At 45.4% G+C, this 261,260-nt stretch overlaps 2 protein-coding genes across 5 annotated transcripts; both read right to left on the bottom strand.

The window, feature by feature from the left end:
- Positions 1-65,048: 65,048 nt before the first annotated feature.
- On the bottom strand, positions 65,049-112,105 carry SLC35C2 (solute carrier family 35 member C2). 3 transcript variants are annotated; one of them, XM_040330268.1, is made up of 11 exons: positions 112,005-112,103; positions 111,666-111,736; positions 105,226-105,394; positions 94,499-94,649; positions 91,507-91,570; positions 91,349-91,421; positions 89,978-90,146; positions 81,636-81,719; positions 79,674-79,849; positions 73,455-73,584; positions 65,049-65,748 (listed from the first exon to the last, which is right to left on the bottom strand). In XM_040330268.1, exons 3-11 carry the CDS (start codon positions 105,367-105,369, stop codon positions 65,654-65,656), a joined length of 1,086 nt encoding a protein of 361 aa, XP_040186202.1. In that variant the 5' UTR covers positions 105,370-105,394; positions 111,666-111,736; positions 112,005-112,103; the 3' UTR covers positions 65,049-65,653. The 3 variants fall into 3 exon arrangements, with proteins under 3 accessions (XP_040186202.1, XP_040186203.1, XP_040186205.1); XM_040330269.1 differs by having other exon boundaries at positions 112,041-112,059; XM_040330271.1 differs by lacking the exon at positions 65,049-65,748 and adding an exon at positions 70,287-70,531 and having other exon boundaries at positions 112,005-112,105.
- A 10,933-nt stretch (positions 112,106-123,038) lies between these two features.
- ELMO2 (engulfment and cell motility 2) lies at positions 123,039-250,839 on the bottom strand. 2 transcript variants are annotated; one of them, XM_040330266.1, is made up of 22 exons: positions 250,741-250,839; positions 185,133-185,266; positions 180,838-180,878; positions 177,102-177,174; positions 176,973-177,023; positions 172,963-173,144; positions 170,326-170,425; positions 168,686-168,837; positions 166,565-166,643; positions 166,369-166,404; positions 166,135-166,185; positions 163,339-163,461; positions 159,507-159,641; positions 156,092-156,196; positions 153,052-153,160; positions 151,116-151,252; positions 147,221-147,384; positions 141,092-141,204; positions 140,194-140,301; positions 136,822-136,904; positions 133,377-133,454; positions 123,039-124,000 (listed from the first exon to the last, which is right to left on the bottom strand). In XM_040330266.1, the coding sequence occupies exons 2-22, from the start codon at positions 185,208-185,210 to the stop codon at positions 123,800-123,802; spliced, it is 2,199 nt and encodes a 732-aa protein (XP_040186200.1). In that variant the 5' UTR covers positions 185,211-185,266; positions 250,741-250,839; the 3' UTR covers positions 123,039-123,799. The 2 variants fall into 2 exon arrangements, with proteins under 2 accessions (XP_040186200.1, XP_040186201.1); XM_040330267.1 differs by lacking the exon at positions 166,369-166,404.
- Positions 250,840-261,260: the final 10,421 nt, after the last annotated feature.

Here is a 261,260-nt window from a genome sequence, read left to right as displayed (position 1 = left end):
GAACTCAACCATTAAACAGATGGAGAGAATCTCAAACCCCGCCCCCCCCACTGAAGATTCCACCTATCAAAAATAAATTAAAATAAAAAATATATAAAGAATCTTCAAATTTTGAAAAAGGAACACTGGTGCAACCAAAAAAGGACATAGCACATAAAATAATACCGTATGTAATAAAACTCTCATGTACCAACATATACACAAAGAGGGAAAAGACCAAAGCGCCTATCACCTGTGTATTAATGCTAGTAGATGTTGCTCAAAATATATATATATATATGAAAAATAACCAAAATAGTCGCTGCCATGGCCTAAAACTGAGAAAAAAATAGCTTTTTAAAAAAAAAATTGGGGAGATTTATTATGGCAAAAAGTACAAAATATAGCTTTTTTTTTTTTAACCACTTAAGGACCGGACCAATATGCTGCTAAATGACCCAAGGGGTTTTTACAATTCGGCACTGCGTCGCTTTAACAGACAATTGCGCGGTCGTGCGACAAGGCTCCCAAACAAAATTGGTGTCCTTTTTTCCCCACAAATAGAGCTTTCTTTTGGTGGTATTTTATTTTTATTTTTTATTTTTTTCCTTTTTTTTTTTTTCCTTTTGGTGGTATTTGATCACCTCTGCTGTTTTTATTTTTTGCGCTATAAACAAAAATACAGGGGGGGTCCCGATCGGACCCCAGACCCACGTCTAGGCAGGCACGTACAGGTACGTTGATGTGCCTGTTCGTGCCATTCTGCCGACGTAAATGTACACGCGGCGGTCGGGAAGTGGTTAAATCGCCGCTCTATTTTTTTCTATAGCACAAAAAAATAAATAAAAAATAAATGCAGAGGTGATCAAATATCACCAAAAGAAAGATCTATTTGTGGGGGGAAAAAACAACGTCAATTTTGTTTGGGAGCCACGTCGCATGACCGCGCAATTGTCAGTTAAAGCGACGCAGTGCCGAATCGCAAAAAAGTGGTTAATCATTTTAATATACTGCACTCAGATGAGCGCTGCTGTTCTCCACATTATATAGGCCTGGCATGGTGACTAAGCCAGCCCTTAAATATGGATGAGTCATGCCAGAAGGTGAGTCCGGTGGAAGATGGAGTGCCGAGTAGACTCACGGGGCCCATGATGCAAACCCATGCTGGAGGGGGCTTTGCCTGGGCTTGGCTTGGAAGGATCCTGACAGCATCATAGTTTGAGCCCTGGTTCACACTAATGCTACTTTGAAATCGTGCTACTTTACTTGAAGTAGCGCGATTTCAAAATAGCAAGGTCAGCGCGATTTCAGGTGCTACTTGATAGACATTTGTGTGGCTTCATACACAGATATTTATAGAAATCGCACCTGAAATCGGCAAAAGTAGTGCAGGAACTACTTTTGCAAATCGGTGCGGCGCCGCAAAATTGGTGTCGCACCGATTGGAACAGTGCCATTGCCGCCAATAGGCTGCGACTTGTCATGCGATTTGATCTCTCAAATCGCATGACAAATCGCTCCAATGTGAACCTAGGCTTAAAGGAATCTTACCTAAGAGGTAGTGGGAGCAAGGAGGACAGTGTGAGTGCATTAGCACGGTCAGGGACTTACAAGGGGAAAGACTGCCACATGTACAAGCCTTTCTGGAAGACAGCGCTTTCCTTTACCTCACCCTGGGAGATCTTCAGTAGCAGTCGGGTGGGCTTGTGGAGAAGCAACCAGGTGGGTTGGTAGTTCCTACAATCAGTAGAACTGGGATTAGTGTCTACGATGAAGTTGGAGGTACTCCGGTATGCAACTTTCAACATTTTGTGCTGCTTTCCAAAGGGACTGCAGACCTATACCTATACCAGACCTATAGAGAGCAAATAAGTGTAGTTCATTGTTAGGGTTTACAAATACACTATATTACCAAAAGTATGCCATGAAATTTAATGGCATCCCAGTCTTAGTCCTTAGGGTTCAATAATGAGTTGGCCCACCCTTTGCAGCTATTATAGCTTCAACTCTTTTGGGAAGTCTACATAAAGACATGGATGAGCGAGTTTGGGGTGGAGGAACTTGACTGGCCTCAACCTGATAGAACACCTTTGAGATGAATTAGAGCAGAGACTACGAGCCAGGCCTTCTCGTTCAATATCAGTGCCTGACCTCACAAATGCGCTTCTGGAAGAATGGTCAAACATTCCCATAGACACACTCCTAAAACTTGCGGACAGCCTTCCCAGAAGAGTTGAAGGGTGGGCCAACTTAATATTGAACCCTATGGACTAACACTGGGATGCCATTAAAGTTCATGTGCATGTAACGGCAGGTGTCGCAATACTTTTGGTAATATAGTGTACTTTAACAAATATAGCAAGCAAAGAAATCTGGGATTTTTAGGGTGCAAAAACACAACACAAAAATATGTAAAAAATATCAAAATTGTATTTTAACCACTTAAGCCCCGGACATTTAGGCAGCTAAATGCCCAGGCCAGGTTTTGCGATTCGGCACTGTGTCGCTTTAACAGACAATTGCGCGGTCGTGCGATGTGGCTCCCAAACAAAATTGGCGTCCTTTTTTTCCCCACAAATAGAGCTTTCTTTTGGTGGTATTTGATCACCTCTGCGGTTTTTCTTTTTTGCGCTATAAACAAAAATAGAGCGACAATTTTGAAAAAAAAATGCAATATTTTTTACTTTTTGCTATAATAAATATCCCCCAAAAACATATATATAAAAAAAAAAATTTCCTCAGTTTAGGCCGATACGTATTCTTCTACCTATTTTTGGTAAAAAAAAATCGCAATAAGCGTTTATCGATTGGTTTGCGCAAAATTAATAGCGTTTACAAAATAGGGGATTAGTTTTTTTTTTTTTCTTTTTACTACTATTGGCGGCAAACAGCGATTTTTTTCGTGACTGCGACATTATGGCGGACACTTCGGACAATTTTGACACATTTTTGGGACCATTGTCATTTTCACAGCAAAAAATGCATTTAAATTGCATTGTTTATTGTGAAAATGACAGTTGCAGTTTGGGAGTTAACCACAGGGGGCGCTGTAGGAGTTAGGGTTCACCTAGTGTGTGTTTACAACTGTAGGGGGGTGTGGCTGCAGGTCTGACGTCATCGATCGAGTCTCCCTATAAAAGGGATCACTCGATCGATGCGCCGCCACAGTGAAGCACGGGGAAGCTGTGTTTACATACGGCTCTCCCCGTTCTTCAGCTCCGGGGAGCGATCGCTAGGGGGCGGCTATAAACGAATAGCCGCGCCCTCGTCCCGGATCGCTCCCCGCGGGTTTCCGACCACCGCATGTACCGGGGGGGTCCTGATCGGACCCCCGACCCGCGGAAAGGCAGGGACGTACATGTACGCCCATATGCCTGTATGTGCCATTCTGTGGACGTAAATTTGGGGAAACATTCCAATTCTCTACATGTTTCCCCAAACAATGGCTTCCTCAGGAGACATTTAATCAATGAACTGCATATATGATCACTGAGTATTGATGAATATCTTAAAATCCAATAGAAGTTAGGCTCCAGAATCACAGGGGTAATGATGCCTTCCTCTATAAAGGAAACCATAGAGGAAGGCATTATGACGACCTTAAATGGCCGACCGGTATTGTCGGCAAGTTCCAGTACAATCTTAATTGCTGAAAAACAGGTGCGGGGATCTTCACACTGAACTTTACCAAGACTAAATGAGGGACCCGGATTATATCATTGTCCAAGTAATCCAGCAATGGTCCTATTAGATCAGTGGTTCTCAACTCCAGTCCTCAGGACCCACTAACAGGTCAGGTTTGCAAGATAACTGAAATACATCCCAGGTGATATAATTTGCTGCTCGGTGATTGCAGTATTCTAGTCTGCGTCTCCCCAAGGTAATATTTAAAATCTGACCTGTTAGTGGGTTCTGAGGACAGGAGTTGAGATCCACTGTATTAGATGTATGATAATGTAAATCTCCCTCCCCTTTCTGTGGCTCCATCAGAAAGAAGAGGGATATTTGTGCAGCGCCTATGTACTTTATAGTACTGGTGCTAGATAAATTTAAGGGTAGATCAGAGTGTAGTTAAACTCTGATTGAGATTAAGTGCAAAACAGGGTCTCTGTTTCAGCTTGGCTATGCTGTGGGCTTATTCTGTTGTACTGAGGTGTTCTTCCAGCCCCGGTGCTGCAGGTGGCGGCAGTGGAGTCAAGGTTTGGGTGCTCTTTCCCAGCAACCAATCAGGAGGGTTTGTCCTCGCTGTGCATGCTGGGGAGGGGTATTTATGAGGCAGACACCGTTTGGTCTGGGTCTTCTTCGTCCAGTGTGGCACCCACCTTTAGGGTGGCCACACCACGGCGCCCCGGCGCTATGGCCTACTTGGCCGGGGCATGTGTGCCACGCGGTGTTCCTGGTTCCGGGACCATGCTGGCCCGGAGCATCTGAACAGCGACTGGGACTCAGTGAGTGACTGGGTTCCCACCTTTGAGGATCCCAAGCTGTACTGCTGTTCGGTGGGGAGTCAGTCTGAGGAGCGCCATTGAGAGGCTGGCGGTCCAAAAGGGCCTGGACAAACCACCGGGGATCGAATTAGCCGGACACTGAGGGATTAACCACCTGTCAGTCGGTACCTGGGCGACAAGTTGAAGGCGATTCAGGCGTAACTCATCTAAGGAGGGATATCTCCAAGAATTCAATCCAGAGAGGGCCTGTGGCAGAGGTGTCTTTCTGAGGCTCACTGAGGGGAGTCTGTGGCAGAGGTGTCTTTGTGAGGCTCACCGAGGGGAGTCTGTGGCAGAGGCTCTTTCTCAAGTTCTAGTTCACTAAGGAGGGTCTGTGTCAGAGACTTAATCCTACAACTGTCCAAGTGCTACTCCGGCTGCCGGGTCGGTGAGAGAGGCCTGTCCGGGTACACTAAACCCACTCCGGCGGGAGTGGCGCATAGAAGGGTTACGTTTGGGAGCACGACTGTTTCCTATCATTACGCCTGAATCTGCTATTCTCCATTCCTCTTCAACTTTACTTTCCTCACCATAAATTTACTGTTTTTACCCGGCTGGGTAAATAAGAGCACAGCAAAGAGCACCTGTCGTGGAAATTCCTTTACTTCTACTATATGCAATATGCAACATTCACCCCTAGGAATTTCAGAGGAGCCATGAGGTAATATGCCGCCCAAAAATCCAGCAGCTCCTCCGGGGGTAGTGCTACATTTACATTATCGTACATCTAATAGGACCATTGCTGAATTACTTGGACAATATGTCCTGATATAATCCGGTCCCTTATTTAGTCTGGGTAAAGTTCAGTTTGAGGATCCTCGCACCTGTTTTTCAGCAATTTGGGTTGTACTACAACTTGCCGACAATACTGGTAGGCCATTTAAGGTCGTCATAATGCCTTGCTCTAAGGTTTCACCAATTGTCCTTATCTAATTACCCTTGTGATTCTGGAGCCTAACTTCTATTGGATTTTAAAGTGGTTGTAAACCCTTTACAACCACTTCAACCTACAGGTAAGCCTAGATTAAGGCTTACCTGTAGGTGCTTGAAATATCTCCCATACCTGCACGGTCTATGAGATATTTGAAAATCGCTGTACGGCGATTTGTTCTGCGCATGCGCCAGGTTTATAAAGCGCACGCTGTGCCGTTTCTAACTCGGGTCATGCCGTAAGTGGAGGCTCCCGCGCGCATGTTACATAATGGGCTACTATGCGCTAAATAGTAGCCCATTATGCTTTACCTTTGCAGGGAAACAAAGAGGAAGTAACACTTCATGGTTTACTTTATCTTTAAGATATTCATCAATACTCAGTGATCATATAAGAAGTTCTTGATTAAATGTCTCCTGAGGAAGCCATCGTGTGGTGAAATTACTGCACCTTTTCTATTTGTCGTATGGATATATAGGATATATATTAAGACAATGTGTTGATCTTTTTGAAGTTAAAATACAAAAAAAATCTATTTTTATATATTTTTGTGTTGTGTTTTTGCACCCTAAAAACCCAAGGTTTCTTTGCTTCCTATATTTACGAATTCACGGGATGTGGTGCTGATGATTATCAGACACTCTGTAACCTTTTTGTATAGTGTACTTTAACCTCAGCTGATAATATTCCAAACACCCACTAGATGGTGCTAATAAACCATAGAATGTGAAGGATTATTGGCTGCTGTTACTGACCTCTTTCTTAAAATACCGGCTGCCTGACTCAGTTCCGCATTTTCTGACTCAGAACAGTCACGCACCCAGTAAAGTTTGTTCCAGGCAATGTCCAGAAAGTACTTATCTTTTTACTGTGAGAGTTCTTTTTTTTGCACACATGTTAAAATGCACATTAACTCACAAAACATATAGGGGCAGATCCACAAAGATCTGCCCCGGCGCACCGTATCTGAGATACGCTACGCCGCCGTACCTTACAGCAGTTTGATTTGAATCCTTAAAGATTTTGCGCCGTAAGTTACGGCGGCGTAGTCTATCTCTTGCGGCGCAACGGCGTGTAATTCAAATCGGCGAGTAGGGGGCGTGTTTCATTTAAATGAAGCGCGTCCCCGCGCCGAATGAACTGCGCATGCTCCGTTTAAAAATTTCCCTCCGTGCATTGCGCTAAATGACGTCGCAAGGACGTCATTTTTTGTGACGTGGACGTAAATTACGTCCAGCCCGATTCACGGACGACTTACGCAAACAAATTTTTTTTTTTTTTTAATTATACGCGGGAACGACGGCCATACTTAACATTGAGTACGCCACGAAATAGCAGCTTTAACTATACGCCGAAAAAAGCCGACTAGAGACGACGTAAGAAAATGCGACGGCCGCTCGTACGTTCGTGGATCGTCGGAAATAGCTAATTTGCATACTCGACGCGGAAAACGACATGAACGCCACCCAGCGGACGCCGAAGAATTGCATCTTAGATCCGAAGATGTACGCCTGTCGGATCTAACCCAGATGCCGTTGTATCTTGTTTTGCGGATTCAAAACAACGTTACGACGCGGGAAATTTGAAAATACGCCGGCGTATCAGTAGATACGCCGGCGTACTCTCTCTGTGGATCTGCTCCATATTCTCTGAAAACAGAGACTCCTTTTACTGAAAATAGAGAATAAAATAATGGTAGTTACAATTTTTTTATGTCGAATATTCGTTTTTTATGTCGATATTCATCCCCCACAGCTAACTACCCTTTGTTCCACTTGACCCTCCCTTCTAGATTGTAAGCTCTAACGAGCAGGGCCTTCTGATCCCTCCTGTATTGAATTGTATTGTGATTGTACTGATGTAAAGCGCTGCTCAAACTGTTGACGCTATATAAATCCTGTACAATAATAATAATAATTAGTGCAACAGTTTATCAAACCTATATTTGAAAAAAACAAACAAAAAAAAACCCACTACATTTAATTTTAAAGTTTTACAAAAACAATATATTCCAAAATATTTAATAAACTCTGCACTATTGGTGAAATGCAAATAAATTAGAATAATAAAAATAAGAATTTCTGTGGCTGCCTACACTGTGATTACGTCCCTAAAAGGATATAGTAACCTAAATCAAATATTTAAAGCTGGTGTGACACTCAAAATTCCCAATTAACCATTTAAGACCCAGACCAAAATGCAGCTAAAGGACCTTGCCCCTTTTTGCGATTCGGGACTGCATCGCTTTAACTGACAATTGCACGTACAATTGCGGGTGCGACGTGGCTCCCAAACAAAATTGGCGTCTTTTTTTTCCCACAAATAGAGCTTTCTTTTGGTGGTATTTGATCACCTCTGCGGTTTCTATTTTTTGCGCTATAAACAAAAATAGAGCGACAGTTTTGAAAAAAATTCAATATTTCTTACTTTTTGCTATAATAAATATCCCCCAAAAATATATAAAAACATATTTTTTCCCTCAGTTTAGGCCGATACGTATTCTTCTACATATTTTTGGTAAAAAAAAATCGCAATAAGCGTTTATCAGTTGGTTTGCGCAAAATTTATAGCGTTTACAAAATAGGGGATAGTTTAATTGCATTTTTATTGATTTTTTTTTTTTACTACTAATGGCGGCGATCAGCAATTTTTTTTCGTGACTGCGACATTATGGCGGACACTTCAGACAATTTTGACACATTTTTGGGACCATTGTCATTTTCACAGCAAAAAATGCATTTAAAATGCATTGTTTACTGTGGAAATGACAGTTGCAGTTTGGGAGTTAACCACAGGGGGCGCTAAAGGAGTTATGTTTCACCTAGTGTGTGTTTACAACTGTAGGGGGGTGTGGCTGTAGGAGTGATGTCATCGATTGTGTCCCCCTATAAAAGGGATGACACGATCGATGCAGCCGCCACAGTGAAGCACGGGGAAGCCGTGTTTACACGCTGCTCTCCCCGTTCTTCAGCTCCGGGGAGCGATCGCTGGACCCCAGCAGCGATCTGGTCACGGAGCTTCGGACCGGGTCGCGGGCGCGCGCCCGCGACCCACGGCTGGATACATGTGCAGGACGTACCTGTACGTACATGTGCCCAGCCGTGCCATTCTGCTGACGTATATGTGCAGGAGGCGGTCCTTAAGTGGTTAAGTACAGTCAACAAGAAGGACCATAATATGAATGCCGTTAAAGTGCTACTTAATAAATAAAAAATTGCTCCATGATCAATAATATTCATATACCATATATAAGCAATGTCTGAATTAAACTCCAAAAACAGAGGCGGCCTGTCCATAGAGGGTGCACGGGCGCTGTCCCCCTTATCCATACATATCAGGGTGCCGGACCATGGATTCCAATGGGGGGGGGGAGTGTTTTTTGAAGCACGTGATTAGAGGCATAGAAAAACAGTGGGCTCGGAGGAAAGAGCACTGTGCTCCAAGCCCACCCAGTTGTGTGATGATAGCAAATTAATTTGCGCTATTTTCACACTAAAGTTCCTCCCCATCAATCAGGAGACAGCTTGTGAGACCTGTTTCCCGATTGGCCAAATCGCCAGGCAATCTTATTGGATGGTTGGTGCTTAGGTGGAAGAGAGAGGAGACACATAGCTAAGGAAGCCGCTAGAGGAGCGGACACCGGAGCCACTGGCCGCACCTCGCCACCCGAATGGCGGGCGGACCTGCTGGAGGACACCACAGCCCGCCACCTAGTTCAGATAAGTGCCAAACCACCGACTGCCTGGGGTGGGGGGGGGGGGGTAGTGCCGGCCACCCGGGCGGGGGGGTGGTGCTATGCCACTGGCCACTCGGGTGGGTTGTTTTTCTGCCCCCCAAAGAAAAACCACCAGCTGCCATTGCTTGGCTTGGTCCATGTTGGAACCAATGACAGAATACATGGAAAGTGGAGGCTCCTTAAAAATGTATTTGAAGAACTAGGCTGCAAGTTGGAGGGAAGGACCGCCAATGTGCTATTCTTTGAAATATTGCCTGTGTCATGCACAACACAGCAAACACAAGGGGAGATTAGAGAACTGAATGCGTGGCTAAAGACATGGTGTAAGAGGGAAATATTTGGGTTTCTAGAGCACTGCACTAATTTTTCATTGGGGTGCAAACTATATGCTAAAGATGGTTTGCACCTAAATGGAAGGGAGTCTGCTGAGCTTGGGGAGAGGTTTATGGGAAGGCTGGAGGAGTATTTAAACTAGGATTGAGGGGGAGGGCAAATTACATTATAATGGATCAGACAGGTCAGACATGGGCCATTCCCTAATAATGGGTGGAATGGGGAAAAATGGGGGGAGGACTATGGCAGGTGATAAGAAGGTTCCCATGTTACAGACAATCAATGGAAACTACTTGTTCTACAAAAAATAATGCAAAATACATGTGCAAAATGTGACAATGAATTAAAATGTTTAATTACCAATGCCAGAAATCTGCCAAGCAAACTAGGTGAGTTGGAGGCTTTGGTGCATGAAGAGAAGCATGATTTAATTGGTATTGCTGAATCTAGGCTTCATTCTTTACATGACTGGGCTATGTTCTCTTTCCGAGAAACATAAAGGTGTTGGTGTTTGTCTCTTTGGGAGAAGTGATCTCAAAGAGCGTGAAAGAGGACCTAGTTGATGGGGATGAAGCATTATGGGTGGAACTGCATATGGGTGTGGGTACTACAAAGTTATCATTGGATTTTTTCATAGGCCACCCAGTGTTAATGAGGTGGAGACTCCTTGCACAGATAAAAGGGTCTGCAAAGGCTGGCACAGTGATAATAATGGGGGATTTTATCTAGCCTGAAATTGACTGGAGTAATGGCACCGCTGGAACAGTTAAAGGGCAAAAATGTATAAAACTTTTACAAGACAATTTTATGGTCCAGTTTATTGAGGACCCCGACTAGAAATGATGCTCTGCTGACCTGGTAATCTCTAACCATGCAGAGCTTATTACTAATGTTCAGATAAAGGAACACCTGGGTAGAAGTGATCATAACATGATTTCATTTACGGTAGCCCCTCCCCCAACCAGAACACTCCAATCAGTGCTCACTGCCGTTGGCTGGTGGATCCCGTATTCACCTGTTTACAGCATCATATGTTTTTTTAGCATAGCTTTGAAAGGAACTTGGAAACAGAACTTATCAACTGAGAACTGCTATATGTTTATGTGCACATTTTTTTTTTTACTTTTACTGGTCACATACTTCAATTTGATTTTCTAGCACAGCAGCACCTGTGAAAGGAACCTTCCAACCTTTATTAAAGAGGATCATTGTTGTTTTTTCAACTTTTTTTCAATCTACTTGTAGCCATGCTCCCGTAAAGGTTGCTGAATGTAGTGGTTCACCTGTCACCCTGTCTCAGACACTGAGAGACATAGAATGATCCATGAGCTTTGTTTTTTTATTGAGGGGATTGAACTTGGATGGTAAATTATGGGACGCCCAGGAAAATTCAGTGCAACTTGCTTGGGACTTCTATATACACTCCAGTATATACACTGCAGTCTCCTCCCCAGCACAAACTCTTGCTTAAGACCTCTTATCCCTCACTCCTCCAGCACTTCACTTGCTGCAGACTGTTGCTCCCCCAGACTAGCTAGCACTGCATGGTTAGACCTGATACTAATTTAGCCAGACGTCAAAGAACTGCCTTTTGCGGGCAGGGACCTCGGGCCCCTGTGGTGTAGAAATAGTTCAGGCGGTAACTGCCTCTGCTCAGCTACCAATCCCAGATAGCTCTCTTCAGGCCCTGACAGTCAGCCTGGCTGTAATGACCTCTCTCCACTGCCCTTCCCACAGTCCCCTCTTCTGGTTCTGCACCCATCCCAAACTGCTATCTCCCGGTTCTCTCAGGTGTGCTTCCAGATTCCTCCTGACTGTGCTCATTTACCAGCCCTCCTGGCTGTGACCAGGTGTCCTCCCTGGAGTCTCTTAGCAGTGTTCTCTCCTGCTGTTCTCCCATCTTGCTCTCTCATGTGCCTCTCCTCCAGGATCTCTTCTCTCCTCCTGGATGCACCTGGCCCAATGTCAATGCCCCCCCCCCCAGACTGGGGTGTGCCAGACCCAGACTAGGGTGTGCCCCGTGGGCCCCAACATACTTTCTCACTCCAGCTCTTATTTTTAAAATGAAATCCGGGGACATATTTTTTCTTTACTAGTAATGGCAATCAGCAACTCTCTGCCCGTCGCTGCCCGCCTCACAGCCTATCAAGTCTTACTCTTTGGGCCCCGGCTACTACTGGATGGGGAGCGGAGGAAGATCACTCCGCCAGGGAAGGGAAGGAGATAGGCAGGTGGCTGGCCAGGATTTGAGCAAAGGCAGAAGAACATGCGAGCGAAGCTGAATGGGCATGAGCCCGAAACTGAAGAAATATTCCCTCTGCTCCGACCAGCACATGATCATCAGAAAGGGGCACATATAATGGGAAAAATACAACCCCCCCTATGCTAGTAGGCACGATGGAGCGGGGGTGTGTAATTCAATTTTTTTTATTTTAATTCTCAGTTTTTTTGGGGACTTTGAAAAATTGCCCCTGCCCCCTATTCAATCCAATCTGGGGAGAAAACCAGGGACAGACTTGGTCCGGGGGCAGTGTCCTCAATCAGGGGACTGTCCCCTGAAACTAGGGATGTCTGGTCACCCAATCTAGGCTTACCTGTAGGTCTAACTTACAAAAGTGGGTTTACAACCACTTTAAGTGCACAGTAAGCAAGTGGTTAAGGAAATGGACCTTGTACATCCATGAGTGTAGCTGCAGCAACCTGCATCAATTGCATACAGATCTCAATGAATTACCCTTTAGGAATTTATTAAATGTTGCATACACCTCCTCTTCAGTCACAATATAAAGATTTAGATGTCAAAGCAATAACACGTGTGTTAATGTTTTAATCCACACCCGCATGGAATTAGAAAAACAAGAAAGAGCAGATACATCAAGGAAGGAAAAATACTGAACGGAAACAGTAGTCACATGTTCTTTTAGGCTCCATGCACACTGGAAGCTAAAAAAATGTAGCTTTGCAATAGAGTTTATTAGCGTTTTCAGTGTAGCTTTTTTTTTGTTTAATTGATAAAAAAACGCAAAAAAAACGCTGGCGAGCAGCATTTTTTTGCATTTTTCTGCGTTTTGCATTTTTTTCCGCCGAAAAACATCAATTTGAACGCAAATTTCTGGCGTTCATAAAAAGCCAATAAACTCCACTGCTCATTAACACTAAAAAACGTCCATGTGTGCATGGACACATAGGCTAACAAAGTGCAGTTTATGGGCTTTTGAAATTTAGAGAGTGATCAGAGCATTAGTAAACTCTGACCCAAATTGTTATGTTCAAAACAGGGTCTCTGTCTCAGCTTGGCTGTGCTGTGGGCTCATTCTGTTGTACTGGGGTGTTCTTCCCACCCCAGTGCAGTAGATGGCAGCAGTGGAATCAAGGTTTGGGTGCTTTTCCCCAGCAGCCAATGAGGAGGTTTGAGCCTCGCTGTGCATGCTGGGGGAGGGTATTTATGGGGCAGATGCCATTAGTTCTGGGTCTTTTTCCAGTGTGGCGCCCACCTTTAGGGTGACCACATCACGGCCCCCCGGCATTATGGCCTACCTGGCCGGGGTGTGCGTGCCACGTGGTGTTCCTGGTTCCGGGACCATGTTGGTCCGGAACATTTGAGCAGCGGCGGGGACCCAGTGATCAACTGGGTTCCCATTCTTGAAGATCCCAAGCGGTATAGCTGTTCGGTGGGGAGTCCATCTGCGGAGAGCCAATGAGAGCTTGGCGATCCAAAAGGAGTACGACAAACCACCGGAGATCAAGGTAGCCTGACACTAAAGGATTGATCACCTGTCAGTCGGTACCTGAGCGACTATAAGAAGGAGATCCAGGCGCAATTCTTCAAGGAGGGTCGTCTCCGTAATTGTAATCAGTGAGGGTCTGTGGCAGAGGTTTCTCCCTGAGTCCATTCCAGGAGGGTCTGTGGCAGAGACTTTTCCCAGAAAAAAAGGTTTGAGTGATACTCCGGCTGCCAGGTCAGTGAGAGAGGCCTGTCCGGGTACGCTAAGCCCACTCAGGCAGGAGTGGTGCAGAAAGTGTTACATATGGGAGCAGGACTGTTACCAAATACTACGCCAGAATCTGCTGTTCTCATTCTTCCTTTAACCACTTGCTGACGGCCGTACGACTTTGTACGGCCTCAGCGCGGCTCCCAATCTCTAACAGGCCGTCTTTTTACGGCCGCCCCTTTGCACGTTCCCCGCGCGCGCTCCCGAGCGCGCAGCGGGGAACTGCTGTGCTGGCCGTGTCCCTTGGACACAGCCAGTCACAGATTGCCGTGAACGGTCAATCGGAGCGGCCGTTTCCTAGGCGATCTGTGCGGCCAATGAGAGATGATCTCATATGTTTACATATGAGATAATTTCTCATTCCCGGCTCTCGCAGACAGCGGTGCTGTCAGGGGAGAGAGGAGACGGATCTGTGTCTCTTGTACATAGAGACACAGATCGGTCACCTCCCCCAGTCACCCCCCTTCCCTCACAGTTAGAACACTAATATTAGGGTACACATTTAACCCCTTCCTCACCCCCTAGTGTTAACCCCTTCCCTGCCAGTCACATTTATACAGTAATTAGTGCATATTTATAGCACTGATTGCAGTATAAATGTGAATGGCGCCAAAAATGTGTCAAAAGTGTCCGATGTGTCCGCCATAACGTCGCAGTCCCAATAAAAATCGCAGATCGCCGTCATTTCTAGTAAAAAAAAAATAATAATAATAATTCTGTCCCTTATTTTGTAGGCGCTATAACTTTTGCGCAAACCAGTCGCTTATTGCGATTTTTTTTTTTTTTTTACTAAAAATATGTAGAATACGTATCGGCCTAGACTGAGGATAAAAAAAAAACGTAAAAAAAAATTTAGCTATTTATTATAGCAACAAGTAAAACATTTTTTTTTTTCAAAATTTTCGCTCTATTTTTGTTTATAGCGCAAAAAATAAAAACCGCAGAGGTGATCAAATACCACCAAAAGAAAGCTCTATTTGTGGGGAAAAAAGGACGTTAATTTTGTTTGGGAGCCACGTCGCATGACCGCGCAATTGTCAGTTAAAGCGACGCAGTGCAGAATCGCAAAAAGTCCTCTGGTCAGGAAGGGGTTTAAGTGCCCAGTAAGGAAGTGGTTAACTCTATCCTTTCACCACCAGTTTATTGTTTTTACCCGGCTGGGTAATAAAGAGCACAGCAAAAGACACTTGTTGCGGACATTCCTTTACTACTGCTATATGCACCATTCACCCCTAGGAATTCAGAGAGCCACGGGGTAAATGTGCCACCCAAAACAAACCAGCAGCTCCTCCGGGGGTAGTGCTACATAAAAAAAGCCAAAACGCTAATAAACTATAGTTTATCAGCTTCTGTGTGCATGGAGCCTTATCTTGCATCTCTGAATCCAGCATCTAGGTCAGGCTGTGTTAAAGCGGGTGTTCACCCAAAAAAAAAATTCTAACATTACATTAAGCTCCATTCCGATATTGATTGTACACTGATCTTTTTTGCCGTACATACCGTTATATCTTTATTTCCCCCCCAGCTTCCGGGTATGAATCCCGCAGGAGTGGGCGTTCCTATGCACAGGCTAATTGATTGACGCGTGACTCGTGAAGCGGCCATATGCGCTGGGGGGAAGCTTATGTCATACGTCAATCAATTAGCCTGTGCAATGGAACGCCCACTCCTGCGGGATTCATACTCGGAAGCCGGGGGGGGAAAATAAAGGTATAACGGTATGAAAAAAAAAAAGATCAGCGTACAGTCAATGTCGGAATGGAGCTTAAAGGAACACTAAAGGCAGAATTTTTTTTTTTTTAAATAACAAACATGTTATACTTACCTCCGTTGTGCAGTTCGTTCTGCACGGATTGGCCCCGAATCCTGTCTTCTGGGGTCCCTCGGCGGCTGTCTCGGCTCCTCCTCGCAAAAGCTTTCCACGTTCATGCGAGCTCCCTCGCATGGTGGAAAGCTTTTGCGAGCGCGCTCCCGTGATACATCGGCGAGCATAGCCGCCGACTGTATCACTCGGCCCCGCCCCCCGGCGCGCCGCGTCATCCGCTGTGATTGACAGCAGCGCCAGCCAATGGCTGCGCTGCTATCAATCCATCCAGCCTAGCCAAGTAACGGCCAGGCTGGGAACCGAACAAGATGACAAGAACGCGCCCGGGACTTTCGAACGGTGAGGTAAGTAAAACAGGGGCTCGGGGGGGGCCTCTTTGGCGGTGCTGTCAGATGTTTTTTTACCTTAATGCATAGGATGCATTAAGGTAAAAAAACTTTTACCTTTACAACCCCTTTAATGTAATGTTAGAATTTTTTGGGGGGGGTGAACCCCCGCTTTAACCTTTTTACCCTTAAGGAACCCTTTAAAATATACACTGCTCAAAAAAATTAAAGGAACACTGAATACATCAACGGGCAAAAATCTCATGCTGGATATCTATACTGATATGGACTTAGTAATGTGTTAGGAATGAAAGGATGGCACATCATTTGATGGACATTAAAATTATCCACCTACAGAGGGCTGAATTCAAAGACACCCCGAAAATCAAAGCAAATTTTTTTTGCAGCAAACTATTCCATTTTGCTGAAATTTCATTGCAACAACTCAAAATGGTCCTCAGTAGTTGGTATGGCCTCCCAAGTGCTTGTATTCATGCCTGACAACATCAGGGCATGCTCCTAATGAGACCACGGATGGTGTCCTGGGGTATTTCCTCCCAGATCTGGACCAGAGAATCACTGAGCTCCTGAACAGACTGAGGTGCAAGGATTTCATCCCGATACCTAATGGCAGTCAGGGTGCCATTGTGAAGCCTGTAGAGGTCTGTGCTTCCCTCCATGGATATGCCTCTCCAGACCTCCACTGACCCACCACCAAACCGGTCATGCTGAATGATATTACAGGCAGCATAAAGTTCTCCGCAGCTTCTCCAGACCCTTTGACGTCTGTCACATATGCTCAGGGTGAACCTGTTCTTATCTGTGAAAAGCATGGGGCACCAGTGGCGGACCTGTGAATTCTGGTGTTCAATGGAAAATGCCAATCAAGCTCCACAGTGTCCGGCAGTGAGCACAGAGCACACTAGAGGACGTTGGGCCCTCAGGCCACACCCATGAAGTCTGTTTCTGATTGTTTGGTCAGAGACATTCACACCAGTGGCCTGCTGGAGGTCATTTTGCAGGGCTCTGGCAGTGCTCATCCTGTTCCTCCTTGCACAAAAGAGCAGATACCGGTCCTGCTGATGGGTTAAGGACCTTCTACGGCCCTGTCCAGCTCTCCTAGAGTAACTGCTTGTCTCCTAGAATCTCCTCCATGCTCTTGAGACTCTGCTGGGAGACATGGCAAACCTCCTGGCAGTGACACGTATTGATGTGCCATCAGTGCCGATCCTGACCTCCCTGGGGCCCTAAGCAAAATGACATGTCACATTAAAGTTGAGAAGCGCGGGGCACTGCCAACAGTGACATGTGACATTAAAGATTAAAGTTGAGAAGCGGCGGGAGGGGGTGTTCTGCTGTCGTAAATTACATCTTACGTTCAAGTGAGAAGTGGGGGGTTCTGACTTCTTACCTCTTCTCCCATGCAGCCAGTGAGTTGAGAAGTGGGGTGAGGGGGCGAAAATGACTTCTCACCAGGCGGGGCCTCTAGTAATTTGGGGGGCCCTCCGCAGCTTTTCGGCTTGCATAGTAAGCCTAGGGCGGATCGGCCCTGTGTGCCATCCTGGAGGAGTTGGACTGCCTGTGCTACATTTATAGGGTCCAAGTATCGCCTCGTGCTACCAGTAGTGACACTGACCCTAGCTAAATGCAAAACTAGTGAAAAACAGTCAGAAAAGATGAGTAGGGAAAAATGTCAGACACCTCCACCTGAAAAACCATTCCTGTTTTGGAGGTCGTCTCATTGTTGCCCATCTAGTGCGCCTGTTAATTGAAATTTTGATGGAACGTACTGGTATTGGGGTAGGAAAGACATGGAGCTTGGCAATGGTGTGCTAGATACTGCCATGCAAGAGGTGAAGGGGTGCAGGTCACATACAGTGGGAGGTTGGAGATGAGGTGGTAATGTGTTAGGCAGTTGAAGGCATTAATATACAGGTCGCTACAGATTCATTTAATCATTTTTCATTTTAAACATATTTGGAAGCCACTATGCCTTGTCAAGGCCCCTGTGGGAAGTGTGGCTCCCATCTTGAGACCTATATAACAATGAATACATTAAGGGCAGGTATGTCTAGAGGTATTTTTTAATCTTCCTATATAGCTTATATTGGGTGGGAGCCATGCATTGACGCATATAAATTATCCTGTTACTGGCACAGCTCTTAATCCTGACTCACGCAGCACTTTATCATCCATCGCCCTGTTATGGGTGTGATTTTCAAATTTTGTTTTTCATAATAGGAGACAAACATAATCTCCTGTCATGCTTATATCAGAGGGCATGGTGCCCTTACATTATACAGTAAAACCCTATATTGTGAGCATAATTTGTTCAGAAACATGCTTGTAATCCAAAGCACTCTTATATCAAAGCAAATTTTCCCATAAGAAATAATGGAAATTCAGATGATTCGTTTCACAACCATTTATTCATAAGTCCTTCAGCTTATAGTCCATATAAAAAGATTATAGCAATGTGAAAATGTTCATCCACAAATGGAAGCCTCCACAAGGGGATTAGAAGCAAAATCCAGCAGGAGCTACAGAGTATAAAAGAGAAGAGAGGTTCCTCTAAGTCAGGGGTGGCAAACACAAGGCCCGCGGGCCGAACCCGGCCCGCCAGACATTGCCATGTGGCCCGTGCAACGGGCCGTTCGTTGCCACCTTGTGCGGTTTTGGCGTCGGGAGTGTGTGGCTAGGGGGGCTGGAGCTCCGAATGGGTCCCTGGATGCAGGAAGCCTGCATCCAATTGACAGCGCCGAACGCCGGCAAAGTCCCGCCTTCTGGAGCCTGTAGCTCCTATGATGGACGTCCCACAGATCCAATCCCGGGAACGCGGGACGTGTGACGTCCATCATAGGCGCCGCAGACTCCAGAAGGCGGCAATTACAAGCCTCCTCCACACCATGCACTATGAAGATCCCGGCTCGGGCGGGCGGCTCTCCTCTCCTCTCCTCCTCTCCTTTCTGGCTGGCTGGCTGGCTGACACATGATGGGTGTATGTCAGGTAGGTGAAGTCATTGTGTATGTCAGGTAGGTCCATGTTACATGTATGTCAGGTAGGTGAAGTCATTGTGTATGTCAGGTAGGTCCATGTATGTAAGGTAGGTGAGGTCAGTGTATGTCAGGTAGGTAAAGTCAGTGTATGTTAGGGAGGTCTATGTATGTCAGGTAGGTCCATGTATGTCAGGTAGGTCTATGTATGTCAGGTAGCCCATCCCATCCTATCCCACCCCACCATACCCCATCCCATCTCATCTCATCCCATCCTACCCCACCCCCACCCCCATCCCACCCTACCCTACCCCATCCCATCTCATCCCATCATATCCCACCACATCCACCCCATCCCTACCCCATCCCACCCCATCCACCTCCATACCATCCCCATCCCATCCTACCTCATCCCATCCTACCCCATCCCATCCTTCCCCACTCCATGCCATCCCACCCCACCTCATCCCATCCTACCCCACCTCATCCTACCCCACCACATCCCATCCACCCCACTCTATCTCACCCCACCCCATCTCATCCCATCCTACCCCACCCCATCCTATACCACCCCATCCTGTCCCCATCCCATCCTACGGCCAGCTGAGGGGTAGAGAAATAGATTTGGGTGTCGTCAGCATAGAGGTGGCATTGGAGGGGGGGTCAACTGTATCAAAGGCAGCAGGGCTAATAGTGCATCGTCATGTTGTATGACGGTATATAGGGATCATACATCAGATGTCACTAAAAAAATCTCTCTATGTTCAGCTAATTTCACCTCCTGGAGTAGTTGCAAAAGATTTTTTGTATCCCTAATATAGGCTTTCGTTCTTATCTAAATGTGAAAAACGTAATAGATTCTCTCATCTGTAATGGATTTGCTGCTATTCTTAAAGACTTAAGGTATTTTAAAACTTTTTTAAAACTTTTCTAATTTCATCTTTTAATATATATAGGCCCAGATTCTCGTAGAATGGCGTATCTTTGTGGCGGCGTAATGTATCCGATTTACGTTACGCCTCCGCAACTTAGACGGGCAAGTGCTGTATTCTCAAAGCACTTGCTCCGTAAGTTGCGGCGGCGTAGCGTAAATCGGCCGGCGTAAGCCCGCCTAATTCAAATGTTGAACAGGGGGGCGTGTTTTATGTTAATGTGCTGTGACCCGACGTGATTGACGTTTTGCACTTATGGCGCATGCCGTCCGTGGAATAACCCAGTGTGCTTTGCGGCAAAGTATGCCGCAAGGACGTATTGGTTTCGACGTGTACGTAAATGACGTCCAGCCCCATTCACGGACAACTTACGCAAACAACGTAGCTTTTTTAAATTTTGACGAGGGAACGACGGCCATACTTAACATTGGTACGCCACACTTATGCCTCATATAGCAGGGGCAACTATACGCCGGGAAAAGCCTAACGTAAACGTTGTAACTTTACTGCGTCGGCCGGGCGTACATTCGTGAATTCGCGTATCTAGCTGATTTACATATTTCGACGCGTAAATCAGCGTACACGCCCCTAGCGGCCAGCGGAAAAATGCAGTTACGATCCGACGGCGTAAGAGACTTACGCCTGTCGGATCTAATGGATATCTATGCGTAACTGATTCTAAGAATCAGGCGCATAGATACGACGGCTCGGATTAGGACTTACGACGGCGTACAAGGCGCTGCGCCGTCCTAAGTCCTTTCAGAATCTGGGCCTGAGTGTCCTCTGACAATGGGTAGTCAACTATGATTATATAAATATAATTATCTATATTTAAATAAATGTTACTGGTATCATCAATTAGTGAATATTTATCCTCATGGAAATAAAAATTATGTATGCAACATTTATATAATTGGGTATCCTTATTTCAAAGGGATTATTTTTATAGAAATGCTGCTACATAACTATGCGTATAATGAATTATGTAAATTAATTGTTTTCATTTTATTATAGTGTGGTTTTAAATTTTAGTGTTATAATTAGAATTACTTATTTTATAAAGTTGCACTAGATATTTATTTGTATATACGCATGAAAAATGTGATACGTTGCAAATATACCTAATGGAGTAAAGCACTAGCCTTATGTAGTCAACATATGAGGAGGTAAGAATGTTTACGGTCCTATATGTGGGACGTTGCCCTCCTGGCGATGGAAAAAAATGAAAGAAGAGAGAAAACCTACCAGGTATTTCAGCAAGTCCTGACAGTCTTGGTCACATCCCAAAATATATAGAAGTTTGAAAGGAATGCCCCTGGGATAATGCGGGCAGAGACAGAGGGTAAGTCAGGGTATACCAGAAAATACGTATTAAAAAAAGTTTGAATAATTTTATTAAGTAGAAAATGTAATGAACAACAATTACATACAAAAAAATCATAAAAACATAAATTAGAGATGTGTGCTAACAATTATACAGCTGCTGATATTATTGGGACAAACCCAAATTCCAGACATTAATAGGTAGATTCAGAGAGAATGGTGCAAAGTTGCGGCGGCGTAGCTTAGCGTGTTTAGGCTACGCCGCCGTAAGTTAGCTAGGCAAGTACTTGATTCTCAAAGTACTTGCCGGCTAAGTTACGGCGGCGTAGCCTAAAGTGGGCGGGCGTAAGAGCGCCTAATTCAAAATTTTAATTTGTGTTTAATGGTAATGAGGCTTGACCCGACGTGATTGACGTTTTACTTAAACCGCGCATGCGCCGGGCGCCTACATTTCCCAGTGTGCATTGCGGCTAAGTACGCCGCACGGGCCTATTGATTTCGACGTGGACGTAAACTACGTAAATCCCTATTCACGGACGACTTACGCAAACAACGTAAACATTTTGAATTTCGACGCGGGAACGGCGGCCATACTTAACATTGGCTACGCCACCTAGGGCCTAGCTTTAACTTTAGGCGGCCTATCTCGTATGTAAACGACGTAAATGTACTGCGGCGGCCGGGCGTACGTTCGTGAATCGACGTATCTAGTGATTTGCATATTCTACGCAGACCGCAATGGAAGCGCCACCTAGCGGCCAGCAGAAATATCGCAACCTAAGATAGTACGTCGCAAGCCGTCGTATCTTAGATAAGTTTAAGCGTATCTCTGATTGAGAATACACTTAAACATAGGTCGGCGCAGATTCAGAGTTAGGTCGGCGTATCTACTGATACGCCGGCCTAACTCGCTCTGAATCTACCTAAAAGTCTAATCAATGGGAGCTGCCGTTTGGGTGGTTTCCGGTGCGAGAGAGGAGCTTTGAACCTGTGGGGTTAATGTACCATTAATGATGGCTAGTATATATATCATGATGCCATGCCGTGAGGTCACGCCCTCAGAGGAAGTCGTGATGACGAAATGGCATCAGGGAGTGATGAATATTGCGTTCCACGATCAGGAAGTGTTATCTGGAAGTGGTGGTGGACACCGACTGTTCGGACATGAGATTTTCTCTCTCCTGTAAAGTGGATAGAGCTTTTTATTATATGGAAAACAAGATGGTCGTGTCTTTTATGGAGAGTGTTTGAAAAATGGAAGAAAATCGGAATTACACTATTGTGAGTCTCCCTTTCTTTCCGTGTGCTTGTGGGATACCAAGTGCAATAGTGACACTCTCCTGGACGTGGATGTTGAGTGGATGATTAACATATCAATTCAACTGTCTGGTGGATGAGAACCCAGAAGGGGCGTGTGATGCACGGTGTTTGGCGTGAGACGTATACCTTCACCAAAGTACTAGAATCACAGGGCCGGATTCAGATAGAATGGTCTTTCTGTCCACCCGGCGTAACGTATCTAAGATACGTTACGCCGCTGTAACTTTGGGCGCAAGTTCTGTATTCAGAAAGAACTTGCGCCCTGAGTTACGGCGGCGTAACATATGTGTGGCGGCATAAGCCCGCCTAATTCAAATGGGGATGTTGGGGGCGTGTTTTATTTAAATTTGAGTTGACCCCGTGTATTTTATGTTTTTTTTTAACGGCGCATGCACCGTTTGTGAAAAAATCCCAGTGCGCATGCTCGAAAATCCGCCGCAAAACGTCATTGCTTTCGACGTGAACGTAAATTACGTCCAGCCCTATTCACGAACGACTTACGCAAACGACGTAAAATTTTCAAAACTCGACGCGGGAACAACGGCCATACTTAACATTAGCTACGCCTCATATAGCAGGGGTAACTATACGCCGAAAAAAGCCTAACGTAAACGACGTAAAAAAAATGCGCCGGCCGGACGTACGTTTCTGAATCGGCGTAACTACCTAATTTGCATATTCCTTGCGCAACTATACGGAAGCGCCACCTAGCGGCCAGCGTGATACGACGGTGTAAGACACTTACACCAGTCGGATCTTAGGGATATCTATGCGTAACTGATTCTCTGAATCAGGCGCATAGATACGACGGCCGGACTCAGAGATACGACGGCGTATCAGGAGATACGCCGTCGTATCCCCTATCTGAATCCGGGCCACCATCTTCACTCAGTTTGGACTTTTGGGCTCACCGTCTGTCATCTTCTTCTTTTTCTCTTATGTGTGATTTATCAAAAGAAAGTCCATCACTATATATGGTGACGATAGCGCTGCTGTAAATTTTAGTACTTAGTATAAGTACTTGTGGACTTTTACTGTTTTTAAATAAATTATATTGAATAAAATAATGTGCAAATATTCATTTCATGGTAGGAATATCATTTAAAATATAAATAACAAGATGCCAGGTTCACAAGGATACGTAGATGACACAGGTTGATGTCACCAACATTAATGCAAGAGAAAGGGATGTTTTAGAATCGGATTACTTTGCATTGATGTATTTAAAAGATAAAACTGATCGTCACACCATAGAGACAAGACCACATGATAATCCTTTAATTAAAATGAAATAGCTGAATATTTATGAAGATTTCAAGTAAAGCTGTTTGTTCACATAAGTGCAAGATGTTAGGTAACGTAGCCTACGTAAGAACATTACATACGTTTTAAAAATAAATAAAAAAACTTTGGGGCAGATTCAGAAAGACTTACGACGGGCGTATCAGTAGATACGCCGTCGTAAGTCCGAATCCGCGCCGTCGCAACTTTAAGCGTATGCTCAAACTGAGATACGCTTAAATGTTGCTAAGATACGGCCGGCGTAAGTCTCCTACGCCGTCGTATCTTAACTGCCTATCTACGCTTGCCGCTAGGGGCGTGTACGCCGATTTACGCCTAGAATATGTAAATCAGCAAGATACGCCTATTCAAGAACATACGATTGCCCGTTGCAGTAAAGATACACCGCTTACGTAAGGCGTTTTCAGGCGTAAAGATAAACCACCAAAAACATGGCGCAGCCAATGTTAAGTATGGACACCGGAAACCTCGTCAAATTGTTCAAGTTTTACGTCGTTTGCGTAAGTCGTCCGTGAATGGGGCTGGGCGTAGGTTACGTTCACGTCGAAAGCATTGACTATTTGCGACGTGATTTGGAGCATGCGCACTGGGATACGTTCACGGACGGTGCATTCGCCGTTTGTTAGAAACGTAATTTCCGTGGGGTCATACTTAATTTACATAAAACTAGTGCTGTCAGTTAAACGCGTTATTAACGGCGTTAACACAAACCCATTTTAACGCCGTCAATTTTTTTATCGCGCGATTAACGAGGTTCACCCTTTAAAACATTTTTTTTTTGTCAGCACGTACCTCTTAACCCTTTCACGCCGACGGGACGCATATATGCGTCCTCGGCGTTCGGGGGTTATACCGGGATGATGCCTGCAGCCGCAGGCATCATCCCGGTACCGTTGTTTAGAGCGGGCGATCGGCTATCCAAACATAACAACCGATGTGGCTAAAAGCCGCTCGGTTGTTATGCCGGAGGGGCGGGGGGGGACATCCCCCCCTCCCGCCGCCTTTCGCCGCTCTGACCGGGCCGGCCTCCCGTCCCACCGGGAGACCCGATCCTCCATCCGCCGCGTTCTGTGTCCAGGCGGAGACTGACACTAAGCCGTAAGCGGCTTTGATTCAGTCTCCGCATTGAAACCACGGAAGCGGCGTCATGACGTCACTTCCGGGTTTCTCGGCTGCCAATGGCGCCGGATTTAAAAAAGTACACAGTATTCAGAATCGCCGTTTTCGGCGATCTGAATACTTTGAAGTGCAAAGGAGGGCTCGGAGGTCTTTTAGACCCCCGATCCCTCCATAAAGAGTACCTGTCAAAACCTATTGCTGTCACAAGGGATGTTTACATTCCTTGTGACAGCAATAAAAGTGATCAAAATGTAAAAAAAATAAAAAACCACAATTTAATATTATAAAAGATAAAAAAATAAATAAGAAAACAAAAAAAAAATGTTTTAAAGGGTGAACCTCCTTAATCGCGCGATTAATCGTGAGTTAACTATGACATTAATGCGATTAATCGCGATTAGAAATTTTAATCGCTTTACAGCACTACATAAAACACACCCACAGCTTCAACATTTGAATTAGGCGGGCTTACGCCGGCCCTAATACGCTACGCCGCCGTAACTTCGGCCGCAAAATCTTTGTGAATACCATACTCGCCTCTCAAAGTTACGGCGGCGTAGCGTATAGGAGTAAAACAACCAGTTCACTATAAGGATTTATCGAAATCCCTAAAAAAAATTAAATTTGCTGCATACCAGACATTAGATGTAATTATTTTTCCTTTGTTATTTTTCCTTTATTTTCACCTGGCAATTTTGCAAATAACACACTTACCGTCGCTTCGTACCTACACTCCTTTCTCCATTGTACTATGGGGGCAGGCACGGTTGTCACCAAGCCCAGGGAAGGACAGGCCATCGAGACTACCAGGAGTTTCCCGGCGGGCCGATGGCTCAGTGGGCCGGCTTCTGTGACAGCGGACCGCCGCCCCCCTCTGCTCCTGTCCTGCCGCCATGGGAGAGACCTGTCAAAGTGGGCCAGTCTAGATGATGTCCAGGGCCAAATTTTTGTCCCAGTCCAGCCCTGACTAAGCCCAATCATATCTGCCTATGTTCATCTTAATTACATGGTGGAGTGATGGAACTAGTAGTTTACAAAAGAGAGATAATATTGTTTATGCTGTGTTTTCAGGTAACAAGAAGTAACCAGGACAATTGACTTTTGGAATGATGAGCAGGTATTATCTGTACTTGCTGAAAATGTTCTTAGCCTGGCAAAAGGAAACAAATGCAAACACTGGCCCGGATTCAGAAAGCAGTTACGACGGCGTATCTCCAGATACGCCGTCGTAACTCTGAGTGCGGGCCGTCGCAACTCGGCGCCCGATTCATAGAATCAGATACGCCTCACAGTTGCCTACATACGAGCGGCGTAAGTCTCCTACTCCGTCGTATCTTAGGCTACATATTTAAGCTGGCCGCTAGGTGGCACTACCGTAGATTTCCGCGTTGAATATGCAAATTAGGTAGATACGCCGATTCAGAAACGTACGTCCGCCCGGCGCATTTTTTTACGTCGTTAGCGCAAGGCTTTTTCCGGCGTATAGTTACCCCTGCTCTATGAAGCGTATTTTGGAGCATGCGTACTGGGATACTTTCACGGACGGCGCATGCACCATTCGTTAAAAGCGTCAAAAACGTGGGGTCACGATTATTTTACATACTACACGCCCCCTACCAGCCTATTTTGATTTAAGCGCGCTTACGCCGGCCCGTATACGCTACGCCGCCGTAACTTCGGGTGCAAGTTCTTTGTGAATACGGGACTTGCCTCTCAAAGTTACGGCGGCGTAGCGTATATGAGATACGCTATGCCTGCCTAAAGATAGGCATTTGTCTCTATATCCGGGCCTCTGTGTCAAAAAGACCGGTAAGCTGCAACATGTTACATTTTTGTTTTTGGGTTTAGATACACTTTAAATAGATTTTTTAAGTAATACCTAACTGGTTGAAATGGTGATCATTTATATCTTTAGTTCAGCTTTAATACTCAACAAAATGCTTCACTGCGTTACATTGGCACAGATACCTGGTTTAGGAGATATCCAGGGTAGCTACAGGTAAGCCCTTATTATACAGTAGGCTTACCTGTAGCAAAAAGTGGTTTGTAAGGGTTAAAAGATACTCAAGTATGTATGTTGTATTTTGTCGTTTAACCACTCGCGAGCCCAGCCGTGGGGTCGCGAGCGTGCCACCGGCGGGGCGCTCGTGACCCGGTCCGAAGCTCCGTGACCGCGGGACACGCGTACCCGATCGCCACCGGTGTCCCATGATCGGTCACAGGAGCTGAAGAACGGGGAGAAAGACGATCACGGACGTCACAGTCCAGCCCCGCCCCCTACAGTTAGAAACACATATGAGGTCACACTTAACCTCTTCAGCGCCCCCTAGTGGTTAACTCCTAAACTGCAATTGTCAATTTCACAGTAATCAGTGCATTTTTATAGCACTTTTCGCTGTGAAAATGACAATGGTTCCAAAAATGTGTCAAAATTGTCCGATGTGTCCGCCATAATGTTGCAGTCACGAAAAAAAATTCTGAATGCTGCCATTAGTAGTAAAAAAAAAAAATATTAATAAAAATGCCATAAAACTATCCCCTATTTTGTAAACTCTATAAATTTTTGCGCAAACCAATCGATAAACGCTTATTACGTTTTTTTTTTTACCAAAAATGGGTAGAAGAATACGCATCGGCCTAAACTGAGGAAAAAAAAAAATATATCTTTTTTGGGGATATTTATTATAGCAAAAAGTAAAAAATATTGCATTTTTTTCAAAATTGTCGCTATATTTTTGTTTATAGCGCAAAAAATTAAAACCGGAGAGGTGATCAAATACCACCAAAAGAAAGCTCAATTTGTGGGAAAAAAAGGACGCCAATTTTGTTTGGAAGCCACGTCGCAAGACCGCGCAATTGTCAGTTAAAGCGACGCAGTGCCGAATCGCAAAAAGGGGTCAGGTCCTTTACCTGCATAATGGTCCGGGTCTTAAGCGGTTAAACATACTCAAGTATGTATGTTGTATTTTGTCGTTCAAAGGCGCCTCTTTTAACCACTTGCCGACCTCCTCATGTACATATACGTCAGCAGAATGGCACGGACAGGCACATGTACGTACCTGTACGTGTTCTGCTTGACGTGGGTCGGGGGTCCGATCGGGACCCCCCCCCCCCCGGTACATGCGGCGGTCGGTAAGCCTCGGGGAGCGATCCGGGACGACGGCGCGGCTATTCGTTTATATCCGCCCCGTCGCGATCGCTCCCCGGAGCTGAAGAACGGGGAGAGTCATATGTAAACACGGCTTCCCCGTGCTTCACTATGGCGGCGCATCGATCGAGTGATCCCTTTTATTAGGGAGACTCGATCGATGATGTCAGTCCTACAGCCACACCCCCCTACAGTTGTAAACACACACACAGTGAACCCTAAATGTTACAGCGCCCCCTGTGTTTAACTCCCAAACTGCAACTGTCATTTTCACAATAAACAATGCAATTTAAATGCATTTTTTGCTGTGAAAATGACAATGGTCCCAAAAATGTGTCAAAATTGTCCGAAGTGTCCGCCAAAATGTCGCAGTCACGAAAAAAATCGCTGATCGCCGCCATTAGTAGTAAAAAAAAAAAAAAATGCAATAAAACCATCCCCTATTTTGTAAACGCTATAAATTTTGCGCAAACCAACCGATAAACGATTATTGCGATTTTTTTACCAAAAATAGGTAGAAGAATACGTATCGGCCTAAACTGAGGAAAAAATTATTATATATGTTTTTGGGGGATATTTATTATAGCAAAAAGTAAAAAATATTGCATTTTTTTCAAAATTGTCGCTCTATTTTTGTTTATAGCGCAAAAACTAAAAACCGCAGATGTGATCAAATACCACCAAAAGAAAGCTCTATTTGTGGGGAAAAAGGGACGCCAATTTTGTTTGGGAGCCACGTCGCACGACCGCGCAATTGTCAGTTAAAGCGACGCAGTGCCGAATCGCAAAAAGGGGTCAGGTCCTTTACCTGCATAATGGTCCGGGTCTTAAGCGGTTAAACATACTCAAGTATGTATGTTGTATTTTGTCGTTTAAAGGCGCCTCTTTTAAAAAGCATATCAGGTTAATTTGACTGTAATGGTTCTTTGAGAGCATTTGAAAACTCCTGATGATGAATAAATCACATTTATGCAATAGAATCCCAACCCTGCTTACTACATACTGTATTCTTAATTGTTCTAGTAATGTGGCAGGCTTGTCATGCAGGTTCCAGGTCTCCCACACATTCCTGTATGATGAAAACAGAGGTGGCTGAGGACAGGTGGGAGGGGGTGATGGTATTACTCTATTGGCCTCACCTGGGATAAATCTCATCCTAGAGGAGGATAGAGCTCCAAACTGCAAGATGACTTCAGCAAAGCATGCAGCACTCCTCCTGCTCTTCTCCATGTACCTACAGTGGAGGACAGTCTGCGTAACAGGTGAGTAACTGGCAAAGCTGCATGTTATATAGTATTATAAAGTATATTTAACCACTTCCTTACTGGGCACTTAAACCCCCTTCCTGCCCAGAGGACTTTTTGCGATTCGGCACTGCGTTGCTTTAACTGACAATTGCGCGGTCGTGCGACGTGGCTCCCAAACAAAATTGACGTCCTTTTTTTCCCACAAATTGAGCTTTCTTTTGGTGGTATTTGATCACCTCTGCGGTTTTTATTTTTTGCGCTATAAACAAAAATAGAGCGACAATTTTGAAAAAAACAAATATTTTTTACTTGTTGCTATAATAAATAGCTCAATTTTTTTTTAAATTTTTTTTTTTATCCTCAGTCTAGGCCGATACGTATTCTACATATTTTTAGTAAAATCGCAATAAGCGACTGGTTTGCGCAAAAGTTATAGCGCCTACAAAATAAGGGACAGAATTATTATTATTTTTTTACTAGTAATGGCGACGATCTGCGATTTTTATTGAGACTGCAACATTATGGCAAACACATCGGACACTTTTGACACATTTTTGGCACCATTCACATTTATACTGCGATCAGTGCTATAAATATGCACTAATTACTGTATAAATGTGACTGTCAGGGAAGGGGTTAACACTAGGGGGTGAGGAAGGGGTTAAATGTATTCCCTATATAGTGTTCTAACTGTGTGGGAAGGGGGGTGACTGGGGGGGGGGGTGACCGATCTGTGTCCCTATGTACAAGAGACACAGATCGGTCTCCTCTCTCCCTGACAGCACCGCTGTCTGTGAGAGCCGGTGACTTGTCCTCAATGTTCCCCTATGGGGGAAGTTCCTTCACTGACTGCGCAGGCGCAAACTTCCCGACGGAAATCTCCGAAGCTCGCCCGGCATCCAGGCTCATTCTTTAACATCCCCGTGGATTGGAGGATGTTAAAGAAAGAGCCAGGAGGCCGAGCGAGCGAAGCGAGCCGTCCGAGCGCAGCGAGGACGTGAGGCCGACTGGCCACTTTCCTCTAAATCCACGTCGCCCTGGATGCCGGCCGCCGTTCGGGGATTTCCGTTAGCAAGTTTGCACCTGCGCAGTGCTTGAAGGAACTTTCCCGATAGCTGGAACCATCTCAGCGCATCAGTTCGCGCATGCGCTGGAACTTCCATGATACATGGAACCAGCACGGCAGATCACCGGCAATGAGAAATGATCTCATATGTAAACATATGAGATCATCTCTCATTGGCCGCACAGATCGCCTAGCAAACGGCCACTCCGATTGGCCCTTCACGGTGATCTGTGATTGGCCAAGGGACACGGCAAGCACAGAAGTTCCCCGCTGCGCGCTCGGGAGCGCGGAAAGGGGCGGACGTGAAAACACGGCGCCCCAGAGAAGTAGAACCACCCTGCGGCCGTATATAGTCGTACGGCCGTCGGGAAGTGGTTAAACACTGCAATAAATTATAGTACTTGAATGAATATAGTAAATGACTATATGTTTATGACAGTACTACTAATCTTCTATTTCTGCAATATCTACAAATTTAAATTAAAGCGGAGGTTCACCCTAATAACATGTATATCTGACCAACTCCCTTATATTCGTAACAAGTACTGTCCACAATTCGTTTTATTTTTTATGCTGTACGTACCTTGTAATCCATTTTTCAATCTACTTCTCCCCGCGGGAGTAGGCGTTTCTATGCCATGGGGGATTGTCATCTGGGAGGTCGCCCAGATGATTGACGTCTGTTCGCCCCGGCAGATAAGGCCCCGACCCTGTATTGCGTAGGCGCACACGAGTTACGGGGTGTCCGAAAAAAGCTGAACATGCAGAGATGTGAGTCGGCTCTATACGGCGCCTGCGCTCTGCATATTCGACTTCTTTCGGAAACCCCGTAACCATGCGCGCCTACGCATACGGGGTGCGGGGCCTTATCCGCCGGGGGGAACAGACGTCAATCATCTGGGCAACCTCCCAGATGACAATCCCCCTGGCATAGAAACGCCTACTCCCGCGGGGAGAAGTAGATTGAAAAAATGCATTACAAGGTACGTACAGCATAAAAAATAAAACGAATTGCGGACAGTACTTGTTACGAATAGAAGGGAGTTGGTCAGATATACATGCTATTAGGATGAACCTCCGCTTCAATATCTATCAGGGGTGGGCAGTCATTTTCTGAAGGGGTTACATAAGAAACTGGGACTGTAGTAGAAGGCTGAACCAAAGCTTATTGTAAAAATAAAGAATATTGTTAATTAAATCATCAGCCTTATGCCCTGTACACACAGATGGTTTTTCCGACGGAATTCCGCTCAAGCTTGGCTTGTATACACACGGTCACACAAAAGTTCTCTGAACTTTCGTCCGTCAAGAACGCGGTGACGTACAACACTACAACGAGCCGCGAAAATGAAGTTCAATGCTTCCGAGCATGTGTCGGAATTTTGCGCATCGGAATTGCTACAGACGACTGGATTTTCCGATAGGATTTTTTTCCGTCTGTAAATTTGAGAACCAGCTGGAATGTCGGCTTCAAAGTCCAGCGGAAGTTGCGGCAATGTTCACCTAATGCCCCGTACACACGATCGGAAATTCCGACAGCAAAAGTCCGATGTGAGCTTTTGAACGGAAATTCCGACCGTGTGTATGCTCCATCGGACTTTTGCTGTCGGAATTTCCGCCAACAAAAGATTAAGGCCGGATTCACACTAGTGCGGTGCGAATTTCAGCTCTCTTATCTCTGCAGAGAGATAAGAGAACTGTTCAGCAGATCCACTGCGTTTTAGCTGCGAATTTGGAGACCTGGGAGAGGGGAGGGGGAGGGGGGAAGTGTATTGAGCTGAATGAGACAAATCCTGAAGAGAAATGAACACATCTGCGAATCAGCTGCGTACCCATAGAAGATAATGGGCCTGAATTCGCACCTGAGCCGCACCGCAATGCCTAAAATACGCACACGTTTTTTCGGGAATGCGCAGTGCGAATGCATCGCACATATGTGAACCAGCCTCATTGAAAACAATGTATTTAGAAATGTTCTGCGTATTGGATGCGGTTGAAGCCGCACTCAATTCGCATAGGTGTGAACCCAGCCTTAAGTATCACATATGGCCAACTATCTTCAGATCCATTGGGCTGAACAGTTTTCCCTAGAAAACAGAATTAGCGTAAAAGTTTCCTGGCTCTGTGCTCCACCCCTAAAAGGAAAAGTTTTGTAATGTGAATACCCAAAACAATACTATTTTTATTTTTCACCTGGCACATCCACTTATAGTAACATAGTAGGTGAGGTTGAAAAAATACACAAGTCCGTCAAGTCCAACCTATGTGTGTATGACACTGGAGGTAACCCCCACGGGAGAGAGCTTGCCAGAGGGGGTTATCTATTGTGGGGAGCCGCCGTGGGACCCCAGAACAGGAGAATGGGGGCCACTCTGTGCAAAACGAACTGCACAGTGGAGGCAAGTATGACATGTTTGTTTTTTTAAACGTGAACCCATAGTATCACTTTAACTCCAGAGATAAAACAATAATTCTCACGTTGTACAAGACTCTGGTCCGACCACACCTAGTGTATGCTGTCCAGTTCTGGGCACCAGTCCTCAGGAATGATGTACTGGAAATGGACAAGTACAAAGAAGGGCAACAAAGCTAATAAAGGGTCTGAAGGTTGCGAGCACTGAACTTCAGCCCATGAAAGCTATGCACTGGTGTCATGAACATGACATGAGCATTGCCCATGATCAACATGTTAGGGGACACCACCTTTTTTGGCATCATTATACACATGCCCATTTGCCCTGGAAAGGAAGTCTGGGTATTGGATCTCACTAATGGCAGTGGCTTCTTGAGCAATTCAGAGGTGGGCGAAACAACTAGGAGCCAGTCCCTAGTAGTAAGATAGCTTTCATCGCCCAGCTCCTCTGCTGTTTTGTGGATGGCGTGACCAACCCACCTCTTTAATTACTGTGGCAGATCTGCCATCAACAGCTCTTTTTGGAGCCACTTCTTTTCAAGGTGGGCCAGTTTATGGATCTGGACATGGGGTAACTTTTCCAGGTGGTAGGCGCAGGCACAGAACTACAGTGTCCATAATCCCGTAGTCACACCTAACTGCCGAAAGATCTCTGCCTTCAGGCTTTCATAATCTGCAGACATCCCTGGGACCACGTCGAAGTATGCTTACTAAGCATCTCCAGATAAAAAAGGTGCCAGGATACCCGTCCACTGCTCTTTGGGCCACTGTTTCCCTCCAGAAACATACCTATGGGGCAGTTATCTTCCTCTCTATCTTTCTGTTGAGTCTCCAGCTGGGCCACTTCATGTTAGTTGCACCCTGGTGGCCTCTTGCTGTGCAGTCATAATCTGGATAATGGTCTTCACGTCATCCTCCATTTTAGAAACAGCAGAAGCAGTTTCCATCAAAACAGGTGCATGTCCCTTTAAATTAAATTGTATCTCTCTAGGGACTCACTGCATCCAAGCACCATATACGAGAGGGGACATGCTCAGATAGCAGATCTATCGCAGATTAAGGAACCTTAATCTTAAATGGATTATTGCTCCCACATATATTTTCATTACCAAAGTAACAGAAAAATATGCTTCACTTCAGCAATAAAACAAATCCTGCATACTTCATGAAATATATCAGAGCTCATACAAGGGGCTTTTTTCTCTACCTAAACAAGCATATAAATTGCAAAAAGGGGTTAATAATTATACCACGCTAGAGATCAAAATCTAAAATACAGCTGCAACAAAAACCATCAACTCAATCTCTATGGTGAATCAAAATAGTAAAAAACATAAGTTGCACTTGTAATACAAATACTCAAAGAATTGACATCTAAAAAAGTGATGAAGAGAATAGATCGGTGAAAAAGCAAAAATACATTGAGTCCATACACAAATAAAAGAAAAAAGCACTGGGGTAGATTCAGGTACATTTGTGCTTTTATTACGGAGGCGCAGGGCAACGTTTTTGCCCTGCGCCCCCGCAAATTTACTGCGCTGCCCTTGATTCACGGAGCAGTAGCTCCGTAAATTGCGTGGGCGCTCCGGCAAAATGCCCGGCGTAAGCGCGCGCAATTTAAATGATCCCATAGGGGGCGGGAATCATTTAAATTAGGCACGTTCCCACGCCGAGTTCCGCATGCTCCGTCGGGAAACTTTCCCGACGTGCATTGCGGCAAATGACGTCGCAAGGACGTCATTTGCTTCAAAGTGAATGGCGTCCAGCGCCATTCATGAATCACTTACGCAAACTACGTAAATTTCAAATTTTGCAACGCGGGAACGACGGGTATACGCAACATTGGCTGCCCCTGCTAATAGCAGGGGCAGCCTTACGCGAAAACCGCTGTACGGAAACGACGTAAACTGCGTACGCAGGGCTCGCGTAACATTGTGAATCGGCGTTAGTATGCAATTTGCATACTATACGCTGAGCACAACGGGAACGCCACCTAGCGGCCATCGCAAGAATGCAGCCCAAGATATGCGGGCATAAGAGCCTTATGCCACGCATATCTTAGGCTGCAGTCGGCGTAACAAGGTTTCTGAATACAGAACACTCGTTACGCCGGGGCAAGTAAGCAATTGCGCTGCGTAACTATGGTTACGCAGGCGCAATTGCTCTTTGAATCCGGGCCACTGATGGGAGGAAGCATGTCCAATGAGAAGACAAGATCCGGGGGTCGTCCACCTTCACCAAAGGGGTAAAGAGGAGATGTGAGGGACCAAAATAAGGGACAAATGAGGAGAAAAGAGGGTCAGAGGGACTTTGTTCCAAATCAGGGACAGTCCCTTGAAATCAGGGACAGTTGATTTACCCGACCTGTTGACAGGTCTACCCGACCTGTTGACTGGAAAGGCCAGGCCAACTTATTCCACAGCCTGAAATCCATGCCTGACAAAGAATTATTCCTATCAGCATTTTTTTTTTTATAACTATTTTTTATTATTTTCAAAAAGAAGAGCAGTACAAATCATATACAGTACATAAAAAAAAATGTATATTAAAATACATATAAATATATTATTAGTTAAGAACGTGTAAAAAACAAATGTACAAGAGTTTTTAAGGATATATAACAAACGTAGAAGGGTTTTATCAAAATTTTGTGGTAAGATGTAATCCATGGGGACCATGTTTTCTCAAATTTGTCTATATTATCACAAACAATAGCAGAAAGTTTTTCATTGGACATAAACCAATTCATTTTGTTCCTGACCGAAGTGGAATTTGGAATAGAAGACCACCATGCTTTTGCCAATGTTTGTTCAGCAGCAGTGAATAAAAATGTCAAAAGACAGAATTGGGTATTGGTAAAGTTTTTTTGGTTTGAGATTTAATAAGGCTACTAGAGGGTTTTTGGAAGGTTTTTTTTTCAATTAAGGTAAAAGATAGCACTTTGAAAACATATCAGATTTCAACAGGCAAAAATCTCATGCTGGATATCTATACTGCTATGGACTGGGTAATGTGTTAGGAATGAAAGGATAGCACATCGTTTGATGGAAATTAAAATTATCCACCTACAGAGGGCTGAATTCAAAGACACCCCGAAAATCAAAGTGAAAAAATTATGCAGCAAGCTAGTCCATTTTGCTGAAATGTATTTGCAACAACTCAAAATGGTCCTCAGTAGTTTGTTTGGACCCCAAAGGCTTGTATGCATGCCTGACAACATCAGGGCATGCTCCTAATGAGACGACCGATGGTGTCCTGGGGTATTTCCTCTCAGATCTGTACCAGAGCATCACTGAGCTCCTGAACAGACTGAGGTGCAATCTGGCGGCACCAGATGGACCGAAACATAATGTCCCAGAGGTGTTCCTTTGGATTTAGGTCAGGTGAACGTGGGGCCCATTCAATGGTATCAATTACTTCATCCTCCAGGAACTGCCTGCATGCTCTCGCCACATGAGGCCAGGCATTGTCGAGCACCAGGAGGAACTCAGGACCCACTGCACCAGCATAGAGTCTGACAATTTCATCCCGATACCTAATGGCAGTCAGGGTGCCATTGTGTAGCCTGTAGAAGTCTGTGCGTCCCTCCATGGATATGCCTCCCCAGGCCATCACTGACCCACCACCAAACCGGTCATGCCAATTCTGGTGTTCAATGGGAAATGCCAATCGAGCCCCACAGTGTCCGGCAGTGAGCACAGAGTACACTAGAGGACGTTGAGCCCTCAGGCCACCCCCATGAAGTCTGTTTCTGATTGTTTGGTCAGAGACATTCACACCAGTGGCCTGCTGGAGGTAATTTTGTAGGGCTCTGGCAGTGCTCATCCTGTTCCTCCTTGCACAAATGAGCAGATACCGGGCCTACTGATGGGTTAAGGACCTTCTATGGCTCTGTCCAGCTCTCCCAGTAACTGCCTGTCTCCTGGAATCTCCTCCATGCTCTTTAGACTGTGCTGGGAGACACAGCAAACCTTCAGGCAATGACACATATTCATGTGCCATCATGGAGGAGTTGGACTGCCTGTGCAACCCTTATAGAGTCCTTATAAAGTATCGCCTTGTGCTACCAGTAGTGACACTGAGCCTAGCTAAGTGCAAAACTAGTGAAAAACAGTCAGAAAAGATGAGTAGGGAAAAACAATGTCAGACACCTCCACCTGAAAAAACATTCCTGTTTTGGAGGTCGTCTCATTGTTGCCCATCTAGTGTGCCTGTTGTTAATTTCAATTAACAGCAAAGCAGCTGAAACTGATTAACAACCCCCTCTATATACACCCCTCCCCCTATGCTACTTAACTGACCAGATCAATATCCCAGGAGTTCTGATTCAAAAGTGTTCCTTTAATTTTTTTGAGCATTGTATATATGTCAGACCGAAATTGTTTTCATTTAGGGCATTCCCACCATATATGTAAAAAGTTTCCAATATTCAAACAACCTCTAAAGCACTTATTTGAGATACTTGGTTTAAACTTGGCTAAACGTTTGGGAACCAAATACCATCTCATGAGCAATTTGGAATTGGAATCTATTGCGGCAGTATTAACCCTCCTGGCGGTGTTCCCGAGTCTGACTCAGGATTAGATTTCTGTGCTGCGATCGGTAACCCGAGTCAGACTCGGGCTTGCCTCGCAGCATCCACAGACAGTGTTTACTTACCTTGTCCCTGGATCCAGTGATGCTCCCTTTATATCAAAAATGGTTTTAGAGCAGCTAGAAAACAGCGATAATAAATTATAATCACTTGCAGAATTGTGCGATAGCGATTTGTGGGGAAATCCGTCATAAAAAAATAAAAGTAATGACAGCGACAATTCTGCAACTGAGCAACTTTCAGTGATTTTGAGTTGATTACATTATTGAATAATTTTTATTTTAATTATATTATTATTTGTTATAATTATTTATTATATTATAATTTCGGGATGCCTACAAGACTCTTGTTTGGTCAGATTTAAGTGAGTTATTCCTAAAAATTACAGACCTACAGTATAAAACGCCAAATTTCCTTGCAAATAATGGTACCGCTTTCAGCACCTTTTTTCTGAAAGAATCATACCGCCAGGGAGGTTAATAGAACAGTGGGAAGTAGTATACCAGATTTGTTTCCATTCATCTTCTGTTATAGTTGTTTCAAGATAATTTTCCCCCATTTTGTTTTATATGAGTGAGGTTTTGTTTTATTCAAGTATAGATAAATAAATCATTGATAAGACCTTTAGCAGTAGGATCATGTTTACAAAGATGTTCTGGATCAAAAATGAAAGGGTACAAATAAAAGACATAATGGAAAAAGGAAAAATATGCACTTTTCAGAAATGAAAACATAAAACAGATTTGATGGCGATTAATGAATGGCGGTACCTCCAATTGAAACACTTTGTCATCACATTGCCACAACCATTAAGATCAGCAGATGATCCAAGTCCGCTAGAGAGGTTAAGTGAGGCAACAAACACAAACAACGGGGTATTACTGATTTATAAAATTCTGATGGAGATGGATGGACAGGAGGTTCATAAAACAATGGGAAAAAGAATTGGGAGCACTAGGGAATAATCAAAAATTAAGAAAAATAATGAGATTGGTACATAGCTCTAGATATTAATACAGCCGAGATGAATTATAAATGCCTTACAAGATGGTATAGAACCCCAGACATAACTAGCAAATATCAAACAGGGAAATCACCACATTGCTGTAGGGCAGTGGTCTCCAAACTGTGGCCCGGGGGTCAGATGCGGCCCTTTGCTTGCTTTTATCCGGCCCTTGGGGCCATAATTGCTCCCCACTGACACCAATGAAGGGACACAATTCCTCCCACTAATACCAATGCTGGGGCACAATTTTTTTCCAATGGCCCCAACTTTGGGGCCCAATGACACCCAATGATGGGGCACTATTCCTCTCAATGGGAGCAACAATGAGGCAACAATTTCTCCAAATGACACCAACAATAGGGGTCCACTGACACCAATGAAGGGGTGCAATTCCTCCCATTAATGCCAATGCTGGGACACGATTTTTCCCAATAACACCAACAATGGGGCCCTGTTTCTCTCAATGGCACCAACAATGGGGCCCAATGACATCAACAATGGGGAAAGACAGTAAGCTGGCCCTTTGTTTAGAAAGTTTGGAGACCCCTGCTGTAGGGGATGTAAAAAAGTGGGAACAATGGCTCACATTTGGTGGGATTGTCCAAAAATTAAAAGCTATTGGATATTTTACAGTTAATAAAATAATTAACAAACAGAGAGATATTAGAAAACCCATGTATGTGTTTTTTCCATGGGACAGAAAGTTCTATAAAACAATATAAAGAGTCAGTGATCTCTCATATGATTAATGCTGCTAAGAGTCAGATCCCACAACAATGGCAAGAAAGAGAAAGCCCTAATATAAAGGATTGGCTAGTAAAAGTAGAAGAGACATACAATATGGAATATCTGAAATTTTGTGGATAGGAAGGAATGGAAGGAATGTTAAATAGATGGAAAGAATGGAAGGCGTTTAAGAAAACACTTATGCCGCGTACACACGATCGGAAATTCCGACCAAGAAAAGTCAGATATGAGCTATTGGCCGGAAATTCTGACCGTGTGTATGCTCCATCGGACTTTTGCTGTCGGAATTTCCCCCCAACAAAATCTGAAAATCCGCTCGTCTGTATGCAATTGTGAGCCAAACTGCCTATTGAACTTCATTGATCTTGGCTCGTCGTACGTCTTGTACATCACCGCATTCTTGACGGTCGGAATTTCCGACAAGATTTTTGTGACCGTGTGTATGCAACACAAGTTTAAGCCAACATTCTGTCAGAAAAAATCCACGGTTTTCTTGTCGGAATTTCTGATTGTGTGTACGCAGCATATGATATGCAGAAGTAGTGGGAAGACAAGACTAGGAGAAACAGAGGAATGGAGAAAGAGGGGACCGGGAGGGGAGGGGTAGGAGGGGATTGTGGGTAGGGTTGTAAAATATGCACATTAAATAGAAGTATGTTTATATATTAAAAAATTTCAAATGAAAATGTTTACAAAGATGTTCAAAGAGAGCGAGGGTTTTTAGATTGTGCGAAGATCTTATAGTTTGATACATAAATAGTTTTATTAGAAAGTATCTGGAAATTTCTTGATGAGGTCATTTGTGAAGACTTAATACCCCAGAGGGATCCTAGCTTTTTAAGTGGAAACTGAGCTTGCTTAAAGCGGAGTTCCTCCAATTTTTTTTATTATTTTTTTTATTAAAAGTCAGCTGCTACAAATACTGCAGCTGTGTTTTTTAATATTAGGACACTTACCTGTCCAGGGTGCCCACGATGTCCTTACCCGAAGCCAAGCTTTCCCTTGGCTCCCGGGTGCAGGCGCTGGCATCTTCAGGAAGTGAAGCCTTGTGGCTTCACAGCCCGATTCCCTACTGCGCATGCGCAAGTCACGCTGCGCATACTCACTGGTCCCTGCTGTCTTCTGGGTCCTGTGTGTCTCCCAGAAGACAGCGGGGGGGCAGAGGAGGGGCTGGAGTCGTCGAAACTGCGGCAATCTATCCCTGGAAGTGGGAGAAAATACCTATATTAGTCAGGTATCTGCTTCCCCCTCCCCCTGAAAGTTGGCAAATGTGACACCATGGGGGGGGACCGGACAAGCGGAAGTTACCTTATTGGGTGGAACTCCGCTTTAAGGAACAGGTAAATGTCTGCTACGAACAATATGTACTGGTGTTTTTTTCTCACTGGAAGAACTACTAGGGCACATAGAAAACAATTGCTTATCCCTCATTATCTGATTACCTCAGTAACGGAGACAACTATTGGGAATATAACATGGTCAGACCATGCGCCGATTAGCTTAGGCCTCTCCCTCTCCGCCGATGTATTTGCCCAAGATAGAACCTGGCTATTAAACGAGAGTTTGTTGCAAAATTCTGAAGTAAGAGACGATGTCGCTAGGAAGATTGTGGCATACTTTCAGGTCAATGATACGCCAGGGAGTAACCCTAGTATGGTGTGGGAAGCCCATAAAACAGTAATCAGGGGAATTCTGATAAAACACGGATCGTACGAGAAAAACAGATTAGGGAGATATTAGAGGAAATTCAGGAATTAGAACTCCAACACAAAAAAAAACAATCACCCGAGGTGGGGAGAGAGCTAGGACAACTAAGGAGGCAGATCTCAGAGATCATGCGGTTTAAAGCCAAAGCGATCATACAGAGAGGAAAGAAGGTTAACTACGAGTTGGGTGATAAATGCAGTAAACTATTGGCAGGGAAACTCAAGGAAAAGAGCAGGTCGATATATGTTCCGCAGATTAAAGGGAAAGAGGGACAGCTTATAAAAAAAACCTAGAGAGATAGCCCAAACATTTGGGGAATATTACTCGGTGTTATATAATTTACCATCAGAAGTAGATACAAAGTTGGAGACGGAGGAGTATCTATCCGCGGCAGGATTATCTAGAGTGCCATCACCTGTTCGGAAGAAATTAGAGAGTCCTATAACTATTGAAGAGGTAGGGGAAACCCTAAAGAAAGTGAAGTTAGGGAAATCTCCAGGTCCTGATGGATTTTCGGTAAGTTACTATAGGGAATTCTCCAGAATATTAAATGAGCAGATGACAAAAATTTTGAATGCAGTGGGGGGTACGGCGGTTTTTCCCCCAGAGGCACTATTGGCCCATATTACTGTGATCCCTAAAGAGGGGAAGGATCCGGCGGAGTGTGGTAGTTATAGGCCTATATCACTGTTAAACGCAGATCTTAAATTTTTCTCCAAAATAATAGCGTCTAGACTGCAACCATTTATAGCACAGCTAGTGGATATGGACCAGGTGGGATTTGTGCCAGGGAGGGAAGCAAAAGACAATACGATTAAAATCCTTAACCTGGTGCATTATGTCGAAAAGAAAAAAATTCCCTGTGTATTTTTGAACACTGACGCAGAAAAAGCGTTTGACAGGGTGAGTTGGCGTTATTTGGAGCAAGTGCTGAGACAAGTGGGCCTGGGTGAACGGATGGTCAGATGGATCATGAGTATGTACACAAACCCACGTGCCTCAGTAAGGGTTAATGGAGTAATATCACCCCCTTTTGGAATTACGAATGGAACAAGACAGGGATGCCCCCTAGCGCCCCTGTTGTTTGCTCTTACATTAGAGCCCCTGTTAAATAGAATTCGACAAAATGCGGATATCCAGGGAATTCAGATGGGAGATCAGGTACATAAAGTAGCTGCATATGCAGACGACCTGCTCTTTTCAGTGACCAACCCTCATGTATCACTCCCCAACCTGGTAAGAGAAATAGAGAAATATGGGAGAATATCGAACCTGAAAATAAATAATACAAAATCTGAGGCAATGAAGGTGGCGATCCCAGAACCTATGGGCGACATAATAAAACAGAATTTTAAGTTTAAATGGGGGAAGGTATTAAAATATTTAGGCACATATATATCATCAGAGATCAAAAATATATATGCATTGAATTTTCCCCCACTGTACAATGCAATACGAATTTTGTTAGATAAATGGAGAAACGGAATGCACTCTTGGTTTGGGAGAGGAAGTATAGTTAAAATGTGCATTTTGCCAAAGGTTCTGTATTTATTTCAGGCACTGCCAATCTCTATACCAATAACCTTTCTTCGACAGGTGAATACCTTGTTTATGAAATTTATTTGGGCAGGGAAAAAAGCCAGAATTAAAAGAGATCTGTTGAGAATGCCTAAAAGTGCAGGAGGGATGGCAGTCCCAAATATAATAAAATACTATAGAGCAACACACTTGACCAGGTTGGTAGATTGGTGCAGACATGGGGAGTTTAAACGTTGGGTAAATATAGAGCAGTACATAAGTCAGATACCTTTAGGTAGAGCACCGTGGTGCTATGCGGCTCTCCCTAGACAACTTAAGAGACACCCTATAATAGGCCCCACACTGTTAATCTCAGCAAAAGTATGTGGCGATAAGAAATATACACCAAGTAAATCACCACTGTTACCCATAATTGGTAATCCTAATTTTATCCCAGGGATGGAGAAGGACATAGTTGAAAAGTTTAAAGGAAAGAACCTCCGATAGGTCTCGGATTTTTTAAAGCCAAATGCTTGGCCATCAATCGGAGACCTGACGGAGGCAGGAAGTTTATTTGAACTCTCAATGTGGCAGGCGCTTCAGGTAAGCCATTTTTTAAGATCTCTGGGCTCGGTAACAGAATTTCAAAGGCAGCTGACAACAATGGAGAAATGTTGTAATGGGGTGGAACCAGTATCAAGAGTATTATCTAAAATGTATGGGTTTTTGAACATGCCAGCGGAAGAATTTGTGATGCCGGGTATGCAGAAATGGGAGAAGGACTTGAGGAGAACTTTCACCCCAAGTCAGCATAAACAAATAATATACCTGGCATTCAACTCTTCGGTATGTTCAAAGATACAAGAAGCTAATTACAAACTCCTTATACAATGGTATTACACCCCAGAAAGATTACATCAATTTGATAAAGAAGCAGATGAAAGGTGCTGGAGGTGTGGCAGAGAGCAAGGAACTTTGATCCATATCTTTTGGTCCTGCCAAAAAATTAGACATTATTGGGAGGAGGTGAGAAGAATTTCACAAAAATTTGAGGAAGAGTTGATCCCCGATGATCCTGCCTTTTTTCTGTTACATAGCTCACAGATACCGGTGCAGAAGTACAGGAGGTCGGTAGTGCCTCATATGGTTAATGCAGCAAGGGCAGGAATAACATTGAGGTGGAGGGACTTGTGCCCCCCCTCTATTGCAGGTTGGCTTAAAAGGATTCAAGAGGTAGGTGCAATGGAAGATTTGGTGCATTCAGCGCAGAACAGGAGGACACAGTATGAAGAAACATGGTGAGGATGGAATGTATTTATTAGATCGGAGGAAGGGAAGAAGTTATTAGAGTAAAGGCAGAGGTGAAGAGAAGGAATTTAAAAGTACTAGTCCTACGTCTCGAGAGAGGAGAGAGGGGGGAAGGGGGGGTTTCTATATGAATTTTTTTTTTTTTTTGGGGGGGGGGGGTTTTATTGGGGAGGAGGTCGGTTGTTTGGGGATATTAAATTAATGTGGTAATAAGAATGATGCCAGTTAAGGGAAAAAGTACTGATGGAGAATGTATTGAACTTGTATTTACATCTTGTCAGTTGTAGTATTTTTGGTTATTTGTTGGAAAAAACATAAATAAAAGATAAGTAAAAAAAACAAAAAAAAACAATTGCTTTTTGCGTGCCCGTTCTCACGACAATGCAACTTACTGGTGCGCTCCAGTGAGGTACGATAAAATGCAGACATGCTGCATTTTATTGCACCGCACTGGATCGCATCGCTTGACTTTGTACACTTTAAAGTTCCCCCCCCAAAAAAGGGAGCTGTGTGATGCTGTATATAGTGCATTATACCACCCCCTACCACACCTCACTGCAACCCAGAACACAGCGGTTTGTGTGAATAGGCCCTAAATGTATATTCTAGTCTATTTACAAAGGTTCACAGTTGATTTTTGACTAGTTGCAAATAATATCACTTTACATGATATGAGGAAACTTCTTTGTGTGTTATTTTTTTTAGTCTTTACTCATGCTGCTTTTTATGAATTGTTAGGTGAAGAGTACTCTCCCTTCTGCCCTCCCTTAAAGGATGGAGTTTTGGGACTTTGTACTGAAGACTGTGAGGAAGATTCAGATTGCACAAATGGCACACTGTGCTGTCCAAACAATTGTGGCACCCAGACCTGCACTGAAATAGGTAATACAAATGTTTGCTTTAGCTTGATGTTAGGAGGATTGCTATGTTTGCTCCTAAGAACAATGTAGTATAAGGGATTACCTAAGTTTTCACTCATGCCTCGTACACACAACCAGTTTTCCCATCGGGAAAACTGCCATGACAGCTTTTGGCCGGGAAAACTGGCCGTGTGTATGCTCCATGATAGTTTTCCCAACAGGAAAACCGCCGGGAATCCTGGCGGGAAAAATGAGAACATGTCACGATTTTCCAGCGGTCTTTTTCCTTGCAGTTTTTCTTTGGGAAACACTGCGGTGGAAGCATGCACATGGCCAGGTTTCCCGGCCAAAGCTCTCATGGCAGTTTTTCTGCCAGGAAAACTAGCCGTGTGTGGTGGGAAAAAGCTGCTATTTTATTAAAACCTTCATACTGCACTTAGATTGGTGCATCCTTGTTTTTCTTGTTTACGACTAATAGATGTCCTGTGGAAAGATTCTCCCACTTGAGCTGTAAATCTCTGCAGCTCCTCCAGATTTACCACGGGCCTCTTGGCTGCTTCTCTGATTGATGCTCTCCTTGCCTGGCTTGTCTGTTTAGGTGGACGGCCGTGTCTTGGTAGGTTTGCAGTTGTGCCATACTCTTTGCCCGTTTTTGCATTGGGGTTTGTATGGAGTCAACATTGGTGCGTTTATATTTTTATTTGATTATTTCTATTTATTTTATTACACATTTTTAAATCATTTTTTTCTTCATTTAATTTTATTGCCATCACAGGGGGACAGGTCCTCTTGATGGAGACTCTAATCTAATAGGCCCCCAATGTTTCCCCTGCCACAGCCGCCATGAGCTGGGTTAACTTCTTGAATTCCAGAATGTTTGGTTAACAGGAGTTTAGGATGTATTTATTTATACAGAGCGGCATTTATTTGTGTATTTTTTTTTTCTGCCTGAAGTTCAGCTCTAAGATGGTTTTGATGGGTGCAATCAACTTTAAATGGCTCTCGAGGATCAGTAAAACTCCTTTCAACTATTGTAATTGTAGTCAGGTACTTCATTGGAGACAGACAGCAATTTAGGACAGTTAACAATACCTCACCTCAACCCACAAGGGGCAGCTGACAAGCAGAAGCTGCTCAAGAGACTTGATGATTGGCAACCCTGAATTATATGAGATAAAGTTTGAGAAATAAACTTTACTCTGGCAGTAAATGGACAATTGGGCTACAATTCACAATGCAAGCTGGGTATAAGGAGAGAGCAAGCTGTATTTTCACAAGCTGAATACTAAGCGATTTCCCTTTTGCTGCAAGGAGACTGAGGAGTGCACATAGCTGCTCCTGTGTGCACATCAACCTGCAAATGTACGCTTAAGACTGAAGTCACTCCAGGCAGGTCCAAAAAACAGGAGCTTAACACCAAATCCCATTGAAGTCTATGTGGAGCAACTCTTGATACAAAATTATGCCCATTTTCAAACCTAATAGCTAACGTATTGGCATGGGGAGATTGGAACTGCCGTGAGGGATTTTTACTAAAGATTTAATAAACTAAAAAAAAAGAAAATGTTTTAAAAATACTGGAAAGCTGGGAGAAGGCTCTTTTAGTACGAGTTTGACAGCGACATGAAAATAAAACAGCAGTCCTTTTAATTATGTATTATTCTTTTATTCACAAATTGTTTACAGAGGCTGAACAATATATTAGCAGATCAGTTAAAGTGTTTGTAAAGGTTCACATTTTTTTTTTTTTTAAATATCAAACATTGTATACTTTCCTCCACTGTGCAGCTGGTTTTGCACAGAGTGGCCCCCGAGCCTTGTTTTTTGGGGTCCCACGACAGCTGTCTCATCTCCTCTCCGCTTCCAATAACCCCCTCTGGGAAGCGCTCTCCCAAGGTAGTCACCTTGCGGGCGCGCTCCCGAGACCTATATCAGGCGTCCATAGCCGCCGACTACAGGACTCACCTGTCCCACCCCCACGGCACCCTGCATCATTGGATTTGATTGACAGCAAAGCAAGCCAATGGCTGCCCCACTATCAATCTATCCAATAAAGAGCCGAGAAGACCGGGCAGAGGAAGAGCGCAACGCGGGACTTCCAGGGCTCAGGTAAGTAAAATGGGGGGGTTGGGGGGGTACAATTTGACAGATGTTTTTTCACCTTAATGCATCCTATGTACTTAGGCCTCATGTACACTGCTGCTGGTAAACAGATGTTTAGGAGCAGTTGGGTGTTTTTTTCAGCTGCCCCCGATCTCTACTCTGTGATCTTATCAGTACATGTACACAGGGTCGTTTATAGTAGTTTCTAGGCCAGGGGTGTCAAACTGGCGGCCCTCCAGCTGTTGCAAAACTACAAGTCCCATGAGGCATTGCAAGGCTAACAGTTACAAGCATGACTCTCACAGGCAGAGGCATGATGGGACTTGTAGTTTCAGAACAGCTGGAGGGCCGCCAGTTTGACACCCCTGTTCTAGGCAGTTGAGTTTAGAAGCTTATTTTGGAAAGCAAAAAATGCGTTCAGGACAGATGTTTAGAGGCAATTGAAACGCCAAATGCCTGTACACACAACCGGTTTTCCCATCGGGAAAACTGCCATGAGAGCTTTTGGCTGGGAAAACTGGCCGTGTGTATGCTCCATCTCAGTTTTCACGACAGGTAAACTGCCAGAAAAAAAAAAAAAAAAAGAAGAGAACCAGCTCTCTTTTTTCCCGCCGGGATTCCCGGCATTTTTTAACCCAGCAGTTTTCCTATGGGAAACACTGCAAGGGAGCATACACAGGGCCAGGATTCCCAACCAAAGCTCTCATGGCAGTTTTTCTGTCGGGAAACCCAGACGTGTGCAGGGGGAAAAAAGTTACCAAGCAGGTTCTCGGTTTTCCCCTCTGGATTTCCGGTGGACTTTTTACCGTTTTTTGCACATTAAATACAAACTTTTGAATAATGCACCGGTAAATTGTGGAGTTTACCGTCTCCAAGTCTTTGCACAAAGCACTGAACACTTTATTTTTAGGCAAAACACTGGAGCACTTGTACATGAGTGATATGTTTTTATGCGATAGGTTTATATATGTGGTTCTGTTTTGCATTTTTGCTTTATTTTTTGGGGTGAAAGAAAATGATATATACTGTGATAGAAGTAAGGAGTAGATCATACACATAAGAATAGTGCTGCATATTCTAAAAATACTTAGTATAAGGCAAAATTGTTGTCTGGCTGCAGCAGTTGGTTTAAACAACAGGGTGCAGGTGCAATACTCATCCCTTTAAGTTAGTGCTGTTGTCGCATGCAACCTTGCCTGGCTGAAGATGGTGTGAGGTCAGCCACCTCTTGGTCTGATCCTGGAGAGCTTCCAGAAGCTCTGGCTGAGTGTGTGTCACGATCAGGCGTCGGGCTTGAAGACCAGTAGCTATAGCAGTTGCAGGACAGGTATACAGGCAGTCACTTCTGGCAGATGACACAGGCTTACCTGAGGTGCGGAGTCCAAATACTAGCTGGTGTTCACCAGAGCTCCTGATGGCGGAGATGGATTTAGCTGCGAGCTAGTACCAGGTTGCGGTCCTCAGGTTTGCCCCACCAGAGTGTGAGCAAGCCGGGGTCCAGTAGCGAATGAGTAAATAAGGGTTAAACAGCAGCGTGGTCAGTAAGCAAGCCAAAAGGTCGGTAACGAGTAGTTGCAGGTTGGGATCAGGCAGTAGAGTAGTCAGGGAACAAGCCAAGGGTCAATCACGAGTGGTAGCAAATACAGATGGCAGCAGGGAAGACAAATAGCAAGGCACTGGCTGAGAAAGTACAATAACCTGGCAAAGAGGAAGTGCTGAGACAAAGCGTTTACCATTATCATTGAAAGTAAAAGATACAATTCCAAAATGTGGGTTGTCCCCAGAAAAGTAATAGAGGGGAAATCTTCAAATGGGGACACTAGTTATGGGGACCTGGGGTCCCCCAAGGAATTCCCTTAATTTGCAGGTATTTCCTCTCACTTCCTGTTTGGCTACAACAGGAAGTGAATGGAAAACTCCAAAATGGGACCAAGATTGCAAAAAAAAAATCTGACAGGGGTTATAACCCTCCCCTGCTCTATCAAAAGGGGAAAAAGGTTTTGCCTATTGTTCTATTTTAAGTTACTATTTACAGTAAGCGGGGGATCTAGTTAAAAAAAAAAAAACGCACCACATGAATGCCATGTTCATGTCAAAAACTATTTTTGATGGAGTCAATTGTGTATGTGTTAACGGATTAGTTATAATTATTTGTTTGCTTTTTATTTTTTATAGCTATACCTGTAATGACACAGACAACGGAGTCCCTTGAAGCTACAACCAATGAGACAACAGCCCAGCCCGATTCCTCTACAAACCAGACAACGGACTTCCCTATAGACACAACCAATAAGACAGCAATCCAACCTATTTCCTCTACAAACCAGACAACGGACTTCCCTATAGACACAACCAATAAGACAGCAATCCAACCTATTTCCTCTACACACCAAGATCTTGGCAATTAACATTTTACATCATTATATATTACACTACTGTTTATTGTTGGTTCTATTAAAATTGCTGTATTTAAAGAGAAAATATGTTGGTTCTGGCTTAATGCTGTTATTTTACATTTTGTGTTAATGTTTTTATTTTTACTATGCATATAAGATCCTTATTTTGCAAACATTTAATAAAGGGTGCATCCAAGGACACATTATGGTTAATGTTAAGCAGGGGTGCCCAACCTTTTGAAAGGCGAGGGCCACTTAAGCAACTTGGTAACTGGTCGCAGGCCACAATGAGCCAAACGGGCAGGTGGCAGGTCCGTGACGGCTCTGCAGACACAGCCGGATCGGATTGGAAGTAGGACACAAGTCGGTTTACATCTGCCACTCCTTGGAGGTGAATGTAGGGTCCAATTGGGTTGGACTGAGCATGTTAAAAGGGGCCCATGGCTGCTTTCACATTGATGCGCTGCGGTTTACTCGCACCACGGGTGCAACGCAGTGTACTTTTGGCTTTTCTGCACTTTGCAATAGACTTCTATTATATTCTGCAGGTTTGGTGCACTTTCAGAAAACTTGCAGGTAATAACAGAAGTCTATGGCTCTGTGCAGACAACCCACACCAGCACTGCTCTGCATTTGCAGGTTCGTTTGAAAGCAGCCCAGTAACCACTACAGAAAAGATATGCCCATATATACCGTGTGATTTTAGTAATAAACTGACCTTTAATAACAGTATTTTATCCCAGAGCAGGAGGTTGCGGGCCACATCAGAGGGCTCCGTGGGCCACATCAGAGGGCTCCGCGGGAAACATGTGGCCCCCGGGCCACTGGTTGGCACCCCTGATGTAAAGAGAGGGCATCAGAAGACTCTGTGTAGCCCCCATATGAACAAAGCAGGCAGGGAGGGGGAAGAAGGAGCATGTGCCATTGCTCACAGCCATTGAGTTGAGCTTGAACAACTGAACTCTGTAAATGGTCTTTGGATAAAGATGGCCCAAAAATAACAGAAAAGATGCATAAAACTCTATGCGACGACTGTAAACAAAACTACAAAATATTTTTTTTCCCCTTTTTTATCAAGGAATTATTTATAAAACATTTAAATATGAAGCCTAAGTGTATATAAAAAACACACACACACACACACACACGGGATATGACTTCTAATGTGCTGCATAAAAAATAATCTAACCGGATTTCCTTTGCCAGGAAATAAACGTTTTTCAAACTTTCCCATAGATTCTCCTTGTAACCAACTTGCGGCTGTCCAGGAAAGTATGAATAACTTTCTCTGAACACCCCCTCAACTGTAAGATGCGCTGCTCAACCTCCAGGCCGTCAAATGGAAGGTCTGAGGGCTTAGATGCGACACTGGTCCCCGATAGAGTAGATCCTTCCGATCTGGTAGGGGCCAGGGAAGATCCACAGAGAGGGGCTTCAGAGAGGAAAACCAACTCCTCCTGGGCCACCAGGGGGCAATCAGAACCACTTCTGCCCGATCCTGAATAATTTCCCAGACTACCAGAGGTAAGAGGGAAAAAGGAGGGAAGGCATAGGCCAGAGCGAAATCCCACGGGAAGGAGAGAGCATCCGTCCCCAAGGACCCCGACTCTCTCCAGTGAGAAAAAATCCGGCAGCTTTCTGTTGAGACTGGAGGCAAAAAAGATCCACTGCAGGAAGACCCCATCTTAGCACAATCTCCCGGAACATGCCTTGATTTAGCTCCCAACAGTCGGAACCGACACTCACTTGAGGATGAAGGCACTTGAGCTCTGGGACCAGATGAAGAAGGCCCTAGACCTGCTGCCCTGTCATTAAAAGACCAGAAGGAGGCTACAACCTCCTTCATAAAAGACATTAACTCTTTCAAAGAAGTAGTCGCTGAACTAGCCCTAGATGGAATACAATCCTCACAAACAAGTTTTTTTATATCTGTCAAACAGCTTGGCTCTACAGTTTCTACATTTCTTAGAGAAAAAAACAGAAACAAGAACCATAAGAAAAGAAGGCCTATACAAAAAAGGTCCCCTGCTGTATAATCACAGACAAAGGCTTACCTTGGGGGCAGTATGGGAACCGGAGGCTGGCGCTGGTTCAATCCAAGCGAGTGTTCCATCCTCAGGCCTGTCCTCAAGCTCCATGTGGTGAGTGGAGATCAGCCGGAGAAAAAGCCTGCTGTCCCAGGCAGCATGTCCTCAGTGTACTACGCTGTGTTCCTTATCAACACGGCGCCGGAAACCACAGTTACCAGACCTAGGAAAAAAACAAAAACGTGTCGGTGCTCCTGGAGGGTCTGGAAACACAAGACAACTGAGAGTCAGAGGAAAGGGAGGGATCTTTTAAATGGTATCTGATTTGTGTTTCCTGTAGAGGGCGGAGCCAATAATCTCTCAAGTAGCTGTCCTGGAAGGTGAGGGGGAAAGAAAATATAAAATAATGAAGGGGCAAATACTTTTTCACAGCACTGTCCATGTGCTCAGTCCAGCCTGTGTTGCTTAACCACTTCCCGCCCGGTCCATAGGGGATTTATGTCCGGGAAGTGGTTCTAAAATCCTGACTGGACGTCCATGGACGTCCTGCAAGATTTCATGCCGGGCGCGCGGCGATCGGTGATGCGGGGTGTCAGTCTGACACCCTGCATCTCTGATCTCGGTAAAGAGCCTTCGGCGGAGGCTCTTTACCACGTGATCAGCCGTGTCCAATCACGGCTGATCACGATGTAAACAGGAAGAGCCGTTGACAGGTCTTCCTCACTCGCGTCTGACAGACGCGAGTAGAGGAGAGCCGATCGGCGGCTCCCCTGACAAGGGGGGTTCGCGCTGATTGTTTATCAGCGCAGCCCCCCCTCGGATCGCCACACTGGACCACCAGGGAAGCCCACCCTGGACCACCAGGGAAGGGCAAAAAAAATAAAAAAGGGGGCAAAAAAAAATAAAATAAAAGTCAGTGGGAAAAAAAAGAGCATTAAAAAATAAAAAAGATGCCAATCAGTGCCCACAAATGGGCACTGACTGGCAACATGGATAAATCAGTGCCACCCCACAGTGTCCATCAGTGCCACCCCACAGTGCCCATCCATGCCCAGTGCCCACCTATCAGTACCCATCTGTGCCACCCATAAGTATCCATCAGTGCCACCCATAAGTGTCACCCATGAGTGCCCATCTGTGCCGCCTATGAGTGCCCAGTGCCGCCCATGAGTGCTCATCAGTGCCGCCTATGTGTGCCCATCAGTGCCGCCTATGTGTGCCCATCAGTGCCGCCTATGAGTGCCCATCAGTGGCGCATACCAGCGCCGCCAATCAGTGCCACCTCATCTGTGCCCATCAGTACTACCTCATCGATGTCCATCGGTGCCCATCAGTGCCGCCATATGAGTGCCCGTAATTGAAAGAGAAAACGTACTTGTTTACAAAAAATTAACAGAAAAAAATAAAAACGTATTTTTTTTCCAAAATTTTCAGTCTTTTTTTAGTTGTTGCGCAAAAAAAAAAATCGCAGAGGTGATCAAATACCACCAAAATAAAGCTCTATTTGTGGGGATAAAAGGACGTCAACTTTGTTTGGGAGCCACGTCGCACGACCGCACAAATGTCAGTTAAAGCGACGCAGTGCCGGAAGCGGAAATTTCGCCTGGGCACGAAGGGGGTTTATGTGCCCAGTAAGCAAGTGGTTAAAGGGGTTGCAAAGGTTCGTTTTTTATTTTCTAAATAGGTTCCTTTAAGCTAGTGCACTGAATTTCTCACTTCCTGTTTCTCCTCAGTAAACTTTCCCCCATCATCCATGGGGGTTAGTCAGCCAGAACAGCTTACTGAGGAGGAACAGGAAGTGAGAAATTCAGACAAAGAAAAAAAACATTTAGAAGGGAAATCAAAGAAAAAGGTAAGTGAACCAACAATGCACTAGCTTAAAGTGGATGTAAACCCAATTCATGAAATTAGAGCTGGGCACATATATCTGCAGAAATGTTGTTATCTCTTTTCAATGAGCCAAGTCTCAGGCCCCTTTCACATGGGGCAGTGGAGGTGCAGTGACGGTCTAGCAGCGCCGCTATACCGTCGTATTTACCGCGATATTCGGCCGCTAGCGGTGCGGTCTTAACCCCCGCTAGCGGCCGATAAAGGGTTAATACCGCCCGCAATGCACCTCTACAGAGGCGCATTGCGGGCGGTATTACCGCGGTTTCCCATTGATTTCAATGGGAAGGAGCAGTAAACACACCGCTCCTATACCGCTCCAAAGATGCGGCTAGCAGGACTTTTGGAGCGGTCCTGCTAGTGCACCGCTTCAGTGTGAAAGCCTTCGGGCTTTCACAATGAAGCCTGCAGGGTACGATTATTTCAGGTGGTATAGCAGCGCTATTTTTAGCGCTGAACCGCGTGAAAAATGCCTCAATGTGAAAGGGTCCTGAACAGTTCCTCTGTTATCAGCCTGAGAACGCCTTACATCTTGTTTGACTTTTTAGACAAAAGCAGCCTGAATCTTTTGTCATGTGCCTTTCCTCCAATCAGCGATGTTGGCTATCTTGGCTGTATGCCCAGACATCACACTCTCTGTTAACCAGGAAGAGAAAATCTAACAAAATCTGAAATTTCTAAACAGTATATAAATGTGAAGACAGCAGATATACATATAAAACCTATGTAGGGAGATTTGGTTAATCTCTGTGTATCATCTGAGGCTGTTCTCTTCACTGGGTGTATGGAGGGTTTACATCCACTTTAAAAGGAACCTAATTAGAAAATAAAAAACGAACCTTTACAACCCCTTTAACCACTTACCCCCCGGAACATATTGCTGCCTAAAGACCAGAGTACTTTTTGCGATTCGGGACTGCGTCGCTTTAACAGACAATTGCGCGGTCGTGCGACGTGGCTCCCAAACAAAATTGGCGTCCTTTTTTTCCCACAAATAGAGCTTTCTTTTGGTGGTATTTGATCACCTCTGCGTTTTTTATTTTTTGCGCTATAAACAAAAATAGAGCGACAATTTTGAAAAAAATGAATATTTTTTACTTTTTGCTGTAATAAATATCCCCCAAAAATATATAAAAAAACATTTTTTTTCCTCAGTTTAGGCCGATACGTATTCTTCTACATATTTTTCGTAAAAAAAATCGCAATAAGCGTTTATTGATTGGTTTGCGCAAAAGTTATAGCGTTTACAAAATAGGGGGTATTTTTATGGCATTTTTATTAATATTTTTTTTACTAGTAATGGCGGCGATCAGCGATTTTTTTTTCGGTATTGCGACATTATGGCGGACACTTCGGACATTTTTGACACATTTTTGGGACCATTGGCATTTTTATAGCGATCAGTGCTATAAAAATGCATTAGATTACTATAAAAATGCCACTGGCAGTGAAGGGGTTAACACTAGGGGGCGGGGAAGGGGTTAAGTATGCCTGGGTGTGTTCTTACTGTGGGGGGGGGGGGTGGCCTCACTAGGGGAAACACTGATTTTCTGTTCATACATTGTATGAACAGAAAATCAGCATTTCCCCTGCTGACAGGAACGAGAGCTGTGTGTTTACACACACAGCTCCCGTTCCCCGCTCTGTACCGAGCGATCGCGTGTGCCCGGCGGCGATCGCGCCCGCCGGGCACACGCACGGGAGTCGGGGGCGAGCGGGGAGCGCGCGCGCGCGCCTCCGGCGGCGCGCACGCGCCCCCTAGTGGCGGCTATACGATAGGACGTATAGCTACGGGCTCTCGCCCAGGAGAGCCGACCTGCCGCCGTATAATGACGGTGGCTGGTCGGCTACTAGTTAAGTAGTGGATGCGTATGGATTATTTTTGGAGAATAAGGATATCGTTTACAGTCACCAAGTTATTTTGGCCATACTTCTCTTGTGGATCACAGAAAGTGCACTTACTTGTGCTCTCCTGTAACCCAGAATGAGCTGACTGATAGTCACTGCTCTCTGCTCAAAGCTAACCAAGAACTGAATGATCAGTGGTCAGGTGATCCCTCAGTTCTTGGGCTCAGATGCAGCGGGGGACACCTGCAGCATTAGACTGATGCTGTAGGATGGAGGCGAGTAGGTACATTTTTATTTTTTTATTTTTAACAACCCCAAAGTTCTCTTTTAACCACTTAAGACCCGGACCAAAATGCAGCTAAAGGACCTTGCCCCTTTTTGCGATTCGGCACTGCGTCGCTTTAACTGACAATTGCGCGGTCGTGCGACGTGGCTCCCAAACAAAATTGGCGTCCTTTTTTTCCCACAAATAGACATTTATTTTGGTGGTATTTGATCACCTCTGCGTTTTTTTTTTTTTTTGCGCTATAAACAAAAATAGAGCGACAATTTTGAAAAAAATAAAATATTTTTTACTTTTTGCTATAATAAATATCCCCCAAAAATATCTAAAACCTTGTTTTTTGAGAAGGCATATATAGTTTAACATCTTGGGCTAGATTCACATAGATTTGCCTATGTTTAGGCGGGCGTAGCGTATCGCATATACGCTACACCGCCGTAACTTTGACAGGCAAGTGCAGTATTCTCAAAGCAAAGTTGCGGCGGCGTATCGTAAATAGGCCGGCGTAAGCCCGCCTAATCCAAATGTGAAAGATGTGGGCGTGTTTTATGATAATTTATTGTGACCCCACGCAAATGACACTTTTTCTGAACGGCGCATGCGCCGTCCATGAAAGTAACCCAGTGCGCATGCTCCAAATTAACCCGCAAAAATTCAATGCTTTCAACATGAACGTAAAATTACGCACAGCCCTATTCGTGAACGACTTACGCAAACGACGTAATCGATGTAAAATTTGATGCGGTCCCGACGTCCATACTTAACATTGGCTGCGCCTCATATAGCAGGGGTAGCTTTACGCCGGAAAAAGCCTTACGTAAACGGCATATCTGTACTGCGACGGCCGGGCGTACGTTCGTGAATAGGCATATCTAGCTGATTTTCATATTCTAAGCGTAAATCAGCGTACACGCCCCTAGCGGCCAGCGTAAATATGCAGTTAAGATACGACGGCGTAAGAGACTTACGCTGGTCGTATCTTAGACAAATTCTGGCGTATCTGATTATTTGAATCAGGCGCCAGGATACGACGCCTCACACTCAGAGATACGACGGCGTATCTGGAGATACGCCGTCGTATCTCCTACCTGAATCTGGCCCCTTGTATTTTAGCCTTCTTACCATATCTGGTATTAGAGCCACTAAATGTGTGGTCATTCCAAATCAAAAAAGTAAAGACTGCACTTTTACACTTAAACATATGCAGATATCAAGGATAATATACAGTCCATGAATGATATTTCATATATGTAGTGCTCATGACAAATCCCAGAAAAGTCATAAATCAGACTCAATGGGACTTCCACCACAGTGCTCACTGGTATGATTGACTGGTGACTCACTTGTAAGTCACGTTGAGTCTGTTTTATAACTTGTTGTCACAAGTGCGAATACATATCTGGAATATCGTACGTGCGGTCATTAGCATAGAAATAATGTTGAAAGAAACCGGTCATGGAAGAAGCATTAAATTTGCATTTTGTGTCAGAATAAACCATGTGTTTTTACAACGAAAACATCTCACCCTTGTCAACTTTTGACCCGATCATGGTCACCTGCCGCTCCTTTTTATGTAAGCCACCATAGTCTCCTTGGATTATGAATGACTCTCTACTCTCCGTTTCTGCCCTACAGACTTATCTGCAGAAATAAACGAAGGCCTAGATTCACGTAGGGCGGCGTAACTATGTGCGGGCGTAGCGTATCTTATTTACGCTACGCCGCCGCAACTTCACAAAGCACTTGTGTCCTAAATTACGGCGGCGTAGCGTAAATGGGCCGGCGTAAGCGCGCGTATTTCAAAGTAGGCAGGTCTTGGGCGTGTTGTATTTAAATTAAGCGTGACCCCATGTAGATGCATGGCCGAACGAACGGCGCATGCGCGCGTATACTCAGTATCACGTCGTATTTACGCCCAAAGATACGCCGGCTCAATGCCTGTGACGTGAACGTAACCTACGCACAGCCCCATTCACGTACGACTTACGTAAAAAGATAGGCTTGTTCCGACGTCCATACCTTGCATGGGCTGCGCCACCTAGAGACCACAGCTACACACAGCTCTCCCCGTTCTTCAGCTCCGGGGACCGATCGCGGGGCTCCACGGCGATGGGGTCCGCGAGTCCCGTGGCCACGGAGCTTCGGACCAGGTGGCGCGCACGCGTGACCCCACGACTGGGCTTAAAGAGCCACGTACATGTACGTGGATGTGTCCAGCCGTGCCATTCCGCCGACGTATATCGGCGTGAATGGGTCCTTAAGTGGTTAAAGGAGATGTAAAGGTTTGTGTTTTTTCACCTTCATGAATCCTATGCATGAAGGTGAAAAAACAGCTGGAAGTAGCCAGCCCCCCGTTTTACTTACCTGAGCCCGTTCATCTCCTCGGCACGTCCCCGTGTCCTCCTTTCCACGGATTCCCAAATTTGATTGTATAGATTGATAGCAGCGCAGCCATTGGCTCCCACTGCTGTCAATCTAATGCTCGGAGGAGCCGGGAGAGCCACCAAGGGACCCCAGGAGAGGATGTTCGGGGCCACTCTGTAAAACGAGCTGCACAGTTGAGGTAAGTATGACATGTTTGTTCTTTAAAAAAAGAAAAAAGGAACCTTTAGTGCCACGTTAATCTCCCCGCATTAACCTTTATTATCTTTGCTCCACTGTCCTTTGTTTCCTCTAGGCCTTGATCATCTAACCCAACTTTGACTTATGGACCAATCATGTTTTTTTTTGTTTTTTTTTAAAGTGTATTTTGTGCGTGTACTCGAGAGAGGAGCCGGACTGCAGGAGTTGGGAGTAGGCAGGCCTCCCCCAGAGGCAATCTGCCACCTTTCTCCATGCCCGGGTGGCAATGGCGGGTGTGTGAGGGGGTCCTCCCACACAGCCTGCCCTACCTGCTCCGCTTTGAAGCCCAACGGGGCAGAGGGACTCCCTATAAGGGAGTGAGAGGATCTAGCCCGCTCAACCAGCCCCGTTAGTCCTTCGCCTTTCTTTTTAGAGACTGCGTGGTCAAAGTACGTGCATGTTAACCCAATTTCGAGCGCGTGTAAGTGTGGTGGTTTTTGTGGGAGGGGGGTGGGCGTACTAAGCGCAGGCTTACCTCGCATAGCACACCCACCGGGAGCCAGGCTGAGACCACCAAACTCAATTCACATGTAGCAGAGACCGGGATCCGAACCCCTAGCTGCAGAGGTGAATGGCTTGTCAGCGCAGTGCCAATCGCGTTGAGCCACCACAGCTCCCCACGACCAATCATGGTTTTGATAATGTCCATTCCCTTCTCACCCCTATGCGGATACTTACCTTCGATACCCTCAGATCTTCCCATGATATTCCATTGCGAGAGAATTTTCACTACAGTATATGCAACTTAGACACTTTTAGCCAGATTCAGAGAGACGGGCGCTTCTTTAGTTCGACGTAGCGCATCCCATTTGCACTACGCCGACGTAACATAGTGAGGCAAGGGCAGTATTCACAAAGCACTTGCTCCCTAAGTTACGTCAGCGTAGCGCAAATGGCCCGGCGCAACCCCGCCTAATTCAAATTAGGCAGGTAGTGGGCGTGCTACATGTAAAGTAACCGTGACCCCATGTAAATGAGGGCCGTTGGTATGGCACATGCTCAGAATCACGTCGCAAATACTCAATGCTTTCAACGTGAACGTAACCTACGCCCAGCCCCATTCACGTACGCTTACGCAAACGACGTAAAATACGACGGCTGTTCCGTCGTCCATACCTTGCATGGGCTGCGCCATCTGGTGGTTTATCTTTACGCCGGCGTATGTCTTACGTAAACGGCGTAGCTTACTGCGACGGCGTACGTACGTTCGTGAATCGGCGTATCTTGCTCATTTACATATTCAACGCGTAAATCCACACACACGCCCCTAGCGGCCAGCGTAAATATGCACATAAGATACAACGGCTTAGGAGACTTACGTCGGTCGTATCTTAGCAACAGTGAGGCGTATCTCATTTTAAGAATGCGCGCAAAGATACGACAGCGCTCATTCGGACTTAGGACGGCGTATCTACTGAGTCTCTCTGAATCTGGCTACATGTTTCTTCGTATACAAACACCAACTTAAAGCTTGATGTCTTTTGAAAGTATGAGCAAATCATGTCCCCCCCCACCTTTTTTTCTCTTCTTCCTCTCCTATATTTTATAGACATATGCCGTGTACACACGATCGGAAATTCCGACAAGAAAAGTCCGTTGTGAAGCTTTTGGTCGGAAATTCCGACCGTGTGTAGGCTCCAGCGGAATTTTTCTGTCGCAATTTCCGCCAAAAAAAAGTTCTTGTCGGAAATTCCGATCGTCTGTATGCAACGGAGAAAAATCCTACGCATGCTCGGAAGCATTGAACTTAATTTTTCTCGGCTCCTCGTAGTGTTGTACGTCACCACGTTCTTGATGGCCGGAATTTGGTGTGACCGTGTGTACGCAACACAAGTTTGGACCAAAATTCTGTCAGAAAAAAATCCACGGTTTTCTTGTCGGAATTTTCGATCACGTGTACACTGCATTAGTCTCTCCCCATTTATTTCTGCTGGAGACTCTGCTGCTATTTACACCTGGGTCTTTACTTGACCACTTTGTGTTTTTAACATTGAATCCTAAACAATAGCCTTTAGATTGTGTGTTTGTTCTTAAGAGGTAGTAAGTCCCCTTCATGAAATTTGACCTAAGCACATATATCTGTAGTGTTTACGTATCTCTCTACAAAGTTCTAAGTCCTGTGTCTTTCTGCTGCTCCGTTCCTCAGTTATCAGCAGAGTCACTTCTGACTAGTTCTCCTTTACACAAGATAACAGCAGCTGAAAATTTGTGTCGGGAGGGTGCTTAGAGGGAGATAAGCAAAGAGCTTGTCTATTCAGACTACAGCTCTGCATATTCATCGGTTCCTGTACCTATGTGGAGTGGGGGTGTGTGCCTTTCCTCCAATCAGCCTACAGACAGTGTAAACCAGACTCCAACACCCATTACTGAGAGAGGAAACCCTAACACAATCTGCACTTTCCAAAGAATGTAGAAAGGGAAAGAGAGCAGATACACATGTAAAACTTATGTAGGGATATTTGTTTCATCTCTCTGTATCATCTGAGGCTGTTCACTAAACTGGGTATATGTGTGGGTTTACAACCACTTTAACCTCTTGACCACCGCCCCATGTCAAAAAGACGTCCTCTTTTTAAAGATGGATATCTCGGTAACGGCAGCAGCTGCTGCCACAACCGAGATATTCATCTCTTCAGTGGGCGGTCCTGTACAGGATAACGGCGGTCTCCGCGGCGAATTCGCAGCGAGATTGGCGTTATCGGTGGCGGGAGAGGGGCCCCCCCCTCCCGCCGCTCTCCCGCCCCCTCCGCCACTTACCGGAGTCGTCGGTAGCGGCGGAGGCGATCGGGTCTGTCCGGCAGCTGACTGGGGTTGCGACTGAGGGAAAAATCGCCCCCACCCGTCCCCATAGCTCTGCTGGGCGGAAGTGACGTCAAAACGTCAGTCCCGCCCAGCGTCTTAAAGAAAAAAATTTTTTTTGTCATTTGAAAAAATTACAGTTTCAATTTTTTTTTCTTTTTTTGCATTTAAGTCTAAATATGAGATATGAGGTCTTTTTGACCCCAGATCTCATATTTAAGAGGACCTGTCATGCTTTTTTCTATTACAAGGGATGTTTACATTCCTTGTAATAGGAATAAAAGTGATCCAAATTTTTTTTTTTTTATTATTTCAGTGTAAAAAATTATAAACTAAATAAAATTAAATAAGAAAAAAAAAAAAAAATTTTTAAAGCGCCCCATCCCGATGAGCTCGCACGCAGAAGCGAACGCATACGCGAGTAGCGCCCGCATATGAAAACTGTGTTCAAACCACACAAGTGAGGTATCGCCGCGATCGTTAGAGCGAGAGCAATAATTCTAGCCCTAGACCTCCTCTGTAACTCAAAAACTGCAACCTGTAGAATTTTTTAAACGTCGCCTATCGAGATTTTTAAGGGTAAAAGTTTGACGTCATGCCACGAGCGTGCGCAATTTTTAAGCGTGACATGTTGGGTATCATTTTACTCGGCGTAACATTATCTTTCACAATATATAAAACAATTGGGCAAAATTTATTGTGGTCTTATTTTTTAATTAAAAAAAGAGATTTTTTCCCAAAAAAAGTGCGCTTGTAAGACCGCTGCACAAATACAATGTGACAAAAAGTATTGCAATGACCGCCATTTTATTCTCTAGGGTGTTAGAAAAAAATATATATAATGTTTGGGGGTTTTAAGTAATTTTCTAGCAAAAAAAAATGTTTTAGTCTCGTAAACACAGAATCTGAAAAACAAGCCTGATGGTAAAGAGGTTAAATATGTCTACATATGTATTTTTGATTTACCATCTTTGGCTATGTCCCTGATACCTCATCCAGTTGATGTAGGTTTTCTACTACTTGGAATGTTGACATTTTTCTGTATGTACACTGGTGTAGTGCAACACTATATTCAGTGTAGGGACTCGTTCTTCTCATCAAGTTTTTAAAACTCACCTCCACTGTATTAGGATAATGCTGTAAATTAAGACTTAAACAGTGAGCGCATGAGCTTATGTTGACGTTGAGAAGAAAATGAGTGTTTATAATTACATCTGGCTAGACAGGATTGGCAACTATGACAAAACACGTGTACTGTACATTAGAAAGAGTCACAAACACACAATTAAAGCTCCAACTTATTTTACTGTACCGCCACCAAATTGCAGAACATATCACATTCAAGTTATAGAGACTTAAATCAAGAGGTAAACATTTCACAATTAGGCTTTTCAACAAGACAGTGTGCAATGTGCACCAACCTATAAAGACCAATCAAAATTCTATGTTTACTGACCTGAAATGTAGGTTCACTGAAATGAGATAGGACCCTATTTGTAAGTCTTTCAAGCTGAAGGACATTGTTAGAAGAGTTAAAAAAAATCCGAAAGCTTTAATTCTACGCTTGAATGGCATATAAGTTCATCATTGAAATGTATCTAAAGCCAAAAAGATTTTTTTTTTATACAATAAAGTTTACCAATCCATAGATATGGTGGCTTCTTTAGTTTTCTGTTTTTTAGGCTTTATTCTGTGATTTTCACCAAGTGATCTGACCAGTAACACCTCCTCTCTTAGAGGGTATTCTTTCTATGGAGGAGTAAAAGAGACACCCATGGGCAGCAGCCTGGTATGGGGAGGAGGGGGGTAGTATTTGATAGACTATTAGATAAAGTTGGTCTTGACATAAGTGATTAATAAATTAAATAAGGCATAGATCCAGCTAACACTTTCTAATCAGTTACAGAATTTTTTTTTTTTTACAGTTGTATAAAACTTAACTAAATTAATAAAAGTTGGCAGTTACGTGGTTTGCCTCAACCCTCTAACTTCCACTTTTTTTGTGGAGGTTAGAGTATAAAACTGATCTGTTACAGAAAGTTTAAAAATAACAAACTTATTAGCCAGATCACCAGGTTGGAAAAAAAAAAAAAACTTAGGCGCAGATTCTCGTAGATCGCCGCATCACTGCGGCGGCGTAACGTATCTCATTTACGTTACGCCGCCGCAAGTTGCTTAGAGTAGCGTAAATCCCCTGGCGCAAGCCCGTCTAATTCAAATTAGGCGGGTAGGGGGCGTATAGCATTTAAATTAGGCGCGTTCCCGCGCCGAACCTAATGCGCATGCGTCGTCCCTAAAATTTCCCGACGTGCATTGCGCTAAATGACGTCGCAAGGACGTCATTGGTTTCGAAATGAACGTAAATGGCGTCCAGCCCTATTCACGGACGACTTACACAAACAACGTAAATTTTTAAATTTCGACGCGGGAACGACGGCCATACTTAACATTGGTTGCCCCTCATATAGCAGGGGCAACTTTACGCGTCGCAAATCTAATGTAAACGTCGCAACTTCACTGCGTCGACCGCGCGTACGTTCGGAAATTCGCGTATTTTGCTAATTTGCATACCCGATGGTAAAAACGACGGAGGCGACACCTAGCGGCGAAAAAAAAAATTGCATTTAAGATCCGATGGCGTAAGAGCCTTACGCCTGTCGGATCTAATGGTTATCTATGCATAACTGATTCTAAGAATCAGTCGCATAAATACGACGGCCCGGATTAGGACTTACGACGGCGCACATTGCGTTGCGCCGTCGTAAGCCCTTTGAGAACCTGGGCCTTAAAGCGATAATCAACCCAAAATGTATTGTATTATAAATTACTGTTATTGTATTAACCGCTTGCCGACCGCCCACCGCCGTAAAATCGGCGGCAAGTCGGCTCCCCTGCGCGAGAGCACGTAATATAACGTCGGTTCTCGCGCAGGCCACTAGGGGCGCGTGGGCGGCGCCAGGGCAACCCCCCCCCCCGCTCGCCCCCGACTCCCGTGCCCGGCGGGCACGATCGCCGCCGGGCACACGCGATCGCTCGTTACAGAGCGGGGACCGGGAGCTGTGTGTGAAAACACACAGCTCCCGATCCTGTCAGGGGAGAAATGCTGATCCTCTGTTCATACAATGTATGAACAGAAGAGCAGTAATTTCCCCTAGTGAGGCCACCCCCCCCCCCTTACAGTTAGAACACACCCAGGGAACATACTTAACCCCTTCCCCGCCCCATAGTGTTAACCCCTTCACTGCCAGTGGCATTTTTACAGTAATCAATGCATTTTTATAGCACAGATCGCTATAAAAATGCCAATGGTTCCAAAAATGTCCGCCTTAATGTCACAGTACCGAAAAAAAACGCTGATCGCCGCCATTACTAGTAAAAAAAAAAATATTAATAAAAATGCCATAAAACTACCCCCTATTTTATAAACGCTATAACTTTTGCGCAAACCAATCAATAAACGCTTATTGCGATTTTTTTTATGAAAAATAGGTAGAAGAATACCTATCGGCCTAAACTGAGGGGAAAAAAAGTTTTTTTTATATATTTTTGGGGGATATTTATTATAGCAAAAGGTTAAAAATATATATTTTTTTTCAAAAATGTCGCTCTTTTTTTTTTTTAGCACAAAAACTAAAAACCGCAGAGGTGATCAAATACCACTAAAATAAAGCTCTATTTGTGGGGAAAAAAGGACGCCAATTTTGTTTGGAAGCCACGTCGCACGACCGCACAATTGTCAGTTCAAGAGACACAGTGCCGAATCGCAAAAAGTGCTCTGGTCTTTGGGCAGCAATATGGTCCGGGGGTTAAGTGGTTAAAAACGTATATTGTAGCTTACCAATAAGTGGCGGCTACATTAGTTTTCTTTTTTTTAGGCCTTTCCCCTCTGCTTTCACCTGGTAATCTGGCCAGTAAGACACCTCCTGTATTAGAGCATCCCCGCTCTAGGTGAAGGAGCACAGGGGGTACCTTTGAACAGTAGTATTGTTAATCAGAGGGGTGTGTTAGATGTACCAGCAGATTTAGATACAGTAATAAATAGAAGCTGAACTCCAGCTAACACTTTATAAGCCGTTACAGCAAACCGTTTATTTCCTTTTGAGATAAAGATGTCACATAAATATATCTTTGCACCTGTTGGCTCCTGGGATATAAGTGTCATCAATCCCAGGAGTCAATGGGCATCCTCCACAATACACGTGCGCTGCGCTTTGTACGCAATACGTATGGGCGAGATCGGGAGGTGCATGCTGGGTGGCCAGCAGCACTGTATCCCGGAAGGAGCTACGAGCGGGCTTCAGGTGTCTACACTGAAGATGGGAGCGTGCTTGCTAAGAAGGTGACAGTGAGTAATTTGCAGAACTATCTGAACAAAAAAAAAAAGTTAATTTACTATATATGCCGGAATATATTACCGTATTTATCGGCGTATACCGCGCACTTTTTTGCCCTGAAAATCAGGGCAAAATCGTGGGTGCACGATATATGCCGATACCCAAGCTGAGTTTGAACCACTGCGCCGGCATATACCGAGCGCAGTACGCTCGGGTATAGTCAGGCAGGCTCGGCTCCTCCGAGTGTACTGCGCTCGGTATATGCCGGCGCAGTGGTTCAAACTCAGCGCGGGAAGCGGGGATCGAGCGGGGAGGACACCACGATGGCCGCAAAAGGACGCCGGACCGGACAAGGCCGCCGATGGACGACGGGCAAGACACCGACGAGGGGCATACAAACTAAGTATTTTTTTTTTCCAGGAATTTTTCTTCAAGTTTGGGGGTGCGCGCAATAGGCCGATAAATACGGTATATAATATGCGACCATCGTGGGAGTGTTTATTTTTTTTTTTTTAAAGGCTGCAACTCCACTTTAATACTACTTTAAAAAAAAAAAAAAACGACTGCAGCCACCACATGTAAGGATTAGTAAGCTGCAATATATTACTTTTGGATTTAGAGACGCTTTAAGCGCAACCCTACTTTGGAAATGGTCAGCATGGTGGACAAATGACCAGCTGTTTAACTGAAAGGTAGCTATAATAGATAACACACATTAATAGGGTCTGCGCAATGCCAGCCTATAGAGAAACTGATGGCGGTTGTCCATCTGCAACATGAAAAAGACTGTGGTAATATACAGAGAAGGTATACTAATCCTTATAGTATAAAACTATGATACACCAGTATATGCCCATCTTTGTCAATACATCAGAGTAAAGAAAAGGACTGCAGAATCCAGAAAATAGCAAAATATTTTAAAGAGTCTTAAGCGATGAGCATCTGTGGACTCCAGGTAGGTGGCGGCAGAACTTCTGAGGCACCAATGAACGTCACAGCTACTAGTCCGCAGTTTTACGTGGTGAAATGTTTCTGCCGTTTACCTCCTTGGCATATACTTCAGAGTGAGCCAAGGGGAAGTCACATTATTGGTCATAGTTATCTTTCACAGTTCCTCGTAGTTGGTTTCTTCGTTCATCACTCATGTCTCCTCATCCTCCTCCTCATCACCTCCCCTGAGTAACATCTCCATATCCGTGCTGAGAGACACTCTGTGTTCCTTGTGGCTGTCCTCTCCTGGGTAAGAAGACATCAGTACTTAAGAGCTAAAAAAAAATCAGTGCTAACACAGTGACCGTTCTTCTAAAAAAAATCCATAATGCCAAATACGTTGATAAAAGCACACAGACATTCTAATAAAAAGTTGAGATCATGCACTAAAAATGTGTCTACAAGTCTTATAACTGCCCTTTGCTCACATCAACAGAAGGTACAGGAAAAATAACAAACGTTTTCTTTCACCTGTAGTGTATGAACCTTGAAGCACTCACCTCTGAGCACTTCTAAAAGACCCCTGATGTCCCATGAAAGAGGAAGCTTCACAGCCCCCCTTGTGATAGCCATAAGGTTGTTAAATTAAATGTTTAATAATATAAAAAAAAAAAAAAAGTTTAATAAATGTAAAAACTCAAAAACATTTTAAAGCCCCCCCCCCCCCCATCACATACATCTGAATGCCCGCATGCATCAGGTGCGCACATGTAAAAAAAACAGTTGTGCAACACATATTAAACATTTTAGCCAAGGTAAAAAAGAAAAAAAAAGTTCTAGGGCGATAAAGAGTTTCCTGTGGACAATTTTGGGTACTGCAGTATTTTTCCATTTCACAGGCACATGCAATTTTGAGAGCTAAAATATTTAATATCTATTTACTCAACAAAATCTCCTCTATTAAATGTTTCCAGAAAATTGTGGATTATATTGAGTGTTTTATTGAATTTTGAGTGTTTTTTTTTTTTAACCACTTTGGCTCCAGGCTTTTTTTGACATTTTTGTTTAGTTTACATGTTAAAAAAAAAAAAGAAGATTGATCTGGCATTCGCAGCAATACCTCACATGTGTGGAACAATCTCTGTTTGCGTGCATGACCGATGCGCACGTCCGCCTTTGCGGACAAGCACGGGGGTACTTGAAATAGATTGTTATTATTATTAATTTATTACATTTATTTTTTACACAGTTTTTTTTATGTAAACATCCTTTGTTACAGCAATAGGCATGTGACAGGTACTCCTTATAGGAAAGATCTGGGGTCTATATTATAAAACCCCAAATCCCTCGTCTGCCCTTAAAAGGCAATTAAAACTCCAAGATCTGTGTTTTTGAATACTTTTGATTTGTAAAAAAATGGCGTTAATTGTTTTGAGTAAACTGGAAGGTATTTAATCGCTTCTGGGTTACTATAACCAACAGCTAATCAAAACCAAATCTAGATAAGACTAAAATTGTATCATTTGGCCTCAACACCAAACGATGTCTGGCAGGAATCCAATACAGCTCACCATCCAAACAGGGCTGGCGCTACCACTAGGCGGAATAGGCGACTGCTTAGAGCGCACTGCTGCCTAGGGCGCCCGGTCGCTGGTTATTATAGTCCTGAACTGTCCTCCGCAGAGCTTGCACTATCCATCAGGCAGCCATCCTGACATATTAAGCAGCAGCGCCGACACCATCCCCCCTCGCGTGGATTGCGCTCTCCGCTCTGAGCCTCTGACACTGTGTTAAGAACCAGGCACCCGTCCCCCCCTCTCTGCTCTGTGTCCACAGGCCGCTCTCACTCCTCTCTACATTGTCCAGCAGTACAGCGCCTCCTCCACGCTCTCCTGGCCGTGTCTGGAGCGGACATGGATGATGCATCAGCATCATGGGATATAGCATGGCACTGGCAGCGGCTCCCGGGCTTGGGGACAGGTGGAGCCTGGAAGAGGCACCAACACAGAGGAAGCAGACAAATACACAGTACAGCAGAGTTGATCATGCAAGCGAGGGACAGGCATTGTATATGTGATGACAACTTCTTGTGTAACTGCATTTATGAGGATTTAGGTTGAAGATTGTCCTCCTGTTGATTGCTAGTGTCGTTTTGGAGTATTCCTAATCCCCTCTAATGATCATTGACATGAAATTTTAAAATGTGTATGTGTATTAAAATATCTACCAAATGCCCCCCCACACTGCATTGATGGGCGCTGGTGACGCTGCATTTGATGGGCGCTGGTGACCCTGCATTTGATGGGCGCTGGTGACGCTGCATTTGATGGGCGCTGGTGACGCTGCATTTGATGGGCACTTCGTTAGAAAGGTAGGGTATACATGGGCAGGACAAAGGGGGTGGGGTCAGGGGTGAAGCCAAGGGGGGCGGCAAAATTAGGTTTTGCCTAGGGTGTCAAAAATCCTTGCACCAGCCCTGTATCCAAATAACACAATTTCTACAGTAAAACACGGAGGTGGTAATATCCTGTTATGGGAGTGTTTCTCTGCAGCAGGGACTGATGAAGAAAAATGGATGGGACAAAATACCATAACATTTGAGGAAAATCTGCTGGCCTCTGCTAGAACGTTGTCAATGGGAAGGTTTACCTTCAAAACATGACAATGACCCAAAGCACACAGCAACATTGACCACACAGTGGTTGAAGGAGAAAAAGGTGAATGTCCTTGAATGGCCCAGTCAGAGCCCAGACTTAAACCCCATTGAAAATCTCTGAAATGACTTGAAGACTGCAGTCCACAGTCACCATCAAATTTAACTGAACTTTAGCAGTTCTGTAAAGAAGAGTGGGCAAATATTGCAAAGTTAGTAGAGACATATCCCAACAGACTGAAGGCTGCAATTAAAGCAAAATGTGGTCCAACAAAATACTTTTTTTTCTGACTTGTTGGTGTTATATCTTTCACTTGGATGCTATAAGTTGCACTAGTAAATATAGCTGGATAAGACAAAAAGCGTATGTGTAGTGGGGGGGGGGGGGGGTTCTAAAGGCATTCTCTGCATTAAAGTAAAAAAAAACTTCCCCATTCAATTATACCGGTGCCCGATCTGGATCCAGTTCTGTGCACGAGAGCAGCAGCTCTTTCCCTCTTCAAAGGCTTAGAGACAGCAGTGGGAACCATTGGCTCCCGTTGCTGTCAATCACAGCCAGCGAGGAGGGAGCGGGGGCGTCTCTGAGCTGCACTCTGTGTGTCAATGAGCACACAAAGGGTGTCAAGGGAACAAGCCCACACGAGTGCCCCTATGGCAAGCGGCTTGGTAGGACCGCTGATGCGGGGACCCCAAAACAGGAAGCTCAAAACCAGAGCACATAGCAAGAATGACATGTTTGTTATTGGAAAAAAATAATAAAAAAGATTGGTTTACAATCACTTTAAGAGTCCTTTCACACTGAGGCGCTTCCGCTCATAAAACGCTGACCGCTTTTAAGGCGCTTTTCAGGCATTTGCAGTGCGCTTTTTAAAGGACACGTGATTTAAAAACTGCTCCAAAACCATTTTGGAGGCGCTTTTCAGGTATTTCAGAATCATTTAAATGGAGAGGGGTGTGTTTTTTTTTTCAAGCTCTCCAAACATGTTTCAAAGATGCTGCATGCCGGATTTTTTTCACCGCACTGCCAGCGCACTGCCCAAGTGTGAAAGCATCCATTGATTTTAATGGGAATCATTTTTCGTGAGCTTTTACGTTTTTTTTTTGTTTTCAACACCAAAGCGTTTGAAAAACACGTCAGTGTGAAAGGGGTCTAAGTGAATTTGTATGCAGGATTTCAGTACCTACCATGAAATCTTCCTGTAGCCCACAAAGGGACTTTGAAAGTCTTTAACCTTTAGGTTATACTGCCAACCATAGGATGACTGGACAATGGCAAAAAATAAAATACAAAATTGTTTGCCAGCCCAGGATAATTTCTTCTACGACCCTTATGCCTCAGTTTTGTAGAAAAGTGGTACAAAAACCCTATTTTCTTTTTCTATGGAGGGATTCAGGAAGGCCTTGAAGTTCAGAACTTGGATCAAATTGTCTGAAACGCCTTACACATAAAGCTGGCAACAACCACCTGGTAGAACTTAGAGAATGTGTGAACAGAAGACCCGGTGGCAGTCTTGGAAACAGTTCCTTGATGCCAAAAAGCACTCAAGTGCAACTTGACAGGCAAAAGAGGAACCTGATCCTTGAGACCATACCCTTGATGATGGTCTACCTGAGCCACCTAAAGATGGTGAACCCTCATAGGATTCATCCAGGATGACAAAAAGGGAATCAGTCTTCCTGAAAGAAGCAGAGGTTGAGAGGAAGATTCAAATGGTGATTTCTGGAGCGTAGAGAGTAGTAGTTTCAGATCCCATGGAGGCACGGGGAAACAGACTCCGATTCCTTCCTGGTGATTGATTCTTGCCACCTCCAAGATGTTCTTTTGGACTAAACCGGTTGGGGGAGCCTTTGCACTGACATCACACTGTTGTCTTAGGATCCTGACAGTGGCCCTGCATGCTCTGTTTTTTATTGTGTTTTTTTGCTTTTAAGATTGTTTGGCTTCAAACAATACTACACAATGGGCTTATTTCATCTGCTTTGTCTTTGAAAGAGACAGCAAAACATTCTTTAGGTGTGGAAGTATCCCCTTGGCAGCCAATAGGGAAAACACCAGGCTGAAGCTGCTTCTATTCACAGTGGAGAACCAACTCACTTGGGGGTGTTGGGAAATACATGAGAAGATCTGACTTGCCGATTCAGCCTAGAATACCCTGGACCAATTAGAAAACAAAAACAAACCCCCAGGATCGAACTTTAAAGGCAAACCTATATTTTATTATACATAGAAAACATAAAATATAGCTATTTCCACATAAATGGACATGATTAAAAAAAAATATTAACATCTTGTACAAAATATGGCCTACCATGGCCAATTGTATTAAAATGAATTTTAATGCGTAGTAGCGGATAAGCGAGTCCCTGTGCGTCAATGCCTTTTGCTGATTCGCTTCCTCAGGACACACAGCATGACACAAGATGAAACAGGCCTCACTAAATGAACAAAAGAATATACAGCATATTTCAAAGATGTCTGGTTGTTACATGTATATAGTATAATATAGTGTATATGCATCATAAACAATGTATTTACTTCCAATTTAAAGAAAACCTGTGTTTCCTTGTACCTATAATATATGCTGAGGCTGAGTCTTCCATAATTGCTGTTATGGTAGCCCCTGACTGTTCACGTGTAGCAATTTGGGATCGTGGGCAAAATATCGCTGCGATTCTTCCCGCCGCTGTGCCAGATTCCAAATCACACTGCAATGCTTGAAAAATGCAGCACGTTTGTGTTCCATTCATTTTTAGTGGCACCAAATGCTTGTTATGCAATAAATCACTTAGGGCCCTTTCACACGGAGCGGATCAGTAATGATCCGCTCCGTGTGTCCGCAAAGCTCAGCGGGGATCCTCCGTAAAATCCCAGCTGAGCTGGCAGCTGACAGGGCAGTCCCCGCACACTGTGCAGGGACCGCCCTGTGTTTCTTCCGCTCTCCCCTATGGGGGATCGGATGAACACGGACCAGGAAAAATAGGATTTCTTCCGTCCGCAAATGCGGATCTTTGCGGAGGCGGACAAATTACGGGTGTCAGCGGATGTTCATCCACTGACACCTGTAATCACATAGGGACCCATGTATGTCCTGTTTTCATCCGCAAACGGACAGATGAAAATGCGGACATACGGTCCGTACGTGTGAAAGGGCCCTTATTCACATCAAAACCAGTAAAAGAGGGCGATTAAAAAGAACCACCCCTTGACCACCTACCTCTGAATAAACATAGCACCTGCATCATTGACTACACATTGCCCTGACATCAATGCTTAGCTTCACGGTGACGCAATCCAACATTTAATTGTTTCACACCATTAAACTTGCCTATTGAAGTCACAGTCGCTGCAGTCACAAACCAAATGCACAGAAAGCCAGAGACTGCAGATGCACTACTGGAGATAACCAGAGGCTGCAGATGCACTACTGGAGATAACCAGAGACTGCAGATGGACTACAGGAGATAACCAGAGACTGCAGACACAATGGACTACCAGATATAACCAGAGACTGCAGACACAATGGACCAAAAGAGAGAACCAGAGACTGCAGATGGACTACAGGAGATAACCAGAGACTGCAGACACAATGGACTACAGGAGATGATCAAGTAGTAGAGGTCCAGGGGAGGCACTTTGAGGCTCTCATTGCTCCCAGTCAGTTTCTCTGCCCTGGGCCTAAACAGGCTGCATGGGGCAGGGTCCGAGCATCAGTGGAGCTCACAGTCCCACCCTTCCCTGCTGCTAGAGCCTCCCTCAGCCCAAGCCAAGCCAGATAGCCTGGTCCAGCACATCAGCATGGGTGAGTCAGTGCCGAGTGCGGCGGATGGCGTCACTAGTTAAAAGGCAGCACACTGGAGCTTCCGGCCACGCCCCTCCCTGCTACTAGCCATGAATAAGCACTGAAGCCAGTGCGAAACGTCGGTATTCTCCTGTTCCTATTGCTGTGATCTGCTGTGTTCTTGCTGTTGATTTGAATAAAGACAACCTGTTTGGTTTGGAGTGCGGCTGTCCATCCCTCATCTTTTTACCAATATTTCCCTGCTACTAGAGCCTTCCTCAGTCGAAGCCAAGCCAGCACACCCGGCAGTGTAACAGCAGGCCAGTCAGCACAACAGGTGGGTGAATCAGTGACGAGTGCAGCAGCACACATAATAATTACTACTTCTGCACTGATGCTCTAGGGGGGGGGGGGGGGGGGGCTCATAAATCAAAGGCTTGAGCCAATCAGAATCTCTGTAGCCAATAGTTAAAAAGCTGCCAAGTCTAGGGGAAAATCATATATAGAATCTGAATTGGAGTATGCAACAGATTAAAAGGCACCCAGTGACCTAAGCAAATAAGGTGCTTGGCCTGACTACTTACTAAGTGAGTTTTCAGAGACAGGGCAAGTGATGAGTTAATGTTAACTGACTCTGCACCTGGAAAATGTTTCACCGTAACCTTTTACCAGAACAGAGCCTGGAATGCGCCCTATGCAGAGCCCAAGGTCATTTCTCTGCAGCGTTCAGTCCAGCGGGGTATGGACTCAAGCAGGGCTGGGGACAACCATACCGGAAAGCTGAAATTCAAGAGACAAAGCTCCAGCAGTAATGTAGAGAAAAGTATTAAAGAAAAAAAAATTGAAGGAGGAAAAAAGGTGCTAGCAAAAAAAAGCACAGCTGCAGAAAAGATGTTCATACTCCCACAGCCAGGGCAATCTTAATAGCATCATGTGCCCCTGGGCAAAGTAATGCTCTGGGGCCCCTATAATGATGACAGTGCAGGTAAACAGACATCAAGTAGGTAGGAGGCAGACTGCGTCCCCTGTGCATCTATCACTCTCAGTGCCATCATGGTGCCCCAAATATCGGGGCAGCGTGGGCTCAAGGACAAGCTTTGGGGAAAGTGCAGGGGCCCCCCATGCAGCTGGGGCAGTGCCCAGGTGTGCCCTCTCATTAAGACAGCCCTGCCCACAGCACTATAAAAACTGAGCCATGCTAGTATTAGGAGGAGTTATCCTGGGCTCACCTGCATTATTTTTTGTCTAATCCTCGTGTAGGCAGCAGTATAACCCCAAGGAAAAGACTTTCTTTTCCTTCAATGTACAGGAAAGACATACATTTTAGAATGTGTGCAGTGAAGGGGTTAGAGAAACCTGTGCAACAAGTTATTTTTATTGCCAATCTCCCCGACAGCACACAATGACCCTTGTCTACTTACCCCAACTGCTTCATTCAGCTGCTAGCAGTAAAGAAAGATGCCATGTGCACAAAAAACATTATATATATAATATATAATTGCAAAGATATATACAGTGTTTAGGCATTGCTTTACCTTCCATCATGAAGGGGGAAAAAGACAACCTGGGCTCATATTTACCTTTTGAGTGTGTAGTTCTGAGAGCGACATGCAAAGTAATACCCGAGATACAGACTGCAAACCCCAACCAATTAAGCAGACTCATTTTATCACCCAACAGGTGTGTTGCCAACAGAAGTACACAGAGTTCCTGAAAATAAGAGAATAATCACCAGTTAAGATGCTACATGCAGCTGGGTTATAATAAAATAAACATTTTTTTTTTTTTGCTGGGGTTCCTAAACATTTTAATCCGAAGATCCAAATAAGAAAATTGTTACTGAACTGGGATACTTCTTTAACCACTTCCAGACCGCTGTACGACTATATACGGCCTAACTTTAAAGATACATATCTTGGTAACGGCAGCAGCTGCTGCCACAACCGAGGTATTTATCTTTACTGTCAGCGGTTCTGGTAACGATAACGGCGGTCTCCACGGCGGATTCGCCACGAGATCGCCGTTATCGGTGGCGGGCCCCCCCCTCCCGCCGCTCTCCCGCGCCCTCCGCCGCTTACCGGAGCCGTCGGTAGCGGTGGAGGAGATCGCGACCGTTCAGGGGCTGAGCGGGGACGAGACTGAAGGAAATATCTCCTTTACCCGTCCTCATAGCTTGGCTGGGCGGAAGTGACGTCAAAACGTCAGTCCCGCCCAGCCTCTTAAAGAAACATTTTTTTTTTTGTCATTTGAAAAAATGACATTTTCCAATTTTTTTTTTTTTTTTGCATTTTAGTCTAAATATAAGATCTGAGGTCTTTTTGACCCCAGATCTCATATTTAAGAGGACCTGTCATGCTTTTTTCTATTACAAGGGATGTTTACATTCCTTGTAATAGGAATAAAAGTGATAATTTTTTTTTTTTTTCCCCAGTGTAAAAAATAATAAAATAAATAAAAATAAATAAGAAAAAAAAAAAAAAAATTTTAAAGCGCTCCGTCCCGACGAGCTCGTGCGCAGAAGCGAACGCATACGTGAGTAGCGCCCGCATATGAAAACGGTGTTCAAACGACACAAGTGAGGTATCGCCGCGATCGTTAGAGCGAGAGCAATAATTATAGCCCTAGGCCTACTCTGTAACTCAAAAAATGCAACCTATAGAATTTTTTTAAACGTCGCCTATCGAGATTTTTAAGGGTAAAAGTTTGACGCCATGCCACGAGCGGGCGCAATTTGTAAGCGTGACATGTTGGGTACCATTTTACTCGGCGTAACATTATCTTTCACAATATATAAAAAACTTGGGCCAAATTTATTGCTGTCTTATTTTTTAATTCAAAAAAGTGATTTTTTTTCCAAAAAAAGTGCGCTTGTAGGACCGCTGCGCAAATATGGTGTGACAAAAAGTATTGCAATGATCGCCATTTTATTCTCTAGGGTATTAGAAAAAAATAAATATATAATGTTTGTGGGTTTTAAGTAATTTTCTAGCAAAAAAAAATGTTTTAGTCTTGTAAACACCAAATCTGAAAAACACCCAAAGTAGAGAAGTGGTTAAGTCCTTTGTCACATTTTTAAAAAGATAAAATCAGATTGCACTAAATGATATAAAGCTATTTGAAGTTGACAACGCTGAACTTTCAATTGAAGGTCAGACTATTAAAACTTATGTATACATTGTAAGGGACCACTCAGACCCTTTGATTACACTGAATAATGTGGATTTATGGGTTGGGGTAGTGCACCTATGAATATACATCAAGAACTTTCTCCACTGAAATATGCCAGACTTTATTGGTATCAAGACAGACACTTATAGTAATTAAAATACTGTACTTATTTAGAAATCATTAAAACCCATAGAGGCTGGAATCTCTATCTTTAAAATGTAGGAGTTTGAACAGAAATGGCCACGGAGGTTCACAAGGTCTGGGAGGCTTAGCAGGAACTCTGTGAGCCCTCTCCACAGCAAACATTGGTGGGAAAAAAAATTCTCCCAAAGGCGTTAAATCAGTTTTCAATAAAGGCAACAAGGTTTCTCCACTCTGTCTTCTCTGGGATACCCATCGCTTGGATGTTGATACATCTTAGCCTGTTCTCCATGTCTTCCAAGCGGGCGACATTACCTGAAGTAAGGGATTGAACATGATGCATGTCACGCTGTAATGGCACCATCTGGTCTTCCACATTGCTCAATCTATGCTCTAGGGCTGCTGTACTATCTCTCAGTTTTTGCATATCGTGTCTCACAAGATTAATCTCTATTTTCATATCTTTTATTTCTGAGGTTAAATCAGCAATGACTGTACTGCAGGATGTGACAGCAGTAAAGATATTCCTCAGCGTGGGTTCAGGGACAGGCATACCTTGTTCACCATGTTCAGCATCTCTGGCAGCAGGGGTGGAGTTTACTCACTGAGTCCCATGCAGGCGAATCTGCTGTGCCTTCAGGGCTGACAGCCTCTGGTTCGGTCAGCAACTGTAGATAACGAGTGCTGATACTTCAGTGGAGCAAGATGCTATCAATTTCAGGCACTAAATGCTACATCCTCCTTTGGGGCAAGCATTTAGCATCCAAACTTGATGCTACCCGGACTCCTGACTTTAGCATGGTAAATTTACTTTTGACACTAATCGATCACCGAAGCCACCTTGGTCTCAATAACCACTAGGGATGCACATACATTTTGGCGGTCAAAAATTGTGTTTTCGCCATATTGCCGGCAAACAAAGTGTTGATAATAGCACATGCGCGTAGTAGTGGTGGCCGCCCATTGCGGGGTGTTATCCTAGCCGCTCAAGGTCCTGTCCTCTCCACCACCCTTCTCTCCTCTCAGAGTGGCAATCTCCCCGTGTCAGGGAGCTGAATTGTCCAGGTGGCTGTAGTAACAATGTCCCGCCTCCTGTGATAGACGGCACAGAATGCTGGGACATTGAATAAGTGTGACGTGATCACAGAAGGCGGGACATAGTTATTGTGGCCCGAGCAATTCAAATCCAGCTCTGTGACACAGCGCAAGATCGCTGCTCTGATCCGGGCACAGGCAGGCTGCATCCACAGGCACTGACAAGCCTGCATCCCACAGGCGCTGGCAAGCCTGCATCCCACAGGCGCTGGCAAGCCTGCATCGATCTCTTGTATCATGTCTGCAGTCTCTGACCATCTCCTGTATCATGTCTGCTAGAGGTGCACTAAATGGAAAGTTTGCTAATACTATTAGCAGTGTGTTTAAGTCGAAGTAAGAGATTCCAGACATGATACAAGAGATGGTTAGGTTAGAGACTGTGGACATGAAACAAGAGATGGTTAGAGACTGCAGACTGCATTTTTCTTGCACTTTTCTTGAACTAAAATGTGCTAGTAATGGGCAACAATAAATTCATATTAATTAAAATGGATGATAATAAAAAGGAGAAGTCCAGCCTGGGCTTCTCCTATGGGTCACAGTAGTGCAATTAAATTTGCACTCCTGTGACCCATTTTCAGCAGAGAGCGGTCTGAAGTCCGCTCTCTGCTGACATCACCAAGATCAGTCCAGGCACTGCGTCATCCCAACTTTGAAAGCCTGGTTCCGCAGGAGAGAGAACCGAGCCATCGGCGGTGTTCGATTGCTCGGTTCTCAGTAAAGAGGCGGCACTGTACTGATGCTGCATCCACCTAGGCAAGTATGAACATCGGATAAAAAAATCCCATACTTCTCTTAATTAAAAAGTTGAATACAATACAATTGTATATAAAAATATAAATATTTTTTAAAAACTGTAATTTTCGGCAAAGTGCATACTGCATTTTCGGTACCAAAATTTCCATTCGGTGCACCCCTAACAACATGCATCTCCACTCAGTGGTTGAATGCAAACTAACACATGGGAAGTTACCTGGAGGAATAATTCTAATAATTTGGAGATTTTCTTCAGCTCTTTAGAAATCAGTTTTTTTTTAGGGGATGTCCATCTGTCCTATTGGTACCCCTGCATTTAATACTATCATGGGTTTTGGTTCCCATCTATGGCATGCTTAGGATTGCAAATTATATCATACCCCTTTTCATATTCTAAAGAAACATGCTATATGTTACTTCTGAAACACAGACTCCTCTTCGCTGCACTGAAGTTTCAACACTTTAAGTAAATACAATGACATATGCCTTCTGTGTATGAAAGGTAAAATAGACACGTAGCATTCGGATAATTTCATATAGATAGCTAATCAGTGGCATTTTTAGACTAAGCTTTCAGGGGTTTAAAGTGGATATCCTGCCTTAACCATACCTATTTTTAAATAATGTCTTACTGCTCCTATCTTGTTTAGCCTATGTAAGAAAAAAAAAATGTATACTTACCTTTTTTTAGCCCACTCTGGTCCGGTCACGTGATCCCTTGCGCCAGTGAGTGACTGCAGGGGAGAGGAGTGAGCACTCGACAATGGCTAGGATTTCTTGGAGCTTTGACGTCACACCCATAAGCTCCCATGGCCCAGCCAATGTTGGCACTTTCGCTTCTCCTCTGCAGCTGGCCGCTCACTGACACAGGGGAGCCAGAGCTGTGTGACCATATGACCGGAGCAGGCTGAAAATAGGTATGTATACAGATCTTTTTTACATAAGGTAGACAGGATAGGTAGCAGGAGGGGAGAGGGGACATTTTTAGGACTAGTTATCGGTAGGCATGAATTCCATTTTAAATTTTGAGGTCACACTTCCAGTGTCTTGGTAACCCTTAAGTGTAACATATTTAGATTAAGAAAGTTAATTTCGTTATGTGTCAATGCATTAACCACTTCCATACAGGGCAGTTATACACACCTCCATACCGGGCCTAATTCTGGCACTTCTTTCCTACATGTACAAATCATATTTTTTTTGCTAGAAAATTACACAGAACCCCCAAACATTATATATGTTTTTTTAGCAGACACCCTAGGGAATAAAACGACGGTCATTGAAACGTTTTATCTTGCACGCCATTTGCGCAATAATTTTTCAAACGCCTTTTTTTTGGAAAAAAATTGTTTCATGAATTAAAAAAATAACAAAACAGTAAAGTTAGCCCAATTTTTTTGTAAAATATGAAAGATGATGTTACACCGAGTAAATAGATACCTAACATGTCACGCTTTAAAATTGCGCACACTCATGGAATGGCGCCAAACTTCAGTACTTAAAAATCTCCATAGGCAACGCTTTGAATTTTTTTACAGGTTACCAGTTTAGATTTACAGAGGAGATCTAGTGCTAGAATTGTTGCTGGCACTCTAACGCACGCGGCGATACCTCACATATGTGGTTTTAACGGCGTTTACATATGTCGGCGGGACTTGCGTGTGCGTTCGCTTCTGCGCGCGAGCTACTGGGGACAGGGGCGTTAAAAAAAATATTTTTTATTTCTTTTTTTTTTTTTTTTACATATTTATTTATTTTTTTACACTTTTTTTTTTTATTTTATTTTTTTTATTATCACTTTTATTCCTATTACAAGGAATGTAAACATCCCTTGTAATAGGAATGTGTGTGACAGGTACTCTTTATGGAGAGATGCGGGGTCAATAAGACCCCACATCTCTCCTCCAGGCTGGAAAGCATGAAATCGGTGAAAAAAAATTCACCGATCTCATGCTTGCTGTTGCTTAGCAGCCGCAATTGCGGCTTTGTTTACTTACGGGGACCCGGGCGTGACGTCATCACATCGCGCCCGGGTCCTCCGACGGTCATAGAGATGACTGGTGACCATCTGGTCACCAGTCATCTCTATGCTTCCTGCGAGCGCCGGACGATTCTTTCTCCGGGCCCCCGATGGCACGGGAGAGCCCGGAGAAGCACCGGATGGCGGCGGGAGGGGGGGGGATGTCCCCTCCCGCCGCCTGTAAGAACGATCTAGCGGCGGAATCGCCGCTATGATCGTTCTTACGTTGTGCAGAATCGCCGGCAGGAGAGAAGGATATCTGAATGATGCCTCTAGCTGCAGGCATCATTCAGATATCCACCCGCAAAGCCCAGGACGTCACATGACGTCCTCCTGGATCGAGGAGGGGTTCCTGCCGCCGTCATTTCACAATGACGAGGTAAGGAAGTTGTTAATATAAGCATGTTAAAAGAGTAAAGTAAATGAGCCCAACAGAGCACACAATAATGACGTGTTAGCAAGAACAGAGAGTTTGCTAGGAACAGGATACCATTCAAAATAAATGACACTCCAGCATGTAATATGCCATACTGTAACATGCAGGTCTGAATGAGCCCTAAATGTGTGTCCAATGTTATAAAATTATCGTCCTCTGCACAAAATATACATCTAACTTTACCTTGAAAATACCAGCTATGGACAGGGTGAGACCAGATGTTTTTGAAACTAGTAGAAACTCTGAATATCCCAGACCAAATGCCAGGAGTCCACCCAATCCAAGTGTTCCGAAAAGTACAAGCGACTCATTAATGTCGTGATAGCGGAACAACTGCTGTGACGTGGACATATGAAGACCTGCAGAAGAAAGACATACAAAAAAAAAAAAAAAACCCAGGTCAGCAAATAACAAGAGCATATGACAATCCCCGGGAAAGCTGACCACACACACACACACATTACAATATGATTGCACAATCTGCTTTAATGGTGGTCATACAATCTTCATTTCTGATCGATGTGCGATTCGATAAAAAACAACTGAATCTGCAAACAATGGAATAGCCAAAACTTCCTTCCGATCCATTTTGGCTCAATTTCGTTTAGATTCAATCAAACTGAGCCTATTGATTGTTTTGCACTGATTGAAGTATGATAACAAAGCATCACAGTGATGAAAATAGATCAGATTATGAGATTATATGGTGGAAACAGGCAAGATTGATGGTTTATGATAATAAATTATGCTCATAATATTATCGATCAAAATCCACTTCCCCATGTATGGCATGTCATGTTGACTATAGAAGGATTATTCCTATTGGGAGAAATTGATCAGAAAATAAATCGATCATTGATTGAAATGTGTATGGCCACTATTAGACTAAGGGCCCTTTCACACGGGGCGGATCAGTAATGATCCGCCTCGTTGTGTCCGTCAGCTCAGCGGGGATCGCTCCGTAAAATCCCTGCTGAGCCGTCGGCTGACAGGGCGGTCCCCGCACACTGTGCAGGGACCGCCCTGTCTTTCCTCTGCTCTCCCCTATGGGGGGATCGGATGAACACGGACCGTGTGTCCGTGTTCATCCGATCCGCAGACAGAAGAAAAAATAGGATTTTCTTCTGTCCGCAAAATCGGATCTTTGCGAAGGCGGGTGATTACGGGTGTCAGCGGATGTTCATCCGCTGACTCCCGCAATCACATAGGGACCAATGTATGTCCCGTTTTCATTCGCAAACGGATGGATGAAAATGCGGACATACGGTCCCCGCACATGTGAAAGGGGCCTTAAAGTGTTTGTAACCTTAAAAAAAAAAAAACGCATGTTATACAGCACAGAGCTTGTGCCGTGTCATTTGGCCCCTTCTATCACCTGAAATACCTTGGCTGATCCTCCCTGGTTCTGCCACCCTCTGTAAACTGACCACGGTTTATCATGGCTGCTGAGCCCCTGACATCGTGGTCAGTTTACATGCATCTGTAGCTCTCTTCTATCGTCTTCTCCCCCTCCCTGTCAGCTAGTGACAGTGCCCCCCCCCCCCCCACCGCTAAAAATGACAATATACATACCATCCCCTCTGTTAGATAACGTTCTACGCTCCAGCGTATGTTCTTTGCAAAAAATATGCAGATTTCTACCTTATTTCAGAGCGCCGTCGGCGCTCACGTGACTCCTCACTGCTCTCCTCCCGACTGAAGTCAGCGGGGGATTCTCACCCCTCCCGCTGTAGCTGTCAGGAAAGGGAGCAGCGAGCAGTCACGTGAGTGCCGAGTGGCACTTTGAAATAAGGTAAAGCATAGAACGTTATCTAACAGAGGGGGTTGTATGTTCTTTACAAAGTGGCTTTGCAACCACTTTAACAAATATGTAGAGGAAGGGCCTGATTGTAAATAAAATGAATGGATTGTACAGACATCCCATTGCAGGACATTGTTGTTAATAAATCGAAGATTTATCAAAAACAAAGGTTGTTACACTCAGCTTATAGCATGTGTAACCAACTTTAATCGTCACAAAACTACTTTAATACCACCAATTCAAATACTCCTATTGACATCACACACCAAATACACTTAGTGACGGTACAGAAGTTACACTACAATGAATGGCAGGATCAACTGCATAAGATATCACATTCTCACCTTCAATGCTCACAAACAACGGGAACAGGCTGAGGAACATAAGAGGTTGTAAGTGAAACATGGTGTCTATGGGATTCTGTAAACCTAGAGGGGGGGGGGAATAATACACACATAAATATATTTTACTGGTTAGCTGGCTATTCAATGCATAATTTTTTCTGCAAAAAGTAGCAAATTTACCTTAATTCCGCTCCTCCCTCCAGCACATACTCACCTTTTCTTTGCTCTTCAGTGGTTCTGTTCATCTACTGGGAAAGAAGGAAATGCCCGATACTTATGGGTATTAAGAGGAACATGTGACTCACTCCATGTGAAAATACTGGTACTTGACGATAGTTCCAGTGCTGTCACATGGAGGTGGGGAATCCTCCGTTCTGGGTAAGCTCAAACTGCAGCAACTCAGTACTTACAAAGTGCTGCCTTTCTTCACTCTTGGCAGCTGAATGGAGCAGTGGGGAAGTGAGGTAAATTATGGCTAATTAGTGCGGCATTTAGGTGAAGCATGGGCACAACACAGATTTACTTTTTTTTTAATAAACAGGGGTTCTTTATTAAGCAAGGAGAACAGTACAAATTACAGTACCAAAAAAATGACCACCCGATTATCATGACCGACAGGCAGATTAACAGCATCCATAGTAAACAGTGAAAATAACAGTAAAATGTAGGCATAAAAGTACTGCAGACAGAATCAATAAAACCAAACGTACACACCGAGAAACGGGACCTCAGGGAAACAGCACATATCAATAGAGGAAGAGGAACATGGCTCATCATCAGATATCTCACCACCCCCCCGGGGAGAGAGGATGCAAGAGAAGATCCCTTCTATGGAGACAACCACATCTGCCACACCTTGTCAAACTTCCATGGACATCCTCTATTGATATACGTCAACTTGTAGAGTGGCAGAGCAGCATTGATCATTGCTAACCAGGAGGACACGGATGGAGGGTCGGGAGAGGACCACTTGCAAATAATCGCATTCTTCGCATAGTACAGCAAGTACGCAATAAGCAATTTGCTATGATGAGACCTCTGATCGTCATCGGGTATACCAAGGAGGGCCAGCTCTGGTGTCAGGGGGAGTGACAGATCTAATTTAAGATTAACCAACTCAAACTCCTACTTCCAAAAGATCTGTATTTTGGGACAACCCCAGAGCATGTGCATGTAATCATCCATCTGGAACAAGGGCAACGGGGGTCCCTGTCTGGGAAGATCCTATGCATCCTAACCGGCGTGAAATATACCCTGTGCAACAGTTTAACTTGCAACAATTTATCTCGGGAAGAAATAACCAGCTTTGGACAGTTCTCTAAGGCATCCTCCCAGTCCTCCCTATCCAGGGCCGGAACATCCTCCCTCCACCGGTTTAACTTTTAATTATTTATTACATTTTATTTTTTATTTTTTTTATCAGCCCTGTTGGGGGGGGGGGAGCTGGGGGCTTTGGTGAGATACCAGGGGTCTAAGCAGACATATGACATCTCCCCTTTGAGAAAGGAAAAGGAAATAAGGGGATTTTTATTAACAGCTTACCTGTAAAATCCTTTTCTTGTAGTACATCACGGGACACAGAGCAGCATAGCCATTACATATGGGTTATATAGTGTACCTTCAGGTGATGGACACTGGCACTCTCCGACAGGAAGTTCCCTCCCTATATAACCCCCACCCATAGTGGGAGTACCTCAGTTTTGTAGCAAGCAATATGCATCCCAAAATTCCCCATAAGAGGGGTGGGAGCTCTGTGTCCCGTGATGTACTACAAGAAAAGGATTTTACAGGTAAGCTGTTAATAAAAATCCCCTTTTCTTTATCGTACATCACGGGACACAGAGCAGCATAGCCATTACATATGGGATGTCCTCAAGCAATGCTCCATGAGGGGAGGGAGACAACCAGAAAAAACCAAACAGGAGGTGCCACCGGACAAGAGGAGATTAAACTGCGGCCCGGAGTACCGCCTGCCCAAAAGCTGAATCAGCGTTCCTCCTAACGTCCATTTGATAAAATTTTGCAAATGTGTGGACAGATGACCAGGTTGCTGCCCTGCAGACCTGGGCCATAGAGACCTGGTGATACGCTGCCCAAGAGGCACTCATAGCTCTAGTGGAATGAGCCTTAACCGATAAGGGTGGACTCTTCCCTTTCAGGCCATAGGCCTGTATAATCGTCTGCCTAATCCACTTAGAAATAGTGGCTTTAGACGCTGCCTGGCCCTTCTTGGGCCCTTCCGGCAGAATGAATAAGACGTCCGTCTTACGAATCTGGGCTGTAGCTTCCAAGTAAACCTTTACAGCTCTGACTACATCCAAGGAATGTAGTAACCTCTCTTCCTTAGAAGAAGGTTTTGGAAAAAATGATGGAAGAATCGCATCTTGATTAAGGTGAAAATTCGATACCACCTTAGGCAGGAAGGACGGAAGCGGCCGCAAAACGACCCTGTCCCTATGCAGTAATAAATAAGGTGCCTTACATGACAAGGCTGCCAACTCCGACACTCTTCTGGCGGATGCCATGGCCACCAGAAACACTAGTTTCCTAGTCAAAAGGACCAAAGGGATCGCGGACAAGGGCTCAAAGGGCTGCCTTTGCAAGGCCGATAGAACCAAATTTAGATCCCAAGGATACAGGGGAGCTTTAATCGGGGGATTCACCCGAATAACACCTTGTAAAAAGGATTTCATTAAAGAATGGGCAGCCAAAGGTCTCTGGAAGAAGACCGACAAGGCAGACACCTGCCCCTTGATTGTGCTGACCGCCAAACCTTTTCCCACTCCCAACTGTAAAAACTCCAGGATTCTCCCAATGGTATATTTGCGGGGATCCCATTTCCTGGTTTCACACCAGGTAATATAGGCCTTCCACACCCTATAGTATATTAACCTGGAAACTGGTTTTCTTGCGCTTATAAGGATGGAAACGACCTGCCCTGAAAGGCCTCCGTTTCTGAGAATCAGGGACTCAGCCGCCAGGCCGTTAAATTTAGGGCCTGTAAGGCAGGATGGTAGAATGGCCCTTGTGAGAGGAGGTCCGGACGTAGAGGGAGGACCCAAGGCTCCTCTACCGTCATCCTTTTTATCAAGGAGTACCAAGGTCTTCGGGGCCACTAGAATCGCTGGCTTGCGTTCCCTTTGAATTCTGTGAAGACGACGGGGTAGCATCCGTATTGGAGGGAAGGCATAGATTAGCGCAAACTGATGCCAAGGGCACACCAAGGCATCCGTCCCGCAGGCCAATGGATCCCTCGTTCGAGAGACAAACTTTGCTACTTTGGCATTGAATCTGGACGCCATAACGTCCACCTCCGGAGTACCCCACTTCCGGCAGATGTCCTGGAACACTTCGGGATGGAGGGACCACTCCCCTGGGGACATCTGTTGGCGGCTGAGGAAGTCCGCTTGCCAATTGTCCACCCCGGGGATAAAGATAGCCGAGATGCAGGGGACATGGGCTTCTGCCCATGAAAAGATCCGATCTACCTCCCTCTGGGCTGCCTGACTCCTGGTGCCGCCCTGGTGGTTTATATAAGCTACGGCAGTGGCATTGTCGGATTGTACCCTTACTGGGGAGCCCTGCAGAATCTCTGTCCAGCCCAAAAGAGCCAACCGAGCTGCTCGGATCTCTAAGACATTTATGGGTAGGGCTGATTCTGCCCTTGACCATTTCCCCTGTAGGGTTAAATCGTCTAGGACTGCACCCCAGCCCGATAGGCTGGCATCCGTGGTTACTATCCTCCATGAGGGGGGACTGAACGATCTTCCTTTCAGAAGATTTTTTGTGACTAGCCACCAACACAGACTCTGCCTTACCGCATAGGGAAGGGAAATGGCAAGATCCAAGGCCTGGAGTCTTTTGTCCCAGGCCGTGAGAATTGCTCTCTGTAGCCTCCGAGAATGGAACTGGGCATAGGGCACTGCCTCGAAGGTGGCCACTAGCTTTCCCAACAGGCGCATGCAGAGGCGTATAGATGGCCTTGCGCTGCTTAGGACTATCTGGATTAACTCCCTTATCGAGTCCACTCTGGACTGGGGCAGGAAGATCCGTTGTCGTCTTGTATCTAAAATCAGACCTAGATACTCCAACCTTCTTGAGGGCTGTAAGGCCGATTTGTCCCGGTTTAGAACCCAACCTAGGGACTCTAGGCAGTTTACTGCTAGCAACACTGCCCGATTTAAGCCGGCCGCTGAGTGGTCGACTACCAGAAGATCGTCTAAGTAGGCCATGACCAGAATGCCCTGTTCCCTTAGGATGGCTAACACGGGGGCCAGGATTTTCGTAAAAACCCGAGGGGCCGTGGCTAGTCCGAACGGAAGAGCCACGAACTGATAATGCCGATAGTTTAGGGCAAAACGCAGAAACCTGTAATGGCCTGGGAAAATCGGAACGTGCAGGTATGCGTCCTTTATATCGATGGAGGCCAAGAACTCCCTTCCTTGGAGGGCGGCCACCACCGAACGAATGGACTCCATTCGAAAGGACCGGACTCTTAAAAAGCGGTTTAATGACTTTAGGTCCAGTATAGGCCTGACGTCGCCGTTTGGCTTCGGGACAATGAAGAGGTTTGAGTAAAACCCTTGTCCTTGCTCCCCTGCTGGTACTTCCATAATCACTCCTTGAGATAGGAGTCGCTCTAGGGCGGACAGAAGTGATGCCTGCTTTTGAGGGTCGCCTGGAAGTCTTGACGCTTGAAAGTGAGGAGGGGGGAACTCCCGAAACTCCAGCTTGTACCCCTAATTTACTGAGGACAGAACCCATTGGTCGGTAACTTTGGCCCCCCACAACTCCGAGAATAACCGGAGTCTTCCCCCCACCCGAGAGAGTGGGGGCGCCCCTTCACAAGGCTGCCTTAGGGGCAGCCTTAACCGGCTTACGGTTCCACGGTCTCTTGTTCCCTGCAGCTTGCCCCTGTGGCCTGTTTGCAGCTGCGCGTCCAGGAGGCCGTCGATACTGCCTAGAGAATGAGGGCCCTGGAACTGGAGAGGTTGGATGCTTAAAAGAGGGACCCCGGAACCTTTTCTTAACCGGCAAGAGGGTGCTCTTACCACTAGAGATCTTTGAAATATATTTGTCAAGATCTTCTCCAAACAATCTCTCTCCTTGAAAGGAGAATCCTGTAAGGAGCTTTTTGCAGGGGGTTTCTGCAGACCAGTTCTTTAACCAAAGTAATCTTCTCATGTGAACCAAATACAGGGATAGGCGGGACGCCTGTTGGATTGAATCCTTGATAGCGTCTACCACGAAACATAAAGCCCTAGGTAAGTCGGCCAAATCCTGAGCCTGTTGAGCCGGGAGGTCCTTTAGGGCCTGCTTTGCCTGGTCCTTTAAAGCCTGGCAGACGCCAATGGCAGCTACGGCTGGCTGGACCACTGCCCCCGCTGTGGCAAAGGATGCCTTCAGTAAGGTCTCAAGCCTTTTATCCACAGGATCTTTGAACATGTGAATATTGTCCACTGGACATGTTAAAGCTTTATTGACACATGATATGGCTGCGTCAACAGTGGGGACAGCCCATTTTTTTGAAAACTCCTCCTCTAAAGGGTACATAACTGCGAACCTTTTAGGAGGCAAAAACATCCTGTCTGGCTTAACCCAGTCCTGAAATATCAGGTCCTTTAACAAAGGATGGACCGGGAACACCAGGTTGGCTTGGGGCGCTTTTAGGGAGCCCAATGAGGACACAGCGGAAGCCAGAGGCTGAGGCAAAGGCATTTTAAAAGCTGACCGCACCATATCCGTTAAGGACTGAACCCACAGTTTTTCTGCGTGAGAAGCTGAAAAAGGTTCTTCTATAGTAGAATCCTCAGAACCTAAATGGTCCAGGTGATCCTCGGCCTGGTCTCCTGTATCTTCCAATTCCTCAGTGGAAAGGACATCTTCCTCAGGAGATTCAAACCTGGGAGACGGGGACCTAGCCCGCTTCTTCCCGGATAAAGAGGCCGTAATAAAAGCGGCCATCCTTTTTTCAAATCCACCCAAGGTGGAGGCTAACATCTCTTCCGTGACATAGGAAGGAGTTGGTTGAATAGGGCCAGCCGTAGCACCTAGCAACCCCGATGGCTCACCCAGGGCAGCAACCTCCGGATCCTCCGGGGAGGTAGGGGCAGCTGGATTTTGGGAAATATCCTCCGAGCCCGATGGGGAACCCTTCGGCTTTTTAACACCTTTAGCATTTTTAGCGTTCCCTGCACCCTTAGGGGAGCCATAATAAACAAATCTGAGATACTCCGCTAATATACAACTAACTGTAATAGCTGGAGAAAAACACACATTTAAATAAATGAGGAAAAAAATTAGGCTAGGGTAATGTTTAGACAGAAACTAAACTTCCCAAAACCTAACAAGGGATAACAATATTGAGCCCCAAGGGCTTAATCACATCCTAATATTGCTTCCCTTAATGCTGGGCTAGGAGAGTACCTAATAATAAAAGTACTCTGACTGCTACTTAGTACACCGGCTTTCTAGAGAAAATATGAGCTTAAACAGCTCTTTAGCAAGGTGTGTACAAAAAAACGGCCACTAGGTGTCACTGTGTCAGCATAACATAGGCAAACCTATCCTGCTCAGCTCAGCATCGCTGCTCCGTGTCCCTTCACAGCCTTCAGCAGACTGACAGGCTAAATAGAGTTTTCCCCTCTGATGTACAGAGGGGAGGGAACTCTCCGGGCATCCCCCGCCCCCTCCACGCAGCGTCGGCGTGCCCGCCGTCTATAACAGTGCGCGCGCGCGCGCGCTCCCGGCGCCGCTCTGAAGGAAGCAGGAAGCCATGTGGGGAGAGGAGCCCAGGAGCTGCTGGAAGACACACACAGACATCAGGAAGTAAGTATTTTAAACCTGACATGCCCCCTTTTACATCTCATGGAGCAAAACACCTTGTAGCAGCAGCAGCAGTCTACTAGCCCAGCCAGAGGAACAGTATACCTGGGTGTCTGAGCCATCCAGTCATGCAGACTTTGTGGTTTCTCTTTTAGCCCATGCACAGAGGCATAAAAAAGGCTTCACCCCAGAGTCCCCTGTGGGGGGCCCACTGACAAACCAAGTTCCGTAGGCCCCCCGCTTACCTTTCCACGCCGCAGGGTATTGCTCATGCAAGAGGCCCAATCTTCCCCCTTCACCGTGGGTATGGTCATAGACCTTCAGGGACCGGGGTCCAAGTCAGGAACACCACACACCTGGACCTATACAGCACTACTGGCAGCAGGTATCCATAGGTTAAAAAACCCAGTCCTGGAACCCAGAGTCCAGCCCTCCAAGGAGAGGCATTATAGGCAAAACCCCATCCACGAATTGGGGCCCGGGTACCGTCCACTTTGGCTATGAAGCACCTTGGACGGATCCGGTCGGCTGGCCCTGGTCCCAAGGACAAACTGCAGGCACAACCTTCAACGTGCACCAACACCTAAGACACTGGCGAAAAAACTGAGGTACTCCCACTATGGGTGGGGGTTATATAGGGAGGGAACTTCCTGTCGGAGAGTGCCAGTGTCCATCACCTGAAGGTACACTATATAACCCATATGTAATGGCTATGCTGCTCTGTGTCCCGTGATGTACGATAAAGAAAAAGGAAAAGGAAATAAGGGTACAGATTACCCAGTTCCTATTCTCTGCAGCCTCAGCTGCACTGAAGATGAATGGACAGGAGTTAAAGGCTCCTGTCCATTCATAAACTGAAGCTTCATAAACATAATTTATGATGCTCAGTTATAAATGGACAGTCAGTGATCACTGAATGTTCATTCAGAAAAGGAAGGAGCCAGTAAATTACATATTTACCAGCTCCTTCCTTCACTCCCCATCCTGACAAATATGAGACGGAGGGGACCAGAGGACCTGGGGAGCACATGGAAGGGGACCCAGAGGAGGACACAAAGGGGGACACAGGGGGACCTGGAGGACAGTCCAGGGTGATCGGTGGTGGTGGCCGTTATAATCACTGATCTCCCTGTAGAGCTATCAATAAAGCAGCTGAAAGCCGGGCAAGGGAGAGGAGGAGAGGTGGCGGTCAGCTGCTTTACTGAAAGCCACACAGGGAAATCGGTGATTTAACTGCCTGCACCACTCATCTGAGGTTGCCCAGGTATCGGATTAGGCTTCGGAGCATTTGCACAAGTACAAGTACTCGTGCAAATGCTCGGTATCGGTGCAACGGTAATTTAAATGAATATTTTTGTGCCCAGACTTCAGTTTGAAGTTTTCAGAGGCCACCAAAAAGCAAAATAAAAAGGCTATTCATGATGGTTCAGCAAAAAGATGCACTTGTCTCATATGATATAAAATGATAATTGCTACATAAAAATAAATATACCAGTCAGCCATCATGCAGTACTTACCCAGCTCTGCCTTCTGCATGAGGATCTGGGTCAGGGTCCATCTGATTCCACCAAGACAGGAAGCAGCAAGTACCAAAATGAAACCCCTGGTATCAAACTGCGTTGACTTGAATGTGAACATAAAAAGGCCTCCGGAAATTAGTAAAACCACCAGAATAAGGGCCGGTCTCTGCAGAAAGCAGGATTGATAACACAGGTTATAGTGCATAGGTCACACAGAAATAAGCTACTATCCATTAACATTTTGCTGTGAATAATAACAGTATAGTTGTACAAGTACACAATACCAGTGAAAAGAACTACCAACAGCCAAGGTAATCTGTATATGGCTATTTCTGCTCAAATTTTTTAGGATTAAAGGGCCAGATTCACATACATTTGCGGCCGTGTAACGTAACCCGTTTACAATACACTGCCGCAAGTTTCCAGTTTTAGTGCCCGATCCACAAAGCACTTACCTGGAAACTTGCGGCGGTGTATCGTAAATACGTCCGGCGCAAGGCGGGCCAATTCAAATGGGCATGTGCCATTTAAATTAGGCGCGCTCCCGTGCCGGACCTACTGCGCATGCTCCGTTTCGCAATTCCCGTCGTGATTTGTGCGCAGTGACGTAATTTTTTCGAACGCCAACGCGCGTATTCCCGGACGTGTTACGCAAACGACGTGAAATTTTAAATTTCGACGCGGGAACGACGGCCATACTTTATACAGCAATACGTTTGCTGACTAAAGTTAAGGCACCAAAAACGACGACTAACTTTGCGACGGGAAACTAGACTAGCGGCGACGTAGCGAACGCGAAAAACCGTCGTGGATCCCCGTAACTCCTAATTTGCATACCCGACGCTGGTTTACGATGCGAACTCCCCCCAGCGGCGGTACTGCATCCTAAGATCCGACAGTGTAAAACAATTACACCTGTCGGATCTTAGGGATATCTATGCGTAACTGATTCTATGAATCAGTCGCATAGATACTCTGAGAGATACGACGGAGTATCTGAGATACTCCGTCGTATCTCCTTTGTGAATCTGGGCCAAACTCTTTTTAAAGATAATGAAAAAAATAAAGTGTTATGGTATGTTGCCATATTGGATTAAACAAATACGAAATTGAGTCTTCTGAAATAAAACTTATTTTTGGATCCATGGGACCGATCCTATTCGTTCAGCCAAATAATGTGTTTCATCAAGCCGGAGAGCTTGCTTGTGTGAAATGTAGAAGTAAACATGGCTACATTTGCAAGGCATCAATCACAAAAATTTTAATTCAAATAAAAAATTGCCTAAATTAATTTAGCTGTATAAAAGTGGATTCCTATGTATTCCCGTTCACTCCCTCTCCACCCTGCACATTCCTCCGGTCACTCACCAGCTCCTCTAACTTGAAAAGGAGGGAGAAGAAAAGGATGAAGAGAACTGCAGAGGACTTGGTCATGGTGTACCTGGTGGTAACAGAATAAAAAAACATAATAGCACTTGTACAAACATTGTTCTCTCTGATGATTAATGTAGGCCTTACCAACTCACAGTGATACAGTGATGTACAGGAAGCTCCAATTAGAAAGTCCAATGTCCAGAGCAGTCGCCAAAGCTGAACATAAATAGCAATCGTTAAAATTCTGCAACGTGCAAGCCAACGCTATCAGGAACAAGTGTAATTTTCTATTTAAAGTGTATGTCTGGGTAAACAAAAAAAATAAATAAAAACATATGCAGTACATCGCTGCAATACCAAGGATATGTGTTTGAGCTGCTCAGGCTGTATGTGAATGAAGTTCTGTGCCCAACACTATGAGTGCTGGACGGGAAAGGAGCTTGTCTATGCTCCAGGCAAAGGTAGCGAGAGTGACTTAGGCCTCCTACACACGATAGGTTAAACAGAGGACAACGGTCTGATGGACCGTTTTCATCGGTCAAAACCGATCGCGTGTGGGCGCCATCGTTTATTTAACAATCGGTTAAAAAAAAGCCAACTTGCTTTAAATTTAACCGATGGATTGCTAACCGATAGGTCAAAACCGATCGTTAGTAGGCACAACCATCGGTTAAAAATCCACGCATGCTCAGAATCAAGTCGACGCATGCTTGGAAGCATTGAACTTAGTTTTTTTCAGTCGTGTTTTACGTCACCGCGTTCTAACACAATCGTTTTTTTAACTGATGGTGTGTAGGCGCGATGGACCATCAGTCAGCTTCATCGGTTAACCGATGAAAACGGTCCATCAGAGTCCCAGGAGCTGCACATCAAGTCAAGACCTGCTGTATGATAATGAATGACAGTCCTAGGCTGGACTCCCAACACGTTTTACTCTGCCCACAGGAGCTTACTCATGGAAACTCCTCCCCATGATTAAGCTCCAGTGGCCGGAGTGAAATGCGTTGGGGCGTGGCGTGGTGGGGGTCAGGCTGAGAGTGCCATTCACTATCATACAGCAGGTCTTGACTTGATGTCTGGCTCCTTTGACACTTAGTGACATCTCTGCAATACAAGTACAAAAAAATACCTGGTGATCCTTCCAGACAAGATCCAGTAAGCTCTTAAAGGAATGAGTTCACCTTTTGTAACGTGTTACACCAAAATTCAGGGTGTAACATGCAACAAATGCACTGGCCCCTACATCCCCCGCATTCACCATTTTGACAGCTAGTGGGAGATCTTCTTCCCCCTGATAGCTGTCATAAACTCCACCCGCCCGTCCGCGTCATCCACTCATAGTGTTCTGTGATAATTGTTTTGGTTTAAAGCGGTGTTCCGAAGAAAAAAATAAAGTTAGCAGCTACAAATACTACAGCTGCTGACTTTTAAAAGAAGGACACTTACCTGTCCAGGGCACCCGTGGTGTCCTCATCCTAAACCAAATTGTCCCTCGGCTCCTGGGTGCAGGTGACAGCATCTTCAGTAAGGGAATCAGGACATAAAGCGTGACTGGTCCCTGCAGTCTTCTGGGACCTGTGTGTCTCCCAGAAGACAGTGGGGGAGACAGAGGAGGGGTCGGACATGGAGAAGATCAAAGAATCGCAGATTCTGCGGCAATCTATGCCCGGAAGTGGGAGGAAATACCTGTATTAGACAGGTATCTGCGCCCCCTGAAAAGGTGCCAAATGTGACACCGGAGGGGGGGGGGGGGGGGGAGGGGAAGGAACCGGATAAGCGTTTTGGGTGGAACTCTGCTTTAAAGCGGAGGTTAACATTACATTCAGCCGAGTTGTCCTAATGACAATCGGCTGTTTTTTAAAATGTTATCCCCGTACATACCGTATTTTCACCGCCGCTTCCGGGTATGTCTTCTGCGGGACTGGGCGTTCCTAATTGATTGACAGGCTTCCGACCGTCGCATACTGCGTGTCACGAGTTGCCGAAAGAAGCCGAACGTCGGTGCGCAGGCGCCGTATAGAGCCGACTCGCAGTCCGGCTTCTTTTGGCAACTCGTGAAGCGCTGTATGCGACGGTCAGAAGCCTGTCAATCAATTAGGAACGCCCAGTCCCGCAGAAGACATACCCGGAAGCGGCGGTGAAAATACGGTATGTACGGGAAAAAAAAAAAAAAACAAAACAGCCGATTGTCATTAGCACAACTCGGCTAAATGTAATGTTAAAAAATAAAAAAAATTGGGGTGAACCCCCGCTTTAAGGAACCAAATATAACCTCCTCATTAGCTAACTTGACTTTCTTTTCTCACCTGCCTAAAAAACAATTATATTTTTATATTTTACAAACCTAATCAGCATTCTATGGACCGAGCTCTTCCCAGCAATGCTTAATTAAGATTCACCAAAGTCAGCAAATGTATAAAATTATTAATGCAAATCCAAAATCGTTTAACTTTTGGGCAATGTCCACCATATGTGGAACACTGTGCTTTCCATGCCACATCCTCCGAAACACAAGGGGGAGGCCCCCAGGACCCTTTCGGAAAATACGGCTGCAAGGAAACCGCACAATGCAAAGCGGTTTCCAGTTTGTGGGGGTGCTATTAGAATTAATGGCACCCCCACACATCTACTGAGCGGTCTGCGGGTGCAGGAACAGATGCGGAACCTAGCCTAGGGTAGGGATGTTGTTAACACAACAAACAATATCTCAAAAGACATTTATTTACATAAGCACATGACAAATATCAGTGCTGATGACATTTCTGTATCTTATGCTAGTGTACTTATAAGATGGCTTTATGGTCTTGTCATCCCATGTCCCCCCCCCCCCCTCCTCTCTCTCCACATTGCACCTACAGAAGCGACAGGAAAAATGGGCACAGGTATACTCCACTCTCTTTATATCTTGTTTTGTAGACATTTTTGTGATAGCGCATTAAGCAAAGTTATGTAAGAGGTGTGCGCATCGAAATATATTCACAGGTTACACCTTCAATATTTCTTGAACCTTGATGTATTATTATTACATTTTGGCATACGTATTGGAAACGTGTCATTTTTTGAAATCTTCAATAAAAATAATTGGAAAAGAAACCACAAACGATAATATATGGTACTAAACAAAGCATAGAATGTTGCCTGTACCTGTAGGGGCCACTTTTTTGAGGTAGTCTGACCAGGGTAGGATAACGCGTGCACGGCCGCTATAGCAGGTCATCAGTACTCGACTTACAGCTGACATAATGAAAATCATGAGCAGATGCACAAGAGTCATAAATAGAGGCAAGTGAAATCTCTGCAACAAAGAAAATAAAAGAAGTGGGGAAACGTGAATTGTAACGCATATTTAGTTTTGTACAGTACAGAGTGTACAGCTGGAGGGCCATAGTTTGAAGACCCCTGGATTAAAGTAATCTAGGGGTCTTCAAACTATGGCCCTCCAGCTGTCCAGGAACTACAATTCCCATAATATCCAGTCATGTCTGTGAATGTCAGATTTACAATGCCTCATGGGATATATAGCTCCGCAACAGAAGGAGGGCCGTATTATGAAGAACCCTGCTCTAATCAAACATGAAAATACTGCATCTAAACTGACCCGGGATGCAGCCTGTCTGCTGAGTGACCAATGTTAATGCTCTCACTCACCTTTGCAGTGCTCATTATTACACACCTATAACCACTTTGGCTCTCACACTCGTTTACCCCCTATGGACCAGACCATATTTCACATTTCTGCTATGTGTCTGTTCAGGAGTCTATAACTTTGTAATTACTTATGATAAATAATTCATACATATATTGTTTTTTGGGGGACAGGCGGGGCTTTCTCATGACCATATAAAAAAGGCCTCTGAGAATTTTTATTTATTTGCATTTAAAAAAAAATAAAAAGAGCAAGACTCTGAATTATTTTTTATTTTTTAAAGTTTGATCATTAATAGTTTGAACAAGTACCAATAATGTGAGGAAAACATGTACATTGTATGCAGCGGTTTGTTCTATTTACTGCAACATTAACATTTAATTTTTGGTACAAAGCATGTTAAAGTTATTTACAAAAGAAATAACGTCATTTTTTTGGCATACATTTCATTTTTCTCATAATGCATCAATAATTTATAGTTCTTACTGATGAAAAAAAAAAAAAAACATCAAACAGATATACCCTGAACCACATATTTTTAACAGTAAATCCTTAAAAATAACAATGTATATATGTGCTTTAGTGCCGGTTCACACTACAGAGACTTGGGATCCGACTTGTGTCGCCCCAAGTCGCGCGACATGAGAAATTCCATTGAATGGGAGCCGTCTTAATGCACACTACTGAAGTTGCTCCGACTTCAGAAAAGGTTCCTGTACTACTTCAAGGCGACTTCTAGGCAACTTGTACCAATCGATTTCAATGGAAGTCGCCTCCAAAGTCAGATTACTGTCTTAACTTAAGCAACTTTACAGGAAGAGAAAATATTTTTCTCAGGCAAGCCCCTCCCTCCCACAGAGCTGATAATTGTTTGATTGGCCACTGACAAAGGCGCTTGTCCTGGAGGCAACTTGAAGTCGCGTTGGAAGTCGCTCCAAGTCGCGCTGAAGTCGTCTCGCAAAGTCACGCTGGAAGTTGTGTTGCCCCTGTGTGAACCAGCATTAATAAAAAAAATGTTTCCAGCAAATAATTTTAAATAGAAACATGGAACAAAAGATGAAACTGTTAAATAGTGATTATACAGGTTTAAAAAAAAAAAAAAAAAGGAGCATGTCCTGGGTAATTAAGTGTACACACAATAAAAACTTTGCTCTGTCAGCTGCAGCTCTCTCCCTAATCTGTCTGATGGAATGAAGGAGATGAGATACTGTTACCTGTTTGCATTGATTACCAATATTTTCTGAGACAACAATTTCCCTGGTTCTGAGCACCACTCTCTGCAGATGTCCGCGAGGGAATTTGCACACGTTCAGAAGTGTAGAACAAGAGGCTACAATCCTATCCAGGTACACACTGACAGTCTGAGGAATCTGGTTGATATGGATTTTAAAACAGAACTCTCTTCCAGGCATTTGGGAGCTGGCAGAGACCGGAAGCGTGTCCGCACAAATGCTGCCAGCTTTTGGTTGATGGGCACTGTAGTGCCACGCGGCATTGGTGCGCATTTGTACACACATCCGTCACGCCTGTACACAAATTGTAGCTTACTAACACATTGCCTCCTGGAATAGCTGTGACAATACCAGGAGGCAGTCAGGCCTGTCCTAGGCCAGAAACGAAAGAAAGAAAGAAAGAAAGAAAGAAAGAAAGAAAGAAAGAAAGAAAGAAAGAAAGAAAGAAAGAAAGAAAGAAAGAAAGAAAGAAAGAAAGAAAGAAAGAAAGAAAGAAAGAAAGAAAGAAAGAAAAAAAGGAAGAAAAGGAAAGGAAAGGAAAGGAAAGGAAAGGAAAGGAAGGAAAGGAAGAAAGGAAAGGAAGAAAGGAAAGGAAAGGAAAGGAAAGGAAAGGAAAGGAAAGGAAAGGAAGGAAAGGAAGAAAGGAAAGGAAGGAAAGGAAGAAAGGAAAGGAAAGGTAGAGAAAAATGTTCAGCATTTGCAAAAGGGAGGTGACTTAGGGCTCTTTCACACGTCCGTTCCGTTCGTCCGTTTTTTGGACGTCCGTTAACGGACTGCAATGCTTCCCTATGGGCTAGCGTCCGTTAGCGGGTGAGCATCCGCTAACGTCCGTTAGCATCCGTCTGCGTTCAGTTCCGTTTTTTTGAACGGAAGAAAACCCTATTTTTCTTCCGTCTAAAAAACGGAACGGACGAAAAACGGACGTTAACGGATGATCCGTTTATCATCCGTTCCGCTAACATCCGTTTTTCTATGTAAAAAGCCCCAAAAAAAAAAAAAAAAAACCGGATGAAAAAACGGATGGAAAAACTGATGCAAAAACTGATGCAAAAACTGACGGAAAAACGGATCAACTGATGAAAAAAAAACTGATCTGAAAAACTGAACGGACGTGTGAAAGAGTAAGCAAATGTCCGATTTCTCCATAGACAAGCAGCGGCGCGCTCGACAAGCCCCTCCCTGCTCAGTGAGAAGAGAGGGACCTGTCATCGACCGGCTCAGCTGAGATAAACAGGGAGATCTCCCGCTGAGCTGGCGGACCGCTGCAACGGATCCATCCCCGCGTGGAAGGGGCCTTATAAATTTCCCTTCAACATCTGTCTGAACTTTTACCATTCCTCGCATTTTTCCAAAATTAAAAATGCTTTTCTTTGTATCTCTGCCTGTTATGTTCATGTCATTTTAAATTTGCATTGCTGGCTGTTTTGCTAAGACGAAACTAAACAAAAAAATGTAAATGAGACATTTGACTGAAAAGTCAACAAAATATTCGGCTTCCTCACCGAAAGCTTTTACCTTCTGTGAAAATCAGAATGCGTCTACTTTTCAAGTACAGCTCACTGCTCTGCTGAGCATTTAGATGGACTATGTCAGCCAATCTGGGAACACTAGATTCATGGTAGAATATTAAGAAATATAAAATATTAAGCCAGGCTCAAATAGAAAAATATATTTAAACCAAAGATCAAAAATGTAATATTTTGCAGCTTACCAAATCTTACAGTACATGTGGTGGCTGCATTTGTTTTATTGGCTTGGTACTAGTAGACATGTGCAATTCGTTTAGTTCCGAAAATCTGAAATAAAAACTCAACTATTACTATTAAATTAGGGGCATTCTCTGCGCCACTGTGCGGTTCATGGCATTCTCCTGTGTTTGGAGCTTCTTCAGCTTTCTGTGAAAGATGTAGGAGGGCAATGCAATGCAATGCTTGCAGCGAAAGGAGTGTGCTTTGGAGCTTGGTGAGTGAAAACTCAGTTCTTTACTCCCTCCAGTGGCGGCTTAAAAAATTACACCCGACATGGAAAATCTAATATATCAAACAAAAGATTCTCCCACCTCATTTTATGATACATGGGCCTGTTGGCTGAATTATAAAAATACTACGGAATTTCGACGTTTGTCTGGCAATTCTTCATAATACTTTTGGGTTATTTGCTCTATTAAGAATTCTGTTTTTAATTTCACAATGTATTATATGATTTCTATCCATCTTCTCCTTATCCCTCTTTTCCCTCACAGGGCAGTGATGTTTTGGAAAACTAAACTGATTGGTGCTGTGGGGTTTTAGACACACAGTAATCACACCTCCTTGATTAGTGACCACAGATAGAAAGCTCCCAGTACTGTGGTTATCAGGAAACAGACAACCAGGAAGTGTGGAGATTAGAGAAGAATTACAGCAACTTGAGAGCAAAAACTAACATGAAAACAGCACTGCATTAAGGTAAAGGAAGCTATTAAGATAAAAAAAAAAATTCCTTTACAAACCCTTTAAGTTTAAAACTTTGGACTTATTCCCTAACTCACCTTGTCCCCGCCGCAGGTTCTCTGTCAGGCAGATACCAATCTTCCCCCATCCCGGCAGGGTCTGCGTGCCAACTTTCAGGGGTATGGGTTCCTACTTAAAGGAGACCTCTTCCCTGGACCTTGTAAAAGACTCTTACCAGAACTTTTAGCGTATAGAGCGAAAGTGCTGGACCCCAGTCCTCCGGAGAGAGACATTACAGGTGACACCTTGTTCATGAGGTCCGGATACCATCCAGTTTTGGCGTACTATAATTAAGCGTCTTGGATGGACCCACGGTGTAGCTCTCTACCCTCATAGGGCTTCTTAGGCAGAGCTTTCTTCAGCACATTTTCCTTGCGTCCAACACCTTAGACACTGGCGAAAAAACTAAGGTGGGAGGAGTTATATGGAGTGGAACTGTCTTTGATTGGTTTCTGCCAGTGTCCAATCATCTCTGGTAACCATACAACCCATTATGTAATGATTTAAGGCTTTGTGTCCCGTGGTGTATGATAAAGAAAACTCAACTATTACTATTAAATTCTAGGTATTGAAATTGCCTTTCAAATGTGTCTGTTAGTGAATGTAACTAAAACAAATGTATCCAAAATAACGTACCTAAGCGTATGGAACGTAACAAATTAATAACAATAAATAATAATAAAAGAGTATTAACCACTTGATATCCGCGCTATAGACAAATGACGTCCACAGCGCGGCTCTCAAGTGCCGAGTGGACATCTTTTTCTGTGCATTACCCGCGCGCGCCACTGGGGGGCGCGCAGCGGGTAAACACTGTGCTGGCGCATCGCTGAGATGCCGATGCGTGTGCCTGGCGGCCAAACACGTGATCGGCCGTGACAGCAGGGACGTGGAGCTTTGTGTGTAAACACAGAGCTCCACGTCCTGTCAGGGAGAGAGGAGACCAATGCTGTGTCCCTTGTACATAGGAACACAGCATCGGTCACCTCCCGCAGTCAGTCCCCCTCCCCCCACACAGTTAGAACACACCCAGGGAATACATTTAACCCCTTCCTCTCCCCCTAGTGTTAACCCCTTCCCTGCCAGTCACATTTATACAGTAATTAGTGCATTTTTATAGCACTGATCGCTGTATAAATTTGAATGGTCCCAAATTTGTGTCAAAAGTGTCCGTCGCAATATCGCAGGCCTGACAAAAAAAATAAAAAATAAAAATTGCAGATCGCCGCCATTACTAGTAAAAAATAAAAAAATAAATCATAAATCTATCCCCCATTTTGTAGGTGCTATAACTTTTGCGCAAACTGATCAAATACGCTTATTGCGATTTTTTTTAACAAAAATATGTAGACGAATATGTATCGGCCTAAACCAAGGAAAAAATAATTAAAAAAAAAAAAATTGGGATATTATTAGAACAAAAAGTTAAAAATAGTGTTTTTTTCCCCAAATTTTCTGTCTTTTTTTGTTTATAGCGCAAAAAAAAAAAAAAAAAAAAAAATCGCAGAGATGATCACATACCACCAAAAGAAAGCTCTATTTGTGGGGAAAAAATGATGAAATTATGGGTACAGTGTTGTATGACCGCGCAATTGTCATTCAAAATGCGTCACCGCTGAAAGCTGAAAATTGGTCTGGGCACGAAGAAGGTTTAAGTGCCCAGTAATGAAGTGGTTAATATTATTATTCATTGGTTCTGTTCCATTCGTTTAGATGCGGCATTCGTTATTTAAGATAATTTTCTAACTTCAGATAAATTTGTAACGTTCACTAACAGCCAAACTTGAAAGGTAATCTGGTACAGCGGGACCGGGGGTGGGGGGGGGTCTGTCCAGTGGATGGTTGGAACAAACTGGGGGCTGGGGGGGAGACACCCGGGGACACAAAGCCATGGGAGAGCCGGGAGGAGCCCAAACCCATCATGCAGGGAGGTTTCCCGCACTCAGGCTCAAAATCACTTTAACAAGCCTGGGTTCACATAGGAGCGGCGCGGGAATTCGCATGTGATTTGGACAGGAATCGCACCGCATTCCTTTTGTATAAATGCAAATCGCAATGTAAAAAGTACCAGTACTTGGTATCAGCGAGTACTTTACTGAAAGTATCGGTACTCGTACTCCCCAATAAAAATAGGGTATCGGTGCATCCCTACTTGTAACATCCTATGCAAAGTTCAAACAACTTTTCAGCTTTGCCAGTTCTCTTCTGTGGACTACAAAACACCTCCTCTTTAGGGAATGGAGAGGGGAGGTGTTCTGTGGTTATGCCATAGGGCGACAACACTGCTTTTCCACAAATACAGTACATCAGGGTTGACAAATTTGCTTTGAATCTAGGAGCCAGCCAAAAAGTTTAGGAGCCAGAAAACGCCCCCCGGCCCGACAAGCTTGCGCGCAGAAGCGAACACATACGTGAGCAGCGCCCGCATATGTAAACGGTGTTCAAACGCAATTTTGAAGCGTGACATGTTGGGTATGAATTTACTCGGCGTAACATTATCTTTCATAATATTAAAAAAAATGGGGATAACTTTACTGTTGTCTTATTTTTTTAAATTAAAAAAAGTGTAATTTTTTCCCAAAAAAGTGCGCTTGTAAGACCGCTGCGCAAATACGGCGTGACAGAAAGTATTGCAACGATCGCCATTTTATTCTCTAGGGTGTTAGGATAAAAAATATATATAATGTTTGGGGGTTCTAATTAGAGGGAAGAAGATGGCAGTGAAAATAGTGAAAAATTACATTAGAATTGCTGTTTAACTTGTAATGCTTAACTTGTAATACCAACGGCCACCACCAGATGGCACCAGCTCACATCTGGTGGTAATAACTTGTAATACCAACGGCTCACCACCAGATGGAGCCAGCTCACAGCTTCCATTCCAAGCCAAGTCGCCAGGACACTATTTCTAGTCGTCATGGCGACCTGGCGCCCGGGATTTGTCAATCCCTGCAGTACAGTGAGTGAATGTCATTATCCTAGGACAAGAATGTGTTACTGGTAGGACTACCAAGTAAAAATCAGGGTACGCAAGCCTTAAAAAGAAAACTAATGCAGCCACTACGCCTGAGGACTTGTAAGTTGCAAAATATTACATTATTGTTTTGGGGTTTAGATACACTTTACATTTTGGAGGGAATCGGATCTCCATCCCTACTTGGTCTTTACTGCTCTCATTGGCTGCCAACTATTTATTCCCAACTTCAAGTCAAACTATGAAACCAAATCTGAGGTTTAAACTGGACCCGTTGTATTAGATGCCTTGTTTAATGCAAGTCCCATTTAAAGAGGAATTGCAGGTATGGATATTTTATACAGTTACATTGGTCCAGCTTGGACTAATGTACATAACTATGTATACACCATACCTGGTCAATGCCCCTGAAAACTGGAGATCATAGAAGTAGACATGGCTACTCCAGTGATTCTCACTTGCTTCTGGGTCCCACGCTGAGCAGCTGCCCTGTTGCATTCTGAACACAGAAGTTGGAGAGCTTAGTACGGATGCCATTCACACAATGCTGATCCACAAAGACACTCATACATTAAAGCAGAGGTTCCGCGGCCAATCGTTTTTTTTTTTTGTGCATTCGATGGGGTTTCACAATACAAACTTATACTCACTTGTTTGGTGTCTGCATATATCCCCTGTCCGTTTCCGTGGCAAAGAAGAACTTTAAAAATCCGTTGCTGGCAGTTTCCATTTTGCTTGTGGGCATTGTGAAGCCCACAAGCAATCATTTCCTGGACGTGATGAATTCTCATCTCCCAGCATACACAGCTGTATCTCCCGCCTGCGCAGTGTTTACGGCGAGTAGCGCCGTAAACTTACTGGTTGCCATCACAACGGGCGGCTTTATCGAAAGTTCACGCAATGCATCTGTGACAGACCCCAGCTTGGCCCAAACAAACTCACAGTAACAAAGTCACAGTAAACATTAGGGATGCACCGATACCATTACCAAGCATTTGTGAGTATCGGTAATCGCCCAAATTCTCCCGATACTGAAACCGATACTTTGTGGTGCGATTTGCATCGATACAAAATGAATGGACGCAAAAATCGCACTGCAAAGAATCACATGCAAATTGAACAGGAACGTGGTGCGATTCCTATCCGAATTGCATGCTTTTTCCCCCACCACTCCTGTGTGCCTGTATAGAAAGAATTCAAGGTCCATCTAATGGGCAGTTTAAAAAAAATGTTAGAACTCACATCACTACATATCTGGCCACATGCAATATAGTCGATATAGGTGTCCCGGTTCGCCGATGATAGCAAATCAGGTCCGCTGGAAGTGTTCACAGAGCTGGAGATGTAGAGGCGGTCTACCCCCAAGCTGACATCACTTCTGCCCTATACCTACGGGGTCCAGGAACTTCTCCAGTCCTGTGAGCACCTCCAGGGGCCCCGATTTGCTGCCATTTGTGAACCGGGACACCTATGTAGATTATTTTGCATGTGGCCAGATATGTATTATGAATTATAAAAAAAAATTCAACTGCCCACTAGATGGTGCTCTAATCCCTTGCCCCACACACACACACACACACAGGAGCAGTGGGGAAAATAATTGCATATGATACGGAAAGGAATCGTGACGCATTTCTGTTCAGATTGAATGCGATTCTTTGCAGTGCAGGGGTGGCCCGTCCATTAAAGGCACACGGGTGCCGCCTCCTCTCTCCAGCCACCCCCTCTATGACTAATGGATAGATTCATGCATAGCATGAATCTATCCATGGCCGCTGCTTCCACCGCCTATTCAGTCGTCTGGCCCCTTTTTGGACGCCTGAATTCCAGCGGCAGGGGTGTTTTTTTGAAGAACCTGATTAGAGCCACAGGCTCAAAAATGGTGGACTGCGAACGCAGAGCATTGCTCTTGCAGTAAACCCAGATATTTTGAAAAGCAAATTATTATATGCTTTTCTAACACTGAACCACCTCTCCACCAATCAGTAAGTGCGGGTCTAAAACACGTTTGAATGAAGGCAGGTGCTCCGATTGGGCGCCCATCAAAAACGGAACAACAGAGAAAGGGGGAAGCATGGAAGAAACAGGAGCTGTCCCACAGCTCGCCGCCATCACCCACTGCCTGACCTGCCACTAAGATGGGGTAAATGCCGGGCAGACAGCGGGGGGGCACCACAGTGGCGGCATTTGATGGGTACGAGTGGCTGCAATTGATGAGCACAGTGAGGCTGCATCTGATGAGCACAGTGAGGCTGCATCTGATGAGCACAGTGAGGCTGCATCTGATGAGCACAGTGAGGCTGCATCTGATGAGCACAGTGAGGCTGCATCTGATGAGCACAGTGAGGCTGCATCTGATGAGCACAGTGAGGCTGCATCTGATGAGCACATTGAGGCTGCATCTGATGAGCACAGTGAGGCTGCAATTGGGTTTTTTTTTTCAGTATTTTTCAGTTAGTTTGGTTTGTGCCCTGCCCCCCCCCAAAAAAAAATTAAGCACCAGCCGCCACTGTTGCAGTGTATTTGTATTGATGCAAATGGCACCGCAAAGTATGGGTGCTCGGAAACATTGAGTGCTTGACCAAAAGTATTGGTGCTCATACTCACTGAAAAAAAAAATACTCTATGTCTATAGTGCCATGAAATAAAAATAATGCCTATGCTCTACAGAACTGGTCATATAATTTGTTAGGTATAGTTCCACCAAGTATGGGAAGCAAAGATGTACCTTTTCTGCAAGATACAGCGGTGAAGCATTTTAGGAGATAAATTTGTGGGTGCAGTTATGAAATTAAAATGGGGCCTGGCTAGAAAGGAATTCAAACTATCATCTTTGGTCACATTCTTCAGTATACAGTCCCATACAGTATTTATCTTGCACATGTTGATCTCTAAAGGACCCTTAATAAGAATATGCAATGAACACATATAGGTGGATTCAGAAAGACTTAGGCTGGCGTAAGTCTGAATGTGCGCCGGCGCTAATTTAAGCGTATTCTGGTAACCAGATATGCTTAAATTAGGCTCAGATACGAGCGGCGTAAGCGTCTTACACCGTCGTATCCTAAAGTGTAATTGTTAGGCTGACCGCTAGGTGGCGCTTCCATTGCATTGCCGTTCCAAAAAAACGTCAATCACGTCAGGTCAACCCAAATTAACATAAAACACGCCCCCTCAGCCTATTTTGAATTAGGCGCGCTTACGCCCGCCGCATTTACGCTACGCCGCCGTAACTTAGCAGGCAAGTACTTTGTGAATCATGTACTTGCCTCGCTAACTTACGGCGGCGTAGTGTAAACACGATACACTACGCCGCCGCCGCAAGGATAAGCCTGCCTACCTGAATCTAGCTAAGAGGCTAGTTACATCTGATTTCTCCATGCCAAGGGTAGGTTGAGGATCCCCATAGGAGTCCCAGACAACTATGAGCACCTGCAGGGAACCAAACCTTCCCAACTAAAACCACTTTCAAGCAATCTGTTTTCCCGGACTTCTGCTTCATATTTCTATTAAAATAAAATCCTCACCTTGAGCAGCCATTTGTTGTAGAAGGTGATCCCGATAGAAAAACAGTAGTAAAAGAGGACCAGCCCCACCGTGAAGGAGATTTTCCATAGTATGGCCCCGCAAGGTAAACCCATCTTGTCAGCCGCACCAATACTTTGTTGCATTACAATGTACAGCGGCAAAACAAACCTATAAAACATAAAATACGGGGTTATGTCTGAAAAGTCAGTCATTCTAATTGCTACCATCCTTGTATGATCGTAGATGAAAATATTAAACTTTACTAGTTTTCCCAGGGAGTAGACAGAAACCTTCAGGCTGGCTTCGCACTATTTCAAATTGGATGTGGGTTCTCTGCATCCAATTTGCAATAGCAGGAGATTTTGACCGGCTTTCTATGGAGCTGGTTCACACATCTCTGCTGCGGCTCAGGTGCGAATTTGCACAGTAGCCCTGTGCGTCTTTTGGTCCATTTTACGTCCGAATTCAGCCAAAAATTCAGGCTGAAATCGGACCTGAAACAGTGACGCATCGGACGCCTGCTGTGACCCGCATGCAAAGGTAGTGTGAACCCAGCCTCAAACAGCTCTGAATGCCCCAGCAGCTCACATACAAACAGCTAACCAAAGGCAGACACAGCCAAGAGAACACTGTCTGCCTGGAAATGCAAAGCAGCTGAAGAGGTTTTCATCTTTTGAGACAAAAGCAGAAAAACCCTTTAAAGGGGTTGTAAAGGTAAAAAAAAAAAAAAATCCTAAATAGCTTCCTTTACCTTAGTGCAGTCCTCCATCACTTACCTCATCCTTCCATTTTGCTTTTAAATGTCTTTATTTCTTCTGAGAAATCCTCACTTCCTGTTCTTCTGTCTGTAACTACACACAGTAATGAGAGGCTTTCTCCCTGGTGTGGAGTGTCGTGCTCGCCCCTTCCCTTGAGGGGGGAGGGGGCAAGCAAGAGAGTCAGGATGCTCTCTAGATTACAGATAGAGAAAGGAGCTGTGTGTTAGTGAGCGTCCTGACTCTCCTGTAGTCCTAGGGAGGGGGCGATCACGACACTCCACACCAGGGAGAAAGCCTTGCATTACTGTGTGGAGTTACAGACAGAAGAACAGGAAGTGAGGATTTCTCAGAAGAAATAAGGACATTTAAAAGCAAAATGGAAGGATGAGGTAAGTGAAGGAGGACTGCACTAAGGTAAAGGAAGCTATTTAGGGAACATTTTTTTTCACCTTTACAACCCCTTTAACAGAAAAGCATTGCGTAATAGGATCTAAAATGATTCTGAATAGGAAATTACTTTTTTTTGTAACTGGATGGAATATATCATGATCCCTACAAGGATGGTGATCATTTGAAGCGGAGGTTCACTCTTAAAATAAGTATATACCATTGAATCCAGCATACTGCCGACATGTACAGTATGCTGTTTTTTTTTTTCGTTTTACATACCGCAGTATAGGTATTTTCCCCCCGGCTTCCGGGTAGTGAATCCCGCGGGAGTGGGCGTTCCTATTCAGAGACTAAGTGATTGACGTATGACAAAAGCTTCACCCCCAGCGCAAAAGGCGCGTCACCAGTTTCCGAAAAAAGCCGAACGTCGGTGCGCAGGCGCCGTATAGAGCCGACTCGGCGTTTGGCTTCTTTCGGAAACTGGTGACGCGCATTATGCGCCGGGGGTGAAGCTTTTGTCATACGTCAATCACTTAGTCTCTGAATAGGAACGCCCACTCCCGCGGGATTCACTCCCTGGAAGCCGGGGGGGGAAATACCTATACTACGGTATGTAAACCGAAAAAAAAAAAAACAGCATACTGTAGATGTCGGCAGTATGCTGGATTGAATGGTGTATACTTGTTTTTAGGGTGAACCTCCACTCTAAAGATGGGAAACTCCGGGGAAGACGACAGTATTTTCACAAGCTCAACTTTTTTTTTTAATAAGTGTGCAATGTACTTTTTTTTTGATGATCAATTTAACCAAACAAAACAAAAAAACAGTTAAATTGCTTAAAAAAAACACTATATAGACACAGGGAATATGTATACATTTTGCCAGTCTTGTATCTAGGCAACCCCAGCCAGCCTAGGTGCTGATCACAGAATAGCTAGTGTCAGTGACTACATTTTCCTCTACTGCAGTTAAGCAATACAGTTTGTTCACCAGCCAGTGCTGGTGTACCAGTTATATGTAAAAATGATTTATTGATTTGTACCCCTTTGATCGATAGATGAGGGCAACTGAGTTAATACAATGTAAAAATAATGTACTGTAACAATGTATCTCTGCAAGACCTGCCCTGCAAGCTTAAGGCTTCATTTCCACTGGCGTTTTTACAGCCACTTGTGTTAGCCTTTTTTACAGCTTAAAAACGCCTGTCCATGTTAAAAAACGATCAAAAACGCAGCGGTAGCGTTTTCGCGCGTTTTTTAACGTCTGGCATTTTTACAGCTCTACTCTGGAGCTTCAGAACGCCCTGGTCCTGCGTTTTTTTTACAGCTCAAAAACGCCTATGCCATTTGAAGCTCAAAAACGCCTATGTGGGCATGATGCCATAGAATAACATGGACAGGCGTTTTTAAGCTGTAAAAAACGCTCAGAAAAGTGGCTGTAAGGCCCCATTCACACCTAGGCGTTTTTACGCCTGAAGCGCACTGCTCACAAACGCCAGAAGGGAGAATTAACATTATTCCCTATGGTGACTGTTCACACCTGAACGCCTGTCGCGCGAAGCTCAAACAAGTCCCGGACCTTTTTTTGTCGCACGTATCGTGCGGTTTGGGCGTATTTGAGCGTTTTTTTCCCCCATAGAAAGTAATGGGAAACGCGCGAATTGAGCGTATCGCGCGACAACGGGCGTTTCGTCGCTTTAATAAATAGAACTTGTCGCCCATGCAGAAGATTAAAAAAATCTACCAACATAGCAACAAGTGATGAAAAGATGATCATTTTTCCTATTGGCTAAAATAAAAAAACGCCGAAGTACAAAAACGTTGCACGACGCTGTATGCAAACGCGTAAATACGCCCAAAAAAACGACCGAACAACCGACGCTCAGGTGTGAATGCAGCCTAAAAACGTCAGTGGAAATGAAGCCTAAACGTGATCTGTGATATAAAAACTGTCACTTTCAGGAGAAAAGCAATGGTAGCTTCCATAATGTTCTCATGACAAGTTTACTTTAAAGTAACAAACAAAGTTGGAGGGTTCAAAATGAGCATATGATAAAAAAAAAAAAAAAAAATTAAAATAAACGCAAAGTAACACTTACCTGCGACAACTACATGTCAAAACAATAGATATATACTGTGGCAGCGGATGATATATGCGAATCTGGACTTCTGTAAAAGCCAAAATTAGCCTCTCTCCTCCCCCAACCCTCCTTATTCATCCTTCAACTTGATGGGAGGTGTCAGGACCTGGATCACTTGCGTTCCTGTGCAATACGCTCCGCAGCCACAATGGACATATGTGAACCGGCATAGAGAGCCGGTCACAATCTCCTGTCATGCGAGTTGAATGCGGTGAAAACTCTCATCCAATTCGCATAGGTGTGAACCCAGCCTTACTCCTACTAATCACTAACTTGCAGCGTTTATTATCCCACTAATCATTGATTTGAAGGATTACACTTACAATCATAGACTTACAGTGCTTATTAGGCCCCTTTCACATTTGAGTGGGATTGCCGCGGGAATCGGCCGCTAGCGGTGCAGTATTAACCCCCGCTATCAGCCGATAAAGGGTTAATACCGCCTGCAATGCGCCTCTGCAGAGGCGCATTGCGGGCGGTATTGCCGCGGTTTCCCATTGTTATAAATGGGAAGGAGCGGAATACATACCGCTCCAAAGATGCTGCTGACAGGAGATTTTTTTCTCTTCCGCCCTCCGGCTTTCACATTGAGTAGGCAGTGAAGGAGTTTTTCAGGCGGTATAGCAGCGATATTTTTAGCGCTGTACCGCCTGAAAAACTCCTCAGTGTGAAAGGGGTCTTACTCCCATCAATCAGTGACTTGAAGCATTTATTAATCTCCCCCAATCACTAATTTGCAGGGTTTATTACTCCCACCAGTGGTGGTGCATCCATAGTGAGCGCAGGAGCGCTGCCCCCTCTCTCCTGCACCGTCACTCAACAATACATAGATTCATGCGCTGCCGCCCACTATTCAGGTGGCCGGCCATCTGAATAACAGCGGCTCTGATAGGCTTCCTGATTACAGCTGTGGGCTCTAATCGGCTTCCAAATGGTTAACCAGAGGGCGTGCGTTCCCTGGTTAACACTGACATGCATCTCAGCCAATCAGGTTCACCGGATCTGGTTACCGGTCACCTGATTGGCTGAAGCGACATCGAGGGATCAAGGAGGAGGATGGCTGACCCGAGAAAGGTAAGTGCCAGGGTGGGGGGGGGGGGGCAATCTGGCGGCATTTTATGGGGCAAACTGGCGACAATTGATGGCACAGGGGCTGCGTTTGATGGCACAGTGGCGACAATTAATGGCACAGTGGCTGCATTTGATGGCACAGTTTTTTTTTTCATTTGTTTGCGCCCCCCCCAAAAAAAAAAAATTTGAGCACCAGCCGCCATTGACTCCCACCAATCAGTGACTTGGAGTATTTATTACTTCCCCCAATCACAAAACTTGCAGCATTTATTACTCCCACCAATCACTGACCTTGAGAGTTTATTGCTCCCACCAATCAGTGACTTTGCAGTGTTTATTACTCTTGCCAATCACCATCTTGCAGCGTTTATTACTCCCAACAGTCAGAGTTTTACAGCATTTATTACTCCCGCTAATCACCAGCTTGCATTTATTACTTCCACCAGTCACCATCTTACAGGGTTTATTACTCCTGCCAATCACCATCTTGCAGCATTTATTACTCTCACCAATCACTGGCTTGCAGTGTTTATTACTCCCGCCTGTCACTGGCTTGCAGTGTTTATTACTCCCGCCTATCACTGGCTTGCAGTGTTTATAACTCTCGCCAATCACTGGCTTGCAGTGTTTATTACTCTCGCCAATCACTGGCTTGCAGCATGTATTACTCTCGCCAATCACTGGCTTGCAGTGTTCATTACTCCCGCCTGTCACTGGCTTGCAGTGTTTATTACTCCCGCCTATCACTGGCTTGCAGTGTTTATAACTCTCGCCAATCACTGGCTTGCAGTGTTTATTACTCTCGCCAATCACTGGCTTGCAGCATTTATTACTCTCGCCAATCACTGGCTTGCAGTGTTCATTACTCCCGCCTGTCACTGGCTTGCAGTGTTTATTACTCCCACCTATCGCTGGCTTGCAGCGTTTATTACTCCCGCCTGTCACTGGCTTGCAGTGTTTATTACTCTCGCCAATCACTGGCTTGCAGTGTTCATTACTCCCGCCTGTCACTGGCTTGCAGCGTTTATTACTCCCGCCTATCACTGGCTTGCAGTGTTTATTACTCCCACCTATCACTGGCTTGCAGCATTTATTACTTCCGCCTATCACTGGCTCGCAGTGTTTATTACTCCCACCCCAGTCACCATCTTACAGGGTTTATTACTCCTGCCAATCACCATCTTGCAGCATTTATTACTCTCACCAATCACTGGCTTGCAGTGATTATTACTCCCGCCTGTCACTGGCTTGCAGCGTTTATTACTCCCGCCTATCGCTGGCCTGCAGCGTTTATTACTCCCGCCTATCGCTGGCCTGCAGCATTTATTACTCCCACCTATCGCTGGCTTGCAGCGTTTATTACTCCCACCTATCGCTGGCTTGCAGCGTTTATTACTCCCGCCTATCGCTGGCTTGCAGCGTTTATTACTCCCGCCTATCGCTGGCTTGCAGCGTTTATTACTCCCGCCTATCGCTGGCTTGCAGCGTTTATTACTCCCGCCTATCGCTGGCTTGCAGCGTTTATTACTCCCGCCTATCGCTGGCTTGCAGCGTTTATTACTCCCGCCTATCGCTGGCTTGCAGCGTTTATTACTCCCACCTATCACTGGCTTGCAGCGTTTATTACTCCCGCCTATCGCTGGCTTGCTGCGTTTATTACTCCCGCCTATCGCTGGCTTGCAGCATTTATTACTTCCGCCTATCACCAACTTGTTTGTAACTTCTACTGATCACTAAGGATGAGCTCTGGCGTGTTCGCATGCTACACGTGCAGAGCCCGCCAGGAAGTGTGCACGGCGCTGCGCTAATCACAGCCAGGGAGACATTGTCCCGATGCTCGGCTGCAGAAATCGGGACAATGTCTCCCTGGCTGCGATTAGCGCAGCGCCGTGCTCACTTCCTGGCGCGCTCTGCACGTGTAGCATGCGAACACGCCAGAGCTCATCCTTACTTGTTTATAAAGGGCCCCATTCTGATTGTTCACCAAATAGGAAATATTTCTATTATGGGTATAAACATCTGTACTGGATGAGAGATCACAGAGGGCCACTATCCATACCCCACACATCACACAACTTACCCACAGAGGTGTCACCACAGGGAGACATGTGTCCTCCAACATCTGTCCAGTCCTGTCCTTCAGCCTGACACCTGCACAGATCACACTGATTAGTAATACATTGATCAATGCACTCACACCCCTCCTTCTTTATTGGACTGAGCTCGTGTTTATTATTGTGAAGATCCGGGGATTTGTACACAATGACATGCATGTAATGTGAGGCTGCACTTAGAGTCTGCAAGGTGTGTGCAACAGGTTCTGGGCCATGTCTCCTCACACTTAGCAATATGTCCGTGTACACCGAACTACAACTACACTACAAATGTCCTCCCATTGTACCCTGTCAGACCCCTGTACCTCCTCTACTCAGATCTTCAACAAGACGTGGCTCACCGCGCACAGCATGCTGGGAGGGTTCTGTGCTTCAAACGGAAACGTCCTCCTCCCGCCGCCATCTTGGTGGTGGCATGTGATAAATCTCATTCCAAGTTATTACACTGACTGGCTGTTCTGCGTGCAGTTCGTCAGTAATGTTTTGCCTTACCCGAAGAGAAATGTCCAATGCAAAAGTCTAATATTACCTGTCAGCTATTAAGAGTGGAACAAGGTTGTCAAATGCCCCATGTTTCTAAGGGTGGGATCCTGAGGTACACCACTTTATGGCTTCCAACAGTCCTTAATTTGAAGGGACTGTCTCTATTTTGGAACCAAGTCCCTCATATTTCATTATATGTCCCCCTAAGAGCCGGTTCAAACGGGCGACTCGTCAGACGACTCAGCTGCCTGACAAGTCGCACTTCGCTCTGTTCAATGGAACCGTTCTAATAGGAGTCGCTCCGACTTAGAAAAAGGTTCTTGAACGACTTTGGGGGCGACTTGAATTGACTTCAATACAGAAGTCATTTTGCAAGTCGCCTCGAGAAGTCGTCTTGAGATCGCCTTGCCGAGTCGCCCCCAAAGTTGTGCCGCCCCTGTGAACCGGGTCTTACAGTACTGATGTAGAGATTTATATAAGAAAATAAACACTTTAAACAAAACTTGCTTATTTTGCGCTAAACTTTTTATCCATCTTTTAGCTTATTGCACTGGTTTAAGTACAACTTGGACCCCTTTCACACTGAGGCAGTTTTCAGGCGTTTTAGCACTAGAAATAGCGGCTGTTAAGCGCCAGAAAACTGCCTCCCATGCTGCCGGAATGTTAAAGCTTGAGTGCTTTTACACCCGGGCGGTGCGCTTGCGGGATGTTGGAAAAGGTCCTGCAAAAAGCCGCTTTGGGGCGGTTTGCCAATGAATGGTCAGTGCCTGAAAAGTGCTTTGGAAGCACCGCAACACATGCATTTTTAACTCTTTCTTTGGGGTTAAAAGCAACCCGCTAGCTGCTGAAAAGCACAGTTTGACACAAATGACGGCGGGCGGAATACCCCATTGTTCTGACAAGACATCATATGACGTCCTGTCATTTAAAGCCGATAGGGGGCGCGCACCCGTCGCGTTACTGGGAACACAATGCGCGTGCCCGGCGGCTGCGATGGCCGCCGGGCACCCGCGATTGCCCAGTAACTGAGCAGGACCGTGGATCTCTGTGTGTAAACACAGAGATCCACGTCCTGTCAGGAAGAGGAGACCGATGCTGTGTCCCTTGTACATAGGGACACAGATCGGTCACCTCCCCCAGTCACCCCCCTCCCCCTACAGTTAGAACACTCACTAGGCTACACATTTAACCCCTTCCCCGCCCCCTAGTGGTTAATCCCTTCCCTGCCAGTCACATTTATACAGTAATCAATGCATATTTATAGCACTGTTCACTGTATAAATGTGAATGGTCCCAAAAATGTGTCAAAAGTGTCCGCTATAATGTCGCAGTTCCAAAAAAAAACGCAGACCGCCGCCATTCCTAGTAAAAAAAAAAAAAAAAAAACATAATTATGTCCCCTATTTTGTAGGCAACATAATATTTGCGCAAACCAGTCACTATACGGTTATTGCGATTTTTTTTTTTTACCAAAAATATGTAGAAGAATACGTATCAGCCTAAACTGAGATACATTTTTTTTTTTTTTTTAATGGGATATTTATTATAGCAAGAAGTAAAAAAGTGTTTTTTTTCAAAATTTACGCTCTTTTTTTGTGTATAGCCCAAAAAATAAAAACCGTCAGGTGATCAAATGCCACCAAAAGAAAGCTCTATTTGTGGGAAAAAAAGGACTTCAATTTTGTTTGGGAGCCACGTCGCACGACTGCGCAATTGTCAGTTAAAGCGACGCAGTGCCGGAAGCTAAAATTCCATCTGGGCAGGAAGGGGGGTGTATGTGCACAGTAGGCAAGTGGTTAAACAGCGGTAAAGCGCTGCTAAACCAAGCCGTTTTTTACAGAAAACGCACAGGCGGCTCCAGTGTGAAAGGGCTCTAAGGCTGGGTTTACACTGCAGTACGCTCTGGCGCACAGCAGGGGTCCGGTGCGTCCCCATTCACCGTTTCAGGTCCGATTTCAGTCTGAATTTTATGGCTGAATTCGGACTCCACTCCGGAGATGTACAAACCAGCTCCATAGAGAGCTGGTCACAATCTCCTGCTATGCAAATTGGAATGCGGGAAAACCCACATCCAATTCCCAATAGTGTGAACCCAGCCTCAGGGCGTACGGGCATACCTAACCCCCGCACCATATTGCTGGTCAAAGACCAGAGCACTTTTTGCGATTCGGCACTGCGTCGCTTTAACTGACAATTGCTTAGTTGTGCGACGTGGCTCCCAAACAAAATTGGCGTCCTTTTTTTTCCACAAATAGAGCTTTCTTTTGGTGGTATTTGATCACCTATGCGGTTTTTAGTTTTTGCGCTATAAACAAAAATAGAGCGACAATTTTGAAAAAAAATATTTTTTACTTTTTGCTATAATAAATATCCCCCAAAAATATATAAAAAAAAAACGATTTTTTTCCTCAGTTTAGATCGATACGTATTCTTCTACCTATTTTTGGTAAAACAAAATCGCAATAAGCGTTTATCGATTGGTTTGCGCAAAATTTATAGCATTTACAAAATATGGGGTCGTTTTATGGCATTTTTATTAATATTTTTTTTTTACTAGTAATGTCGGCAATCAGCGTTTTTTTTTCGGTATTGCGACATTATGGTGGACACATTTTTGGGACCATTGGCATTTTTATAGCGATCAGTGCTATAAAAATGCATTGGATTACTATAAAAATGCCACTGGCAGGGAAGGGGTTAACACTAGGGGGCGGGGAAGGGGTTAAGTATGTTCCCTGGGTGTGTTCTAACTGTAGGGGGGGTGGCCTCACTAGGGGAAATGACCGATCGCTGTTCATACATTGTATGAACAGACGGTCAGGCATTTCTCCCCTGACAGGACCGGGAGCTGTGTGTTTACACACACAGCTTCTGGTCCTCGCTCTGTAACAAGCTTTTGGGGGTGCCCGGCGGTGATCGCGCCAGACAGGCACGCGCACGGGAGTAAGGGACGAGCGGGGGCGTGCGCGCCCCTAGTGGCTGCTGCGAGAGCCGACGTAGAGCTACGGGCTCTCGCGCAGGGGAGCCGACCTGCCGCCGCTGGTCGGCAAGTAGTTAAAGCGGAGCTCCACCCAAAAGCGGAAGCTCTGCTTGCCTGCCTCCCCCTCCCTCCGCTGCCACATTTGGCACCTTTCGGGGGGGGGGGGATCAGGTACCTGTTTTTTCACGGCAAACTAACCTGGAAGCTCTGCCCCACTCCTTCCCTAGCTGCCAGACCATTCACACAGCATACAAGAGCCAGCATACTCTAGGAGGCAGGAAACAAAAGACTCCATTTTAATTCCTGAAGAGATCTCAGTTACTATGAGGCAGTGAGAGGGATCAGACCTGAAGGAGAGATGCTGTCTCTCAGATGATCAGCCGGCACAATTCAGGCCTCCACCGCCAGTCGGGACATTCAGCCTGAGAGAGGGGGAATCCAGGTGCATATCGAGGCGCACCTGCACCGACGGTGAAGCGTTCTAGTGAATGAATGAATGACTTGTATAGCGATACACATGCAAACTAAATCACCTCTAGGGCTTTTTGCAGCCAGTGTCTTCCTGGCTGGTGCGGTCATTTACTCCGTAGGATCTCGACATGCTTGGGACACACAGTCGTATATACATATATACTGTGCCAATTTGGACACATTTCGTGGTCGGGATTTGAACCAGCGACCCTTTTTGCTGCTAGGTGACTCGGTTTGTGAGTGTTGAGCACGATTGAGGCCAAAGCAGTGTGCAGTACTGCTTTTGGCCTGAGGTGGGGGTTGCCGATCGCAGTGATCGGCGCCATTCGGAAATGCACGGAAAGGCCCGAGGACAGCGTGGCTGACCTCGGCAAATCTTGGGTAGAAAGTCTTACCGAGGTTTGCCGAGGTCAGCCTAAGTGTCCTCTGGCCTTTTCCGAAGCTCTTCGGCACCGCCCTGCCTCTGGCCGCATGCGGTATTGCATCCCAATGAAGTCAATGCGGAACTAATTATTTTAGTTTCCATTGACTTCAATGGGGAAACTCGCTTTGATACGCGAGTACTTTGGATTACAAGCATATTCCTGGAACGGATTATGCTCGTAATCCGAGTTTCCACTGTAATTCATTACCACATTGACTTCTATGGAATGCAATACCGCATGTGGCCTGAGGTGGGGGATGCCGGAGAGACTCGGAAATACTCACACTGAACAAATTGTAGCCTTTATTGAAAAAAGGACAGCACTACAAGTCACAGCAACATAAAATAAAATCCAACTGCTGACGCGTTTCGCACTACCACTAGTGCTTAGTCATAGCAGGTCATTTGGCCTGAGATACGGGGACGCAGGAGCCGAGAAAAGCTGAACATTGACCTCCAGTACCTCATTTGGCCTGAGGTACGGGGGCGCAGGAGCCGAGAAAAGCTGAACATTGACCTCCAGTACCTCATTTGGCCTGAGGTACGGGGGCGCAGGAAACGAGCAGAAGTGTCCTTGGGCCTTTTCGGACATTTTTGGCGCTCTCTGGCACCCCCCCACCTCTGGTTGCATTCGGTATTGCATCCCATTGAAGTCAAAGCGGAACAAATTATTTTAGTTTCCATTGACTTCAATGGGAAAAATCGCTTTGATATGCAAGTACTTTGGATTACGAGCATACTCCTGGAACGGATTATGCTCGTAATCCGAGGTTCAACTGTATATGGTTTTGGCTGACACTTGTGGAAACATAGGAAGTGTAGGCAGTAGTACCAATACTTACAATTGCATGTACAGTTCTTAAAGGGGTTGTAAAGGTTTCGTTTTTATTTTCTAAATAGGTTACTTTAACCACTTAAGGATCGCCTCCTGCACATATATGTCGGAAGAATGGTACCTGTACCTGTACGTCCTCTTAAAGTGCCCAGCCGTTGGTCACGGGCGCGCGCCCGCAACCCAGGCCGAAGCTTTGTGACTGCAGAACCCGATCGCCGCTGGAGTCCCACGATCTGTCCCCGGAGCTAAAGAATGAGGAGAGCTGTGTGTAAACACAGCTTCCCCGTTCTTCACTGTGGCGCTGTCATTGATCGTGTCATTGATCATGTGTTCACTGATATAGGGAAACACGATCAATGACGTCACACGTCCAGCCCCGCCCCCCTACAGTTAGAAACACATATGAGGTCACACTTAACCCCTTCAGCGCCCCCTAGTGGTTAACTCCCAAACTGCAATTGTAATTTTCACAGTAAACGATGCATTTTTATAGCATTTTTTGCTGTGAAAATGACAATTGTCCCAAAAATGTGTCAAAAGTGTCCGATGTGTCCGCCATAACGTCACGGTCAAAATTAGTAGTAAAAAAAAAAAATTATTAATAAAAATGCAATAAAACTATCCCCTAGTTTGTAAACACTATAAATTTTGCGCAAACCATTCGATAAACGGTTATTGCGATTTTTTTTATCCAAAAATATGTAGAAGAATACGTATCGGCCTAAACTGAGGAAAAAAAACGTTGTTTTATATATTTTTGGGTGATATTTATTATAGCAAAAAGGAAAACAGATTGCATTTTTTTCAAAATCCTCGCTCTATTTTTGTTTATAGCACAAAAAATAAAAACCGCAGAGGTGATCAAATACCATCAAAAGAAAGCTCTATTTGTGGGAAAAAAAGGACTTCAATTTTGTTTGGGAGCCACGTCGCACGACTGCGCAATTGTCAGTTAAAGCGACGCAGTGCCGGAAGCTAAAATTTCATCTGGACAGGAAGGGGGGTGTATGTGCACAGTAGGCAAGTGGTTAAACAGCGGTAAAGCGCTGCTAAACCAAGCCGTTTTTTACAGAAAACGCACAGGCGGCTCCAGTGTGAAAGGGCTCTAAGGCTGGGTTTACACTGCAGTACGCTCTGGCGCACAGCAGGGGTCCGGTGCGTCCCCATTCACCGTTTCAGGTCCGATTTCAGTCTGAATTTTATGGCTGAATTCGGACTCCACTCCGGAGATGTACAAAAGGATGCCAATTTTGTTTGGGAGCCACGTCGCACGACCGCGCAATTGTCAGTTTAATCGACGCAGTGCCGAATCGCAAAAACTGGCCGGGTCCTTTACCTGCATTTTGGTCTGGGTCTTAAGCGGTTAAACTAGTGCATTGTTGGTTCACTTACCTTTTCCTTCAATTTCCCTTCTAAATGTTGTTTTTCTTTGTCTGAATTTCTCACTTCCTGTTCCTCCTCAGTAAGCTGTTCTAGATGACTTTCCACCGCTCAGATGATGGGGGCAAGCTTACTGAGGAGAAACAGGAAGTGAGAAATTCAGACAAAGAAAAAAAATAATTTAGAAGGGAAATGGAAGGAAAAGGTAAGTGAACCAACAATGCACTAGCTTAAAGGAACCAATTTAGAAAATAAAAGACGAACCTTTACAACCCCTTTAAACATTGTGGTGAGTATTTTTCACAACTGTTTGCTGTATAATTTATTAGTCTAGCTGTGGTAGTACTTTCCCTTATATTGTAGTGATTGCGCTTAGGTTTTATTGATCATTTCTCTGTCACACTCCTATGTTTAGCCCCACTTCAAATCCATGAAAATAGAATTCAGAGTTCCAGTTCAGGTACCAATGATTAGAACCTTCTTAGGGAGCATGCAGGTGGAAATGGTCTTATTCAACATCTTGGGGCACATCCTCAAAGAAATTACGCCGGCGTATCTGTTGATACGCCGCATAATTTCAAATTTTGCGCGTCGTATCTTTGTTTTGGTATCCACGAAACAAGATACGACGGCATCTGTGTTAGATCCGACAGGCGTACGCCTTAGTACGGCGTCGGATCTAAGATGCAATTTTCCGGCGGCCGCTGGGTGGCGTTCACGTCGTAATCCGCGTTGAGTATGCAAATTAGCTTTTTCCGACGATCCATGAACGTACGAGCAGCCTTCGCATTCTTTTACGTCGTTACCGTTTGGCTTTTTCCGGCGTATAGTTAAAGCTGCTATCTGGTGGTGTACTCAATGTTAAGTATGGCCGTCGTTTTACGTCGTTTGCGTAAGTGGTACGTGAATGGGGCTGGACGCCATTTACGTTCACGACGAAAACAAGGACGTCCTTGCGACGTCATTTGGAGCAATGCACCCTGGGAGATTTGACGGACGGGGCATGCGCAGTTCGTTCAGCGCGGGGATGCGCTTCATTTAAATGAAACACGCCCCCTACTCGCCACATTTGAATTCCGCGCCCTTACGCCACGAGAAATACAATATGCCGCCGTAACTTACGGCGCAAATTCTTTCAGGGTTCAAACATTTGCAAAGTAAGTTACAGCGGCGTAGCGTATCTCACATACGCTACGCCCATGCAAATGTATGAGGATCTGCCCCCTTGAGTCTGGTGTTCTCTTTGCCAATGATAAATGTTATGTCATCATGCCAAGATCAATAGAGTTACTCAGAGGTATCCAGAAAGCAAGCTGTGGGTGCCTAGGAGTCTGGCAAGGGATTTAAAAAATAAGTTTGATGCTAAAAGAATTTGCCAAAAAAAAAAAGTAATTGTGGGGTGTTCAGGTAACTCTTGCAATGGTTGAAGTCAAAGTGCATGTACCTAAAATCAGAAAGAGATGTACCAATTCAACCCGCATGAGAGGTGTGTAAGACCTCTTTCACACTGGGTTGCTTCGCAGGCGCCATAACCAGGGCTTTTTTTCTCAGACAATAGGTGCAGGAACCCCCCCTTTCCAAGTAACCCCTTTTTCTCTGCCCCCTACCCACCTCCCAATACCGTCCCTTTTAGACAATAGAGGACCAAGTATCATTTTGTGGTGCTAAGTAATTTGTGTGGAATTTGTTAATGATACCAAGAAAAGCAGTAAAATAGATCCCCTGCAGCCAGCAACAATAGATCCCCCTAACAACAATGGACCACCCACAACAAAATTTCCCCACCAGCAACAATAGACTCCCAGCAGCATCAACAGATCTCTGCACAGCCAGCATTAATAGACACTCTGGCTGCCATCAACAATAGACCCCTCCTCCCAACAGTAGATCTCTTTCAGCAACAACTGACCCTAGACACTACTGACCCCCCCCCCAGCAACAATAGACTTCCCCAGCAACAATAGACCCCCGTTGCAAAAATAGATCCTCAGCAGTGAGCATCAATACCCTGCAGCACACCCCAGCACCCCCTGCCATTACATACAGTCAGTCCAGGAGGTGCGGGAACTGCGCTGAAAAAAAGCCCTGGCCATAACGCTAAAAATAGCGCCTGCAAAGCGACCTGCTGTCTCTCCAATGTGAAAGCCCCGAAGGCTTCGACACTGGAGCAGTGCGCTAGCAGGAAGGTAAAAAAAGGTCCTGCTAGCAGCATCTTTGGAGCGGTGTGTATACCGCTCCTGCCCATTGAAATCAATGGGCACCGCGGCTGTACCGCCGGAAAAGCGCCTCTTAATCCTTTTCTTGATCGCTAGCGGGGGGTAAAACCGCCCCGCTAGCGGCCAAATAGCGCCACGAAATTGATGGTAAAGTGCCTCTAAAAAATAGCGGCCCTTTTCCCGCTGACGCCACCCCCGCCCCAGTGTGAAAGGGGCTTTAACCGCTTAAGCCCAGGAGCGCAAGAAACACTACCAAGAGAATAACACCAACATTACCTCATTGCAGCAGAGCCAGTTTGAAACGGGGAATAATGGCTCCCTGCAGCCAACAAAATCCAGGGAGCTCCTGGCGCTTGACCTACTCACACAGCAAGCAATGCTCTGCAGCAACTTTTACCAGAACAGAGTCTTTTAAGTGCCCCATGTGGAACCCAGTGCCCAAAGGTTGCTTCCAAGCTATCCCTGCAATATTCACTCCAGCTTCCCTTGGATGCAGTCTGAAATCAAGACAGAGGATGCCTGTACCAGATAGCTGCTGATTAGATAGGGAGCTTCTAGCAGTGTACTTTAACCACTTCACCCCCGGAAGATCTGGCTGCTCAATGACCATGACATTTTTTTCGATACGGCACTGCGTCGCTTTAACTGACAATTTCGCGTCGTACCCAAACAAAATTGACATCCTTTCTTTCCCACAAATAGAGCTTTCTTTTGGTAGTATTTGATCACCTCTGCATTTTTTTTTTTACTATAATAAATAGCCCCAATTTTTAAAAAAAAAGCTAATTTTATCCTCAGTTTAGGCCAATATGTATTCTTCTACATGTTTTTGGTAATAAAAATCGCAATAAGTGTATATTGATTGGGCAGGAAGGGGATATATGTGCCCAGTAAGCAAGTGGTTAAGCCCACAACACTAAAATTTGTCTGTATATTGCAGTAAGGCATGCTTGTTATGTTCACCATGGAACCTAAAGGGTTAATCCTCTGCATTGTGTATGAAGGCTGTTTGATCCTAACTTCTCTGTCCTCCCCTTTTTCCACTGTCCCCAATCCCTCTCCTGATAGCACAGAGCCCTTGTAGTTCCTCTGCACATGCTCAGTTTGGTATGTATTGCTAGAGAGTTTTTTTTTCTTGGGAGGTTGCATGTGATCAACACAGGGCCAATTAGCATTGTTCAGAGGGTCAGGGGTCATACAGCCTCATAGGACAGTCAGATTATAATTAAAACTACTCCTACGAGCTTTAACTACTTGCCGCCGTTGTTTTACGGCGGCAGGTTGGCTCCCCTGTGCGAGAGCCCGTAGCTCTACGTCGGCTCTCTTGCAGGATACCAGGGGCGCGCCCCCCCGCTCCCCCCCGAATCCCGTGCGCGTGCCCGGTGGGCACCCGCGATTGCTCCTTACAGAGCGGGGACCGGGAGCTGTGTGTGTCCTGTCAGGGGGAGAAATGCTGATCCTCTGTTCATACAATGTATGAACAGAAGATCAGTGATTTCCCCTAGTAAGGCCCCCCCCCCCCCCTCCCACAGTTAGAACACACCCAGGGAACATACGCCCCCTAGTGTTAACCCCTTCACTGCCAGTGGCATTTTTATAGTAATCCAATTCATTTTTATAGCACTGATCGCTATAAAAATGCCAATGGTCCCAAAAATGTGTCAAAAGTGTCCGAAGTATCCGCCATAATGTCGCAGTACCGGAAAAAAATCGCTGATCGCCGCCATTACTAGTAAAAAAATATATTAATAAAAATGCCATAAAAATACCCCCTATTTTGTAAACGCTATAACTTTTGCGCAAACCAATCAATAAACGCTTATTGCGATTTTTTTTACAAAAAATATGTAGAAGAATACGTACTGTATCGGCCTAAACTGAGGAAAATTTTTTTTTTTATATATATTTTTGGGGGATATTTATTATAGCAAAAAGTAAAAAATATTCATTTTTTTCAAAATTGTCACTCTATTTTTGTTTATAGCGCAAAAAATAAAAACCGCAGAGGTGATCAAATACCACCAAAAGAAAGGGGAAAAAAAGGACGTCAATTTTGTTTGGGAGCCACGTCGCACGACCGCGCAATTGTCTGTTAAAGCGACGCAGTGCCGAATCGCAAAACCTGGCCTGGGCTTTTAGCTGCATTTTGGTCCGGGGCATAAGTGGTTAAATTATACCAGGTGGATGTGTATTCATTTATCCGAAATTTGGAGGAATTGAACCAAAAATGCGTTTTTCAATACAAAAATGACTTGAAGCACACTAGCCCTAGTCAAAGCCCAAATTTGATTTACATTTACATTTTATATTAGGATTTTGGAACAGGCAGTTCATGCAAGAATATCCACAAACACCACCAAGAAGTAATTTCTGCTACTATTATGCTAAATACTGTTGATGAAGAAAGGTATTTAGCAGTTTATATTTATTAAAATAATTGCATTTCTATGTTCTGTGTACTGTGGGAGACCAGATATAGTGAATGCAGGCTCCTGGGTTTAGTAACACTTTAACAGAGGTTCTAAGTTACAAAATACAAACACACGGAAATACACCAGCAGCTTGTTATTTATCAGTAATATTACATATTATTTTGGATGTCAGCCTCATGTACCTCATCTCTATTACATTCATATGCCCCTTCCCAATCATCATTTACAAAGGGCAAGAGTTGTACCGTATCACAGAGATATATATATATATATATTCTTCTTGTCTCTAACGATCCCTATACTGTAAACTGTTTTTAGATACGATAGTGAGACATTACATATTTTATTTGTACCTAGACAAAAATACCTCTGGTAACAAGAAACAAGAAAATTCATTGTGCTTTTGAGCAGAGCACCGTACACACTGTTGGAATGAAGAGCTGCACTCCATGTTTTGAGTGGATGGTGGCGAGCAGCACTCTTGATTGGAAAAGCATTCTAATCATTAAGGCAAAAATAGATTTACTGATTTAAACCCTACAGGGCCATCGACAATAGTATATGCAGCCTCCGCCTGTACCTATGCAGTACCTATTGAAAAGGTAAACCTTTAAAATGAACCTGGGAGGAAGAGGGTGCCTAGCAGGCAAGAACTGAAACCCAGAAGCCCTTGCTGCTCTTGTACTAAAGAGCTACTGCAGGGGGTCATCCACAGCAGCCCTGCTGAAGACAGCCGATGGATGTGTGGGGGGCGATCATCTGGGTTACACAAGCCCCTCCCCATTCCAGGGCAGACCTTGGTCCATTACACAGCTGATTAATGAGAGGTCTTTTCCCAATGTTAGTGGGTGTGCATGTCCTCCATGTAAGATCTCCAGATCAGCCATAGTGGTAGACAAAATCGTAACTGCTGGGCTCTTTGGGGATGGGAGGAGGCACCTCGGGGATTGGAATGTTTTCCAGGTCCAGCAGACGTAACTTCATCTCCATGCTGAGCAGAGTGTCCATGTCACTGCGGGTTAGCTCGCTGCTCATTTCCCTCCCCAACAAAGCATTCACACCATCAATCCAGATGCAGTACTGCAGCAAAGAAAAGACAGAAATACTCAAGTTATTGTGACTCTGGGAAATGTACTGTTCACATTACATGCATAGTTACATAGTAGGTGAGGTTGAAAAAAAATGGATTTTTGTACTCACCGTAAAATCAATTTCTCTGAGTTCATGGACGGACACAGCATCCGTTGACAGTAGGGTTATGCACCTTCCTTCCAGGAGAGTTCTCTCCTGGAAGGAAGGTGCATAACCCTACTGTCAAAGGATGCTGTGTCCATCCATGAACAGAAGAGAAAATAGGATTTTTGTACTCACCGTAAAATCCATTTCTCGGAGTTCATGGACGGACAAAGCATCCGTTGACAGTAGGGTTATGCACCTTCCTTCCAGGAGAGTTCTCTCCTGGAAGGAAGGTGCATAATCCTACTGTCAAAGGATGCTGTGTCCGTCCATGAACGGAAGAGAAAAAAGGGATTTTTAATACAGCTTACCTGTAAAATCCTTTTCTTGGAGTACATCACGGGACACAGAGCAGCATATTCATTACTATGTGGGTTATATGGAGTACCTTCAGGTGTTGACACTGGCAATCTCAAACAGGAAATGCCCCTCCCTATATAACCCCCTCCCATAGGAGGAGTACCTCAGTTTTGTAGCAAGCAGTATGCCTCCCAAAATGGTCCCCAAAAAGAGGGGTGGGAGCTCTGTGTCCCGTGATGTACTCCAAGAAAAGGATTTTACAGGTAAGCTGTATTAAAAATCCCTTTTTCTTTATCGTACATCACGGGACACAGAGCAGCATATTCATTACTATGTGGGATGTCCCAAAGCAATGCTCACAATGAGGGGAGGGAGAACATCTCCAAGACAAAAGGATTTAATTTAGAGAAATACTCAAATCATAATAAATCCAACTTAGTTGAGAAAAATAATCTTAAATTTTAAATTTAACTCAAAAAAGAGGAGCCCCCGGAATCCGAGGGTCTCAAACTGCAGCCTGCAGCACTGCCTGCCCAAAGGCTGTATCAGTATTCCTTCTTACGTCCAACTGGTAGAATTTTGTAAACGTGTGGACAGAAGACCAGGTTGCCGCCTTGCAAACTTGAGCCATAGAGATCTGGTGATGTGCTGCCCAGGAGGCGCCCATGGCCCTAGTAGAATGAGCCTTTAATGATACTGGAGGAGGCAACCCTTTCAAGCCGTAGGCCTGAGTGATTAATTGCTTAATCCACCTAGAAATGGTGGACTTTGCAGCTGCCTGCCCCTTCTTGGGCCCATCCGGTAATATGAACAGCACATCTGTTTTCCGGATCTTCTTTGTAGCTTTAAGATAGGCCTTCATGGCCCTGACGATATCCAAGGTATGCAGCAACCCTTCCTTTCTGGAAGTAGGTTTAGGGAAGAAGGATGGTAATACCAAATCCTGGTTCAAATGAAAACTGGATATAACCTTCGGTAGGAAGGAAGGATGAGGGCGGAGAACGACCCTGTCCTTGTGAAAAATAAGATATGGTTCCTTACAGGATAAGGCCGCCAGTTCCGATACTCTTCTTGCGGAAACTATGGCGACCAAAAATACTAACTTCCTTGTCAGTAAAACCAAAGGAATTTCAGCCAACGGCTCAAACGGTTGTTTCTGTAAACTTGACAGAACAAGGTTTAAATCCCACGGGCAAAGCGGGGATTTAACTGGAGGTTTAATACGTAAGACCCCTTGAAGGAAGGTCTTAACCAGCGAGTGGGTGGCCAGCGGCCGCTGAAACCACACGGACAGAGCAGAAATCTGTCCTTTGATTGTGCTTAATGCCAATCCTTTATCCACTCCTAGCTGGAGAAAACTTAAAACTCTATCAATGGTGAATTTGCGAGAAAGCCATCGCTTGGACTCACACCAGCCTACATAGGCCTTCCAGACCCTGTAATAAATCACCCTAGAGACCGGTTTCCTGGCTCTGATTAGGGTAGAGATTACTTTCTGAGACAGACCTCTACCCCTGAGAATCAGGGATTCAGCTTCCAGGCCGTCAAATTTAGATGCCGTAAGGCAGGGTGGAGGATCGGACCTTGCGATAGCAGGTCTGGCCGTAGAGGAAGAGTCCAAGGGTCTCCCACTACCATCCTTAAGATTAGTGAGTACCATGCCCTTCTGGGCCATGCTGGAGCTACCAGGATGACTGGTATGTTCTCCACCCGGATCCTGCGCAGCAGGCGGGGTAGTAACTGGAGCGGGGGAAACGCATAAAGAAGTTTGAACTGATGCCAAGGGCAAACCAGAGCATCGGTTCCGCAGGCCATCGGATCCCTTGAGCGGGACATGAACCTGTCTAGCTTCTTGTTGAGTCTCGATGCCATGATATCCACGTCCGGCACTCCCCATTTTTGGCAGAGTGCTTGAAAGGTTTGTGGATGCAGAGACCATTCCCCCGGCAATAGAGTCTGGCGGCTTAAGAAGTCCGCCTGAAAGTTGTCCACTCCGGGAATGAATATTGCCGATATGCAGGGCACATGAGCCTCTGCCCCTAGGAGAATCAAGCTCACTTCTCTCTGAGCGGCCTGACTCCTGGTTCCCCCTTGGTGATCTATGTATGCCACTGCCGTGGCATTGTCTGATTGAACTCTCACCGGGAACCCCTGCAATTTCGACGTCCAAGCCCTGAGGGCTAGTCGAACCGCTCTGAGCTCCAAGATGTTGATGGGTAAAAGCTTCTCTGGCCTTGCCCAAATACCTTGGCGAGTGGAACCATCCACAATCGCTCCCCAGCCCGTCAGGCTGGCGTCTGTGGTCACTATCTTCCAAGCCACTGGGTTGAAAGACTTTCCCTTCAGTAGATTCTGAGGGTCTAACCACCAACACAGACTTTGCCGGACTCTTGATGAGAGTGGCAACGGGATATCCAAGGCCTGTGGCCTTCTGCTCCATGCTGACAGGATGGCTGCCTGCAGGATGCGAGTGTGGCTCTGAGCGTATGGCACCGCCTCGAATGTAGCCCCCATCTTGCCTAGTAGTCTCATACATAGGCGAATAGTCGGTTCTTTCTTGCTTAGAACCAGTAGGATTAATTCCTTGATGGCTTTGACCTTCCTCAGAGGTAGGAACACCCTTTGTTGTTCTGTGTCTAATCTCATGCCGAGATATTCCAACTGCCTTGTGGGCTGGAATGCTGACTTTTCTCGATTTAGGACCCAGCCGAACCTCTCGAGGTATTGGACCGTGAGGGCCACTGCTCGCTCCAAGCCGGGAGACGAGTGGTCTATGACTAGGAGGTCGTCCAGGTATGCTAGGATCGTGACCCCTTGGATCCTTAGCTTGGCTAGGATTGGAGCTAGAACCTTCGTGAACACCCGGGGGGCCGTAGCCTCCATTAGGTTGGAGTAGAAACCCAGCCCCTGTTCCAGGACTGGTACCTCTACTATTACTCCCTGGGAAAGTAGATGATCTAGAGTCGATCTTAATGCGGCTCCTTTCTCCAGATCGTTTGGAATCCTCGACTCCTGGAAATGAGGAGGAGGAAACCTTAGGAACTCTAGCTTGTAGCCTGTGGCCACGGAAGACCGTACCCACTCGTCGGGAATGCTGGCTTCCCAAATCTCCGAAAAGAGTCGCAGCCTTCCCCCCACCTTCGTGGGTGGGGGCGCCCCTTCATGAGGTAGACTTGGGGGCTGGTTTTGCTGGCTTGCGAAACCACTGCCTCTTGCCTCTAACAGCCTGTCCTTCTGATCTGCTGTTGAAGCCGAAGTTTGCTCTTGCAGGAGGCCGTCGATACTGCTTGGCATTAGAGGGCCCCTGCCCAGGGGAGGACTGTCGTTTAAACGCAGGCCCCTGAACCTTCCTCTTAGTTGGCAAGAGTGTACTCTTGCCGCTTGAAATGGTCTGAATGTATTTATCTAGGTCCTCTCCGAAGAGCCGTCCTCCATGGAAGGGGAACCCTACCAGGAGCTTCTTGCATGGGGGCTCAGCCTCCCAGCTTTTCAACCATAAGAGTCTTCTCATATGGATAAGGGATAACGATAAACGTGACGCTTGCTGGATGGAATCCTTGATTGCGTCTACCGTAAAACATATGGCCTTAGGGACATCCGAAAATTCTTCTGCCTGCTCGGCAGGAATAAGTTCAAGCATTTGCTTAAATTGATCTGATAAAGCTTGAGCGACTCCAATCGCAGCCACGGCTGGCTGTACTACTGCCCCTGCAGAAGTGAAGGAGTTCTTAAGTAGTGCTTCCAAGCGCTTATCAACTGGATCTTTGAAAACCTGTACGTTCTCTACAGGGCATGTTAACGATTTGTTAACACATGAGATGGCTGCGTCTACTGCAGGAGAAGCCCATCTCTTGGAAAACTTTTCTTCCATAGGATATAAGACAGAAAATTTCTTAGGTGGTAAGAACACCTTGTCTGGTTTGTTCCACTCTTGGAACAAGACTCCCTCCAATAGAGGATGGATCGGAAACACAGCACTGCTTTGAGGCGCCCTCAGTGAGCCCAAAGCTGAAATCGTCGATACCTGGAGATCTGGTACAGGCAGGTTGAATGCCTTATGGACCAAGTCCGTCAAGCCTTGAATCCACCAGCTCTCCCTCAGGGAGACTGCCCCAGACTCCTCTGTATCCGGATCTTCGATCCCTGAACCTACTTGGTCTTTGTCCAAGAGGTCGTCCAATTCCCCAGAGGAAAGGACCTCCTCTTCCGAGGGTCCGCGCACGGGTGACGGAGATCTATTCCGCTTACTACCCCGCATAGCTGCGGCTATCATTTCTCCCATGCTTCTCCGCATCTCATTTAAAGAGGTGAGCAACACCTCCTCCGTGACCATCTTAGGGTTGGGTTGACTCGCGTCAGCTCCAGCCCCAGATCCCGATGGCCCAAAGGCTCCCTGTGGGGAAAGCAGCGGCATAGCTCTGTCCGAGACCTCAGACTCTGTGGGGGAATCCCCACCTTTTGTACCCTCTGGCTTGTTCTTTGATGCCATGGTACAATACCGAGGCACACCTGCTACTTATTGGTACCTGGGACTTATAAATAGTTAAATGCCCAAACACCTGTTTGGGGAATAAAAAATGTTTCCTCTACCCCAGATGACACTTTTTTTTTTTTTCAAAAAAAAAAAACTTTTCTTCTTTTTTTTTTTTTTTTTTTTCAATCTAGGCAAGAAAAAACATTCTATCCCCCTGAGTAGTATTGCCAAAGAAAAGACTATGAGATGGAAAAGAAAAAACAGCCTATTCCTAGGCTAAACCACAATCTTCTGAAGACTGTAGTATTCTTTCTGGCCACTGTGTGTCCTCAGCGCCCCGTGCTTCACTCCAGTCCTTCCTCCCTCAAGCCAAAGTATTGAATGAGCTGTGGCACTAAGGAAGGGCCGCCCCTTCCTTAAACCACTGACCCGCCCTTCCCCCCCAGCTAAAACGGCGCCAAATGCGCCTATAACACGTGCACGCGCACCGCGCGCGCGCCCGCCGACGGGGGGGGGGTTGGGAGGAAGGGCCTCTCTGTTCCTGCAGCCGCAGGCCTGGAACACACGAGGAGGTCAGCGTTTTTTTTTGCCTGCCTTGCAGGCATGAGGAAGAGGACTGGATAGAGCATCGCCTGGAGGCTTGCAGGTAAGCATAGCTCTCTGACACACACATACATTTGTACACAAAAGGCCCCACTCACAGCTTTTCCAACACTACCAGGGAGGTCACTTTTTATGGGGAATGATAACATATAGAGCCATCCTATCTTCATGATATGTGACTGGTTTGCCAGATGCAATGCATAACCTTAGGCATGTCCCCTGTGACCTCCCAGAAAAAACTTGCTAAGAGCCAAGTTCCGCAAGTTTTTCCCCTTACTTACCTGCTCCATGCCGCAGGACTTTGCCAAGCAAGAGGCCCAATCTTCCCCCATCTCCGTGGGGATGTCTAGACCTTCAGGCCCTGGGAACCTTCTTCTTCCATGAAGGATCCACTGTCCTGGACCCATATAGCACCCTGGCAAACAGAAAACATTAGGCGCCCAAAGGTTTTCTAAGTTCTGGGCCCAGGGTCCAGCTCTCTTAAAAAGAAAGCATTATGGGCTATACCCCAAGGGTTTGGGGTCCGGTTACTGACCACTTTAGCGCTCAGGCTTTTTTGGACAGAACCGGTAGCTCACCTAATCCCAAGGATGCGGAGGCAAGCTAAACCATGACTAACACCTAAGACACTGGCGTAAAAACTGAGGTACTCCTCCTATGGGAGGGGGTTATATAGGGAGGGGCATTTCCTGTTTGAGATTGCCAGTGTCAACACCTGAAGGTACTCCATATAACCCACATAGTAATGAATATGCTGCTCTGTGTCCCGTGATGTACGATAAAGAAATAGGATTTTTGTACTCACCGTAAAATCCATTTCTCTGAGTCCATGGACGGACAACACAGCATCCGTTGACAGTATGGTTATGCACCTTCCTTCCAGGAGAGTTCTCTCCTGGAAGGAAGGTGCATAACCCTACTGTCAAAGGATGCTGTGTCCGTCCATGAACGGAAGAGAAAAGACACAAGTCCATCAAGTCCGACGTATGTGTGTGATTATATGTCAGTATTACATTGTATATCCCTGTATGTTGTGGTCGTTCAGGTGCTTATCTAATAGTTTTTTGAAATTATCAATGCCCCCCGCTGAGAGCACCGCCTGTGGAAGGGAATTCCACATCCTTGCCGCTCTTACAGTAAAGAACCCTCTACGTAGTTTAAGGTTAAACCTCTTTTATTCTAATTTTAATGAGTGGCCACGTGTCTTGTTAAACTCCCTTTCGCGAAAAAGTTTTATCCCTATTTTGGGGTCACCAGAATGGTATTTGTACATTGAAATCATATGCCCTCTCAAGCGTCTCTTCTCCAGAGAGAATAAGTTCAGTGCTCGCAACCTTTCCTCATAACTAATATCCTCCAGACCCTTTATTAGTTTTGTTGCCCTTCTTTGTACTCTCTCCATTTCCAGTATATCCTTTCTGAGGACTGGTGTCCAGAACTGGATGGCATACTCCAGGTACGGCCGGACCAGAGTCTTGTAGAGCGGGAGAATTATCGCTTTATCTCTGGAGTTAATTTCCTTTTTAATGCCAATATTCTGTTGCTTTGTTAGCAGCAGATTGGCATTGCATGCCATTGCCAAGCCTATCATCTACTAGGCCCCCAGGTCCTTTTGCATCCTAGATTCCCCCAGAGGTTCTCCACCCAGTGCATAGGCTGCATTCATAGTTTTGTCACCCAAATGCATTATTAAATTTTTTTCTACATTAAACCTCATTTGCCATGTAGTTGTCCACCCCATTAATTTGTTCAGATCTTTTTGCAAGGCTTCCACACCCTGCGGAGAAGTTATTGCCATGCTTAGAATCATCCGCAAATACAGAGATTTAACTGTTTACCCCATCCTCCAGATCGTTTATGAATGAATATAAGTGGTCCCAGCACAGAACCCCACTACCCACCCCTGAGAAAAGAAAAAAGGGGTTCCCCTGTGTGGACTTTTAAGGCACTAATAGTATTCCAAAATATACAAGATATTGAGAGTAAAAAATGTTTTATTTTATTTACAATTGTACATATTTATAAAAAAAAAAAAAAAAAATGAAATATTGAATTAAAATATACAGTTCCAATGATTGTCACCATATAAGTAAATACGTGAAGAACCATCTTTACACCCGACGCATTTCGGGATAACCTTCTGGGATTGGGATGGAGGTCCTTGTCAGTATCAACCTCACAGCTTGACAACCCAGCAGAGAGTGCTCTTTGCTGGGTTGTCAAGCTGTGAGGTTGATACTGAGAAGGACCACCATCCCAGTCCCAGTATATCTCTTCTGGCTGATCCACCGGCTTCTCGATCTTTGGAATAATTTCAACCTAAAGGGATGAACACCTGTTCCTTATAAATGTTTGTCTCAAACTTGCATTAATTGTATATCCTGACACCCATTTCTTCTTTGACTGGCAACCTCATTGATTGAACCCAGCGTGTAGTTTATATTTTCAATTCTTTTAACAAACCGTATCCAATGAAATATTCATCATCCTTTATAATACATGAACTAATTGTCCTTCTCTACACACCCCTGAAGAAGGTTATCCAGAATTGCGTTGGATGTAAAGAAGGTTCTTCATGTATTTACTTATATAGTGACAAACATTGGAACTGTATATTTTAATTAAATATTTCATTTTTTTGATAAATATGTACAATTGTGAATAAAAAATTTTTTTTTTACTCTCAATATCCTGTATATTTTGGAATACTATTAGTGCCTTAAAAGTCCACCCAGGGGAACCCCTTTTTTATTTTCTCATATATATACTGGATGTGGCACAAGCATACATTTGCCATTCACCCCCCTTTCTTTCCACTACCCACCCCTGACCATTCCGAGTACTCCCCATTTATCACCACCCTCTGAACTCACCCTTGTTATGTTAACATTGGCCCGGATTCAGAAAGCAATTGCGCCTGCGTAACCATAGTTACGCAGCGCAATTGCTTACTTGCGCCGGCGTAACGAATGCTCCTGATTCAGGAACCTTGTTACGCCGACTGCAGCCTAAGATATGCGTGGCATAAGGCTCTTATGCCCGCATATCTTAGGCTGCATTCTTGCGATGGCCGCTAGGTGGCGTTCCCGTTGTGCTCTGCGTATAGTATGCAAATTGCATACTAACGCCGATTCACAACGTTACGCGAGCCCTGCCTACGCAGTTTACGTCGTTTGCGTACGGCGGTTTTCGCGTAAGGCTGCCCCTGCTATTAGCAGGGGCAGCCAATGTTACGTATACCCGTCGTTCCCGCGTCGCAAAATTTAAAATTTACGTAGTTTGCGTAAGTGAATCGTGAATAGCGCTGGACGCCATTCACGTTCACTTTGAAGCAAATGACGTCCTTGCGACGTCATTTACCGCAATGCACGTCGGGAAAGTTTCCCGACGGAGCATGCGCTCTACGCTCGGCGCGGGAACGCGCCTAATTTAAATGATTCCCGCCCCCTACGGGATCATGTAAATTGCGCGCGCTTACGCCGGGCATTTTGCCAGAGCGCACACGCAATTTACGGAGCTACTTCTCCGTGAATCGCGGGTAGCGCAGAAAATTTGCGAGGCGCAGGGCAAAAACGTTGCCCTGCGCCTCCGTAAAAAAAGCGCAAAAGGTACCTGAATCTAGCCCATTGTTATAGTTGAACAGTAAAAATAAAATCTCCCGTACAATAGGTCACATAAAAGACACTGAATGCACTGTACACAAACAAACCGTTTTGCTCATCCACCATGCAATGAGCCTAGGCTTATAGTTACGGTATGTGATCAGCACTGGAAAGTGCCTGGAGCACGAATAAGGACATTTGACCTCATATTTTATTAAATGCAGCAGAAACACATAATTACCTCATATTTATTTGGTGCAATAAAGTTTAGAGTCTCGTCTGGGTCGTACAGTATGGAAAAGGCCAATTCCAAAACCTCCTAAAACAAAAAAGAGAATGGGGTTTGCAAAAGGAAGAGTAAGCAACCAGGCAAGGCAGAATGATGCTACCTGTGGGAGTTTTTTGGCTAGGCTTTGAGAGGTACGTAAATGGCCTACACCTATAGCAAGGTCTTTATCCAATTTTAGTAAAAACTGCAGTTAGATTTTATCTATAGGCACAGCAGTTTGTTGGTGAAGGTGAACTAACCCTAAAGGAGTTGTAAACCCTCGCCGTTTTTCACCTTAATGCATTCTATGCACCAAGGAGAAAAACTTTCTGTACTGCAGCAGCGCCCCCCGTGACGGGAACGATCATACCAGCTCTGGCTGGTGTCTCGTGTAATGATTGGATAGATTGATAGCAGTGCAGCCACTGGCTCCCACTGCTGTCAATCAAATCCAATGATGCGGGCGGAGCCAAGTCCTGCTGTTTGTGTAGCAGCAGGACATGGGAGCGCGCCCGCACGGGTGTCTGGTTGGAGAGCACTTCTCCGGCGGGACACTCGAGAGGAGTAGGAGCCAGGAGCGCCGCAGAGGGACCCCAGAACAGGAAGATTGGGGCCACTCTGTGCATAACCAACTTTAAGTGGTTGTAAACCCTTTACAACCACTTTAACCTACAGGTAAGCCTAGATTAAGGCTTACCCGTAGGTGCAAAAAAATATCTCCCAAACCTAAAAGGTTTAGGAGATATTTGAAAAAATAGCGGCACCGAAGTCTACGGTGCACTGAGCAGGCCGCTACTAACGGCATCGTGCCCTTAGTGCGTGCACGGGAGTGACGTCATCGCTGCTCCGGCCAGTCACAGCACCAGAGCAGCGATACCTGGAAGTCACTCCGGGTATCATGGCGCCGTTGGAGGCGGCGAACGAGGGCCGCTGCGGGGGCTTCAATCTCAGGTAAGTAATTCATAATGCGCTAGTATGCTATGCATACTAGGTCATTATGCCTTTGTCTTGCAGGTTGTCTTTTATTTTTTTGGGACGAGAGAGGGACGAGACTTCCTCTTTAAGTATGACATGTTTGTTCGTTTTTAAAAATTTAACCTTTACAACCCCTTACTGCCTCATGCACACAGGACATTTATTTAACTCTCTAGAAGCCAGCAACAATGCCCGACACTTGTAAGGCTTCATGTACACTGGCAGCTCCTGCCCGCGGCTGCTGGAAAACACAAAATGTGGCAAAAAAGCGATTTTGCCATGCCCCGCAGTCAAAACGTTCCTATCGTGAATGCAATTCTCCCACTTTCAGGAGAGGGAGGTTTAACCTCACGTGAACACGCCAGCTCCTAAACTCTGGCCCAGATTCACAGAGTGTGGGCGCACATTACGCCAGCGTAGAGTAACCAATGTACGCTACGCCAATGCAGCGCAGAGAGGCAAGCAATGAATTCAGCAAGCCAGTGCTCCCAACGCTGCGCCAGCGTAGCGTGGGATTCAAAGGCGTACGCCGGCGTAGGTGGAAGTGGGCGTGACCCAGGCAAATGAGGCGTGGCCCCATGCAAATGAGGCGTGGCCCCATGCAAATGATGGTCCGAGCGCCAGACAGATACGTATCACGAACTGCACATGCGCCGTGACGTGGACGCATCCCCCTGCGCCTGCTCACAACCACGTCGGAACAACTGCCTAAACTACGCCGGATCACTGCGTAAGGCGTGAACGTAACCTACGCCCAGCCAGACACACGTCCAACGTTAAATATACGCTGGCTTGTGTTCCATGGTGCAGACCTTTGCATGTCTGCTGCTGGGTTGTACCTCCTTTATGGGGAATAACTTTACACCGGACGTACAACTTACGCGTACCTCGCGTAGCCTGCGTCAGGCGCACGCAGGTTCGTGAATCGCCGTATTTCCCTCATTTGCATGTTTGAATGGCTAATCAATGGGAGCGACACCATGCACCCAGCCTAAATGTGCGCCCACCCTACGCCGGCGTAAGCAAGCTACGTCGGCGGGGTGTAGCCTGGTTTTAGGCGCATATCTGTTTGTGGGTCTGGCGCACAGATACAACGGCGCACATTTGCACTTACGTCGGCGTAAGTGCTTTGTGAATCTGGGCCTTCGTGTACATTGACACATAGGCATTTATGGAGTTGAGTTTAGGAGCTTGTCAAAAAAACACAAAAAGATCCTAAACTCAAGTTTAGGAGATGCCAGAGCCATAGATAAGGGGGGGGGGGGGTACCACTAGTCCTTCTGTATGGGGCCTGGACAAGCAGAGGGGGCCAGGCAGCAGGGTGAATCAGATGTAGACAGGGAGAGTGATTGGTGTGGCAGGGGGGCAATTACTGGAATCAATCCTCTGTATGGTTCTCTCTGCAGCAGCTGAAAGCTGGCTCCGTCTCCTCTCCCTCCTGTTGCTTTTCAGCTGCTGCAGAGAAAGTGATACAAGGGATTGGTTCCAATAATTGCCCCCCCCCGGCCACACCAACTACCCTCCCTATGCACCATATATTTCCCCCTGCTGCCCCGTCCCCTACAGTGTTGCCGGCTTCCCTCGTCTACTACCCGCCAGCAGCTGCCAGCCCCTTCCTTTTCTGAATGAACACAATGAGTGATGTGTGGGGGCCATCTTGCCCTCACTCGTATCCATACCCAGCAATGTGAAGGACCCGATCCCCTACGCCGCTACCGATGGCTCCGGTAAGCAGCGGAGGGCACGGGAGAGTGGCGGGAGAAGAATCCGCCGCAGAGACCACCATTATCGGAAACACGACTACCCACTGAAAAGCTGAATACCTTGGTTCTGGCAGCAGCTGCTGCCGTTACCGAGATATCTATCTTTAGAGTGCCGACGTATATATACAGTGGTTGAGTTACGTTAAGTGATTGATCTTTCTTGCAAGCAATGCTTCTCTCTTCCTTTAGACCTGGTTCACACTGATGCAATTTCAGATGGGACTTGGGTTGCACTGAATCGCATGACAATGGAAATACAATTGCTTCGAATGGTGCCTGTTCAGATCAATGCAGTGCAGCTGCAAAGAAATTTGGGAAAGGGTGCTGTGCTACTTTGGTGCGATTTACAGTGTAACTTGGCACAACAGAATATATGCAAACCACATCCACAACCCAAGCTGCACTACATAATCGCACAGCAAATCGTCACATTGCGGTAGTGTGAACCGAGCCTGAAAGATACAATCAAGTTAGTGCGATCTTATCCTTTTGTTCCATACAGATAACGCACAGCAACATTTGGAAATGCGAGACAGAAATGAAATCACACAGAAAAGATAAACAATTAAAAAGTGGAATAAATTGTAATGATTAGTAAGACAACGAAAAGAGTTTTCATATATTTTGCAGACAGAGAGCAAACAGAAGGTGAATTGGGGGTTTGAGGAATCTCCACTGACCTTGTTCTGCTTCAGTGCACTCTTCTCCTTCATATGAGGACAGTCTTTTCCTGTCAGCACGGCCTTGATATCAGCAACAGGGACTAGAAGAAACACAGAATAATTGATTGCATCATGGGAACATGTGGGTTTATTTAAAACTGAGCTTCAAACAAATCACTAAAAACATAGCTGAAATACTGTACATATATGTAAATAGGTTTAGCTGCAAAAAAGGTTTGCAATTCTGCTCAGTCGCTTTAATGGTCAGACATCCTGCCAAATAGCACAGCCAGGCCTTGGTCCTTTTCCACACTACGTTGCATTTAACCACTTAAGCCCCGGACCAATATGCAGCTAAATGCCCAGAGGTGTTTTTACAATTTGGCACTGCGCTGCTTTAACTGGTAATTGCGCGGTCATGAAATGTTGTACCGAAACGTAATAGAGCTTTCTTTTGATGGTATTTGATTGCCTCTGCGATTTTTATTTTTTGTGCTATAAACAAAAATAGAGCGACAATTTTGAAAAAAAATGCAATATTTTTTACTTTTTGCTATAATAAATATCCCCCAAATATATATATATATATAAAAAAAAAATCCTCAGTTTAGGCCGATACGTATTCTTCTACCTATTTTTGGTAAAAAAAAAAAAACGCAATAAGCGTTTATCGGTTGGTTTGCGCAAAATTTATAGCGTTTACAAAATAGGGGATAGTTTTATTGCATTTTTTTTTTTTTACTACTAATGGCGGCAATCAGCGATTTTTTTCATGACTGCGACATTATGGCGGACACTTCGCACAATTTTGACACATTTTTGGGACCATTGTCATTTTCACAGCAAAAAATGCATTTAAAATGCATTCTTTACTGTGGAAATGACAGTTGCAGTTTGGGAGTTAACCACAGGGGGCGCTGAAGGGGTTATGTTTCACCTAGTGTGTGTTTACAACTGTAGGGGGGTGTGGCTGTAGGAGTGACATCATCGATTGTGTCTCCCTATACAGGGGATGACACGATCGATGCAGCCGCCACAGTGAAGCACGGGGAAGCCGTGTTTACACGCGGCTCTCCCCGTTCTTCAGTTTCCGGGGACCGATCGCGGGACCCCAGCGGCGATCGGGTCCGCGGGTCTCGCGGTCCCGGAGCTTCGGACTGGGTCACGGGTACGCGCCCGCGACCCACAGCTGGGTAGATGTAAAGGACGTACCGGTACGTCCATCTGCCCAGCCGTGCCATTCTGCCGACGTATATCGTCGTGCGGCGGTCGTTAAGTGGTTAAACATCACAAACTGGTCCAGGACCTAACTGAGTCAGTAACTGGACAATTAAGGAAAAGCAGCACATTGATGAAGTCATTCCTGTCGTCTTCCTCCACTCGGCATGTGCTATGTTTGACTAGAAGCACTATGTAAAGCGGAGCCTTGCGTGGCTCAGAGTGCAGACCCTCCTTCTCCCAGTCTAATCTGAGAAAGGCATTACAGGGGACTGACATGCAAGTGATTGTAAAGGTAAATAATAATTAAAAAAAAAACACAAACATATCTATACTTACCTTCTCTATATGATCCTCCTGTTCTCGGGTCCCACGCCGACGCGCATGGCCCCTCCTCTCTGTTCAGTGCACTCGTGCGGGTCCATTGACACAGACAGCGGGACTTGGCCCCACCCTCCGCTCCCTTATCACTGGCTTTAATTGACAAAACTAGGAGCCAATGGCTCCCGGTGCCCCAGCAAAGCCAGCGAGACCTGGAAGGGAGAGGAGAGAAGAGCTGCAGACATGTACAGCGCTGGATCAAATGAGGGCTCAGGTGAGTAAAAAGGGGGGGGGGGAGCTGATACCTAAACATTATTTATATATATATATATATATATATATATATATATACACACACAGGGCTGGATTCAGATACAATGGTGTATCTATCCGCCCGGCGTAACATATCTCAGATACGTTATGCCGCCGTAATTTAGGGCGCAAGTTCTATATTCAGAAACAACTTGCGCCCTTAGTTACGGCGGCGTAACGTATGTGTGTCGGCGTAAGCCCGCCTAATTCAAATGTGGATGATGGGGGCGTGTTTTATGTATATTAACTGTGACCCCGCGTATTTGACGTTTTTTTTACGAACATGCACCGTTCGCGAAAAAATCCCAGTGCGCATGCTCAAAATTCTGCCACAAATCGACATTGCTTTCGACGTGAACGTAAATTACGTCCAGCCCTAATAGCGAACGACTTACGCAAACGACGTAAAATTTTCAAATTTCGTTGCAGGAACGACAGCCATACTTAACATTGGAGCGCCGCATATACGCCTCATATAGCAGGGGGAACTATACGCCGGGAAAAGCCTAACGTGAACGGCGTAAATGTACTGAGTCGGCCGGGCGTACGTTGGTGAATTTGCATATCTAGCTGATTTACATATTCTAGGCGTAAATCAGCGTACATGCCCCTAGCGGCCAGCGTAAATATGCAGTTAAGATCTGACGGCGTAAGAGACTTACGCCGGTCGGATCTAACAGAAATCTATGCGTAACTGATTCTATGAATCAGGCGCATAGATACGACCGGCCATACTCCGAGATACAACGGCGTATCTGGAGATACGCCGTCGTATCTCCGTTGTGAATCTACCCCACAGTATCTTACAAAAGTGAGTACACCCCTCACATTTTTGTAAATATTTTATTATATCTTTTTATGTGACAACACTGAAGAAATGACACTTTGCTACAATGTAAAGTAGTGAGTGTACAGCTTGTATAACAGAGTAAGTTTGCTGTCCCCTCAACATAACTCAACACACAGCCATTAATGTCTAAACTGCTGTCAACCAAAGTGAGTACAATGTTAAGTGAAAATGTCCAAATTGGGCCCAATTAGCCATTTTCCACCCCGGTGTCATGTGACTTGTTAGTGTTACAAGGTCTCAGGTGTGAATGGGAAGCAGGTGTGTTCCATTTGGTGTTATCGCTCTCACTCCCTCATACTGGTCACTGGAAGTTCAACATGGCACCGCATGGCAAAGAACTCTCTGGGGATCTGAAAACAAGAATTGTTGCTCTACATAAAGATGGCCTAGGACAGTGATGGCGAACCTTGGCACCCCAGATGTTTTGGAACTACATTTCCCATGATGCTCATGCACTCTGCAGTGTAGTTGAGCATCATGGGAAATGTAGTTCCAAAACATCTGGGGTGCCAAGGTTCGCCATCACTGGCCTAGGCTATAAGAAGATTGCCAAGACCCTGAAACTGAGCTGCAGCACGGTGGCCAAGAACATACAGCAGTTTAACAGGACAGGTTAGTCTTTTGACTAACCCCGCTATCATCCAGGAAAAAAGGACAGAAAGTATAAGTCAAGTGTCCTAAATTCTTACTCTTTTCTTGCAGGGACTCATATGGAACTTCTCCTTGTGCATTCTCCTCCAGGTCTCCATAGTGCAAAACTTTGTGGTTAAGAGCCAGGCGGCAGAACCAAAACCTTTCTGCAAAACATGAAGCCATACCCATGGGTTCAGACGATGTAACACTGGAGTCCAATAACTCACATAAGATCTGAAGTCATACACTATGGGCCAGATTCACAGAATAAGTACGCTGGAGTATTTGCTGATACTCCGGCGTACTTTCAAATTTGCCGCGTCGTATCTTTATTTTGCATTCACAAACAAAGATACGACGGCATTTGGCTAAGATCCGACAGGCGTGCGGCTTCATACGCCTTCGGATCTTAGGATGCAATACTTCGGCGCCCGCTGGGTGGAGATCGCGTAGTTTTCAGCGTCGGGTATGCTAATTAGCTGTTTACGGCGATCCACGAAGGTACGCGCGTTCGTCGCATTCTCTTACGTCGCCGCTAGTCGGCTTTTCGCATCGCAAAGTTACGGCTGCTATTTAGGTGGTGTAACAATAGACAGCCCATGTTAAAGTATGGCCGTCGTTCCCGCGTCGAATTTCAATTTTTTTTTTTTTTGCGTAAGTCGTCCGGGAATACGAATTTCGTAATTTTGCGCAAAGCACGGCGGGAAATTTAAAAACGGAGCATGTGCAGTACGTTCGGCGCGGGAACGCGCCTAATTTAAACGGTCCCCGCCCCATTTGAATTAGGCGGGCTTGCGCCGGACGGCTTTACGCTACGCAGCCGCAAGTTTACACGCAAGTGCTTTGTGAATCAAGCACTTACGATGAAAACTTGCGGCGGTGTAACGTAAAGGGGATACGTTACGCCGCCGTAAAGGTACATGAATCTGGCCCTATGTTCCTAATCCAAATTACCTTGTCTCCTTCGATTGCCAATCTTACGGAAGCTGCTTCCTTCACACAGTCGGTTCAGCCGCTGCTGTTTAATTAATTCCAATATCTCAGGTTGAATTTTCTCACGCAATTCACTAAAAAAATAAAAAATACAATTAATGGAGTATCAAACAAAAACACACTGGAGCTTAAAGGGATTGTAAAGGTACAATTTTTCTTTCCTAAATAGCTTCCTTTACCTTAGTGCAGTCCTCCTTCACTTACCTCATCCTTCCATTTTGCTTTTAAATGTCCTTATTTCTTCTGAGAAATCCTCACTTCCTGTTCTTCTGTCTGTAACTCCACACAGTAATGCGAGGCTTTCTCCCTGGTGTGGAGTGTCGTGCTCGCCCCCTCCCTTGAACTACAGGACACTATCTACGTTGCAGATAGAGAAAGGAGCCATGTGTTAGTGGGCGTCCTGACTCTCCTGTAGTCCAAGGGAGGGGCGAGCACGACACTCCACACCAGGGAAAAAGCCTTGCATTACTGTGTGGAGTTACAGACAGAAGAACAGGAAGTGAGGATTTCTCAGAAGAAATAAGGACATTTAAAAGCAAAATGGAAGGATGAGGTAAGTGAAGGGGGACTGCACTAAGGTAAAGGAAGCCATTTAGGGAAAAAAATTGTAGCTATACAACCCCTTTAAGTAGTGAAACTGGACCAGCCAACAATTAACACAAATATATGTATTTTTCATAACAATGTGACCATCAAGGTAAATTTCCATCAAAAAGATAATTTAAAAAGTCTACTCCTTATAGCATAAAAGTGCAAATAACGTGCTTTACGGTATCATACAGCGTCCATCCTTTAGCTGTGTTGCAAAAATAGTAGTAAACACTCCCTCCATAGAAACAGACTCGCCAATTAGAAGTGACCTCTTACAATCATAAAAAGGTCAATAAGCACTCGCATGTTAACCACTTAACCCCCGGACCATATTGCTGGTCAAAGACCAGAGTACTTTTTGCAATTCGGCACTGCCTCGCTTTAACTGACAATTGCGCGGTCGTGCGACGTGGCTCCCAAACAAAATTGGCGTCCTTTTTTTCCCCACAAATAGAGCTTTCTTTTGGTGGTATTTGATCACCTCTGCGGTTTTTATTTTTTGCGCTATAAACAAAAATAGAGCGACAATTTTGAAAAAAATGAATATTTTTAACTTTTTGCTATAATAAATATCCCCCAAAAATATATATAAAAAAACGTTTTTTTTCCTCAGTTTAGGCCGATACGTATTCTTCTACATATTTTTCGTTAAAAAAAATCGCAATAAGCGTTTATGGATTGGTTTGCGCAAAAGTTATAGCGTTTACAAAATAGGGGGTCTTTTTATGGCATTTTTATTAATATATTTTTTTTACTAGTAATGGCAGCGATCAGTGATTTTTTTTGGCGGCACGCGCCGCCCCCTGTAGGCTGCGAGAGAGCCGACGTAGAGCTACGGGCTCTCGCGCAGGAGAGCCAACCTGACGCCGTAGAATGCCGGCAGGTCGGCAAGCAGTTAACATGTATCACAGGCTTGTTTAGTGGCAACAGACCCTGAAAAAAAGGAAGCCAAGCCAGAGACTGCTGGAAGATACTGCAGTACACACCATTAGATGGTTTCTTTTTTCGTTCAGCCACCAGGCTGAACCGATTCCCCCATCAAGGTAGATGGCGGAATCCTCGCTACTGTGCCATTGTATTCTAAAAGCGGGGAGACGACCACACCACCGTCAGAATACATAAATCAGTGCTGCAACCATTGGCTGCAGTCGTTGACCGAGTGGCTTTTATCCTCTCTGCTGAACCGGACAAATTTTGATCCATCTTGGCTACCTTAATGCTGTACTTGGGGAGTTAGAAAATGAATGCTGAACAGAAAAGAGCATGTAAAATGTAAGTAGCAATTTAAAAAAAAAAAATGTTATGCTATGTGAAAAGGGAACCTTTAGCAAATATAACAGTAGGTGTTATCTGAATTTTGCAGCTGGAATCTGACTCATGATCAAAATGAACCCTTAGGCTGCATTCACACCTGAGCGTAGGTCGTTCGGTCGTTTTTTTCGGGCGGTTTGTCGCGCATATTCATGCTTATTTGCGCCCCCCTGAAGACGTTCAATACAACGAAACGTACGTCGGAGGCGGTACCCGGTCACGTGACGTGCCCCCCCCGCTCGTGGAGCTGACAGCTAGGAACGCAAGGCTGTGCTACCGCGGTAGCCGAGACCCCGGACGACCTAAACTACTTGTACCGCAAGTGAAGCGGTGAAACGTCTGCAGCCCCAGTGCCGGGTAGGCACTTATACAGTAAGAGGCCATTTTGGCTTTTTCCCTTTGTTTTTACAAAAGTTTTTATCAAAGCAGTATTACGCTATTGGCTTTTCCATTGTTTTTTTTGCATATCCCTGTTTGGAACTCCTGGTGATGAGGTCAATATCTATCTTTTCCTGTCGGCACGTGTGCAGGCACAATCCTGCATAAGCTCTTATGACTAACTTTTTAATTAAAGTAGTCCATTGAATCTGGTAAGCGCATCCAGTTGTCATCAGCACAGCTTTTGGGTGTCAAAGAAGATTGGAGTGTGGTGGTGGCATTTTTCTTTTCACTTAACCACTTAAGCCCCGGACCAATATGCTGGCTAAAGACCCAAGGGGTTTTTACAGTTCGGGACTGCGTCGCTTTAACAGACAATTGCGCGGTCGTGCGACGTGGCTCCCAAACAAAATTGGCGTCCTTTTTTCCCCACAAATAGAGCTTTCTTTTGGTGGTATTTGATCACCTCTGCGGTTTTTATTTTTTGCGCTATAAACAAAAATAGAGCGTCAATTTTGAAAAAAATGCAATATTTTTTACTTTTTGCTGTAATAAATATCCCCCAAAAACATATATAACATTTTTTTTTTCCCTCAGTTTAGGCCGATATGTATTCTTCTACCTATTTTTGGTAAAAAAATCGCAATAATCGTTTATCGGTTGGTTTGTGCAAAATTTATAGCGTTTACAAAATAGGGGATATTTTTTTTTATTTTTTTTACTAGTAATGGCGGCGATCAGCGATTTTTTTTTTGTGATTGCGACATTATGGCGGACACTTCGGACAATTTTGACACATTTTTGGGACCATTGTCATTTTTATAGCAAAAAATGCATTTAAATTGCATTGTTTATTGTGAAAATGATAGTTGCAGTTTGGGAGTTAAACACAGGGGGCGCTGTAACATTTAGGGATCACTGTGTATGTGTTTACTAGTGTAGGGGGGTGTGGCTGTAGGATTGACATCATCGATCGAGTCTCCCCTATAAAAGGGATCACTCGATCGATGCGCCGCCACAGTGAAGCACGGGGAAGCCGTGTTTACACACGGCTCTCCCCGTTCTTCAGCTCCGGGGAGCGATCGCGACGGAGCGGCTAAAAACAAATAGCCGCGCCGTCATCCCGGATCGCTCCCCGAGCGGACCCGACCTCCGCATGTACCGGGGGGGGGGTCCCGATCGGACCCCCCACCCACGTCTAGGCAGGCACGTACAGGTACGTTGATGTGCCTGTCCGTGCCATTCTGCCGACGTAAATGTACATGAGGAGGTCGGGAAGTGGTTAAGCAAGATACAGCAAATTAAGAAGATTTATTTTCAATTTGTGACACTTCACTTGATATAATATTGGGACTTGATGTCATTGAATTGGTTCATGACATAGAGACACTATACATTTGTACTATTTATAATTAATCTACATTGTCTAGTTTATTATGATCACTTTACCAATGAATAATTGATTTATCCTAGGTGGTCTAGCGCCCTCTATTTTCCATTTTCACATGCTTATTTGCGCGTTTGCATACAGCGTCGTCCGACGTTTTTGTACTTCGACGTTTTTTATTTTAGCCAATAGGAAAAATTATCATCTTTTCATCACTTGTTGCTATGTTGGTAGATTTTTTTTATCTTCTGCCTGGGTGAAATGTTCTATTGATCAAAGCGACGAAACGCCCGTAGCAAACGCTCGTTGTCGCGCTAGTCGCTTGAAACCAAGCGTTTCCATTACTTTCTATGGGAAATGGAAACGCTCAAAAACGCCCGATATGCGCGACAAAAAAGGGTCCAGAACTTGTTTGAGCTTCAGGCGTTCGGCGTCGGGCGTTTTGGAGTGGAGATGTGAACCATCTCCATAGGGAATAATGTATTTTTTCCCCTCTAGCTTTTTTGAGCGTCGCGCTTCAGGCGACAAAACGCTCAGGTGTGAATGCAGCATCAGGAGCAGAAATCTAAACACTGCCTCTCCAGGCTTTGTTTTTTTTTTAATTACAGGCCCGAGTGCTTACAGTAAAGCTGGCGTTTAGGTTTGTCCTCATTCAGCCTGCTAAAAAAAAAAAAAAAAAAAAAAGATACCTCTCTCCATACAAACAAGGTGGATGGAGGATTGTCTCCACAGGGATATTGCTTTCTGGTGGAGGAACCTGTTGCTGTCAGAATACATTGTTTAGTGGCTGCAGCTGGTTGGCTTCAACTGCTAATCCATGGAAAATTTTCCAACACGTTCCTTTGACAGACATTGATTAAACAAATCAACTAGAGTCGAGTGGGGGCAACCCACACACTGAATAAAAATGGTATGGTCCCTGCTGGACTGTCCAAATTTCAATCAGTGTATGGCCAGCTTAAACTTTACTACCTAGCAACCCAAAGGCCTGAAACAAGCATGCACCCAGTTAAGTCTAAACTTAAACCTGTCCAGGTCAGTGACTTACTAGCTAGTGAAGTTAGATATCAGGACGTAGCTGTGACAGCTTCCAAACTTCTATCTTCAGTTGATCATTCTAGCAAGATTTCCTCCAGTTTTATGAACTGGTCTGAGCAGAATTGTTAGATGGAAAAAGAAGGAATCTTTAATGGGCATATTTATAAAGCAGTGAATGTGACGTTCACCAAACATTTGCTAGTAATGAATCTATCATTTAAAACACATGCTCCAGGAACATTCACCTGCAGTGGATGTTTAGTAAATTCCGGATTCACAACTAAGGATGAGCATAAGCACGTTTGGACATGAGTCCATACCCACCTTAGCTATCCCGCCAGGAGGCTGTCACTGCGAACAGCCAATCATAAATGGCGGAGGCATTTCCTATCATGCAGCAGCAGGTGTACATGCTCTTTGTATAAGTGTGGCTGCAGGGAAAGGAATGCCTCTGCTGCTTATGATTGGCCATCCACAGTGACTGGTCACTGCTTTATCAATATACCTCTAAAGCCAGCCCTAAAAAATTCCGCTCGCCTGCTCGCATTTCGCAAGTGGATTTTGAGGGCTGGCAAGCTATGGCTGCCTGGGGGTGGGGGGGGGATGGGTGCGAGCACGGGAGTTGACACCGGCAGGCTTCATTAAGTGGACACGGGCAGGCTGCATTGGGGGGACACGGGCAGGCTGCATTGTTGGGCACAGGTGAGGCAGCATTGTTGGACACAGGTGAGGCTGCACGGATAAAGTTGTTAAAGTGAAGGTCCACACAAAAGTGGAACTTCCACTGTCCGGATTCCTCCCCCCCTTCGGTGTCACATTTGCCACATTTCAGGGGGGAGCAGATACCTGTATAATACAGGTATTTGCACCCACTTCCGGGCATAGATAGCTGCAGAATCTGCGGGCATCTACGCCACAAACCCCCCCGTCCTGTCTTCTGGGAGACACACGGGTCCCCGAAAACAGCAGGGACCATTTGGATTGCGCAGCGCGACTCGCGTATGCGCAGTAGGGAACCAGGAAGTGAAGCTGCAAGGCTTCACTTCCTGATTCCCTTACCGAAGATAGCGGCAGCAGCATCCGAGGACCGAGCAACTGGTTGGCCTCGGGTGCCAACATCGCGGGCACCCTGGAGAGGTAAGTGTCCTTATTTTAAAAGTCAGCAGCTGCAGTATTTGTAGCTGCTGCCTTTTAAAAAAATATATAAAAATTAGCGGGCCTCCGCTTTAATATTTATTTTTATAACTTAATTCTTCATAAAACATTTAAGTGTCATTTTATGAGATAATTTAAGAGGGCGTGTTAGGGGTGGGACAGGGCAACGGATGGCGAGTAACCCTTGAGGCCTGGACTTGAAATTTTGAGCCCTGCTCTTAGCTACATACACAATAGGTGGAGACTGGAAGTCATCCTGGCTCATCCTCTCAGACTGACGAAGCCTCAAGATTTCCGTGTAGCTTAGACCGCGTAGTTTGTTCTTCAGCTGCTCCAGAGAGTTTGGCCTGGAGGGCAAAGCACGGGTAATTTGCTCCTTTACCACCTGCATCACCTGAAATAAAAGAGCAAAGGTGGAGTCTGAATTAAACAGAGTTGATGTTGAATGGAGGAAGGTACCAGCAATGTCATGTTGTAACAGAATTATTGGCAAGAGGAACATGTGATGAGCCCACAAAGGCAACCCTACTATTTTGTACTGCAGGACTATATGATGAAAAAATATGAAAAAAATAGAAAAAATAGTTGGACCTGCCACTGAGTTAAAGTAAAGCTTAACCACTTAAGCCCCGGACCAATATGCTGCCTAAAGACCCAAGGTGTTTTTACAGTTCGGGACTGCGTCGCTTTAACAGACAATTGCGCGGTCGTGCGACGTGGCTCCCAAACAAAATTGGCGTCCTTTTTTCCCCACAAATAGAGCTTTCTTTTGGTGGTATTTGATCACCTCTGCGGTTTTTATTTTTTGCGCTATAAACAAAAATAAAGCGACAATTTTGAAAAAAATGCAATATTTTTTACTTTTTGCTGTAATAAATATCCCCCAAAAACATATATAATTTTTTTTTTCCCTCAGTTTAGGCCGATACGTATTCTTCTACCTATTTTTGGTAAAAAAAATCGCAATAAGCGTTTATCGATTGGTTTGCGCAAAATTTATAGCGTTTACAAAATAGGGGATAGTTTTATTGCATTTTTATTTATTTTTTATTTTTTACTACTAATGGCGGCGATCAACGATTTTTTCCGTGACTGCGACATTTGTGACACATTTTTGGGACCATTGTCATTTTCACAGCAAAAAATGCATTTAAATTGCATTGTTTATTGTGAAAATGACAGTTGCAGTTTGGGAGTTAACCACAGGTGGCGCTGTAGGATTTAGTGTACACTTAGTGTGTGTTTACAACTGTAGGGGGGTGTGGCTGTAGGAATGACGTCATCGATCGAGTCTCCCCTATAAAGGGGATCACTCGATCGATGCAGCGCCATAGTGAAGCACGGGGAAGCCGTGTTTACATACGGCTCTCCCCGTTCTTCAGCTCCGGGGAGCGATCGAGACGGAGCGGCTATAAACAAATAGCCGCGCCGTCGTCCCGGATCGCTCCCCGAGGGAACCCAACCGCCGCGTGTAGCGGGGGGGGGGGTCCCGATCGGACCCCCGACCCACGTCTAGGCAGGCACGTACAGGTACGTTGATGTGCCTGTCCGTGCCATTCTGCCGACGTATATCTACATGAGGCGGTCGGGAAGTGGTTAAAGTGGATGTAAACCCGAATTTTTTTGTTTTGTCACAATGTAGAGTATAGGATTTCCTATCATCTGTGCCCAGTCTTGCCACACAGAGTTAATCCAGCTCTGAGCAATCCTCTTTTAATGTTCAGTACAATAAAACAAACTTACAGAGAAAAACCTTAGTCCGTTCCGCCCCCTTGCGGTGAGTGACAGGTTATTTACATATCTCATGCACTAGCCTGGAGACAGGCATTCTTTTATTTAATTCCCACCCCTACTCCTTTTTTGAAGTCATGTGGTTACTTTTCTGGATTTTGACTGGATGTTAGTGATCATAGCAGAATTTAGTGTAAGGAATACACAGGAAAAAATGCATGTTGACAAGAGTAGTGTAGAGGAGGGCGGGGAGTCTACTGACATCACAACTCCACCCACCGAGCTCCAGAAAACAGACCCACCCACAGAATATACAGTTTTTCAGTTCTTATAACAGACAGAGGGGAAACATTTGACAGGTAAGAATACATGCAGGAGGCATCTATATCCTTATAGATCAGCACTATGGCAGCAGTTTAGAAAGGATGAGAGTGGGTTTACATCCACTTTAAGCCAGGGTTCACATATATGCAAATTGGATGCAGGTTTCTCCACATTCAATTCACGTGACATGTGAGTGTGACGGCTCTCAATGGAGCCGGTTCAAACATGTCTGGTGCGAACGCTGTTCAAATTGAAAAAGGGTCCTGTGCAAAAATTCAGAATGAATCGCACCTGAACCAGTGAATAGACACGCACCGCACCCCTGGCACGAACTCGCGGCCGCACATAATCAAGATGAAAAAGCAGTGCCAAGTTTATACAACTTCTATCATCAACTCCTGGATTACGCTGCTACAACTGGGCTTAAAAATGGACCCAAACATTCTGTATAAACATGAATTATCTGCCCCCACTGAAGATGGCCAAGGCCAGAAATTCTAGGAGGTGTTTTTCAAAGTGATTTCTTTGACTCTCAGCATTTACCCAAAACATGAATTTTGGTTGATATGCAGAAAAAAGTAGTATATGGCGCATGATCCAGTAAAGCATATGAGACTAAAATTAGGTATATGAAATAATCAGATAGAGTCCATCTAAAAACCCAATGTCCATGAAAGTCCAAATAATAATGATAATACTAATAATGGCTGTGGCAGTCACTTAGCGGCAGCACCTGAAGCAGAAGCAGACTTCTAGAGGATCAAAGAAAAAAGGAGGAAAAAAGGATGGATCTGATGAAACAGCTGACGCTGTGAAACGCGTAATCCTATTGGCCGGCCTGGACCTCCACGTCACTTCCAGTGCGACGACGGCGCGCTGCGCTCCACTGTGGAACGCACGCCGCTACTCCTCGTCTCCTGCTGGATCCCTTATCGTCTCGTGTCTACATCGCCAGCTTGCTGCTGTCCGGGACAGGGAAACCACACAGATGACACCACCACAGTGACCCCAGGTCCGCATCTCACTGCCTGCACCATACCATCTGCACCTTTATTCATCGCTCATGTATACCCTCCTTTTGTGAGTAGCCATTTATTGTGCTCATTTATTTTATTATTAAAACCACGGCTTTCTGCACTTAGATTGGCGCATCTTGTCCTTTTTTCTATGAATTTTGGTTGGACTGGTTCTTTAACTGGCTTTCTAAAGTCTAGCAGATTTAGCCTAAAGTGGTTGTACAGCCTTATGCCGCGTACACACGGTCGTTTTATGTGATGAAAAAAAATGACGTTTTTAAAAACGTCACTTTAATTGACCGTGTGTGGGGGAAAACGTTGTTTTATGTCTTCTAAAAAACGACCAAAAAAAATTGAAACATGCTTAAATTTTATGTGTCGTTTTTCAAAACGTCAACTTTTACTTCACAGAAATTGACCGTGTGTAGCAAAAACGTCGTTTAAAACAACGTTTTTTCATCCGCGCATGCCCAGAAGCTACTTATGAAGCGAGCTTCAATGGAAAAACGTGGTGGAACGTAACCTCGCTTTGCTAGAACATTGTGAGAAAAACGATGGTGTGTAGGCAACTTCGTCTTTGAAAATTGAAGTTTCAAAAACGTCGTTTTTTACTTCACAGAAAATGTTTTTTTTTTTCATCACATAAAGTGATGGTGTGTACGCGGCATTAAGGTTTTTTACCAAAAACCTTCTATGCTTCAGCTCCTATCCTGACCCCCCCCCCCCCCCCCATTACTTACCTGAGCCCGATCCGATACAGCGATGGGGGTGAGGCCAAGTCCTGCTGTCTGTCTATGGACGCAGCGACGGGACTTGGGAGTGGGCAAGGGAAATCGGCATTCCGTGGGGGCACCTGATGATGGGGAGGAGGCTGGAGCTCCGGTGGGGGACTCCAGAAAAAGAGGATCAGGGCTGCTCTGTGCAAAACGATTGCACAGAGCAGGAAAGTATAGGCATGTTTGTTATTTTTTTTTTGTTTTTTAAACAAAGGTTTACAAACACTTTAATAAATGGTTTAAATAAAAATGATCTTTCCCTTCATACAACCCAGTACCTTGTTAAAGTCTTCGGCGGTAGCTCTCATCTCCTTCCAGGTTTTGTTAACCAACTGAATGCAGATACAAAAGAATTCTTCAAATGCCCTCTCATGAGTAAAGAACATGGGGTGGTAATCGTTACGGCCTTCATTAGCTGCACAACAGAAAGGTACGTTTTTAAATACACTATCAGAAGAGTACTAATCCAGCATGGTAATAAATGGGAAATGTTACTAGGGAATGTCATTATACTTAGCATGGTAATAAATGGGAAATGTTACTAGTGACTGTCATTATACTTAGCATGGTAATAAATGGGAAATGTTACTAGTGAATATCATTATACTTAGCATGGTAATAATTAAGAAATTTTACTAGTGAACATAGGTGTGCACAGCCAATTGCATTAGGGTGTGCACCCCAAAGCTCAAACACATATGTGTGTGTGCGCATGTGTATATACTGTATACTGACAGTGTCAGTAGAACAATGGATGGTGTCAGTAGGGCAGTGGACAGTGTCGGTAGTTTTTATTATTTTATAATTTTTTACAATTTCTTTAAATGTTTTCTTTTACAATTTTTTTAAGAGCCCCGTTAGGGGGCTTGGTGAAATATCAGGGGTCTAAACAGGGTGAATATGCATCACATAGGGTGATTGGGGTGTGCCCAGGCACACCCTGCGCGCATGCCTATGCTAGTGAATGTCATTATACTTAGCATGGTAATAAATGGGAAATGTTACTAGTGAATGTCATTATACTTATTATGGGTAATAAATGAGAAATGTTACTAGTGAATGTCATTATACTTATCATGGTAATAAATGGGAAGTGTTACTAGTGAATGTCATACAGTACTTAGCATGGGTAATAAATGAGAAATGTTACTAGTGAATGTCATTATACCTAGCATGGTAATAAATGAGAAATGTTACTAGTGAATGTCATTATACTTAGCATGGGTAATAAATGGGAAGTGTTACTAGTGACTGTCATTATACTTAGCATTGTAATAAATGGGAAGTGTTACTAGTGACTGTCATTATACTTAGCATTGTAATAAATGGGAAGTGTTACTAGTGAATGTCATTATACCTAGCATGGTAATAAATGAGAAATGTTACTAGTGAATGTCATTATACTTAGCATGGGTAATAAATGGGAAGTGTTACTAGTGAATGTCATTATACTTAGCATGGGTAATAAATGAGAAATGTTACTAGTGAATGTCATTATACTTAGCATTGTAATAAATGGGAAGTGTTACTAGTGATTGTCATTATACTTAGCATTGTAATAAATGAGAAGTGTTACTAGTGATTGTCATTATACTTAGCATTGTAATAAATGAGAAATGTTACTAGTGAATGTCATTATACTTAGCATTGTAATAAATGGGAAGTGTTACTAGTGATTGTCATTATACTTAGCATTGTAATAAATGAGAAGTGTTACTAGTGATTGTCATTATACTTAGCATTGTAATAAATGAGAAGTGTTACTAGTGAATGTCATAATACTTAGCATGGGTAATAAATGGGAAATGTTACTAGGGAATGTCATTATACTTATCATGGTAATAAATGGGAAATGTTACTAGTGAATGTCATTATACTTACGCATGGTAATAAATGAGAAATGTTACTAGTAAATGTAATTATACTTAGCATTGAAATAAATGAGAAGTGTTACTAGTGACAGTCATTATACCTAGCATGGGTAATAAATGAGAAGCATTACTAGTGAATGTCATTATACTTAGCATGGGTAATAAATGAGAAGCATTACTAGTGAATGTCATTATACTTAGCATGGGTAATAAATGGGAAGTGTTACTAGTGATTGTCATTATACTTAGCATTGTAATAAATGGGAAGTGTTACTAGTGACTGTCATTATACTTAGCATTGTAATAAATGGGAAATGTTACTAGTGAATGTCATTATACTTACGCAATTCTCCAACCTGAAGTATCTCACATAACATCTTAGTCAGTTCAATGGCGCTGCGTCCAAATGGACATTCATGCTTATCTTCCCTACTGCTATTCTCCAACACAATCTGCAGAACACCAAAGTGCAACAAAAATAATGTTTTATGGCTCACACAACAGATAAGAGAAATTCACTCAAATTTAAAATGTAAAATACAAGTGAGCAGCAAACAAAAATTGTGGGAAAAATAGAATGTGTCAGAATTATGAATATTGTATAACATCCCAGGTATATCATCGGCTTAATATGCCCCATATTTCAGAAGTGTAGGCCCCATAGGAGACGGTGCATTGACTGGGTGGTGATGAGGAGGTCTACAATCCCGTCGTTTCTGACAGATGAATGGAAAGACGGGGGGAGGGTTAGCGGTATAATGAACTTGCTGGTTGTGAAATATGCAGCAGACTTTGGGGAATGTGGCCAAACATAATATTGTACATTGTAGGCAAGACAGATGGCATAGGAATATTATACGACATGGGAATTTGCAGAGCTCGTCACAATGTTGGGGGTGTGATATCTCACGAGAGATCGAGACAAGGGTTTAAAGCAAAATTAAACCCATAAACAAAAAAATGTAATACTACAGCTTACAATCCTTAGATGTGGTGGCAGCTTTACATTTCCCTTTACAGGCTTTTTTCCTTTATTGTCACCTGGCAGTAACACACGTCCTGTCCAAGAGTGACAACACTCACACTATACTGTGGGCTAGATTCAGGTAGGGGCGCGCATAGTTACGGCGGCTCAGCGTATCGCATTTACGCTACGTCGCCGTAAATTAGAGAGGCAAGTACTGTATTCACTGGGCTAGATTCACATAGATTAGCGGATCTTTAGATCCGCGTAATCTATGTGATTTACGATCCGCCGGTGCAATTTTGCGAGGCTAGTGCAGTATTCACAAAGCACTTACCTCGAAACTTGCACCGGCGGATCGTAACTCCCCCGGCGGAATTCAAATTCCGCGGCTAGGGGGAGTGTACAATTTAAATCAGGCGCGTTCCCGCGCCGATTTAACTGCGCATGCGCCGCCGGCGAAATTTCCCAGTGCGCATGCTCCAAATGACGTCGCTAGGACGTCATTGTTTTCGGCGGCAACGTAAATTGCGGCCATCCGTATTCCAGACCGACTTACGCAAACGACGTAAAAATTTGAAACTCGGCGCGGGAACGACGGCCATACTTAACATAGGAAATGCCGCAGTTACAATCTCCCGCCGGAAAAAGCCGAACGCAAACTACGTGAAAAAATCGGCGGTTCTCCTCGTTTGCATATCCGACGCGTAAAAAACCGAGGCGACACCTAGCGGCCGGCGGGAGATTGCAGCCTAAGATCCGACGGTGTAAGTCACTTACACCAGTCAGATCTAAGGGAGATCTATGCGTAACCGATTCTTATGAATCAGTCGCATAGATCCGACCGTCGGATCTCAGAGATACGACGGCGGATCAGGAGATCCGCCGTCGTATCTCTTGATGAATCTGGCCCACTGTATTTATTGTAAATGGGGCCGGCGTAAGCGCACGTAATTCAAATGTGGATGAGGGGGGCCTGTTTTATGTTAATTCTTGGTGACCCAACGTGATTGACGTTTTTTACGACGGGGCATGCGCCGTCCGTGTACATATCCCAGTGTGCATTGCTCCAAAGTACGCCGCAAGGACGTATTGGTTTCGACGTGAACGTAAATTACGTCCAGCCCTATTCGCGAACGACTTACGCAAACGACGTAAAAAATAAAAATTTCGACGCGGGAACGACGGCCATACTTTGCGTGCACCACCTAATAGCAGGAGTAACCTTACGCCGAAAAAGCCTAACGTAAACGACGTAAAAAAAATAGCGCCGGGCGTACGTAAATTTGTGAATCGGCGTATCTAGGTCATTTGCATATTCTACGCCGAAAACGTCGGAATTGCCACCTAGCGACCAGCGTAAATATGCACCCTAAGATACGACGGTGTAAGAGACTTACTCCAGTCGGATCTTAGGCTAATGTCGGCGTATCTTGCTTTCTGAATACAGAAAAAAGATACGCCGGCGCAGCTTTGAATTTACGCGGCGTATCTATAGATACGCCGGCGTATCTATAGATACGCCGGCGTAATTCATTGCTGAATCTAGCCCTGTGTCTATAGAAGAATAGTATTGTCACACTAGTCTGCCCTCTTGATTTGGACTACAAACATGACGTCCTCTCTTCATCTTCGTAACATGGGAGAGGTGAATTTGTAGCTCACAGAAGATGACAGGGAAGGCAGATAACCTTGAGATTTCAGTTCAGCGCACAGGAGGGTACAAGCACACTGCATATCTATTAGGATTCAGGTCTACCATGTGGTCTCATAGGAGCACATATGAGAAGCACCTATGAGACCTACCCATAGAAGCACCCATGAGATGCCCCTATGAGACCTACCCTTAGGAGCACCTATGAGACCTACCCATAGAAGCACCCATGAGAAGCACCTATGAGACCTACCCATAGGAGCACCTATGAGACCTACCCTTAGGAGCACCCATGAGAAGCCCCTATGAGACCTACCCATAGAAGCACCTATGAGATCTACCCATAGGAACACCTATGAGACCACATGGTAGACCTGAAGCAGCCCTCTGAAACACGTAGTCATAGCAACCACCAAGCGTCATTTATCAGCTGGCTTCTGAGGATCACGTGCACGTGTCCTTGTGTGGAGCCTCTCTTTCCAGGATCCTTGCTGAGAGCGGGCGATTCTTCTTGCCAAGCTGGATGTAAAGCGAACTGACAGCCTCTGTGTGATAGTCCATAGTGTGGACTATCAAGACAGAGACCGTCAGTTCGCTTTACATCCAGCTTGTATTTCTGGACTCAGGAGTGGTAAATACAGAAAAAGTTTACCGACACATTTAGGATTTGCAGGTTCATTTTGAAACAACCTCCCGAAAAAAATGTAAGGGAGAAAAGTTCCTCTACTGTGAAGACTTAACTGACATGGCTGTAAATAGACTCACCCGTACGTAGGTGTCCTGGTGGAACTTTGCCAGGTACAGCATATTGTCAAGAGCCAGCATACCCGGGGGTGTCTGAATGAAGTCCAGAGCTGGGTTCACATGATTCTGAAAGAGAAACATTTTATGTTATAGCTCCATAATCTTAGTTCTATCAACACTGCAGATCAGTGACCACATCTTTTCATTTGAACCTGGAGTTGAACCAAATCAGGGATGACCGGGTGTCTACCACTGATTCACTTGGCAAGAAGAACCAATCTATCTACTAAGAAGAAAAAAGGGGGTAAACCTAAACCCTTACCTGAACTGGTTGCTTGCACATTCGCTTATGGAGTTTATCCTCGATGACTGGCATCAGTAAAGTCTAAATAAAAGTATCCACATAATGATGGATTGTGGGGACATTGTATCTAGAATACATGGGTACTGATACATACAAGCTATGGGAGACAGACTATGCTTGCTTAAAATAGAACTTCAGTCCTTTTTTTTTATCTTTCCATCTATTATAAATCTTCTGCCCGTGTTGTTTTAACTTTGGATAGTAAAACATTTTTTTTTCTGCCAGTAAATACCTTATACAGCCCACTTCTTGTCTGGTCATTAGTCTAGGCTTATGACATCATGCACAGCTCTCTCTCGCTCTGGTGAGAGTTTGCCAGGAAGGGGGGGGGGGGGGGGGTTGAGTCATAAGAGGGCCAATGAGAGCTGCAGAGCTGGAGGTGTGTCTGTGTAAATCCAAGAAATGAACAGGCAGCAGCTTCCGCTGCCCACAGTTAAAATGGATGCAGCCAGACTCAGTGGAGGCAGTTTTTTGCACCATATTTGGCAAGTTCAGACTCACAGTATATGTAAAATAATATGCAGCACAATATAAATCAAATCAAATAATACAAAATAGGTGAAAACAAATGTAGTGTCAATCTACTCATTCACAAGGACCCCCTGTGACAAAGGCAGAAGTGACGAAACGCGTTAGGGAGTGATTTCACAACAACTGGATATTAAAGCCGAGAGTGCTGTCTGTGAGTGCGATCGAGGAGAGGTTTGAGACGCAGCACGTAGGCACTCGGCATGTAACAAACGCATATTATTTTTGATGTGAGAGCATTACCTTTTTCATTAAAGTCGTTACCCAAGAGGTTTTACACTATCGGAGGCTCTGTGTTGATTCTATCTCTATATGCAGAGAGAGCCATCATCTATTTTCAGTCTGGATAGAGCGGAGCTTTGTCACCTGCTTGAAGCAAGATTAAATTGCCTATGCGATTGAATTGTATACAATCTGGTGAGCCTCATTCTATAAGGGTGTGGGAACTGGAAGTTGATCACTTTGATGAAGGATTCTTGGTGATTATAAGTTTTTGTATGGAGATTCGCACCCGTTTTTCACAATGGTCTTTTGATTTATGATTTTTTTTTATTACAGACATTTTTTGAATATGAACTTTATTTTTTAAGTATTCCTATTGTTATGTTTATGTATATCACTTTCATTGTGCTACTGTGTATGAGTAGATTGACACTACATTTGTTTTCACCTGTTTTGCATTTTTTTTATTTTTAAGTAGCAGAACTTTTTTTTTTTTTATTAGCGCAGTGCGTGTTTGATTATTTCAAATAAAATAATACATGGAACAATCCTGCAGCTCAGAACTGATTACAATTCATGCCTATCCATTTCACAAGGGGCCATGGGATAAAACTGAATTATACTTTCTAATGTGCCTATTCTGTGAAGTCAAATTTATTTCCGATATTGAACCTACTATTTCTGCATACTATTATTCATACTGTTACCATGGCAATAGTCTAAGAATGATCAAATTTTATTTTATTTTATCATGGGCCCCTGGACTGCACACACCCATCTTCTTATTGCTTCACAGTTGTTCCAGTTGGACACCAGCAGCAAACAGAAATACATGATACTTCTGGGTATGGGAAGCATGTGACTCACCTGTCCACCTACCACATGACTGTGATGTAATGTCATGACTGAGGAACGTTCATCAGGCACCCAGCACTGTCCCATGGGACAGGCAGTGCCGTCTCAATAGCATCATGGGCCCCTGGGCAAAGTAATGCTACAATGGAGACGGCGCAGGTAAATAGACATCAAGTAGGTAGGAGGCAGACAAGCGGAGCTCCGCTTTGACTACATGAACATTCATTCTGTACAGCAAAGAAACACATGCACCCACTCCAGCTCCTGGAGCATCACTGGCGCTCCGGCCCTGCCCCATCCCATTTAAATTAGGCGGGCTTACGCCGGATCACAGACGTTACGCCGCCGTAACTTAGGGCGTAAGTTCTTTCTGCATACGGAACTTGCACCCTAAGGGCCAGATTCACATAGAACTGCGGCGGCGTGGCGTAACGTATCGTAAGTTTTCATCGCAAGTGCCTGATTCACAAAGCACTTGCGATGAAAACTACGCCGGCCTCCGGCGCAAGGCGGGCTAATTCAAATGGGCGTGTGCCATTTAAATTAGGCGCACTCCCGCGCCGGACCTACTGCGCATGCTCCGTTTCCTAACTCCCGCCGTGTTTTGCGCGCCGTGACGTCATTTTTTTCGAACGGCGACGCACGTAGCGTACTTCCGTATTCCCGGACGTGTTACGCAAACGACGTTAAATTTTAAATTTCGACGCGGGAACGACGGCCATACTTTAGACAGCAATACGATTGCTGACTAAAGTTAGGGCAGGTCAAATAACGACTAAAATTGCGACGGAAAACTTGACGACGTAGCGAATGCGAAAATCCGTCGGGGATCCGCGGTAACTGCTAATTTGCATACCCGACGCTGGTTTACGACGCAAACTCCCCCCAGCGGCGGCCGCGGTACTGCATCCTAAGATCTGACAGTGTAAAACAATTACACCTGTCGGATCTTATGGATATCTATGCGTAACTGATTCTATGAATTAGTCGCATAGATAGAAACAGAGATACGACGGCGTATCAGGAGAAACGCCGTTGTATCTCTTTGGTGAATCTGTCCCTAAGTTACGGCGGCGTACCGTATCTGAGATACGTTACGTCGCGCCGAAAGATACTCCAATGTGTCTGAATCCGGCCCCATGTTTATACTGTTCAAATATTCACTGTTATGTTTTAAATAGAAGATCTGTAACTTCTCAGGTTGCCAGTAAAAAAAAAGTGCTCCGCCAGTAAATTTCCAATGTTTTGTCAGTAAAAAATGCTGCGGGAGGTTGGCAACCCTGCGGTCAAAGCATATGAGATTTTTGGGATTGAGTTTACATCTACATTAAATGACAAGAAAACCTGGACACTATTACCCAAATCTTAATATATACACAGGGCTACAATTGTACCTGCCTACATCAAGCCATCTATAAGTAAAGAATGTAAGGGAAAGCTTTGTGCAAACATAGGCAGCAAACTCACAGTGAAGCCCAGCATCTTGTAGTCCTTGCTGTACATGGCCTTGCGCTTTTCTGTCCCAGTGCCTGACACTCCGCTCCCATCGGTCTCTGCATCAAATGCAATTCTTCTTAATTCAAATATGATGTCTCTCTGGGCCTGAAAATGAAGAAAAAGCAATGGTTATATAAGAGACTAGGGTTGTCCCGATACCACTTTTTTAGGACTGAGTACAAGTACCGTTACTTTTTTTTATGTACTCGCCGATACCGAATACCGATACTTTTTTTAAATGTGTCCCCAAATGCAGCCATGTCCCCCGTATAGCAGCCATGTCCCCCGTATAGCAGCCATGTCCCCCGTATAGCAGCCATGTCCCCCGTATAGCAGCCATGTCCCCAGTACAGCAGCCATGTCCCCCGTACAGCAGCCATTAGGGTTGTCCCGATACCACTTTTTTAGGACCGAGTACAAGTACCGATACTTTTTTTCAAGTAGTCGCCGATACCGAATACCGATACTTTTTTTAAATGTGTCCCCAAATGCAGCCATGTCCCCCACATATGCAGCCATGTCCCCCTAGCCATGTCCCTCACATATGCAGCCATGTCCCTCTAGCCATGTCCCCCACATATGCAGCCATGTCCCTCTAGCCATGTCCCTCACATATGCAGCCATGTCCCTCTAGCCATGTCCCTCACATATGCAGCCATGTCCCTCTAGACATGTCCCTCACGTATGCAGCCATGTCCCTCTAGCCATGTCCCTCACATATGCAGCCATGTCCCTCTAGCCATGTCCCTCACATATGCAGCAATGTCCCTCTAGCCATGTCCCTCTAGCCATGTCCCTCACATATGCAGCCATGTCCCTCACATATGCAGCCATGTCCCTCTAGCCATGTCCCTCTAGCCATGTCCCTCCAGCCATGTCCCCCATACCTTTGCCGCCGAAAGCCGCCGCATGGAGAAAATCACAGCATTCATTTGAATAGCTGTTTTGCCCGCGCTTTTAGACACTCCCCCTTGCTCGGGATTGGACAGATCACGATCACCCATCCAATCCCGGGCAAGGGGGAGTGTCTATACGCGCGGGAACACTATAGCTATTCAAATGAAAGCTGTGATGTTCCCGCGCAGCGTTTAACCCATGCGACGGCTTTCGATGCAGCGGCGCGATGCGGCCACAGCGGCAGGGGGGGGGGGGGGGGGAGTATTCTATTTAGGTATCGGGGGTATATGCGCGAGTACGAGTACTCCCGCAAATACTCGGTATCGGTCCCGATACCGATACTGGTATCGGTATCTGGACAACCCTAGCAGCCATGTCCCCCGTACAGCAGCCATGTCCCCAGTACAGCAGCCATGTCCCCAGTACAGCAGCCATGTCCCCAGTACAGCAGCCATGTCCCCCGTACAGCAGCCATGTCCCCCGTACAGCAGCCATGTCCCCCGTACAGCAGCCATGTCCCCAGTACAGCAGCCATGTCCCCAGTACAGCAGCCATGTCCCCCGTACAGCAGCCATGTCCCCCGTACAGCAGCCATGTCCCCCGTACACTAGCCATGTCCCCCGTACAGCAGCCATGTCCCCTGTACAGCAGCCTTGCCCCCCGTACAGCAGCCATTGCCCCCCGTACAGCAGCCATTGCCCCCCGTACAGCAGCCATTTCCCCCCGTACAGCAGCCATTGTGTCCCCCGTACAGCAGCCATTGTCCCCCATACAGCAGCCATTGTCCCCCGTACAGCAGCCATTGTCCCCCGTACAGCAGCCATTGTCCCCCGTACCTACTGTTATCACCGTGGCGGGGAACATTACAGACAGCGTTCGTTTGAACAGCTGTTTTCCCCGCTGCACATAGACACTCCCCCTTGGACGGATCTGTCCAATCGCGAGCAAGGGGGAGTGTCTATGTGACTGCCGGGGGGGGGGGAAGTATTCTATTTTAGTATCGGGGGTTTCGGTATCGGTCCCGATACCGATACTGGTATCGGTATCGGGACAACCCTATAAGAGACACTTTCTGTCAGTAACCCATAACAACAGGCTCTTCACCCTCCACGACTGCACACACCCATCTTCTTATTACTTCACAGTTGTTCCAGTTGGACACCAGCAGCAAACAGAAATATGTGTTCCTAAAGACGAACCTAGATTTTAATATAATGGGGGCATTTACAATGACCACTGGCACTCCAACCACCCACCTGGTGCTGCTCCTTGATAATGCTAATGCACATGGGGCGATTAGGGGGTGCCTAGGCACACCCTGTGCACATGCCTATGGTATGAATAATTTTTCAAGGCACTGTACTTTAAAGCTGAACTCCAGGCAGATATAAAGGACACAAATTAATTCTACTCTGCAGTAAAGGAGTAAAGGGTTAATACCTGTTCGTGTTTTTTGTTCACTTCTACCAATAAAAAAAAATGTCTGTATAGGAAAATAAACTGCAGTTTTGACCAAAGTAAATAATATCTTTGCTATAGGTGAAGGTTATTTACCTTCCGAGGCCTGTGTAAAAAAACTCCCAGAGATGGCATTATCCAATCCTACCTTGTTGCTAGGATTGCTCCCAGCCCATTGAAGACACTCCGAGATGATTCAAACTCTCTCACAGGTGCTCTCTCTCCCCTGTCACAGCAGCTCTGAGCTCAGATATGCTGTAACAGAGGCGACAGTGGACCACACAGTTTGAAAACTCGCCTCTGTGATGGTGAGCAGTAACAACAGGGAGTATCTTGGCAACGTCCTAGCAACAAAACTGGACGGGGTGATGCCATCTCTTAAAGTTTATTTTTTGGCCAGGCTTTAGGAGGTACATAAATAGCGTAAACCTAACGCAGTGATGGCAAACCTTGGCACCCCAGATGTTTTGGAACTACATTTCCCATGATGCTCATGCACTCTGCAGTGTAGTGGAGCATCATGGGAAATGTAGTTCCAAAACATCTGGGTGCTAAGGTTCACCATCACTGACCTAGCGCAAGAGCATTATTTACCGTATTTATCGGCGTATATCGCGCACTTTTTTGCCCTGCAATTCAGGGCAAAATCGTGGGTGCACGATATACGCCGATACCCGCGCCGGGTTTGAACTACTGCGCCGGCATATACCGAGCACAGTACACGCGTGTAAAGTCGGGCAGGCTCGGGTTCTCTCGCAGTCACGTCCTGGACGTACAGGATGTGACCGCGATAGGAGCCGAGCCTGCCCGACTATACACGAGTGTACTGCGCTCGGTATATGCCGGCGCAGTAGTTCAAACTCAGCACGGGCAGCGGGGATCGAGCGAGGAGGACACCGCAGAAGGACGCCGGACCCGACGAGGAGGACACCACCGAAGCCGCAGACGGACCAGATGAGGCCGCCGCGCAAGACACCAAAACTGTAAGTACTAAAATCTTTTTTTTACAGGAATGCGGGTCCACTTTAGGGGTGCGCGCTATACGCCGGAGCGCACAATACCCCGATAAATACGGTAACTTTGCAGGTTGCTTTTATCTACAGGCTCCCCTTCACTACATATGCAATTTTTTCATAAAGGTGAACTAACCCTTTGAATCTGGACATACACAGATTTTTCCATCCACACTAAACAGCGGGGATGGACAAATCTCACCTGCGGCTGGCGCCAGCTGTCAGAATACCTGAACAGTGCCTGGATGGGATTGGATGCAGGCGTTGTTCAGCCAACAATTTTCCACCCAACTCCAGAGAGATCCCACGCTGAGCAGGAGGATATGCTTTGAGGGATTTCGCTATGTCTAAAATGGGTCTTAAATCAGACATTTCCAAATCGACTTCCTTTTCTCGGTCACATTTAGAGATGAATAAATGGATTTGTGTGTCACCTGGTCATTGGGGTCCATTTTGGTCATCATCCGCTCCTCTAAGAGGTTAAAGGTTAGTACTTGGAGAACATAGAGCTGATGGGCCATCTCTGTTTTAATGGGCCGATTTCCTCGTATAATATGCTGTGGAAACAGGACAGAGGCATTATGAAACAGCCTATATTTTAAAGTGGACCTGTCATTTATATTCAAGACCTATTACAGTGCACCTTATATGCTGCAGATACATGGAGGTGTCACTAAATTCACAAGTGTTTAGAGTTGTAAAGGTACAATTTTTTCCTAAATAGCTTCCTTTACCTTAGCGCAGTCCTCCTCCACTTACCTCATCCTTCCATTTTGCTTTTAAATGTCCTTATTTCTTCTGAGAAATCCTCACTTCCTGTTCTTCTGTCTGTAACTCCACACAGTAATGCAAGGCGTTCTCCCTGGTGTGGAGTGTCGTGCTCGCCCCCTCCCTTGGACTACGGGAGAGTCAGGACGCCCACTAACACACAGCTCCTTTCTCTATCTGCAACGGAGAGAGTGTCCTGACTCTCTTGTAGTCCAAGGGAGGGAGCGAGCACGACACTCCACACCAGGGAGAAAGCCTTGCATTACTGCGTGGAGTTACAGACAGAAGAACAGGAAGTGAGGATTTCTCAGAAGAAATAAAGGACATCTTGAAATTCTCTTTTAATAAACCACAGGTTCATTTTAAGAAACCTACAGGCTTTACTGAATGTTACAAATCAGACCATTTACAGTTGGATTGAGAATTAAGAACATTTCTTGATGCCTGAACATTCTCAAAGGAAGAAGCAATTGGCCTTGATGAATTTCCATGGTCAATCACAATTTTTCCCAGGGACAGAACAACATCTTAAAAGTGACACTAAGAGCCGGTTCACACTGGGGTGACTCGTCAGGCGGCGCCTGACAAGTCGCGTCCCATTCTATTCAATAGAACCGTTCAAATAGGAGCGACGCAAGTCGCTCGGACTTAGAAAAAGGTTCTTGTACGACTTCGGGGGCGACTTGCATTGACTTCTATACAGAAGTCATTTTGCAAGTCGCCTCTGAAGTTGTCTTCAGGACGTCTCGCTGAGTCGCCCCCTGAAGTCGTGCCGCCTCAGTGTAAACCGGCTCTTAAGGTTTGCGTTTTATTTTTAAATAACAAACATGTCATATTTGCCTCCACTGTGCAGTTCGTTTTGCACACAGTGGCCCCAATCCACCTGTTCTGAGGCTCTCGTGGCTCCTTCCCACATAAGATAACTCCCTCTGGGAACCTCTCTCCCGAGGTGGTTACCTTGTGGGTGCGCTCCTGAGTCATACCCTCAGCCCTGCCCTACGGCGCCTGCGTCATTGGATTTGATTGACAGCAGCGGGAGCCAATGGCTGCGTTGCTATCAATCTATCCAATCAAAGCCAGGACTGAACAAAAGGACAGCGGGATCGCGCCCACGGAAATTTGTGGCTCAGGTAAGTAAAACGGGGGGACTGGGGGGCCGGACACTGCAAGGTGTTTTTTCACTTTACTGCGTAGGATGCAGTAAGGTGAAAAAACAAGACGGTTTACAACCCCTTTAAGTTCTGCCCCTCCCCTATCTAAAGGCACAAACAATATTTGATAATAATGACTTTTTGACAATCTATCGTGCATTTACAGCCAGCCAGCCAGCATCTAGTGTCTGTAGACATCTTTACCCTTTAACCACTTAAGCCCCGGACCAATATGCTGCTAAATGCCCAGAGGCGTTTTTACAATTCGGCACTGCGTCGCTTTAACAGACAATTGCGCGGTCGTGCGACGTGACTCCCAAACAAAATCTGCGTCCTTTTCTTCCCACAAATAGAGCTTTCTTTTGATGGTATTTGATTGCCTCTGCGATTTTTATTTTTTGCGCTATAAATAAAAATAGAGCGACATTTTTGAAAAAAAAATGATATTTTTTACTTTTTGTTATAAGAAAAATTGAATAAACTAAATTTTAGTCAAACATTTAGGCCAAAATTTATTCAGCCACATGTCTTTAGTAAAAAAAAAAAAATCGCAATAAAAAAAAAAATTAGCTACCTAGCGGCAAAAGTGACACTAATACAGCGATCAGAAAAATGATCGCTTAGTGATACTGGCAATAGGGGGTGAAAGGGTTAACTAGGGCGGTGATCAAGTGGTTAAAACTTTATTAGGGGGGGGTACGGGGCTACCCTGAACCTAACACTAACTGCCTGTCACACTGACACTAAATGCAGTGATCAGTACATAGATGATCACTGCATTCAGTGACACTGTGACAGGGGGGTGGGGGGTGATCTGAAGGTGTTAATGTGCCTATGTGTACAAGTGTCAGTGTAGTGTTAGGTGCGACTTACTGTGTGAGTCTTCTCTCCTCTCGGCGGTTTGAAAATACCGCCGAGAGGAGAGCTGCATCACTTCCTTTGCCAGTGTTTACATTACACAGGCAGAGGAAGTGACACGGCGGGACACAACGGGATTGGCCGAGAGCGATCACGAGGGGGCGGACAGAAACGAACAGCCGCCCCCTCAAGATGGATCGTTCCGCGAGGTAAGCCGCCCGCAGCGGAGGGGGTCCCGATCGGACCCCCGACCCACTAGAAGACAGGGACGTATATATACGCCCATCTGCCTGTATGTGCCATTCTGTGGATGTAAATAGGCGTGCGGCGGGCGTTAAGTGGTTAACAATGACAACAGCAGCCCATTTACTGACACAGAGCATACCTAAGGAATTTGCTGACGCTGCAGAAATTGTCCAGCCAAACATAAGTCGTTACTCGTCTTTTACTTACATTGAGTATGATGGATCGGAGGTGCTTCTGTACAAATATGTTTGCCATCTCCTGTATGAGAAAGAGTACAATTATCTTTGAGTCACATGCAGCAAAAAAAGGATAACGCAAGAAGAGGAGGAAAGCTAGGAATAACTGAGGAAGAGAATCACTACATAAAAGGAGGAGAAGTCCAAGTGTGAGAAACAGGAGGACAACAAAAACTCCCAAACTAGGCCCTCCCATGGTACTCACACTAACGGGAAGATCCAAGATATTCGGAGGCTTCTCCTGAGTGCACAATGCACACAAACAGAAGCAAAGATGGGAGTTAATAGCAGACAGAAACCAGCAGGACTCAAGGGGTTAGTCAAACAAGAACAAATATGCAAGGACACAACGTTACACACCGCGGCCTAATGTAAAGGGAGTTGGACGTGGAGGTACACACCTGGCGCTTGTCCTCGGGAGCTTTCAGAAACAGTGCATTGATGAGAGCAATGGCGTAAGTCTGGATCTCCTGATTACAACTGAAAGACAAAAAGGAGGAGATTGCAGAATGTTTAGTTAGGAAAAAGCATGTGAAGATTTCTTTCATTTCCAAGCTGCAAAAGAAAGCTTAAATTCTATTGGTTGCTATGGCGATCACTTTCAGTTGCCACCTGTGGAAAACCTGAAAATTTGGAATCTAAACAGAATGGACATAGCCTATCTGCTGATAGGCTCATTAGGCTTTCCGAGAGCTAAATCCTTTAGCAATATTTTTGCTAGAACATTATTTAGAACCCCCAAACATGTATATTTTTTTTAGCAGAGACCCCAGGGAATAAAATGGCAGTCGTTGCAGTTTTTTTCATGTCACCCAGTATATAAAATGGCAGTCGTTACAGTTTTTTTTTATTAGCACACAGTGTTTGCTCAGCAATTTTTCAAACATGATTTTATTGGGGGAAAAAACACTTTCATTAACCACTTAAGACCCGGACCAAAATGCAGCTAAAAGAACCTTGCCCCTTTTTGCGATTCGGCACTGCGTGGCTTTAACTGACAATTGCGCGGTCGTTCGAAGTGGCTCCCAAACAAAACTGGCGTCCTTTTTTTCCCACAAATAGAGCTTTCTTTTGGTGGTATTTGATCACCTCTGCGATTTTTATTTTTTGCGCTATAAACAAAAATAGAGCGACAATTTTGAAAAAAATTCAATATTTTTTACTTGTTGCTATAATAAATATCCCCCAAAAATATATAAAAAAACGATTTTTTTCCTCAGTTTAGGCCGATACGTATTCTTCTACCTATTTTTGGTAAAAAAAAGCGCAATAAGCGTTTATCGATTGGTTTGCACAACATTTATAGCGTTTACAAAATAGGGGATAGTTTTATTGCATTTTTAATAATTTCTTTTTTTTTTACTACTAATGGCGGCGATCAGCGATTTTTTTTCGTGACTGCGACATTATGGCGGACACTTCGGCCAATTTTGACACATTTTTGGGACCATTGTCATTTTCACAGCAAAAAATGCATTTAAAATGCATTGTTTACTGTGAAGATGACAATTGCAGTTTGGGAGTTAACTACTAGGGGGCGCTGATGGGGTTATGTGTGACCTCATCTGTGTTTCTAACTGTATGGGGGTGTGGCTGTAGGTGTGACGTCATCAATTGTGATTCCCTATATAAGGGAACACACGATCAATGACGGCGCCACAGTGAAGAACGGGGAAGCTGTGTTTACACACAGCTCTCCCCGTTCTTCAGCTCCGGGGACCGTACGCCAGCGGCGATCGAGTCCGCGAGTCCCGGAGCTTTGGACCGGGTCGCGGGTGCGCGCGCCCGTGACCCACGGCTGGCCATTATACAATCATGTAAAGGTACCTGATTGTGCCCAGCCGTGCCATTCTGCCGACGTATATCGGCGTTAGGCGGTCCTTAAGTGGTAAATAAAAAAATAAATAAAAAATATGTACCCCATTTTTTGGTATATTGTTAAGATGATGTTACGCTGAGTAAATAGATACTCAACATGTCACGCTTTAAAATTGCACACACTCGTGGAATAGCACCAAACTTCGGTACTTAAAACTCTCTATTGGCTTCGCTTTAAATTTTTTTAGAGGTTAACAGTTTAGAGTTACACAGGAGGTCTAGTGCTAGAAATATTGCTCCCACTCTAATGCCGCGTACATACGATCGGTCAATCCGATGAGAACGGTCTGATGGACCGTTTTCATCAGACCAAACCGATCGTGTGTGGGCCCCATCGGTTAAAAAATTTGAAACTTGTTTTAAAATTAACCGATGGATGCCTAACCGATAGAAAAAAAACGATCGTTAGTAGGCACGTCCATCAGTTAAAAATCCACGCATGATCAGAATCAAGTCGACGCTCAGAATCAAGTTACACACACAGATCCACACTCCTGCCGTGATTACCGGCAATCGCGGGTGACCGGCGGCAATTGCGGCCGCCGGGCATGTGCGCCGGGTCACGAGCGGGTCCACCCGGATCAAGGGAGGGTTCCTGCCGGCGTCATTTTACAATGTTAAACAGGTGAAGAGTGGAGACTTACACTTGCAGGTGACAAATGAGCTGACCCACTGTGATTTCCTCAGCTATTTTATGGTACAGAGCCTGGCTGTTTAGCACCATACTTTCTAGGATTGCCAACGACCTCTGGAGAATGGAGACATCCACCGATGGCTGAGACACGTATCCAGCAATCTAAAGAAAACAAAAAGGTCAGAATAGTTAGTGGACTCACCTGGAATTCTATATAGTCAGATAATTAGGTCTGTTAATTTCTAGCTTACGAGGTCTCTTGACAATTTACAAAGGTCCTGTTGCAGGCAGTCCCTGGATTACGAACAAGACAGGTTCTGTAGGTTTGTTACTAAACCCACACCAGTAAAATCAGTCTGTATATGCAGTAAAGCATGCTTTTTATACTCACTGTAGAACCTAAGGGGTTAATCCTCTGCATTGTGTAAAAAGGCAGTTTGATCCTGTATGCACAGATCCTCCTCCTCTTACATTGCCTCCATAACATGTCCGGATAAGACAGAGTTAGTAGAGTCACTCTGCACATGCTCAGTTTGGTGTGTATTGCTTTTTATTTTCTTAGGAGAGTGCATGTGATCAGCACAGGGCCAATCAGCGCTGTCCAGAAAGAAGGTCAGGGGTCCTGCTTCCTCATAGGACAACTCAGTGCAGTATGAAAACTCCTCCTACAAGCTTTAACCAGACACTGATAGAAATCACAAGACTGCTATACTTGTAATTCAGGGACAGCCTTTATTGGGATGTCATATCAATGTCATTATACTACTTCAGTGTACAGTGTCTTGTGCTTTATACAACAAGCAAAAAAAAAGTATATGGTCTGTATATATATAACTTTATAAAGGATTGGACAGCCTTATTATCTAATCAGAGGGTGTTTGACAGGCAGTGAAATTGCATTATGTTACTTCCACGCCACCTATTTAAAACCCTAAAAACCTGCACCGCGGCACTGCACACGACTGCAGCATGGCCACATTCAGTTCACTGGGGGTACATTTTACAAGCAGGATTCAAGCTTCTGCAGTACCACATTTGGCCACAGGTGTGGGGGTGCCGGTGACATTCGGAGCCGCTCTAATGCCTCTCCGAGTGTTTTCGAGTACATCTGAGCATCTCCAAGCAGTTTCCGAGTGTTTCTGGTGCCCCCCACCTCTGGCCACACGCAGTACTGCATACCATAGAAGTCACCATGGAACAAATTATCTGAGTTTCTATTGACTTCTATGGGGAAACTCGCTTTTATATAGTGCTTTGGATTACAAGCATTCTTCTGGAACAAATTATGCTCATAATCCAAGGTTCCACTGTACTAGTAATGTGAAAGGAAGAGTCTGATTGTTATGGAACAGGCAACACAACACATTCACGCTTCCGACACTTTTAGGGGCCTGTGGTAACAGGCTTTGGCTTGTGTTGATGGTATCAGTTTGAAATCTGAGCCACTTTTGAGATCATTCAGAATTCATCGATAGGTACAGTTGACTTGCTGTTGACCACTTTCTGGGTTGTATTTAATCTGTTTCAAGTGCGTTTTGCATTCCCATAGACGTGTATGGGAAGACGAAACGCACCGAACAAAAGCCCATCAACTAAGGCCGCAATACACATTGCCCACCATATTCAATGAAGAGATTGTGCACCACTGACCTGCTTTATGAAGGTGAGTGACACCATGTCCCAGGAGACAATTCCATGGTCCATTAGCTCCAGGAAGGCGGTCAGTGTGAAAGCCAGCATTTCACTGTAACTGCAAGGAAAGGAGAAACTCTCTAATCACTGTTCTACCATATCAGTAAAACAAACACAAAAGACATTCAATACCATCCCCCTCTCCGACGGTGTCTTGCAGTAATTTACAGGAGCTTGATAGAAGGACATATTAAATTATGTATACTAGTTCGATATAAAAAAATATATATAATTTTTTCAACAAAAATAAATCTGGATATACCGTACTTTTTTCCCCTTAAAATCAGGGGAAAATCGTGGGTGCGCGATATACGCCGATACTGCTGTTCCCGGGCGCCGCCAAAATAGACCGAGCCGAGTGTACTGCGCACTCGGCTCCGCCCGCAGCCATGCGAGAGGAGCCGAGCGCCGCAGCCTAGAGCCGAGCCGAGTGTACTGCGCACTTGGCTAGGCTCAGCCACGCGAGAAGAGCCGAGACAAGCCAAGAGGAGTTGAACACACAGGAAATCCGGCTCCTCTCGGCTTGCCGCCTAATTCAAAAATGAACACCGCTGCAACCCCGGGCAAGGTGCGGATGGACTGGACGAACCCCCGGGCAAGGTGCGGATGGACTGGACGGACCCCGCGAAGAAGCCGCAGACGGACACCTGGACGGGTCCGCGGGTCCCGTAGCTTCGGACCCGCGACCCACGGCTGGGTACATGTACGTAGATCTGCCCAGCCGTGCCATTCTGCTGACGTACATATGCAGGAGGCGGTCCTTAAGTGTTTAAACTACCTTTCTAAGTATGGGGTGCTCGTTATACCCCGATAAATACGGTAATTGCGTTTTTAGATTGGTCTGGAGTCTCCGTCCACTGAGCTTGGCTGCATCCATTTTAACTGTGGACAGCTAAACCTGCTGTCTGTTCACTTCCTGGATTTATACAGAGGCACACCTCCAGCCCTGCAGCTCTCATTGGCCCTCTTATGACTGACCCCCCCTGCTCCTCCTCCTGGCAAACTCACAAGAATGAGAGAGAGCTGTGCATGATGTCATAAGCCTAGGCTACTGACCAGACAAGAAACAGGAAGTGGGCTGTATAAGGTATTTACTGGCAGAATTTTTTTTTATTATTATCCAAAGTTAAAACAACAAGGGCAGAAGATTTAATAGATGGAAAGATGAAGAAATTACTGAAGTTCCACTTTAACTGGCTGCCCTCGTTGTGATTAGGCCATTATGATAATTGTTTGCCCTGATGCTGGCTAATGGTGGATGTCGCCCCTGATCTTGCTCCTAGAGTGATATGTTAGTCTGCACGACTGTTTATTGTTGTTAATGACTTTAAATAAAAATTGGTTAGTGGCTGTAAAACTAATATGTCTTTTTTCAAGCTAGGTCCCTCTCTCATGAAAAGGCCCTGATGAAGCACCTATGCGAAACGCGTCAATCCCTTTTCTTTGATGGCTATGTTATGAAAATGTATGTAGAAGTATCTACATTATACATTGGTATTATGAGCGTTGTGACCTTATACTAGGGATTGCTATACGCATGGTATTTTTACCCTTTTACATTTTTTTTCAATTACCGTATTTATCTGCGTATACCGCACACTTCTTTCCCCCTAAAATCAGGGGAAAATCGTGGGTGCGCTATATACGCTGATACTGTTGCAGCGGTGTTTTTTTTAATTAGGCCGAGTGCCGCAGCCTAGAGCCGAGCCGAGTGTACTGCTCGCTCGGCTAGGCTCGGCTGCGCTCGGCTCCGCCCGCATCCACGCGAGAGGAATTAATTGTACGTGTTGTATGTCACACAGTGTGTGCGGTCAGTCCACAAAGGGACTTGGTATCGGACTGCATTTCCGGAAGATCAACTGGCATTTTTCTGTACTCTCATGCCGCGTACACACGATAATTTCTTGGGTTGTAAAAAACAATGTTTTTCAGCCTCTAGAAAAAATGACGTTTTTTTCAACTTCACATTAAAACGGCCTTGCCTACACACGATAGTGGAAAAAAAATGCCCTAGCAAAGCGCGGTGACATGCAACACGTACGACGACACTATAAAGGGGAAGTTCCATGCGGATGGCGCCACCCTTGGGGCTGCTTTAGCTGATTCCGTGTTAGTAAAAGACGATTTGCGCTTTTCTATCTGTTACAGCGTGATGAATGTGCTTACTCCATTACGAACGGTAGTTTTACCAGAACGAGCGCTACCGTCTCATAACTTGCTTCTGAGCACGCGCGGGTTTTTCACGTCGTTAAAGCCCACACACGATCATTTTTTACAACCCGAAAAACGACATCGTTTAAAACGTCGTTAAAAAATAGAGCATGTTCGATTTTTTTTTGGTGGTTTTTCAGAACCCGAAAAATGCTCTGAAGCCCACACACCATCATTTTAAATGAAATTTTTTATAAAAACCGTTGTTTTTTACAACCCGAAAAATGATCGTGTGTACGCGGCATCAGGGTCCTTGAAGGGGGTAAAACATGGGAAAATTGTATAGATTTTAAAGATGCACAGCATATTTTATTTTAATTCCGCCCTAACACATACTTTAAGCCACAAAAGTCATAAAAAGGTTTGGGAAAATGTGGTACTGACTGTGATAGAAGCTTTGTGCCACCTTCAACCAATCGGGTGAGGATGGTGACTCCATCCATATTGATGAATTCGGTTGCAAAAGTAGTGTCTGCAGACAGCTTAGCCAGTTCCTTCATTGCCTCTAGCCTGGACTCCATACTGGAGCACTGAATCCGCTCCAGAAGCTGCCGTGCTGCGCGGGACTGTCAAGAAAGGTAAACCACATTTAAAGCGATATTAAAAAAGGTAGCTTTTTTTATATATATATATATATATATATATATATATATATATATATATATATATATATATATATATATATATATACACACACACACACGTACACACACACACACTTGGCGCTTCCGTTGATTTCCGCGTAGAGTATGCAAATTAGCTAGATACGCCGATCCTCAAACGTACGTCTGCCCGGCGCATTTTTTTACGTCATTTACGTAAAAGGCTTTTTTCGGCGTAACGTTACCCCTGGGTCTATGAGGCGTACGCAATGTTAAGTATGGACGTCGGGACAGCGTTGAATTTTCCGTTGTTTACGCAAAACGTTCGCGAATAGGGCTTTGCGTAAATTACGTTCACGTCGAAAGCATTGACTATTTGCGATGTGATTTCGAGCATGCGCACTGGGATACCCCCATGGACGGCGCATGCGCCGTTAAAAAAAACATAATTTACGTGGGGTCAAGTTGAATTAACATAAAACACGCCCACATGTTAGTCATTTGAATTGCGCGCCCTTACGCCGACACATTTACACTACGCCGCTGTAACTTACGGCGCGAATTCTTTCTGGATACAGAAAGTACGTTGTAAGTTACGGCGGCGTTGTGTATCTGAGATACGCTACGCCTGCCTAAAGATAGGCAGATCTTTGTGGATCTGGGCCATAGTATATATATATATATATATATATATATATATATATATATATATATATATATATATGTATATAAATAAAATAATAAATATGTCATACTTACCTGCTCAGTGCAATAGTTTTTCACAAAGCAGCCCCAATCCTCTTCTTCTGGGGTCCCACGTTGGTGCTCCTGGCTCCTACTCTTCGGTGAGTGCCCCCATAGGAAGCGGCTCTCTACGGGGGCACTCATGCAGGCTCGTCACAGCATTTGATTGACAGCAGCGGTAATCAATGTCTCCTGCTGCTATCAATCTGCCCAGAGAGGAGGGACAGATCTGGGAGAGCCTCGGCTCTCATGCACATCACTGGATTGTGAATGGGTTCCAGTATAGGGGGGAGGGGGGGGTAATATTACGCACAAAGTTGTTTTACTTTAATACATAGAAAAGGTAAAAAAATAATATTTAGTCTGGGTTCACACTGGTGCAATCACAGACATTGCATGCGATTCGCACCACATTGCTGTGCACATCACATGCGATGTCTGTGCAATGCGAATTCATACAAGCATATATGACTGAAATCGCATCGCATTCGCACCTAAATGGTGCAGGACCCTTTTTTTGGCCCGCACTGGAATCGTATCGCATGGATGTTCACACCCATGCAATCCAATTCCTGTACCATATCACAGTTCACACTCTGATCTGATTTGAGGGTGTCATTAAGTTTCCATTTAACAATGTCAGTGTGAACTGCCTGCGATTCAGGTGCGATGCGGGAGCCTGTACAACAGGGGTAGGCAACCTTAAAGAGGTGGAGATCTACCTGTACAACAAGGGATAAGTCAAAAATCCCCGGGCACAGCGTTGCCTCCTTACACCTGATTTAAACGTCCAATTGCTGTACTACCACTTTGCAATTGCATGCATTGCACAGCAATCATGTATTTAGATCAGGTGGCGAGGAGGCAACATATCCCCCTTCTGGGTGGATTTGTGCCAGAAGGGGGGAGAATTTGTTGTAAGGGGGGGGGGGGATTTGTGCTAGGAGGGGGGGAGAATTTGTGCTAGGAGGGGGGATGGGGGGAGAATTTGTGCTAGGAGGGGGGATGGGGGGAGAATTTGTGCTAGGAGGGGGGATGGGGGAAGACTTTGTGCTGGGGGGAGGGCAGAATTTGTGCTAGGAGGGGGGGGTGGGGGGAGAATTTGTGCTAGGAGGGGGATGGGGGGGGGGGAGAATTTGTGCTAGGAGGAGGGGATGGGGGAGATTTGTGTTAGGAGTAGGAGAGGATTTGTGATTGGAGGGGGGGAGAATTTGTGGTAGGAGGGGGGGAAGGGGGGAGAATTTGTGCTAGGAGGGGGATAGGAGGGGGGGGGGTGGGGGAGATTTGTGTTAGGAGTAGGAGAGAATTTGTGATTGGAGGGGTCATTTGAGGGGTAGAGGTTTTATACAAGGAGGGGAGTATTTTTTTTTTTTTGGGGGGGGGGGAATTGTGCTGGGTAAATTTACAGAGGGAGGATTTGAGATTGGGGGGCAAAAATGTGTGCTGGCAGGGGGGATTTCCGCATGGGGGCAGATTTGTACTGGGAGGAGGGGGAATGTATTGCTCTGGAATGGCAGGTCAGCAAGCCCAGACTGTGATCTACCAGTCACCGGTCCGAGATCTACTGGTAGGTGGCGATCTACTGGTTGCTGACCCCTGCTGTACAGGAATGGCAGGGTTTCCCGCATCGCACCAGTGTGAACCCAGCCTTAGGCCCCTTTCACATTGAGGCGTTATTCATGTGGTACAGCGCTAAAAATAGCGCTGCTATAGCGCATGAATAAATCTTGCCCTGCAGGCTTCAATTTGAAAGCCCGAAGGCTTTCACACTGAAGCGGTGCGGTAGCAGGACCGCTTCAAAAGTCCTGCTAGCCGCATCTTTGGAGCGGTATAGGAGCGGGGTGTTTACCGCTCCTATACAGCGCCTTCCCATTGAAATCAATGGGAAACCGCGGTAATACCGCCCGCAATGCGCCTCTGCAGAGGCGCATTGCGGGCGGTATTAATCCTTTTTCGGCCGCTAGCGGGGGTTAAAACCTCACCGCTAGTGCCCGAATATCGCGGTAAATACGACGGTATAGCGGCGCTAAAAATAGCACGGCTATACCGTCACCGCACCTCCGCTGCCCAATGTGAAAGCAGCCTTAGGCTTTAGAACCACTTTAAGCGCACAAGGCAAAGCAAAGACAAGTTTACAGAAGAATATCAGCTCCCAGCAAAAGACAAAGGGGCTCTTATCAACAATGGGGCAATTTAAAGGGGTGATGGGAGAGAGGTTTGTGTTCCCCAATTTTAAGGCTGCATTCACACCTGAGCGTAGGGCGTTCGGTCGTTTTTTCGGGCGTTTTTTTTCGCGCGTATTCATGCTTATTTGCGCGTTTGCATACAGCGTCGTGCGACGTTTTTGTACTTCGGCGTTTCATATTTTAGCCAATAGGAAAAATTATCATCTTTTCATCACTTGTTGCTATGTTGGTAGATTTTTTTTAATCTTCTGCATGGGCGACAAGTTCTATTGATTAAAGCGACGAAACGCCCATAGCAAACGCCCGTTGTCGCGCGATACGCTCAATACGCGCGTTTCCCATTACTTTCTATGGGAAAAAAAAAAACGCTCAAACGCCGCTGTCGCGCGATTCGCGCGACAAAAAAAGGTCCGGGACTTGTTTGAGCTTCGCGCGACAGGCGTTTGGGCGTTCAGGTGTGAACAGTCACCATAGGGAATAATGTTAATTCTCCCCTCTGGCGTTTGTGAGCAGTGCGCTTCAGGCGTAAAAACGCCTAGGTGTGAATGGGGCCTAAGAGTTCAGATCAAAGCTTTTCTAATGTAAATGAAAAGATGAAGGTGAAATCTAAGCAGTTACTGCAAATGAAATGGGTCCCCTTCCTTTTCTACAGATGTAATAGGAGAAGAACTGTATGTGTGACTATAGCTAGCAGATTCCAGCTATGGGTTTATTTTCTCTAGTAATGAAAGAAAACATCCGATTGGTTACTACGGACATATCGTCTTTCTTGTAATTCTATAGCAATCCTATATCATTATTCATAAATCCACAATGCTGAGAAAGTGTCAGTAAGAAGCACAAAAGGTAATGTATTACTTACAGGGGACACAGCCAAACGTAATATAGTACCATTCTTTATGTCGCAACGTGTCTGCAAAAGAAAAAACACATGCATAAAAGAATACCAGCTAGTTATTTAATAATGGTGCACAGTGGTCGCTTTGCTTACCTGCTCAGTTATGTAAAGTTGGGGGCCGTCTGCATAACGAAACGCGTAATACTCAGAGTTAGGCAAGGACCACCTAAAACATAAAACAAAGTACAATGTCACAGTGAGCAGCAGCCTGACACTAATAACGGAATACAGGCCTATGTGAAGTATTTTTTTCTTTACCTCTTCTTAGGAATTGAAAATGTGTAATACCAATAATTTAATAAAAAATAGGATTTTTTTTACGCATTAAAAAAAAAAAAAAAAAAAAAACTTCTTGGAGCCCACGGAGGAACACAGAAATTAACCAATTCAGCTCCTGAAAGTTTACCCCCCTTCATGACCAGGCTATTTTTCACAATACGGCACTGTGTTACTTTAAACTGACAATTGCGCGTTCAAGCGAAGCTGTGCTGAAATAAAATGTATATCCCTTTTTTCACACAAACAGAGCTTTGTTTTGGTGGCATTTGATCGCCACCGCGTTCTTTATTTTTTGCGCTACAAACAAAAAAAAAAAGACTGACAATTTAACCACTTCAGGCCCAGGCCAATTCTGACACTTCGCACCTACATGTAAAAATCATAGGGCCAGATTCACGTAGAATCGTCCTACGCTGCGGCGGCGTAACGTATTACATTTACATTACACCGCCGCAAGTTTTCAGCGTAAGTGCTTGATTCACAAAGCACTTGCCTGTAAACTTGCGGCGGTGTAGCGTAAATACGTCCGGCGCAAGCCCGCCTAAATCAAATGGGGCGGGGACCGGTTAAATTAGGCGCGTTCCCGCGCCGAATATACTTCGCATGCTCCGTCCCTAAAATTTCCTGACGTGCATTGCGTCGCAAGGACGTCATTGGTTTCGACGTTAACGTAAATGGCGTCCAGCGCAATTCACGGACGACTTACGCAAACAACGTGAAATTTCAAATTTCGACGCTGGAACGACGGCCATACTTAACATTGGCTAGACCACCTAGAGGGCAGCTTTAGTTTTACGCGGCGTATCTCTACGGAAACTACGTAAATTTACAGCGACGGGCAAAGCGGACGTTCGTGAATCGGCGTAACTAGTCATTTGCATATTCTACACCGACCGCAATGGAATCGCCACCTAGCGGCCGGCCTAGAATTGCAGCCTAAGATCCGACGGTGTGAGTCACTTACACCTGCCGGATCTTAGGGCTATCTATGTGTAACTGATTCTATGAATCAGGCGCATAGATACGACAATCGTATCTCTTTTGTGAATCTGGCCCATATTTTTATTTTTTTGCTAGAAAATTAAATAAAACCTAGAGAATACAATGGTGGCCATTGCAACTTTTTATCTTGCACGGTATTTGCGCAGCGTTTCTTGGGGGAAAAAAACTGTTTCATGCTTTAACCACTTTTTGCGATTTGGCACTGCATCGCTTTTTTTCCCCACAAATAGAGCTTTCTTTTGGTGGTATTTGATCACCTCTGTGGTTTTTATATTTTTTGCGCTATAAACAAAAATAGAGCGACAATTTTGAAAAAAATGAATATTTTTTACTTTTTACTATAATAAATATACCCCAAAAATATATAAAAAAACTATTTTTTTTCCTCAGCTTAGGCCGATACGTATTCTTCTACATATTGTTCGTAAAAAAAAATCACAATAAGCGTTTATTGATTGGTTTGCGCAAAAGTTATAGCGTTTACAAAATAGGGGGTATTTTTATGGCATTTTATTAATATTAATTTATTAATATTTTTTACTAGTAATGGCGGCGATCAGCGATTTTTTTTTTCGGTACTGCGACATTATGGCGGACACTTTTGACACATTTTTGGGACCATTGGCATTTTTATAGCGATCAGTGCTATAAAAATGCCACTGGCAGTAAAGGGGGTGGGGAACCTAGGGGGCGGGGAAGGGGTGAAGTATGTTCCCTGGGTGTGTTCTAACTGTAGGGGGGGTGGACTCACTAGGGGAAATGTCTGATCTTCTGTTCATACATTGTATGAACAGAAGATCAGCATTTCTCCCCCTGACAGGACCGGGAGCTGTGTGTTGTGTCAGTGAAGGAGAAAACATACTTATTTACAAAGGCCCAGATTCAGGTAGCAATTGCGCCTGCGTAACCATAGTTACGCAGCGCAACTGCTGACTTGCGCCGGCGTAACGAGTTCTCCTGATTCAGAGAACTCGTTACGCCGACTGCAGCCTAAAATCTGCGTGGCATAAGGCTCTTATGCCACGCAGATTTTAGGCTGCATTCTAGCGATGACCGCTAGGGGGCGCACCCATTGTGATCTGTGTATAGTATGCAAATTGCATACCAACACCGATTCACAACGTTGCGCGAGCCCTGCGTACGCAAATTACGTAGTTTGCGTACGTCGGGTTTCGCATAACGTTACACATCCTAATAGCAGGCGCAGCCAATGCTATAGGATACCCGGCGTTCCCGCGTCGCGACGTTCGAATTTTACGTCGTTTGCATAAGTGAATCGTGAATGGCGCTGGACGCCATTCACGTTCACTTTGAAGCAAATGACGTCCTTGCGACGTCATTTGCCGCAATGCACGTCGGGAAAGTTTCCCGACGGAGCATGCGCTGTACGCTCTGCGCGGGAGCGTGCCTAATTTAAATGATTCCCGCCCCCGGCGGGATCATTTACATTGCGCGCGCTTACGCCGGGCAATTTTTCTGGCGCGCCCTCGCAATTTACGGAGCTACTGCTCCGTGAATCGAGGGCAGCGCAAATTATTTGCGGGGGCGTAGGGCAAAATCGTTGCCCTGTGCCTCCGCATATAATGCGCAAGTCGTACCTGAATCCGGGCCAAAGTTTTGTAAATGAAACAAAAAAAAAAAACGTATGTATGTCTCTTATGCCACGCAGATTTTAGGCTGCATTCTAGCGATGACCGCTAGGGGGCGCTCCCATTGTGATCTGTGTATAGTATGCAAATTGCATACTAACACCGATTCACAACGTTGCGCGAGCCCTGCGTACGCAAATTACGTAGTTTGCGTACGTCGGGTTTCGCGTAACGTTACACATCCTAATAGCAGGCGCAGCCAATGCTATAGGATACCCGGCGTTCCCGCGTCGCGACGTTCGAATTTTACGTCGTTTGCGTAAGTGAATCGTGAATGGCGCTGGACGCCATTCACGTTCACTTTGAAGCAAATGACGTCCTTGCAACGTCATTTGCCGCAATGCACGTCGGGAAAGTTTCCCGACGGAGCATGCGCTGTACGCTCGGCGCCCTCGCAATTTACGGAGCTACTGCTCCGTGAATCGAGGGCAGCGCAAATGATTTGCGGGGGCGTAGGGCAAAATCGTTGCCCTGTGCCTCCGCAAATAATGCGCAAGTCGTACCTGAATCCGGGCCAAAGTTTTGTAAATTAAACAAAAAAAAAAGTTTTTTTTTCAAAATTTTTGGTCTTTCTATTTGTTTAGCAGAAAATAAAAATCGCAGATGTGATCAAATACCACCAAGAGAAAGCTCTATTTGTGGGACCAAAGTGATAAAAAAAAGTTGGGTACAGTGTAGCATGACCGCGCAATTGTCATTCAAAGTGCGACAGCACCGAAAGCTGAAATTTGGTCTGGGCAGGAAGGTGTATAAGTGCCCGGTATTGATGTGGTTAATTACCAAACTCCAGTTCTGCTTTCATTTATAAAAGTGTGCATTTTCCCTTTAAATATAAAACAAAACCGACATGTCTAAAGAAACAGCTTAAAATTCCTAGATGATCCCATTGGTAGACTTACCCATCGCACACGTCCTTGATGATCGACGCCAGAGGCCGTTTCTGTAAAAATAGGTTGAATATGAGATAAGATTAAAACACAGTAATACAGAAGACTTCAAGAGACCTGACAATTATTTCATGCTTGTTTTTCCTGTGTGGTATACAATTGTATGCGGTTTTGAATAATTTATATTCATTTATTTGCTGTCTATCATGCAGTCTTCAAGAAGAATGAAAAGTCAGCGATTCCACAAATCACCAGCTAGCGCTAAACAAGAATTCTGCAAGTGAGACACAGGCTACATTCATACAGTGAGGGAAAAAAGGATTTGGTCCCTTGCTGATTTTGAATGTTTACCTACTGACAAAGAAAAGATCCGTTTATAATTTGTATGGTAGGTTTATTTTAACAGTGAGATATATATACCAACAAAAAAATCCAGAAAAAACACATTTAACCACTTGGGATCCGCGCTATGGACGAAAGACGTCCACAGCGCGGCTCTCAAGTGCCGGGTGGACGTCCCTGGATGTCCTGTTGTTGTTGTTCCCCGTGCACGCCGCTGGGGGGCGCGCAGCGGGGAAACAACGTGCCCGGCGTATCGCTCGGGAGCCAATGCGTGTGCCTGGCAGGCGCGATGTCCGCCAGACACACGCGATCGTCGGTTACACAGCAGGGACGTGGAGCTCTGTGTGTAAACACAGAGCTCCACGTGCTGTCAGGGAGAGAGGAGAGCGATCTGTGTCTCTTTACATAGGGACACAGCATCGGTCACCTCCCCCAGTCAGTCCCCTCCCCCCCCCACAGTTAGAACACACCCAGGGAATACATTTAACCCCTTCCTCACCCCCTAGTGTTAACCCCTTCACTGCCAGTCACATTTATACAGTAATTAGTGCATTTTTATAGCACTGGTCGCTGTATAAATGTGAATGGTCCCAAAATTGTGTCAAAAGTGTTCGATACGTTCGCCGCAATATCGCAGGCCTGACAAAAAAAAAAAAAATCGCAAATCGCCGCCATTACTAGTAAAAAAAAAAAAAAAAAATCATAAATCTATCCCCTATTTTGTAGGCGCTATAACTTTTGCGCAAACCAATCAATATACGCTTATTGCGATTTTTTTTAACAAAAATATGTAGAAGAATACGTATCAGCCTAAACCGAGGGAAATTTTTATTTTTAAAAAAAAAAATGGGATATTATTATAACAAAAAGTAAAAAATTGTGTTTTTTTTCAAAATTTTCATTTTTTTTATGTTTATAGCGCAAAAAATAAAAATCGCAGAGGTGATCAAATACCACCAAAAGAAAGCTCTATTTGTGGGGAAAAAATTATAAAAATATAATTTGGGTACAGTGTTGTATGACCGCGCAATTGTCATTCAAAATGCGTCAGCGCTGAAAGCTGAAAATTGGTCTGGGCACGAAGGGGGTTTAAGTGCCCAGTAATGAAGTGGTTAAAAAAAGATATAAATTAATTTGCATTTTAATGAGTGAAATAAGCATTTGCCCCCCCCCCATCAATCATCAAGATTTCTGGAGTGCTCCTAATCTCAGCTTGTTAACTGTTTAAAAAAAAGACACCTGTCCACAGGCAATCTATCAGATTCCAATCTCTCCACCACGGCCAAGACCAAAGAGCTGTTCAAGGATGTCAGGGACAAGATTGTAGACCTACACAATGCTGGAATGGGCTACTAGACCATCGCCAAGCAGCTTAGTGAGAAGGTGACAACAGTTGGCGTGATTAGTCGCAAATGTAAGAAACACGAAATAAAGGTCACTCTCTCTCGGTCTTGGGCTCCATACAAGATCTCCCCTCGTGGAGTTTCAATGATCGAAAGAATGGTAAGGAATCAGCCCAGAACTACATGGGAGAATCTTGTCAACGATCTCAAGGCAGTTGGGACCATAGTGCCCAAGAAAACAATTGGTGACACACTACGCCGTTAAGGACTGAAATTCTGCGCCAGTAAGGCCCCACTGCTCAAGAAAGTACATGTACAGGTCTGTCTGAATTTTGCTAATGAACATCTTAATGATTCAGAGGAGAACTGGGTGAAAGTGTTGTGGTCTGATGAGACCAAAATCGAGCTCTTTGGCATCAACTCAACTCGCCCTGTTTGGAGGAGGTGGAATTCTGCCTATGACCCCAAGAACACCATCCCCACCATCAAAGAAGGAGGTGGAAACATTATGCTTCGAGGGTGTTTTTCTGCTAAGGCAGGGCTCGACAAATCCCGGTCGCCAGGTCACCATGGCGACTAGAAATAGGGTCCTGGCGACTTGGCTTCGACTTTTTTTTTGTGAGCTGGCGCCATCTAGTGGTGAGCCGTTGGTATTACAAGATATTACCACCAGATGTGTAAGCTGGTGCCATCTGGTGGTGGCCGTTGGTATTACAAGTTAAGCATTACAAGTTAAACTAATTCTAATGTCATTTTTCACTATTTTCACTGCCATCTCCTTCCCTCTAATTAGAACCCCCAAACATTATATATATTTTGTATTCTAACACCCTAGAGAATAAAATGGCGATCGTTGCAATACTTTCTGTCAACCCGTATTTGCGCAGCGGTCTTACAAGCGCACTTTTTTGAAAAAAAACTACACTTTTTAAATTAAAAAATAAGACAACAGTAAAGTTATCCCCATTTTTTTTTATATTATGAAAGATAATGTTACACCGAGTAAATTCATACCCAACATGTCACGCTTCAAAATTGCGTCCGCTCGTGGAATGCCGACAAACTTTTACCCTTTAAAATCTTCATAGGCGACGTTTAAAAAAATCTACAGGTTGCATGTTTTGAGTTACAGAGGAGGTCTAGGGCTAGAATTATTGCTCTCGCTCTACCAATCGCGACGATAACTAACATGTGTGGTTTGAACACCGTTTACATATGCGGGCGTTGCTCACGTATGTGTTCGCTTCGTCGGGACGGGGTGCGTTTTCTGGCTCCTAACTTTTTTAGCTGGCTCCTAGATTCCAAGCAAATTTGTCAAACCCTGTGCTAAGGGGATAGGACAACTTCACTGCATCAAAGGGACGATAGACAGGGGCCATGTACCATCAAATCTTGGGTGAGAACCTCCTTCTCTGAGCCAGGGCATTAAAAATGGGTTGTGGATGGGTCTTCCAGCATGACAATGACCCAAAACACACGGCCAAGGCAACAAAAGAGTGGCTTAAGAAGAAGCACCTTAAGGTCCTGGAGTGGCCTAGCCGGTCTCCAGACCTTAATCCCATAGAAAATATGTAGAGGTAGCTGAAGGTTCGAGACACCAAGCGTCAGCCTCAAAACCTTAATAACTTGGAGAGGATCTGCAAAGAGGAGTGGGACAAAATCCCTCCTGAGATGTGTGCAAACCTGGTGGCCAACTACAAGAAACGTCTGACCTCTGATTGCTTACCTATAGATTGTGGAAATATCTCCTAAAAGTGCGCCGTTAAGGAGATATTTCACTTGTAGTGCACCGATGTCATCGACGCATGCGCTGTGAAGAAACGGACCTCCGCGCCGTTTCTTCCCCAGCGTGTGCCGTGACTGACGTCTCCCACGCACATGCGCGGAAGTGACGTCACACAGCTCCGGCCAGTCACAGAAGAGGGGTGAAGATGGACGCGACGTGCACAGGGACCTTGCGGGCTTCGTTTGCAGGTAAGTGTCACATAATGGGATGCATACTAGCCCATCATGTTTTTCATTTGCAGGGTTTACACAGAGCAAAAGAGAAAGTAAAACCCGGCGGTTTTTACTTCCTCTGTAATTTCTTATTTGTTTTGGTTTCTTTGGATTGCATGGGTTGTTACTGACATGTGGTGTCACAAGCACCTATAGAAATATACTTACCTAGAAAAATGGTAAAGTGTTAAATACTTTTTACCCGTTGTATAGGTGGTTACTCTCCTCACACCAAGCGGTGATCACCCTCCCGTTCCAGCTAGTAGTGGTCACACACACCTCCTGCCCCATCCAGTGATGGTCACCCTCCTTGCCCCATCCAGTCACCACTCAATCCCACCTTAACCAGTGCCCATCAACCTACCTGCCCCGAGTAGTGTTCACCCATCTTCATCTAGCGGTAGTCACCCCCTGCCCCTATCCAATAGTGGACACATCCCCCAGCCAGTGGTGTTCACCCTCCCCACCCCCGGCCAGTTGTGGTCAACCTTCCTACCCCCATCCAGTGGTGGTGACCCCCTTTACACTCATCCAGTGGTGGTGACCCCCTTTACACTCATCCAGTGGTGGTAGCCCCCTTTGCCCTCCTCCAGGGGTATTTATTATTTAGCCCAAGGCTCTTACCTGGTCAATTTCAATCAGTTGGGCATTAGCAGGAGGCCACTCAATGGCTACCTTCACAATGTCCAGCGGTGGAGGCATTTCCTCCGGTGGCTCTTCTGTCCAGCCTGCCCGCTGGATCACTCACAGAGGTCCAACTTTAAAAACAAAAGAAAAACATTTGATTATTCATCAAAAAAAAACAAAAAACGTCATAACATTTACATTTAAAAGCAGAACTACACTGCATCTGAGCACCACATACCAATAAAATGCGATTTAATTCATTTTTAATATTCAAAGAAAACCCCCCCATCCATCCATGCAATTTTGCTGAGAAATCACTTTGGAAAACACCCCCTAGAACAGGGGTCTTGAATTAAAATTCAAGGAGGTCCAGTCACTAAAAAAAAATTTGGGTCGAGGTCCGAATCTCAAGTCCCCATTTGTCCCCATCACGGTGCCCCTTTACATGAGGCGTCCCCATCACGGTGCCCCTTTACATCAGGCATCCCCATCACAGTGCCCCTTTACATCAGGCATCCCCATCACAGTGCCCCTTTACATCAGGCATCCCCATCACAGTGCCCCTTTACATCAGGCATCCCCATCACAGTGCCCCTTTACATCAGGGGTCCCCATCACAGTGCCCCTTTACATCAGGCGTCCCCATCACAGTGCCCCTTTACATCAGGGGTCCCCATCACAGTGCCCCTTTACATCAGGCGTCCCCATCACAGTGCCCCTTTACATCAGGGGTCCCCATCACGGTGCTAATTTACATCAGGGGTCCCCATCCGAATGCCTCCTTACATCAGATGCCCCATCAGAGTCCCCCTTAACATAAAATAAGGGTCACGCTGAAGGGCACATTTTATGTTAAGGGGCACCCTGATTGACACATTTTATATTAGGAGCACTCTGATGGGCACAACAAAACGTGCCCCTTAATTCAAAATGTGCCCATCAGTGTTGCTCATAAAATATGCCCTTCAGCGTGACCCTTAACATAAAATAAGGGTCACGCTGATGGGCACCTGTTATTTTAAGGGGCACTCTGATGGGCACATTTTATTTTAAGGGGCATGCTAATGGGTATATTTTTAATGTGCACACTGGTGGGCACATTTTATGTTAAGGGACACTCTAATGGGCACAACAAAATGTGTCCATCGGTGTGCCCCTTAACAAAATATGCCCATCAGTGTGCACATTAAAAATATACCCATCAGTGTGCCCCTTAAAATAAAATTTGTCCATCAGAGTGCCCCTTAACATAAAAAAAATATGCCCAGCAGTAAATACCAGCTAACATGTGGCCCACATACCTTGAATGAGGGCACAACAGAAGGGGCAGAAGCTGCAAGATAAGGAGACAGGACCCGGGAACCGTGAGTAGCAGTGGGCAGGTCGCACCCGTGACGTCACGCCCCTACTAGCAAGAAGAGTCAGGACCAATTGTCTTGTCAGAAACCGGGAATCGCGAGCAGCAGGGGGGCGGGTCGCACACGTGATGTCACGCCCCTACTTGCGGCTATGCAAGCTTTTCATCTCAGACCTGAGGTGAGGAGCGGGGAGCCGGCGCACGCACGCACGCAGCGTTCCTTGGGGGAAACTCGCGGTCCCAGCAAACAAACAGCTGCGGACATTAATGATTATACTGGCAGCCTGGTGGTCCGGGCAGAAGCGGCACTCGGTCCGGACTCGGACCGCGGGCCGCCATTTAGTGACGGCTGCCCTAGAATATCTGTCCGCGGCCATCTTGAGTAAGGGCAGATGGTTCATGTAGTAATTACTTCCTGGAATCCATAGATCCTTAGCTCAGTCATACAGGCAGAAGGGTGTGCTTAGCTGAGGAAACCCCTCCTCTCCTTCTGAAGACCCCTGAGATGTATGACATCATTTGGCAAGGCAGGAAACAGGAAGTAACTAAAGAATGTAAAACAGTGTTTAACCACTTAATGACCAGCTCACGCATATATACGTTGACACAATACCTTCTGTGGGCAGATCGATGTATATATACGTCCCCTTTAAGCAGCGGCATTGTGGGCGCGCACGCCTGCAGTGATCCCGACCGCGGGTCCCGTGGACTCGATGTCTGCGGGGATACCCGCGATCTTTTCACGGAGTGGAAGAATGGGGAAATGCTAATGTGAACAAGCATCTACCCATTCTTCCTAGTGACAGGACATTGATCGCAGCTCTCTGTAATCGGGAGCGGTGATCAGTGACGTGTCACACACAGCCCAACCACCCTACAGTTAGAAGCACTCCCTAGGACACACTTAACCCCTTCCGCGCCCCCTACTGGTTAACCCATTCACTGCCGGTGTCATTTTTACAGTAATCAGTGCATTTTTATAGCACTGATCACTGTATCAATGATAATGGCCCCAAAATGGAGTTAAAAGTGTGCCACCGTGGCTGCTGCCCGCACTCCAGGAGAGGACACCACAGCCCCGCCACTTGAGTGGGTAAGTGGGGGTGCTGTTTCAGTGCCGTGCCACGCCGTGGGGGGGAGGGGTGTTGTTTGCCGCCCCTCCAATAAGAAGAACCCACCAGCCGCCACTGCTATAGAGGGATATGCTTTGTTTATATTCCAAGGTTTAGGCCAGGTTCACACCGAGCTGCGGGAATGAAGGTGTGCGAGTTCAGCTGAACTCGCACAATTTCACTCCCACATGTATGTCCCGATTTCACAGACATAGGAGCGTGTTTCTGCACAAATGTCAATGGCCCGGATTCAAAGAGAATTGCGCTTTTTTTGCGGAGGCGCAGGGCAACGATTTTGCCCTGCGCCCCCGCAAATTTGCTCCGCTGCCCTCGATTCACGGAGCAGTAGCTCCGGAAATTGCGAGGGCGCGCCGGCAAAATTGCCCGGTGCTAGAGCACGCAATTTAAATGATCCCGTAGGGGGCGGGAATCATTTAAATTAGGCGCGCTCCCGCACCGAGCGTAGAGCGCATGCTCCGTCGGGAAACTTTCCCGGCGTGCATTGCGGCAAATGACGTCGCAAGGACGTCATTTGCTTCAGAGTGAACGTGAATGGCGTCCAGCGCCATTCACGAATCACTTACGCAAACGACGTAACATTCAAATATCGCGACGCGGGAACGACGGGTATCCTTTAGCATTGGCTGCCCCTACTATTAGAAGGGGCAGCCTTACGCTAAACACGCCATACGGAAACGACGTAGCTTGCGTACGCAGGGCTCGCGCAACATTGTGAATCGGTGTTAGTATGCAATTTGCATACTATACACTGAGCACAATGGGAGCGCCCCCTAGCGGGCATCGCAAGAATGCAGCCTAAAATATGCGTGGCATAAGAGCCTTATGCCACGCAGATTTTAGGCTGCAGTCGGCGTTACGATGTTCCTGAATCAGGAGCATTCGTAACGCCGGAGCAAGTAAGCAATTGCGCTGTGTAACCTATGGTTACACAGGCGCAATTGCTTATTGAATCTGGGCCAAGGTTAATCACACCCGGAAATCGCAAAAAGTAGTACAGAAACTACTTTTTAAAATCGGTGTGGCGCCGCAAATGCACAGTCGCACCGATTAGGACGGTGCCATTGCCGCTGTTTTGACATGTCAAATCGTACCAATGTGAACCAGGGCTTACAACCACTTTTGTGCGATTACCCATCCCTTTTCTCTTTGCATTTTTTTTACCTTATTTTCCATCTTGTTCAGAGAAATATCAAATGCAGAACAAGTAATTGCAAAGGGGTTGTATAGAGCACACATTTGAAACCACTGATTTGTAAAAAGGACTGTAAAGCCTCTTCCACACAGGCGGCGAGGGGGTGGTAAAAACAGGTAGTTGAGCCATAGTTTTACCACTCCCTGACCACCCACCTAAAAAACATAGCCTACAGCCAGAAGGAGCCGTCTACATGCCGCTGCCAATTTGACGCAGCTTGTTGAATTGGCAGACGGCGCCGCCTGTCAAACTCACCCATTTAAGTCAATGGGACTTAGTGCAAACAAAAACACAGTTGCAGCGCATTAGTTCCATTCAAAACTGGCAGTTTCCTGGCGCGATGGCTCTGGCGGGTTCGGATTAGTATCTGAACATGCCTGAGCTCATCACTGCTAGTAATCAGGAAGCTGACGGATGTAGGGATGGACAACATTCAGCTGGATTGTCTTGACAGATGAAAGTGGTATATATGTTCCGAAATGGGCTCAACTGTGGATTATAGTCTTTTATCTGATATTTCAATACATGTGCGCAATGCATTCAGCATATGAATTAATGTATTGCAAAACCTTCTTTCTCGGTATAGTCTGGAATTCTGAATGTACATGGGGGCAGCTATATGTGATCATTATATATGTAGGCTGTGCTTCCTTCATAGTCGTGCTGCCATTTTCCTCTCTTACCTTTCTTTCCTGGACTGTCTGCAAGAGACACAGGGCCAGATTCAGAAAGATCAGGCGGATCTTTCTGCTGGCGTAACGTATCTCCGATACGTTACGCCGCTGTAACTTTGGGCGCAAGTTCTGTATTCAGAAAGAACTTGCGCCCTTAGTTACGGCGGCGTAACGTATGTGTTGGGGCGTAAGGCCGCCTAATTCAAATGGGGATGTTGGGGGCGTGTTTTATTTAAATGTGTTTTTGACCCCACGTTTTTGACGTATTTTTGGAACGGCGCATGCGCCGTCCATAAAGTATCCCAGGGTGCATTGCTCCAAATTACGCCGCAAGGACGTATTGGATTCAACGTGAACGTAAATGACGTAAAGCCGCATTCGCGAACGACTTACGCAAACAACGTAAAAATTTCAAAACTCGGCGCGGGAACGACGGCCATACTTAACACTGACTACGCCTCATATAGCAGGGGTAACTATACGCCAAAAAAAGCCGAACATAAACGACGTAAAAAAATGCGCCGGCGGGATGTACGTTTCTGAATCGCCGGATCTACCTAATTAGCATATTCCTTGCTTAGTCCTGGTTCACACTGGGTACGATTTGGAACGATTTGAGATGCGATTTGACATGTCAAATCGCATTTCAAATTGGCGGCAATTGTCACCAATGGCACTGTCCTAATCAGTGCGACGCCGCATCTGCGATTTCAAAAAGTAGTTCCTGTACTACTTTTTGCGATTTCGGGACGCGATTTACATTAAATTGCGGCCGAAATCGCAGCAAAATCGCGGTAAAATCACGAATTTTACCGCGATTTTGAATTCGCAGCAGTGTGAACCTAGGCTCAAACATACGGAAGCGCCACCTAGAGGCCAACCTGAAAATGCAGCCTAAGATACGACGGTGTAAGACACTTGTCGGATCTTAGGGGAATCTATGCATAACTGATTCTCTGAATCAGGCGCATAGATACGACCGACCGCACTCAGAGATACGACGGCGTATTTGGAGATACGCCGTCGTATCTTGTATCTGAATCCGGCCCACAGAGTACAAATTATAAGGCCCCTTTCACACTGGGGCGGAAGGTGCGCTGACGGTATAGCGGTGCTATACTGTCGGAATTGCGGCGTATTCGGCAGCTAGCGGTGCGGTTTTAACCCTCGCTAGCAGCCAAAGAAGGGTTAAAAAAATAATAATATTACCGCGGTTTCCCATTACTTTCAATGGGAAGGAGCGGTGGAGGAGCGGTAAACACACCGCTCCTTCACCGCTCCAAAGATGCGGCTAGCAGGACTTTTGGAGCGGTCCTGCTACTGCACCGCTTCAGTGTGAAAGCCCCCAGGCTTTCACATTGAGACTGCAGTGCAGGAGTCTTTCAGGCGGTATTTAGGCGCTATTTTTAGCGCTAAAACGCCTGAAAAAATCCTCAGTGTGAAAGGGGCCTAAGGAATAATTGTATTTATTTTTTTTAAACACGATCACAAATTGATCTTATTTATTTCAATCGGATTTCTTTAATACATACCGTATTTATCGCGGTATAACGCGCTCCTGCGTATACCACGCACCCCTAAAGTTGCCCCCAATCCTATGGAAAAAAAGTTTTTTTTGTACTTCCAGTTTTGGTGTCTTGCGCGGCGTCCATCGGCGGCCTCGTCGGGTCCGGCGTTCGTCTGCGGCTTCGGGTGTCCTCTTCGTCGGGTCCGGCGTCCTTCTGCGGCTTCGGGTGTCCTCTTCTCCGGGTGCGGCGTCCTCGCGTCCTCCCCGCTCGTTTCCCGCGCCGAGTTTTGAATACCCCGACATATACAGAGCGCAGTACACTCGTGTATTGTTGGCAATGCTCGGCTACCCGCGCTGACGTCCTGTACGTCCAGGACGTGAGCGCGGAAGGAGCCGAGACAGCCGAGTGTACTGCGCTCGGTATATGTCGGCATAGTATTCAAAACTCGGCGGGGGAAAGCGGGTATCGGCGTATACCGCGCACCCACGATTTTGCCCTGATTTTCAGGGCAAAAAAGTGCGCGGTACACGCCGATAAATACGGTATTTAAAAAGATATTGAAAAGTCTCCACGTTCCCTTTAAGGCATATGCAAGTATTTCTGGCCAGTCGTGCCTCGGGATCTCATCCAAACATATTGGCACACGCGGCTCCCTTTGAGCTTTACTGATTAATTGCTTTACAAGAAATGCTGCACTGAAATATAACATCATGTCATGAATCTATGATTAATAGATCAACGAAAATAAGAACACTTCCCTGCAGGTTTACCATAAAAAAAACAATGTCAATATTCAAAAGAAACCTATAAAACAGGTAATTCAAAAGCAGAGCTTTTTCTTTTTAAAGCAGTTCCAGCACCTCGGTAGAGAATGTATGTAATGGCAAAGGGGGCCATGATGCAGATTCTGGGGATGTATTTTTGCTGGGGGTGTAGTGCTGGGGGGATCTATTGTTGTTGCAGGATCTACTGTTGCTGGTGGGTATTTTGTTCCTGAGCAGAGGGTCTATTGTTGTTCTGGGGCTATTATGTTGTTGCAGGATCTACCGTTGAGGGGGGATCTATTGTTGCCAGCAGGTGTCTATTGTTGCTGGGGCAGATCTATTGGGCTGGATTCAAGTAGAATTGCGCTTTTTTTACGGAGGCGCAGGGCAACGTTTTTGCCCTGCGCCCCCGCAAATTTACTGCGCTGCCCTTGATTCACGGAGCAGTAGCTCCGTAAATTGCGTGGGCGCGCCGGCAAAATTTAAAAAAAAAATTGGGATATTTATTATAGCAAAAAGTAAAAAACATTGGCCCAGATTCACAAAGCACTTACGCCGATGTATAACAAGTTACGCCGACGTAAGTGCAAATGAGCGCTGTCGTATCTGTGCGCCAGACCCACAAACTAATATGCGCCTAAAAACAGGCTACACCCCGCCGACGTAGAGTGGGCGTACATTTAGGCTGGGAGCATGGTGCCGCTCCCATTGATTAGCCATTCAAAAATGCAAATGAGAGAAATACGGCGATTCACGAACGTGCGTGTGCCCGGCGCATGCTACGCGAGATGCGCGTAAGTTGTACGTCCGGCGTAAAGTTATTCCCCATAAAGGAGGTGCAACCCAGCAACAGACATGCTCAGGTCTGCACCAGGGAACACAAGCCGGCGTATTGTAGGTTGGACGTGTGTCTGGCTGAGCGTACGTTATGTTCACGGCGTACGCAGTGATCCGGCGTAGCTTAGGCAGTTTTGCCGGTGTGGTTGTGAGCAGGCGCATAGGGGTGCGTCCACGTCACGGCGCATGCCCAGTTCATGATACGTACCTGTCTGGCGCTCGGCCAATCATTTGCATGGGGTCACGCCTCATTTGCATGGGTTCAAGCCCACTTCCGCCTACGCGGACCTGCGCCTTCGAAACCTACGCCACGCTGGCGCAGCGTTGGGAGCACTGGCTTCCTGAATGCAATGCTTGCCTCTCTGCGCTGTGTTGGCGTAGCGTACAGTGTGTGCTCTACGGCGGCGTAATGTGCACCCTACTCTCTGTGAATCTGGGCCATTGTGTTTTTTTCACAATTGTCGCTCTTTTTTTGTTTATAGCGCAAAAAATAAAAACCGCAGAGATGATCAAATACCACCAAAGGGAATCTCTATTTGTGGGGAAAAAAGGATGTAAATTTTGTTTGAGAGCAACGCCGCACGACCGCGCAATTGTCATTCAAAGCTTGACAGCGCCGAAAGCTGAAATTTCAGCTTTCAGCGCTGTCAAGCTTTGAATGACGATTGGGAGCAACGCCGTATGACCGCGCAAACAAAATTCACATCCTTTTTTCCCCACAAATAGAGCTTTCCTTTGGTGGTATTTGATCATCTCTGCGGTTTTTATTTTTTTGTGCTATAAACAAAAAAAAGAGCGACAATTGTGAAAAAAACATATATGTGCCCAGTAAGCCAGTGGTTAAAGTAACGCAGTGGCGTATTGCAAAAAATGACCCGGTCATGAAGGGGGGGGGGGGGCGGTAAAAACTTCCTCCAGGCAATGCTCAGCTAGTCATTTTCCAGCCAATGCTTTTTAGAATACGTTTTTTTCATGGATTTTTAATAGATCCATACAATAGCAGAACTCAAATACATCATTTGACATTGCCCTAAAATTCTCCAGCGTGCTTTTAGAGACCCAGCCAAGAGGGAAGCTGCAGATGGATCCCATTAGCCCACATAATAGAGACTGATGCACTTCAAAGCAACACTCGATGCATGTCGCTCCTATAAAAAGCTGCAGCTTCAATAGGAGTGCATTAAAAGCATAGAAAGCGCTCTAGTATGAGCTCCTTTGTATGGGAAGGGTGGCAGAAGAGTGTTTTCATACTCACAGATGTGCCATTTAAAAAGTGAAAAGTCAAGAGTCCTTGAAGGAGAAGCTCTCACAATGCAGCAATAATGAACCATTTAAATCCGTGCTACAAATCTTTAGCTTTGGCCACAGCTCAGCGAGCTAAATCTCAGCTTTCCCTTCATCAACACTTTTCTTTAACCACTTAAGACCCGGCTAAATGCCCAGGCCAGGTTTTGCGATTCGGCACTGCGTCGCTTTAACAGACAATTGCGCGGTTGTGCGACGTGGCTCCCAAACAAAATTGGCGTCCTTTTTTTCCTACAAATAGAGCTTTATTTTGCTGGTAGTTGATCACCTCTGCGGTTTTTATTTTTTGCGCTAAACATAAATAGAGCAACAATTTTTAAAAAAATTCAATATTTTTTACTTTTTGCTATAATAAATATCCCCCAAAAACATATATAATTTTTTTTTTCCCTCAGTTTAGGCCGATACGTATTCTTCTACCTATTTTTGGTAAAAAAAAAATCGTTTATCGATTGGTGTGCGCAAAATTTATAGCGTTTACAAAATAGGGGATAGCTTTATTATTTATTTATTTTTTACTACTAATGGCGGCGATCAGCGTTTTTTTTCGTGACTGCGACATTATGGCGGATGCTTCGGACAATTTTGACACATTTTTGGGACCATTGTCATTTTTACAGCAAAAAATGCATTTAAATTGCATTGTTTATTGTGAAAATGACAGTTGCAGTTTGGGAGTTAACCACAAGTGGCGCTGTAGGAGTTAGGGTACACCTAGTGTGTGTTTACAACTGTAGGGGGGTGTGGCTGTAGGTCTGACGTCATCGATCGAGTCTCCCTATAAAAGGGATCACTCGATCGATGCAGCTGCCACAGTGAAGCACGGGGAAGCCGTGTTCACATACGGCTCTCCCCGTTCTTCAGCTCCAGGGAGCGATCGCGAGAGGGCGGCTAGAAACGAATAGCCGCGCCCTCGTCCCGGATCGCTCCCCGCGGGTTACCGACCGCTGCATGTAGCCCATATGCCTGTACGTGCCATTCTGTGGACGTATATGTACATGCGGCGGGCGTTAACCGGTTAAAGGAAACTTCCCAAAAGTGGACCTGAACTCAAAAAGTAAAAAAAACAAAAAACGCCATAAAAACGCATGTGTTTATACCCTGATGGGTTTTACTTCCTCTTTATTTCCCCGCAAAGGTAAAGCATAATGGGCTAGTATGCATCGCATATGTGTCACTTACCTGAAACCGAAGCCTGCGATGTCACCGCTGTCCCCACTAGCAGCGAGTGTCCATCTTCACCCTTCTTCCTTCCAGGGCCGCAAACTCCGGCTCTGGCCGGAGTCGCATGCACGCGGGAGCCGCCAGTCATGGCATGATCCCTTTAGAAAACAGCACGATCTGCCCTCTCTAAAGTGCGCATGCGCCGTAGACATCGGTGCACGGCTTTATTGTGAATATCTTCTTAACCGTGGAGGTTTAGGAGATATTTCCAGCACCTACAGGTAAGCCTTAACCACTTAAGCCCCGACCATTTTGCAGCTAAAAGGACCAGGTCCCATTTTGCGATTCGGCACTGCGTCGCTTTAACTGACAATTGCGCGACGTGGCTCCCAAACAATATTGACGTCCTTTTTTTCCCACAAAAAGAGCTTTCTTTTGGTGGTATTTGGTCACCTCTGCGGTTTTTATTTTTTTGCGCTATAAACAAAAATAGAGCGACAATTTCGAAAAAAAAAAAATCTATATTTATTACTTTTTGCTATAATAAATATCCCCCAAAAATATATTAAAAAACATATTTTTTTTCCTCAATTTAGGCCACTATGTATTCTTGGTAAAAAAAAAAAACACAATAAGCAAATATTGATCGGTTTGCACAAAAGTTATAGCGTCTACAAAATAGGGGATAGATTTATGGCATTTTTATTAATAATTATTTTTTTTTTTACTAGTAATGGCAGCGATCTGCGATTTTTATCGTGACTGCAACATTATGGCGGAAACATCGGACACTTTTGGGACCATTGCCATTTTCACAGCGATCAGTGCTATAAAAATGCACAGATTACTGTGAAAATGACACTGGCAGTGAAGGGGTTAACCACTAGGTGGCACTGTAGGGGTTAAGTGTGCTTCTAACTGTAGGGGAGATGGGCTGTGTGTGACAGGACAGTGATCACTGCTTCCGATTACAGGAAACTGTGATCAGTGTCCTGTCACTAGGAAGACTGGGGAAATGCTTGTTTACATCAGCATTTCCCCGTTCTTCCTCACGTGACACGATCGCGGGTATGCCCACGGACATCGAGTCCGCGGTCAGAGTCACGGAGCTTGCCTGCCCGTGCCATTCTGTCGACGTATATCTGCGTGCGGCGGTCGGCATGTGGTTAAGAGCTTCCGCCCTCCAATGCTATGGAGCCAAGCGAGGGCCATTTTTCCCTCACTCGGCATCCAGGAGAGAGGGCGCGATCGTCTCTGCTGCTACCGATGGCTCTGGTAAGCGGCGGAGACGACCGGAACGCAGCGGGAGGGGGGCCCTCTCCCGCCACCGGTAAAAGTAATCTTGCGGATAATCCACCGCAGATACCACTTTTATCTTAAAAATATCTGAAAATACCGGTGTTAAGGCAGCTAGCTGCTGCCATAACAACGGTATTTAGCGGCAAAGTACCGACGTATGGGTACAGCGATTTGCGTGAAGTGGTTAAAAACGCAACTGACCTGTGTGAAGAGTTCCATAGGATTTAATGGTCATGTATTTTTCTTCTGCTTTTAGGGCCAGTTCACCCCATGGAAACAGTCTGGATGCATTCTGAATGCTTTTCTTAACGAGCGCTTTAGAAGCGGCTCAGTGCAAGCTTTCCCCCCTTTTTTTCCCTTAAAGTAGAACTATAGGCAAAACGATTTTTTTCATTATGGATAGAGCAAGAGAGGTTCTAAAGCTCTGTCAGATTTTTTTTCCTCAATCTGTGTCTCATTACAAAGATATCCCTTCTCTTCCTGTCCCATAGCCAAACAGGAAGCGAAAAGAAATCTCTTCAAATTAAAGGGGTTGTAAAGGAAAAAAATGTTTTTCCTTAAATAGCTTCCTTTACCTCAGTGCAGTCCTCCTTCACTTACCTCATCCTTCCATTTTGCTTTTAAATGTCCTTATTTCTTCTGAGAAATCCTCACTTCCTGTTCTTCTGTCTGTAACTCCACACAGTAATGCAAGGCTTTCTTCCTGGTGTGGAGAAAGCCTCTTGAGGGGGCGAGCAGGAGTGTCAGGACGCCCACTAACACACAGCTCCTTTCTCTATCTGCTCGCCCCCTCCCCCCTCAAGAGGCTTTCTCCACACCAGGGAGAAAGCCTTGCATTACTGTGTGGAGTTACAGACAGAAGAACAGGAAGTGAGGATTTCTCAGAAGAAATAAGGACATTTAAAAGCAAAATGGAAGGATGAGGTAAGTGAAGGAGGACTGCACTAAGGTAAAAGGAAGCTATTTTTTACCTTTACAACCCCTTTAAGGGACCCTCGGGTCACCAGAACTAGTGTCCCCATTAAAAACTGACAAACATTATAATCTCTCTGCACTCTATCCAAAACAAAAAAAAAAAAGTTTTGCCCTTTAAACTTTAACCTTAAGACCCCTTTCACACTGAAGCGTTTTTACAGCGTTTTAGCGATAAAAATAGCGATATTAAAACGCTCATAAAACGCTCTCCATGCATCTCAATGGACCCTTTCACACTGAGTCCTGCAAGCAGCATTTTTGGAGCAGCTTTTGGGCGCTAAAAAAAACGCTCCGGTAAGGATCCTGAAGAGTGTGCCTCCTACAGGCCTATCTCACTTATTAACGCGGACACCAAACTCCTTGCTAAGCTTTTGGCTATTAGGCTGGCCACTGTGATTGAAGACCTGATACACGTGGACCAGACCGGGTTCATGCCTGGGAAGGGCACCGACATCAACATCCGTCGCCTGTTTTTGAATCTGGAAGCGCTACATGATAATGGGGGCACCCGAGTCGTGGCCTCTTTAGATGCTGAGAAGGCCTTCGACTCGGTGGAGTGGGACTATTTGTGGGAGGTACTCCGCAGATTCGGTTTTGGTCCTAAGTTTCTCCAATGGCTCCGAATGCTATATAGGTCCCCTCGGGCTAGGATTCGTGTGAACGACTATCTCTCTGACTATTTCCCCCTCCGGAGGGGGACCCGGCAGGGCTGCCCCTTGTCACCCAGCCTGTTCGCCCTGGCCCTCGAGCCCCTGGCGGTCATGGTCAGGGACTCGGACCGTGTACTGGGCCTCCGGGTGGGCCCTCTGGAGGAGAAAATATCCTTATACGCGGATGACACTCTCCTGTATCTCCACGATCCAGTCGACTCCCTGTCCTCGGCGCTGGAGATATTTGATGAGTTCGGTAAGTACTCTGGGGTACGTATCAATTGGACTAAATCTGTGCTCTTCCCGCTGGATGCTGGGGCTAGGGAGGTCTCCTCGCAGTCAATGCTACAGTGGGTTGAAGAATTTGTGTACTTGGGGGTGAAGGTTTCCCGGGATCTGCAGTCCTACTACCGACTCAATTTGAGACCGGTGGTTGATAGGCTTAGGGACCGCTGCTCGCGCTGGAGCACTCTGCCGTTGAACCTCCTTGGGCGTATAAATGTTCTCAAGATGATTTTTCTGCCCAAATTTACATATTTTTTCAGGAACAGCCCTGTGTGGCTGCCTCAGTCTTTCTTTCGGGAATTGGATAGCTGCATTGGCTCTTTTCTGTGGGGGGGTTCGTCCCCCCGGTTGGCCAGGTCCACCCTTCAGCTGCCTGTTGGCTTCGGGGGGTTGGCGCTGCCCAACCTTTTGGTGTACTACTGGGCTGCTGTACTGGTCACGGTCCGGTGGTGGTTTGAGCAGTCCAGGGCCAATGCAGCGGTCTGTCTGGAGGCGGCTATCGTGGGGTCACTAACTGAACTTAGCAACCTGGTCTACCGGGGCCCGTCTGGATACCCCCTGCTACCGGGTCCGTCTAGAACCACGCTGAGGGTATGGGGGGCGGCTAGACGTCGCCTCCAGTCCCCCGGCAGGTGGTCCCCCTTTACCCCACTGTGGGGGAATCCTAACCTCGGGCACTTTCGTACCATACCGGACCCGCAGCTGTGGGCGCGGTTCGGCATTAAACTCCTGAGAGACATTGTTGCCGATGGGGCCCTGCTCCCCTTTTCGACCCCGTCTACCCGTTTTGGTTTGGCGCCCTGGATGCTGTTCCGCTACCACCAGCTGCGGCATGCTTTTAGGGCCCAGTTCCCTACCCCCCCCCCGTTCTCAGGGCTGACATGGTTGAGGACTTACTGGCCCAAAGCTCCTTGAAAAAGGCGCTCTCCACTTTATACCTAACGATTCTTAGCAAGGACTCCCCTAAGATGGATGCCCTGTGGCGTAAGTGGGAGGTGGATGTCCCGTCCCTGGATAGGGAGACTTGGGAAGGAGTGTTTCGATGATGGGTATAGACTGGTGATCTCGTCTAGGGATAAGCTGATACAGGCAAAGTTCATACACAGAGTATATTTCACCCCTCAGAGACTGCATGGGATATATCCGCACCGCTCGCCTAACTGCCCACGATGCTACACCTCAGAGGGCACATATATGCACATGTTCTGGACCTGTCCTAGATTGGTGGACTTCTGGTCCGCTGTGGTTGAGACGGTCAATGTCCGCCTCCACTTGAATCTTCCGGTCTCCCCGGAGCTGATGCTCCTGGGGGTACAGGACGATGAGCAAAGACCTCGATATGTTAAGCTGTTGTTATCATTGTTATTCTTCTATGCGAAAAAGGCAATTCTATTGAAGTGGACCTCTAGGGCCCCTCCCACGGTGGGTGCCTGGATGGATGCAGTTAACGCTGTTCTCCCTCTGTATAAAATGACATACATGAACAGGGGATGCCCGTGGAAGTTTGAGCGAGTATGGGGACCATGGATGAACCCTCTTTGATCACCCCTGCTGAAACCCTGCTTCCTTGCTGGCCCCCTCCCCCCCCCCCGTCCCCCCCCCTCCCCTCTCCCGGGTCACTTCACTGTCATTACCTATGGTGCATAAGCTCCATTGAATTGTGATTAAGCTTGGCCTACAGTAGATTCTTTTCTGTGTAAATGTTTCCTGGACCTCATGTCTGCTTATGATACTGCTTTGTTCTTTATACCCTGTACCTTGTATTGTACCGCTTTTGCATTAAATAAAGACCAACCTTGTTGTTAAAAAAAAAAAAAAAACGCTCCAAAAACGCCCCTCTCCATTGAAATGAATTGAAAGCGCTGTAAAAACGCCTTACCCTTTCACATTGAGGCACTGTAAAAACGCCCTAAAACGTCAGCGTTTTTCGGATGCTGGCAGTGTAAAAGGGCTCTGAAAGCACTCTGGCTTTCACATTGGGATTGCAGATGAGGCTTCGCTCGAATAACGCTTGAATAACGCCCCAGTGTGAAAGGCGCCTAAATAAGGACATAATGTGTGTTCCAGTGTGTTTTTGATGCGTTTTACCGTGTTCCAGTGCAGAAAAAAATGCAGCATGCTCTACTTTATTCTGGAACTGACCGCACTGGTGTGAACTATACCATTGAACGTCATATAACCTACTATCCATGCTTTTTGATGCAGAAAAAAAACAGGTCCTTAGTAAGGCATAAACTGAGGTAAAACGGATCAGCGTGAAAGGGCCCTTCATTTTTAAGGGTTCGGACATCCACTAAAACTTACCTTAACCCACGGTCCAGTGATCTTTTGTCCTGCCAGTTCCGACAAACAGTTCACTGACCCCAATCTGTATGCAGGTCAATGTCATTACATGACATAGGCGCTGCTAAAAATAATCGCCAACACTACTGCTCTGAAAATCAGAGGACTGGGATACCAGCTGTCACTGGGCTGCATATAATGTTACTTCAGGGGTCTTCAAACTACGGCCCTCCAGTTGTTCAGGAACTACAATTCCCATCATGCCTAGTCATATCTGTGAATGTCAGAGTTTTACAATGCCTCATGGTATGTGTAGTTCCGCAACAGCTGAAGGGCCGTAGTTTGAGGATCCCTGGGTTACATTTTAGTGGGTGTTAGAACCTTAAAGTGTTACTAAACCCAGGACCCTGCATTCCCTATATCTGCTCTCCACAGTACACAGAACATGGAAATGCAATTATTTTAATAAATATAAACTGCTAAATACCTTTTCCCATCTGCAGTATGGGCACTGATGTGTGGCAATAATGGGCACTGATAGGTTACACCGATAGGAAGCATTACTAGGTGGTACTGATGAGGCACTGATTGGCACCAATGGTAGGCATTAATAGGTGGCACTCGTGGGCATTGATAGGTGGCACTGCGGGCACAGATGAGGCAGCATTGCCTCTTCCTCTTCGGGACCGATGTCCCTTGTACACAAGCTGGTGATCAGCTTTTTTTCCTCCTCACGCTATCAGCGTGAGGAGGAAAAAAAACCGATTACCGATCCTTTGTTTACATCATGTGATCAGCTGTCATTGGCTGACAGCTGATCACATGGTAAGGGGCCGGGACCGGCCCCTTACACGGATCTGTGATCACCCGAGTCTCTGTGATCAGCTGTCATTGGCTGACAGCTGATCACATGAGTCTCTGGGATTTGCGTGCAAAGGGGAGGACGTCTATTGACGTCCTCCCCGATCTTCAGGTCAGGTCTGTGGCCATCATTCGGCTATAGCGTGGGCCTCTTGTGGTTAAGTGTTACTAGGACCCTGCATTCACTATATATGGTCTCCCACAGTACACTGAAATGCTATTATTTTAGTAAACATAAACTGCTAAATACCTCTTCTCATCAGCAGTATATAGCAGTCTTGTGACTTCTATCAGTGTCCAGTTAAAGCTTGTAGGAGGAGTTTTCATATTGCACTGGCTGTCCTATCAGGATGCAGGACCCCTGACCCTCTGTTTGGACAGTGCTGATTGGCCCTGTGCTGATCACATGCACTCTCCCAAGAAAAAAAACTCTCTACCAATACACACCGAACTGAGCATGTGCAGCCTGACTCCATTTACTCTGTCTTATCTGGACATGTTTTGGGGGCAAAGCGGAGGATCTGTGTATACAGGATCAAGCAGCCTTTTTACACAATGATTAACCCCTAAGGTTTCACAGTGACTATAACAAGCCTGCTTTACTGCATATACAGACCAATTTTACGGCTGTGGGTTTATTAACACTTTATGTTAAATGCACATATAATCCTTTGGCAATATTTTTGTAGAAATTCATTTTCTAGAAACAAGGTCTCTTTAAAGTGGCAGTAAAGTCCTATTTTTAAATTTGGTCCTACAGGTAAGTTTATAGTAAGTCTTGAGCCCTGTACACACGATCGGTTTCTCTGATGTTTTCCCATCGGTGAAAAAAAATAGAACATGTTTTAAAATTTTCCTATGGATAAAAAAACGATAGAAAAAAACGATCGTCTGTGTGGAAGTCCATCGGTCAAAAATCAACGCATGCTCAGAATCAAGTCGACGCATGCTCGGCAGCATTGAACTTCATCTTTATCTGCAAGTCGTTGTGTTTTATGTCACCGCGTTTGGACGCGGTCGGATTTTTGACTGATGGTGTGTAGGCAAGACTGATGAAAGTCAGCTTCATCGCATATCCGACGAAAAAAATCCATCGGATTAGATTCCATCAGATATTCCGATCGTGTGTACAGGGCTTTACTTGTAGGTACCGAGAATATATCCTAAACTTCCCGGGCCAGATCCACAAAGAAGTTACGTCGGCGTATCTATTGATACGCCGCGTAACTTCTAGGATGCCCCATCGTATCTTTGTTTTGTATCCACAAGATACGACTGAATGGGGGCTAGATCCGTACGTCTTAGTACGCCGTCGGATCTTAGGTGCATATTTTTGCTGGCCGCTAGGTGGCGCTTCCGTTGATTTCCGCGTAGAGTATGCAAATTAGCTAGATACGCCGATTCTCAGAACGTACGTCCGGCGCATTTTTTTTACGTCGTTTACGTAAGGCTTTTTTCGGCATAACGTTACCCCTGGGTCTATGAGGCGTACGCAATGTTACGTATGGACGTCGGGCCAGCGTCAAATTTTCCGTTGTGTACGTCGTTTGCGTAAAACGTTTGCGAATAGGGCTTTGCGTAAATTACGTTCACGTCGAAAGCATTGACTATTTGCGACGTGATTTCGAGCATGCGCACTGGGATACCCCCATGGACGGCCCCATGCACCGTTCAAAAAAAACGTCATTTACGTGGGGTCAAGTAGAATTAACATAAAACACGGCCACATCTTTGCCATTTGAATTCCGCGCCCTTACGCCGACACATTTACGCTACGCCGCCGTAACTTTAGGCGCGAGTGCTTTGTGAATACAGCACTTGCCTCTTAAAGTAGCGGCGGCGTAACTACGAAACGCTACGCCTGCTTAAAATTACGCCGATTTACGTGGATCTGCCCCCCCCCCGTTTAGGCGGTATTCACATTGGCTCCAGCCAACGAGGTCCTTGTGTGTGCCCTGAATGCAGAGAGAGCGCCGTGCCACCATAGATTCCCGTGTGCATTCAAATGTCCGAAAAGCGAGAAACCACAAGGAAGATCGGGCAAAGAGGGCAGGAGAATTGGCAGCCAATTGCTAGTGGACATCATCGGCCGGCTCACAATGCAATTTTATGAACCAGAGGCGTTTCTGCATATCTGTTTTTGATGCGTTCCTGTGCATTTTTTTCTTCCTCGTTTCCCGTTTTCTTTTTTTTTGTGCTTTGATGCATTCCAGTGCATTTTTTGCTGCATTTTGCCATGTTCCAGATGCGTCCAAACTTATGGATGAAGTCATCTGTTTGCAGTAGAAGACACAGAAGTGTCTCCAGGTTTCCATGGTTTCCCAGATTATTCATACAGCTTCTTGTCTATACTTACTAATAAAGCTTGAAAGCATATATTATCCAGAAATGACACAACGAAGGCGGGATAACGGGTTTCCGTTGTTACAATACGTTTACTTGTAACACCTACACATGTTATTTTGAGAAGCAGAAGATCAAAGTCTAGTATAAGGCCTGGACTGATCAGACGGGTTCTCCCTTAACCACTTCTCTACTTTGGGTGTTTTTCAGATTTGGTGTTTACAAGACTAAAACATTTTTTTTTGCTAGAAAATTACTTAAAGCCCACAAATATTATATATTTATTTTTTTTCTAACACCCTAGAGAATAAAATGGCGATCATTGCAATACTTTTTGTCACACCATATTTGCGCAGCGGTCCTACAAGCGCACTTTTTTGGGAAAAAAAACACTTTTTTGAATTAAAAAATAAGACAGCAATAAATTTGGCCCAATTTTTTTATATATTGTGAAAGATAATGTTACGCCGAGTAAAATGGTACCCAACATGTCACGCTTACAAATTGCGCCCGCTCGTGGCATGGCGTCAAACTTTTACCCTTAAAAATCTTGATAGGCGACGTTTAAAAAATTCTATAGGTTGCATTTTTTGAGTTACAGAGTAGGTCTAGGGCTAGAATTATTGCTCTCGCTCTAACGATCGCGGCGATACCTCACTTGTTGAACACCGTTTTCATATGCAGGCGCTACTCGCGTATGCGTTCGCTTCTGCGCACGAGATCGTCGGGACGGGGCGCTTTAAAAAATTTTTTTTTTTTTCTTATTTATTTTTATTTATTTTATTATTTTTTACACTGGAAAAAAAAAAATGATCACTTTTATTCCTATTACAAGGAATGTAAACATCCCTTGTAATAGAAAAAAGCATGACAGGTCCTCTTAAATATGAGATCTGGGGTCAAAAAGACCTCAGATCTCATATTTAGACTAAAATGCAAAAAAAAATAAAAAAAAATTGAAACTGTCATTTTTTCAAATGACAAAAAAAAAAAATGTTTCTTTAAGAGACTGGGCGGGACTGACGTTTTGACGTCACTTTCGCCCAGCAGAGCTATGGGGACGGGCGAAGGAGATTTTTCCTTCAGTCTCGTCCCCAGTCACCAGCCGAACGGTCCCGATCGCCTCCGCCGCTACCGACGGCTACGGTAAGCGGCAGAGGGCGCGGGACAACAAGGCGGGAGGGGCCGCCCCTCCCGCCGCCGATAACGGCATTCTCGTGGCGAATTCGCCGCGGAGACCGCCGTTATCGTTAACAGAACCGCCGACACTAAAGATTGATACCTCGGTTGTGGCAGCAGCTGCTGCCGTTACCGAGATATCAATCTTTAAAGTTAGGTCGTATAAAGACGTACGGCGGTTTGGAAGTGGTTAACAAGGGAAAATCTATTAGGTAGATTCAGTAAGAGTTAGGCCGGCTTATCAGTAGATAAGCCGACCTAACTCTGAATCTACGCCGACTTATGTTTAAGCGTATGCTCAAACAGAGATACGCTTAAACATATCTAAGATAGGACGGCTTTGCGCCGTCCTATCTTAGATTGCAATATTTCGGATGGCCGCTAGGTGGCGCTTCCATTGCGGTCGGCGTAGAATATGTAAATGAGTAGATACGCCAAATTCACGAACGTACGCCCGGCCTACGCAGTACTTTTACGCCGTTTACGTAAGAGATAGGCGGCGTAAAGTTAGAGCTAGGCCCTATTGGAATAGTAATGTCAAGTATGGCTGTCGATCCCGCGTCGAAATTCAAATTTTTTACGTCGTTTGCGTAAGTCGTCTGTGAATCGGGATTTACGTTGTTTAAGTCCACGTCAAAAATCAATAGGCCCGTGCAGTGTACTTAGCCGCAATGCACACTGGGAAATGTAGGCGCACGGCGCATGCACAGTTCGCAAAAAAAACGGAAGGTCAAGCCCCATTAGCATACAACACGCCCCCCCTCAAACACATTTGAATTAGGCGCCCTTATGCCCGCCGATTTAGGCTACGCCGCCGTAACTTAGCAGGTAAGTACATTGTGAATCATGTACTTGCCTAGCTAACTTACGGCGGCGTAGCTTAAATGCCTTAAGCTACGCCGCCGCAAAGTTAGGCATAGGTACCTGAATCTACCTATATCTGTTTTTCAGTATTCCTTTCAGCCATTACTGTATTATTTACCTGATTTTTTTTTTTTTTAAATGCTACATGTACCATATTTTTTTTGAAGCAGGACACAAAATGAGATATAAATGTATCCCACTAAAGGATAAAATGGTAAAAAAAAGATTTCCCCTGCAGTACTTTTTTCTGCCACTAGATATCAGTCTTTGGGGTCAGCATCATTCAACGCAGTTCCTCTGTGCACAGTCCTGGTCCCGCCCCCGCCTGTGACTGGACAGTGAAAGGAGAAGCAGCACAGTAATGAGTTCATGTTTATGTCACTCTGTTTTTTCCTCCATTCAGCATACTTATTGTCAGATGTGCTGCATCCTCCTCTCACGCTCCAGCTCTGCTGTACAAGAACTGCTAGAGGCCGATACCAGATCCAATTCAGGTACTTGCATATAAAAATACATCTAATGATATAGGGCCAGATTCTCAGAGACTTACGTCGGCGTATCAGTAGATACGCCGTCGTAAGTCCGAATCTGCGCCGTCGTATTTTTAAGCGTATTCTGGAAACCAGATACGCTTAAATTTGGCTAAGATACAAGCGGCGTAAGTCTCCTACGCCGTCCTATCTTAGGGTGCATATTTACGCTGGCCGCTAGGTGGCGCTTCCGTTGTTTTCCGCATCGAATATGCAAATGAGCAAGATACGCCGATTCACGAACGTACGTACGCCCGTCGCAATTAGTTACGCTGTTTACGTAAGACATACGCCATCGTAAAGATAAAGCAGGTCTCTAGGTGGCGTAGCCCATGCAAAGTATGGACGTCGGAACAAGCGTATCTTTTTACGTCGTTTGCGAAAGTCGTACGTGAATAGGGCTGTGCGTAAGTTACGTTCACGTCGTAGGCAGTGTTCGACGTATCTTAGGCATTCTATCCGACTGGGATACGTCCACGGAAGGCGCATGCGCCGTACGTTCAAAACGTCATTTACGTGGGGTCATGCTTTATTTGCATTAAACACGCCCACCTCTTCCCAATTTGAATTAGGCGTGCTTACGCCGGCACATTTAGGCTACGCAGCCGGAACTTAGGACGCAAGTGCTTTGTGAATACAGCACTTGCCTCTCTGAGTTGCGGCGGCGTAGCGTAAATACGATACGCTACGCCCGCCCACACTTACGCCGGGGTACGTGAATCTAGGCCATAGTTACTATCACAGAACTGCATTCAATTGTGCCTTTAAAACTCAACTTCTTTTTTTCATAACAGTCTCCATGGAGATCTATAAATATTAACCACTTGCCGTCCGCGCTATAGCTGAATGATGACTACATTGCGGACGGCTAGTTCTGGGAGGCCATCATATAGGCTGGGTGTGGGCGGCGCGCTCTGTGATCACAGTGTCCCGAGGATTGAGGTAGAGAGCCAATCGGCGGCTCTTTACCACGTGATCAGCTGTGTCCAATCACAGCTGATCACGGATGTAATAAGAAGTCGTTATCGGCACTCCTTTCCTTACGCTGACAGCCTGAGGAGAGGAGAGCCGATAACCAGCTTCTCTAAAAGGGACATGTACACTGATAATCAGGACACTAATAATCAGTGCAGTCCAAACAGTGCCCACCAGTGCTGCCAATCAGTGCCATCAATTAATGCCACATATCAGTGCCACCTACCAGTACCCATTAATGCCCATCAGTGCAGCCCATCAGTCCCGTCTCATCAGTGCCGCCTACCAGTACCCATTAATGCCCATCAGTGCAGCCTATCAGTCCCACCTCATCAGTGCCGCCTACCAGTACCCATTAATGCCCATCAGTGCCGCCTACCAGTACCCATTAATGCCCATCAGTGCCGCCTACCAGTACCCATTAATGCCCATCAGTGCAGCCTATCACTGCCCATCATTGAAGCCTCATCAGCGCACATCAGCGAAGAAAAAATATTACCGGTGTCCAAAATTTTATAACAAACTATTTTTCTTCCAAAATTTCATATTTTTTTGTTTATTTAGCAAAAAATAAAAAACCCAGTGGTGAATAAAGCGGAGTTCCACCCAGAAATGGAACTTCCGCTGATCCGGTTCCTCCCCCCCCCCCTCCGACGTCATATTTGGCACCTTTCAGGGGGGAGCAGATACCTGTATAATACAGGTATTTACTCGCACTTCCAGAGAAAGAGCGACGCGGAATCCGCAGCGAATTACGCCATGTCCGGCCCCGAGGTCCCAGAAGACAGCAAGGATCGCTCAGAACACGCGGCGCAACTCGCACATGCGCAGTAGGGAACCAAGCTGTGAAGACGAAAGGCCTCACTTCCCGATTCCCCTACGGAAGATGCCGGTGCCTGCACCCAGGGCCGAGGGACAGATCGGTTTTGGGAAAGGACATCGCGAGTGCCCTGGACAGATAAGGGTCCTTATTTTATTTTTTTTCTCCGCTGGAGCTCTGCTTTAAATACCACCAAAAGAAAGCTCTATTTGTGTGAAACAAAATTATGAAAATGTCATTTGGGTACAGTGGCCCAGATTCAAGTAGAATTGCGCGATATTTGCGGGGGAGCAGGGCAACGATTTTGCCCTGCGCCCCCGCAAATATTTTGCGCTGCCCTCGATTCATGGAGCAGTAGCTCCGTGAATTGCGAGGGCGCGCGGGCAAATTTGCCCGGCGTAAGTGCGCGCAAGTTAAATGATCCCGCCGGGGGCGGGAATCATTTAAATTAGGCGCGCTCCCGCGCCGAGCGTACAGCGCATGCTCCGTCGGGAAACTTTCCCGACATGCATTGCGGCAAATGACGTCGCAAGGACGTCATTTGCTTCTAAGTGAACGTGAATGGCGTCCAGCGCCATTCACGTTTCACTTACGCAAACGCCGTGAAATTCAAATTTCACGGCGCGGGAAGGCCGGCTATACTTTAGCATTGGCTGCCCCTACTATTAGAAGGGGCAGCCTTGCGCTAAAAGCAGCCGTACGGAAACTCCGTACCTGGCTTGCGCGGGGCCCGCGCAAGCTTGTGAATCAGTGGTAGTATGCAATTTGCATACTACACGCTGATACACAATGGGAGCGCCCCCTAGCGGCCCCCGCAAGAATGCAGCCTAAAATCTGCGAGGAATAAGAGCCTTATGCCGCGCAGATTTTAGCCTGCAGTCGGTGTAACGAGGTTCCTGAATCAGGAGCACTCGTTACACCGGAGCAAGTAAGCAATTGCGCTGCGTAACCTATGGTTGCGCGGGCGCAAGTGCTTCTTGAATCTGGGCCAGTGTTTCATGACTGTGCAATTGTCATTCAAAGTGCAACAGCTCTGAAAGCTGAGAATTGGCCTGGGCAGGAAGGAAGTCTAAGTGCCCTGTAGGCAAGTGGTTAATCCCAGAGGACTGAGGACATACTGTGAGTACAGGGTATCCTGGACCCATCCTATGGGATGGGCCACTACAGCACCCTACACTCACTGTGTATATTGATGCAGACACTGGTGCAGGCATCATGTCAGAGCCGATATTTGCATCATGAAGGATCGTCTGTTGCTGTGAGAAGATCGCAAGAGGAAGAGGCTACTGCGCACCATCTGATTGGCTTGAAGCTATAAGGAAAAGACAAGTATTTATAATAAAATAAAAAAAAGGAGGGATGTGTGACTCAAGACTCGGAGTTGGGCTGCCGTTTAAGCAATAATGACTTTGTATAGTTCCTCTGCCAGAACCTGAAGGCCAGGCAGAGAGCTTTGGCACATCTGTGCCTGTGCCATAATGGGATAGGTGGGGGAGGTGCTAGCCAGAGAATGACTGCCACTAAAACGGGGACTGACGTTCCTCTGTAATACAGACATTTGCAGCTGTTGCCTCTAGCAGTTTTCTGTAAGTCAGACAATGCAATCAGCACCTTTGCTGGAAAAAAATATAATTAAGACACCTACTAAGTACAGTATAGTGTCATCAAGTAAAATGCACACAATCAGTGTACTGTCCACTAACCTGCATTGATATAGGAGGAGTAAAGTGCAACCACAACATTGTGGTACTAAATAGGGCAGTGACTCTAAAGCAAGACAGTCAGCATGATGCCAGTAAACCAAAATTTGCAAAAAGGACTACCCAACAAAGCCTCCATTTTTCTTTCAGGAAATTCTTTTTTTTATTTTTTATTCCCTACATAAAATGGAACATATTTACATACTGGAGCTGAAAAACTGCAGTTTATTGGAGTTTGGGCGTTTTATTTTTAACCAGTTAAGGACCCCTTCACGCAGATATACGATCCATCATAATGAGGAGCAATGCCGCCTCCATGTACTTTGCATGGCTTGCTCATGCCAATCAAACATTGAATGCTGGCTCATTATGTCTTCCAGAGCCAAAGTCCCCAGCGCTGCTAAATGGCTGTACGGCATTTTTACAGCTGGGCGACTGCCAATACCTTATGACAGGGTTTGACAAATTTGCTCGGAATCTAGGAGCCAGCTAAAAATGTTAGGAGCCGGAAAACGCGCCCCGTCCCGCCAAGCTTGCCCGCAGAAGCAAATGCATTCGTGAGTAGCGCCCGCATATGTAAACGGTATTCAAACCACACATGTGAGGTATCGCCGCGATTGGTAGAGCGAGAGCAATTATTCTAGCCCTAGACCTCCTCTGTAACTCAAAACATGCAACCTGTAGAATTTTTTTAAAGTTGCCTATGGAGATTTTAAAGGGTAAAAGTTTGTCGCCATTCCACGAGCGGACGCAATTTTGAAGCGTGACATGTTGGGTATCAATTTACTCGGCGTAACATTATCTTTCACAATATAAAAAAAATTGGGCTGACTTTACTGTTATTTTTTAATTAACCGCTTAACGACCACCGCATGTACATATACGTCGGCAAAATGGCACGGACAGGCAGAACGACGTGCCCACACATCGCTGCCTAGACGTGGGTCGGGGTCCGATCGGGACCCCCCCCCCCCGGTACATGCGGCGGTCGGTAACCCGCGAGGAGCGATCCGGAACGAGGGCGCGGCTAGCCGCCCCCTCGCGATCACTCCCCGGAGCTGAAGAACGGGGAGAGCCGTATGTAAACACGGCTTCCCCCATTCTTCACTGTGGCGGCTGCATCGATCGTGTCATCCCTTTTGTAGGTAGACACAAGCGATGACGTCAGACCTACAGCCACACCCCCCTACAGTTGTAAACACACACTAGGTGAAACATAACTCATTCAGCGCCCCCTGTGGTTAACTCCCAAACTGCAACTGTCATTTTCACAATAAACAATGCAATTTAAATGCATTTTTTGCTGTGAAAATGACAATGGTCCCAAAAATGTGTCAAAATTGTCCGAAGTGTCCGCCATAATGTCACAGTCACGAAAAAAATCACTGATCGCCACCGTTAGAAGTAAAAATTTTTTTATAAAAATACAATAAAACTATCCCCTATTTTGTAAACGCTATACATTTTGTGCAAACCAACCGATAAACGCTTATTGCGATTTTTTTTACCAAAAATATGTAGAAGAATACGTATCAGCCTAATCTGAGGGAAAAAAATAGTTTTTTTTATATATTTTTGGGGGATATTTATTATAGAAAAAAGTAAAAAATATTGCATTTTTTTCAAAATTGTCACTCTATTTTTGTTTATAGACACAAAAAATAAAAACCGCAGAGGTGATCAAATACCACCAAAAGAAATCTCTATCAATAAGACCCCACATCTCTCCTCCAGGCTTACAAGCATGAAATCGGTGAAAAAAGATTCACCGATCTCACACCGACAGCCGCGATTGCGGCTTTGTTTACTTCCGGGTACCGGGCGTGACGTCATAACGTCGCGCCCAGGCCTCCGACGGTCATAGAGATGATTGTGACCGTCTGGTCACCAGTCATCTCTATGGTTCTGCAGCGACCCCTAGGCCGATTCGCTCTCTGGGCCCCCGATGGCACGGGAGAGCCCGGAGAGGCACCGGATGGCTGCCTATAAGAACGGAACTGCCGCTTTGACCGTTCTTATTGTGCACAGAATCGCCGGCAGAAGACAGTGATATCTGAATGATGCCTGTAGCTGCAGGCATCATTCAGATATCACCGCACAAAGTGGGCAAGTGGTTAAACGTCAGGCTAGGCATGGGCACAGAGAGGCATGCAGATCGACACCCTAGGCTTATACTCGAGTCAATACGTTTTCCCATTTTTTCGTGGTAAAATGAGGTGCCTAGGCTTATATTCGGGTCAGCTTATACAGGAGTATATACGGTATACTAAATAGAAAACTATCTTTAGACAAAATGCTTTTGGAGAAAAACCTATAAAAAAAAATCTGATTTATTTTTATAAATCATCATTTTTTATTCACCCTGATTGCTAGCATTACCTTCCTTTTATCCCCACCCCCTCCAGAATAGCGAGGAGCTCAGGCGTGTTTGGATCCTAGTGTCCCCACCTGAGCACGCCTGCAAATTTTCACCTGAACTGGGCCAATCGTTTGATGCTGGGGCTTTCCCTGGCAGGGCATTCCGGCTGGGCCTTTATGATTGGGCCAGTACAGGTGACAGCTTCCTGGTGAGCTCAGGTGGGTTGAGGCGAGGGTCCGAACATGCCGGTGACTTGTCCTCAATGTTCCCCTATGGGGGAAGTTCCTTCACTGACTGCGCAGGCGCAAACTTCCCGACGGAAATCTCCGAACCTCGCCCGGCATCCAGGCTCATTCTTTAACATCCCCGTGGATTGGAGGATGTTAAAAAAAGAGCCAGGAGGCAGAGCGAGCGAAGCGAGCCGTCCGAGCGCAGCGAGGACGTGAGGCCGACTGGCCACTTACCTCAAAATCCACGTCGCCCTGGATGCCGGCCGCCGTTCGGGGATTTCCGTCAGCAAGTTTGCACCTGCGCAGTGCTTGAAGGAACTTTCCCGATAGCTGGAACCAGCTCAGCGCATCAGTTTGCGCATGCGCTGGAACTTCCAGGATACCTGGAACCAGCATGGCAGATCACCGGAGCTCATCACTACTTACGAGCATGTGGTCAGGGGAAGTGAAGCTTTTCTGAGCACGCTCTATCTTCAACCATAAGATAGCACTGTGTGCCTGATCTAGACTTCCTCCGCCTGAATCTGTGGATCTTATCAGATGAAGATAGCACTCTATTACTTCCTGTTATGACCTTACTGAAAAGATTACACATATTATATATACACGTCATTGGGCTTCTAAAAGGAACTCAATTCTGTGTAAAGTATTTAAAGACGACCCCCCCCCCCCCCCTCCAATCTATACATTCTAGTTTACATTTGTCATATACTCTGAAGAGCAATTTATGTTTAGATCACTCTGCATTGGACAGGTCGTGAGGTGGCATTCTATTGCTTCCCCACTGCTGTTTTAATCCCTTAAATGAACCCCACATCGGTGCCCTGCAGCAATGAGGTGCCCCATTTCCATTAAATAGACCGGCAGGATTGCTGGTGAAGCATCGTGACCATGGCATATGTATACCTCCATCTGCTGCCATTGCAGCTTAACCACTTCCTGACCGCCCACCGCATTTATATACTGTGGCAGGGCGGCCCGACTGCACAAAAATCACCTACCTGTAAGTGATTTTGTGCACGCGTTGTAGGGGGCGGCCGGGTGCTGCCTGAGCGCCGCACCCGCTGTGATTGGACACGTTTAATCACTTCCCGCTTGGCCTATAGCAGAATGACGGCCAGGCGGTGGTTCCGTTATCCTGACTGGACATTAGGGCCCGGATTCAGAAAGATGAGCGGATCTTTCTGCGGGCATAACGTATCTCAGATACGTTACGCAGCCGTAAATTAGGGTGCAAGTTCCGTATTCAGAAAGAACTTGCGCCCTAAGTTACGGCGGCGTAACGTATGTGTGCCGGCGTAAGCCCGCCTAATTCAAATGGGGATGATGTGGGCGTGTTTTATTTGATGTGACCCTGCGTATTTTCCATTTTTTCCGAACGGCGCCGTTCGTGAAAGAATCCCAGTGCGCATGCTCAAAATTACGCCGCAAATCGTCATTGCTTTAGACGTGAACGTAACTTACTTACAGCCCTATTCGCGAACGACTTACGCAAACAACGTAAAATTTTCAAAACTCGACGCGGGAACGACGTCCATACCTAACATAGGATACCCCTCATATAGCAGGGGTAACTTTACGCCGGAAAAAGGCGAACGTAAACGACGTAAAAAAAAAACGCCGGGCGGACATACGTTTCTGAATCGGCGTATCTACCTAATTAGCATATTCCTCGCGTAAGTAGACGGAAGCGCCACCTAGCGGCCAGCGTAAAAATGCAGCCTAAGATACACCTGTCGGATCTTAGTGAAATCTATGCGTAACTGATTCCATGAATCAGTCGCATAGATACGACGGCCCGCACTCAGAGATAAGATGGCGTATCCGGAAGATACGCCGTCGTATCTCGTTTATGAATCCGGGCCTATGTTTCGTCTTTCAGGATGACACCCTGCCTGTGGGGCGTGCAGAGTTGCAATCGGTGGTGCGGCGTGTCAGTTTGACACGCCGCACCACCGATCGCGGTAAAGAGCATCTGACGAAGGCTTTTAATCAGGTGATCAGCCGTGTCCAATCACAGCTGATCACAGTTTAAAACAGGAAAAGCTGTGTATCGTAACGAGTAGAGGAGAGCCGATCGGTTGCTTTCCTGTCAAAGGGGGGTCTGCGCTGATTGATTATGAGTGCAGCCCCCGCACGCAGATGCCCACCTAGGACCACTAGGGATAGCCACCACTGATGACCACCAGGTATGCCACCCATGGCCACCAGGGATGCCAAACTTTGACAAAATCAATGCCAGTGCCCACAAATGGTGTCAGTCAGGGCCCAACACTAATGCCTGTCAGTGCCTCCTTATCAATAATGGCCATCAGTGCCATCTATCAGTGCCACCCATAGGTATCCATCAGTGCCACCTATGAATGCCCATCAGTGCTGCATACCAGTGCCACCTATCAGTGCTGCATACCAGTGCCACCTATCAGTGCCCCCTATCAGTGCTGCATATTAGTGCCCATCAGTGACACCTCATTGGTGCCCATCAGTGAAGGAGAAAAATAGGATTTTTGTACTCGCCATAAAATCCTTTTCTCCAAGTTCATGGACGAACACAGCAGCAGAAATCTTGACAGTAGGGGTTCAGTCGGCCCAGTGCCAACTGAACCCCTACTGTCAAGATTGCTGCTGTGTCCGTCCATGAACGAAAGAGAAACATACTTATTTACAAAATTTTATAACAGAAACAAAAAAACGTTTTATTTTTCTAAATTTTTGTTGTTTTTTTGTTTATTGCGCAAAAAATAAACACCCCAGCAGTGATCAAATACCACCAAAAGAAAGCTCTATTTGTGGGAACAAAATTATGAAATTTGTTAGGGTACAGAGTAGCATGACCGCGCAAATTGCCATTCAAAGTGCGACAGCGCTGAAAGCTAAACAAATGGCCTCGGCAGGAAGGGGCGAAAGTGTCTGGTATTGAAGTGGTTAAAGCAGCTGAGCAACAACCTAACCATACATAGAAGGGGAGAGATTTGATCCATGGCAATCATATGATAACACGAGTCTCTATGTAATCTTTGCTGCCCAAACAAACTGGATAAGGAAACCGTATGTGGAGAAGTTAGAGAGCTACGTTTAGATGTACAAGGTAATTCTTTACTAGTTCTCCTTTTTAACAAAGAATGATTTAAAACACACAAACCGACAATTGGAGTTTGACAAACCTGTATAATGTATTCGCTAAGCTCCAGTAGAGATCATAGGCCAGATTCACAGAGCCAGTACGCCGGCGTATCTACTGAAATGCCGGCGTACTTTCAAATTTCCCACGTCGTATCTTTAGTTTGAATCCTCAAACCAAGATACGACGGCATTTGGGTAAGATCCGACAGGCGTACGGCTTTGTAGGCCTTCGGATCTTAGATGCAATACTTCGGCACCCGCCGAGTGTCGAGTTTGCGTCGTTTTCCGCGTCGGGTATGCAAATTAGCGATTTACGACGATCCACGAACGTACGCGTGGCCGTCGCATTTTCTAACGTCGTCTGTAGTCGGCTTTTTCCGGCGTATAGTTAAAGCTGGTATTTTGCGGCGCATAGATAGACTTGCCATGTTAAGTATGGCCGTCGTTCCCGCGTCGAAATTTGAATTTTTTTTGCGCAAGTCGTCCGTGAATAGGGATGGACGTAACTCACGTCTAAGTTCAAAAAATGACGTTGTTGCGACGTCATTTCGCGCAAAGCACGGTGGGAAATTTGTGAACGACGCATGCGCAGTTCATTCGGCGCGGGGACGCGCTTCATTTAAATGAAACCCGCCCCCTGATCGCCGATTTGAATTCCGCCACCAGTAACTTACACTACCTACACTACGCCGCCGTAACTTACGGCGCAAAATCGTTGCGGATTCGAAATTCCGCCAGGTAAGGTACGGCGGCGTAGCGTATCCAATTCTCTCTGGATCTGGCCCGATGTTTCCATGTCCACAAGACAAATCTAGCTATGGGGGACAGGAGGACATGCCTGAGAGAAGTAGGACATGTATGTCTTACTTTGATCTGTCCTTCCTTCACTATCACTAATTAAATTGCGCAATACACAAGGCAATGTTTTCTAGGCCATTTTGGCCAGATTGTGTAAAAATATCGCTATTTTTGGGTAACTGGTAAGATTAGAGACCACCTAAAAATTCAGGTCTTGGACAGAATTCATATTGGATATATTGGGTTTCCCAATAATATTTCTATGGAAACCACGTGATGACCGCCGGTCACCCGCGATCGCTCGTGACAGAGCGAGAACCGAGATCTGTGTGTGTAAACACACAAGTCCGGGTTCTGTCAGGGGAGAGGAGACAGATCGTGTGTTCCTACTAGGGGTGCAACGGATCAAAAAACTCACGGTTCGGATCGTTCCTCGGATCAGGAGTCACGGATCGGATCATTTTTGGATCGGCAAAAAATAAATAAACATTCTCCCCCACTGTTATATCCACACCCCCCCCCCACTGTAATATTCACCCCCCCCCCACTAATATTCACACCTCCCCCACTGCAGTGGCTTCACTAGGGTTGGTGTCACCCAGGGCAGAAAAAAATGGTGTCACCCCCCTAGCAACTATAGTCCCCCCTCAGTAAAGAACCCCCTCGGTGCAGACACCCGCATCAGTACAGACACCCCCCTCCTCTCAGTACAGACACCCCCCCCCAGGTAGTACCGACAGACACCCCTCCCCAGGTAGTACCGACAGACACCCCCCCCCTCAGGCAAGACCCCCCCCCTCCTCAGGCAAGACCCCCCCCCTCAGGCAGGACACCCCCCCTAAGGTAGGACACCCCCCCCTCAGGTAGTACAGACACTTCCAGCGGTGTGTCCCACGAGTGCGGGCTCCTCCTCCTCTGTGGGTGTAAAGAGGAGGAGGGCCAACGCCGGGTGTACCAAGATGGCCGCGGCTCCGGAGCTAGGCCGAAGCCGCGGGCCTTTCCTAACGTTATGGCCGCGGCTCCGGAGGTAGGCCTGCAGCTTCGGCCTAGCTCCGGAGCCGCGGCAATCCGCGGATCACAGTGTGTGCCGATCCGAAGGGGGTGACCCGTTCGGATCACGGATCAACTGTGATCTGTTGCACCACCAGTTCCTACCAAGTAGGAACAACAACCTCTCTCCTCCTCTAGTCAGCCACACCTTGATCGCTTGTGTTAACCCCTTTGCCTGCCAGTGACATTTATACAGTAATCAATGGCTATTTATATTTATCGCTGTATAAATTTTAATGGTCCCAAAAAACTGTCAAAAGTGTCGATTTGTCCGCCACAATGTCTCAATCCCCATTAAAAAATATATATATATATATATATATATATATATATATATATATATATATATATATATATATATATATATATATATATATATATATATATATATATATATATATATATATATATATATATATATATATATATATATATAAAATCTCAGATTACTAATAAAAAAAAGCCATAAATCTATCCCCTATTTTGTAGACGCTATAACTTGCTACACCAATCAATATACGTTTTTTGCAACTTTTTTTTCAATAAAAAATTAGTAGAAGAATACATATCGGCCTAAACTGATGTAGAAATGTTTTTTTTTTGTTTTTTTGGATATTTATTATAGTAAAAAGTACAAAATAGTGTTTTTTTTTATAGCACAAAAAATAAAAACCGCAGAGGTGATCAAATACCACCAAAAGAAAGCTCTATTTGTGGGGAAAAAAGGATAAACATTTTATTTGGGTACAACGTTGCGCAATTGTCAGTTAAAAGGATGCAGTGCCGTATCGCAAAAAATTGCCTGGTCAGGAAGGGGACAAATACTTCTGGGGATGAGGTGGTTAAAGAGCAACGCCACTTTTGTTGAGAAAAAAAAAAAACATTCCCCTCTGGGTGATCTATGTACATTTTAAGGATTTTAACAAACGTAGTAGATTCCTACCGTTTGTTATTCTAAAGTAATTGTTGTGCGTGTGTCCATGTGCAATCAAAGATCTATGGCAGTGATTTTTTTATCAATCAGCTGCTGCACTTGCGGGGCTCTACTGAGAAATATTGGCAATCTCAGCATCCCTTTACACGTGATTTCCCTTTGGGAGTAGTTCAACAAAAAATATTTTTATTTAGCAGGGGATGCCCAAAATCTGACTTTATTTTAGTGCACACTTCTGGGGAAATCAGTGAGCCAATCACACAAGCAGGAAATAAAATTTTTAGTGTGTGTTCTGTACAACATCTGTTTACAGAATGCCTCCAGGTAGCCATATTGCATTTTACAAAAAATTACAGCGCTGCAGATTGAAAAAGGAAAGGTCATTTTTAATGTGTCGCAATTGTGTACTCTATTAGCTAGATTCAGAGACGTTTACGCCGGCGTATCAGTAGATATGCCGTTGTAACTCTGAATCTACGCAGTCGTAAATTTAAGCGTATTCTGGAAACCAGATACGCTTAAATTAGGCTAAGATACGAGCGGCGCAAGTCTCCTACGCCGTGCATATTTACGCTGGCCGCTAGATGGCACTTCCGTTGATTTTGGCGTAGAATATGCAAATGACTAGATACGCCGATTCAGAAACGTATGTGCGCCCGGCACATTTTTTTACGTCGTTTACGTAAGGCTTTTTCCGGCGTAAAGTTAGTCAAACAAAAAGCTGGCCTAGCCAATGTTAAGCATGGACATCGTTCCCGCGGCAAATTTTGAAATTTTTACGTTGTTTGCGTAAGTCGTCCGTGAATGGGGCTGGACGTAATTTACGTTCACATCGAAACCAATACGTCCTTGCGGCGTACTTTGGAGCAATGCACACTGGAATATGTCCACGGACGGGGCATGCGCCGTTCATTAAAAACGTCAATCACGTCGGGTCACGAGTCATTAACATAAAACACGCCCCCCTGTTCCTCATTTGAATTAGGCGCGCTTACGCCGGCCCATTTACGATATGCCGCCGTAACTTAGGAGGCAAGTGCTTTGTGAATACTGCACTTGCCTCTCTGACTTACGGCGGCGTAGCGTATATGCGATACGCTACGCCGCCTCAAAGTTAAGCCAGTCTTTCTGAATCTGGCTATATATTATTTTCTTCCTATTTGCAAAAAAAATTCCCACAAAAGTAGAGTTACCCTTTAATATTATTGTGTGCCCCAGGAGCCCCTGAACCCAAGATATTCAATATGCAAATCTATACTATATTTTAGGCCCCTTCCACACAGGATGTCCAATCAGGTCCACCTGTCAGTTCTTCAGATGGTCCTGATCGGACCCTCCAGTCTCTTCTACAGAGCAGCGGATGTAAGCAGACACATGACACCCGCCGCCATCCGATTCTGTGTGCCAAAAACAGATGGATGGTGGTCCTATTCCCCATCCGTTTGGCGATAGGATCGGCTGTTTTGTCACGTTAGGCTTGTGTACGATATGTGCAAAGAGAGATCACACAAATACTTAAAAGTATAACATTTATTAAAAGTGATGACAGATACAGATAAAATTAGAAAATATCACACAAATACCTAACTAAAGATGCTGTTTCTGCCACGGATCCTATTTGCTGTTACGCAACATGGCCAGAGGATCAGATAAGACACGCGCATGGTTGCAAGCTCTGGTGTGAGAAAAAGGCCTTATAGGGCAGTGATGGCGAACCTTGGCACCCCAGATGTTTTGGAACTACATTTCCCATGATGCTCATGCACTCTGCAGTGTAGCTGAGCATCATGGGAAATGTAGTTCCAAAACATCTGGTGTGCCAAGGTTCGCCATAACTGTTCTAGGTTTTGGCTTTGGTATATAGCACCTGAATGTAAGAAGACAACCCCCCCAAGTCAACTCCCTTTGCAATGACCCCTCAAGGACTTGGTCATCAGTTAACAATAACATTACTTTGGAAGAAGATAAACATATGCTTATGTCCTTATTTGGCCTCCTTGGGATATTAGAGGAATTAAATATATGCAATGCCAACCTTAACAAAGAGTATGAAATATGAAATTTCCCTATCACTCCACACCCTGGCTCACAAATATCATACAGTAATGCCTCCAACTATACATAAAGACAACATGTCAGAAAGCACGGCATTGGATGAAAACAGACAGGCGGTCCATTTCCATCCGATTGCCCCATAGAGGAGAGCGGGACTGCGTCTGTGTGCCCTCTGGATAGCGGAGCAGACACGGACCTGTCATCCACCTGCTCAGCGGAGAGATCCCCCGCTGAGCAAGCGGAAGCCCAACCCCTGAAAAACAACCCCACACCATAATCCCCCTCCACCACATGATTTGGACCAGTGCACAAAGCAAAGTCCATAAAGACATGAATGAGAGAGTTTGGGGTGGAGGAACTTGACTGGCCAGCACAGAGTCCTGACCTCACCCCAATAGAACACCTTTGGGATGAATTACAGTGGAGACTGCAAGCCACTAAGACTGGGATGCCATTAAAGTGTGTCCCAATACTTTTGACAATATAGGGCTATATTCAGGTAGATTTCGGCGGGCGTAGCGTATCTCAGATACACTACGCCGCCGTAAGTTAGAGCAGCAGGTCCGCGCTGTAACTTACGGCGGCGCAGTGTAACTGGGCCGGCGTAAGCCTGCCTAATTCAAAATAGGCTGGTTGGGGGCGTGTTCTATGTAAAATACTAGTGACCCCACGTATTTGACGTTTCCAACGAACGGCGCATGCGCCGTCCGTGGACGTATCCCAGTGCGCATGCTCCAAATGACGTCGGCAAATCGTCATGCTTTCGACGTGAACGTAAATTACGGCCAGCCCCATTCACGGACGAGTTACGCAAACGACGTAAAATTTAAAAAATTTGACGCGTTTCCGACGTCCATACTTAACATTGGCTGCGCCATCTTTTTGGTGGTTTATATTTACGTCTGAAAACCCCTTACGTAAACGGCGTATCTTTACTGCGACGGCCGGGCGTACGTTTGTGGATAGGCGTATCTACCTGATTTACATATTCTAGGTGTAAATCAGAGTACGCGCCCCTAGCGGCCAGCGTAAATATGCAGTTAAGATACGACGGCGTAGGAGACTTACGCCGGTCGTATCTTAGCAACATTTAAGCGTATCTCAGTTTGAGCATACGCTTAAAGCGGGGGTTCACCCTTAGAGGGCACTTTTCCCCCTTAGATTCCTGCTCGTTATTACTAGGGGAATCGGCTATTTATTTAAAAATAGGTGCAGTACTTACCCGTTTACGAGACGCATCCTCTCCGTCGCTTCCGGGTATGGGCTTCGGGAATGGGCGTTCCTTCTTGATTGACAGGTTTCCGAGAGGCTTCCGACGGTCGCATCCATCGCGTCACGATTTTCCGAAAGAAGCCGAACGTCGGTGCGCAGGCGCAGTATAGAGCCGCACCGACGTTCGGCTTCTTTCGGCTACGAGTGACGCGATGGATGCGACCGTCGGAAGCCTCTCGGAAGACTGTCAATCAAGAAGGAACGCCCGCTCCCGAAGACCATACCCGGAAGCGACGGAAGAAGATGCAGCTCGAAAACGGGTAAGTACTGCACCTATTTTAATACAAATAGCCGATTCCCCTAGACCGAACGAGCAGGAATCTAGGGGAAGAAAAAAAAATTTTTTAGAAATGGGTGAACTCCCGCTTTAAAGTTGCGACGGCGCGGATTCGGACTTACGACGGCATATCTACTGATACGCCCGTCGTAAGTCTTTATGAATCTGGCCCATAGTGTATATATATTTTCATACATACACACGATGGACATCAAGTGGTTGGGGGGGCGTGGCTGGACGTGTGACGTCAGTGATTGTCGTTCCCTATATCAGGGAACAGACGATCACGGACTTTGCCACACAGAAGAACGGGGAAGGTGTGTTTACACTCGCCTCTCCCCATTTTTCAGCTCCTGTGACTGATTGCGGGACACCCGCAACGATCGGGTCCCGCGGTCACGGAGCTTCAGACCGGCCGCGAGGGCGCTGGCCGCGGCGTGCGACCCACGGCTGGGCTCTTGAAGGGGATGTATATATACATCCATGTGCCCAGCTGTGCCATTCTGCCAACGTATTTAGTCGTGGGGCGGTCCTTAAGTGGTTAAATATTCTGTCCTTGCTGTTTTTCAGCCAGTAAATATTTTTATACAGCCCACTTCCTCTTTCTTGTCTGGTAAAAAGCCTAGGCTTATGACATTATAAACTTGTGAGAGTTTTCCAGGAAGGGAGGGGGGATGAGCCATAAGAGGGCCAATGAGAGCTGCAGAGCTGGAGGTGTGCCTCTGTGTGTATCCAGGAAGTGAACAGGCAGCAGCTTCAGCTGCCCACAGTTAAAATGGCTGCAGCCAGACTCAGTGGAGGGAGATTTCTACAGCATATTTGGCAAGTACAGAATCACAGTATATAGAAAATAATATGCAAAGTGGTTGGAGGAAAGCTTCAGAATGGCAAAGAGGTTTTTAATACAAATTATGTGAAGAGACTGCAGTTCCTCTTTAACATGGATTTCACCTTCTCATGCAATGTAAGAAATAAATAAGTAACACTACCCACACTAAATGCCTTATAAACCGAGACCACCAACAGAGTCAATAGACGTTCTCCCAAATCTTTATATACTGTGGGCTAGATTCAGAAAGCCCGGCGTATTTCTCTGCTGGCGTAACGTATCTCAGATACGTTACGCCGCCGTAACTTAGGGCGCAAGTTCCCTATTCATAAAGAACTTGCGCCCTAAGTTACGGCAGCGTAGAGTATGAGGTCCGGCGTAAGCCCGCCTAATTCAAATGTGGATGATGTTGGCGTGTTTTATTTAAATTTAGTGTGACCCCACGTATTTGACGTTTTTACGAACGGCGCATGCGCCATTCGTGAAAAAATACCAGTGCGCATGCTCGAAATTACGCCGCAAATTGTCAATGCTTTAGACATGAACGTAACTTACTTATTCGCAAACGACTTACGCAAACGACGTAAAATTTTCAAAATTCGACGTGGGAACGACGTCCATACTTAAAGCGGAAGTAAACCCATCGATTTAACAGTTTCAAAAAGCAGTTACATTTCCAGCATGCCGGGATTGCTAACTGTCACATTGGTTGTGCTCTCAACCAAACTGTAAAACCATCCAATGGCTGGTGTCATAACTGATCACATGTGCAGCACCATGGCGGTTGAAGATTAAACATAGGCCAAGATGGCAGCTTCTTTGGCTGAAAATGATAGGTGGGTTTACTTACACTTTAACATTGCGTACGCCTCATATAGCAGGGGTAAATTTACTCCGGAAATAGCCGAACGTAAACGACGTAAAAAAATGCGCCGGGCGGACGTACGTTTCTGAATCGGCGTATCTACCTAATTAGCATATTTCTTGCATAAATCGACGGAAGCGCCACCTAGCGGCCAGCGTAAATATGCAACTGAGATACGACGGTGTAAGAGACTTACGCCAGTCAGGTCTTAGCCTAATTTCGGCGTATCTTGCTTTCTGAATACAGAAAGAAGATACGCCGGCGCAGCTTTGAATTTACGCGGCGTATCAATAGATACGACGGCGTAAATTCTTTCTGAATCTAACCCTGTGAATTTTCATTCTTTGATTCATTAAAGTGTTGGGTTGTGAACTTCCCAGTTTCCTTTTGTTTTTATGGAAATGCAAAACCTGCTTGAAGCAAATCAAATGCAAGTCAGAAGAAGTTCAAACTGAATTCTGAAGGACCTCAAAAGGAATGTCAAACTGACGCCATCTACACAAGACCAAAGCCCTCAGACAGGCCTTAGAAGTATGATTTGGTAATGCAGACAGATGTCATGTTTCAAATTTGAAGTGTCAATCTTTATGTGTCGCTAAGATTGGCAGCGACACAGTACAGACAGTGCAGCTTAGGAGTTGTGGCTTGGAGCCCACAAGCAATATCAGTCCTCTCAGCATGCATTTATATCTTGTGGTGGCAATCATAATCTGCTCCTCTCCTGGCACTATTGTAACATTTATATATGCCCTCTGGCTGCAAGCACTGTGTGCCACTTTCCTGATGCCGACACTTCCTGGCTGCCCATTACTGCCCTTTCTCAAAAAGGAAATAATGACAAATACGTGAATACATTTCCTTACCAACTGATTTATTTAGACATTTTTGAGCTTGAAATAAATACAAAAAGTGCAGATGACAGAACGTATGCCGACTCATGCTAGAAATAGATGGAGGAGATAAATCGGGCCTTCTCATCTGTGCTGATCTCATACAAACTTATAGCCAGATTCAGAAAGACTGGCTTAACTTTGTGCAGGCGTGGCGTATCGCATATACGCTACGCCGCCGTAAGTCAGAGAGGCAAGTGCTGTATTCACAAAGCGCTTGCCTCCTAAGTTACGGCGGCGTAGCGTAAATGGGCCGGCCTAAGCGCGCCTAATTCAAATGAGGAACAGGGGGGCTTGTTTTATGTTAATGAACCGTGATTGACGTTTCTAACGGCCGTCCGTGGACATATCCCAGTGTGCATTGCTCCAAAGTACGCCGCAAGGACTTATTGGTTTTGACGTGAACGTAAATTACGTCCAGCCCCATTCACGGACAACTTACGCAAACGACGTAACATTTTCAAAATTTGACGCGGGAACGACGTCCATACTTAACATTGGCTAGGCCAGCTTTTTGGTGGAATAACTTTACGCCTGAAAACGCCTTACGTAAACGGTGTATCTTTACTGCGACGGGCAAGCGTACGTTCCTGAATAGGCGTATCTCGCTGATTTACGCATTCTAGGCGTAAATCAGCGTTCACGCCCCTAGCGGCCGGCGGAACTAGACAGCTAAGATACGACGGCGCAGGCCGTCGTATCTTAGCTACATTTAAGCAAATCTCAATTTGAGAATACACTTAAATGTACGATGGCGCAGTTTTAGAGTTACGACGGCGTTATCTACTGATACGCTGGCGTAAGCCTCTTTGAATCTGGCTATTAAAGTGGAGTTCCACACAAAAATGGAACTTCCGTATTTCGGAACCCTTCCCCCCTCCGGTGTCACATTTGGCACCTTTCAGGGGGGAGGGGGGGAGCAGATACCTGTGTAATACAGGTATTTTGCTCCCACTTCCGGGCATAGATACCCAAGCCACCCAAGGGTATCTATGCCACTTCTGGCGCCTTCTCCGTTCCCCCCGCTGTCTTTTGGGAGACACACAGGTCCCAGAAGGCAGCAGGGACCAATGGGATAACGCAGTGCGAGTCGCGCATGCACAGTAAGGAACCAGGAAGTGAAGCCGAAAAGGCTTCACTTCCTGATTCCCTTACCGAAGATGGTGGTGGCAGCACCCGAGAGCCGAACGATAGCTCGGCTTCAAGGGGCCAACATCGCGGGCGCCCTGGACAGGTAAGTGTCCGTATTTTAAAAGTCACCAGCTTCAGTATTTGTAGTGTTTGACTTTAAAAAAAAAAACGGCAGAACTACGGTTTAAAGCAGAACGGCAGAGAAATCTTAAAATGAAAGATCAGGTAAAATAAGTGATGCGGCACAAATCGTCCGACTAACACCAACACTTGGGCACCACTGACACCAATAATGGGCCACTATTCCTCTCACTGACACCAACAATGGGGAACTATTCTTCCCACCAATGATGGTTCACTATTCCTCTCACTGACACCAACGATGGGGCACTATTCCTTCCACAAACACCAGTGATTGGTCCACTATTCCTCTCACGAACACCAACAATGGGACACTATTTCTCCCACTGACATCAACAACAGGGCACTATTCCTACCATTAATACCAATAATGGAGCACTATTCCTCCCACTGACACCAATGATGGGGCACTATGCCACCTACTGACACCAACGATAGGGCACTATTACTCTCATTTAGCTAGATTCAGGTAGCCGGGCGCATCTTTGAGGCGGCGTAGCGTATCGTATTTACGCTACGTCGCCGTAAGTCAGAGAGACAAGTGCTGTATTCACAAAGCACTTGCCTCCTAAGTTACGGCGGCGTAGCGTAAATGGGGCCGGCGTAAGCGCGCCTAATTCGAATGAGGATGAGGGGGGCATGTTTTATGTAAATGATTGGTGACCTGACGTGATTGACGTTTTTTACGAACGGCGCATGCGCCGTCCGTGTACATATCCCAGTGTGCATTGCTCTAAAGTACGCCACAAGGACGTATTGGTTTCGACGTGAACGTAAATTACGTCCAGCCACATTCACGGACGACTTACGCAAACGATGTAAAAATTTCAAATTTCGACGCGGGAATGATGGCAATACTTAACATTGACTAGGCCACCTAGGGGGCAGCTTTATCTTTACGCCGGCGTACCTCTTACGGAAACGGCGTATCTTTACTGCGACGGGCAAGCGTACGTTCGTGAATCGGCGTATCTAGTCATTTGCATATTCTACGCCGAACTCAACGGAAGCGCCACCTAGCGGCCAGCATAAATATTGCACCCTAAGATACGACGGCGTAGGAGACTTACGCCGCTCGTATCTTAGCCTAATTTAAGCGTATCTGGTTTCCAGAATACGCTTAAATTTAGGACGGCGTAGATTCAGAGTTACGTCGGCGTATCTACTGATACGCCGGCTTAAAGCTACCTGAATCTAGCTAATTGACACCAATGATGGGGCACAATTCCTCCCATTGACACCAATGATTGGGGCACCATTCCTCTAACCGACACCAATGATGGGGCAAAATTCCTTCCACTGACACCAATAATGGGTCACTATTTTTCCCACTATCTACAGACAACTTTACAGTACACAGGCCATGATGGGTGGATCAAAACTACAATGGATTCATGAGGAGCCTGACGTTTGTTGACTTCAAGCTATCAGAACAGGAACTACAGGATTCCACCATTTCATCCATCATTTTTCTCAGGTGTCACCTGGTAGCTGGCATGGGTCCACTAGAGCTACAGGAGGGTTGATTAGCAACTTTTTTTGCCAAAACATTGACATTTCTAGTCTTTTTAGACCTTTTTACATTATTATCTCACAGACAATAGCTGCTATGTTGCTCCACCACATGTAGCCATTGTATGATAAAGACATGTGGTTGGAGAGTCTTTCCCACTGTTGTGTGTTACATTCAGAGCCATCTGGGAGGGTAATGGAGTGCGGGGCATGGACACTGGACACTATGGCCCAGATTCACGTAGGAGAGCGCATCTTTGTGCGGGCGTAACGTATCCTATTTACGTTACGCCTCCGCCACTTTGACAGGCAAGTGCAGTATTCTCAAAGCAAAGTTGCGGCAGCGTAGCGTAAATAGGCCGGGGTAAGCCTGCCTAATTCAAATGTGGAACATGTGGGCGTGTATTATGTTCATTTCTTGTGACCCCACGTAAATGGCGCTTTTTACGAACGGCGCATGCGCCGTCAGTGAAAGTATCCCAGTGCGCATGCTCCAAATTAACCAGCAAAAAGCCAATGCTTTTGACGTGAACAGAAATGACGCACAGCCCTATTCGCGAACAACTTACGCAAACGACATAATCAACGGAAAATTTTACGCTGTTCTGACGTCCATACCTAACATTGGTACGCCTCATAGAGCAAAAATAACTTTACGCTGGAAAAAGTCTTGCGCAAATGGCGTATCTGTACTGCGACGGCCGGGCGTACGTTCGTGACCAGGCGTATCTAGCTGATTTACATATTTCTAGGCGTAAATCAGCGTACACGGCCAGCGTAAATATGCAGTTAAGATACGACGGCGTAGGAGACTTACGCTGGTCGTATCTTATACAAATTCTGGCGTATCTGATTCTTTGAATCAGGCCCCAAGATACAACGCCTCACACTCAGAGATACGATGGCGTATTTGGAGATACGCCGTCGTATCTCCTACGTGAATCTGGGCCTATTTTTCCAGTGTTTTCACCCCGATTGGACAGAGGAAACAAGAGAGGCTGGCTCTTATCCAATAAATACTGCAGCATGAATTGCAAGAGAGTACATGGTAATAATAAGCAAACAGCATAACGGACAACTGAAACGTCTCTACAACTGTGCCAGACTAATCCCAGGGACCAGGTATGGAATATAATAATATTAATAAAAAAAAAAAAATTACAATAAAAAGCGCTCCTGCCGTTGGTGGGAAATTCAACTCTCAGTAACGAATAAAATGGGTGGTACAGCCCACAATCTCTAATCTTTTTTATGGATAATATACCGTATATACTCAAGTATAAGCCGACCCGAGTATAAGCCGAGGTACCTAATTTTACCTCAAAAAACTGGGAAAACGTATTGACTCGAGTATAAGCCTATGGTGAGAATGCAGCAGCCACTGTAAGCGGAAAAGAGGGCCAAAAATGCCCATTTGCACGCCTCACTGTGCCCATTGCCACCTCACTGTGCCCATTGCCACCTCTCTATGCCCATTGCCGCCTCCCCGTGCCCGAGTCAGTGTACCTGAAATTTTTACAGGCTGCGGGTGTCCATTCATTGTTTAAATGTCACGGTCTCCTCCTGGTCCCGTTCCGTGATAGGCGTTTCCCAGCAGCCTATCACGGAGGTCCTCTCATCCTTGGACTCGGTTTCCCAGCAGACACTGTGTTCAGTGTCTCGCCTATCACGGACGTTCTCTTGTCCGAGGATGAAAAGACGTCCGTGATTGGCGGAACACTGTACACAGTGTTTGCTGGGAAACGCCTATCACGGAAAGGACCAGGTGGAAGCAACGACTTTTAAACAATGGACGCTTGCAGCCCTTCAGGTACACTGACTCGAGTATAAGCTGAGGGGTGTATTTTGAGCCCTAAAAAAAGGGCTGAAAAACTCGGCTTATACTCGAGTATATACAGTACATGTGCATATGGAGTGCATTTAGCAGGTATGTACACATTTAGGCCCCATGTAAACGGGACGCTGCTAAACGTACGTTCAGAGGCAGTTGGATGCTTTTTTCAACTGCCCCTGAACTTATTCAATGTTATCCTATGTGACCATACACACAGGTTCGTTTATTGCCGTTTTTAGGCAGTTGCGTTTAACAGCGTTTCTTTAAAAGCAAAAAAATGGGTTCAGATGCAGAAGATTTCCACGTTTCAGAAGCCAAGCGTGACTAAATGCAACTAAACGCGGTAACCCGCATTTCGTTTATAGGCGTTTTCCGTTTTGGACTTGTTAAAAAAAATCGAAATGCAAACGCAGCAAAACGCAGCAAAACGTAAATTACTATCAGTCAAGTTTAATCATTTAGGAGCAGTTGTTATAGCGTCCCATGCACATGGAGCCTTACTTGTATAAAAGAATAAAAAGTAAAATTACTAAATGACCTTGAAACTAAATTCCAGGCAGTCAGCTAAACACACAGGTATTCCTCGTTAGACTTGCTAGTAATTGTTTTTTCTAGGAGACTTCCAGGACTGCAACGTGAGAAATAGTTGGTTGCTCGCTCTACAGGAAATACAACAGAACAGGGGAAATCCCTTCCAACCCCTTTGTCTCTTAGTTGAGATGAAATAGATATTCCTCTATCAGTGAAAAGGTGGCAAAAAGGACATAAATCACCTAATAATCAAGGAGGGAGGTAGGCTTGCTGTGCTTGAAGACTTCTACAAATACCATTACTGGCAAGTCTAACAGGGAACTTCCCTAATCGTCTTCTAGGACAGCAACCGTAGAGGAAACAAAACAAGTAAACTCATACCTACCTCAGCTGGTCCAGACTCTGCCGGTTCAGACTGCAGACCCCAAATTTCTGAACCTTCAGCTGGTTCAGCCTCTCATCAAGCCACTGAGAGCCTGAGGCCTCGTACACACGACAGAGATTCTCGGCAGAATTCGCCGAGAAACTCGGTCAAAACCCAGATTCTGCCGAGAATCTCTGTCGTCTGTACAGTTTTGGCTCGATGGAGCCGCCGAGGAGCTCGACGAGAAAATAGAGAACATGTTCTCTATTTTCTCGTTGGCCGCGTTGTTCTATAGGAGAAGGCGGCCCGCCGAGCTCTTCGGCGGCTTCATCCCAAAACGAGACGAGGAACTCGACGTGCCAAGCACGTCGAGTTTCTCTGTCGTGTGTACGAGGCCTGAGCCTGCCACTCCCAACCCCTGCACAACCAAGCACTCGAATGAGCACTGGAGGGGCAGAGCAGAGAGTCGGTGAATCACAGTCAGTCTTCTTTGACCGTTCAGTGTAAAAAGGCTGTTCGATCGTGTCTTCCCTAATCCTCCCCTTTTTCCACAGTCCCCAATCCATCTCATGATAGCAGAGCCCTAGGAGGCACCCTGCACATGCTCAGTTTGGTGTGTATTGCTAGAGAGTTATTTTTTTTTTTTGGTAAGGGTGCATGTGATCAGCACAGGGCCAATCAGCACTGTCCAGACAGAGTGTTAGGGGTCATGCTGCCTTATAGAACAGTCAGAGGAGAATGAAAACTCCTCCTACAAGCTTTAATCAGACACTGATAGAAGTCACAAGACTGCTATATACTGCTGATGAGAAAAGGTATTTTGCAGTTTAGATTTACAAAAAATAATTGCATTTCTGTTTACGATCAGATTTAGTGAACGCAGGGTCCTTGGTTTAGTAACAACTTAAAGCGGAGGTTCACCCTAAAATACAACTTTATACCATGCCATCCAGCATACTAGCGTCAGCTACAGTATGCCTTTATTTATTTTTTTGTGCGCTGTACTCACAGTTCAATCCATTAGTTTCTTTTTAGACACCCGCGGGGAGTAGGCGTTCCTATGAAAAGGGGAACATGATTGACGGCCGGCTATGGCACGTCACGCTTCCCGAAAATAGCCGGAGTAGGACTCGGCTCTTCACGGCGCTATACGGCGCCTGCGCACAGACTAGGAGCTGACTGCGCAGGCGCCGTGAAGAGCCAAGTCCTATTTCGGCTATTTTCGGGAAGCTTGACGCACCATAGCCAGCCGTCAATCATGTTCCCCTCTTCATAGGAACGCCTACTCCTCGCGGGAGTCTGAAACGGATTAAACTGTGAGTACAGCGGAAAAAAATAAATAAAGGCATACTGTAGCTGACGCTAGTATGCTGCATGGCATGGTAGACAAAAACAAACTATTTTTTTAGGGTGAACCCCCGCTTTAATGCATAGAAAGCATTAATATATAAAAAAAATTTTACCTTTACAACCACTTTAATTTGTGCATTTCATGTCTGCCTGAAGTTCAGCTATAACTGACCTCACAAGCCCATACATACTAGTCATTTGCTGATGGTGAATCATTGATTTTAGTAACGATTTGCCATTGATTTCACTGGAAGGTCATCACACTTTCTCGGGATAACCTGCTGCCAAAACACAGAGTGGCTGCAGATTTGATGTGACGCACAAGAGAATGTTAGGTTAAGAGCCTCACTTGTATTTGACCTCTATAGATTCAGCGTTATACCTGTGTGACTCTTACCAGCCAACAGTGTTGCCAACCTACCAGATTGAAATTTACTGACGCAGCCACATTTTTACTGGCATTTCACAAAAGTTACTAAATTACATTTTTAGGTGCAAATTTCAGTATTTAGGCTACAAACAAGTACAATAGGCAAATAGCAATGTGATTTAAGGTAGATATTAAGGTAAAAAAATATATTTTTGTTATTTTCGATATAATAAGGGAAAATTATTTAGTCACATCCCCCTCTGTCACCAACACCCCCTGCCTTCACCCCCCTCTGCGGTGCCTTAATCTCCCCCTGCCTCCAATCACCCCCTGCCTGCATCCCCCTCTGCGGTGCCACCAACAACCCGTCTCCATCCCCCACCCTCTGCAGTGCCACCATCCCCCTATGCGGTGCCACCAACACCCCCTGCCTTCATCGCCCTCTGCCTCCATCGCAGCCACCATTACCCCCTGCCTTCATTAACCCCCTGCCTCCGTCGTCCCACTCTGCGGTGCCACCATCACCCCCTGCCTCCATTGGATCCCCCTCTGCCAGCATCACCTGATGTCACTGTCGGCTGGGCTGTCTGTTACTCTGTCCGTCCCCGATTTCCCTGTGAACTTTGTATTGCCTGGATGCAGCAGGCTCCTCCATTCCGCCGCTGCCACGTGCTGCTCAGCCTCTGAGTCCTGACTCCTGCTCCAGTGCCGTGCTCCTCCGACCTCCTGGTTAGTTACAGATTTAAAATTCTGGCGCGCGCGCCTGGCGAGATGTCCTAATACACCACTCGCCGGCGCCGCGTAGCACAGCCTCTGTGAAATTCGCCGGCCGAATACAGCATATGCTCGGCAAGCCGAACCGATTTTGGCTATTTTTTACAAGCACATTCCCGCAGCCATAGACATTTACGGACAGGGAAAAAAGTGCCTGTTTTTATGGACTGTCCGTAAAAAATAGGATTTTTGTACTCACAGTAAAATCCATTTCTCTGATTTCATGGACGGACACAGCAGCCTTTGACCTTAGGGTTATATGCGCTTCCTTCCAGGATCTCCTGGTAGGAAGAAGCATAACCCTAATGTCAAAGAAGGCTGTGTCCGTCTATGAACGCAGAGAAATGGATTTTACGGTGAGTACAAAAATACTATTTTCTCTTTCGTTCATAGACGGACACAGCAGCCTTTGACCTTAGGATTATATCCGCTTCCTTCCAGGATCTCCTGGTAGGAAGAAGCATAACCCTAATGTCAAAGAAGGCTGTGTCCGTCTATGAACGAAAGAGAAAATAGTATTTTTGTACTCACCGTAAAATCCATTTCTCTGCGTTCATAGACGGACACAGCCTTCTTTGACATTAGGGTTATGCTTCTTCCTACCAGGAGATCCTGGAAGGAAGCGGATATAATCCTAAAGGTCAAAGGCTGCTGTGTCCGTCCATGAACGGAAGAGAAATACGGACGGTTGGCAACACTGCCAGCCAATAGTCACCGAATGTCTGTAATAGACTCGCCAACTTTTATAGATATTTGTTGCTTCAGATCAACATAGCCAGTAAAAGAAAAATCTGCGATGCAAACCCTTTATATTGTGTCTGTACTCTACTACATCTCTATTTCTAACAACTGTCCCCACCCAATAGTATGAGAATGCAACTTCTGTCTTCTCAGATAAGTGGGAAGTGAAAACGTTGAGTGGAAGAACGTGCCGGGAACCAGGAGGATGGAGCAGAAGCATTGTCCCCCCCCCTCCCCGATCGCACAGCTCTGTTGTGGTTTTGAAGTCCACTGTAATGTACGAATATCCAGTGCAAGTAATAATAACATAACTCTCGTCAGTGAGATGATGTAGATGGATTACAGAGCGTGAGGTCAGCCACATGTAATACGTACCATGGGGTTTGAGTAAATGGAAGGAAACTGCTATTACTCAGTGTGAAACCTCAGCGTCCCTCTGCTTAACTCTTCACAAACCACTACAGAATAGTGAAAGATCTATGAACAGACTTTTTACCCCAGAGGAACCCTTGAAAATAAAAGGTCTCAGGGAACCCCAGCTACAAATTTTTTTGACAAAAGTGGCATTGGACCAAGAACTATGCAGTGGAGCTGCACGATTCTGGCCAACATGAGAATCACGATACTTTTGCTTAGAATAAAGATCACAATTCTCTCACGATTCTCAAAAAAATGGCACTTACTAGACTGCGCAGATTTTTTTTATTATAAATAAATAAATATATATATTTATTTTTTCTTGTTGAGTTTAAATTTGATATCGATTTTAATATTTTAAATTAACTATTTTAAAATGTAGATCTGTGGGTGCTGCATGGAGACATAGGGAGGACATTATATATATATATATATATTAGGGCTGTTACTGATCAAAATTTTTGTGTTCGATTCAAATAGTTTATTTTTTTTTTAATCGATTAATCGACTAATTTCGATTAATTATAACGCACATACAGATCCAACTAATTTTAGCTGATCTCCTTGCAGGCTGATTCCCAGTGCAGCTACCAACCACTGGAAAAATGGATAGCAGGATACAAAAAACACACAAAGGCAGCACTCGATGGGAATAGCATTAAAACTTTTATAGTCTTCAAGTAGGTAACAAAATAAATATTGCACTGGAGATAAAATCGATGTAGCTACATAAACTGTAAAAATGGTATGATACTGGTATAAAAATGTGTACAACGATGCCACTGCTGAATCTAGATGAGGAGAAGTTAACATCAGTCCGTCAGCATGTAGATGTCCCGTGAAGGGAACTATCACAACTCCCAGTGGATGGTTGTAGAATCCCAGGTTGATAGAGGGAAGTGTAACAACCGTGTGGCAGATAGTAAGCTCCCGCCGACATGCAGATATGAAGGCACAGCAAAGGAGCCCTTCAGATGGACACGGCAAGACCCGCCGGTGGCCGTGACGTCACCGGATCTCCGACAGGAACTCCTTGAAGCCGGCGGAGAGGCGAGTACAAAAATTAAAGATTAATCGATGAATTAAAAGTTAATTTCCACAGCCCTAATTATTATATATATATATATAATGTGTGTATGTATGTATGTTTCCCTGGGCCAGGGTCTCCGACGAAGAAACGTTGTACCGCCCAGGCATCCACCGCATCACGCTCTCTGCTGACGTCAGTTTCGGTATCAGCGCCATTTGCGTTCCACGCTGGTTCCGACGGCTCCTCCTCCGATCCATGCTACAACCCGGGGACACCTGAAAAATCGCGTTAATCTGGGCTGGAGATCGCGGGGGGGGGGGGGGTGAATCGAGATTACGATTATTATACAATTAATCGTGCAGCTCTACTGTGCAGGCACCATCATGTGGGAGGTCAGTTTGCAACAGCTCAAAGAACACCTGGCAACCTCTGGAGGAACCCCTGCATTCCATGGAACCCTGGTCGAGGATGGTTGATCTACAACAGGGGTGCTCAACGCGTGGCCCGTGGGGCCCTCTAATGTGGCTCGTGCCCTCAAATCAGGGAAGCGCATGTCCATACTCTGGGATGGCAGGTTGGCAAGCCCAAATTGGGATCAGTGGGTTGCCAACTCGCCATGCCAGAGCATCAGCATGCATGGAGTCGGTGCCAGCAGCAGAGGAAGCAGGGGGCACATAAGCTGATGCTTCCTCTGTAGTGCCGGTGTTGTGACGACAAATGCCCACGGGCATGCGCAGTACCGAGCCGCCGAAAGCCACGAACCTCTGAAATGACGAACAGCTGTTGACGGCGCCTGCGCACTATAGCCGACATAGAGCCAAACGCCCCCGCTGTTCATGCAAGTCTGCAAGGAGCGGATTTGTACATGATGGGCTAACAAGCCAATTTCTAACTCCCACAGTGCTGTGTTTGGTCCTCTGAACCCTGTGTCACAGCAAAAACATGAGGGCTTTTTTACTTAGGCAGTTTGCAGATGTTCAAGCTGCAAAACTGTCACCTCCTGAATGTCTGAGTTTTCTTTTTAAATTTTTCCTTTTTTTTTCTTCTTTTAGCCGAAGGAGCATTTTGCATTTAAATACCATGCCACAATCAAGCCAAGCGCTTGGTTTGTGGCTGCAGCATGGTCTGATTGACTTCAATACGCAGGTTAAAAATGCTGCACCATGATGCAAAACATGCTGGCTGCGGTGATGTCTACTCACCCAAGTGCCCATCATATTAGTTTAAAGGTGGACAGTTGGGGGGGGGGATGGGAAAACTGGCATCCAACACTCCCATTTGGTGTTTAGTGGAGGCCACAGAACCACAGCAAGCGGGAGGGGACACCGGCATCCAACACTCCCATTTGGTGTTTAGTGGAGGCCACAGAACCACAGCAAGCGGGAGGGGACACCGGAATCCAACACTCCCATTTGGTGTTTAGTGGAGGCCACAGAACCACAGCAAGCGGGAGGGGACAACGGCATCCAACACTCCCATTTCGTGTTTAGTGGCGGCCACAGAACCACAGCCAGCGAGAGGGAACAACGTCATCCAACACTCCCATTTGGTGTTTAGTGGAGGCCACAGAACCACAGCCAGCAGGAGGGAACACCGGCATTCAACACTCCCATTTGGTGTTTAGTGGAGGCCACAGAACCACAGCTAGCGAGAGGGAACACTGGCATCCAACACTCCCATTTGGTGTTTAGTGGCGGCCACAGAATCACAGCAAGCCGCAGGGGACAACGGCATCCAACACTCCCATTTTGTGTTTAGTGGAGGCCACAGAACCACAGCCAGCGGGAGGGGACACCGGCATCCAACACTCCCATTTGGTGTTTAGTGGCGGCCACAGAACCACAGCAAGCCGCAGGGGACAACGGCATCCAACACTCCCATTTTGTGTTTAGTGGAGGCCACAGAACCACAGCAAGCCGCAGGGGACAACGGCATCCAACACTCCCATTTGATGTTTAGTGGAGGCCACAGCCAGCAGGAGGGAACACTGGCATCCAACACTCCCATTTGGTGTTTAGTGGAAGCCACAGAGCTGTTATTTTGGGGGGGGGGGGGGCAAAGTTTGGAAACATTGGCCAGCGAGAAGTATTGTATTGTAAGAGACCATTGTTCTATGTTTTCTTTTTTTACATGGTTGCTTTAATTGAGGACCCACTAGCAACTTATACATACCTTCCCTTTCCTGGCACTGCAAGCACCACCAAGCTCTACAAAGGCCAATAAATCGGTTGTGCCAAGTGGAAAACTATCAGCTGTGTAGTGACTGCGTCAATCAGATGCAGTCATTGTTTGGCAGCACTAATGTATACATGCATATGTATATACGGGTTTCATGGATGCCAAATAGAATAGCTGGCAGGGGATATTTATCTATTCACGTTGTTTAGCATGAATAGAGGAATCAATTGATTTAATCTCATTTAGCCCACGTATGGCTAGCTTTGTGGGTATGGGAAACATGTCACTAAGGCTAGCCACACACACCGATTTTCTTTGTTCAGCCTCCAGGCTGAACAAAAATAAAAAAATTGAGCCGATTTCTCCATCTACACAAAACACAATGGATTGATGAATCTCTAGTTGCGTCTATTGTATTCTGACAAATGGCGACACCAGCTGCCAGAGTAGCCTATTAGTCCCTATTAGCCAGGACACTGGGGGGTCCATCTCTGTGACCGTCCTCGCGGGAACCGCGGACCCGATCGCCGTCGGTGTCCCGCGATTCGGTCACAGAGAGGAAGAACGGGGAGAAGTAAGTGTAAACAAACCCTCCCCATGCTTCCTAGTGAGACTGACACTGATCGTCTGTTCCGTCATAGGGAACGACGAACAGTGATGTCACACGCCCCCCCACAGTAAAAACACTCCCTTAGGGCACACTTAACCCCTACAGTGCCCCCTCCTGGTTAATCCTTCACTGCCAGTGTAATTTTTACAGTAACCAGTGCATTTTTATAGCACTGTTCCCTGTAAAAATGACAATGGTCCCAAAACAGTGTCAAAAGTGTCCGCCATAATGTTGCAGTCACGATAAAAAAAAAAAAAAAAAAAAAATCGCTGATCGCTGCCATTACTAGTAAAAAACAATATTAATAAAAATGCAATAAAACTGTCCCCTATTTGGTAGACGCTATAAATTTTGCGCAAACCAATCAATAAACGCTTATTGCGATTTTTTTTACCTAAAATATGTAGAAGAATACGTATTGGCTAAAACTGAGGGAAAAACATTTTTTGTATATATTTTTTGGGGATATTTATTATAGCAAAAAGTAAAAAATATCGATTTTTTTTCAAAATTGGCGCTCTATTTTTGTTTATAGCGCAAAAAATAAAAACCACAGAGGTGATCAAATACCACCAAAAGAAAGCTCTATTTGTGGGGAAAAAAGGACGCCAATTTTGTTTGGGAGCCACGTCGCACGACCGCGCAATTGTCAGTTAAAGCGACGCAGTGCCGAATCGCAAAAATAGGATTTTTGTACTCACCGTAAAATCCATTTCTCTGAGTTCATAGACGGACACAGCATCCTTTGACAGTAGGGTTATATCCGCTTCCCTTTAGGAGAGTTTAGGCAGAAAAAAAGCACTTTAAGTGTTAACAACACATTCCTCAGTGCAGCTCCTCCCAGGGGGCGTGGCCCCCCGGGCATAACCCACACCCTGCTCTAGCAGCCTCAGTTCGTAACAAGCAGTACAAACAAAGGAGGGGTGGGTGCTGTGTCCGTCTATGAACTCAGAGAAATGGATTTTACGGCGAGTACAAAAATCCTATTTTTGCGATTCGGCACTGCGTTGCTTTAACTGACAATTGCGCGGTCGTGCGTCATGGCTCCCGAACAAAATTGGCGTCCTTTTTTGTTTGGGAGCCACGTCGCACGACCGCGCAATTGTCAATTAAAGCGACGCAGTGCTGAATCGCAAAAATGGGCCAGGTCCTTTAGCTGCATAATGGTCCGGGGCTTAAGTGGTTGAAACCAGGTGAATATAAACTGCTGATGGGTGGACAGTAAAGTAAACCTGTCTTTCATTCTGCATGGGCAAGTATTCACAAAACTAGCATGAACATTAATGATTTCCTGGGATGGATTTTCCTGGCCACCCCAGACAGGGCCGGTGGTGGTGAGGGTACGCTGGGCATAATCGATGCAATCAGAACTGTTTATGCCATGAGCAATAGTGCTTTCTTATATCTATATGTACCTTCACACATATAATTGGTCATCCAATCAGGGCCAGCTATGTGCTCAGTCTATAAACAGAGCGCTGACATATCCTGGCCACGCTGATCTATCACGCCAGTATTTTTTTGCTTTTATGCACATTTGGAGACGGTCCAGATTTTTTTTTTTTCTCACTGTCAAAATCTATCACGTTTGATTGCTCAGATATGCCCTGAAGAGATACACAAAATCAGAGCTGCCTAATTAGCTAAATGTTTCAGACGGGGGTGCACAGCCTGACAATCTGTTAAGTGTACAGTCAGATCTGCTTCTTGTCTCCCAACCGGAATCATGTCTAAGCTTTTTAACGCTTCGGGAACTGGTGGATCTTTCCAGCTAAGGATCGTATTGTAAGCTTCAGAGAATTTGTAACCACAATGAGAAGCATGAATTCAATTAGGAACAGAGCTCAGAGCTCCATCATACAAGGACACATGCAATATTATGTATTAAAATAGAATTTGTTTCATATTGTTCATATGTTGTGTGTTTTTTTTTTTTTTTTAACCACTTAAGCCCCGGACCAAAATGCTGCCTAAAGACCCAAGGTGTTTTTACAGTTCGGGACTGCGTCGCTTTAACAGACAATTGCGCGGTCGTGCGACGTGGCCCCCAAACAAAATTGGCGTCCTTTTTTTCCCCACAAATAGATCTTTCTTTTGGTGGTATTTGATCACCTCTGCGGTTTTTATTTTTTGCGCTATAAACAAAAATAAAGCGACAATTTTGAAAAAAATGCAATATTTTTTACTTTTTGCTATAATAAATATCCCCCAAAAACATATATAAAAACATTTTTTTTCCTCAGTTTAGGCCGATACGTATTCTTCGACCTATTTTTAGTAAAAAAAAAATCGCAATAAGCGTTTATCGATTGGTTTGCGCAAAATTTATAGCGTTTACAAAATAGGGGATAGTTTTATTGCATTTTTATTAATTTTTTTTTTTTTTACTACTAATGGCGGCGATCAGCGATTTTTTTTTCGTGACTGCGACATTATGGCGGACACTTCGGACAATTTTGACACATTTTTGGGACCATTGTCATTTTCACAGCAAAAAATGCATTTAAATTGCATTGTTTATTGTGAAAATTACAGTTGCAGTTTGGGAGTTAAACACAGGGGGCGCTGTAGGAGTTAGTGTTCACTTAGTGTGTGTTTACAACTGTAGGGGGGTGTGGCTGTAGGACTGACGTCATCGATTGTGTCTCCCCTATAAAGGGGATGACACGATCGATGCGCCGCCACAGTGAAGCACGGGGAAGCCGTGTTTACATACGGCTCTCCCCGTTCTTCAGCTCCGGGGAGCGATCGCGACGGAGCGGCTATAATCAAATAGCCGCACCGTCGTCCCGGATCGCTCCCGAGCGAACCTGACCGGCGCATGTAGCGGGGGGGGGTTCCGATCGGACCCCCCACCCGCTAGAAGGCAAGGACGTACATGAACGCCCATGTGCCTGTACGTGCCATTCTGTGGACGTACATTTACATGCGGCGGTCGGGAAGTGGTTAACCACTTGCTTACTGGGCACATATACCCCCTTCCTGCCCAGGCGAAATTTCATCTTTCACATTGTGCGACGTGGCTCCCAAATAAAATTGACGTCCTTTTTTTTTCCAACAAATAGAGCTTTCTTTTGGTGGTATTTGATCATCTCTGCGGTTTTTATTTTTTGCGTCATAAACAAAGAAAGAGCGACAATTTTGAAAAAAAAAAAAACAATATTTTTTACTTTTTGCTATAATAAATATCCCATTTAACCACTTAAGACCCGGACCTTTAGGCAGCTAAAGAACCCGGCCAGTTTTTGCGATTCGGCACTGCGTCGCTTTAACTGACAATTGCGCGGTCGTGCGACGTGGCTCCCAAACAAAATTGACGTCCTTTTTTTTCCCAACAAATAGAGCGTTCTTTTGGTGGTATTTGATCACCTCTGCGGTTTTTATTTTTTGCACTATAAACAAAAATAGTGCGACAATTTTGAAATAGTGCACAGTGGGGGGGGGGGCCGGGGTCTGAGGAGTTCGGCCCACCCTCGTCCTTCCACCGTCAACGGGCCATTCAGAAAGTGCAGCACTTCGCACATGCGCCTTAGCCCCCATTCACATCTAGGCGTTTTTACGCCTGTAGTGCTACGCCGCTGCCGCCAGAGGGATGAGAACACATGTCCCTCTATGGAGATGGTTCACATCTCCACGCCGAACGCCTGCCGCCTGAGAAAAGGTCCCGGACCTTTTTTTCAGGCGGCTTTCGGCGTTCGGCTAGGAGATGGGAAGCATTTCCATAGAGGGGGTCAATCTGGGGCACATCTAGGCGGACAATACCGGTGTTTTGTCGCCGCAAATCGCGGTACAAAACGCTGCTATTTGTACCGCGATTTGCGGCGACAAAACGCCGCAAATTTGTCTGCCTAGGTGTGGATGGAGCCTTAGGGAAGCGGCTGTGATGCCGCAAGGCTTCACTGACAGTTCCCCTTACAAGGAATGGCGGCGGCGGAACCCGAGAGCTGATTGAAACTGGACAGGTAAGTGTCCTAATATTAAAAGTCAGTAGCTACAGTATCTGCTGCAAACAATAAAAGACAATTTATAAAATGGTTTCCCACATGGGTTCAGTTTAAAGTGGACTTATAAAAGAAAAAAATAACCTAAAAGGGACTAGAGAAGACAAAAAGTAAATAGGAAAAACCTTTGCTGGAAAAAATCCCAGTACTTTTGGTAATATAGTGTATGTAAACTATTGTCTCAGAAATAAAGCAGTACTGTCCGTGATTATTTTTTTTTAATTTGCACCAACATACAATTTTTCAGGACAGGCTTTCGGGGGGGGGGGGGGGGGGTCCCCTTCTTCAAGGTCCTAGCAGTACTAGGACAATAGTAAACTATTGTATGGCATGCTGGAAGTTTCTGTGATCAAACAATTTAATTCTCCTAAAATACCCGTTGGGCACCCTATCCATACACCCACATAAGTTATAACAATTAAAGCGGAGTTCCGGCCACAATTTCACTTTTTAAATATACATACCCCTGTAATACACAAGCTTAATGTATTCTAGTAAAGTTAGTCTGTAAACTAAGGTCCGTTTTGTAAGGTTGTTACAGCATTTAGACACTTTATAAAATAGAAATTGACTGGGGCCATCTTAAGTGTGGGCATCATGAAGCCAGACTGTATGACTTCCTGGATTTCAGCCTTGCAGATCTCGCACATGCTCAGTGCTGCACAAGCAGTGTCAGATCAGGTTTCAGCACCTGTGCTGTCCAAGTCACATGATTCTTTGAGACTGGGGAGTGCACAGACTCCTGGAAAGTTACACCCACTACATTCCCAGGAGTCTGTGCGGTGTAGGTTAGGATGCATTAAGCACCTAGGTGCAGGAAGTGGGAAGATTAACTATTCTGCCTAGCAACAACACTTTGAAGGCATCTAAAAAAAAAAATTCGTAAAGGACTAATGACATTTTTTTAAAACTACTGATGTAATGTTATATTTATGGGTGGAACTCCACTTTAACTTCTCTTATTCGCTCCCTTTTGTTATATCGGTTCAATAAGTGCAAAAAAAAAAAAAAAAGGGAAGAAGTTAATCCTGCCAGAGATCCAACAAGCTGATAGAGCAGGGCTCGACAAAATCCGGGCGCCCGGTCGCAACTGCGACTAGAATTCGCGACCTGGCGCCCGGGGGAAGCTTAGGCCTGCAGAAGGCCGCAAAGCCGCAGCCTCAATCGCGCAGTGGGGGGAGCACGGAGACACAGGATACCCCATCCTGTGTCTCCGTGCGCCCCCACCTCCACCGCCGCGCCGGCCGGTAATTGAGGCCTCGGCTTTGCGGCCTTCTGCAGGCCCAAGCTTCCTTCTGTGATCTGGCGCCATCTTGTGGTGGCCGTTGGCATGACAAGTAAATCAGCAAATCTAATGGAGCTTCCACAGTGTTTTCACTGCCATCTCCTTCCCTCTAATTAGAACGCCCAAACATTATATATATTTTTTATTCTAACACCATAGAGAATAAAATGGCGGTCGTTGCAATACTTTCTGTCACACCGTATTTTGGGAAAAAATACACTTTTTTTTTTTAATTAAAAAATAAGACAACAGTAAAGTTAGCCCAATTTTTTTTTTATATTGTGAAAGATAATGTTACACTGAGTAATTGATACCCAACATGTCACGCTTCAAAATTGCGTCCGCTCGTGGAATGGCGACAAACTTTTACCCTTTAAAATCTCCATAGGCGACGTTTAAAAAATTCTACAGGTTGCATGTTTTGAGTTACAGAGGGGTTCTAGGGCTAGAATTATTGCTCTCGCTCTACCAATCGCATCGATACCTCACATGTGTGGTTTGAATACCCCAATACCGTTAGCATTTCACACTAACGGTGCTTAGTCATAGCTGACTAAGCACTGATTGTTAGTGTGAAATGCGTCAGCTCTTCTGTCCGTTCTGCTCTGGCATGTATTTTTGGTTTCAACTTTTGAATAAAAGGCAAAAACTTTTTTGGAGTGCGGCTCTCCAGAACTTCTTCCTGTTTTATTGCCATATGCATTGCCAGCACCTGGGCTTCTAAGAGATATTTTCACCTTTGCTTGACCTACCTAGAGCAGTGATATCCCCTTCCCTATTTTGATTCCTGGATTTTGCAGGTTAGTAAAACAGCGATATCAGAACCGATTCAATCATACAGTTTGTAGTGTACATAGGATTTGCAAAACAATTGGACAAAGGAATAATCCTAAACTTTGTTTTATCTCATGGTTACTGTGAAATTGTGTGAATGCCTCAATGCAGTACAATGTTATGTCAGCTTGCAGAGCTTGGATTCATTGAACGAGTTTAGCAAAAATGTAACTATTGCAGAATATACATTTCATCCTGAATAAACCAAATTATTAATGCATCTTAAATAGAAAACCATCTTTAGATAGATTTTTACTCCAAAAGCATTTATTCAAATAATCCGATTTGAAAATAAAAATAAAAATACGGTTTAACGCAGAGGTCCACACACCGCTTTTCGGAACCATCCCCCCCTCCAGTGTCACATTTTGCTCCTTTCAGGGGGGAGGAGGTGCAGATACCTGTATAATACAGGTATTTGCACCCACTTCCAGGCATAGACTCCCATGGGAGTCACGTCCCTTGCCCCCCCCCCCCCCTGATGTCTTCTGGGAAACACACTGGTCCCAGGAGAGAGTGGGGACCAGTGAGGACACCACATCTAAGGGTTCATGCACACAGGACATTTTTACAGCTGCGGTTAGGGGCGTCTGATGTGTTTTTTTTTTTTACTGCCTCTAAATGCCTCTCCATGTTGGCCTACGTGTCCATGCACACAAACTGTCAGAGGCGTTTCGAGGCATAAGCATTTAGGGGCAGTAGAAAAAAAAAAAGCCAGCCTGTGCGTCCAGGAGCTGAGGCTGTTGAGCTGTAAAATGAAAAACATCCAAAAAAGCACCTAAACACCGTTACAAGCCGTTAGCCACGTTTGGCACAGTGAGGCAATGGCACAGTGAAGCAGGGAGGTGAGGTGAGGCAATGGCACAGTGAGGTGAGGAGAGGCAATGGCACAGTGAGGAAATGAGGTGAGGTGAGGCAATGGCACAGTGAGACAATGGCACAGTGAAGCGGTGAGGTGAGGCAATGGCACAGTGAGGTGAGGTGAGGCAATGGCACAGTGAGGTGAGGCAATGGCACAGTGAGGTGAGGCAATGGCACAGTGAAGCAGTGAGGTGAGGTGAGGCAATGGCACAGTGAAGCGGTGAGGTGAGGCAATGGCACAGTGAGGTGAGGCAATGGCACAGTGAAGCGGTGAGGTGAGGCAATGGCACAGTGAGGTGAGGCAATGGCACAGTGAAGCGGTGAGGTGAGGCAATGGCACAATGAGGTGAGGTGAGGCAATGGCACAGTGAGGTGAGGTGAGGCAATGGCACAGTGAGGTGAGGTGAGGCAATGGCACAGTGAGGTGAGGTGAGGCAATGGCACAGTGAGGTGAGGTGAGGCAATGGCACAGTGAGGTGGGAAAGGGTGTCGTCTTATACGGCGAGTATATCCCAAAACCAAAATTAGGGGGTTGTCTTATACGCCGGCAAATACGGTACATGGTTTTGGTAAATCTGAAGACAAAAAAACTGCAGAAAATCTAATAGTGTATATGGGGCCCAAGGACTGGTAAGCTGTGATTTGTTACATTTTTTTCTTTTTGGGTTTAGATCCAATTTTACAATTATTGCAGCTCCAGTATAAAACTGCTTCCTACCAACACCCTTCACTGTCACTACAAATAGACATGGGGGAGGGGAGGGGGGTACTCTGAGTATTGCACTGATCTACTGAGAACACTAACCGGCCCTAGGCTAGTAATGTGGTAACGGTTATCTATCATTTATACATGGAACCGTCGGATGCTCTGGAGTCAGGACATCTGTTTTGCCTCAGGCAATGAAAAGGTTAACTGTCATCAGCCCATGAGATGATCAAATATGGGAATACTTCACTACCGATCTATAAGAGGATTGGGATATAAACATGGAGGTTTGTCTCGTGTCTATCAGCGGGCATCAAACTAAAACTAAACTTTTTTTTGCCATCTGTGGCCAATTATAAAGATTTCCTCTCATTTCCTGTCCTGTACACACAACAGGAAGTAAGAGGATCTCCTTCCAATGTGAGGATAATGCATGCCGTGGAAGTCAATGTGGAACAAATTATTTTAGTTTCCATTGACTTCAATGGGGTAACTCGCTTTGATATGCGAGTACTTTGGATTACGAGCAGTCTCCTGGAACAGATTATGCTCGTAATCTGAGGTTTCACTGTATTTAAAGGGGTGTTCCAGCCATTTTTTTATGTTTATTAAAAGTCAGCAGCTACAAAAAGTGTAGCTGCTGGCTTTTAATAAACATACACTTACCTGCTCCAGCGACGCGCCGGCCGGGGCTCCGCTCCTCTCCCCCCCTCCCCGGCCGGCATCTTCATTTCAACTGTAGGCACCCGGCCGTGACAGCTTTCGGCTTCACGGCCGGGCACCCACTGCGCATGCGCCAGCGGCGCACGCACGCTCCCACGGCATCACTGAAGTGCCGATGCGCGTGCCTGGCGGCCGCAATATCCGCCAGGCACCCGCGATTGGCTGATACACAGACAAGGACGTGGATCTGTGTGTGTAAACAGAGAGGAGACCGATCTGTGTCCCTTGTACATAGGGACACAGCATTGGTCACCTCCCCCAGTCAGTCCCCTCCCCCCACACACAGTTAGAAACACTCCCAGTTTACACATTTAACCCCTTCCTCGCCCCCTAGTGTTAACCCCTTCACTGCCAGTCACATTTATACAGTAATCAATGCATTTTTATAGTACTGTTCGCTGTATAAATGTGAATGGTCCCAAAAATGTGTCAAAAGTGTCCGATGTGTCCGCCGTAATGTCGCAGTCCCAATAAAAATCGCAGATCGCCGCCATTACTGGTAAAAAAAAATAATAATAAAAAGAAAAATCATAATTCTGTCCCCTATTTTGTAGGCGCTATAATTTTTGCGCAAACCAGTCGCTTATTGCGATTTTTTTTTTAATAAAAATATGTATCGGCCTAAACTGAGGAAAAAAAAGTTTTTTTTTTAAAAAATTGGGATATTTATTATAGCAAAAAGTAAAAAATATTGCTTTGTTTTCAAAATTGTCGCTCTTTTTTTGTTTATAGCGCAAAAAATAAAAACCGCAGAGGTGATCAAATGCCACCAAAGGAAAGCTCTATTTGTGGGAAAAAAAGGACGTCAATTTTGTTTGGGAGCCACGTCGCACGACCGCGCAATTGTCAGTTGAAGTGACGCAGTGCCGGAAGCTGAAATTTCGCCTGGGCAGGAAGGGGGTTTATGTGCCCAGTAAGCAAGTGGTTAAAAGGCAAATCAATTTATAACTTTTGCGTCTTTCTGGATATTATTGTTGTTATTCTGTTTCTCACTGTTAAAATAAACCGACCAATAAAGTTATAGACGGATCATTTCTCTGTCAGTGGGCAAACGTACAAAATCAGCAGGGGGGTCAAATACTTTTTCCCCTCACTGTAGATGTACAGCACTGTGTAGACGGTCAGCGTTCTACAACTACCTGGAATAATAAAGAAATCCGGTATAATAACTGGAGACACAATCATCAGATCCTTGCCTGTCCCCAACTGTCACTGCGACTGTTACGTGGCAGACAGAAGGGTGACATCTGTTTGGGATGTTCTTCCCTCATACAGGAATACAAAGCGGTATCACCAAGAGCCCTTTCACACTGGAAACGCCTAAAGCGGAGCGTTAAAATAGCGTTAAAAAATGTTAAAATAGTGGTAAAACACAGCTATTTTACAGCGTTTTTACCGCGTTTTCAATTAATTTCAATGGAGAGGGGCGTTTTTTTCAGCGCTCAAAAGCTGCTCCAAAAGGACTTTTCTCAACGCTCCTCCAGCGCAACGCCTCAGTGTGAAAGGGTCCATTGAGATGCATGGGGAGCGGTTTATGAGCGATATTTTTACCGCGAAAACGCACCAGTGTGAAAGGGCTCTAAGGCTCCAATCACAGGAGAGGCTTTCGGTTCTCGCGAAGAATCGCAGCGCTTCTGCCTTCGATCTCAAATCTCACTGCAACTGCCAAACGCATGTTGGCGTGACATTCTTTTTCAATGGCACCTAAAACGCAGTGCGGTTCAGCTGCGATCATCACACGATAAATTGTATGGCAAATCGCACCGTGCATAGCCTGTCGCCAAATAAAGGAGAAGCTTCTTTTTGATGACAAGCTTCCCACTTTGCCGGGGAAAAAATAAATAAATCGCACTGGGTTTTAGGTGCTACAGAAAACGAATGGCGCCTGAATATGTGATTTGCAATTGCAGTACAATTTTGCAATCGCGGGCAGAATCGCACTGATTTCGCCCGAGATCCCAAAACGCCAAATGTGAATGGAGCCCTCGCTCACACTGGTGCGATTTGCCATGACAGTTCCAAATCGCATCCCAGCAACAAAACCGGTCAAATCGCCGCGACTCAGAAAAAGGTTCCTGTGCTTACTTTTTTTCCTGATTTAAATGCGACTTGCATAAACTTCTGTTAAATGAAGTCGCAATGAAAGCAGGAGGTGCAAATTGCACGGTTTTGCAGCTTTGCGATTTCAAAACTGCACTGGTGTGAACCAGGGCTAAGGGTCAGTTCACGCTGTAAAGCAGCTGTTTTAGCCTCGGTTGCCGCTATTGCGACCTGAAAGACACGCGATTTTGATGCGACTTGAAGCAATGCCTGTGTATTCTCCAGGTCTATGGACCTCAAGTCGCATTAAAGTCAGACCAAAGTAGAGCAGACGACTACTTTGAAGTCGCACAGATATGAACGGTATTGATGTCAAGGGGGTACGACTTGTCATGCGACTTTGCCAAATCGCATGACAAGTCAAGCTAGTGGAAACGTAGCCTGAGCGTGCGATTTCGCACATTGCAACACATTCAGTTTTTGACAGCCCATTGATACAACTGCACAGTACGGCAGGTGCCATTTAAAAAAAAATCACGCCGCACCAAGCCGCATGTTACTGCAGTTCGCTGGGCGCAAACACTGACAATCGCACTGCGTTGTGCGATCGTTTTTGTTTTTTTTGGGGGTGGGGCATTAAGATAACATTGAAGCGGACGCAGATTTCATGGACACAATGCGATGCAGGAAACACACAGGATTCGCTGCGTTTCCCGAATCACATAAGTGTGACCCGACCAATCAAAGACCTACCCTCACCTGGGCAGCACCTACCTGACGCGACACTAATGGCCCCGTACACACGATCCGAATATCGTACGGAAAATGTCCTCCGAGGAAGAATTGGATGATAATCGGATCGTCAGTACAGAGCTTTCGAGAGCCAATCACAATTCATCCGTGACGGTGCGTCCATAGTGGGCGCAGGAGCGCCGCCCCCTCTCTCAAGTCTACAATACATAGAGATTCATGCATTGCATAAAATCTATAGACTGTCGCCGCTGCCGCCCACTATTCAGATGGCCCCCCCCCCCGGGGAGCGCCGGCCATCTGAATAACAGCAGTTCGTTGGTGTTTGGAAGTGTCTATCCGAGCCAGCGGCTCTGATAGGCTTTCCGATTACAGCCTGCTGACTCTAATTGGCTTCCAAATAGCACGGGGTGTGCGTTCCCTGGTTACACTGACACTCGTCTCAGCCAATTAGGTTCACCGGGTCTGGTTACTGGTAACCTGATTGGCTGAAGCGACATTGAGGGCGGGACTCGGGAGAAGACATCGAGGGAGCGCAGAGGGAGGATGGCTGAACCGAGAAAGGGAAGTGCCGGGGGAAAGCAATCTGGCCGTTTTTGACGGGGCAAACTGGCGGCAATTGATGGGCACAGTGGCGACAATTGATGGCATGGCACAGTGGCTGCGTTTGATGGCACAGTGGCTGCGTTTGATGGCACAATGGCGACAATTGCTGGGCACAGTGGCGACAATTGCTGGGCACAGTGGCGACAATTGCTGGGCACAGTGGCGACAATTGATGGGCACAGTGGCGACAATTGATGGGCACAGTGGCGACAATTGATGGGCACAGTGGCTGCATTTGATGGGCAGTGGCGACAATTGATAGGCACAGTGGTGACAATTGATGGCACAGTGGTGACAATTGATGGCACAGTGGTGACAATTGATGGCACAGTGGCGACAATTGACGGGCACAGTGGCGACAATTGACGGGCACAGTGGCGACAATTGACGGGCACAGTGGCGACAATTGACGGGCACAGTGGCGACAATTGACGGGCACAGTGGCGACAATTGACGGGCACAGTGGCGACAATTGACGGGCACAGTGGCGACAATTGATGGGCACAGTGGCGACAATTGATGGTTTATTTTATTTTCGTTTGTTTGCGCCCCCCCAAAAAATTTTGAGCACCAGCCACTGCATCCGATATTATTTTATCGAACATGCACGGAAATTTTCCTCGTACAATACCGGACCGTACGATTTTCGTTTAGACATCACTTCTGATTTTTTTTTTTTTCTGTGATACCAAATTTTCGTGACTCAAGTAACCCATTTAATTTCTACTTGCGACTAGTAAACGGAAAAAGTCGGACGATCGGTCGCCCCATTTTCGGATCGTGTGTAGGGGGCATTATTGATTGGGCGATACGTTTAGCTTTGCGCCTTATCTTCCGCACCTCTGAAAAGTTATCTGCATTGGGATCACTTTTCAGGGGGGCAGCAAGGCGGTGATGCCGTACCTCCTCACCACCAATTTTAACCCAGTAATTACTGCACAATGCCATGTATTTCACGCAGGTGCGTGGCGTTTGCGGCGCTCCCACGTTTACGTGGATGGGGGTGACAGGAGCGATCGTTTTTGCAAAGCCATGTAATTGCCCCATCTGCTGCTTATGTGGGGGGGAGGGGGGGGTACTAAAAAATTGATGTGCCCTTTTAATGCCCCCCTTAAGTCGTAGGACTGCCCTCCTCTTCCATAGATGATCTGTACGATCAGATTGTATGGTGTATGGCCAGCTTGCTCACAGTACGATTCCTCCTGCACACATGGGATCCACAGACCAGATCCCGGTAGATCGGTGCCCGGGGATCCCCGCACTCCTCCTCTGATCGCTCTTATTGTCCTCAGACGTTCGAGCTATATATAGATCCACAGAACGATGATCCGGTCCGGTACCACCCTTCCCCCCACAATCCGGGACATCCCGACCACCCGCTGCAGGTAACCCGGATCCCCCCCAAAGTCTGATCCCCCCCCCGGGGCCTCCCTTACCTCTTCCCGGCTCCGCCGCTCCCTTCAGTCCCGTTGCCGTGGTAACGCCCTGGAGGCGGGCTCTCCCTGGACACTGCGCTCATTGATGCAGCTCAGCTGTCACTCAGCGGCGCAGGCTGGACTGCGAGTGGAAGGCGGGGCGGGGCTCGGCCGGACCGTCCGCTCTCATTGGCTGCAGCCCCTGTCACCTAGGCCGGAGTTTAGCCCAGGAGTCTGACTTTTTGTTAAAGTGACAGAGCAGAGGGGCTCAGCGACCCACAATGCACTGCGGCGGAGAGCCAGCCAGACTGGTCCCAGCAGGAATGAATGAATGGGGGCCAGTGATTGTAAGAGCTGGGAGCATCCTGGGCTGGCCTGGGGACTGTCACTTGTCCTGGCTTGTAACTTTCAGGAGTCTTTATATACCCAATCCAAATCACACCGTTGGGCGCATTCGCACTTTCGTGTAGCGATTTTGTATGTCGCACACAGGGACGCTCATTAAATTCATGCGATTTTGTCGCCCACCCAACCTCATGCTCCTTTTTGGGAGACAAACGTTGCTCATTTTTTTAAAGTTGCGTTTTGTACATCTTTTTTATGGCGCCATTAACCACTTGCGCTCCGGAAGGTTTTACCCCCCACCGTTCATGACCAGGCCATTTTTTGCGATAAATCTCTGCATTACCTTAACCACTTAAAGTGGAGGTTCCCCCTAAAAAAAAATTCTAACAATAAATTCTGAAGACCGATTACACTGCGGGTAGGCTGGGTTTTTTTTTTTTTTCGTACATACCTCGATATCGCCGTTTCATCCCTCGGCTTCCGGGTATGATTCTTGTGGGGCTGGGCGTTCCCAGTTGATTGACGTTCCTCCGACCGACGCATACTTGACGTCACGACTTTCCGAAAGGCGCCGTATAGAGCCGACTTCTGTCGGAAAGTCGTGACGCGCAGTATGCGCCGGTCAGAGGAACGTCAATCAACTAGGAACGCCCAGCCCACAAGAATCATACCCGGAAGCCGAGGGATGAAACGGCGATATCGAGGTATGTACGAAAAAAAAAACCCAGCCTACCCGCAGTGTAATCGGTCTTCAGAATTTATTGTTAGAATTTTTTTTTAGGCGGAACCTCCACTTTAAGACCCCGACCTTTAGGCAGCTAAAGAACCCGGGCAGTTTTTGTGTTTCGGCACTGCGTCGCTTTAACTGACAATTGCGCGGTCGTGCGACGTGGTTCACAAACAAAATTGACGTCCTTTTTTTCCCACAAATAGAGCTTTCTTTTGGTGATATTTGATCACCTCTGCGGTTTTTATTTTTTGCGCTATAAACAAAAATAGAGCGACAATTTTGAAAAAAAACAATATTTTTTACTTTTTTCTATAATAAATATCCCCAAAAATATATAAAAAAAAATTTCCTCTGTTTAGGCCGATACGTATTCTTCTACCTATTTTTGGTAAAAAAAAAAAATCGCAATAAGTGTTTATCGATTGGTTTGTGCAAAATTTATAGCGTTTACAAAAAAGGGAATAGTTTTATGGCATTTTTATAATTTTTTTTTTTTTTTTTTACTACTAATGGCGGCGATCAGCGATTTTTTTCGTGACTGCGACATTATGGCGGACACTTTTTGACACATTTTTGGGACCATTGTCATTTTCACAGCAAAAAATGCATTGTTTACTGTGAAAATGACAATTGCAGTTTGGGAGTTAACCACAAGGGGGCGCTGAACGGGTTATGTGTGACCTCATTTGTGATTCTAACTGTAGGGGGGTGTGGCTGTAGGTGTGACGTCATCGATTGTGAATCCCTATAAAAGGGAACACTCGATCAATCAATCACAGCACCACAGTGAAGAACGGGGAAGCTGTGTTTACATACAGCTCTCCCAGTTCTTCAGCTCCGGGGACCGATCGCGGTACTCCATCGGCGATTGGGTCCGCGGTCACGGAGCTTCGGTCCGGGTCACGTGCGCCTGCCGGTGGCGCGCCCGCTACCCCACGGCTGGGTTTAAAGAGCCATGTACGTGGATGTGCCCAGCCGTGCCATTCTGCCGACGTATATCAGCGTGAAGGGGTCCTTAAGTGGTTAAAGTGATATTAGAGGTTCAGGTCTTATATTTTAAAAATAACAAACATGTTACACTTACCTCCACTGTGCAGTTAGTTTTGCACAGAGTGGCCCCGATCCACCTGTTCTGGGGTCCCATGGCGGCTCTCTCGGCTCCTCCCCGCAATAGATAACCCCCTCTGGAAAGCTCTCTTCCGAGGGGGTTACCTTGCGGGCGCACTCCCGCGTGATACACTCGGCGGCTGTGTCATTGGATTTGATTGACAGTAGCGGGAGCCAATGGCTGCGCTGCCATCACGGAAATTCGGGGCTCAGGTAAGTAGAAAGGGGGGGCTGGACACCTTAATACATAGGATGCATTAAAGTGAAAAACCACAAGGGTTTCAGACCCCTTTAACTGACAATTGTACGGTCGTGCAACGCTGTACCCAAATGAACGTTCAATTTTTTTCACACAAATAGAGCCTTTTTTTGTGGTATTTGATCACCCCTGAGTTTTTATTTTTTATTATGTAAATGAAAAAACAAATTTTTTTTTTTTACTTTCTGCTATTAACCCCTTCCCTACCGAGTCATTGTAAAATGACGTAGGCGGGAACCCTTCCTCCTTCAGACTGGACGTCCTATGACGTCCTTGCATTCCCGGGCAGCTAGGGGGCGCGTCGCATTGCTCGGGACCCGGTGCGCGTGCCCGGCGGCCACGATGTCTGCCGGGCACCCGCGATTGCCCACAATCACGGCGGGACCATGGATCTGTGTGTGTAAACACACAGATCCATGTCCTGTCAGCAGTGAGGAGACTGATGTGTGTTCTCAGTATAGAGCAGTGATGGCGAACCTCGGCACCCCAGATGTTTTGGAACTACATTTCCCATGATGCCCCAGCACTCTGCAGTGTAGTGGAGCATCATGGGAAATGTAGTTCCAAAACACCTGGGGTGCCGAGGTTCACCATCACTGGTATAGAGGAACACACATCAATCTCCTCCCCTTGTGAGTCCCCCTCCCCCTACAGTTAGAACACACGTTAGGGAACATATTTAACCCCTTCCTCGCCCCCAGTGTTAACCCCTTCCCTGTCAGTCACATTTACACAGTAATCAGTGCAGTTTTATAGCACTAATCGCTGTGTAAATGTGAATGGTCCCAAAAATGTGTCAAAGGTGTCCAATATGTCCGCCGCAATGTCACGGTCACAATAAAAATCGCAGATCGCCGCCATTACTAGTAAAGAAAAAAAAAATGCCATAATTATATTCCCTATTTTGTAGATGCTAGAACTTTTGCGCAAACCGATCAAATACGCTTATTGCGATTTTTTTTTACTAAAAATATGTAGAAGAATACGTATCGGTCTAAACTGAGGAATTAAAAAGGATTTTTTTAAAAAAAATTATATTTATTAAATCAAAAAGTAAAAGATATTGTGTTTTTTTCAAAATTGACGCTCTTCTTTTGTTTATAGCGAAAAAAATAAAAAACCACAGGGGTGATCAAATACCACCAAAAGAAAGCTCTATTTGTGGGGGGAAAAAATTCAATAAAAAAAACAAATCCCTTAATAGATTTTGGCCAAAAATAGGATTTTTATAACAGCTTACCTGTAAATCCTTTTCTTTCTCGTACATCACGGGGCACGGAGCCCTATAGTAATTACTATGTGGGTTATACGCCACCTGCAGGTGATGGACACTGGCATAATCATGACAGGAAGTCCCCTTCCCTATATAACCCCTCCCATACCGTACCTCAGTTTTGTAACAAAGCAATATATATCCCAATAATAGGGGAGGGAGCTCTGTGTCCCGTGATGTACACCAAAGAAAATAATTTTACAGGTAAGCTGTTATGAAAATCCTATTTCCTTTCTCGTACATCACAGGACACAGAACACTATAGTAATTACTATATGGGATGTCTCAAAGCAATGCCATCTGAGGGGAGGGAGACACAAAACTAAAGCAGACTGCCGTCAGACGTTAGGACCTATACTGCTGCCTGCAGAACACTGCGCCCAAGGTGGCATCCTCCTTCTGACCTACATCCACTTGGTAGAAACTTGTGAATGTATGCACTGATGACCGTGTTGCGGCCTTACAAACCTGAGCCACAGAGGCTTGGAGACGCACTGCCCAAGAAGCACTGACTGCCCTGGTAGAGTGCGCTCTAGGACGAAAAGGCTGAATCTTCCCCTTTAAATCAATAGCCTGATGTAACGTTACGCCAAATTAGATTCAGGTCTATGGATCGCAACTGCGGAGACTTCTCAGGTTCGAACCCAGGTTTCACTCTTAACTGAGTTAAGAGTTTGGGTTCTATCATCACAGCCTCAGGGAAGTGTATGGCGCTTATTCCAGCATAAGCAACATTAAAGTAAACTTAGTGTTAATGGTATAAATCAGGTATAAGGGTAAGAGTAGCCGCAGTACTGGATCTGTACACTAGGGGTCGGACTGACCAGAAGGAGTGAGCTTAGTGGTACTGGTATCTATAGCAGTGAGCATAACATGTGAGCTGCAGTTCAGACTTTAGAGAAACTCCATAGTACTTGATGAGGTTAGTAATGAACTCAGGCATGGAAGCAAGCAGGTAATTGGTATCTATAGCAGTGAGCACAACATGTGAGCTGCAGTTCAGACTTGAATGAAACTCCTTAGTACTTTAGCAATGAACACAGGCTTGAAAGCAAAGCGACAAGCATGGAGAGCAGAACATAGTAATTGATATCTATAGCAATGAACTTTAACATGAGAGCTGTAGTTGAGACTTTAGTGAAACTCCATAGTACTTGATAAAGGTGCATTCACACCACAATTTTATCATCCTACTTGTTCTCACGATTTTAGGTTTGAAATCGTACAAATCTGTATGGCAAAACGTATCCATTCACTTCCATTCATTAATGTAGGTCCCCAAGTGCATCCGATTTGATCCGCATCAGATTTGATACGATTTAAAATCGCATCAAAAATCGTGTTTGACCACGATTTTTGGTCCTGATTTGAAATCGTATTAAAATCGTGTCCGATTTCGTATTAAAATCGTGTCCGATTTTTTTTATATTGTGGTCAATCTAAATCGTAATAAATCGGATGACTGGAAGCAAAGCGGCAAATATGGAGATCAGCATTTAGTAATTGGCTTCTATAGCAGAGTACTTGCGGTTGCAGATAGCTGGGCATGGATTAGCGTCCTGGGAGCATCCTGGTTCATATGAAACCTGGATACTACCTTAGGCAAAAAGGACGGGCGAGGACGTAATAACACCTTGTCCTCATGAACCACTAAGAAAGGCTCTTTACAAGAAAAAGCCGCCAATTCAGAAACTCTTCTTGCGGAGGTGACCGCAACCAAAAATACCAATTTCTTTGTCACAAGAGCCAACAGAGCATGATCGCGCATTGGCTCAAAAAGAGACTTCTGGAGAACCGACAGGACTAAATTCAAATCCCATGGGCACAAAAGTGATTTAATCGGTGGAGTTATACGCATTACTCCTTGTACAAAGGCCCGAACCAAGGAATCTGAAGCAAGAGGTCTTTGGGAAAAAAGAAACGACAAGGCTGAGACCTGACCTTTGATAGTACTCAAGGTTAGCCTCATATCTACTGCTAACTGTGGGAAAGCAAGAACCCTACCTACGACATACTGACGAGGATGCCAGCCCTTGCTTTCACACCAGGAAACATAGGCCTTCCAGACCTTATAGTAAATAGCCCTAGAGGCCGGCTTCCTTGCATTAATAAGGGTAGTTACCACTGAGCCTGGAAGCCCCTGATCTTCTAGAATGAGGGCCTCAACAGCCAAACCCTTAAATTTAGCATCTGTAATGCAGGTTGGAACTGTGGCCTTTGCGGGAGCAGATCTGGACAGGATGGAAGAGTCCAAGGGTCCCCTACTGCCATTCTCATGATCTCCATGTACTAGGCCCTTCTGGGCCACGCTGGAGCCACTAGGATTACCAGCTTTTTTTCCCTCTTGATCCTGCGTAGAAGACACGGAAGCAGCTGAACTGAAGGAAATGCATACATCAGTGAAAACTGATCCCATAGAGTTACTAAGGCATCCGTCCCGCAAGCTGTCCAGCTTTCTGTTGAACCTGAACGCCAATAGATCTACGTCCAGGGTACCCCATTTCTGACATATGGCCCGAAAGATGTCGGGATGCAGAGACCATTTCCCTTTGAGCAATTGTTGGTGGCTCAGGAAATCTGCCTGCCAATTTTACACTCCTGGAATGAACACTGCAGATAGGCAAGATAGGCAGATGGGCTCTTCTGCCCAAGCCCTTTTTCTGCTGCTTCCGTGTCTTCTACGCAGGATCAAGAGGGGAAAAAAGCTGGTAATCCTAGTGGCTCTGGCGTGGCCCAGGAGGTCCTAGTACGTGGAGATCATTAGAATTCCCACTGCTGCACAGCCAGTAACACAGCATTATACTTTTTTGATATCTCTGAGCAATTCCCCTGTTGGAATGGCCGATGTCTATTCATGGACTTGTCTCTGCCCCCTGCCAGCCCGCCTCTGGGAATTGGCTGAGGCTCCATATATATTCATGGCAGCTCCTCCTAACCCCCATCCTCTAGTTCTAGATGGTTCTCCAACCTTCCAGACACCAGGGGGAGGCATCAGAGAGCTACTAGGATGAGTCACCCAGCCCTGGCCTCCAGTAACCCTGACCCAATTTATTGGCCAACACATTCCTTTCCCTACTTTCAATCTAGTTGTTTTATCATGAATTCCAGCAACCTGTGTCCTGTGTGTGTGTGTGTGTGGGGGGGGGGGGGGGGGTTCTGTGTATGTGCCCCACTAGCACGCGGCTCCATATTACCTCACCTCAGCTCCAGGGACAGACAACCTTTCTGGCCTTGACTCTATACCTGCCACACCTTTTTGCATTGACACCATGTAAGTACTTAGGGTGGGCTTACCTGCCTTTCCCTGCCTTGTTTAGTTACAGCCAGATTAATTATATCTTATTATACTTTATAGATCTCTCTGAGCATCCGCCCCTGACGAGTGTTTTTACACGAAACGCGTCGGCCAATTGGGCTGCAGACATATATTTTTTTATCATACCATCAACTCAGAACATCTTCCACCAATCAATCATGTTTTTATATTTTTATTCCCTTCGCAAGTGCTGCTTTAAAGTGATATGAATTAATTGAATGTATTAACCAATCAATTGAGACCACCACGTGGCACCAAGTTGACATATATTTGATGTACCCTTGATGCCCATATTGCATACGCACATATATATATATATATATATATATATATATATATATATATATATATATATATATATATATATATATATATATATATGTGTGTGTGTGTGAATATTTATGAAATTATATTTATTACAATGGGGCAGATTCAGGTAGCTTTTACGGCGGCGTATCTCCAGATACGCCGCCGTAATTTGAAATCTGCGCCGGCGTATCGTTACGCCGATTCTCAAAGGCAGATACGCTTAAAAAATAGGCTTCCTCCGCCGACGTAACTTGAATGCGGCGGCGTATAATTGTGTGCAATATTACGTTGACCGCTAGGGGCGCTTCCGTTGTTTTCGGCGTAGAATATGCAAATTACCTAGTTACGTCGATTCACGAACGTACGTGCGCCCGGCGGTAGTTTTTTACGTCGTTTGCGTAAGGCTTTTTCGGCGTAACGTTGCTCCTGCTATTAGGAGGCGCAGCCAATGTTAAGTATGGACGTCGTTCCCGCTTCGAAATTTGAATTTTTTACGTCGTTTGCGTAAGTCGTTCGCGAATAGGGCTGGACGTAATTTACGTTCACGTCAAAACCAATACGTCGTTGCGGCGTACCTGAGAGCAATGCACACTGGGATATGTACACGGACGGCGCATGCACCGTTCGTAAAACACATCAATCACGTCAGGTCATCACACATTAGCATAAAACACGCCCCCCCTTTCACATTTGAATTACGCGGGCTTACGCCGGCCCCATTTACGCTACGCAGCCACAACTTACGGAGCAAGTGTTTTGTGAATACTGCACTTGCTCCTGTAAGTTGCGTCGGCGTAGCATAAATACAATACGCTGCGCCGCCGTAGCTAGGCGTGCAGGTACCTGAATCTGCCCCAATGTTTTTTCTTTATGTGGTTTCTGTCATTGACATGTTTTATACATCTCTCTATGATCAATAAATATGTACTTTCATTTAATTCACCTCCACTATGTTTTTAGCCTCATTCAAAGTCCCAACTTTCCCGCTTTATCCTTTGAACCAGGGATGGAGGCACACCAAATATGTGCCTCATTCTAATACCTCATACACACGATCGGACTTCCAACTGACTTTTCCATGGATTTTGCTCTGAATGGGCGTTGGGCGTGAACTTGATATGCATACACACGGCAGGACTTTTTCAGCCAACAAACACGAACGTAGTGACGTAATAGATGTACTACGTGTTTTTTCAGCTCTTTATCGCCACCCTTTGGGCAACTTCTGCTATTGTTGTCTGATCTTTAGCATTGGTTCTGAGCATGCGTGTTTGGACTTTAGTGTACACACGATCGGATTATGACAAAAAAGAAAAAATACCGCGCTTAAACCCTAGAAAAATAACTAGCTCAGCTGCAACACGACAGTGTCATACAAACACAAATACAAGTAAAGGAAAAGAAAATGTTGCGCTATTAATAAAGGTTAAGCTAAAACAAACAATTGATAACAAAGAACAAAATTAATGAAAATAAAATTGCAAAGACCCAAAGTTTAGAAGGGAATGAACCACATAACTAGCAGTAAAGTCTTTGTATCAATCAAAAATGATTGTAAGCAAGTTCTTCAATGTAGAAAATAAATTCATATGTTGAAATCATATGTGGTGACCAACACCACTAAATAAAGGATGGAGGCTTACCAGATGGCAAGCAATGGAGAGCTTGCGGCTGCAAACCCCAGCCAGGGCCTTTTGATGATCCTCGCAGGGAGATGACAGGGGATGGATGTTGAGGCCTCCCGGACACAGAACCACAGGATTGCAGCGTATCACACACAAAAAAGACTTAATGGTGAAGTACAGCAGGACCAGCACATAAATTTATTCGTGACTCAAAGGACCACCACCACCAAAACACCCTATGGATAGGAGGCTTACCAGAACAAAAAGCAGTGTGAGCATGTGGCTAAACCCCTAGCCAGGGCCTTTATATTCCCAAGCGGTGGCGATATATCTTAAGGGTCCTCCGGTATGTTATGGTCAGTGGATGCATAGGAAAAATAATAATGCCCACATGGTGAAGTATGTTGACTCAAAAGATTTAATAAAAAAATAGAAACACTTACAGAATAAAAGCAGAAATGGATAAGAAGCCGGCCGGCTCTCATAAACGCCCGTCCACACGGAACGAAAAACGTCTTGCGTCAGCACGCTACCTTCCCGACGCACGTTTCGTCAAAAGCTGACGTCATCTGGGGCACGGGCGACGTGCTGACACTACACATATAAATAGGCTAAAACCAAGCCTCGATCTGAGTCACGGGCTAAGTGACCGCCCATGGAGGCCATGCTGGAACGCAAAACAAAAACAAGGCAAAGGAGGGTTTTTCTTTTACTTATATCCCAAACCTCTAGGCCATCTTGTGGTAAGATAGATAAATGACGGTCTACATCAAATGTGTGAAAAACACATTGAACTATGCTGGATGGATGGATAAATATAAGTGAATATAAAAAACACATTAAGCTATACCGGATAAATAAATGGCTATATTAATTAAAGAAAAAGCACCACCTTAAGTGAAAAACTTAAGTAATGGTTCCCTGATAGTCAGCAGTGAATCAACCACTAGAAATGTAGAAAAATGTTAGTGAAACAAGTGAAGAATCAAAAATAAAAAATAATATTATATAAAATATATTAAATAATAATATCAAAATTCGGCTTGAAAATTTAAAAAGCCAAATATTTGTGCAAAAATTGTGAATAAGATGCATTAATTAGATGCAATAAGTGGAATATAAAAGTGATAAGCTACAGGTTAATATACCTGAAAATATTTATATTTAAATGAATAAATAATACTAAGAAAAAATATACTAAAAATATTGTGAGTGCAAGAACTCCAAGAAAAAAATAAATAAATAGTAAATATTTTTAAATGTAAATATACAATATATATAGTAAAAATATACATAAAAAATATGTACAGTGTAGTGTAAACCAAGTAATATATTATGAAAAATGTGCCAATTAAATTGAATTCTGGTAGAAAGCAGAAAAAAAGGTTATACTGTAGGTAAACAGTGATGTGGACCATCAGTAAATACCATAACTATCTCTAGTCAGGCATATAAAGTTTTATATATAATACAAGTGGGGAAGGAAAAGGGGGGGGGAATAGAAAAAATGAGGCTCTCAAGAGGCCAGCATGTAGATCACCCCGTCACTCAGATCGAGTTCACAAATGACAGGATAA

Source organism: Rana temporaria, chromosome 12 (assembly GCF_905171775.1).
Source record: "Rana temporaria chromosome 12, aRanTem1.1, whole genome shotgun sequence".
Lineage (NCBI taxonomy): Eukaryota > Metazoa > Chordata > Amphibia > Anura > Ranidae > Rana > Rana temporaria.
Note: the sequence above shows the minus strand (reverse complement) of the source record. Positions and strands in the feature narration are given on the sequence as shown.

Excerpts from the sequence above, each read along its gene's own strand:
- ELMO2 (XM_040330266.1), bottom strand. The coding sequence starts at position 185,210 with ATGCCTCCACCGCTGGACATTGTGAAGGTAGCCATTGAGTGGCCTCCT. Across the intron at positions 141,205-147,220 it reads TTCCAGTCTCCACCTATTGT|TGAATTGCGTGAGAAAATTC; the intron begins GTATGTAGCTAA and ends TTATTTTTTTAG. Across the intron at positions 124,001-133,376 it reads TTGCACCAAATAAATATGAG|TACTGCATCTGGATTGATGG; the intron begins GTAATTATGTGT and ends TCTTTGCTGCAG.
- SLC35C2 (XM_040330268.1), bottom strand. The coding sequence starts at position 105,369 with ATGCAACAAAGTATTGGTGCGGCTGACAAGATGGGTTTACCTTGCGGG. Across the intron at positions 94,650-105,225 it reads ACAACAAATGGCTGCTCAAG|AGATTTCACTTGCCTCTATT; the intron begins GTGAGGATTTTA and ends TCTTTGTTGCAG. Across the intron at positions 65,749-73,454 it reads CAGAACTACACACTCAAAAG|GAGAGGACAGCCACAAGGAA; the intron begins GTAAATATGAGC and ends CTTCTTACCCAG.